General features: G+C 36.9%; 14 protein-coding genes and 1 non-coding gene across 20 annotated transcripts; 5 read left to right on the top strand and 10 right to left on the bottom strand.

Annotated features, from left to right (window-relative positions):
* Nucleotides 1-5,735: 5,735 nt before the first annotated feature.
* Nucleotides 5,736-19,270, bottom strand: LOC145770313 (alanine--glyoxylate aminotransferase 2, mitochondrial-like). Its single transcript, XM_082581914.1, has 7 exons — nt 19,135-19,270; nt 13,546-13,686; nt 12,174-12,267; nt 11,038-11,253; nt 10,686-10,858; nt 9,275-9,515; nt 5,736-8,069 (listed from the first exon to the last, which is right to left on the bottom strand). Exons 1-7 carry the CDS (start codon nt 19,155-19,157, stop codon nt 7,431-7,433), a joined length of 1,527 nt encoding a protein of 508 aa, XP_082438040.1. The 5' UTR covers nt 19,158-19,270; the 3' UTR covers nt 5,736-7,430.
* A 15,559-nt stretch (nt 19,271-34,829) lies between these two features.
* LOC145771432 (U6 spliceosomal RNA) lies at nt 34,830-34,932 on the top strand. Its single transcript, XR_014289222.1, has one exon. It is a non-coding gene; the product is annotated as a U6 spliceosomal RNA (small nuclear RNA).
* Nucleotides 34,933-55,046: 20,114 nt separating this feature from the next.
* LOC145770354 (uncharacterized) lies at nt 55,047-58,014 on the bottom strand. Its single transcript, XM_082581972.1, has 2 exons — nt 56,870-58,014; nt 55,047-56,462 (listed from the first exon to the last, which is right to left on the bottom strand). Exons 1-2 carry the CDS (start codon nt 57,942-57,944, stop codon nt 55,672-55,674), a joined length of 1,866 nt encoding a protein of 621 aa, XP_082438098.1. The 5' UTR covers nt 57,945-58,014; the 3' UTR covers nt 55,047-55,671.
* Nucleotides 58,015-59,442: 1,428 nt separating this feature from the next.
* LOC145771240 (receptor-interacting serine/threonine-protein kinase 1-like) lies at nt 59,443-65,205 on the bottom strand. The gene is made up of 3 exons (XM_082582976.1): nt 65,081-65,205; nt 60,477-60,628; nt 59,443-60,319 (listed from the first exon to the last, which is right to left on the bottom strand). The coding sequence occupies exons 1-3, from the start codon at nt 65,102-65,104 to the stop codon at nt 59,443-59,445; spliced, it is 1,053 nt and encodes a 350-aa protein (XP_082439102.1). The 5' UTR covers nt 65,105-65,205.
* A 56,769-nt stretch (nt 65,206-121,974) lies between these two features.
* Nucleotides 121,975-126,495, top strand: LOC145770210 (microfibril-associated glycoprotein 4-like). The gene is made up of 6 exons (XM_082581801.1): nt 121,975-122,195; nt 122,837-122,970; nt 123,304-123,400; nt 124,672-124,768; nt 125,016-125,083; nt 125,543-126,495. The coding sequence occupies exons 1-6, from the start codon at nt 122,042-122,044 to the stop codon at nt 125,785-125,787; spliced, it is 795 nt and encodes a 264-aa protein (XP_082437927.1). The 5' UTR covers nt 121,975-122,041; the 3' UTR covers nt 125,788-126,495.
* Nucleotides 126,496-127,069: 574 nt separating this feature from the next.
* Nucleotides 127,070-131,961, bottom strand: LOC145770209 (angiopoietin-related protein 1-like). Its single transcript, XM_082581800.1, has 7 exons — nt 131,816-131,961; nt 130,190-130,326; nt 129,249-129,345; nt 129,044-129,152; nt 128,270-128,337; nt 128,046-128,184; nt 127,070-127,231 (listed from the first exon to the last, which is right to left on the bottom strand). Exons 1-7 carry the CDS (start codon nt 131,931-131,933, stop codon nt 127,084-127,086), a joined length of 816 nt encoding a protein of 271 aa, XP_082437926.1. The 5' UTR covers nt 131,934-131,961; the 3' UTR covers nt 127,070-127,083.
* A 4,002-nt stretch (nt 131,962-135,963) lies between these two features.
* On the bottom strand, nt 135,964-141,029 carry LOC145770459 (fibrinogen-like protein 1). 2 transcript variants are annotated; one of them, XM_082582115.1, is made up of 7 exons: nt 140,874-141,029; nt 139,112-139,248; nt 138,860-138,956; nt 138,570-138,666; nt 137,918-137,985; nt 136,705-136,843; nt 135,964-136,244 (listed from the first exon to the last, which is right to left on the bottom strand). In XM_082582115.1, exons 1-7 carry the CDS (start codon nt 140,995-140,997, stop codon nt 136,139-136,141), a joined length of 768 nt encoding a protein of 255 aa, XP_082438241.1. In that variant the 5' UTR covers nt 140,998-141,029; the 3' UTR covers nt 135,964-136,138. The 2 variants fall into 2 exon arrangements, with proteins under 2 accessions (XP_082438241.1, XP_082438240.1); XM_082582114.1 differs by lacking the exon at nt 140,874-141,029 and adding an exon at nt 140,018-140,148.
* A 1,733-nt stretch (nt 141,030-142,762) lies between these two features.
* On the bottom strand, nt 142,763-146,707 carry LOC145770542 (microfibril-associated glycoprotein 4-like). Its single transcript, XM_082582220.1, has 6 exons — nt 145,924-146,707; nt 145,299-145,444; nt 144,827-144,923; nt 144,154-144,253; nt 143,870-143,943; nt 142,763-143,514 (listed from the first exon to the last, which is right to left on the bottom strand). The coding sequence occupies exons 1-6, from the start codon at nt 146,060-146,062 to the stop codon at nt 143,264-143,266; spliced, it is 807 nt and encodes a 268-aa protein (XP_082438346.1). The 5' UTR covers nt 146,063-146,707; the 3' UTR covers nt 142,763-143,263.
* A 548-nt stretch (nt 146,708-147,255) lies between these two features.
* Nucleotides 147,256-152,201, bottom strand: LOC145771278 (microfibril-associated glycoprotein 4-like). Its single transcript, XM_082583017.1, has 6 exons — nt 152,045-152,201; nt 151,778-151,917; nt 151,330-151,426; nt 150,286-150,382; nt 149,049-149,122; nt 147,256-148,409 (listed from the first exon to the last, which is right to left on the bottom strand). Exons 1-6 carry the CDS (start codon nt 152,187-152,189, stop codon nt 148,162-148,164), a joined length of 801 nt encoding a protein of 266 aa, XP_082439143.1. The 5' UTR covers nt 152,190-152,201; the 3' UTR covers nt 147,256-148,161.
* A 3,971-nt stretch (nt 152,202-156,172) lies between these two features.
* LOC145771271 (angiopoietin-related protein 7-like) lies at nt 156,173-160,218 on the bottom strand. Its single transcript, XM_082583006.1, has 6 exons — nt 160,064-160,218; nt 159,302-159,438; nt 158,676-158,772; nt 158,067-158,163; nt 157,473-157,540; nt 156,173-156,721 (listed from the first exon to the last, which is right to left on the bottom strand). Exons 1-6 carry the CDS (start codon nt 160,206-160,208, stop codon nt 156,474-156,476), a joined length of 792 nt encoding a protein of 263 aa, XP_082439132.1. The 5' UTR covers nt 160,209-160,218; the 3' UTR covers nt 156,173-156,473.
* Nucleotides 160,219-163,297: 3,079 nt separating this feature from the next.
* Nucleotides 163,298-167,567, bottom strand: LOC145770632 (microfibril-associated glycoprotein 4-like). Its single transcript, XM_082582323.1, has 6 exons — nt 167,375-167,567; nt 166,441-166,577; nt 165,329-165,425; nt 165,058-165,154; nt 164,597-164,664; nt 163,298-164,108 (listed from the first exon to the last, which is right to left on the bottom strand). The coding sequence occupies exons 1-6, from the start codon at nt 167,535-167,537 to the stop codon at nt 163,861-163,863; spliced, it is 810 nt and encodes a 269-aa protein (XP_082438449.1). The 5' UTR covers nt 167,538-167,567; the 3' UTR covers nt 163,298-163,860.
* A 2,557-nt stretch (nt 167,568-170,124) lies between these two features.
* Nucleotides 170,125-173,329, bottom strand: LOC145771266 (microfibril-associated glycoprotein 4-like). Its single transcript, XM_082583002.1, has 6 exons — nt 173,128-173,329; nt 172,518-172,654; nt 171,910-172,006; nt 171,289-171,385; nt 170,791-170,858; nt 170,125-170,475 (listed from the first exon to the last, which is right to left on the bottom strand). Exons 1-6 carry the CDS (start codon nt 173,321-173,323, stop codon nt 170,231-170,233), a joined length of 840 nt encoding a protein of 279 aa, XP_082439128.1. The 5' UTR covers nt 173,324-173,329; the 3' UTR covers nt 170,125-170,230.
* A 3,369-nt stretch (nt 173,330-176,698) lies between these two features.
* On the top strand, nt 176,699-189,389 carry LOC145770801 (uncharacterized). The gene is made up of 8 exons (XM_082582528.1): nt 176,699-176,793; nt 179,934-180,006; nt 180,775-180,858; nt 181,804-181,846; nt 185,634-185,727; nt 186,255-186,362; nt 187,029-187,136; nt 188,722-189,389. Exons 2-8 carry the CDS (start codon nt 179,936-179,938, stop codon nt 188,964-188,966), a joined length of 753 nt encoding a protein of 250 aa, XP_082438654.1. The 5' UTR covers nt 176,699-176,793; nt 179,934-179,935; the 3' UTR covers nt 188,967-189,389.
* A 10,360-nt stretch (nt 189,390-199,749) lies between these two features.
* Nucleotides 199,750-251,123, top strand: LOC145771276 (uncharacterized). 5 transcript variants are annotated; one of them, XM_082583012.1, is made up of 13 exons: nt 222,730-222,997; nt 224,846-224,924; nt 230,845-230,928; nt 232,762-232,804; nt 234,500-234,593; nt 236,783-236,890; nt 240,219-240,326; nt 240,506-240,616; nt 244,169-244,279; nt 245,730-245,840; nt 246,816-246,926; nt 248,615-248,725; nt 249,178-251,123. In XM_082583012.1, the coding sequence occupies exons 2-13, from the start codon at nt 224,857-224,859 to the stop codon at nt 249,372-249,374; spliced, it is 1,257 nt and encodes a 418-aa protein (XP_082439138.1). In that variant the 5' UTR covers nt 222,730-222,997; nt 224,846-224,856; the 3' UTR covers nt 249,375-251,123. The 5 variants fall into 5 exon arrangements, with proteins under 5 accessions (XP_082439139.1, XP_082439138.1, XP_082439140.1 ...); XM_082583013.1 differs by lacking the exons at nt 222,730-222,997; nt 224,846-224,924; nt 230,845-230,928; ... (3 more) ...; nt 240,219-240,326; nt 240,506-240,616 and adding exons at nt 199,750-200,513; nt 202,268-202,342; nt 204,013-204,055; ... (2 more) ...; nt 208,695-208,802; nt 208,957-209,067; XM_082583014.1 differs by lacking the exon at nt 236,783-236,890.
* A 20,449-nt stretch (nt 251,124-271,572) lies between these two features.
* LOC145770713 (uncharacterized) lies at nt 271,573-273,722 on the top strand. Its single transcript, XM_082582410.1, has one exon. It carries the CDS (start codon nt 271,637-271,639, stop codon nt 272,696-272,698), a length of 1,062 nt encoding a protein of 353 aa, XP_082438536.1. The 5' UTR covers nt 271,573-271,636; the 3' UTR covers nt 272,699-273,722.
* Nucleotides 273,723-284,025: the final 10,303 nt, after the last annotated feature.

Genomic DNA, 284,025 nt, shown 5'->3' with positions numbered 1-284,025 from the left:
ACTTTGAAATTGTTTGCGGACTTTTTAAGATATCGAACGTAGTTATTTGCGATACTAAGAACAAACACAGGTCTCTGTGTGAAGTTAGGACTGTTGTCATTTAAAGGAAACATTTTTCGAAAAAATGGTAAAGTAAACATCACGAAATAGATTTGACCATCTCAATATGACAAGTGAGTCCTATTATGACGACAGAATTATGACCACCAGTCAGGGTTAGTAGTATGCATCCACATGATGTGGTAATGAGGCGTCGCGCGTAACAGCCAAACTCACCTCTACGTTAAAAGCGCTTGCAACTATTAAACCTTAATTTGCACTTCTGAAGGTGTTGTACAAAAAATAAATACCTTTTGCTGTGAAATCAAAACTATTTGTTTAAGTTATCAAAGTTTAAGCTTTCGAAATAAAAGGAGAGTTTCCAATTCTATTATGCAGATTATTATTTTTTGGAATTATTCTGTTGGGGTTTCGTGATTGCTAAAATAAAATCAACTTTGCATCGTATCTCTGTCACTTTTCTCACACTTCTCTCATCATGGCAGAGTGTGCGCGACCATCTAACGACAACCGCTCATCCGCCCATTAATATAGCTCCAAATCGATCGATGGAACTTCTAAATAAACATAATAATGAATCAATTTATTTTCATTTCCACATTTTATTTCAAGAGAAAATCCACTTGTCATATTGAACAGTCATATTCCAAAAACTGAAGATAACAAAAACTATAATTCTTAGTCTCACTGTAGTGCGTAAGAAGTAAAAACCGATGTAACTTCAGACAATTGTGAAATGAAAATAGAATATCTAACGCCAAATCCATTGTCTGCAGATGACCGAGTAAAATTTTTCATGTAAACTTATAAATTTTATTGTAAAAATGTGTAATCGATTTGGAAATACTTTTCTTTCACTTTTTTTTTCACTTCCGCATATTTATGACAGATTGCTACCACCTTTTGTGTTTGTTCGTCAGTTGTTGCTTGTACGCAGGACAGTGCAGTTTTATTGAATTTCAGTCATTTATTATTAACCTTTCACGAATAATTTTGTTTTGTTTAGATGAATTAAGATATTTTCCTGAAGAGGGCAGAAAGTTTTGCCGAAAACGTTTGAAATTATGTATCTATTTCATTTCTGTATTAATTTTGAATTATGCAATTCAATGTTATTAAGTTGTTATCGATTGTCTGTCTATGGTTTTTAAAAAGTACCTCTCTACCAAAGCTACACTTTTCTTTCAATCTTTAGTTTAATGAATTCGAAAAGTAAACAATAAATGCTACTAAAAAGTAAAAAGCCCAAAGAGAAGTGGATACCAAACTGATGTTGAGGAAACAAACGCTTCGAAATCTACACTCTCTTCATGTTCTTTTATAGACAAAGTAATAATTTAATGACATTTTATAGCAATAAAGATGAAGACAGTGTAGTTTTTGAAACGTTTGTTTGCTGAACATGAGTTGAGTATCTACATTTTGAGTTTTTCATTTTTTGATTACATTAACCAGGCGTTCCAACTATTTTGCTCCTAAATGTTATCAATAATACAAAAAGTGCTCAATGCCCAGCAGAGTGAATTAAATCAAATTCAGTTGCTACTCTCTAAAAACTTTAACGACCCGTTTCTTAGAATTCTACCGGTTCATAATAGAATTTTATTTGAAAAGTTTCTTAAGGTTTTTAGTGAGTAGTAACTAAATTTGATGAAAAAGTATGTACGCCTATGATGTTCAAGGTTTATTTCAGTTTATTAAGTAACGGATTTGGTTGGTTGGTTTTGAATCTTTATTCTTGGACTGACAAAGCCTTGATTGGATATTCCTGGGGCTCTTGACGCAGGGCTGGTTACCGAGATTGACAGAGTGAAATTTCCGATTGTTGAAGTGTTGTTGCCGGGAAATTATTCCATTCAGTAGGTGCCGCTGAATGGAGAGCAGTCCTGAAATGCGTTGCTCAAGCGCACACCCCGAGAGTCGAACCATCGCAGCGTGATCTTGAGCCGGACGCGTAACCACTGAGCTAACGGGGCGGACATTTGTTTTTTGAATTAATGAAATAGTAAGTTCAAGAAATGTTTTGAATCATTGAACAATCGTTAAAATTTGAAAACACAAATTTAAAAAGATAGCTTGTAAAATCGTAAACTTCACATCCATGCGCTTATGAGGTATGCAAGCATGATAAAGCCTCCAGAAATGCGCTTTCATATTTACTCTTGTTGAGTGTTCGTCTGCAAACAAATATGACAATGCCACACAAACGTCCAACCGCCTGGTTACTGCAAAATAAGCAACAACTGTTGATGATATTTTTGATGACTCAAATGATACAAAAGGGCAAAGACCGTTTCTTTAGCATAAAGCAATTGGCATTTTAGTTTTTGAGTTCCAAATGAGCATTTTAATTCAAGATAGCAACAAAAAAACAGTTTCTCTCAACCCAGTTACGATAAATATTTTGAATTGTTTTGAGGGTTTGGATTTGGAAACCACCTTCAAGATCTAAAGGACAATACATGCCAGATGCTACAGAACAGGCCGAGCAGTGCAGCTGATGGATTGATATTGATTATTTAGTTTACGTTTACTGTTTGCGAAACCAGTATAGGGGGTGAGTCATAAACTGCTGCAGAACCAGTGAAAACAAGAGAAAGAGCCCAATCCATTAAACGGTGCAATCGTACGATCTCGACCAAAAAGAGACTCATTGACATCCCCAGAAATCATCTGACGCTCCCACGAATTTCCAAGAACGCGTGATCGTGCAGCGGGATCGATGCCGTGGAAGCCTTCAGACGTCATAATAAGTAGGCTAGCCTATGTCTTTGTACAAAGGTCTCCAATGGAATATGAAGGCTTGTAGCCAGAACAGGCGCCTTTCTAAGTAACTGAATTGAAACCAACTTCTGGAATTGGAATTGTTAGCTAACAATGGTGAATAATCGCCAAGAAGCTATTGTTTTAATGTTTGTTGAGCTTATTATTACTTTGTGAGGTGCCACTATTTTAGCGAGAACTTATTTCAGGAGTAAGAAAACAATCCGCTGTCTGTCGATTGGATCAATACAAAGCAGAACACATGATATTGATATCAATAGCAGCCCAGCTATGATAGTGGGTTCGGGGTGCTTTTAGATCATAGATGATTTTAAGGCCCGTAACCTTTCCAAAAGTCCGGGGAGCTTGAAGAAACCACCATACGTATGTATATTGCAATGTAGTGAATTTTTGGAAGTGTCTTGATGGCCATCCTTGTTGTGCGAACTATTTGTGTTTATTGTGTTTTTTTTCTTTTTTTTTCGCCAACAAAATAAAAAATAAACTGAACTGAACTTGATTTGGGGCCCGTAATATCATTGGTACCGGCCCTGACAGTAGCAATGACAGTGATTCCGGGGGGGGGAGATAATTTTGGAGTTAAGATGATTTTAGAGGGCAGGAATATTTCCAGAGAGACTAGTAACGTTACAACATCATCACAAATTATTTCGCTGCAATGTCATTGCATCTATCCAGATTTTTTTCTTCGACGATGGGTCAGCAGTTTAATATCTTCTCTTCTTTGGAGCAGTGTTGTTATTTTTGTAAGACGTTCTTTATTTTTTTGAATTGTTGTTTTGGATTCCTGGGTAGTGGGTAGGAACAAAATTATATCTTTAGCTAAATTATCTTTTTTAAGGGCATATGAGTGACACCGTGACACCGCAAACGACACAGAAGTGACACCGCATATGAGTCACATGGAGTGACACCGTGACACCGCAAACGACACCGAACAACACAGAAGTGACACCGCATATGAGTCACATGGAGTGACACCGTAAACAATGACAGGAAGCGGTGGCGGATGACCAACACTAGCCCCCTAGATCGTGATGAATGGAGACTGAGGATGTGCCTTGCCAGACCCCGTCCTACCCTGATTCTAGGAAATGAGACGTAAAACAGGAAGAAGAAGAAGAAGAAGAAGAAGGGCACATCGACATAAAAAGATACAGTACGACATTAATCAGTGTAAACTTTACAAAATATTTTTCGATTTATCAATGCAAGCTGAGAGACACGCCTTTAAATGGTTGACGTGGTAAGGAGAGACGAAGATTATGTCGGAAGAAGAATAAGGCGATTGGAAGTTGGTGTAAGAAAGCGAGGAAAGGTGAAAAAAAGATAGAGCGATTGTGTGACAGAAGATATGGAAATAGTGATGTGACAGAGTTGTGGAGGACTGCAATCTGCACCGGCGACCCTACTTGAAGTGGAAATACAGCCAGAAGAGCCAGAATGCAGCGAACGAGCACAAGCGGCAAATATAATGGATCAGCGCATTTCGTCTCTTTATATTTGTTCAGTAAAGTTTGACTTCACTGTGTTTGGGTTTATTGCTGAATAAGAGCAAACAAAACCGAATTTTGGACCGCAATGAACCATTTTATTTTCAATCGAGGCAGTTCAATGTAAAACAGCTAATAAACTACTTCGATCTGCTGTATCATCTTCAGTTAAGCTGAAATAAATTTACTTGTACGCATAACAAAAAAATCTCATTTCCTACTCCTCACCTATGATTTATTCAACATTCCACCCACGCGTGAGGTTTGCACGTGTTGTCTAAGCAAACGTTTTCTTGTTGAACGTGATTGTGACGACACAGTTTGTTTTCTATTTTGGTAAAAGTCGTCACTTCTGTTCGATGATGCCAAGCGGTGGGATTGCAAAGATTTCCAGGAAATATTGGTCAATTTTTAACATTTATACTTAAAAATATTCTGTTTGATTGGTTTCTGTAAAGACTCTATAGCTTGTCTTACAGCGCATTGTTCGATTTCTTGAATAATTATTCAAGATCACCTTTCGTGATAGTCGCTCTTATACCCAGTACCTACGACTTGTACTTGTAGTTCAAGTGACCTTGTTAAATACAAAATTGTTGACGTAGAGAGGTGGAGGTGGGGATTCGCTACCTGCGATTCGAACTAAAGTAGCGCGCGCTACTGCTACCAATCTATGAACAAAGCGCGCTATCTGCTCCTTGGGCTATTAGTAGCGTGCGCTACCGCTATTTTTGTATTGAACTGACACAGGAAGCACACTGCCATTTCAACGTCGTTGTAGAACACATTCTAGGAGAAACTTATTGTTACGCAATTGACGTTTGTGTCCGTGCCGACGTTTCATGCGATGTAGGCTACATCCTCGTAGTTGTGACTGGTGTTGGCGTTACTCTTGTCGGTATCAGCGTGGCTTGATGTATCCCGGAATAGTTGAATGATTTCTACCTTGATGGTTTTCATGCATTGTTGCATAAAATAAAAACTAAAAAAAAATAGTTATTTTTTTGACATTGGAAAGTAGCGGAAATGCGACTAAATAAAATGTAGCGCTTCTTTGCAACACTGGAACAAAAGTAGCGCAGTTATTTAAACAAAAAAGTAGCGCGTTACTGCCCACCTCTGCTGAAATCATATTTGTTCCTCTGTGACAAGCTTGGGACAATGACGCAGCATGCAACATGGCCTTGCTGTGGCTGCGGCCGATAAAAGTCTCTCGTTCCTTTTATCTCTTCAGATTGACGATGATTCGCGGACCACAAACTAGGTGTGGAGGACATAGACATAATGACGATTGTTACACAACAAATGCTTGATGAAAAAAGCTTAAACTGACTTAAAACGTGTCCAGAAAACGAAGCAAGCCTGAAAGTCTCCTAATAACTCTCTGGAGACCAAAGATGCAGCCGGAAAGTTTAATCAAACCATAAAAAAGTTACCACATATTTTTAACTGAAAGACATAAATCAAGTTCGGAAGCTAAAATATTTTGTTGCTCTCAAATCGTTGGTCACCATAAGGATGACGTCATCAGTAGGCTAGGGCGGCTGTTACCTAGACAGCAAAATCCGTCATTTCACATTGATTCAACATCTGCAGATCAGATTTTTCTGTCTGGGTATTTAACTAGAATTAATAGATTGAAGTGAACTTAATTCGAAGAAGCTAACTTTGCGAAGGCAAACCCAATAGCCCTCCTACGTACGTCATAGACGGCAAGACACATTTTGCGATAAGATCTCAAGATCACGCGGCGCAAGTTCGACTCTCGGGGTATGCGCTTGAGCAACGCATTTCAGGACAGCTCTCCATTCAGCGGCACCTAGTGAATGGAATAACTCCCTGGTAACAACACTTCAACAATAGAAAAACTTCACTCTGCCAATCTCAGTAACCGGCCCTACGTCAAGAGCCTCTACAAGTATGCGAAACTACCAGGAATAACCTCAAGGCTTTGTCAGTCCGATGATAAAGATTCAAAATCAACCAAACCAAGATACAATTGCAATTAGAATATTCAATTAACACTTCTACGTGCTGTAATATATGATTAATACATTTTGTTATTTTCGAAAAGTTCTACATCACAAGAAAGCAAATGGGCCATGATTTGGGCAACCCGGAGCAATACAGAAACAATTCGCTGCTAGTGTGTCATCAAAATTTCATTCGTCTGTAAAACTTTTATCATTTCATCAAAAAAATAATCTATAAATATAAAATTGTGGTCCACAAGGAAGTATCACCACGCCGCATTCATCATCAGCGCTATGCAACATTCCACAGTAGCAAGCTTGCAAACTTCCTTTTGAAAGCAGTGCGGATTGAAAGCGATTGTTACACAAGAGGCTTTGTGGAGTGGACGGAAAGAACAAGAAAGCGCAACCTCTGCCAATGAGCGACAGTGGCGAGCTTGAACCCAAAGTAAGGAAAATGTTGCCAGATGAAAAGGCAAACAAATTACCAAATATAAACTAAATGTTTTTCTAAAAAAAGAATAAACTCTTCTCAAATGACAAATCTAATTGCAAATTTCAGTAGGACAAGTTGCGGTCGACTCAGTAAAAACATCTCTAAAAGCACAACACGACTTCGAAGTACAATGATATTGCAGCAATGAAAACGAGGCTTGTAGTTTGAAGATAATTCAAGTATTGCCCGAACATAATTTGACAATAAACATGAAAGCAGCAACGATTCAACACCGAACGGTCTGAATTACATGCATTTTACCACATGCGGCAGTATGGAGCAACATCTCACCATCATTGCTCAAGATCACAACACAGACAGGAAAATCACTCATTTTTAAATCTAAAAAATGTAATATCAATGTAAAACTGACGAATTTTGCTGTCTGGGAGCGCACTATGATGCTAAAAATGAGGGAAATGCGTCACAGAAACGTTTCTTTCCACCAATATAATTATTGTTTCATTTTGTGATAATTCTTTGACGCTTGCTACCCACACATCATAATTATCTATGAAATACAAATTAGATTATCACAGCAGCAGCAAAGCAACAAAGCAAACTTGGAATGGAATGTGATTGTCCATTTCATCATGATCATACATTCTCACACTTCACAATCTTTCATATGATCTTCTCACAGTAATCATGGATGGCTTTCCTGATCACGGCGGTGGCAAAGTCGACGTCAGCTTTAGTGATGCACATGGGGGGTTTTATCCTCAACGTGTTTACATGCAGCCCCCCGCCCCCTACAATCAGCCCCATGTCTTTGATCGCTTCCTTTATCGTGGCTAAACCTTTTGGGTTTAAGGGCAGACGGGTTTCCTTGCTTTCGACTAATTCAACTCCCAACATTAGGCCTTTACCCCTGACATCCCCAACAATTGGGTACTGGTCTCGCAGCTTTGCGAGCTCCATTATAAAGTGGTCACCGAGTACCTTTGAGTTCTCCAGCATGTTCTCTTCTTTGATGACGTCAAGAACTTTCGATCCGGCCGTGGTGGAAAGGGGGTTCCCCGCATACGTGTTGAGATGATTGACGTCAGCAATAGCGCTGGCCACTTCCGGTGTCGTCACAAGCGCGCCAAGAGGAAATCCGTTTCCCACACCCTTGGCCATGGTAACAATGTCAGGAGTCACCCCCTGGGTTTCAAAACCCCACATATGGGAGCCCAATCGCCCAAACCCAGTCTGTACTTCGTCAGCGACACACAATCCTCCCTTCTCACGGATCATCGCGTACGCTTTCTTTAAGAAACCCTGAAAATAATAAAAGAGGTAAACTTTTGATCTTGGGAACTAACGGAACAAGATGTCAGGATCAGAAGGAAACAGTGAATACTCCACCGAGACCTCATTTTACTCCTGACGTTATAAATAATAATCAAACCACCGAAATAACATATTGAAGCAGATTAATACAACAATCATCATCATCATTCAAATTAGGTTTTGTCCCCACTAGTGGGGGTGGCCGATTCTTTCCTTGCAGCGATTGCCTTCACTCTTATTCTCCATCTCGTTTTATCCATCGCATCGTCTTCGTTTAGTCCGACTGTCTGCCTCATTGTCCACCTGTTTTTCCATGTTCGTTTTGGACGTCAGCGTTTCCTCTTCTCATCTACTTTTAAGTCAATGCTTTTCGAAGAAAACTTTCTTCCTCCCTCCTTAGTACATATCCGTACCATCTTACTCTGTTTGCCCTGGCAAGTTGTTTATAGTTCGATAGTCTCTCTCATTTCAAGCATATCCATCAGTTCATCGGTCTTTTTTCCTTTTGGTTTTTACTCCACACATTGCTCTCGCCATTGCTCTTTCCTTGCTTCTCAGAATAGCCAGTTTACTCTCTCTTAATATCCATGTTTCGTTGCTGTACAATCTTGCAGGCCGCACACAACACCGACAGACTTCCCTTTCATTTTTAACGAAAAATTTTATCCACAAAACAATCAGAATCTAACAACAGCACATTGCTTAGCAGGAGAAGTCACAAAAAAATTTTCGTGGTGGAGGCGTAGTTTCGAAAGATTAAACAACTAATCGGTTTGAAAACCAAACTCAATCCCTAGAAGATTTTCAATCAGTGTTATCCACCGCATGCCACAAACAGATAAATTGTTTTAAGTGGGTAGTGACGGGACGGTTACTAGTCTACTTGCCAAATAAAATTGGTGTCGGTTACAAATCACAATGAAGACGACATCACTGGCGTACGTAGAACTCTTGTTCGCCGTTCAAAAGGGCGCAGGTTCGACACCCCTCAAAAGCAAGAGGCTGTATCTTTGGCAGGGCACTTAAAAGCATGCCTGAAAGTAGATACGAAGATTGGCTTCCTTGCCTTCCCGTCAACTAAATCTAGATCTTCAACCACCCGACCACCCGCCATGTCTGGTTAACAAACATGGGTCGAGTACGGCGTCTTCCATTTTCATTCGATCGGGGGCTTAAAGAAGATGCTCTCTTACCTTGGGGTATTGCACAACTCCTCCCACTCCTTGAATTGGTTCGGCGAAAAAAGCGGCCGGTCTCCTTCCAACAGAGTGATCTAGCACTTCCTTCAATTGGCCAAGGTACATGTCCCCGGCCTGGCACGCCCCCGGTTCGCATGAGCAGGGGCGGTCAGGTTGGACGAGGGAGTCACGGCAGTTGGCCCCTCCCCATATCCCTTTGTATGGGTCGGGGTTCACGCAATGATGGATTCCAAAACTAAGAACAAAATAAAAAGTTAAAATTTAAAATAACAGAACTTATTATTTACAGTAATTTGAAAACTGTTACCCTGACACGTGGGTTTAAGATTAAAATCACCATGGAGTTTGACTCTTTCATCTAAACAAAGAGAATATTCCTCACAGAAATTCTTCCTTTACTGCCATCGTTGGGTCGAAGATCGCGAGGTTAAGACCCTTTAACATTTCTGTGCAGATGATAGAAAATAAACACATGCAAAAGCATACGTCATCACATGCAGTCCGGCAAACCGGAGTCTATCTACTGGCAACTGGCACGCATACCGCGCAAAACTACTCGTAGTTGCAATTCATAATACAGGCTTTCTCCAGAATAATGAGCCTGCAGCAGACGCAGGGAAGGTTTTCCTCACAAACCCTGAAATAGTCAAAGCAACCGCGTACGCAGCACGAGTGATGTCGCGAAAAAATCTGTTCGCTGTCCGCACTGCAAATGTTTTTCTGCAAACTGCGCCCGCATCGCAAAAAATCTGAAAGCTACGCAGGGTACTTGCACAAGTGCATGGCAAATTTGATAGAATTCTTATACATAATAACAACTGTTAGAAATTTAGACTACCAGTATATGAGTAACTTACAGCACTTATTATCCACCCTTGATAGCTCATTTGATTTGCCTTTTATTGAAGTCTGGGTCTTATATTTTAGGAAAACTTGCCGAAACGTTTCTCTGTATCGCCTTTTCTTCTGATATATCCTGATGACATGCTTCCTATCTCTGAACATCTTATATCACATTTCACACTAAAATTGCTTTCATCTGAAACATCACTAGGCTACACAAATATCACTCTTTTCATAAGAAACATGTATGTTCTTGCCAATAACCTATAATAGCCTACCATCAAAACTTTAGTCAACTTGATTGCCTTCAAAAAGTAATGAAAGCCTTGCCTTTGACTGAAATAATGTTGAAGAGCTGCTGAAAACTGAAATTTTTCGCACAGGACACAATCACACAACACTTGCAAACTTTACATTATGACACATATAGCGGCATTGCTAGATAAAAAAAAAAAAATGAAAAATGATGTTACAAGAAACAATATTTTGTACAATTTTGATCATATCTTCAGATTTTTTTCTGTACGTGGGGCGCGACGCGGTTGACAACACTTGTACGCACCCGTTAGCGTATCCATGCTTCCACGTTCCGTGCGCTGTCAAGCCTATCGTGTAGGGACTTCCCCCATGGTAAGCATTGCGAAACGAGATGATGTCAAAGGCTTTAGTATATTCCCTGGCAAGAACCATAGCGAGGTCGTTCGCTTCAGATCCGCTGTTTGTGAAAAAGCAAACCTGCGAGAAAGTGGCTCGGTTCACAAAGTGAGGGTTCCGTGACATAAAATACTAGACAAGATCGATTTCCAATTGAACTGGTCAGAGATTCAACACAAGAGTCAATTCTATGGAGATCAGAACATCCGAGAACAACAAGTTTGACTTATCTGATAAACGAATTGTGGTTGAACCTTCACCTTCAAGTCTCCGGGCATGGTGGCGGAAAGCTTCTCCGCATATTCGTGGATAGGGGAGTTCATGAAGAGCTGAGTGGTGTGCCACAACTTGTCCATCTGCTCTCTCACGCCCTCCTTCACCTTGTCGTGGCAGTGGCCGACACTGATAGTCACTATCCCCCCAAACATGTCCAGGTACCTTCTGCCCTCGTGGTCCCACACCCACTGCATCTTTCCCTGATCAAAGCAAATGAATTTGTCAGACATATGGGCTTGACATAACAACCGTATTGCAAGTAAACTTGTAGCTAATGTGTTAAAAACAGCACAGCGGTGGCGGCAGTGCGCGGATTCATATTGCCGCTAAGTGTCGATATGGAGCAAGCTCTAACACAAATTTTGCAGTAATAGAAACGTCCGGCAGGTGTCTCCACACGTCGTTTCAGGTTGCAAGGTGAAACGTGACAAGAAATCAGCAAAATCGCAACAATGGAAGGCTACATCACTTGCTCGTAAGCGTACAGACTAGCCATCGGCGTTTGTAAAAATAGGCATCAAAATAATTATGACAGAAACATAAACCACTGTATAGAGAGATACTACGAAATAAAATAGAAAGTTAAGCCATATATTATATACATAATTAATTAATTAAATCAAATGTAGTTATTACTATCTGAAGCCTTTACAAATTGTTTCACCTAACGGATCATCAGAAGGTCTTATTCAAATAGAATCATTGTAAAGGCTTCAGATAGTAATAACTACATTTGATTTAATTCGCTCTGCTTTGCCTTTTTGCTTGGCATTGATCACTTTTTGTAGTATTAATAGTTTTCATTGTTTTAATTAATTAATTAAGTAAAATTTAAGCTATATGATCCATAAGGTGCCACACATTACGCTTGGCATTGCAGAACTGAATGAAGTGACTCTGACCTGTGTTTTCTTTTGCACACAAAAATAAATCAATCCAATAATAACATAATTAATTTCAACAAAAATTAACTTAAACAAAATTGGATTATAAAAAATACAAAACATATATACGTCTTAATATCAAACAAGCGATTGATAAACAGCATATCTTGATCACCACACAAAGAATTATGGTACGTTGCAGTTAAAGGCAAATAGAATATAGCCTATAAACTTACTTGAGACAGCAACAATGGGTTGGCATAAGTTGCTTTCACTGTGGGAGAGAGACATTTTTTACGAATTTCCATGATGCGATCTCGTGGAAGTCCGCTGTGAAAGAAGAGCCGTTTGTTGAAGGAAGATTGAAATATGACAAAATAATGCTTTGCAACCCACAGCTCGATTTTCTTGTTGTACAAGGAACATTCACATATTTACTTAACCTGCTGTCACATTACCAATTACGATTGTACCATGAATGCAATAGAACACATGTACGTAGAATGCCAAGTTCTTCAAACATAGGAGTTAAATGGTTGGAAAGCCTGGCCAAACTAATAAAAACTATAGTCCAAAATGTAGATACATTCAAACCCAAACTATTTCACATCCTTAGTGCTTTTGAGTTAAATAGTATTTGGGTCATTCCATGCCAAATGAGCAAATAGGTTACACTACATGTCATAGATTTTATTGAAATTTGGCATACTTGTAGATGTCAAAGAAATATGAATGCAAAAAAAATTTTTGGAAAATTTTAAATATTAGTAGAGTTATGGTCATTAGAAAAATCACCATTTTTGCCTGTTTCGCTTCAGTGATTTTGTCCAATTTCTTATTATATTTCTAATTCCTTAACCTGTGATCAAACAAAATGGCTGAAAATTGCTAGACAGACATTTTATGACCCAAGGAATCCAAAAATGTAAATGAAAAAGTTGACATATTGTATGATTGTAGGTTAAGAAATTATAAATATGACAAGAAATTGGACAAAATCACTGAAGCGCAACAGACAAAAATGGTGATTTTTCTAATGACCATAACTCCACCAATGTTTAAAATTTTTTTTTGCATTCTTCATATTTCTTTGACATCTACAAGTATGCCAAATTTCAATAAAATTCATGACATGTGGTGCAATTTTTCCAAAAAATTTGCTCATTTGGCATGGAATGACCCATTTGGGTCTTGAGTCTTTACTTTTTAATTAGATTCATCAAACCTCTTCATTAACCCAGTTCATTGTTTTATTTGCTGACTATCAAAATAAAAAGTAATATTCTACTTTTCCATGGCACGAATGTTCACTTCGCTTTCTTAGTTTTATAGTTTCAATTTATTATTACAAGAAACATAAAACATTACATTGATATTCTTCTTCTTGCCTATGAGAAAACAATTGCTGTCTCGATTTGCTGTCATTCGCTTGATTGCAAAAATCAATTACCAGGGGTCACCACTAGCAGGTTGACAGCTTGTGCCACACTATAATGATGGAATGCAATGGCCTTTATTCGCCCTAAGTTCCCTACTAGCCATATACATGCGTGGTGTGCAATATGAACACTCGCTACACTTAAAAATCAACCACAACATGGTTGGCACCTGTAAGGTTCTGGCTTGAACTTGCAGTCCGGCATGGTGGGTGTTGGTAACGAAGAGCTAGTGCGTAGTAGCTGGGTCCCCACAGTGAGCTTGTGTAAATGTTGGTGGAGGAGCGGGGTTTGTAACTTGCGACATGCTTGGCTAATCATAATGAAATTTTAAATCATGAAAATTATACTTGCTACAAACAAAATCCTATTTCAAAACTATAAAAGAAGGTTATACTGTATGATATATATATATTAGAAAACGTTTAATGGGCATTGTTTTTAGGCTTGTAACATGTACCACGCTTTTGCTAGATACTACAAGGGAGCATCATGTCATTGGAGCCATTGTTGATTGATCATCAAGGTTTATGCCATGGAAGCATGAAAATGTTACAATAGCAGAAAAATAAGAGTTCTTCCTTGGCTGTCCATTACAAGATGTCATTATGCTGAAGCTGATTGAACTAAAAGCATGTAAAAACATTTCCTAATGAAAAACACTCCACTTTTCATTGCATAGCCCAGACAGCAAATTCCAACATTTTTACATAAATTCAACATCCGCACACGTTGAATCAATGTAAAAATGACAAATTTTGCTGTGTGGATTAGTAACTAAAAAGCATAAAGAGTATCTAGGCATATAAACATGGAATAAAAAATGATGCAACATCCAAGCCTTAAATAATTGAACTGTAATGAATGGCATTAAAAGTGGACGGTAGCCTACAGATCACTGACAAATATAAGCCCAAATCCCAAAACACAGTCAGATTGTATCAAATTTTGCATTGAAATAGTTTTATTTAAACAAATGTAAGCCTGAAAAACTGTTTTTGAACAAATTTTGTTTTTATTTTAAACAGTCTAACTTTGCACTACGTTCTATTTTGGTTCGTTTTTTAATAATTTTGACTTGTAAATTATAAAATAAATCATAAACAGACATACCTCAAAAACAACACTACATTTAACATTATAACAAAAAGCTATCGTTTTCGGTTAGTCATACAGCCCTTTTCTAGCCTATATAAAATATTTTAAAAGAAATGCTAAAGAATCATACAGTATTACAGCAAAAATATGGTCATATCTAAACATTTGAGAAACTGATTAACTAGCTCACACAAAATGATAAGCAAAAATTACGCAGCACAAAGCCTATCAGCAGAAAATATATTAGCAAGATTTCAGCATTACGATTCTGATCGGCTAAATGCTACAGTAAACTTATTTTGATCCACCAAACCTTTCGCACTAAAAGTACTACATGCTACCTTGAGCAATTCAAGATTTAATCAGCTTCTTATTGTTTTATTTTATTGATTTTGTTTCAAGAAGTGAATTGAAATCATTGAGCAGACATCAGTTACAACAAGTAATCGTTTGCTGTGCTTATTTCAAAGGATAGTTTGTGCAGTAGATTTTCAGCCTGGGAGTTGTGATTCCTATAGGGGCCATGAGACGCCTAAAACTCCAATTCAATTTATTCCATTATTTTTTGTCTTTTTTTGCAATCAAACATTTTCTTTTGTCAACCTGGACCTTTCAGACGTTATAAAGGCTGTAACAATAGAAAAGCATTCCATATTTTGCAACTTGCTTTGTATAGGCCTACATATACCGGAATGGCCCGTTTCGGTGAGTCCGATCCCTTAACGGGGGATTTTTTCAATTATTTTTTTTAAATTTATCGGGCACCGTAGCCTAATTATCATTGCCGTTTTAGGGTTTGGGGTTAGGGGTTAGAGGTTAGGAACTCACCGAATCGGACTCACCGAATAGTAGCAGACCCACATATACAGACTAAAGTTAACCAGTAACCATACTTTGGCAAAAAAGTGAAGTTACTTAAAAGTAAAAAAGTGAAGTCCTACAGCAAATATGGATTTGTCAGTATCAGCCAGATTTTATTAATGATTAGCCAGAAGCAGCGAAAGACCATTTGGTCATCTAGTCAGGTAAATCAAGATAAAATTGCACTAAAATTGTCTGGAATGGCCCGTTTCGGCGAGTCCGATTCGGCGAGTCCAATTCGGCTAGTCCGATTCAGCGAGTGCCTTATTCGGCGAGAGCCCTGTTCGGTGAGTTCCCTATTCGGCGATTTTTTTAATTTTTTTTTTAAATTGTCGAGTACCGTAGCCTAATTATCATTGCCGTTTTAGGGTTAGGGGTTGGGGTTAGAGGTTAGGGTTGGAGTTAGGGGGTTGGCGGGTTAAGGATTAGGGGTTAAGGATTAGGGGGTTAAGGGTTAGGGGGTTAAGGGTTAGGGGGTTAAAGATTAGGGGGTTAAGGGTTATTTGAATGTTTAGCGATGTTAAAACAACGTAAAAGCGGCAATGATAATTAGGCGATGGTACCCAAAAAATTTAAAAAAAAATTCGCTCGCCGAAAAGGGTTCTCGCCGAATAGGGCACTTCCGAATCGGACTAGCCGAATTGGACTCGCCGAATCGGACTCACCGAATAGTAGCAGACCCAAAATTGTCAGTATGAAAGTTCTTCTACAACAGCTCCATACATTGACAACCTCGTTGAAAACATGCAGCACCAAACATCTCCACGAAAATAATTTCAATAAATCATAAAAAATTGCTATAAATTAAAGCAGTGGAAATATTGCTTCTCTTCAATATTTTTTTCCATAATCTGTCCAAGCTTGATAAGAAATGGAAATTATCGCTGGAAATGTAAAAAAGTCGTAATAACATCGCAAAAAGATGTTTTTGATTTCACAAGTTTCCATTAAAACACTAAATGAGATAATAACTACATGTCGGCATGCATCAAATGTCTCTATAGTTTGCTGGAAATATGCTTAATTATTAAATATTTTATGGGGGGTAGCATACATTGATTGCAGCTCTTAGGGCGTCGACGGGTTGTGGTGCAAAAATAAAACATGTTAAAGACTAGTCATAGAGAATGAGTGCATTCTCGCCATTTAGATATATGTATATTGTCAGCTGGGTTTTTTTTTTGGTCAGTTATCGGTCATTGACCAATTTTTTAGCAAAATGTCCAAAAAAATATAGTCAATTTGGTCAAAATGGCCGAAAAAATATAGATAAAACAGATAAATCACGACAAGTTTCTCAGCGAAACTTAATGTTGTAGTTAGTCAGGAAGTGCAAAATTTGGTTTGTATCAGCTAGCCTACTTGAAAGGAAATACTTTCATCAGAAAAAATGACCGAATTTTTTCAAGTCATTTCGGACAAATGACCGAAAAGTCTCAGCAAAAAAAAAACCAAGATTGTCAGGGTTGCCATCGACATGGACCCCAAAATAAGGACAGCCTAAAAATTAAAATTTTGATACAAAACAAAAGTTTTTGAGCAAATCTTTGCACTTATACGAGCAATGATATATCACATGCCAGAAGAGAGCCTGCATGTTCGACTCCAGCCACTCACACTTGCTGTTGTTTCTCTGGGCAAGAAACTTTACGATAATTGCCTCTACCCAGTGATCAATTTCGAGTAACGGGTAGTATTATACCAAATTTAAGTCATAAGTAGAGTAGGCTAGACAACCGGAAACAGACATTGCAGTCGGCTGCAGCGTGGGTCAGGTGAACGTCAGAAGGCGTACACCGATGCATAGCGCTCAAGTCCGCTTTCCCGCAATGCAGGATAAAGATATGAAAAACAAACAAACAAGCCATAGTTTTTGCCAGAAACAATCTGTTCCAGCAATTCCTTGTTGGTAGAAAATACTTCCTGCATCACATGACAGCTCTAGTCTAGGTTATCCTTTACTTGTAGCAGAGATTTTAATAAGTCTGTTTTTTTTTGGGTTCACTGAGCCGAAACAAGAAAGAACACCTGCTCCACAAACGCACTACTGACCAGAAGGGAGACAATGACGCTAACCTGCTTGTAGAGCAATGGAAACTCTATTAAAGATCTTCATCCACTTGTCCTTAGGTTCATCCTAACGGAACACAACATCTGGAATCTTCTTAAGCAGAGCAATGACAGCTGAGACCTCATCAAAGAACTCATGCTTCATTGCCATTGGCGGATCAATTTGTTTCGCTAATCCCTTAACTTTCTGACACTCAATTGTTTGATCTCAACAGGGTCCAGTTGATGTGTGTGGGAATGTTGGATGCTTCTCAAATTGATACCGCACTCATTGATATATTCCCAAAAAAAGATATTTGTATATAATAGTTAAAAATAAGAAAAAATAAGGACTCAAGTCAAAAACAAGGACATTTCTTAGAAATTAGGCAAATAATTTTTCTAAGATGTTGCCCTTTAAAATAAGGACAAATCTTAGAAATAAGGACGGTATGGCAACCTTGTGTATATCAAATGAAAAGCATGTAGGTTACTGTGTAAAACAAAGGAATTATTTCTATAGTTTAGTTCAATTGTTTTTATTTCTGACCATCATATCAAAAACAATACATGTCAACATAGCAAAGGTTGAGAAAAGGATAGAAGCGGCAAAACGCAAACATTAAAATGCGCTTGTGACCGAAGTAAGTTATTGAGTTAAAAGAAATTTGGCACGGTTGCAACACCTTTAGAAAAATTTAAGATATTATATAAAGGGAAAATAAAAAATACAATATATACGGTATTATATTATACAACACAAAATTTTTGTGGTTGAATGATGTAGGCCTACTGTTCGTTTACTGCATATCTTTTACGTTTTTAAATTAAGTAAAATTTTGTTGATTGATTTTATACTGATGGTTTAGTTAAGCAAATATCTCTTGCCCAATCCACCAGATGCACGTTTTTAACATATATAAATATTTTAGGTTTGTCTAAAAAATCCAAGAAATTAGAAGAAAAAAAAAAAACAGCTAAAGTTGTTGGTTTTCAACGTTTATTTTTTGTTATTAGCATATGTCTGGATGAAAAATATGGTACTAGCTGCAATAAGAGATATAACACCACAAATGCATCAATGAACAAAAAGGCGACAAAACCTTGAAAGATTTAAAATGTGCATGAATAGTTGTTTGTTTTAGTAACACACTAGTAAGGTGCATGCGTGTAATTAAAACGACATAAACCTAAGAAATGCATTCATCATCAAAATTTTGCATCTCTATTTTCTGATTATGCTTATTGTCAACACAAATAAAATTGAACCGAGCACAATTGTATCCGTACTAGCCTATTCAAGAGAAAGAGAAATAACTTTAATTATATACCTATCAGATTCTATAATTTAGTACTGTACACAATAAGCTTAGCCTACATCACAATAACATACGGTATGATACAATTCATAAATGTAGAGGAACGCATAAGTACCCTCACTGATAAATAATTCAACTGGTTAGCCAGAAGCAGTAAAAGACCATTTGGTCATCTAGTCAGCTAAATCAAGATAAAATTTTACTTAACATTCACAGCTTCAACAGGTTTCTTTGGCTAAACCATTGATTGGGTGGGCCAGTTGTCTGGTCACATATAATGGGAGATTAGTTTGAGAAATATAAGAAATACAAAGCTATTGAGTCAATATATCTCAATTGTTAAAAATCTGTAGAAGGGTACCAGCAAGCTTCATGCTTGAGTGATGAAGATATCATTGGCTCAGAGGCTGCGGTACTGTATGTCTATCACTTACCTATCCTTTGGACCTGAAGGCATTTAATAAAGTTCTTCAACCTGCTATGTGGTCTGTTCTTGCTCGATCTGGATGGGCTGACAACTTTATTACCTTTTTACATCAAGCCTTTAAGCTGACAAGACCTTAAATGACCTCTGTAACTATACTGCGTTGGTAGGCCATGTTGGGTTGTGGGCTTCCACAAGCCAACATTTTTCCAGTTTTCTACTCCATAGGCATCTCCATTTGCATTCTGTGTTGGAAACTTTTGCTCCTCACTTGCAACCTTTTTTCACAAACAAGGCAAAGTCTTTCATTTATGCTGACAAGATAGATTGCTGAAAAAAATTGCGAACTTCACAGTCTGCAATCATTGCAGAGCAAACTGCATTCTGCAAAATGACGGATTGCAAAGTTCGCACGAGCGTTGGCATAGCAACGCAGTGAACGTCTATTTGCACTTGAAAGTAGCGTTTATAAAACAATAGTTGCGGCAGCGGTTCTCGAAATATCCCGGTTAACAAATTTTGAAAAATTGATTGCTTCGGGCATGAAAAGAGTAAATTGTCATGTATATTCGAACCATAAATAAAAAAAAGTCAGTTGAAATTGCTGATTAGCTCTAGTTTGAAAAGAAAATAGACCTTTCCTGCAGGTCTGCGCAATGAAGTGTGACGTGGAAAAACCTTCTTTAGCAGTTCGTAGAATCTTGGTAACAACGTGAAATTACCGTTAAAACAGGGGACTGATTATAAGAAAAACAGGCCAAGCGATACAATGATAGGCTAAGCCACTTATTAATAATATGCTCTCATAGTAGGCTATGTTGGCGTGAAAGAAAAATCGTTTAGGGCTACAATTTTGATGGACTTGAAATTCCTTTCTGCGTTACTGTGTCTTTATAATAATAGATGAGAATTATTGTCTTATTTGCTACAATACCTAAGCTACAAGAGTTTCGTATGTAGCCTAGACTTTTTTGCTTCTTTAGGCTACTAGTGAAAACAATGTAGCCTACTTGGCCTGGTTTGGTAAGTTAATTACTTTAGGCTTAACATCGAAGCAGGGATTCTCGAAGCTACATTTTATTTATTTTTTATTTTTCGACAACAGAAGGAATTCAATAAATTGTTTGTTTACTCAGTTTCATATGCTGTAGGCTACCCAGTAGCCTTGACATGGAAATTACGTTTTTTTGCTCCCATTGCGACAACATGTATAGTATAGCCTAAGCAGCATATAGGCTACACAACAATCACAAATGCAATAGCCCACAACAAGTAGAAGCGAAGAGGTGTATAGTCTAGCCTTTGAGTCAGCTACTACTCTTATTTTAGCATGCCATTACGTGTTTTTGCCGAGATGCGGCAGCAAACTCTGGAGCGGTGTCGAACCAACGTCCTTTTGCGAACGTCGCCACTGCCGGCAGCACTCCCGTGATTTGTCACAACCTAATATCCGCCATTTTCAAGTTTTCGAGATAAACGACTTTTTGTGTTTACACCTGTAAAATTAACAAGGTAAAACACTCGAAGTTGACATTTGGAAGGCTGGAGGGGACAACCAAACAAAATTTTTAAGAATGAAATTTGAACTAGGTTTTTGTTTGTTTATTAAAATATAGCGTATATTTGGTTTTGCCAGATAACTAGTTATAAAAAAAGTATTAGGTTTGTATGATAAAACCTAATATATACTCTCGATGTTGACTTTAACGCCTTATTGGCTTATTTAATGTTATGTTTTTGTATGATAAAGCCTCATATAAGCTAAATGTTGACTTTGACCACACTATGTTGGCTTTGTAAGCCTAAATCAAACCTAAAGTACAGGTAAGCCTCTAGATTTCTCCCAGAACTGTGTATCATTTCATCATTGTAATCTCCAGATGACTTTGCTGATATCACAGAAGCCTGCTAGGTTAAAGGCTATCGCTGACTCAAAATTAGTTGCTGGTAACCTACTTAATAACCATGCCTTCATTTAAGGCAGAGGTGACGAACCTGCGGCCAGCGGGCCGTCAAAGAGTTTTGTGAGGCCCGCAAAACGATTTGACAATCGCTCATGCATTAAAGACAAAAGACATCTCAAAGCTGTTTTATGCATTCACTGGCACACCTTTCCTTTGCTATTTTCTTGCCCTAAACACTAACTTTCAAGGTTTAAAGTTAGAAAATAGGAAAGCTATAAGGCAAAGTTGTTAAAACCCTATTCACCAACTTCACCTTGTATTTTTGGTCGATTCCAATCTATGACGTCATTGAATTTTGACAAGCGCTAAGTTGTGTGGCCCGATAACTCACGTGTAATTGACAAAGTGGCCCGCGACCGCAAAAAGGTTCGTCACCCCTGATTTAAGGCTACCGTACTACATTGGCTACACAGCATCTGGGACGGTTGATTAAAAATGACCAAACACACTGAGTAGCGTACTCCCGGGCCTCTGCTTTAAAATCTTAATAATCATATGCAAGCTAAGTTATTTAGCGTACCGTAAAGTCAACTAAGCCATCAGTACACCAGTAGGCTACGAAACATCAAACTGATCGGCGAGACGTAAATGATACGGCATTTAATGAAAAGCTAGTGTGTTCGGATGGACATTTTTAGGCTAGCCTACATAATTAAGCTTAGGCCTACTCAGTGCTTGACAACATTTTCGCCCAACTACTTTATCAAACGCTTTTAAATCCGCTTCATGCAACTCAAGAGATGTAAGATGTTGTGAAATAGCCTGCTGCAATTGCTTCTGAAATTATGGCTGTCACGTGACGATATCCTGTTACGTGATTGGAGTAGATGAATATGTTAGGTTTCAGAAAATTATTCTGGCACAGATTAGAATATGTTAGGTTTTACCCACCAATTATCTCGAAAACCATACTACATTAGGGCACAAATTTTTGTCAGGAGATGCATAAAGTCTTTAAACGTAGAAAAATGCAAAAAAGTCATTTTCGACAAAATGGCGCATATTAGGTCTACCAAAATCACGGGAGAGCAGTGGCCGAGTGGTTAGCGCGTTGGGCTCGCAGTCGAGAGCCTGCATGTTCGACTCCAGCCACCCGCACTTGCTGTTGTTTCTCTGGGCAAGAAACTTCACGATAATTGCCTCTACCCAGTGATCGATTTCGAGTAATGGGTAGTACCAAATTTAAGTTAGGCCTATAAGTAGAGTAGACAACCGGAAACAGACATTGCAGTCGGCTGCAGCGTGGGTCAGGTGTACGTCAGAAGGTACACCGATGCAAAGCGCACAAGTCCGCTTTCCCGCAATGCAGGATAAAGATAAAACAAACAAATAATTCTTACTACTTTGTACGCTTTTTGACTTCAAAATGAAGTGCATCAGCGGTTTCTTAACCTATCCGCGCTAAATTGCAATATGTTAGGGGGACCAACTAGGTCTCTAAATAGCACAGACAATATTCAGTTTTAATCTCAATCTTAACCGCTTTTTTTTTTAAATTGTCGGTGTTCAAAGTAACCCCGTACTCGGGGTTACTTTGAACAGGGGTGAATTGTTAACGTTTGTTGAAATTTAGCTGTATATGAGGTTACTTTGTACACATTTAAAGTTTTTAAAAAAACTTTTTGATATCGGTACCGTAGTATATTGACAATAAGCAACATATTTCACTGAAGAGAACATATTTACACGAACTGGTACACGAATTGGCAATAGCAATTATGATGCTACAGGAAAACAAGAAATATGGCTCAAAACAGTTCATATTAGCATCGGTTTTGCAACTACTTTCCCCACATGTATTCTAAGTCAGGAAATCGAAGAATGTTTCTGTTATTGAGAGGAATGGCTTTGGGCTGTACTTTGACAATATCATCCCACTCATAGAGCATCTCATCTTTGGTTTGGGGCCATCTCCATCCGTTTCGATTGCACTTTGTCAATGTCGATACCACCGCTCCTTCGCTCTCAACGCTTGTCACTTTACCGGGAAACTGTTGCCCTTCGTATTCAACAATTATGTACTCTCCAGTTGCAATATCTTTTTTGTTAGATCCTTCTGCTTCATTTTCTTCAATATCACCATCAGAAACCGTATCATCCTCTGAAACACCATCTTCCATGCTTTCGTCCTCATACGACTCATCGCTTTCCGATTCATCTTCACCGTCCGTACCGGTAACTGCAGTTGCACTTTTAGATGTGCCTGCAAAAATATTTATTCAGAGCAGCAGTGTAACGAAATCGTAACGTTTTGCAAATGGTAATGAAGTTGTTAATGATGTGCTTTCATAGCAGAAATATTTTTGACACCAATACCAGCACTGGTAGGCTACGGTACATGAAATTAAGTTATTTAATCTTGTGCAATAAAACTAAAAAAAACAGAGGGTTCTAGAAATTAAAGAATGGTTACCGGTATGTGATCTGGTGCTCACCTGCTTCCGCTATATCATCACTTGTGATGCTTTTTCCCGGTGTGACATTAATCTTCCTCCTTCTCTTTTTTGGTCTGTCCTCATCCACACCCCTCATCATTCTGAGCACTCCAAGAACTGCATCTGACACTCTGCGAGCTGTGTCGCTACCGGTATTGGTAGCAGTACCGGTACTGGCATCGCCATTTTCATTCAAATCATAGTCTGGAAGCCGTTCCAACACTTTTTGCGGATTGAAAGGATGAATACCGCATTTTTGAAATCCACTTTTGAGGTTCTCAGCTTTATTAACAAGACTGTCATTAAGCTTCTGTAATAATCCAGGAAAAGCGTCCTTGCTTAGGGTCCTGCTGGTCTTCTTTGCGGAAGCCTTCCACTCATCTAAAATGCTTCTCCATTTTTTCTTGAGGGGTCCGTAAAAAGCCACATCAAGTGGTTGTAGCAGATGAGTAGAGTTTGGTGTGAGACAAGCAAAAGCAATATTGTTGTTAGAAGCCAGTGATAACACTTTCTCACTAAAGTGGCTGCTTAAGTTGTCTCCAATAACTAATTTTCTTCCATCGAGTTTCTTTGCATGAGGGATGAATAGACTTTCAAACCAATCACTGAAACAGCATGCATCAAACCATCCACTCCGAGTTCTGTTGAATCGGGTTCCAGGCGGTGCTCCCAACGTCCACGTTGACCATAAGTGTTCCGATTTGTATACGACATAACATGGTAACAATTCACCTACTGCTGACCCGCAATACATTATTGATATCGATGCTTTTGTGTTGTCTTTGATGCGATCCGCATATTTGACGCCGCGCTTAAAGATACATTTCTTAACCCCAGGATTGTCAGAGAGGTTAGTTTCGTCATAATTAAATATGTTAGAAGGAGGTATTTCCTCGCCGTCATTCAGAGTTTTTTCCAAATTGTTGAAGTATGTAGTAACCTCTCTGGCACTTACGCAAGCTCTATTCCGTTTGATGTTTTGACAAGTTCTTGTCGCCAATTCAGATGTGTGTCTTTTCAAAAAAGAACCAGCCCATTCAGCAGAAGGAAGGTTGTTACAGAATTGCTTTACTGTCCGGCCTTTCGAGTCTAAGTATGTTTGAGCGAGAACCCTCAAGTCGAAAGTATCAAACGGAAAGCCCCACAGTGCAACCGTTTTCATGTGTGAGACGAATGCTGCTTCCTCGTTTTCTGTAAACACTGTAGGATGGCCAACTTGACTACCATGTTTTTTGTTCACTTTGTTACTAAGTGTACCTAGAGGTATTTTATAGATGGAGCTTGCCATCCTGAGAGACATTTTCCCAGATTTTATTTGCCTCTCAGCCTCATGTACCGTTTCATCATCATAGGCTTTATAACTTCTTGCTGCAGGGGATCGTTTGTATACCCTTGGCATCCTGATCTAGAAAAACAAAAAATTTTATGAAACCGCAACAGTACCGGTACCGTAGCAGCATTTTTCAAATGTGGGGTTACTTTGAACACTGTTCAAAGTAACCTCAGAATACTGTTCAAAGTTACCTCATCTAGCATATGACCCAAGCTTTCCAAAACTACTACAAAAAAACTCGCAGTGCTTATTGATATAACTTGCGTATGACTTACCCTGCAATTGATATGAAGGTCTTGCTCAAAAGCGTTACAACCACTCAGACACACAGTAAAGTATTCTTACCTTGCCAAAACTGATTTTTTCCCGCAAAATCGAGGTGGAAAGCAAAATAGTCTCAAAGCAGCAATTTTCGTTTTTTTTCGAACAGAAAGGGTTTTCAGAAATAGTTTACCAAACACTATTTACAAATTGACTGCTAAACAGAAAAATAAAATAAGCGAAAATACGTTTTTAGGTAAACATACAATGAACAAACAAAATAAAAAAAAATGTTCAAAGTTACCCTGGCGTTCAAAGTAGCCCCGGTTTACGGTACCACTTAACTATGCAGCCGCTAGGCCAGTGGTTCCCAACCTTTTTTGTTGCGTTCCTCCCTTTGCCTATTTTGGAACTATTCATTCCTCCCCATATTACTAAAAACAAAAAAGGGAGTCCTAAATTTTAGAAACCCTAGAATTTTAACTAAAATGGTTTCTCTACAATTCCCCCAGATTGTAATAGACACCATTATGTTAGGGTTCTAAGACTCTTTCCTCATTCCGATCGGAAGTAAAAACGGGATCAGGGACCGCACAGCCGGCGGTCTATAAAAACTACCGGATAAGCCAGTTTTTGGTTTGGCTTCTCAAAACCATCGTGTCGATCATATTCATTCTGCGCAAGCGGAACCCAAGGTATGTGAAGGCTTTTTAGTGGCGTGTTGGCCAGTGGCGTAGCTAGAAATGTTTTTTTGGGGGGGCCAAATATTTGATGGATCGAAGAGAACGACAAAGTGTTTGATTAAAGACATCGCTACCTCATGTGCAGTGGCGTATCCTGGTGGGTTGAGCAAGGAAAGCAATAAAACTGGTGGGGGGTTAGAGCGTGCCAAAGGCACGCGTATTCTAGGGGGTCCGGGAGCATGCTCCCCCGGAAAATTTTTGCAAAATTACACTAAAATAATGGATTATAGCGCTTTCTGGAAACACTTTTAGGGTAATATTTGTATGAAATTTATTAGCAAATAAACAGCTATTAACTTATTAAAGGTAGCTCTTGCACACGAACGGGCAATAACTGAAATTCCTCCCCTGAACTCATGAAATTCCTCCCTAGGGAGGAATTCCTCCCCGGTTGGGAACCACTGCGCTAGGCTATATAAGGTTACATTTAAATTGTATTTAAATTGTAGTTATCAAATTAAAAGTTTACTAAACTATTTACACAACAGTAGGCTATAGTAGGCTAATATTTTAACAAAACTGTTGTAGGCCTAGGCTAAAGTATAAGCCTAATCAAAAATTTAGTATTGGGTGTAAATAGGTGGTTCCACCTGCGCTGTAGTCAATTGTTTATTTTTACTGTGACAGAAATTACTTAACTTATTTTGACACAAATTACTTTGACAGAAACTTATTCAATGAGTGTATCGATAAAGGTGTATATCCTGATGTACTAAAGGTCGCTCAAGTTACCCCAATCTTCAAAAGTGGCTCCAGGAAAAATTGTTCCAACTATAGGCCCATATCACTATTGTCCCCCTTCACCAAAATATTCGAAAAATGCCTGTATGAACAAATGTACAATTATCTAACAAAAAAAGACCTGATCACACCACATCAGTATGGATTTAGACCACAATATTCCACTTCGTTAGCTGTGTCAAACGTTTGTGATAACATCTTAATTAACCTAGATAATAAAGATACAACTTGCTCTGTATTTCTTGATTTAGCTAAAGCCTTCGACACAGTTGATCACACTATTCTCATACAGAAACTGCAAACATACGGTTTTCGGGGCCTTCCATTACAATTGTTAAAAAGCTATATCAGCAATCGTCTACAGCACACGGTCGTCAATGGAATCTCTTCAAACTCAAGACAGGTTACCTGCGGTGTGCCCCAAGGATCGACATTGGGACCCCTTCTTTTCTTACTGTATATAAATGACTTACCAAATTCAACAAACATGAATGTTAAACTATTTGCTGACGACACCAATCTTACGATGAGCGACAAATGTGAAATAAATTTGCAGAACAATGTGAATGCCGAAATGCAAAAAGTTTACAACTGGTTGAAGCTTAATAGATTATCATTAAATTTCTCAAAAACTGAATACATGCTAATAACAAATAAAAAACACATAAAAAACTTTAACATTAACATTGGTAACACAAGCATTCAACAAAAAGATCAAATAAAATACCTTGGCGTTTACATAGATAACAAATTAACATGGAAATATCACATAGATAAAATTTGCGGAAAAGTAGCAAAAGGTTCATGGGCGTTGCTTAAACTCAGAAATTATGTCAACACAGACACTTTAAAAGATGTGTATCACGCTTTGATTTACTGTCATTTGCAATATTGTATTTCAAGCTGGGGAAAGGCCTGTGACAGTGCACTGGATCCATTAATAAAATTACAAAAAAAGGTTATAAGAAAAATTACGAAACAAAATTACTATGCTCACACTAATTTTTTATTTTTCAAAATGAACATCTTGAAACTAAAAGACATACATAACATTGAAATAAAAAAACATATGTACAAAGTTCATATGAATGAGTATCCGTCTACGTATTGTGATTTATTTACAAATGCTTCATCTATTCATCAGCATAACAAGATATCAAACAAGCAACAATTATTTTATAAACAGATCAAACACAGAATTTGGCAAGAAGTCCATGCAGGTATTGGGACCAATGCTCTGGTCAGAGGTTCCAAGTAGGCTAAAAAACTTATCATTTCATCGTTTCAAAAAAGAGATCAAAACGTTAATTTTACAAAGCTACAGTGCATCGTAAGTGATATGTTATGGAAACCAACTTGTCAGTTGCTTCAGAAACTTTATTATTCTCTGCTTGCTTCATGGAATTTTGTGTTTTGGCCTACGTTATCATCAATATGTTTTTTTTGTGCGTATGCTGTTGTTGAAGCGCGGGAACGTTTCAATTATTATTTTTCTCTTGTAAGCTTATTTTAAATGGCAAAATCGTAATTTCCGTAGGGTGGCAATTGACTAGTAGACCGTATGGTCGTCTCGTTGTCTCCCTGTCGGTATGGGAACTTGTGTAACTTTTGTACTGTGTATATTGCATATTTCAAACATGTATCTATGTTCCTGTTACCGACAAATAAAACATTGATTGATTGATTGATTGAAATTAATAGGCCTAACTGCAAAAAATACAAAAAAAAAATCTGTTCGATTCTGTATCAATAGGCTATAGGCTATTAGTTCAATATACCAGTGTCCAGTAGACACTATAATATGGGCAATTTTCTTTACGAACTAGATCTGCAGTCATTGATGATGATACATGACCTTTCTAGCACTCAGCCAGAGAGTTGAATTCTTGCTTTGAACTTTGTTTGGTAATTATAAAGTACAGAAAAATGATGGCAGGGGTAGGAATCGAACCCACCTTATTGTTGCAATGACTACTTTCTCAACCCTCAAACCGCTAGGCCACGCAGTCGACTGCGAAATGTTCACTGAATTTATTTTTTACCAGAACTCTTTCGAGAAGTCTCACAATATCACGTGCATGATTCATAGTTAGCAATCAGGTGGTTTAAATTTTGTCTTCTGATCAATTGATCAACTTCATCTGCTACAGCGACTTGTAGATTGCAAATAAACTACGCGTGCCGTACCGATTGTGTTCTTTTGTAACTTATAACGCAGTAGCGATAAGTCGGGCAATAAAGTGGTGACATTGTTCATCTGATGCAAAATGAAAAATGCGCTATCGCTAAAAAACCGCAGGAATGGTAGGTCGAAAATGAATAAATTATAACATGAGAATTTACCGAAAGCCTGTGAGTGTGACAAGCCGCTATTAGCTACTACGACAAATCGGCAACATTAGGCTACGTTTTTCCTTTGTATGGACAGCAACAAAACTATTTCATTGATCCAGTATCCCTGCATTGATCTTTATAGCATTATCATTGTTAAGTTCCTTAAATGTCACCAGAACCAAACATATATTATTTTCAAGTTTAGGAAGCAAGTCACTATCATGCAACCCACCCTTGAATATTCGAAAAAACAACATAGAACAAGTTGCCTCAATAAAGTTTCTGGGAATAAATTGTAAACGAGCATTTGTCATGAAAATCTCATAATGGAAATCTTGCTTGAAAAAATTAGATCAACACTCTGCGTAACAAAAAAAAATTAAGCGTTTCCTAAAGAAACAAGCACTCCTCTCCATTTACCATTCTCTAGTTGAGATTCAGATATTATTGTATCTCAACATGGTGTCATGAAAACAAAACTACATTGCAAAAGCTGCAACATGCATGCAATAACTTTCTTCGTACTGTGTTTGACATTGACCGCAGAGAAAGCATAAAAAGGTGTAATGGAACTCAATAATTTAAAATCAATTTCATCATTATTAAGTTCCTTCCTCTCGTCGAGGGTTGGAGGCAATAAGACGCCAAGTTTCTCTGTTGTAAGATTTTTCTACTGCAGTTTTATAGTTAAGTCTTGACCAGTCTTCAATATCATTAGTCCAAATTCTTGGTGTTCTGCCCCTATTTCGTTTGCCGTTCATTTTTCCTTCTAGTAGTTGTCTTTAGAATTATTGCGAATCATGTGGCCAAAATATTTCAACTTTGTTGATTTAATTGTTTGTAGAACTTCCTTGTTGGTTTGTATTCTGGATAGTAGGCTACATCTTTGTTTGTGATTTTATCCTTCCATGAAATTTTAAGCATTCTTCTATAAATCCACATTTCAAATGCCTCAAGTCGTCTAACGATCTGTGATGACAGTGTCCATGTTTCTGCATTGTAGAGTAACATAGTCCATATATAGCATTTCGCAATTCGTTTTTGAGTGTTGATGTTAATTTGTTAATGTCTTTTTCATTTTTACGAAGTTGTTTCTTGCTATTTCTATTCGTCTCAATATTTCCGTATTGCATCTGCCATTTTCAGTTATTGTGTGCCCCAGATAGGTAAAGCTTTTGACTTGCTCGACCAGCATTCCGTCAATAGTAATAGTTAAACTTGGTACATTTTCTTTTCTTGTAATAATCATCGTTTTCGTCTTGTTTGTGTTGATTTTCATGTTATATTTCTTTCCAATATTGTTCACTTTTTCTATTATTGTTTGGAGAGCTTCTGCTGATTCCGCCAATAAAACAGTATCGTCTGCATAGCCTACTCGTCTGCAGTATCGTCTGCAGGATCGTCTGCATAAAATCAATTTATCACATGCAAAATACAGAGATTGCAACTTTCATGTTTAAATATTCAAAAAAGCTACTTCCCACAACATTCAATGATATAATTATTTGAAAACAATCAAGTAGCCTAACAACAAGAAGTAACTCTCCTTGTATTCCTATATATTGCAGAATTAACACTTGCAAACAATCAATACGGTACATGGGGCCAACAATTTGGAACAAGCTTCCAAGCAGGGCCGGATTAAGGGTGTATGGGGCCCTGGGCTGAGCTGAAAGTGGGGGCCCTTATCAAGTGACATTTTTTGCTAAAAATGAATGGTGGAGTGGGGCTACGACACGGGTCCAGTTGCATGTATTTGTGGCACCGAGCCCCAAACAGCGGACCAGTGGCGTAGCCAGAAAAAATTTTGGGGGGAGCAAAATATTTGATGAATTGAAGAGAACAACAAAGTGTTTGATTTAAAGCCATCGCCACTTGATGTGCAGTGGCGTATCCTGGTGGGTTGAAGCAATAAAAGTGGTAGGGGTGTTAGAGCGTGCCGAAGGCACGCGTATTCTAGGGGGGTCCGGGGGCATGCTCCCCCGGAAAATTTTTGAAAAATTACACTCAAACAATGGATTATAGCGCTTTCTGAAAACACTTTTAGAGTAATATTTGTATGAAATTTGTTAGCAGATAAACAGCTATTAACTTATTAAAGATAACTCTTACACACGAACGGGCAAAAACTGCGGCTAAAATTAGAGAACACTAAAAACTCAGCTACACAAAAACTCAATAACTACACAAAAACCCAACAGAGTAAGCCATTCTGAAATTGCTTCCATAAATTAGTTCAAAGAAACGTAAATCGCGTAAATTTTGTGCGATTTACGATTTGCAAAATTTATTGGTGTCTTTCTGTGTGTCTAAAACAAGTCCTTGGGGGTGTGAATAGCCAGATGTCTTGGAAAACGATATAAATTTCTACAAACTTTATTAAATTTTCAACAAAGGGCTCAACTTTGGAATCCAAACTTGGAAAATTTGGACTGGGGCATGCCCCCTTTCGCCCTCCCTGGCTACGCCTATGCAGCGGATCACCTTCTTGTTTGCCCTCGGCTTGCAACACGGTGCAGTAGGTGGGACCTGTCAGTGTATAACTCCGTTGCGGAAGAATGTGTCAATTTGTGGTGTATCAACGAACTTTAGAAGACTCGATAGAAGAAGAACTGCATCATATCTAACTGACCATCTTGTATCAGATAAGGTCTTCAAAACAGGCAAAATATCTAGGAATTTTCGATAGACTTGCCAACGATGAGTAGACGAGACGAGCCATGAATAAAGGCTTTGCAACAATTCAAAAAGCTCAGCGGCAGAACGGCATGTTTCTACAGGACATTTAGGCTGGCAATTAAATTAAGTGAATGTGCTGTGCAAGGGACATAATGAGCTACACTACATGTCTCGCGCAGAAGACCTTGAAGACCGTTATACTTGCCACTCATATTGGCAGCATTATCATAACTTTGACCCGTAATCCGTACCATTTTCGGATATGAAAGTATCAAATAAATATGTTTTTTTGTAAAAAAAAAGAAGAAAAATTGAATAACTGGGGTTGGGCAGGGGTGCTGCAGCACAGCAGCACATTTGGGTGAGCCACCCTTGCTTGTTTGAGATACGAATTAAAGTAGTAATCTCCAGCTGTGCAACTAAAAAAATTAGTAGATATTTTTCTTTGAGGTGGGGGCCCCCAAAAGTGGGGGCCCTGGGCTTCAGCCCAGTCCGCCCCCCCCTTAATCCGGCACTGCTTCCAAGTACTACTGTATAAGAAATGAATGTAAAACTGTGAAAGGCTTTAAATCAAAAATGAACAAGCTAAATCTTCCTTGAAATAATCCTATCTAAGTATAACATAGGCTACACCAAACATACTAGGCCTAATATTTTTTGCCCAGCAATGATAGGCAAATGTGTGTAGATTTATTAACAAAATAGTAAGGTTGTAAATACTCCTACTGGCCCTACTGGCTTTCTGGTTCTTGTGTTATTTGTCCACAGAAGTTCTACAGAGTCTGCAGAAGTTTTTCCATCCTCTTTGACCAATCGCCATCTTTCGATGAAGCGGTGGCCATGTGCTCCAACCAGTTGTTTTATATCAATATCTTGGACTGGATCGTCATGCTATTGTCTGTTTGTTTATCTATTTTTCTAACATGCCGAATTGGATTTTTTTTTACTTCTAGAGTATTTTGGTTTAACGTGTAAAACATACGGTAACTCAAATTTCTCATATTACTGTGACATGCCACTACTACATCCCAGCTAGCAATGCCTGTCATTTTTGCATTAATTTAACGTTTGCTTAGGTTGGATCGGTGTGGAGATGACGAGTTTAGCTGACTGGGGTCTAAAAATATCGCTTTATCAACGCAACTTTATAACAAAGCACGCTTGATATCTTCAAGACATAACTTTCCTGGGTATAATTGAATTTCCGCCAGATGATAATGTTGTTTTTGCTAGTTTGTTTTAGTCATTGTTTTCATGTCGTCAAGTTATAGCCTACCTATTTTGTGAGTCGAGCAAGGCCTGGTGCGTTGCGCTTGAAATGGCTTTGCCCTTGATAGGATTTCTTTGTGGGGTTTTCTTTGCCTGCCTTGCTCTTCTTTGCTATGAGCTAAACGCATCAAGACGTGTTCCCCTCACGACCATCACATTTGTTACCTTAACTCTTTCGCGACCACGGACGTATACACACGTCTTGAGATTTTAACTATGATGACCAAGGAAGTATCTAGAGATGCAGCAAACCGAAAATTTTTATCCGCACACCGCACCGCAACTGACTCATCTATCCGCGCACCGCACCGCACACCGCAAATTATCTGGAACTTTGACACTGCACCGCACCGCACACCGCAAATTACAAAATTTTTACAAAATATTTTAACGCGTTATTTTTTAGAAAGTCAATTATAGCAAAAAGCACCCATGGCATATACAGTAACTGGTAACCTACCAGTAGCCTAATAGTTGTGCACTAATTGGCTAGGCTAACCAAATCATATTCTCTTATCAGCAATGCATCTAAGTTCTAAGACATAATACAAACTAAGACAAATAGAATGTTCCTGGATCCAGTATCAGAACTTTTGAACACTTTTTGCAAGCAATAATGCAATTTTAATGTCAGTGGCTATATGAACTACGGTACGGTACACACACAAGAGTAAAACTTATAGCGTGAACTCACTGGGCTAACTGTTATAGTAACTAATGCGGTAGTTGCGCTAAGCTTATAGCCTGGTAACTGGGAGCTGCGCTTATCAGCTAGGCTATTAACCAAAAACATTCGTACAGCTGCCCTGACAAGCCAGCCCCAAAACCCTGCAAACTGCAAGCCATTTGCAATTTGCATTTGCTTCATGCTTGCATAGCTTTCCAGCTTAGGGTTTCCGAAGGAAAAAAAACTGATCCGTGTTTCCAATTTTAATTTGAAGTTTGATAACTGATTTTCTTTGAAAGTTTACGTTTACGAAAGTTTAATTTCTTGAAAGTTTACGTTTACAAAAGTTTAATTTCTTCAAAGTTTACGCGGCAAGCGGCGCGGCTTTGTCATTTCAACCTTCCACGCGGCGCGGCGCGGCACGCGGCGAAAAAGTCAAAAGCGGCCGCGTACGCGGCACGGCGCGGCGCGGCTTGCATCACTAGAAGTATCCATACGTCCAAGTTTAAAAGGTGTTTCAAGCAAAAAAAATGTAAATGATGGCAGATCCATCCATAGTCTTTACCTGTCCTTATTCATTCTGCTGTATCTCCTAAAGCAGGGTTCACCAACCTTTTTTGCATGCGGGCCACTTTGGCACTAAGGAGAGCTGTGGCGGGCCGCACTAATAAAATGTTAGGTAGGTTGACTCTTATGCTAAAAAAGAACGCATTTCGTACCCAGTATCCAGCGTTACATGTTGTTACAGCGATACAGCAACAAAATTAATCGAACAACGCTACTGCCAGGCCAAGCTCCTTTTACAACACTTTTGACTTTTTTTAACAATGCCTAATAAACGAGGCCACTTGTTTTGCGCGCTTATAGCGAGGCGAGCGGTTTCATCAGAATATTCATCGCCAAGCAAGAGTGGTGTTGTCACTTCGCTTCACAAAAGATATCTTGCAATTAACAATTTTAGTAAACAAGGAAATGTTTGACACATCGCAATACAGGCAACAATAGTGACCTACAAAGATATCAGCGAAAAATAGGCTCCAATAACAGGGAAAAAGAAACCAGGCACCATGAAACAAATGCTTGTAGAAATCACCCAAAAATCGTAATTCTATCGTAATTCTAATTCATGAACAGTCTTCCCTTTCAAAAAGCAATGAGTTGGTTTTTCATCCTTTTTGTGAGAGTCTATAAAACCGTCTTTCTTTTGTTATAGACAACTGTCACTTGCGATGCTTATCAGCGTGGCAAGAATTTGTTGATTAACAACATTTTGCAGAACTTGCTTCGGCAGTAGATATACTAAAATTGGAACGATACACAGAAGATTAGCATGGCCCCTGTGCAAGGATGACACGCGAAATCGTGAAGCGTTCAATATGTCTTTATAAAAAAAAAAAAAAAACATTTTGCAGTACTAAGCTAAATATTTTCATAATTCAATCAGAAAAAGTCTTTATATTTATATATAATATTTTGCCAATTTATTATAAATTGAATTGGCACACCGACCTATTTTGCCAACAAAAACTTACATAAAGAGAACACTGGTCGTGAAACACAATAACGGTGAAACGCACACTAGTGTTTACATGACATTTGCAAACTTAAAAATAATAAGCAACCCTATGCTCGACATTTTCGAAATTCGAAAACAGACGTTTTAATCAACCACTGGGACAGTGTGGCTGGACATCGCATTGGAATAGCTTTAAGTAACCCCCACCTAGAACTATAATCTGATTGGTTGGTCGGTGGAATCGTATGCAAAGCGAAAATATGCTTCCCAGAAAGTAATTTTTGCCTTCGTGCTCTTTAACTCCTCAAGAAAAGTATTTTTGGTCATACTTGTACGCTGATACCTTTCGCGGGCCGCAGCGATACAGCGTGGTAGGCCGCAGGCGGCCCGCGGGCCGCCATTTGGTGACCCCTGTCCTAAAGCATTGCGCGCAGAAATGAAGTAAAATTTTTCTCATGTGCAGAATTGTTTTGGCATTCGATTAAACCACATATATTTTCATATTATTGTATCATGCTTGGGTAGTAAAGATTATAATGAAGTATACTTCTCTGCCAATTTTTAAATTTTTTTAAAAATTAGAAAAAATACCGTTTAGAAAGTTGCTAGTTGTACATTGAATGTTTTAAATTTTATTGCAAAACTTTTCATCTTCGGGTAGCTGAAGATGTATGCTTTCATTTGATGTCAAGATTGTGCGTCTACGTCGATCACATGAGATATTATTACGGCGTAAATACAACAGGTTTTTGTGAAAAATGTCTGGTTATTTAGATTAAAACGTCGTGACCTCGGTGGTTGCGAAAGAGTTAAGACATGTTCCCCTTACGACCATCAGCACTCTTAATAACGCACCATGGCCGATCTTTATAGCAACTGTCCATACAAATCTTAAATATATCAGCTAAAGCTATGTGGGGTAATAAAGCTAGCCTATAGCCTAAATATATGCTGTTTAGTCTATTTGTTTTTGTTCATTATTTTTTTTAACATTTTTTTTTATTTTTGCTTTAGGTCTTAAATTTTTCTGAAGGTGTGGCGACCGTGCCAAATTTCTTTCAACTCAATAACTTGCTTCGGTCGCAAGTACGTTTTAACATTCGCGTTTTGTCGCTTCTACCCTTTTCTCGACCTTTGCTGTGTTGACGTGTATTGTTTTTGATATGATGGTCATAAATAAAAAACAACTGAACTGAACTCTCGTGGAGGTTTGGAAGCAATGAAGCGCCAAGTTTATCTTTTGTAAGATTTTTCTATTGCAGATTCTTAAAATTCTTGATAATCTGCTCCAAATTTGTAAAGTACGCTACATGTCTTCAATAGTAACAAAAAAAAACTTTTGTTGAAGCCCACTGTTGGTGTTTTCAACTGCCCGTATTACAACCGATGCAAAGCAGATCTTCGTAAATACGTATGTTTACTTTGAATTGTCTGAAAGACATGTGAAATACACAATATCACGTGCATGAGTCAAGTTAGCAATCAGGTGGTTTGAATTTTGTCTTCTGATTGATCAACCTCATCTGCTACAGCTACTTGCACATTACAAATAAACTACGCTTAGCCTACAGTACCAATTATATTCTCTTGTATATAGCACAGTAGCAATAAGTCAGGCAATAATGTGGTGACACTGTAGATCTGATTCAAAAATAAAAATACGCTATCGCGAAAAGAATGCAGCAGTGGTAGATCGACAATGAATAAATCATAACAACATGTCAAGAGAATTTTCTGAAAGCCTGTGACAAACCGCTATTAACTACTACGACAAATCGGCAGCATTAGGTTGAAACAGATCGTTCTATCCCTGTAAAGTAAGTAACCATTAAGCTGCTTCAAAATAATATAGTTTGGGTTTTAGCAAGCAACAGAAGCATTTGAATTTTACGAAATTGAACACATTTACATTTTAAACAAGCTGAACTGAGCATTTCTTGCAGTGACAATTAAACTAGTTTGCACTCTTTCTGCTTTCACACCACAACTCCTCGCGGCCAGGTTCACTTCAACAATCGGAAAACTTCATTCTGCCAATCTCAGTAACCGGCCCTATGTCAAGAGCTTCTACAAGTATGCGAAACTACCAGGAATAACCAATCAAGGCTTTGTCAGTCCCAGGATAAAGATTCAATACCAAAACCAACCAACCAAGTTGCTTCACAAATACGCTTTTCTTTTGTATAGACAGCAACAAAATTATATCATTGATTTTTAAAACATCATCATCATCATTATGTTTCTTTCTCTAGCCGAGGTTTGGAAGCAATGAAGCGCCAAGTTTATCTTTTGTAAGATTTTTCTACTGCAGATTCATAAAATTCTTAATAATCTGCTCCAAATTTGTAAAGTACATGTCTTCAATGGTAACAAAAAAAAACTTTTTTTGAAGTCCACTGTTGATGTTTTCAACTATTACAACCGATGCAAAGCAGATCTTCGTAAATAAGTATGTTTAGAGCTTCGGTAGAGAGTTTGTCTTGTTGAACCATAGGCATACTTCGTATGCCTAAGTATGTTTAGTTTGAATTGTTTGTGTAGCGATCCATTATTTCAACATATAAGTTTTCCTGCCTTTTACTAAAGTTTCTGTAATTTTCCATGTAAACTGCTCCCGAAGTAAATAGAAAAAATGGAACTGAAAATAAAAGGGTTTGTTCGCCCTTTGACAAGAGCTCTATCACATCAAACCAGCTCAATTAGACAAAGAGCTCTATCAATTCGGACGAGCTCTATCAAATCGGACCAGCTCACATGAAACCAGCCCAGTTAGACCAGTTCAGCTCTCAGAAAACATTAAATTGATTGTTTAGCTAAAAATGTAATGATTTGTAATAATGTTTCCCTGTTCCGTAATTACAATAATGTTTCACTATCCTGTAATTTCATTATTCTGTACTGTTTAAATTCAAATTGTGTTATAGACCTACAACATTATACGAACACCTTCTGATAACTTAAAATTATAATTCGAATAACAATTGTGTGAAAATTATTTCATGGAGTCAGATAGCCAAACTAGATAAATTAGATAAATAGAACTTTCATCAGGTAGTCAGACAGCCGTAAAATTCAACTCATACTTAAATATAAACTATCCTTACACTTAAATATAATAATAGATATGTTGCCACATTGGTTTCTATTTTCTTTGGGAGCAGTTTACATGGAAAATTACAGAAACTTTAGTAAAAAGCAGGAAAACTTATATGTTGAAATAATGGATCGCTACATTTGAAATGACGTCACTTAGTGATTGCTTGAATTCGTTATACCTAGGAAAACAGTCAGATTAATTAAGCAACCGTCAATATTGTCCTTCCCTCTTGATGCTGATAATCATTAACGATGCAGAAGGCAAACGGTGAAGGCTTGTCAGAGGTTTAATGCCAACAAGCTCAGAGAAAGTCTTTTTTTTACAAGCTGTTTTATTGCTTTGCATCAAACGGTTTAGTTTGTTCAGAATAGACTACCCCATATAATCATTATTGATATAACAATTAAACTTAAGTTGTCACAAATATAGAAATAACACCAGCGTTTAACCGCAAATTAATTGCATAGGTAATGTTATCTACAGAATAGCTTATTTAGTGTAAAAAGGAAAAGTAAGAATACAGTTTTAAGAAAAGATCATTTTCATCACAACCTTACAACATGCTTCAACTACCGAAAAGCTATAATTTGTGTATGAAGTGTTTATCTAACAAAATATAAACAATCAAAACAGCAAAAAAGCAATAGGGGTAATTTTAACTTGCAATAGGCTATTACCCAAACCAGGAATACCTATCAGAGGCTTTGTCATTACGAGTTTTATGGTTCGATACCAAATCGGCTTGTAGCTGACAAAAGAACCCAAGGGCAGAAAGGAGAAACGTGCAGGAGTTGTTGAAAAAAAATAGTAAAGCAAAAAAGCTTATTGGTTCATTCTTAGCAACAATAGGCAGATTGTACAAGAGATGAGTGCAGCATTGTTCAATCACTTCTGGATTTAGTTACAAAGATGGAATCAAAGAGGAAATAGTCCAACATGGAGTCGTAATTCTGGTTTATTGCGATGCAATAAAATACAAAATTTTGGGCTACAGTAGCCTACAATAAAGTAGGCTACAGTGCGGTATTTCAACTTGACAAACCTGTAGCGACCACCGATCAAAGCAACAAATTACATAAAAGATAAATGTCAAATGACTTAGTAACTTATACGTAGTGAATTTGTAATTTTTTTCAACGGGTTTGATATTCACTTGTTCAAAAAACTTATCTCGGCCTACTTGTATTTAAAACAGCTTTTGGTGTAGTTTAACCAAGTCAGATCCACTGTTTGCCTTTTCTGGTTTTGTGTTTAAACACAAGTAGACCTATATGCAGGCTTGCCATCGACATGGACCCCAAAATAAGGACAACAAAAGATCAAATTCTTATACGGAATGAAATAAACGTTTTTGAACAAATCTTTGCATTTATACGTGCCATGACATGTCAAATTCCATACTTTTTGCCAGAAACAATCTTTTCCAGCAACTCCTTGTCTGTAAAAAATACTTCGTGCTGAGATTTCACTATGCTTCTTTTCCTGGTCCACTCCTATTCTCCATCTCGTTCTGTTTATCGCATCGTTATCGTTTAGTCAGATTTTGTGTCTCGTTCTTCACCTGTTCCTTTCATGTTCTTTTTCAGCATTCCCGTTTCCTCTTTCTATCTACCTTCAAAGTCAATGTCTTTCAAAGAAAACTTCCTTCGTCCCTATTTAGTTCTACATATCTTTCCCATCTTACTCCGTTTGCCCTGGAAAACTGTTGAATAATCTCCCTCATCTCAAGCACATCTATCGGTTTTCAGTCTTTTTGCTCTTCTGGTTTTTACTCCACACATTGCTCTCACCACTGCCCTTTCCATTCTTCTCTAAATAGCCATATTACTCTCTCTTAATATCCATGTTTCGCTGCTATACAATATTGCCGACCACCCGCCACACCGAAAGATTTTCTCTTTCATTTTTAATTAAAAAAAATTTCCATATAACATTTCCCCACATTCCCTGAACTTTGCTCAACCTAGCCTTGCCCTTCTTGTCACATCTGCTTCGCATCCACCACTTCCATTTATTTGATCACCCTAGTAACAGAAGTTGGTCACTGTTTCAATTCCATAACAAAAACTCTTTGCAATCCCCAACTGCATGTTTTCTTTTATCACATTTCCCACAAATAAAACAATTTGCCAGTCTTACTGTTGCTCTCCCCGTATTGACACATCTTATATGCAGAGATGGGCAAGATCACCTGTTTAGGTGATCTTGAAAATCAAGGTCAAGATCGTGATCTTGAAGATCAAGATCATTTTCAAGATCACTTTTTGGGGTAGCCTACCGTAGAAAACAAAATTAAAAACAAAATTAAAAACTATACAAAAAGGGATAGCATCTATTTACACATTTTATGTATTATTTCTTTATTCTTAGCCTATATCTTAAACAATTCGAAGTCTAGTTGGTTCATTGCAGTCTGCAATAAGCCATTTCACATGACCAAAGTCGACTAGAGTCCTTTTTTAGCATCGCCAACCTAAACTTTTCAAACATCTAAGATTGGATCAACGAAAGCAAAAACAAATTTTTAGAATTCGCAAAACAGAAATGTTAACAAATTTTAGTCATTTCTTCTCATGTGTTGATATACAGCCTTAAACTGGTTACCACAGAAAGCTTTTTCAATTTTGAAATGGCAACATTAACCAAACTCATTGAGATTTCAAATCAATTTTTATTAGACGCATGAGTCATATTACTAGTGGTTAAATGGTAGTAATTACCACTAATTAGGCTACTTTGTACAGTACCAGTTCAAAAAAATGTCTCGAAAATATATAGCAAGTCAACTGAAATTCCAAAGTGATCTTGATCTTATTGACTTTCAAGATCAAGATCACCAAAAAAAAGTGATCTTGAAGATCACGATCTTGATCTTCAAGATCACTTGTGATCTTCAAGATCAAGATCACGCCCATCTCTGCTTATAGGTTACCACTTACTTACACCACTTGTTGATATATTCAAAAATATTAAAGTTTTGTAATTGATGAAAATAAGACAAAATAAGAACTCAATTCAAATCAAGGACATTTCTTAGAAATAAGGACAAAATTTTTTTCTAAGACATTGCCCTTCAAAGTAAGGACAAATCTTAGAAATAAGGACAGTATGGCAACTCTTCCTATATGTTTAAAGTTTACTGAATAAGTGAACACTGAACACCCAGAAAAATGGTTTACACCACAATTTGCTGTGGCTAGATAGTGCAGCGCTTGCGTTAAGCTTCTATTTTTTTTTCAACATTTAAAAAATTTAATCGTGCAAGAAGTTTACATGCAAAGCACATGAAAACATCAAGTTTCGTTGTTATTGTAAAGTTTCAGTGTCTTTGATATAACGATAAAATTGATGTTTTTTTTGCATCTAGGCAAGCTTGATAGGAATTACTGATGAAAAATTCACCTCGGCCTTAACTTATTGTTGATGAAGAAGAGTAAGTTAATTCAATTCCAGCAAGCACAATGGGAAAGACTTTCTATACCTTTCTTTGCTTTTATTTTATTGCTACAGGAAACACGGTCACGGGTTCCTTGCAAGCTCTGGAAAACTTCACAGCAAAATCAACCGAATCTCCAGGTAAGCGAAGTTGAAAAGAATTGCAGAAGTATGCCATGGGAATAATAGACTATCTGTCTTCGCAAACATCTTTTTTGAGGAGGTTGATAGACTTTCACAATTGTGGGTTCGTAACTTCAGTTAAAAGTTATACAAGATAATGTAACTTTACAAACTAAGCAAGGTTTTGAGGCCTTGACAAAAACACTTTTGTGCTGTTGAAGTTTTCTGTTTTGGCTGCAGCTCTGTCATTGTTACGAACTTCCATTGCCTCCAGACAGTTCCCAATTTTCTTACTTTCTTATCTTGCAAAGGAAAAGCCAATCTTACAATGATTGATAGCGGCACGGTCCAATGGTTGCAGTGCGTAGATGAAATAATATGACTGCTACCGACTCGTACGAAGGAAAAAGTTCTACAGAATTATTTGTCCAAAAAAATTTGCGATATTTAATTCTCAATGACATAATCTTGTTCATTTTGTACAAACGAGGTTTGCAATAAAAGTACAGCTACCGCAAAATGACTTGAGACCTACCTTATTTTTAAGAAAAACACAGGTTTATTTGTAATAACGCTTTTATTAAAAATAGTCACTTTTGTTAATATTTTGTCATATTGCCCTTGTTTTTGATAACCATTTGCAAGCGTTTGGGCAAAGAGTCGCTTAAATTTCTAAAATAATCCGGTGTCATTTCCAGACACCACACTTTTTTCAGCTCTTCTTTAAGAGTATCCAGGTTAGGAGTTTTTTTTTTCGGCCATTGTTCTCTTCATTTTGTGCCAGCAATTTTCGATGGGATTTAAATCCGGGCTGTTGCCAGGCCATTCAAGAACATTTATTTGTTGGTGTTCAAGGAAGTTGTTACTTTTTTAGATTTGTGGCAGGGTGCACTATCATGCATGAATACCTCGGAGCCATGAATGTGGAAGAAATTGAGCATATGCTCCTCCAAAACTTGCATATAGAGATCAGCGTTCATTTTTGTGTTTTTTGGAAGAAAGTGCAGGCCTCCCCTTCCCTTCTCTCCAGAAAAACTTCCCCACACCATGACTGACTGTGGGTGTTAACAGTCGGAACCGTATATCGAGGATCAAAACGATCAGATGACCTTGGACGCCGAACCGTAGTAGACCCCATCTTAAAGACCTGGAAGTTGTTCTCATCAGAGAACATTACTTTTCTCCATTGCTCCGTGGTCCAATGGGCATATTTCTTGGCAAATGCTAGCCGTTGTTTTTTCATCCGCTCATTGATAAGAGGCTTTTTGACAGCTTTACGGCTCGGAAGATCCCAGTCCTTTTGGAGGCGGTGCTGAACTTCCTCTGAATTCTCATCACTACTTTATTCTAATAAAATGCCCAAAGCAATTCTACAGTAACATTGTCTTGCTAATAGCCCATTGTGTACGTATTATACATCATAATTGATTTGAGTGAAACAATTGCCTTTTATGCAATACACAATGGTTTAATACTTATTGCAATTAAAAACGTGTGAAAATGATCGAGGTCTCAAGTCATTTTGCGGTAGCTGTAAGTAGCCTGCTGTATTTACAGTTTAGCTTGATGGTTAATGCAGCTTAATTTTCAAATCGAAAAAATAAAAGTACGATAGATTCAATTTCAGAACTATCACTTATGAGTTAAACGGCTTTATCTCCTTTAACATACCATGAGCTATTTATTTGCTTTTCTTATCAGACCGTCAGAAGACAATCCTTCACAGTTCAATCTTGTTGTTAGGCCTACATTAGTTCAACGTTAATTCAATCATAAAGTAGCAAAAAATGTTAAACAAACTATTTTTATCAGTAAATATTTATTTATGTCTTACTTGCCACAATTTTTGTTATTCATGTTTAGCTTTGTCTGTTGAGGCTAACAAGTGACAACCCGCTTTGTAACCCGTTAAGTGCTCAATGAAATTTCACAACTCACGTCACTGTGCATATTGACATTTATTTTGTGTTAGAGAGTCCCTAGCCCGCAGCGCAATAAGCTTTTGTTTTAATTTTGTTTTGTAGCCTAATATTTGCTTCATTTTTCTTTTTAACAATTCGGGAGAAGTCATTATTGGACCATTGTTTTCTGATGTAATCGCGTTGTTGAGTTACTGCATTTATTCTTCGTCGTCATCGTGTGAGCCTCCAGAAGCCGAGGGTCAATCATTTTATCACTCTGGATTCACAATGCTTCCAGACTACACTGGAGGGCTATTAGAGAGCAATTAGTTGTTAGTTTCATCATCCAACACAAGCAGACCTTCATGTTTGTTGCAAGAATCGCAACACATCGGACTTTTCATCAGTTGCACGTGGAAAAAAGCTGCATATTTTTCTTTTCAATTTACTTCTAATTTTCAGCACTACTGAGTGCACTTGCACATACTGTAGTGAAAGCTGCTTACTTCCATTGATTGTTTAATTTGTAATCATGCTGGATGGCATTATTTGCTAAATAAACAAAATAGTTTAACTTATGACCACTGACCAGGCTTCACTACGAAATGTTTGCTTTAATTTCGTACGAGTGCTTGTCAGTTTTAAGCAGTGGCGTACATTGCCTTTTTGTGGGCAATTGCAAATCAAACACGTGCTTGATTTGCACAGTGACTCCACATATCACATCAGTTTACTTTGATTTGAATTTCGTATTTCGTAGTAAACCTACTAAAGCCAAGAAATATTGTTCATTTTGTGTTTTCTGTGGATTTTTAAAGTTTTCTTCAACTTTACGCTCGAGATTATTGATCTTCAAGTGACCTTGTCTTGGCAGCAAGCAGATGACGTCAGAAACAACCACCTCATCGTTGAAGCATGGTGAGTTTGATTGAGAAAATTATTCTAACTAATAGATTGAGTTTCTCTTTTAGCAGCATGATCGTTGAGCATTTTACTTAAGGTAGAATAAATGCAAAACGATATGTTCTAAATCGATGATGTGGGTTTGCTGCATTGCATATGATTAAAGAACTGTTGTCCAAAACCTAGTGCAAACTTTACTACCACAGAGAATCTGCAGTATCAAGCTAAAACAGGTCGTTTGGATGTACAATTGAAATTCATTTTGAGTAAAATCCTTTTTCAAAGTTATAATCTTGAAATCCAGATCTCAATGTTTCCTTTCTGGATAACGACCATACTTTCATGGCTAGGCTAATTACTCCAGAACAAAATATCATACTTTTAAGTGGGCAATGTTAAATTGTGTCACTTTGCTTAATGTGTATGTGTGTGAGTCCATAAATTGTGTTACATTTTTTTTTTTAATTTAAAACATTTGAAAGAGAGAAGAATAATGCTAAGAAAACATCAATTTTATTAATGCCTGGAACCCAACCATATTTCTATTACCAATATGCTTAATAAGTTTTTGAAAATCTAATTAGCTTTTAAAGTGTTCGGTAAGGAATGCTTTGATAAATTGTCTAGAACAAAACAGGTATTTTGTCTCAGAAAAAGGGATTTGAACAAGTGTGACTTCCTTCGCAACACACTCATAATTGATCGCATATCATCCAATATATACTACCTGTTTAGTTCTGATGGTGATGACTGCACAGTGGACGAAGATTGGACTCCATACCCCTGTGACGCCATCAACACGTCATCCACTATGAAATCGTGTCACCTAAAAGAATTGTCATCGCAATTTTGTGGTAAAGTAGTTTGGAAACATCAGTGTGGTAATATCAGCATAAACCTGCTGTATTTTATTTTCATAGTGATCTACTAATTGTAAGACCTTTAAACAGGATAAGATCAAGTTAGGAAATATGATAATGGCTTTTTGAGTAGATTAAGGTTGTTCTTGTTTTGAGTGTAACTAAAAAATATGGACATAATGATCGACCAAATATAATGTAGCCACCTGCATCTACTGAAGGTTTCAAATCAAATCAGCTTAATCATAAGTAAGAACTTCCCATACTGCAATTCAATCTGCAGACGTTGAATCAAAGTGAAAACAACCCATTTACTTGTCCGGCTGTAACTTTTGCATATTGTTGAGGCCATTATATTTACTCGAGCAAGAAATAATTAAGAAAACCCTGATTAAATTTTTAAACTGATGAGTTACCTGAATTTTTCCTTTGTAGGTAACTTAAGAGTCCAATCACTTTACAAAGAGAAAGATGAAAATTGTGAGTGTTTTTCGTGCCAATGCGAAGTTTTGAGATCATGGCTCTTCTTTTGCGTTGGCGCAAAAAGTAAGTACAATCCTAGTTATTTTGTAAAGTCTTATGGTGCGTTTGTAGTTAGACAGTTTGTAATTGTTAAGTTTTTTTTTTCATCGTCATCAGCCATTTTTAGTATGATACAAAATACAAAAAAGAAATTATTTATATTTTGATGAATTTCAACTTTCAATGAAAATAAAGTAATTGAAATTTGAAGTAAATTTGATAAAAATTAGAAGGTAACAATCTTAGTGTTTCTTTTGTTCTTTCGCCACCATCATATAGTAACAGAAAACCAACACATTACTTCGCATATTTTCATTATTTATGCTTTGTTTGCATTATTAACATTATGGTCCATTAAAATAATGGTTTGAATTCGGCTTTGACGAAAACAATGGCTGATATATCTCCGACTTATAAGAATAAATAAACAATCTTGGATTGGGACATAGAAATTTAGACTTGCTCCCAAATCATTGTAATTCACGTTGAATAATGTTCTCCCCCCAGCAGTTGCTTTTGCACCCTTGAACTATTTTTGTTTAACTTTGTCACTAATCCTGAAAACAAAGGGACTAGTCATTAACTCATTCCAATGCATTAGGAGGTAACTGGTCAGTAAACTTAAAACAAAAAATATTTCTTTGCTTTCCCATACAAGCAAAACTTTAACATTGCATGCGTTTATATTTTATTTCATCTTTGCGTTTTTCTTAGTTTTATTAAATAAATGGTTGATTTATTATTGTTTATTTAATTTATATTTGATGAATAAATAATTTATTTATTAAAGATGGTAGTTACTTCTATTTGAGTTTTATAAGCACAGTGTAAAGAATAATTTAACAATAAGCTTACTGTGCGTAAAATTTGTCTAAGTTTCAGGTAAACATCAGGAAAACAACACATTCCTCCGCATATTTTCAATATCTATGCTTTATTCGTATTGTTACCAGTATGTTGCATTAAAATAACAATTTGAATTTGGTTTTGAATTCAACAAGGGCCGATGTATATCCGACATATCAAAAACTATCTTGAATAGAGACGCAAGAATTTTGTTTTGCCAACCAAAAATCTGCCATAAATCTCCGGAATTACGTTGACAAACAATTTCCAGGCAAATATTCCGGACCAATGATCACAGTTGATTCGATAAACGCCAACAACCTTTTGATACATTCCAAACTTCAAACTCGGGAAGTTCTATGCTCCATTCCTAAACAAGAAATATTTTTTGAGTTTTTTGCTACGAAAGTTGCAGGTAACTTAGCTACATTATATAATCGGTTACTTAAACCAACTTAAATCATTCGTAACGTGCTCTGTCGGTTCATCTTGTTATGAAGTTTAATTTTTTTGAAGAAGCCATAAAAAAGCAAATTTTTTAAGCTCAATGCATCGAAAAAAGCTCATGCATCCATTTTCTGGTTCAGTTTGGGACAGCTTCGTACTCCGTCTAATGAAGACCTGTGTCAGCTAAAATGGCTGCAGAAGAATCTATTTCAAACTAATTTACAATTCTCCCGACGTAACATATTCGCTTAAACCAGAAGAAAGTTGTAGCAAAATAAATAAAATCACCTTTAAGTGAGATGGTGAGGAAACATCATCTATAGGTAGTTTTCTAACTGGGGAACCGACCTGGAATCGATTTTACAGTAGAGCTACCCGGGCTACAACGAAATGCGATAGTCACTCGGCTACTGAGTTGGTGAAATGAGATAGTGTGAAAAATAATGTGAAAAGATATCTTGTATTTGGTACAAGGAATTAACTAAGGAAGCATTCTATATGTTTGGCACGTTATCGTATATGAAGAGAGTGTTTTCGAAGACCCGTACTTGCAATAACTTTTTGATTACTGATTAATTTCCTTTTTTATGCCTATGATCTCGGTTACTTCTTTTAACAAACTAAAGACCTTTAGAATTGTTATCATTAGGATCAATATTTGTCTTTGGTTGATAAGCACTCTTGACATTCAGGAAGCATGTTAAATGCAACTACCGCTACTGTTGAAACTCAACGACTACCGGCAAACATTGCACCTACAGCCAAAAGCACTGTCAATCTTTCACATGATTATGGTGTAAGTATTAATTTACAGAAAATTCGAAATTTGTTGAAGTTTGTCTGTTTCTTCGAAATGCACATAAAATTATTATGGTGTTTCTTTCAAGTGATAAACAATCCAACAGCTTATTTAATAAACACGTATTTCATCAACAAATAAACATTTTGGTAATGTACCGTACTGTAAGTAGGTAGTTGTGTTAAAGTGCAGCTTCTTTCAATCATTCTATTAATTTTGTTACAGAACAGACCCAATTGCGAGGAACAGCCAATTAGCGTTGTTGCAGAACTTAATGGTTTGTCTCCCAACACAGAGTACCATGTATATGGCTACTATACACCTGTAGGAGCGATAGGTCATAGCGCTATAAGTTACATCACAATAAAAACAAAATCAGGTATGGTTATGCAAAGTGGTTGTGCAATGTGCATGCTAAACGGACCTTTCTTTTTTGTGTGGGGTTCTTTGGGAAAACTATTCTCTCTCTTAGTGTTTTTAAATGGCAACACAATTACTGCGTGATAGAATTATATTAGCACATTTGCTGAATTTTACAAGCACTTGAGTACATGAAATTTTAGTTTTTATCTGGTGGCTGAAAGTAGGCTATAAATTAGTTGTCTGAGACAACTTCTGCAAAAAATCAGATTTCAAACTAAAGCTGGTTCAAAAATGCTGCATCAAGTGCATTGTTGCCGGGATATTTCACATGATTTTGAAAGTAATGAGTTTAGAAATACTTCTTATTGTCAAATAATATCTGATATACTTTTTATTTTATTTTTTCTAAATAGCGATGATCAATGTCAATTGATTTATAGGAAGACAACATTCTATATTGTAGGACGCTGTTTGATAATTTGTGACAAATGCATAAAAGATAAACGAGGATACCCATCCGGCATTTACAGTAGTTCAATAACATGATGCGTTCTTCTGGTGCGAACTAAGTTGAACTATCACAAGATGTATGAGGTGATAATCTGCTTTTATTTCGACGTTCCGTCAATCAGACACGACTGACACGCATGCTGCGTGGGGTGGTTTGTCAAGCGCATTCATTGTAAACATTTGTGATGAACCAGCTTTGGTAATATGCCAAACAATAACTTGCTTTGTAACAAAGATGACTTTTAAATATTTCTGTAGCACAGTCATTGCTATTGTGACTCACAGGGTGGTCGATGATGAAAACAATAGTGGTCATGGCTGCATCTGTGATCGCTTTGATTATGCTCTTTCTGGCTTCACGTTGCGTTTACGTGAAAGTGAAGCAATGCAAGAAGAGCATTAAGGAATTGCCGGAGCAGTTTAAGGTAATTACCATCTAAGTTTACCCTTTGAGTTATAAGTTATCTGTGGGATGAGACAGCAGATGAGGTGCTAGCGTTTCAAGCATTCAATCCTGGTTCGACTCCAGACTTCAACTGGTTGTTGAAAAACACTACTCACATCTACCTAGGGAGTAAGGAATTGGATGGGCGTAGTTGTTGAAGCAATGACGGCCAAGAGAAAGAAACTGGCCACCCTATTCTCGTTAGTGACGAAGGTTTAGTATAAGGAAATCCTTATCTTCTCATTCTCCGATTCTTGGATTTAAATATGGGCTCATCTTACCTTATTTCATCATTTCGGTTGACACATTCAACTATTTAATTTTACAAAATGAATGGCAGAAGACAGAAGAAATCAAAAGTTTATCTTGACAATGAAATAAAAAACCAGCTGCTCCCCAATAGCTTAGTGGTGCAGTTCCGGAAACGGGAAACATCGTCATCTTAAAATGGTGAAAAGATAGTCTACAACTACAGTATCTTCTTCAACAGATTGATCATGTTTGATCAGCAGATGTGATCTCCCATATGAACTGCCTCCATTTTGTTCGGTCATTTGTTTTTATTAGTGCTTCCGGCATGCTTTTTATTCCCGTAATTTGCTTGATATTGTCAAAATACTTCATTTTTTGTCGTCCTTTTGTTCGTTTGCCTTGCACCATCCCAGTCAACATTGAATTTTCCAACCAGTTGCTTCTTGCTATGTCTCCGAAATATCTCAATTTTATGAGGTTTATGCTGTTAATTTTGATATAATGAAGTTGCACATGACTAGGGAACTGTGTTTCTAAAGCTAGTGCAATTCACTATTACCACAGCGAACTCGCAGCATCGGGCTAAAACAGGCGTAAATAATTACATTGTGAGGTAAAGTATTTTGTTTGAACTGAAATTATGCTTAATAGTGAACATTTTTTACTGAACTTATGTATAACAAAATATTTTGTAAGTTATCAAGAATTTTTTAATTGTGCTTTGATTAAGTTATTATTTTAAATTTTATATATGTTTTTATTTAACCAGATCGAAATCGAGCAAGAACGCTTGACAACTAAAGAAGAAAGGTGAATGCACTTTAAAAAACAAAACAAAAAAACTTCATGTAATCCAACAACCTGACACAATGTCTTTTAACTTTGAGCCATCTTTGTTGTACATTATTAAGTCGCTCTCTGTATAAATGGCTGCATGTAGTAGGCAATACTTAGGTGGATTTGCTTCATGTGAGTGTTGATAGACAGTGATGTTACAAACCATCTTTTTCAGGTTCGCTATAACGAAATTTCTAAGAAAACTTTCAGAAGAAACTGCTCCTGAAGTTGTCGAAAAGTTTATTGCGAAAGGTGTAATATTAATATTATTGTAGTATAATAATTTTATTGTTGTGCAATATATCCGGAATATGACTTTCGAAATAAAGCAAGTTAAAGTACTTTTAATGTTTTTTTAAGCTTTTGCTTCTCTGCAAACATAAACGTGTGTTAGCCTATAGTAAAATTAAGTCGTTTTTAAAATCAAATTTTTCAAAGATACATACATTGACAATAATGCAACCTGTTTTGGTGATAACTCAATTTTCACAAAATGTGACTTAAGTAGTTTTACAACTCAGGTCTTTAATTTTTGCATAATCTCCAGCAATTACGTTCATACTGATAGGCTATATTGCTTATGCTTTGGCACTTTTGATCTAAGAATACTCAGTGGGTAAATTTTTGGTATAGGCTACCAGGCTACCGCAAAATGACTTTGGACCTTTTTGCGTACAGCAAAATTTACGCCAGTTTGTAGCTGTGCGATTTACATCAGATCATACTACTAACATTAAGCATTATGACAAACAATGCAAAGATTGTGAAAAGCGTGAAGATTTTAATAATGACAAAATATTAAGAATGGTCGATTGTTTTTATTGAAAGTTTCATTGTATACAAAATGTTAGTTTTTCTTGAAAATTTAGAAAGGTCCGAAGTCATTTTGAGGTAGCTGTACATGTGGTTCATGACAATGGATGTGCTTTTATGGAAATTTATGACATGTTCTTACAAAATGTCATGTTTTCACCAGCACCCGCAGTTAACACCTCAACAAAAATTGAATCTCATCAGCAACAAGGTAACTACTGTATTTTACTTTGGTTTTAAAAGCTACTGCTGTATTTGTTTGCACTTTATCTATTGACATACAAACAAATTGTTTTTAGTCTGTGGATCAACAAAACCAAGTCTTTACCAAAGCTTTATCAAAATCGCAAAATAAGTTTATAGAAAAGAAAATTTCAAGTTCAGTTATTCAACAATGATCTATATTGTATGTTTTAGGACGTTCCAGGAACAAAAACGTAGCATAGTTATATTGCTCTCACATAAATACTTTTATTTTAGATGCAGTTGTTACATCACAGCCATCTAATCGTGTTTCGGATGAAACTTTGCCATATGAGAAAGAAGAAACCGGTCAAAGTTACGTTAGCCAGCTTTCCAGCTACATTAAAGAATCCGGCCGCTCTTCAACATCCGGGTATCTATCTCATCATACAGAGGATGACACGAGTTGTGAAGAGACTGAAGAAAATTTGACGCAGTATTATGAAATTATTAAAACTGAAGATATCGTTTCTAAATCAGAAGTCTTGCCGCTGAAACAAGAGCCTATAGTACTTGGGACAACAAACCTTGCGACTGGGTTTATAGATTGTTTACCAACACATCGAACTAATGATCCAAATTGCTCTTTTGATAGCAAAGGGACTGGAATATCTGGTAACAAAGGTACAGACTTGCGTGACGACAACAAAAAACAAAGTGAAGTTATTGTTTCACAAGATTACGTCATCTTCGACGAAAATACAAATCCAGCTGAACAGAGATCCATGTTTTTACAAACCACTGGTAGAAATTCAGGAGAAACAGAATTATATCTTGATAAAGATCCAATTGGAAAAGCTTGTTACCCATCTTTGTCAGACAGCAGTATGTCATCTACACCTCCCTATGTATATTCCGTTCTAGAAACAGAAAACAAGATCCCTTCAGTCAATAACTTCCTTCAAAATTCAGCAACCGAATCAGTACAGGTATATAAAACTAAAGAGGACTTTGCGTGACTGTTTTTCAGTCAGATTCAAATTGCCAATCTCCTCGTGGTGCTTCCTATTAATTCAAGTTTTTGCAGCGAATGGCCACAACTGGAGACCGCAACTCACAGGGCACCTGGGTGGTAAAAGGATAAACCCTCGGCTCCGAAATCGTTTAATTTCTTTTTAATTACATTTAAAAATTATTAATTAGTATTAGTTGATAATTATTAAAAGTTATTATTAATTCTAATCTATAATTAGATATAGGCTACTGTAGTTTATTGGCTATCCCTATGACTTTTTATCAGTTGCACATTAGGGTGGCTCGTTTATGAACTTTTTTTTTTAATTCTCTCGGGGTAGTGGGGAAATGGTGCCAATGAGTGAGAAAACGCTCATGACAAAATTTGAGATTCGTAAAAAATTGTCTTCAGCCTCCTCATGGGGCCCAAAAATCGAAAAATGGGGTCAAAAACGAAATTTGTTTCAAAAATATTTTTAGTTTGGGTAGATACAATATTGTTTAGATATATCTAATTAGCCTAAAAAAAATTGGAGTCATTTGAACTATTCCTTCAGCTTCCTCACAGCTTTTTAAAATTTCCATTTTGCTGAAAATTTCGCAGTTTTGTGGGTAGTTACATGATACATAATAATTGCGTTAGACATTTTGCCAGCTATAAAACGTCATTGTATTTCTCTTTATAGACCTGCCCTGAGCTGTTGCGTCATTTTTTAATGAAATTGGGTTAATTTGGTAGGAAAAAATGACGTCTTTTATTTGAATTTACGTCACTAACGAAGTTTGTAGTTGTGTAACCACAAACAAACATGCGAAATTTTCAGGGAAATGAAAATTTTCAGAAGCTGTAAGGAAGCTGAAGAAATAGTTCAAATGACTCCAATTTTTTTTTTAGGTTATTTAGATATATCTAAACAATATTGTATCTACCCAAACTAAAAATATTTTAGAAAAAAATTTCGTTTTTGACCCCATTTTTCAATTTTTGGCCCCCATGAGGAAGCTGAAGACAATTTGTTACGAATCTCAAATTTTGTCATGATTGTTTTCTCACTCATTGGCACCATTTCCTTACTACCCCGAGAGAATTTAAAAAAAAAGTTTAAAAACGAGCCACCCTATTGCACATTCTCGTTTTGGAATATTATCATGACGCTATGACACTCCAATGGTTTTACAAGTAAAAATTTGAGAGATAATCTTCTAATAGGTTTATTGTCTACGTGCTGAAAGAGACGATTTTGTGAAGTGATATGAAAGAATACAGAATACACACTTATATATTTTTTATCGTTTTTACATCCATTATTAGATTTACGCTCACGAAAAGTTCTTTTAGTAGTTATTTGCTTCGTTTAAGTTATGTTGTGATACCTTTTAGTTATATGTTGATAATTGTAACTTTCTACGATATTGTACGTGCGGTTTGACATCTAAAATAAGCCACAATATGCGTGCACACTGCACAGTATGCTGGTAACCCTTGGCTTATTAGATCATAATATGATGCTGGTAACCAGAAAATTAAGCACCTGGCAGAGTTAAATACATAGCATTTCTCATGCAAGTAATCCGCATCCTGTCTCTTGTTGAATAGATGTAAGCTATTAACTAATCAGAGAAATGGTTTACAATACGCTATTTACTTCTCAATGTGATGCAACTGTGCCATATTTTAAACTGTTAGTCCTGTTTTGGTATCATGCACGTTATAAGGTCCGCATTTTGTCGTTTCTACCTTTTCTAGATCTCTGCTGTGTTTGGCTTGTATTGTTTTTTCGTTGTAATGGTCAGAAACAAACCAAAAAAAAACTGAACTGAAATCGTTTATAGCACTGGTTGCAACGTTCATCTGATGAAAGTGAAAGTAAAAGAAATAACAAACAGGTTGGTTTATTGCTTCACTGACGTTTCGCGCATCATGACAATGCGCATCCTCAGATCGAATGACTACACATGAAATTTACAAAATTATATATTGCAGTGTACGCCTCAATAACACGCCTTTTCTGGCCATACTTGGAATAGTAAGGGATAACACCAATTGTTTTTCTTTCTAATAAATCATCAACTAAAATGGCAATGTGAGGACTTATATCTGATGTGTTGTAACAGCTTTTCAGTCTCATAAACGAGACATCTTGCTCGCATTTTTAAAAAATGTATTACACACATCACGTTTCTATCAAAATGTTCATTCTGTAGTTTGTTTAATTAATGCAATAGCTCACACCATTTCAATATCCCCGGCTGTATTAACAGACTTTGTTCAAGCAAAGACCGCCATTGAATAGATCTACACCAAAGCACATAACATTAATGTTTTTTAAATTATCTACGAAGAAATTATGTACATTTATTCATCAAAATTCCTTTTCTATTGTCTAAAAGTGTAATACATATTAAAACTTTTTTAATTTTGTTATTTCACATTTCCTTTGCAACATTGGTTAGCCTACAATTCAAGGCAAGTTGTTAGACTGTTACTTGCAACTTAAGCATTGCAACAATAGATGTAGATATTTAGTGAAGCCACATGGCTACGTTTGTTGTTTAAATATAAACCACAACCGGACAAACTCAACTCTAATTTCAATGAACTTTTCTATTCCAATCTCCTGGACACGTACTTGAAGGTGCATAGCAGATATATTGTGTACACAATCAATCTCCCGTCAACAACAAACAGGAACATCCAGTGCACAACATGTCCAAGGCATGACTTTGTACGATTTATGTCATGTTCATTATACATCTATTTTTTATGATTCGCCAAGCTTTTAAGTGAAATGAAAGTTAGCAAAAACAGAAAAGAATAAAAGCGATCACTCACATTGGATAGACAAGCAATAAACTTTGTTTATCTTAAACGCTAAAGGCAATGAACATCAGGCGCACCAAAACTTGGCCGGCAAAACGCAGTCGAACAGATGAGAGCAGTGAAAATAACATGGCTTAAGCAGGTAATGAAAATATTAGAGCATTGATTTGGTAACTTACAGTCAAGCAACGTGAGAAGTAGACGGAATAAATTAAAAACGTTTTTTGGTATATGTTGTACCTTCCAATAGCTTGAATATAATACGAATTTCAATATGGTAAGCAGCCTATCTAAAAAGCTTTGCTTCATGGAAAATTGCTACAACAAACTTAACAAACAAATCTCCTAAAACTCATATGTATTGATCGGTAAGCTTTATGTTTGTTTAACGAGGTACAATTACAAAGACAGTTTGTTAACAACTGTTGCAGCTACTAAGACTTAGAAAGTAGTTTTCGACTGAACGCTACAAGTCTTGCGGTAAACGGTGCCTCGTTGATAGATTGTCTCACAGCATCGATCATTTCTTGCTTGTAAGTTGTGTTGACATCTTTGGCGCACTCAAATGAAATAACAGCTTTCTTGTACTGCTCTATGGCTAAGGTATGATTTTGCATGTAATAATTTGCGTAAGCTTTCAAGTTGTAAGAGTGAGCGAATAATTGGTAATTGTTAGCTTTGTCAGCAAACCTTGTTGTTAGAGTGGATATACAAGAATTGCATATTTCATCTACCACGTCATACTTTTGCAGGTAAAAGTAGCAATATCCGATGTATATAAGACAGGAGATCTCGACGATAGCTTTGCGATTTAGGTTATAGACTTTTAAAGGAGATATTTTGTGCCTGTGCAGTTTTCCAAGAAGTTTTAGCGAAAACCTACGAATACTTGCCACGTCATTGTCGCTATACATGGATGTTGTAACACTATGAACAGCGTCACAACATTTTTCCAACAAATCAAGTTTTATCAAGAGGTTTTCAGAGTGGTCGCTAAAATCGATGCACCAGTCGATAAAGCGAACTGCCAGAACGCATTCCATATTTTCAGCGAGTGTTCTAGAAATCATTATGACGCTGTTAATTGTTATTTCACAAAGCTCAATGCTTTTTTCATCAGTGTTTTTGATCAGTTGGTTGACTTTCTGTATCGCATCCTTGACATTATGACAATTGAGACAATCGTTGATCTCTTCCAAAGTCTTTACGATTTTCTTTTCTTTACCTGTCGATTATAAATATCAACAATTATGAACAAAACGTTGTAAAATTTTCACAATCACAAATAACCCAACAGCGTTGTTGCTTTTTTTATCTCAAAACATAAATCCTTGCGATGCACTTTCACAATAAGTTTATCATCAACGTACAAATGAGAAATGAAAAGCCAGTTTATTACCAGTTTCGTAAGATCAAATATATTTTGTAGAGCCTGTTTAACTTGTAACTTGAATTGTCTTTGATAATCAGCACGCTCATGGTTTCTACAGTATTTTGTTCTGTGGGCTGTCATTTTATTTAAAAGTGTGTTATATTAGTAAGCTACTATACATTTGCAGTTGCCCATGCAAAACATAATCTGAACATAAATGTAAAGCACTACATGCATGTGTCAGGCATTCTATTGCTCACCTTTGATGCAATCTTGTTCTTTGCTTGTCAGATCAAAATATGTGAATTGAATTGATCTTTGCTCTGTTCGTGAGCTGATCAGAGAGCAAGCAGTTTTCAGATCACCAGAAGGAGGAACAGTATAAGAGGTTGCCACTTCAGGGATGGGAGCTCCAACGCTGCACATTAAAGATTGTATCAAAGAATTTGCTACACTTCCAGTGCGTAGCGGTGAGATGATGGGCTGAGATGACTTTCGCCGAGTTAAATGATCCCCGTTCAATTCTGATACTTTCTGAACCAGAGATGAAATATCGCTGCTTGTGGTGCTAGAATATGACGTAGATGAAGTACATTCTGAAACTCTAGTAGTGGGACTTGTCAAGATGGGTGAAGTCTCTCGATCTCTTACGACTCCCGTTGCTTCTGAATCATGAATCATTGGGCCAATATAAGGCTCCTTTGGGATTGTGTTGGAACAATTTTCTTCTCGTGAATCTGAGGGAATATTTTCAACTTCATCACTTGATAACGTTTCATTTGGAATCAAGTTTAGCCTTGAGTTAGGACCAGTGTCTTCGGTTTCATGTTGAGAGCTAACCACACTTTTCTCTTTGTTTATTTCGTCTGTATCATTTTCTTCTTTGTCAAAGCCAAGTTGTTTGGCTTCTAAATCATATAAAAAAGATTTCATAGATGTAGTTACAGAATTGCTGCTCTGGTAATCTTCAAATGGTTGGGCTTCTTCACCAAGATGTGAAGACGAAATTGGATTGTTTTGTGGCCCAGAGCATGACGCGTGTGAAGGTGAAGTTGAGATTTGTGATTCCGAACATTCAACGATAGGAGGATCAACACTTGAACCAAGAAATTTTGAAGAAAGTTTACCAACCTTTGGATTTTCTCTATGTAAATAGCTAGATATGAATCTTGGTATTCTAGATGTTAATGAAAATTGTAATGAACTAATTTCTTCAGATTGGCTTTTTTTTGTATCGCGCTTTGTGCAGTCTTTTTTTGTTTGACTGGAAACTTCGGTATTACTTGGTATTGCAGTAAATACGTCTTCATAAGTTTCTGAGAATTGTGAACCCATATGATGACCTGCAGATGTTGTTAGTAAACCGGACGAAGCATCATTTATTTCCAGGTCTTTGGATTCACAATTATTTTCATTAAGATTTTCGGAGATTAAAAGACTTTCAGAATATTCAGAAACTGAAGGCTTTGAAGGTTGTTCATCCGTAAAATCGGTTGCTGCTGATAAAGGTGTAACTGAAGCACATGTGTCGACTAAAGATGAATCTAAAAACCAAAATATCATTTAAAAGCAAGTAAAGGGAATAATTAGGTAAAAATTACAACTCTGAAACCTGGAATATTTCAACAAAAATGGCAGAAAAGATTAATGCTTTTGAAATGTGGTGCTTCCGTAGAATGCAACGCATTTCATGGCTGGCAAAGAAAACAAATAAAGAAATTCTACACCAAGTGAACCAAACCAGAACTCTGTTAAAAAGTATAAAAACCAGACAATATAAATTTCTCGGCCATGTAGTAAGAAAGCAAAAACTAGAGCATCTCTCTTTAACTGGTAAAATTTTTGGAAAGCGGGCACCTGGCAGACAAAGACAAACACATCTGGAACAATTTAACGACAAGACAGAAACAATCATCCATGCAACATATAATAGGAACATTTGGTCTAATTATTCATCTGAGGCCGTCGATGCCTGGTTCAGGCAAGGCAATTGAAGAAGAAGAAGAAAGGGAAATACAATACTCATTTCTTCAGTAGGCAACTTAGTAAATGTTTGTAGTAAGTTAATGAGACGATCGTTCGTATAATCTTACGTCTATACAATATCTTCAGTGCCATTAATCTGCCAGTCTGGTCTAAAAATTAAAAGTCTAAAGCCAATCTGGAGTGCAGCTTCCAAGCAAACTTTATTTTGGTTGGTTTTGAATCTTTATTTTCGGACTGACAAAGCCTTGATAAGTTATTCCCGGGAGTTTTGCATACTTTGGCGCAGGCCCGGTTATCGAAATTGATTGAGTGAAATTTTCGATTATTAAATTGTTTTTGCCGTGAAATTAATCCATCCATCAGATGCCGCTGAAAGCAGAGCAGTCCTTAGAATGTGTTGTTCAAGCGCGCACCCTGAGTGTCGAACCAGCACCGCTTGATCTTCAACCTTCATCGTTCACAAAATCACTCACTAACCAACTGAGTTATTTGGGCGTTATCGATGCATAAAGAATTTATTTGATAGATTTATATTTTGAGTTTGAGTTTTTAAGGTCAAAGGTTCATCTTTTTATAGCTTTAGGTTGTCACTATTTATCAAGACCACACTACGTGGCTTCTAAAGTAGCATTTAGTCTGAATTATCCAAAATAAACAAAGTTTGTAAAAGTGACACACTACAATTTAAGCTGCATATTAGTTTTGGACTCACAAATGGCTGCAGCAACATAATTTAAGTCGACAAACTTTTGAAGGATGTATAATTAATGTGCATTAATATAACATAACTAATAACTCCCATGTGAGCAAAAAAAAAATGAAATCTTATTGCAAAATATTTTTCCACTCAATAGACTCCTTGATATGACGTACCTTGTTGGTGTGGCCAAATAAATTGGTCCAGAGGTATCAGATCATTACTAGATATCTGGTCGTTGAATTGCATGGTTCTTGTTGCTTTAGCAACATCCTTCTGCATTTTAGAGGGATGAAACGTTTCAAGAAGTGAATGCAATTGTTTCTTCACAATTAACATCGCTGGACGGGATAAGGGATCGTGATCCCAACAGCTGCGCATCACACTGAGCAAAAGATCGATGATAGAAACATCATCAGATTGTGAGTCTTGCTCTAGCTGATGCCTCCAACTGATGATATTGCACATGTCAGGCCTCTGCTTTGTTTTTATTGCTTCTAGATATAATGGGAGGTAGCTGTCAGATAATATTGGTAAATTTCTATTCAAGATTATGAACAAAGTCATGCCAAAGCTGTACGTATCGTGGGATGGTTTTCTAGTTCCAGTTGCGTTCAGCAAAAGCTCTGGGGCAGCATATATTTTTGTATACTTGTTACTCCCTGACTGATTGTCAGTTGTTGCAGCACAGCATGTATAACTTGAAAGCTTTGATTCACCAAAATCTGCTATCTTGCAATGTAAATCTGCTGTTAAAAGTATATTTTCAGGCTTAAGATCTCCATGAACAAGTCGCTTTCCCGGTAAGTTGTGTATAAAAGCAACTCCACTTGCAATTTCTTCACTTTGCCTCAAACGCACTAAAGGTGATAACAAAATTTCTTCATCAAGCAAGAGTTCCATCAGATTTCCTCCAGGAACGTGCTCCATCACTATTGCCAAGGTTTTCATGAAGATTGTACATCCAAGAATTCGAACAACGCTTTCATGACTACAACGTTGAAGATTTTGTATTTCAAACTTGATTCTAGAAATACAAAAGCAATTGAAAAGCCCTTTTTTAGTTCACTACAAAATTATAAAATTCTAGCTACAAGAATTTTAAAATATTGCAACTCCAACAGAAAGCATCGATTTGCTTAAAGTAGCGATGCGATAACTTTTGTTTTTTTTATAAAACTTACTTTTCTTCTATTTTGCGACCTCCTTCAACTATTGCACATTTTACTGCCAAATTTCCATAAAGTTTATGGAATCCTTGTAGAACAATTCCATATGCTCCTCTTCCCAAGACCTCTTTTGCAATTAATATTTCATCACATTGGAATTGATGCACCTAAAGAAACATCGTTATCAACAATACACGAGTAACCCAGCCAGCAAAATCAGTCATTTTACATCATCACGTCTGCAGGCGTTGAATCAATGTGAAATAATAGATTTCGCTGATGGGGTAGTGTGTGATGCACTCATACAAGATAAACGCAAGCAAATCACCTTTAAAACGTGTTTTTCTTCATGGTTTTGTTACTTGTATTTGATTGTGTATTTGCATGCTTACAATCGTTACTGTAGCAAATTTAAACAGAATAATAAACGATCAATGGTTTTGTACTAAAAAGTTTGTATAATGAACATAGATTACACTACATCATCATCTGTTCAGTCTATTTCAACTCTCTGTACAAATCCCATCCCGCTGTCATTTCGTCATATCGCAACATCCCAATTAAACTTCAGAGTGTGCTACATTAACGGTTTACTTGTTTTTGACATCGGACCAAGCCGGCCCTTTGATTAAAGTCAAGAATTAACTTTTTTTAAGATTAACTGTATGAAACATCAGTAGATGCTACCCCAGACATCAAAAGTCGTCATTTCTATATTGATTCGACGCTTGCAGACACTGAACCAATGCAAAAATGACATATTTTGCTGTCTAGGACATTAACACTAGAATTACCAAGGTGTCCTATAGGACACCAGGTCTTCTTTAATCTGTAATTGCCGTTTCGGATTAAAAGCTTTTGTTCTGAAATTCCTTGACTTTTAACAAAATTCACTTGACATAATGTTACCGTATTGCCAGAATTCCAAAGATATTTGTTTAAGAAATTATATCGCATTTTTGATTGTACACCCTAGAATTACCACGGTGTCCTATAGGACACCAGAGAGCATTTTACGCGGTACTGGCTTAAAATCCATACTTTAAATCTAAATCTCTTTTGCTATCACTTCCTGTCGAAACTCACTCATTATGACGCAGCAGCAAGTCTTTGATTTGCAACACAGCAACAGCAAGGTTTTTACGTTTACATTTCACACACTATAGTACCCCGGCCCGGATTTAGGGGGGGGGGGGCAGAGGGGGCAGTTGTCCCGGGCCCCCCAACTTTTGAAGGGCCCCTTTATGTGGTTAAAATGTGATTTTGTGTTATTTTTTTTCCTTTTGGCCTTTAAAGTTTCTGCAAAATGCTGTGCAGTAGGCTACTGGACTGATGCTGCTGTAGACGTAGAGATCGTTTTTCGCATGGGGGCCCCCGATTTAAAAGTGCCCTGGGCCCCCCATCAGCTAAATCCGGCCCTAATAGTACGTATGTAAAGTACCAACCAAAAGCTAAAAGACAGTCTGTCTGTTATCCGCCATGCATTCTACCCCAGATGTGGACACCTCCACGGCTGCCAAAAAGCCATGTGTGATCGGTATCTACAATGAGAACAAAGTCGGCGTCGACGTTTTTGATCAAATGGCTTGTTTGTAGAGTACAGTACGTGATCAGTTTCCAGGAGGTGGCTATTAGCTGTATGGGGTAACATCCGCGATATAGCGGCAATCAACGCATGTGCCCTTTTTTATAAAGTCGACTGGTAGCCATATTATCACAAAGAGACTTTATACTCGAGCTCATTGAAGGTTTGTACGACCAACTACAAAAAAGACAACCGTTGTCATGACATCTGGGTCTAGGGTTGCCAAATTTTTTTCTCAAAATAGTGAACATTTTGAAAGCGCGCGACCGCACCCTCAAAATTCTCAAACGCATGCCAAAACTACGCGTGACCGCACCCTGTTACGCACGCCACTCGCCTAAATGTGTGCAACCACGCCTAAATATGCAAAAAAATTGCAATGTTTAGTTATGTGTGATATTGTCTGACACAACAATTTGGTTCATAAGTGATACCACAGATGAAAATTAATAAAATCTAACTTTCTTGATCTTCTTTAGCAAGTATAGTGCTCAACTGATCACAGGTTGAATCCAGGTAATGGGCTAGCTAGTATTTTGCAGTGTAGGCTACACAGCCAGTGGCGGCTCGTGCCATGGGGTTGCAGCCCCACATGAAAGAAAGAGAAGAGGGAAAATATGTTTTCCTCTGTGTTTGTCCGACCCGGTTACTTTTATCACTTAAGAATCGCGGATCGAAAATTAAAATATTAAAAGTTTCGTTTGGCAAAACCGACTTTGGGCAAACTGCTCTGCAGCCCGAGATTTTGGATTTCAAGCGCTCTGATTGGCTATAACTTATCCTTGAAGCTCCATCTCTTTTGGTATTTTTCAGCAATTTTTGAATCTGTTGGGTCTTCATGGAAAACAGCCCCACCTAACCGAATAAATTTACAGACTTTTTGAAGTTAGTTTTTATTTCGCAGAGTAGCGATAAGCCATGAATGTAGAAGTGTTAGCTGTAGAGTTAGGGTAGCCTATTCAACAGGTTATAGGAAGTGCTAGTCGGGGAGGGCATCTCAAAATCACTTGAACCTTGTATGCAACGGCTAGGCTAGTTAAGACTATACAGCTCAATACTAGTAAAGTTTGTCTCCAAAGCAATACTACTGTTTTTTTTTAAATGCATCTTAGGAATACATCAACTTTTCAACAAAGTTTGAATGCATTTTTTCAAAATTTGGGGTAAAAACATGATCAGAACGCACCAAATTTAATGCGATTTTTCAAAATTTTCTGGGGGGAGACCCAGCCCCCCGCGAGGTCGTTTGCAGCCCCACTGCTCACAATCAGCACCAGCCGCCACTGTACACAGCATATACCTACTGATGTTAAAACGGCAAGAAAAGAGACCCACAATTAGAAACGCTAAGTAGAACATTCTTAGGCCTACTTGCTTCTGTAGTTTACTTAACATACTTTTCATGCGACTGTGCTGCCTTCAATAACAGTTTGTTTGCAGAAATTTGTTCTTTAAATTCTAAGCAGCTAAAGGGTATGTTGAAGAATACACACAGTTCACTTTTAACAGAATAAACAGCTAAACGGTTTCGTTCATCTGTCCATATGTTCCCCATAACACTGAAGATTCTCTCAACATTGGCATTAGATATAAGGATAAACATTGCATACTGGACAACTTTTAACAAGTTAGGTGCAGTTTCTTTCGGAAAGAAGTTAGTCCACTTTTCCAGCGATGATCTTAACTTATTACTTATTAGCCACATCACACATGATTGAGCAGCTGGCCCTACGTAACCTAGTCCATGACACTAACAGCTAAATGGCCAAACTTTTTGGCTGTTAGTTGCTCGGGCTAGTGGCTTTCAGTTTGTCAGCTACCTTGGCTGTGCACTCCACAGTTGGACCGCGAGCTGGCCAAGCCTGGCTTTGGCGAAATTACAGTGGGGTAGCATGGTAGGGGTTTTCCCCAAAGCATTAGACTCATGTGCTTTTAGTCTCTAAGCAGCAGAAGTGTATGGTTACTGGTTAATCCATGGCTATTGGCTAAAATATATTGAAAGAATTGTTGATAGAAATTAATTGTTGACAGAATTGTTAAGAATAGCAGAATAGTGAACATGTTCACTATCACTATTAGCAAAATAGTTTACAGTGAACACTTTCTTGAAATAGTGATTTGTTCACTAAAATAGTGAACATCTGGCAACCCTATCTGGGTCAAGAAAACGTAGGATGCTATAGAAGAGGCTGTAACAATGCAACGAGGTTAAATGTGCCAAGTGTCAGAATCCTACCTGTGGAAAGTGTTTGCAAAATGATTCAAAAGTTGTTTTTGTGAAATTCAGCGGGTGTTGCAAATGATACTGTGATGCATTATATGGCTGGTCACAAGTGTGCTCATTTATGTTTCTTTTACATCTGTAGGCTAAGTCTAAGATTGCTAAACTGTGTCCCATAAACTGCTTATTTCTGATGCTTTTTTGTTCGAAATAGGTTTACAACAATAGCCTACCAGTTGCATGCAAATGTGGTTCTTGGGAAACTGCTTTCATTTAGAATGCAAAGTTATAGTTAAAACACTAGCAGTTAGACAGAAAAACGCTGCATTACTGAAGGTGTCCTATGGGACACCGTGATAATTCTAGGGTGTAAAAAATCCTGGTAATTCTAGTGTTAACCCTTCAGTTGAGTTGACATCAATATAAAAATCAGCAGCCCTTTCTTAATTTGAATTAAAACAAATATGTGACCTTTTTGCGCTGACATTTATTAGGCAAAATACTCCAGTTAAACGATAATCATTTAAAATATAGGACAACTTTGCTTTAAGATTTTAACACCTTTGTATTTATTTTACCGTTTAGACTAATTTCTACTCGCAACGAGCATTCTGCACTTCTGATGGTATTCAACTATCAATAACAAAAGACTTTGTATTTTAGCTAGAAAGTTTATTTTACAGGTCACTCGTGGTTGATGGCCATTAAAAGACTTGCTTTGGCACGGAAACTTGTTTAATTCTAAAATTACATGAAGCTGGAACACATTGTTTGCTAACAACTTAAGACTAAGGTTTAAAAGTCAACACATACCTCCATGCTTTCAATAGATTTCATTTTGACTTGTTGATTCCGTCATATGAAATATTTTGTTGTTTGTATAGAACCACTAAGCCTTTTCTTTAAACTTAAAGTGTATCAGCTGTGATACTTTTGATCATAAAGATACAATTTCCATCAGAGAATTCTTTGACAAACATTTCTTTCAAAAACTTTCGTCTAGCCCTGATACAGTTCTTGTAGCCTATGAGAAAAGATGCTGGTGCTAGGGAAGTTAATGTTTGCTCTTAAGTTAAATATTTACTTTATACCTTGTAGGTTGTTTGCTATACTGCAACTGTTGTACGTCAACACTGACTGCCAATGGAAAGAGCTATCGCAGGAACGGAAATTTTTTCCCTCATCAGTTTACAAATTATTTTAGCAATAAATACCAAGATAGCTGCATAATTGTGATGCAGTCAAGGGATTTCATTGTGTTGTCAAGTCGAAACCATGGACCTTAGGTTGATCAAAGAGCTGTTTAAGAGAATTTACAGATTTCGTGGGTATCTGGGTTCCCATTAGAAAAGCAGCAACTATAAAACGTCCTATGCTACAGACTTTCTGAAACCTTTCATATAGGAGACTTGTTTTAATGGTTTTTGATCGATAATGACAATGCACTGCATTTTTACTACATCCTGGGACTCTTAAAAAGTTTCCATGCCTAAACAAATCTAGTGGTTGGGTCTAACTGTGTTAGCTATTAAGGCTGGTGGTATTTTTCATACAAATTTACGTTCGGTGTTGGTGATACAGTATTTTTACGAATATTTTAGTGTGAAATATTGTTAACTAGAGTAAGTTTGATTTCACGCGTTTTTGTAGACCTTCTTTGAAGACGTTTAAAAAAAATCAAACAAAACGAATAGTCTCTAGTAATATAAACTAAACTATATCGAACTATAAACAGAAGCTTTCATCGCAGACAAATAAGTTCGTTGATGGACGTATCCATTCACTAGGCGATTAAAGATTTCAATTAAGTGGACGGAAGATGAGAAAGCCAATCTTCATGTACACCTTCAAGGATGCCATTAGTAGTCTTGCTAAAGACACAGTAGTGCTCTTTTGAGCGGTGACGAGCTGGCGTCCTTTCGCGAGCCTTGCGAGAGTTCCCACAACAACGCCTCAAAGAGTCTAGATTACACTTTAAATATGCACAGCAGTTAGAATTTCTCTGCCGTTTGAAAAGATGTCAACTTAAACTTGAGATTAACAGTGACACTCTGAAGTACTTATAACTTATCATTACTTTCAAGTTCTCTGAAATAACGCATTTTTCTTTATTTAAAAATGTTTCTGTACCACAAGCAATTGTGCTTTATACAAATATTACAAACAGCAATAAACTTGTTAAAATGACAATGAAGATTTCCAAATTATTATTAACTACGCAATAAGATACGGTAGGTCAGGTCATTAGTAGACCTGCTACAGGTAAAATGTAATCCTGTACCACCTGTTGCATAGCCCTGCTGCCTAAAAGGAATTAGTGATAGAGTGGCTTCCCTCACAATGAAAATTAAATATAAATACTTTATGCAAATAATACAGATATATGCACCAACCACAAGCCATGATGATGAAGAAATAGAGGATTTGTATGAAGAAATAAATGAAGAAATGGAAAAGAATAAAAGTCACTACAAAGTTATCATGGGAGACTTTAATGCAAAAATAGGAAAACACCAACAAAGTGACGGAAATACCACCGGAGCATATGGCATTGGAAAGAGAAATGCACGGGGGGATAGGATGATCCAGTTTGGATCATTTGAGAAACTGATCATCACAAATACTCTTTTTCGAAAGTCAAATGGAAGAAAATGGACTTGAAAAAGTCCAAACAGAAAGGTGAAAAATGAAATTGATTATATTCTAACAAATAAATGACATTTGTTGATTATGGATAGTGTACGAGCACATGGAAAGCTGAAACAAATTCTAGAAGCGAGAATACAAGGATGGTTTTTAAAAAAAATAACTTTTTTAACACCACATAAGCTAAGTTTTCACCTTTTTTTTCTCAAATGTTTTGCTAGCGCATACAAACAATTGTGAACGATTTAACTCGACTGATTTTTTGTCGTTGCGCTAAGTTTATACTGTATGTGATTGTGGCTGCCATGTCCTTGTTCATGTAAAAAAAATAACTGCATTTTTTTTCATAAAATGGTTGCTCGTTTTTATATATTTATACACTGCAGTTTCTGACACAATGTATAATACACCTCTGACACGATTAGTAAAATAATGCGAACACACTGAAGACATTCAAAGGGTTAACACCGGAAGTGATCACAGGATGGTGCGCAGCACTATACGATTAAATGTAAAACAGGAACGAACTAGAATGATGAGAATATCAAACCCAAAGTTTGACACCGAGAGACTGATTCAGAAGGCAGATGAATTCCAAATACAGTTGCAAAACCGTTCTGAAATACGTGAAAGCGACGTTAAAGATTTAGATGAAAAGACAAAACGATTGAACAATATTATTCAAAAAAGCGCAAAGAATGTTGGCGGAATAGTCAAGAGCCAAAAAGAAGATAAACTCAAACCAGAGACAAAAAAGATGCTGAAGAAACGCAGAAAAAAAATGAGAGAAACATCTAAAGGCAATAGTGAATATCAAGAGTTATGCAAAAACATACGAAAAAGTATTAGACAAGATCTAAGAAAATTCAGCACCCTACAGGTGAAAAATGCAATTGAGACAGGCAAGGGATTGAAAAAATGCAACACTGCAAAAGATGGAAACAGAGTATTGATTCCGGCACTGAAGAATGAAGATGGCTCAGAAACAGCAAACAGAGAAAAGATAATTGAAAGATACGCTGATTCTATCAAACATTATATAATGATCAAACACAAAACATTGTCACTAAAAATCTAGTCCAAGAAATTCCTCCAATTCTGAAAAGCGAAGTTGAAAAAGCAGTCAAACAGATGAAAAATTGAAAAGCACCCGGAGAAGACCACATAGTAATAGAGATGGTCAAAGCAGGGTAGGATATTCTACTCGAAAAGTTTTGTGATTTATTTAACAACGTGATCGAAACCGAAAAAGTGCCAGAACAATGGAAGAATGCTATAATTACTCTTCTTTTTAAAAAGGAAATTAGAAAGACTTTGCAAACTATCGCCCCATTAGCCTACTCTCTTATATTTACAAACTATATATAAAAATCATCAAGAACAGAATAAGCAGCAGTCTAAATGAAAACCAATCCCCTGAACAAACCGCTTACAGACAAGGATTCTCTTGCATTGATCACCTGTTTGCAGTTGGGCAATGGGCAGATCTTAGAGAAGATGAATGAATACCAACTACCCATATTTATGACATTTATTGATTATCAGAAGGCATTTGATTCCATCAAGCACTCCTCTGTTTTTAATGCAATTCAAATTTATGGTAGCCTATATCAGATAAAATAGTAGACATTATCAAAAATACATACACAAATGGCACTGCAAAAATCAGAACAGAAACATTAAGTGATAAAATAAAAATTCAGAAAGGGGTGCGGCACCACACTGGTGCGCAGTACTCGGCGGTAGAATGGACGAGGGCCAAGGTAGCTGTGCGAAGGGTTTTCGCGTCAGCTCCCCAGCCGGAACCCGCCGGCCGCCTCAAAAGTGCAACGCGCGCAGATAGTTTTTTGCTCAATGACTCCAGGTGTAGTCGGTACGTGAGTGACCTGTCCAGGGTTACGCCGAGGTAGGTGGGTTCGGCGCAGTATGGCAGGCGTTCGTCATCGGTGGTAATGTTGATCTCACGTTTTGCTTCCTTGTTGTTTAGATGGAAGGCCGCCGACACTGTCTTTGCCTTGCTGAGCTGTAGCTTCCATTTCTGGAGATATGTTGATATAGTTGACATGTCCTGGCTTCGGTTCCTCTCCATTGACTGCCAATCTCCGGCTGAATGTAGGAGAGCCAGGTCGTCTGCGTAAGCATACTTCCTGGAGGTGGTGTCAGGCAGGTCATAGATGGAAGAGTTAAAGAGGAGGGGGGCCAGGACAGAGCCCTGTGGGACGCCGTTCCTGAGTCGACGTAGTCTACTTCGACGGCCGCTGCCGGTGGAAAGAGTAAAGCTGCAGTTTTGCACGAGTTCCATAATCATATGGACCATGTGCCTGTCAGGAAGGAGACGGAGTAGTTTGCAGGTAAGGCCACTGTGCCATACACTGTCGTAGGCAGCCGTGAGATCGACAAACACGGCACCAGCCTTCTTTTTTGCCGAGAAGCCATCCTCGATGTCTTGGGTCATCAGAGTGACCTGGTCTACGGTTGATCCTCCGTGGCGAAAGCCGGCTTGTTCCCGAGGGAGCTGAGGGTCTATTATCAGTTCGACACGGGCGTAGATACGTCTCTCGAGTATCTTGAAGGGGATACAGAGCAGAGAGATTGGACGGTAGCTCTTCGGATCCCCTGGGAGTTTCTTCGGCTTTGGGACTGCAACCACTATGGCTCTTCTTCAGATTTTTGGGATGCGCAGGTGACGCAAGCAGCAGGAAAGAAAGTCTTTTAACCAGGACCTCATAGTGGGGGCAGCTTAGAGTATTAGTTCCGGGCATAGGTGGTCAAGGCCCGGGGATTTGCCTGGCTTTAGGTGCTGGAAGGCGGAGGCAAATTCCTCTGGGGTAAACTCACCAGAGATGTTGCCCTCGACAGGTGTTGGGACCTTCCAGAGGTCCGCCATTTCCTTGAGGACGGACTTGTCTGATTCACGGTCTCTCGCTCTGTGCATTCCATTTTTCACAAGTTGTGAGGCGATGGCATTTGCTGAAATGGGGCATTGGCGACGAGGGGCACGTGATCTGCCAGTGCGGTTGTTGAGTGTACTCCATGCTGTGCGGCTGGAGTGCGTGCAGTCGATTGAGTCGATGGCTTCTGTCCAGCGCTCCTTCCTCTTTGAATCCAATCTTGCCATCAGGGCTGTTGGTGAGTTGGAGCTAGCGGTGCCCTGGGGGGAACGGAGGAAGTCGCGGTAGAGCCTGTTGCACTCCACATCCCAGCAAGGTATGTAGCGTTTTCGTCGACCTCGCGGGATGGAGTCTTTTGCCGCAGATATGATTGCATCACAGAAGTCCTGGTAGGCTTCGTCCACTTTGATGGTGTGTGGGGATGGGAGGTACTGCGTAGCTTTGTTTGTGAGGAAGCTGTAGTATTCCCAATCGGCCTTTCTGAAGTTCCATCGCTTGACAGGCTTGCTCGGAATAGGTGTGGCGAGCAAGTGGGACGTGATAAGCGAGGGTCGATGTTGAGATCTTGGGAACTTCTCTAGCACACGTCTGTCCGGCTGGCGATCATCGGGGTCATCACTTGCGAAAGCCAGGTCTGGGTTCGTGTCAGTGTTCCAACGACCGGAGAGGAAGCTCGCTGCGCCCTTAGGATCGTATAAGAGGGCGAGGTTGTTGTTGGTTGCTCAAGCGGCCAGACTTTCTCCGTCGTTGTTGATGGAGTTGTAGCCCCAGTCAGTGTGGTGGCAGTTAAAGTCGCCAGCGTAGAGGCTGGGGTGGGGGAAAACTGGGATGGCTGTTGATGTTATCCGCGAAGGTGGGGGCTTGTAGACATTGACGATGTTGTAGTCTGCTACATCTATACAAAGCCACTCGATGTCCGATTGAGCTTGGGATTGATCAACCAAGGACCAGCTCAGCTGGTCATGGACAAACGTGGTGAGGCCGTGTTTCCTGCTGCAGGTTGCGCCTACGAGTGTGAAGTTGGTTAGTACCAACTTATCCACAGATGTGCAGTAGGTCTCCTGGAGGAGGATGATGAGGGCTTGATGCTTGGTGGCCAGGTGCTCGATGATGCTGAGCTTGCTGGCCGTGATGCCTTCGGTGTTCAGCTGCAGTACGGTGGGTCGTCGGTACTTTTCCACAGTGCGAGCACTGACATGCCCTGAAAAGGGCATTCCCCTATCCACTCTGCGCTGAACAGTCTCGTTAGCTCGTGTTTGACAAGCTTCGTTTCGCATACGTTCCATTTATGTTTCGTATGTTACTGACGGGGGGACCACGTGAAGGTGCTTGTCTTCCTCCCCACCTGTTATGTTTACAGCTGCAGTTGAAGAGACATTCAAGAGGCTGAAATCTGAGACTGGACTTGTCATTAATGGACAACTGCTGAGCAATCTCAGATTTGCAGATGACATCATCCTTTTTGCACAGTCAGAATGTACTCTGCAACAATTGCTTGAGGAACTGAATCGAGAAGGGAAACAAGATGGAATGAAGACGAACAAGAAAAAGACAAAAATAATGTGCAACGAGATAGCAGGGAAACAATCAAGGACGGATATTTTGATAGATGGAGAAAAGATAGAGGAGGTTGATCAATACAAATATCTAGGGAAAATGATAAGACCAGGAAACGACATCGAAACTGAGATCACCCAAAGGATAACTTCAGGCTGGAGAAGATTTGGTCAATATAGCACTTTTTTAAAGAGCAAGAACATTCCGATTAGCCTAAAACGAAAAATCATGGACACAGTAATATTGCCAACATTAACATACGGAGCAGAAACATGGTCACTCACAAAACAACAAACAAGAAAACTGGCAGCAACGCAAAGGAACATGGAAAGAATAATATTAAACATAAATAGAAAAGACAAGATTAGAAATGAAGTCATCAGAAACAAAACTTGCATCAAAGATGTCATAGAAACAGCAACAAACCTAAAGTAGCAATGGGCGGACATGTAGGCATAGCAAGAATGACAGACAACAGATGGGCCAAGATAACTACAGAATGGACACCAAGATATGAAAGAAGAACTAGAGGGAGACCAAAAAGAAGTTGGCGAGATGACATAGAACAAAAGATTGGCACCACCTGGATGAGAACAGCGAAAGAAAGAATGGCGTGGAAACATATGTGGAGGCCATCTGCCAGCAGTGGCATGACCGGCTGATGATGATGATGAAGATACGGTAGGCTACTATCAAAGTATAAGTGATGGTTTTGCTACGACAACAGATCAAGAGAATTTATTTTGTTGTTGACATTGTTTTGCAATTTGAAAATCGTTTTTATGACAAAACGCAAGATGTCAATTTCTTCATTACGTTTTAAACGACTTCATTCAGTCTCTGTATTGGTAAATAATTCAAATGGAAACTTTTCAGAATGCAACTCAACGACAAAAATCTTTTTCACTCTCCTGTTGACCAACTTAACTGCAAAAAGTCTGCACACATTTTTGTATAGTAGCCTACGGTACAGTAAGTACAGGACTTGTGAAGCAATTTATATATAAAAATTAGAAAATCAATCTTTCAATGTAGCCATGCTTTGTTGAATGTAGAGATGTCCTAACAAAATTTAACTAAATCAAGAACGAGCTCAAGAGGGGAAGGCAGTTAAAAAGATCATCTCTTTTCAAAAAAACACATACACACGGAAAAAGGTACTGATTGCTATCAAAATTATTGTAGATATCTTGTGATCAATTCACTAAAATTCTAATGCTTCATTGACACTCAAAAAATAAATATAGGACGAAATTGGTTTTAATTTGTTTGAACTGCTTTTTGTTGTTGTTGTAGTTGTTGCATGTAAACAAATTGCACTAAAAAGATAGCAAACAAAACTTCCCTTATTGGCTCAGTGTGGGTGCTACAGTTCAAATAGCCTACTATGGTATGTCTTATCAATTTAAAAACGCTGAATAGAAAACAACAATGAACTTTATTGAAGCATTACCGTAGCCTACCATAGTTGAAACAAGAGGCATTTTTCCTAATGCTGGAAAGTTGAAATAATGTTTAGAAAAAAACAATCCTATTTTAACTGGATATTCTGTCATGCATTCTAAAGTAAATTAATATAAAACAGCATTACAATCATTTTATTTTTTGTCATTAGCGCGTCCGGGACGAATAAGATACTAACTACAAAAGTCGATGTAGACCTACCAGCACGTTAACGAACGGGAAAAGGTGGCAAAACCTTGAAAGGTTTAAAACGTGCCTGAATAGAAAATCATGTAGTAGGCTATATGTCAGTAGTTTGCACGGCCACAAAACCCAAAAAACAAACAGCAAAAAATAAAACAAAAACAGAGAGAAGCACACATGTAGTATGAATAACAGTTTAACGAAAAGTGTTGGGGATTGAATTTGCCAGTTCCAATATTGATGTGGATGAGCAGTCATTATCATAACAATACTAATACAATGGAGAAAGAAAACTGGACTAAACCTCAGGCAAAAACCCATTTCGATGTAGCCCAGGAAAGCAGGTGTTGAGCTCTTTCTATGGTCAGACTGCACATCATACAGTAGCCTACGACGATTGAGGTTTGAGATCCAGTTTAAATATCCAGTTTTGTTTCATGTCCAGGTGGGTTAAAAACACAGCTGATAGATAAGAAGATGATGTCCTGATGGTGTTGATGAACGTTGATTACTGGTGTTGATTACTAGCCTACATTAAAACACAACATACCAGTCACTGATGACATGTTTTTGGAATACAACAAAGAATCAAATTTGTGGTCATTTATTCCCTTGAGGCTAAGAAACTTGCATGCTTTTGATTTAGAACATGCATAACTTTTGTATTTCGTTCGCAATCCGATTGCGAGGAAATGCAATGCATCATGTCAAGATTGCCGAAAAATTATTCCATCTATTAGGTGCCGCTGAATGGAAAGCAGTCCTTAACGTGCGTTGCTCAAGCGCACACTCCGCTGGTTCTACTCTCGGGGTGTGGGCTTGAGCAACGCACGTTAAGGACGGCTCTCCATTCAGCGGTATGTGATGAATGGAATAATTCTCCGGCAACAACACTTCAACAATCGGATACTCCACTCTGTCAATCTCGGTAACCTGGCCTGCGTCAGTGATTCAAAGCCTCTACAAGTATGCAAAACTGCCAGGATTAAGCTCTGCAAGAAGTTTTCCTAGTCCGAGGATAAAGATTCAATCAATCAATCAATCAATTGACTGCGAGAATCTTTATCCTCAAACGTAGAAAGCTTCTTTGAGAGTTTAATTCGAGCAGCTTTTCATACTTGTAGAGGCTTTGAACCACTGACCCAGGACCGAGTCACCAAGATTGACAGAGAGAAGTTCCGATTGTTAAAGTGTTATTTGTGAGTTATATAATCCTTTCGGTGTCGCTGAATGCATAACAGTATTTGGAATGCGTTGCTCAACCGCACTCCTCAACAGTCGAACCAGCTTCTTGAACTTGAAGTTTCTTCATTAATGAAGTCAGGCGCTTAACGAACTGAGCTATCGAGGGGGTATTTTTCTGAAGATTTAGGTTTGCTGCTTCTGTAATTCTTCACTGTGATTAAAATAACATCAAATAGAGGAGAATACAGAAAGGGATTGAGAGCGCTGTTTATAGGAAGCAGCAGGGCGATGGTGAAAATGTAAACTTCATCCGACAAATAAATTCCACCCACACTTAAAAAAGCTAAAAAGCATAGCGGAATCCAAGTTGCAAAATCAGTAGCAATAATTCTAGCCATGCGGCGGTGCATGAGACTATTTTGTTTTTCAACTTCTTTAGTACCAACAGGACGATTTTCTGTAGCTTTCTTGCTGATGAAGATGTAGCTGATTGCAACGAAAACGAAAGAGATTAAGTTTACAGATATTATGGTGATAGAATATTGCCAACCACTTTCTTTTGTTGTGACATATAATCTTGGCATGCATACTCCAGTATCACTATAATATCCGAACCGCCCTTCAGCCACGTAAGATGGGAATTCTTCAATTAAAAACTGGTTTGACGATTCCAAGATATTGGAATGTGGTTTGACAGTTTTGTTTGAAAGACTTGCCAAGCGACATGCAAAAAAAAAATAGCTGGTTTTGCTTAAAACCGTAGTCGTACTGAAGATATTTTGAAACCAGACCTCATCGACAAAGTAATGGTAAACTATTGGAAACAAAGGTATAGTGGCAAGAAGTATAGAAGCAATCCAAGCGCAAGCTATACAAAATATCCATTTTTTCATAGCTAATTGCTTCACAAACGGGTTGAGCATAGTATACAAACGTAAAAATGTTAGAATGGACATCAGAAAACAAGAAGTTTCGCTTGCGATAACGGACAAGGCCCCGCTGATGGAACATGTTATGCTTGAGCGCCAAGACAAATCCACTGTTGCGTAATTACCCGAAAATTCAACACTTTTAATTGCAATTATGAGCAAATATATCCCCATAAGAAAATCAGCCATTGCTAAATTGAATAAGATAATCTGATTACATATTCGGTTATCAGGGGCATTTTTATCGTTCCTAAGGTGATATGAAGTAGAAAGCATAACATATAAATTTCCTGCTAGTATTAAAAATGCCATAATCCACAAAACTGCCTTAATTTCTGTTCTGGCAATAAGTTCAGTTTCTGAAGAGAAGACGTTTGAAACGGTTGAAATATGCGGACAATTCTGTTCATCAAATCCTTTTGGACAGCGAGAATCATTGATAAATTTCCATGCTTCATCATCTTCTCCGTCGCAATATCTGTCTCCAAGTGGATAAAACGAAAAACAAAAGTCATCACAGTAACTTGGTTTCTCTTCACAATTGCATTCATCTGAGAAATCGCGGCACTCTACATTTTCATCACAACCAACTGCCAAGACTTTTCCTCTTCGATCTTTGCACACAACAGTTTCACCAGGCTGGTACAGCTTTGTTGTATTCAAATTAAGGTTAGTCATAATACTTCCAATTTTAATCTGAACATTTGAAGCTTGATGTTCATTATCAACAGCCTCACATTTAAATTCAAAAGGTTTGTTTTCTGCAAATAAGGTTTTACAAGTTGTGCTATAAAAAATATTTTCACAAAGACATTCGTCAGATAAGTCCATGCAGTCAGTCACACCGTCACATACTTGATGGATGCCAATGTTCAACATGTTGTCTAAGCATTTGAAGCAATTTTTGTGATCATCAGAACATATTTTCGTTTCATCAGAACAGAGGTGTTGATAGTCATTCATGAATAAGTTTTCTTGAGGTAGAATACAAGATTGTTCTGTCTTGTTGCATTTGAACCCAAAATCATAACGAAATTCATCGCTACCATCAGGACACTCTTTAATTCCATTGCAAAAATGGGACCATAATCTCAAAGCCCCATCAGAGCATTGAAAGATCTGTTCACAGGAAGGGGATTCTGAACAATGGGATGTGCACACGACGTCAGTTTTGTTGCAATTGACATCATTGCAACGTACAGATGGCACGTTTACACAAGACGCATTGTTGCATTTACCGTGCAGTTTATCACATTCCTCAATGCTAGAGAATCTAAGCATTGTCACACTGCAATTACCACACGGGAATGTAGTTGCAAAAACATCTTCATCACTTCCATGAGGACAATCTACATTTCCATCGTGCAGCCGTACAAACGGAATACAAACAGATCCGAAATCACAAGTCGGAGGCGACTCCTCGTAGCACTGGCAGGTGAATTCGTCGCGTGCGCAAGAGCAGGACATTTCGTCGGAACCATCTCCACAATTCTTTGTTCCGTCACAAGTCTCTGTGGAAAACATTTCAGACTTATTTACAAATTTTAAACCTAAGGGTATTTAGCACTGGCTTCAATAACGCTCGAAAAGCACAGGGTGTGATTTAAAAATTAGAACAACAAAGCATAAGCATATCAACAAAGCATTTGACAGTTTTTTAAAAATATATTTGTAATAATCAATAACCGATTACCATAAAACCACATCTTTTTCTGAGTTTTCGTTCATTGACAAGCTTAGTGCAGTGCTGAAACCATTTCTTGTTTGGAGCACAAAAGCAATTTTCGTGAAGTTAAACGACGGAAGGTGTCATTTTGACACCTCACTGTACAACGCATTTCCATGTAATTATAAAAACTCAAATTTTCTGAATAACAATGTAAAAAACCCTGTCTACTGTATGATTAATACATTATTTGGTCATAAAGAGTCAATTGTTGGTATACAATGTTTTGACTTTTATTTATTTTGTGTCCTATTTAGGCCTAAGACAGATCTTTTAAACAAATGACTATGCCTACCTTTGTCGTAAAAACCTACAAGCTAGTAGCGATTTTTAACGTAGTGTGGATTTGATTGAAGGCGAGTTATGTATAAAGCTTGTATCTACTAAGTTAGTGCAGCTTTTGCTTTCTGGTAGTTTGACTGGTTGGTATAGTTTTCCTCAATGTGTTGGCTGGAGGATAAAAAATAGATTAAAAAATTAGGCGTCTGCCTGGTGCGTAACATACCACAAACTAACCTGAATCAAAAAGAGGAGATGAAGAAGGTTATGACGAAACATCCAAGGTTAATGAGCTTACTGTGTGAGCGAAGTGAAAAAGAGGTCATAAAGATCTGGTTGCTGGTTTGGTTTTGAGTCTTTATCCTCGGACTGACAAAGCCTTGATAGGTTATTCCTGGTAGCTTCGCATACTTGTAGAGGCTTTTGGGGCAGGGTCGGTCACCGAGATTGACAAAGTAAAATTTCCAATTGTTGAAGTATTATTGTTAGGAATTTATTTCATTATTAGGTGCCGCTGAATATAGAGCAGTCCATAGAATATGTTGTTCAGGCGCACAAAACGGAGAGTCGAACCAGCGACGCTTGATCTTGAAACTTCTTTGTTCACAAAGTCACGTGCTAACCAACTGAGCTATCGGGGCGGAACCCAAGTTGATGGAACATCTTTTAAACTATGTTTTATTCGCTAGTTAGGCTTATAAAAAATATTAGTTGAAACTTTTAGGGAAACTACCGTGCATGGATAGTGTACGAGCACATGGAAAGCTGAAACAAATTCTAGAAGCGAGAATACAAGGATGATTTTAAAAAAAAATAACTTTTTTAACACCACATAAGCTAAGTTTTCACCTTTTTTTTCTCAAATGTTGTGCTAGCGCATACAAACAATTGTGGACAATTTAACTCGACTGATTTTTTGTCGTTGCGCTAAGTTTATACTGTATGTGATTGTGGCTGCCATGTCCTTGTTCATGTAAAAAAAATAACTGCATTTTTTTTCATAAATATGGTTGCTCGTTTTTATATATTTATACACTGCAGTTTCTGACACAATGTATACTACACCTCTGACACGATTAGTAAAATAATGCAAACACAAAAAGTAGCATGAATAGCACCATCTACAAATTAATAAAAAATGTATGAAAACAAAAAAAGGTTTTTAAAAACCAGGTTTTTCTGATTTAACCCTTATTAGGCGGTTGGGCTCCTGGAGTCTTGCTCAGTTTGGAGGTGGGGCTGTCGATTCTTCTTATGCTTTAGGAGTGATATCTCTGTTATTTTTTAAGGCACGGTTTCAAAATTTGGGATTCACTTTGTAAAACTATTCACGCAGAGCATATCCGAAAATTAAAACTATGTAAATTTTAGAACTGCTTATATACGTTGAAATGTTGATGTGACTTATGACGTTTGAATTATTTGGTACTTTTTGATAGAGTAATGAAAAACATGCATTGCAATGTTGTGATTAAATTTTTTTTACATAATCTCAATTTAAATCATTTGATTAACGAGACATGGGCCAAATTAATTGCTTTCATCCAGCTGGTGGAAAATTTTGAACAATAGAATTTGAAATATTTCAGAGGATGTGCTGAGAAATGCATTATATCTCTCAATTTATAACCTTTATTCGCTCAAAATTTCAATAGAGGTGAATAAAAGTTAGGAAAAGTCAAGAAATCTCGTAGTCGCAGCCTCAGTGGTTTTAGAGATACAACTGTTGATACAAAAAAGTTGAATTGACAGCCCCCCCCAAACTTCAAAGGGTTAAGAAGTGGGGTTTTAGGTAAAAAAAAGGTTAAAAGCGGTTTGTTATAAAATACTGTAAATGTAGCTTTAGAAAACCTAAAAACGTGCTACTGATACTACTCTCTAAATGATGTAAGAACCAGTTAGTGTCGAATTTAGTACATTGACAAAAAGACACAAGCATAAAAAACAGAATCAGACATACTTGAATTAAATTTATAAACTTTGCGTGAATATTTTTACTAATATTGTAATAGTTGTCAGAATTAATATATAATGTACTGGTCAATACATCGGGTTATTGTTTTCTCCGAAAGACTACCTGATTCTTTATAACAGGTACGGCCTGCTTCGCAAGTGAAATTATCAACCTGGTTACATGCACAGCGCAGAGGAGTGCGCCAGGAGCATTCTTTGCAAAGGAACTCATCGCCCCAGCCATCGCACTGTCTTATGCCGTTGCAAGCATCTGGAAACCAAATTTACATTAAAAAATCCTATTTGCTTTCCTGTTGTGTAACCAGTTTCTTCAATGGCTGCCAGCCAGCTGCTACGCTATTACTTCAGAATCTAAACACGCCGTTGATTGCAGCAAACTAAATAATAACAACTGTCATGTTTGCGCTAACACCAACAACAGAACTGAAGATATACAATTAAAAAAGTGCTAGAATTTGCTTGATGAACTGTTGCAGCCAAATTCAAAGCAAATACAGATTTGCTATTATCATCCTTCGTATTTAGGTAGAATTGTCCATCTATTTGAAAGAACGTGTATGAAAAAAGTAACGTCATAACAGTAACCCTATATTGTGCTTGCAAACATAAAGAGCTGAATATTGACTTAATAACGCACAGTTGTTACTAAACGCCCTACAATAGTTTTAAAACATTTATAAAACGATTTTTGCAAGAAAGTTGATTTCTCTTGAGTTTCGTTGTTTGCACATCATTTAAAGGCATACTAAATGAAATTTTCAAACGGGAATTAAGCATTCAAATGAGTAAACTGAACATTCAAGAATACATTTCAAAAAAAAAATACCGAAAAAAAATTGTTTTCAATGGCACTGCCATTCCCAAAGTCCAATGTTTCATTTATTTTTAATTTTTTCAAGCTGACCAAAATGTGGAAACACTGCTCAAGAATACGTCACTATCGACAGCAATAACAAAAGCCACGTTACCACATCTGATGTTTTGAGCAAACTGTCTAATGTTTTGATGTTGAAATATGATGTTTTGATGTAAGTTACATACATACACAGCCTACAGTTTAATCGCCCGCAGTAATAACTATTGTTCGATCAGCTGATTGCTAGTCTATAGTGACGTAGACTGTACAGTCGCACGCTTCGCTGCTCACGCCCATTCCCGTTTTTAAAGCTCTGACAAAAGCACGTGCGGAATGCTGATCAGACCGCAATGGGACACAATTTTATTGAAAAAAGTTTTATGGTAGCATCTTAAACACAAAGAACGTGTACAATCGCCAAGTCAGGTTTTTCCTTTAATATCCCTTTAAAACTAAGAAATTTGTTACAGGTTGTAAGAGTAGTAGCCGTGCTTACTTGTGGTTCTAGTGCTGTAGTAACAACTAGTTATTTTTCCCTTTCAAGAGCTAATTGAGAATTGTAGCCTTGTTTATTAATAGCAATTCTTGAATGACAGCAGAACTCAATTTAAAACACTTATTAAAATACTCGATTTACAACACAAACTAGTTTTATAAAATATAGTTTTCAGCTACATTAGAACATCGAACATTATTTTTTTTCAGATTGCTAAGTTTTTTCGCTTAGTTAGAAGGCACTAACCTGATTCTCCAAAACACGGCAGATCGTTGCACATAACATTACCAGGCTTATTGCATTCACAAGGATAAGGCCAGAAAGATGGACAAGAGACAACTGGACAGTTGGCTTCATCGCTCCAATCTCCGCAGTCGTTGAATTCGTTACATCGCTCTACACAATCGCTCATTTGTTTTGTAACAATGTTGGTAGAATTGATCAAACATTCGGTTGCAATGAAAGATTTACAATGTCTTTAAATTGTTATCACTTACCATCGTTTTTTTTTCTTCGATTGCCTTGTCTGTACCAGGACTGATAAATAATTAAACCAAGTATTCCTAATATATGATGCATGAATGATTGCTTTTGCCTTATTCAATTCTTTTAGATAAGTTTGCCTTTGTTTGCCAGGTGCTGCTTTCCAAAAATTTTACTGGTTAACCGTACCTGTTACTGGCGTAGACCCTATGGTCTCGCCCTCTGCTAATTCAGCAATTTCACATAGAAGCAGTGACGCTAGAAACCTGAGATTTTTTAACTTTTACTTTTTTTTCTTCCCCCAACTTTTAATCCCAATTATGTTGGTATCGGATAATTGTGAAGTTCACAATAAACCTTTTGTCACAGCCAGTTATGAAATGCAAGAAATTTTCTGATATTCAATAGCTTGATTGACAGTTTACTATTAGCGTGCGGTTTCATTTTGTGTTGGTCGGCGACGTTAAAATTTCATTTTGTACCCAGGCAGCAAAATCCGTCATTTTTACATTGATTCAGTGTCGATTTTGGTGTCTGGGTAGGGAGTCGCGATCTGACGCGATATGAGTCATTCTTTGCTGGCAGACAATAATTAGGAAGGTAATTTGTTATTTGCGCAAATTGCTTTGTAGTGCAAAAAGTGCATGGAATACTGTTTGTAAAAAAACGGAAAAAAATTAATGAAATTCTGTGTTCAACGCAAGAAGATTTTTAAAATAAAATGTGAACTGAGAAATTCGACCAAGAAATGGCGAAAATAGGTCAAAAACCGAGTCTTTATCACCTTTTCTACTTAAAATACACAATCACGAATATATTTTGTGAAATATAATTGATTGAAGTGATAGATAAGGTTTTTGACCAACGGCATACTTTTTCCCGTTGTTATTTGATATAAGCCGACGGAGTAATTAGCAATAAGAGAGACGTAGACCTGATAGTCTCGGCCAGTAACTCTTGCCGCCAAAAGGAAGCAGTAACAGATAAGGTTAAAGAGAAATGTTCCAGGTTTTGCTTTTTTAATACATTGCCTCCTTAACTGCATTTTAATGACGACTAGAGCATATTCCACATCCCAGGCACAGAAGTTTTATCGCACAAGCCCCTTGATCCCAAAGGTTCATGCGAAAGTTGAAATATTTATACAACTGGGAAATTTGATTTAAATCAATATCATAAATATCTCAATCTATAAAAGTTAGTTAAAAAATTTAAAAAAAACAAGTTTGCAGAAAGACAATGGTTATTTGTTACAACAAATGTTATCTTTGAACAAAAATACCATCTTTAAGCAATTTGTCCTAGAAATTTCATATACTTAAACAAAATTGCTGCAGGAAAGGCGGCCGAGAGAAAGGAACTGGCCACCCTACTCTCCTTGGTGCTGAAAGCTTAGTACAGTGGTTCTCAACCTTTTTGACCTTGCGGCACCCTATCAAAGAGATAAATAGTTTGCGGCACCCTGGTAAAACTGGATCAATTTTATGAGGTTTCTGCATTTCAAATAACTGTATGAAATAACAGAATGAGTTGTACAGTAGCCTATAGCGCGGGTAAATAAAGGTATTTATTCAAAAGTTAGTGTGAAATTTGGGCATGACTTCTTGCACAAAGGCCCTTAATATTTGGAGGCACATTCGATAAAGCCACTCGCATTTCTTCCTCGACTATAAGCAGTCGTTCTCGTTTTTTAGTTTTTATGTTCGTTAATACAGAAAATCCACTTTCACATAGGTATGACCATGGCCACTAAAGATACGGCCTGATTTGTCACATTTTGCAGAAATTTCCCGGTTTTTCTAACTTTGGGCGAACGTTTAAATAAATTTTTCTAAAAATTAGATTTTTACGCTTTCTTTATTCTTTTCCCCAGATGACACAATAGGTTTTAACATTCTCACATGTTGAAAAACAAAGAAAATTTGATTTCAAAGATTTAAGTCAGACTGTTAATTTTTCAATAACAGTCTGATTTTGCGTTTTTCAACTTACTTTTTCTCATTTGCTACTGCTTCTCCAAGGCAACAAAAAAGTTTTATGTCATTAGGAAACCGCAAAAAGTAAAAACATCTCAAAAAATGTCCGTCAAGCACTAGCAGTAGCTGTAATCAAAATCTGCAAAATGTGACAAATCAGGCCACATCTCCAGGTGGCCATGGTATGACGTGGAAAACTGCAGCAAAAGCACAATAGCTTTCTTCCAAACGCAAGGTTATATATTCATTTTGAATTTTTATCCAGAACTCGTCGAGAGGCATCTGCTTGTGCATAAGCTTAAAATTTCCATTGTTACGAATGTCAATTAATTCTTCTTCTTCTTCTTTAAGATTCAAAACAATATGAGAGTCCAGTAAAAATGGATTTCTCGGTATCTTCGCAAAATAAAATCATGAAACCTTGCAATAATGATGCGTTTTAAACGTTTTTATGGAAAGAACAACAACGAGTTAAAATCTCTTTCACACTGTTTTTCCTGGTTGAGAAAACAAAGGCTTACCGCGGATTATCAACCTACCGCCAGCGACTTCCCCACTAAGCGACTCTCCAGAAAGGAGCAGGGAATAACTGGGAGACGCCAAACTTAATACGCACTGAAACCCGGTTAGAAATAAATAAATTTCGCTCTTAACGGGTTAAAGTTAAAATAAAGAATGAGCCGCAGTATTGCAATATCTCAATATCTCGCGGCACCCTTGAGCATTGCAATTGGCACCCCAGGGTGCCGCGGCACCCCGGTTGAGAACCACTGGCTTAGTACAATGAAAATCTTATCTTCTCATATTCAATACTTGAAACAAGTATGGGAACACCTTTACCTTATAAAAACTTTCAACCGCTTTTAAAAGGTTATCGATGTGCTTATTCCAGTTGAGCTTGTTATCTATTGTGAGTCCTAAAAAGCGCGTAGCCTATAGTCTACCTCATTAATTATTGTATCATTTAATTTGCATTCCGGAGAGTTTAGTCCCTTTTTGTTGTTAAAGATCAAGGAAAAAAATCTACTTCTTAAAACACGATTTCGCAATCAGGGAGCCATTCACCACTTGTGAGACATATTCAATTTATACGTAAGCCTCGGTGACATGCGAGTATAAAGAATGTGTAGGATGATGAGGAATGTTTTCCTCGTTACAGTGAAAATGTATGACTGACAAATTAAATACGCAAAACTTCCTATGGGAATTTTAACTAATAATGAAAATTGGCAAAACACGGTTAAACACGTTAAGTCCTGTACTGCACTTGTGGCTGAAACTGAACTTGGTTATGAAAGTGAAAGTCAAAAAACTTTAACTTATGATAATTAGTGGCGTTTCAAAAAATCATCTGATGAGAAACATTTATTCTTTCATTATAAAGCAAACTACCACAATTCTTTAAAGCAAAACATTATTAAAAATTGAAAAATTGTTGATTTTGCCGATTTTGTAGGAAGGTAGAAAATTTCAGACATGACAAAAATCACAATTAGGGTTGTTTTTAATTCAACTTGATTAAAACCATTAGCATTGCCTCTTTCTTTCACAGTTTGTTTTTGTTTGTTTCACAAACCTTTTACAAGAAAGGCACAAAAATAAAAAAAATAGTTCCATTTTGCATTGTAAACAAACATGAGAGCTGTTGTTAAGCAATGACGGAAAAGTTTTTTTTTTCATTAAGAAAAGAACATTTTTGTGGTGTGATTTATGTAGTAACGTATGTTTTATGTTTTACGCTAACGATGCTCCTGCAATGTAAAAGTGTGAAAATGTAGATTAAGGTTTACAGCTAAACTGAAGATAATCTAGCTAAGATTGCGCTGACTCGTGTAAAAATAACTTTGTTTGTATTACAAGACGTGTAACCGAGTTGTTCATATCAAGCATTGTGAGTTTGACACCTGTGAGAAGATATTTAATTTATTTGTTTACGCACATTACATTAAATAATTACATTAGATTAAAATTATTGAATTTATCGTTATCTCAATCATCTAACATCAATTACGATAAGTGTGTTAACGATATCTTTTCACTTTTTTGATTCTGGTTGTAGAGTTTCTTTGAGAATTAATAATAACATCTATTAGGTTACTATAGGCTGTGTTTTATTTTCATTCTTTTCCTTTTGCAACACAAAAATTGTTTGTTTGTTTTTATGTTTAAATAGAAGAGTCCCTCTTGAAAAGATTTTATTATAAATATTTCAATCAAAACGTGTGAACTCACCTCTTTTTGAATAGCAAGATCGGGTGTTGCAGGTGATGTTTCCTGGGTGATTGCACGCGCAAGAATAAGGTGTATCCCCAGAACAAGTCGTACCTAACCTTGCGGCACAATTTTGCTCATCCGTTTGGTCAAAGCAAAAGTTCATGCCGTCGCACCTTGCTAAAAATCGTTTATATTTTCTAAAATACCGTTCACCATATTAAACACTAAGCTTGAGACTCATTAATACCTGATTTAAGTTTGTACTAAAATGTTGGCCTAGAGTTGCTTTCTTACTTTTTGCAGTTGATAGTAAGAACATCATTTGAATTGTGATATTCGTCGACAAGTTTCGATTGATAATGGTTTCATGGTTTTGGTGCTGTCATAACTCGACCTCATGGTCTTGTTCCAACAGCAGTAATTTTAACGCTATGCAGTTGTGGGCAGTATAAGAACAAGATAAAAGCAAAAAGAATAAAATCATTTCAGTTTTGTTTGTAGGAAATTTTGTACAATACAATTTAAAGGTAAAGATCGTACAAACATCTGATCCAGATAAAACTAACAGTATCAAAATTTTGCTGAACCAATGATAGTAATACTTGCCATAATCTCCAAAACAAGTAAACAAGCGTAACTGAGAGTTGCATGAAAAATCTCCAATCTTGTTGCAATTGCATCGGTTTGGCTTATCCTCAGGACAGGATTCACAGTCCACTTCGTCAAAAGCAAACAAAAGATGTCCTTGCGTCCCGTAGCAGAACACGTAGCCGTCGCAGATGTTATCAGGAGACAAGCATCCGTAGTTGGGTTCGTCTGCGCCATTTAAACAATCGAATTGACTATTGTTGAAATTTTCTGCAGGAATGCAGTGATACAAGTTTCCATAGCCAGGACACCCTCCAGCATCGTCACATCCACATTGAAATTGATCCGAAGAGCATTTACAATCAATTTCATCCGATCCGTCTGGACAGTCTTCCCTGCCATCACAGACCCAAGATTGCAAGATGCACTTTGGAGGAAGCTCTAGCCAATTGCTGCTTCTACAGCGACAGTCAAAAGTAGTTGAGGAACATTTGGGAGAGACGTAATGACAATCACCTAAATGAAAATACATGCAAGTGTCATTGAAATTTTACGATTGTTTACATCACAATTAAATGCTCGAAATTGCATAAATTTTATACATTTTTTACCTTAGAAAATCGTACTGTAATTTAATGACGTCATGAACAAATAGAACTTAAAAAATAAATTTAAAAGTTTGTACAAGATAATCTGAAAGGAGACAATCGCTAGAAAATACGTAACTAGCAAAAACAGATTTTCGATTTGCGGTAGACCGTGATCTTTCAGAAGTAGTTGTGAAATATTTTCTTCAAAGTGGCATGACTGGAAAATTAGACCTACATCCTATTTGTATCATCATCTTTCTTTCATTTTATCAAATTTATATGTCCATTAAATTTATTGTCCGAGGTCAATCAGTTTACTTAAATTATTTTCAATAGAATGTTCATCATCATTATCGAGCAATAGAATGTTCTATCAACTATACAAAACCAAAATTTTGAAAATTCTTTTACAAGGTCTCGTAATACAGACCAATAACATTGGTCTGTCCTGGTGGTTTTTTGTTGCATAACTAGTTTCCTCTCGTAATCATGTGTAAGCCTACAGGGCATTCGAGTATTTACTTTAAAAGGTTGACAAACCTTCAGTCATTTGAATAGTACGGAGTGTATCTTCAGTGTGAAACAAGTTTAATATTAACAGATAATCAATATTCCTTAATACTCTTATGCTTGTGAAACATGGAAGCCAACATAAAATACCATCAACACATTCCACATACTATCATCAAGAAAAATTTTCAAAATTTGATGGACTGAACATATTCACAATGACTTGTTATATGGTGCTGTAGGAGAAACTCCCCTGCTTCAACTAATCAGCAAACGTTAAATTCTCTGGTTGAGACATAGAATACAACATCCAATAAACTCAGTTCATAATGAAACTCTCCAGTAATCAAAACTGATCAAAAGCAAACGAAATTAAGGAAGATCAGCCGAAACATTTATGCGAAGGGTTCGATCGCTTACATAAAAAAGCAAGGAAAAGCTGAGACAATTGGCTGAAAATCACCAATTATGGAGACATTTTATTTACGCTATTTTGCATCTAACTGATGTAAAATAAAGTATTATGATTATTATTACTCCTTTTACCTACCAAGCTGTCGAAGAAGATCTGCGGTCTTTGTGAAAGCAAACCAACTCGCAATTACCCAGTAGAATAGAAGCGACATTTGAAACCAATAACCAATTTGATCATCGACAAATAATTTGCTCAATAATATTATTATTCTAATCTCGGATTTATTAAATTATACAAGTTCTGAAAAATTAGTGTCAAAACTGCTAAAACATCAATTGTTTCTAGCACTAGTTGCAACGTTCATCTGATGAAAGTGAAAGTTAAAAGCAACTATAAACAGGATGGTTTATTTCTTCACTGACGTTTCGCGCACCATGACAATGCGCGTCAGAGCGAATAACATAGAAACAAAATTTCGTTTCTAGTGCTAGAAACGATAATTGTTCTGATGAACACCAAAACTTTTCAGCTTTCAAAACATCACTTATCAAAAATCTTTTCTAAAACAAGTTTGTATTTGCAATAGAGTGCTTAATATCATTTTCATTTGTAAAAAATAATTGTTTATCGGGAAACAGAAAAATTCTTGCCCAAATATTTCTTGTAACAAACCATGCACTACTTTAAATTTTCCGCCGCTTCCAGTAGTCTAGTGTGTAAATGTACTTTGTGAACTAATTTATTACGTTTTTAAAAATATTTAATGCAACCTAGCCTACTTGTAATATTATGAGAATACAAATGAAATCACTTTCGAAAGGAAACCAAACAAAGCTTAAAATGCTTTGATAAATGTTTTAGAAAGCCTGTTCTTTCTCTCAACTCGGTAAAAGATTATTTCTGAAAGATTACAGGCTAAACCATGCACATGTTCAGTCGAATACTTTAACATTACAAGCATTTAACTCAATGATAAGATATAGTCTGGATTATTCAGCAAGAAACCACAACAAAGTTGAATCGTTTAATCTTAATGAAAATTACAAAACATGGTGAAATTTCTTGATAATGTTTTTTTAAACGTTCTCAAATCGTCGGCAGATTGCAAGGTTTAGGGTTGCGACTGTAATCCTTGCAACCAATTAAGCTTTTACACATAGATCGGTGTGCGAAAAGTTTGAAAATCTGACATGGCCCGTATGACCTCATCAAGAATACATAGGAAGTGGTGACGCGATCTCATTAAAAACTTCTTGTTTTCAACAAGAATCACTATTAACCAGTTGTGCCGTCTGTTAGGCTTCTTTTTTTTCACGACCAGGATCAATAGATTCGCCATTCCCGTTCGTAAATTTTGTCCTTACCAAAAGCATGATAAAAAATGATAAAACTAGGTTTATCATCTTTAATTTAAATTGCAGTGTTGATGGCCCAGCCGGTGTCAAAAAATGGTATCACTGGCACCTCATTCACGAGCAGAAATGGCCACAAACAAGATTTGGAGGACAGCCCACAAGACAATATGAGCAACAATAGCTGGACAGTTGGCCGAAAAAGAAAGAAACCTAAACCTCGAGTTGGAACATTGGCCAGCACGTTCCTTAAAGTTGTTGAGAAGAAGAAACGTCCTGCTGAGGTATTTGTGTCTAGGCTTGATCCAGATACCACTGCTGAAGATATGAAAAACTTCGTCAAAGACCAATTTGCAAATGCCTCAAAGATCACCTGTGATAAACTCCAGTCAAAGTATGATACATACTCATCTTTTCACACAAGTATCCATGATGTAACAATTAAAGAATCACTGAATCCAGGATGCTGGCCTTCCGGCATTCTGTTAAAGAGATTTTTTTCGAAGCTGCCAGTGTCAACGGGAACTCCTGGTAATTAATACATTCAACAGCAACACAAACCTGTCTGTTGTCTCATATAACTGCAGAGGTTTATCCTCATCTGCTGGTGATATACGCGTACTGTTTGAAAAGTTTGACATCATCTTGCTTCAAGAGACTTGGATATCTAAGCAAAGATTACCTGAGTTATCCCAATTGAGCAACAACCATCATGTGATTGGTTACTCTCCCATGGATGACAGCCATGGTATTAGGCTGGGAAGACCATTCGGAGGAACAGCTATACTATGGCATAAAAGCCTAAAGGCTACAAGTTTAACCAGTCATGATGACTCTATTATTGGTTTTGAGCTCCATATGGATTGTGCTAGTTTTTTTTTTTTTTTAATGTATATATGCCTTATTGCTCAGATGCCAACAAGAATGATGATGATGTGAATTATCTTAGTAATTTGAATGTTATCTGCCACACAGTAAACAACCCTAACTTGTATATCATGGGGACTTTAATGCAAGTAATACTAATAGTTTTGGTGAGGTACTGGAGTGTTTTGTAATGATCATAGCTTCATAATGTCAGATATTCTTAATTTACCTACTGATACTTTCACGTATGTCAGTGATGCTCATGGAACATCCAGTTGGCTAGATCACTGCTTATCAACTGCTGCTGCACATGCTGCCATTACCAAAATTGAAGTGTTGCATAGCTACCTGATCTCTGATCACCGACCACTTCTGGTTGAAATAGCATGCAATTCATTGGCTAGATTCTAATCTGAACCACATGAGAAAGCTGACCGAATTAACTGGGACAGGATTGCCCCTCCTGAAAAAGCTGCCAATTATCGTGCAACTGAGCACATGGTTTCACACATACCTGTACCTACCTCTATTACTTGTAGCATTCCTATGTGTAACAATCATTCACATTTGGAGGATAAAACTATGCTTTATGACTGCATTGTCAACGCCATGCTGGATGCATCTAGCTGCTTTGTTACCTCTCAAAGACACAGTCAAAATGTGGTTCCCGGATTGAACGAAACAGTCAGGCAAGCACATGATCTTGCACGTGATAGCTACTCCTTGTGGGTGGACCACGGGAGGCCACGCAATTGCCCAATTTATTCTCGTATGACCTGCAGTAGAAAGGACTTCAAGTATGCACTATGGCGGTGTAAAAGGAAAGAAGACTGTATAAAAGCTGATAACTCAGCTAATAAGTTAATTGCAGGTTGTCCAACAAACAAATTCTGGAAGCACATAAATCATGCCAAAGGAAAACCTCCTTTACCACTTTCAGTAGGTGGGGCTACAGGTAGCTCAAATATAGCTCATATGTGGGAAAATCATTATAGAACACTGCTCATTATAGGGTGGCTCGTTTTTGAACTTTTGTTTAAATTCTCTCGGGGTAGTGGGGAAATGGTGCCAATGAGTGAGAAAACGCTCATAACAAAATTTGAGATTCGTAAAAAATTGTCTTCAGCCTCCTCATGGGGCCCAAAAATCGAAAAATGGGGTCAAAAACGCAATTTTTTTCAAAAATATTTTTAGTTTGGGTAGATAAAATATTGTTTAGATATATCTAATTAGCCTAAGAAAAAAAATTGGAGTCATTTGAACTATTCCTTCAGCTTCCTCACAGCTTATGAAAATTTTCATTTTGCTGAAAATTTTGCATTTTTGTGGGTGGTTACATGAAACATAATTGAGTTAGACATTTTGCCAGCTATAAAACGTCATTGTTTTTCTCTTCATAGACCTGCCCTGAGCTGTTGCGTCATTTTTTAATGAAATTGGGTTAATTTGGTAAGAAAAAGTGATGTCTTTTATTTGAATTTACGTCACTGACGAAATTTGTAATTATGTAACCACAAACAAAAATGCAAAATTTTCAGCAAAATGAAAATTTTCAGAAGCTGTGAGGAAGCTGAAGGAATAATTCAAATGACTTCAATTTTTTTTTTTAGGTTATTTAGATATGTCTAAACAATGTTGTATCTACCCAAACTAAAAATATTTTTGAAAAAAATTGCGTTTTTGACCCCATTTTTCGATTTTTGGGCCCCATGAGGAGGCTGAAGACAATTTGTTACGAATCTCAAATTTTGTCATGATTGTTTTCTCACTCATTGGCACTACCCCGAAAGAATTTGAAAAAAAAGTTCAAAAACGAGCCATCCTACTGCTCAACTCTATTGAGTCCAATAGTCAACCCAAAGATTTTGTTCATTCCTATGTTATCAATTCGTTCAATTATGCTGATAGCAGCAGGTATTTGTGTACCATTGATACTGTACTTATGTTGTGTCGAAAGTTGTCTCTGAACCGCTCTGCTGGCCCAGATAATATTTTTGTTGAGCATATTATTCACTCTCACCAAGTTACTGCTTTGTGCATCAGTTTATTTTTCAATATGTGTCTTTTTCATGGGTTTGTACCAAACAGTTGCCTGAAGACTGTGTTGGTACCTATTGTTAAAAATAGCAGATCTGATATCAGTGACACTGGAAACTTTAGACCAATAGCCATTGCTAGTGTCATTTCTAAGTTGTTTGAACATTTCATTCTGTATCACATTGAGCATTTTCTATACACTACTGACAACCAATTAGACTTTAAATCGAAACACAGTACTGACATGTGTGTACACATGCTTAAGCAGGCTATTTCCCACTATGTCAGTCATGGTAGCCCTATGTTTGCGGTATTTCTTGATGCTTCCAAAGCATTCGACCGTGTAAATCATTCTGTATTGTTCTGTAAACTAATTGCTAGGAGTGTGCCTGCAATATTTGTTCGTCTAATAGTGTTTTGGTATAGCCAGCAATCAATGATTGTGAGGTGGGGTTGTGCTTTTCTGACTCATTTACTGTATCTAACGGAGTGAGACAAGGAGGTGTACTCAGTCCATACCTCTTCATTGTGTATATAGATGAACTGAGCAGTAATCTAAACAAATTCGAAATAGGTTGCTATGTTGGCAGTTCATGTCTAAATCATTTAATGTTTGCTGATGACCTGTGCTGCTTTGCACCTAGTTTGAATGGGTTGCAAACATTGGTTAATGAGAGTTATTCATATGCAGGTTCACATGATATTTTATTTAATTCTGATAAAACTGTTGGCATGATGTTATACTACTTACCTAAAGCTAAACCTGCAGCCCAAAGTCAAATTGGGAACCTCTTACATCAAATTTGTTGACACTGTCACGTATCTAGGCATTGTTATAAACAAGTTTTTGTCTGATGACGATGACATTAAGCGCCAAGTTAGAGCTTTATATTGTACAGCAAACATGCTAAGTTCACGCTTTTCTAACTGCTCTTCCGCTGTAATGAATGTACTATTTCGCACGTATTGTTTACCTATGTACTCCAGTCAACTGTGGGCCAGATACTTATCCTCAAGTATGAATAAATTGCGTGTGGCTTACAATAATGCATTTCGAACATTGCATAAATTACCGAGGCGTGTTAGCATTAGTAGTATTCAGACGTACCATCATATTCCTACGTTTCATGCCCTATTCCGAAATCGTATATTTAATTTTGTCAACCGCTGTCAGGTCTCATCTAACAAGTGGTTAGTTGCAGTTTTTACCTCAGAGTGTTATGCTTCTTCTGACTATGCGTCTCACTATAACATGACTATGTACGCATAAGTTTTGCTTATATATATAACCTTGTCCTTGTGTGTTTTGTGACTTGTGTTGTGTTTATGAATATGGGCCTGTCTCTTTAGTGCCTGATGCAATAAATAATAATTAGCGATGTTTTTGGTATCATTAGCAATACCAAAAACACTCCATCCCTCACTGATGCTATAAAAGATGATTCAACTCTTATTGGCAATACCAAAAACACGCTGCTATATATACCATCATGCTTCTTATGCTTTTACATGTGCAAGAAATTAATTTAAAAAACAAAGCTTTTTTAACTATTTTATCTTGATAATGAGCTGCCATATTGTGTATTTGTTCTGAAATCTATAGGCTACTTAATATCGTTGCTGCGAACACTTTATTTCTGTATAAAATCTGTAAATAATCCATGTTTTGATAGTTCATTACCTAATTACAATATGTGTGTGTTAGTTTGTTTTTGTGATGTTGTTAGGTTCAGTCGTGTTCTCATTGCTTTAAGAATTGGCGCTTCAATTGTTTCAGCAACGAGGAGGCGACTGATTCTTAACTAATTCATCTAGGCTACTTGTTTTACAATATCAGGTTTGGTGGCCGTGCTTAACTATACTTATCGATGCAAATACCGCAATATTAGATCTTTTAATGCACGTCTTAAACCATTAAGGTTTTGCCACCTTTTCCTTTTGTTGGTTTTGTTACTGTATTTCTTTTTTACAATATTATTTCTTTTTGCGTTCTGACAAAGAAAAATAAATTGAATTGAATTGAATTGAATTGAATAATAAAATAATTGATAGATTTGAGTATAAAACAACAACAAGAAACCGCAAAGACATACACTGGATTTATTTATCCATCTTTCCTTTCGTATTTGAAGCAAGTGGCCAAGGTGACACTAAATTCAAAGCCAACAGCACTGTCTGATACTGAAAGAAGCGATGTTGTGCTTTTTGTTGTTTCACATTTGGACAAATGCAAAACATGTTCCTTTCTGAAGAACCGGTTTGTTTTTATACTTGATCTGATCCTTGTCAGGTCTAACCGCGCTGTATTGCCTGTTTGTCCAGTTCATAGAGCGATGATGTTAATTGGCATTTTCTCTTAAAAGGGATAACAAGCTGCTTTGCCATTTCCTCAATGACAAAGCTTCTAGCATATGCTACCAATCTACCGTAATTATGATTCATAACATCGGCAATATCAACTACACAACAGATGGGCCTTCAGACATTTTGTGGTGATCTTTTTGCAATAAAAAGTTTTCATTATTTGATTTAATAATTCACCAACGCTCCTGTTTGTCGTGTGGCAACAAAAAATCATTTATGCTTTCTTATTTATCGAAAGATTTGTCGTTGTGCTCAGAACTAGAAAGAATGACAAATTTCGTCCTTATGAAATAATAACTGGCCACGATCATTTTGCTGCTTGTTGTTTTTTAGCCCCCAAGGGCCCAAGGCACTTGAAGATGATCTTCAGTAGCACTAGAGTTGCATTCGGAGGCTACACAGCTGTTCAAAGAATTGACCCAATTGTCCAGAATGCTTCTACATCATCAGGACTAGATAGCGAAGCGAAAGAAAAAAAAGTTCGATATTATGTGTTTAATGTATTGGCGTGAGCATTGCCAGCCACAGATATGTTGTTCAACAATCCATGACGTATGGTATTTGTTTTAAAGTGCTTAAACTTGAAATGAAATACGTTGAAATAAATGTGCTGGCTTTATCTTAGCTAAGTTTATCGCATTTCACAAGAATTATTTTTCTTTTACTCTTTCTTATTCTTGAGTAATTTTCTATTTTCTCAACCAACAGGCATAACTAGTAGGACCCGACATAAATTAAACCCAGATCTACCAGTTTTAAAGACAACTTAAAAAAATAATAACCTCTCTATGTTAATTGTATTTCCCATTTTACAAAACACAACTTTTGAAAATGTAAGGTAGTACACTTCCTTGAATACTTTACATCACCACAAAATAACCTGTCTCATCATTCGACGCAAACTGCAACTATGCCATCCTCAGTCTATTACTGTACTCACGATTGCAATGAAAGATTATACGCAATTCCTCACTCTAAGCCTGATGTACGCATATCGGATGTCCGGTATTTGAGCATGCCACTATTCAAGTCGCTGTTTTGTATAGAATTGATGTTATGCCACTGCCATAAAAGATTATATTTCTCGTTTCTACCTTTTTCCAAAATCCTGCTATGTTGGGCATATATTGTTTTCTGTTTTGATGGTCAGAAATAAAAAAAAATTGAACTAAAATCGTTTCTAGCACTAGTTGCAACGTTCATCTGATGAAAGTGAAAGTAAAAGCATCAACAAACAGGTTGATTTATTGCTTCACTGACGTTTCGCGTACCATCAGTATGCGCATGTTCAGAGCAAATGACATATAAAAAAAGTTACAAAGTTATATACTGCAGTGTGCGCCTCAATAACATGCCTTTTCTGGCAACAATTGAAAAAGTAAAGGATAACACCAATTCTTTTTCTTTCTAATAAACCATCAACTAAGATGCAATGTAAGGACTTATATCTGATGTGTTGTAACAGTTTTTCAAAAATGAAACATCTTGCTCTGCATTTCATCAAAATGTATTCTATCACACTTTTTAAATATCAATTCAAAATGTATGCATTTCTATCAAATTATTTAATCTGTAGTTTGTTTAATTAATGCAGAGACTCACACCATTTCAATACACCCGGCTGCATTAGCAGACTTTCTTTAAGCAACTACCGCTGTTGAATAGGTCTACAACAATTAACATTAATGTTTGTTTTTTAATTAGCTACGAAGGAAGTATGTACATTTATCCATCAAAACTCAATTTCTATTGTCTAAAAGTGTAATAGATATTAAAACTTTTTAAGTTTGTTATTTCATATTTTCTTTGCAACATTGGTTACAATTCAAGGCACGTTGTTAGATGTTGCTTGCACCTGCATATAAACAATTGAGGTAGAGATTTAGTGAAGCCACATGGCTAAGTTGGTTGTTTAAATATAAACCACAACCCGATTAACTCAACTCTAATTTCAATGAACTTTTCTATTCTTCTGAACATGTACTTAAAGTGCCCCTGACAGGTTGGATCCAACTATAGTAGCTTTTTAAAGCATTTCCTAGCGCAGAATTATACTTAGCGAACTTTTTAATCTTAACCTCATAGCTCGATTGGTTAGGGCGTAATTTAATCAAACGACTGCTCCGCAGCGCCACCACAGGCGAAACTCCATATTTCACTGCTCTGGGACGACTTTGGTGGTATTACGTCATCCTAAGTGGACGTCGTTAGCAACGGATGAAACAAAACGCTTTCTAGATCTAATTGGTGGATCACAGCTTGGTCGGAGTTGGTACAAGCGGTTGCTTTTTTCGAAGATTTATTGTTTTTTGCAGTTTAATAAAACTGTACTGGATACGTTCCTACAAAACCTAAAATATACTTGAAGTGAAAAATGAAGAAATCGTACGAATCATCATTCATATTTAATTCATCATCACTATTCAAAAATAAATAAAAGTTCTCTCTCTCTCTCATAATGTGCTTTCAGTTGGCCATTGAAATCCTCTGTAACGGCCATCTGAATCTGGAAAATTGTTTCGGATTCGCCAAACAATGCATGACGGCATCACAATCCGATTGTTGCTTCCGAGAGCATCACCTTGTAGTATACACTCCAACACACTGAAACTGCAATTTCAATTGAATTGAGATGCTGTTTGATAAAAGTAAACTCAACCTTTTTGATCGAAACCTGATAGTAATAATAAGTTCACTTTTTCATTTCGGTAATTGTTAATTTGCACATGCTTTAGAGTTTAGACTAACAGAGCCCTACACATTCACGTTTTGCAGTAGCCGTACCATACTTTACCAAGTCATCACAGAGAAAGAATGTATCCTTCCAGCTTACTGTGACGTCACAGCGGTGTTGCCGTTTTTATTTTCGCAAATGAATGAGTGCCAGATTCGCCGATGTCAACAAAACTTTGCAAGCGAGTAGCCTGTTGATATTTTTTACGATTTGCTGGTCTGGGAAGTTTGTTAGTGTCATCTTTTTGGTATCTTAGGTAAATTTAGCGAATTTATTTACCTGTCAGAGGCACTTTAACGGTGTATAGCAGATATACATTTGTTCCAGACAATTGTTCACCAAATAAAACGTCATATAAAACCGTTCAGGTCTATTGAATCTTAGCGTATTACGTAATGGAATATTTATAAAAAAATGAGCAGATTGCACCATCGATTGCAAGACCTGTAAAACATTGCAGCTGCAGCATAACATTACATCATCGTTAAATTTTTAATTACGAGACAGGTGTAAGCCAAACTTGAACAGGTGTAAGCCAAACTTGAACTGGTGCTTGAACAGCTTATCATTGCTTATCATTATTACGTCACAGAAACTGCCTACGTGCGTTTGAAATATTGCAATCTATTCTCGTCATTTTTAAAATGGTTGCTTGAAGGTTGGTCGCTGTTTTGCTTAGTGCTTGCCAGCTGGACGAAATTTCCGTCTTTATCTAAGTAATTTGTTTTGTAGTGACAAGTTTAGTGGTGTATCGCGTTGCACCCCAATTTCGACAGCAAGTGGCTATTTTTCAGAAATACAATTCTCGAATAGACGTTTTCAGAAGAGTGTTTCTTTCGGTCATTACATACAGACGAACGGATACGGGAATCTTATGTTACAATTTTCCCACGAAGAGTTTATGGTTTACCGTTGTGACCAACATTACACAATCAATCTCCCGTCAACAAGCAGTGGCATCCCGTGCACAACATTTCCAGGGCATGACTTGTACGGTAATTTTCTTATTCATTATAGCCTATACATATTTTTTTTGGAAGTTTTTAATCCGGTTTGCAAATGAAAGTTGGATTAAGTCTATACTCATTTGCGTTATAATTCGTCATGCTTTTATAACAGATCAAAAATTAGCAAAAACAAAAAAGAAGAAAAGCAATCAATCACACTAAACTCAATTTTGTGGGTATCTGGATTCCCCTTAAGAAAGCAGCAACTCTATAAAACGTCCCACTGTAGACTTTCTGAAACCTTTCATATAGGAGACTTGTTTTAATGTTTTTTTTTTAGTGATAATGACAATACGCTGCATTTTTACTACTTCCTGGAACTCTCAAAAAGTTTCCATGCCTAAACAAACCTGGTGGTTGGGTGTAACAGTATTAGCTATCAAGGCTGGTGGTATTTTTCATACACTTTTGCGCACGTTCGGTGTTGGTGATATTTTTACGAATAATTTAGTATGAAATATTGTAGACTAGAGTAAATTTCATTTCACACGTTTTTGCAGACCTTCTTTGATGGCGTTTTAAAAAAAACAACAACATAAAACAAAACGTGTAGTCCCTAGTAATAAGGTTCTGTTCAATTTACGAACAATGTAAAATAGAAGCTTTAATCGCAGACAAATACTGTAGGTTCGACTCGTAACCAAAGTTTCCCTGCCTAAACGAATCTTGTGGTTGGGTTCGCCCGGTAGCTCAGTTGTTACGCGTCCGGCTCAAGATCACGCGGCGCTGGTTCGACTCTCGGTGTGTGCGCTTGAGCAACCCATTTCAGAACTGCTCTCCATTCAGTGGCACCTAGTGAATGGAATAATTACCTGCCAACAAGACTTCAACAATCGGAAAATTTGACTCTGTCAATCTCGGTAACCGGCCTTGCGTCAAGAGCCTCCATAACAGTGGTTCCCAACCAGGGTGCCGCGGCACCCTGGGATGCCAATTGCAATGCTCAAGGGTGCCGCGAGATAATTGAGATATTGCAATACTGCGGCCCATTCTTTATTTTAACTTTAACCCGTTAAGTGCGGAATTCATTTATTTCTAACCGAGTTTCAGTGCGTATTAAGTTTCGCGTCTCGCAGTTATTCCCGGCTCTTTTCAGAAGAATTGCTTAGTGGGGAAGTCGCTGGCGGTAAGTAGATAATCCGCAGTAAGCCTTTGTTTTCTCGCCCAGGAAAAACAGCGTGAAAGAGATTTTGACTCGTTGCTGCTCTTTCCATAAAAACGTTTGAAACGCATCATTATTACCAGGTTTCATGATTTTATTTTGCAAATATATCAAAAAATCCGTTTTTACTGGACTAGAATAAAAATTTTAAGCTTATGCACAAGCAGATGTCTCTCGACGAGTTTAGGATAAAAATTCCAAATGAATATCCTTGTGTTGGAAAGAGAGCTATTGTGCTTTTGCTGCAGTTTTCTACGTCATATCTATGTGAGAGTGGATTTTCCGTATTAACGAACATAAAAACTAAAAAATGAGAACGACTGCTTATAGTCGAGGAAGAAATGCGGGTCTCTTTGTCGAATGTGTCCCCAGATGTTAAGGGAATTTGTGCAAGAAGTCAAGCCCAAATTTCACACTGACTTTTGAATAAATACATTTATTTATGCGCGCTATACTGTACAACTCATTCTGTGTTATTTCATACAGTTATTTGAAATACAGAAACCTCATAAAATCGATTCAGTTTTACCAGGGTGCCGCAAACTATTTATCTTTTGATAGGGTGCCGCAAGGTCAAAAAGGTTGGGAACCACCGCTCTATAAGTATGCAAAACTACCAGGAATAACCTATCAAGGCTTTGTCAATCCGAGGATAAAGATTTAAAAGATAAACCAAACCAACCTGCCATTACTTTCAAGTTCTCTGAAATAACGTATTTTTCTTTATTTGAAATTTTTTCTGTACCATAAACAAATTGTGCTTTATACAATTACTACAAACAGCAATAAAAACTACTTACGACAAAAAAATTCCCAAATTGTTAACTACACAATAAGATGGAGTACTATCAAAGTATAAATAATGGTTTTGTTACGACAACAGATCAAGAGAATTTATTTTGTGATTGACGTGTTTGCAATTTAAACATCATTTCTATGACAAAACGCAAGATGTCAATTTTTTTCATTACCTTTTAAACGCTTTCATTCACTTTCTAGATCGGTAATAATTTAAATGGAAACTTTTCAGAATGCAACTCAACGACAAAAATCTATTTCACTCTCCTGTTGATCTACTTAGCTGCAAAAAGTCTGCACACATTTTTGTATAGTACGGTGTGGTAGGTAAAGGATTTGTAAAGCACTTGCAAGTAATTCATTTATAAATATTAGAAAATAATCTGTCAATGTAGCCATGCTTTGTTGAATGTAGAGATGTCCTAACAGAATTTAACTAAATCAAGAACGAGCTCAAGGGAAGAAAGCAGTTGAAAACACCATCTCTCTAAAAAACACATACACATGGAAAAAGGTACTGATTGCAATCGAAACTACTGCAGATATCTTGTGATCAATTCATTAAAATTCTAATGCTTCAGTGACACTAAAAAAAATAAATATAGGACGAAATTGGTTTTAATTTGTTTGAACTGCTTTTTGCTGTTGTTGTAGTTGTTGCATGTAAAAAAGATTGCTCTAAAAAGATAGCAAACAAAACTTCCCTTATTGGCTCAGGGCGGGTGCTACAGCAATGGTCTACTACCGTACGTCTTATCTATTTAAAAACGCAGAATAGAAAACAACAAAGAACTTTGTTGAAGCATTATAGTACCATAGTTGAAACAAGGAGGCATTTTTTATAACGCAGAAAAGTTGAAATAATGTATGGAAAAATGCAATCCTATTTTAACTGGATATTCTGTCATGCATTCCAACATTCTAAAGTAAATTAATACAGAACAGCACTACTACATTGAAACACAACATACGAGTCACTGATGACATGCTTTTGAAATACAATAAAAAATAAAATTTGCTAGTCATTTATTCCCTTGAGGCTAAGAAACTTACATGCAATTGAGTTAGAATGGATGGATGGATGGTCATTTTATTTTTGTTTGGATGCGAAACGTCGAAAGGTACATAAAACAAAAACGTACAGTGCGCATCCAATGAAAGAGCGCGGAAGACCCTAGCTCTAGTCGGTGCCGTAGGAGGTCGTCGCGTCTGCACTCTCTCAATCAAATAGTTATACAAAAGAAAGTATTGCGTTTTTAAATACTGTAGCAAATTGACACAAAAAAGAAGAAGGAAGGAAAAACAGAAAAAAACAAAACAAAAACAAATCCAGATACAGACGCAAGAAATACAAAAAAAATAATGCACTAGAACATGCACAACTTTCGTATTTCGTTCGCAAACCGATTGCTAGGAAATACAAAGCATCTTGATATGTTTAACTACGATAATCTTTATCCTCAGACTTAGAAAGTTTCTTTGAGAAAAAGTTTCTTTGAGAATTTAATTCCGCAGCTTCTCATACTTGTTGAGGCTTTGAATCACTGACTCAAACCGAGTCACTAAGATTGACAGGGGGAATTTCCGATTGTTAAAGTGTTGGTTGCGTAGCTGCGTAGCCGAGTAGTGAGAACGTCTGCGCGACGTTTGAAAGGACGTGGGTTCGACACCGCTCCAGAGCACGCGGCTGTGTCTTGGCGAAAGACACTTAAAGGCAAGCCAAAATAAGGGGAGAAGCTGACTCGAAGACTATATGTCACTTCGCTGCTTCCTGCCGTCTGTTGTATCGCATCTGTGATCGCAGTGTACTGTATGTTATCGCAATGGGCGCAAATAAAAGCATTATTATTATTGTTGTCTGTGAGTTACTTAATCCTTTCGGTGTCTCTGAATGCATAACAGTATTTGGAATGTAGCTAACTGCTCTTGGCTGATGCTGAGCTGCGTCGGAGTCTGCCTCGCTTTCTGACCTAGTCTTATTCTGAAACGATCCCTGTTCCATATCTAGAAAGCTAAAACCTCAATTGCTAAGGTAACAGGGATCAGTTGTCAGTAGATGTAACAGAAAATATATTTCGCACTTATTCAGTTCATCGTCAGTCCAGTATTTGGAATGCGTTGCTCAACCGCACTACTCAAGAGTCGTCCCAGCTTCTTGAACTTGAAGTTTCTTCATTAATGAAGTCAGGCGCTTAACGAACTGAGCTATAGAGAGGGACTATTTTTTGAATATTTAGGTTTGCTATTTTTGTACTTCATCACTGTGATTGAAATAACATCAAATAGAGGAGAATACAGGAAGGGATTGAGAGCGCTGTTTATAGGAAGCAGCAGGGCGATGGTGAAAATGTAAACTTCATCCGACAAATAAATTCCACCCACACTTAAAAAAGCTAAAAAGCATAGCGGAATCCAACTTGCAAAGTCAGTAGCAATAATTCTAGCCATGCGGCGGTGCATGAGACTATTTTGTTTTTCAACTTCTTTAGCACCAACAGGACGACTTTCTGTAGCTTTCTTGCTGATGAAGATGTAGCTGATTGTAACGAAAACGAAGGAGATTAAGTTTACAGATATTATGGTGATAGAATATTGCCAACCACTTTCTTTTGTTGTGACATATAATCTTGGCATGCATACTCCAGTATCACTATAATATCCGAACCGCCCTTCAGCCACGTAAGATGGGAATTCTTCAATTAAAAACTGGTTTGACGATTCCAAGATATTGGAATGTGGTTTGACAGTCTTGTTTGAAAGACTTGCCAAGCGACATGCAAATGAAAGATAGTTGTTTTTGTTTAAAACCATGGTCGTACTGAAGATGTTTGGAAACCAGACCTCATCGACAAAGTAATGGGATACAACTGGAAACAAAGGTATAGTGGCAAGAAGTATAGAAGCAATCCAAGCGCAAGCTATACAAAATATCCATGTTTTCATAGCTAATTGCTTCACAAACGGGTTGAGCATAGTATACAAACGTAAAAATGTTAGAATGGACATCAGAAAACAAGAAGTTTCGCTTGCGATAACGGACAAGGCCCCGCTGATGGAACATGTTATGCTTGAGCGCCAAGACAAATCCACTGTAGCGTAATTACCCGAAAATTCAACACTTTTAATTGAAATTATGAGCAAATAAATCCCCATAAGAAAATCAGCCATTGCTAAATTGAATAAGATAATCTGATTACATATTCGGTTGTCAGGGGCATTTTTATCGTTCCTAAGGTGGTATGAAGTAGAAAGCATAACATACAAATTTCCTGTTAGTATTAAAAATGCCATAATCCACAAAACTGCCTTAATTTCTGTTCTGGCAATAAGTTCAGTTTCTGAAGAAAAGACGTTTGAAACGGTTGAAAAATGCGGACAGTTCTGTTCATCAAATCCTTTTGGACAGCGAGAATCATTGATAGATTTCCATGCTTCATCATCTTCTCCGTCGCAATATCTGTCTCCAAGTGGATAAAACGAAAAACAAAAGTCATCACAGTAACTTGGTTTCTCTTCACAATTGCATTCATCTGAGAAATCGCGGCACTCTACATTTTCATCACAACCAACTGCTAAGACTTTTCCTCTTCGATCTTTGCACACAACAGTTTCACCAGGCTGGTACAGCTTTGTTGTATTCAAATTAAGGTTAGCCATATTACTTCCAATTTTAATCTGAACATTTGAAGCTTGATGTTCAATATCAACAGCCTCACATTTAAATTCAAAAGGTTGGTTATCTGCAAATAAGGTTTTACAAGTTGTGCTATAAAAACTATTTTCACAAAGACATTCGTCAGATAAGTCCATGCAGTCAATCACACCATCACATACTTGATGGATGCCAATGGACAACATGTTGTCTAAGCATTTGAAGCAATTTTTGTGATCATCAGAACATATTTTCGTTTCATCAGAACAGAGGTGTTGATAGTCATTCATGAGTAAGTTTTCTTGAGGTAGAATACAAGATTGTTCTGTCTTGCTGCATTTGAACCCAACACCGTAACGAAATTCATCGCTACCATCAGGACACTCTTTAATTCCATTGCAAAAATGGGACCATAATCTCAAAACCCCGTCAGAGCATTGAAAAATCTGTTCACAGAAAGGGGATTCTGAACAATGGGATGTGCACACGACATCAGTTTTGTTGCAATTGACATCATTGCAACGTACAGATGGCACGTTTACACAAGACGCATTGTTGCATTTACCGTGCAGTTTATCACATTCCTGAATGCTAGAGAATCTAAGCATTGTCATACTACAATTACCACACGGGAATGTAGTTGCAAAAACATCTTCATCACTTCCATGAGGACAATCTACATTTCCATCGTGCAGCCGTACAAACGGAATACAAACAGATCCGAAATCACAAGTCGGAGGCGACTCCTCGTAGCACTGGCAGGTGAATTCGTCGCGTGCGCAAGAGCAGGACATTTCGTCGGAACCATCTCCACAATTCTTTGTTCCGTCACAAGTCTCTGTGGAAAACATTTCAGACTTATTTACAAATTTTAAACCTAAGGGTATTTAGCACTGGCTTCAATAACGCTCGAAAAGCACAGGGTGTGATTTAAAAATTAGAACAACAAAGCATAAGCATATCAACAAAGCATTTTGACAGTTTTTTAAAAATATCTTTTAATAATCAAAAACCGATTGCCCTAAAACCACATCTTTTTCTGAGTTTTCGTTCTTTGACAAGCTTGGTGCAGTTCAGAAACCACTTCTTGTTAGGACCACAAACATTTTTCTAGATTAAGTTATATTGATTTGCTTAAACGTCGGGGTGTCATTTTGACACCCCACCGTACAACGCATTTCCATTTCCATGACAAGTTTAAATACTCAAATTTCCTGTATAACAATGTAAAAAGCCCTGTCAACTGTATGATTGATGCATTATTTTGTCATTCATTGGTATACAGTGTTTTGAATTCTACTTTTTTGTCCTATTTAGACCTAAGACAGGTGTTTTGTACAAATGACTCAAGGATATCTTGACACTACGGGATGCGAAACTCGAAATCTTCCCATCCAACTAAAGCCCTAACTGCGCAGTCTACATTGTATTGCACAATGCCGTGTTACTGCATGAGAATGTTTGTTTCGCACTGGCTGTTTCCACTAGATTGTATTTGTTATGTTTTTGACAAAAGTATTAATATTTCATAAGTTTATTGCTTATTACATAATAAAGTTACATGGAGAACGGATAAAATAAGAACAACAACGACTATTGCCGTATTGTGCATTAACTTGGCGAGCATGTACACAAAACAAAAATAATGCACATCAATATCATTGGACAATTAGATATTATAACTGCAAACTGTAATCACAATCAAGCGATGACATAAATTCAAATATTCGCAGTCTTGCGTAAACCACCACTTGTAATTTTGCAAACTGTTTGAGCCATCTTCGCGGGTTCCTCGATTATTCTATGAAAATGTTCACCTTACCAAACCCACGCCCTGCTTTTGTTCGAGCTGGAATGCCGCAGAGACGTCATTTGGCTTTCTGATTGATGAAGCTTGTGCCATAGGCCAGTATAACTTTGAATTGATTGTAGAAACTTTGTTTGATTGTGTCGCCAAAAATGAACTAAAACGTTTGAACGCTCCCAAGCGCGAGGGACCCGCGAAGATGGCTCGAAAAAAACTATGCATTTGCCTGGTGCGTAACAAACCACAAACTAACCTGAATCAAAAAGAGGAGATAAAGAAGGTTATGACGAAACATCCAAGGTTTATCAGCTTATAATTAAAGTGAAAAAGAGGTCACAAAGAACTGGTTAGTTTGGTTTTGAATCTTAATCCTCGGGCTGACAAAGCCTTGGTAGGTTATTCCTGGTAGCTTCGCATACTTGTAGAAGCTTTTGAGGCAGGGTCGGTCACCGAGATTGACAAAGTGAAGTTTCGGATTGTCGAAGTGTTATTGCTAGGAATTTATTCCATTAATAGGTGCCGCTGAATATAGAGCAGTCCCGAGAAAACGTTGTTCAAGTATTGTACAGTCTCAACTCTGACACGATTCGTAAAATAATGCAAAAACAAAGAGCTGTGTGAATAGCACCATCTACAAATTAATGAAAAAAAACAAAAAAGGATTTTTAAAAACTAGGTTTTTCTGATTTAAGAACTGGGGTTTTAGGTGAAAAAGCTAAAAAAGTGGTTTGTTTTCTCCGAAAGATTACCTGATTCTTTATAACAGGTACGGCCTGCTTCGCAAGTGAAATTATCAACCTGGTTACATGCACAGCGCAGAGGAGTGCGCCAGGAGCATTCTTTGCAAAGGAACTCATCGCCCCAGCCATCGCACTGTCTTATGCCGTTGCAAGCATCTGGAAACCAAATTTACATAAAAAAATACTATTTGCTTTCCTGTTGTGTAACCAGCTTCTTCAATGGCTGCCAGCCTGCTGCTACGCTATTACTTCAGAATCTAAACACGCCGTTGATTGCAGTAAACTAAATAATAACAACTGTCATGTTTGCACTAACACCAACAACGGAACTGAAGATATACAATTAAAAAAGTGCTAGAATTTGCTTGATGAACTGTTGCAACCAAATTCAAAGCAAATACAGATTTGCAAATATCATTGTTCTTATTTAGGTAGAATAGTCCATCCATTTGAATAAACGTGTATGAAAAAAGAAGCGCCATAACAGTAACCCTATAATGTGTTTACAAACACAATGAGCTGAATATTGACTTAATAACGCACAATTGTTATGAAACGTCCTACAATAGATTTAAAACATTTATAAAACTATTTTTGCTAGAAAGTTGATTTCTCTTGAGTTTCATTATTTGCATATCATTTAAAACCAAAAAGTTATCACAGGTTGTGAAAGTAATAGCCGTGCTTACTTCTGATTCTAGTAACTACAACTAATAATTTTGCCTCTTCAAGAGCTAATTGAGGATTGTAGCCTTGTTTATAAAGAACAACTCTCAATGGAAATTGTGACGTAAGACTTAAAATAAGTTGCGCGTGGTTAGTGTAGAAGTGCACCGGTACTCCCATCGATTCTTAGCGAAGAGTTCACCTTTGTTACGCTGATGCAATGTCACCAATCGTTGAAGCAACGTAAAAATCGAACGTTTTCTTGCTTGAATGGAAGCTAAGGGATACAGTATTAACATTTTCTAGATGCGCGCACTAGAATGGGCGGGAAATCATATTCTCGCAACAATTGTTTGTGCTATGCAAGCACGTTTGAGCAACTTGTGTTTCTTCTAAAGGCATGTATGGCTGGTTTTGAGTTTGCTTTTGCTGGCCGATGTTTATCGGCGAAAAATAGCCGATGCAATATTTCGGCTACACCTGATATCGGCCGATATATATCGGCTGACCGATATATCGGTCGAGCTCTAATTGAATGACAGCAGAACTCAATTTGAAATACTTTAACATAAATTAGTTTCATAAATATAGTTTTCGGCTACATCAGAGCATAAAACATTATTTTTTTCAGATTGCTGAGTTTTTTCGCTTAGTTAGAAGGCACTAACCTGATTCTCCAAAACACGGCAGATCGTTGCACATAACATTACCAGGCTTATTGCATTCACAAGGATAAGGCCAGAAAGATAGACAAGAGACAACTGGACAGTTGGCTTCATCGCTCCAATCTCCGCAGTCGTTGAATTCGTTACATCGCTCTACACAATCGTTCATTTGTTTTGTAACAATGTTGGTAGAATTGATCAATCATTCGGTTGCAATGAAATTGCGGATACGAAAAGATTTACAATGTCTTTAAATTGTTATTACTTACCACTGTGTTGTTTTGTTTTTTTTCAATTGCTTTGTCTAAACCAGGACTGATAAATAATAGACCTTTCCCGCAGCCAACCAATGAAGCGTGACGTTAAAAACAAACCATTTCAAGGACTGGTATCGTAGTAGTGAAGCACAGCTTTTGAACGTTGTGATCGAACAATCGCTCATTTTAGACGTACATTTTGTACTAAAAGTACTTTTTTGACTGAGTATTACAATTAAGTTATTTATTTTCTGAAAAAATTTGAATTTACTACAGGACGTTAGCCCATGGGCCTAACTACCGCCGGCACAGCGCTATAGCCTACTGCACGCGACCACTGAACGAAAGGACCACGCAGTGATAAATTGTATTTCAAAAATATTTGAGTTAACAACTAAAGTAGGTAGCCTAAACGTGTTATCATTTCATTTAGAATCTACAATTATATTTTTTTCGTGCAGCATTTCCGTTTATTACTTGATGTTTTTGTCCTAGCTTACTCTATGCTTTTGGTCACTCCAGGTTTCTAGCTACTTAATGTTTGTGTTTGGTTCGGCTTCTTTTATTCTTATGGAACTAATATATTGACACAGAATGAGACAGCATAGGCCTATGCATTTTTGGCAATTATTTCTTTTTGCCGTAATAGGAATAATCACATCACAAGTTTCATTTTAAATTGGACTACAGCGCAAGTGGAATCCCCAATACCATACTTTTTGGATAGGCAAATACAATTTTATTGAATTATTAGCCTACTAACTGTTGTCTAAAATTTTAGCAAACTTTTTAACATTATAAAACTTTAATTAAGTACAAACAATTTATAGTAATGTAGCAACTGCATGGTTGAGTGGTGAAAGCGTTTGCGCGACGTTAGCAAAGGACGTCAGTTCGACACCGCTCCAGAGTTTGCGACTGTGTCTCGGCAAAGACACTTAATTTCACGCTAAAATAAGGATAGCAGCTGACTTGACAACTAGGCTATCTATCTCTTTGTTGCTTCTTATTGTGTTGCATTTGTGATCGCAGTGAAGGCTACGTACTCTATATGTTGTTGCAATCGGAGCAAAAAAACGTGATTAGCCTATTACTGGACTTCATGTCAACTTTACTGGGTGGCTTATATGAAACTGGGTAGGCTAAACAAACAAATAATTGAAATCCTTCTGTGGTCGGAAAAAAATATTAAAACGTAGCTTCGATTTCATATCGAAAGTAATCACCAAACTTCTGCGGAAATCCAGTTTATATTGGATGAGTTTGGGCAAATGCGAATTGTGTGCCCATTAGGGTGGCTCATTTTTCTTGATGTTCTTTAAAACTTTTGTTAATTTGGAATAATGTTCCATTTTGCTCACTGATATTTGCAAACCAAAAATTTTGTTGGGTTTGACCTTTGACCCTGGTTCACCCAAGGAGAAATTCTGAATTTTTTAAAAAAAATAGTAAATTTCGAAGTGGTTTAGCAATATCTGAAAAGGGAATTTCTCAAAATTTGACCACGTGATTTTGACGTCACTTCCTCTGTTAACTTCCACGTGGACCATCTTCACCCTGCTCCAAGTCTGAGAGTCACTAATAGTACATGCTTTTAGTGTCATTTTAGTTGATTTTACAGCCTTTTCGCGGTCAGTGAATCTATAATCACAGACCAACAAAAAAATTTGGGCACAAAAGGATAGAGTCATTACTATTTCAGGGCCCCTGATTCTGAAAATGCACTTAGGTTTTTGGAATTGGCTTTAGTTTTCGAGATATTCAACAATGAAAATATTTTTGAAATCGTTACTCAAAGGATTTCAATTAGCAAATTACTTATTTTCAGCCCTGTTTACCATTATGATGTCATAATTGCACTCGTCTAGTTCAATTGGTTGATATGTTACGAAAGTTCAAAACGCAAGCACGGGTTGAAATGAACTGTGATTAACGTAAGGGAGAACAGCAGCGACTGAAATCAAGACACCCATTTGCGCCCGCCGCACGACAGCTTCTGAACAACGTTGAAGATCTTGGAATAAGTGCGGCACACTGGATGAACTACACATGTGTAATTAAACCAAGTATTCCTATTATTTGATGCATGAATGATTGCTTTTGCCTTGTTAAATTCTTTTATATAAGTTTGTCTTTGTATGCCAGGTGCCGCTTTTCAAAAATTTTACCGGTTAAAGAGAAATTATCCAGTTTTTGCCTTCTTAACTAGTTGTTAGTAGAACGTAGTCCACATCCCAGGCACAGAAGTTTTATCACACAAGCCCCTGATCCCAAAGGTTCATGCAAAAGTTATAATATTTATACAACTGAGAAACTTGATCTAAATCCATATCATAAATATCTCAATCTATAAAAGTTAGTTAAAAAATTCAAAGAAATAAATTTGCCAAAGACAACGTTTATTTGTTACAGCACTTGTTATCTTTAAACAAAAAGACAACTTTAAACCATTTATCCTACAAATTTCATATACTTATACAATCGTCTAACCGTTTTTAAAAGGTTATCGATGTGCTTATTTTGTATTGTATTCCAGTTGAGCTTGTTATCTATTGTGAGTCCTAAATAGCGCGTAGCCTATCATAGTCTACTTCATTAATTAATTTGCATTCCGGAGAGTTTAGTCCTTTTTTATTGTTAAAGAACAAGGAAAAATATTACTTTTTAAAACACGGCTTCGCAATCAGGGAGCCATTCACCACGGTTGAGACATATCCAATTTATAAGTAAGCCTCGGAGACAAGCGAGTATAAAGAATGTGTAGGATGATGAGGAATGTTTTCCTCGTTCCGGTGAAAATGCATGACTGACAAATTAAATACGCAAAACTTCCAATGGGAACTTTAACTTTATGATTGAAATACATTCATGTTTGGTTTGGTCAGCGGAGGAAGAGGGGGCGCCCAAAAACAAGATGGCTTGACGCAATCGTAAATGACAGTGGTATGGGAGTGCATGAATTGAAGGAGGCTGAGTAGGATCGAGAGATGTGGAGAAAGATGACATATAGAGTGAGTGAGAGTCGTAAACGACTCAACGGATGAAGAAAGAAGATTGAAATACAATACTTATCGATAAAAATTTGCAAAACACAATTAAACACGTTAAGCCCTGTGCTGTACTTGCGGCTGAAACTGAGCTTGGTTATGAAAGTGAAAGCAAACTAAAATAATTCTTTTAATCAAAACATTATTAAAAACTGAAACAATGTTGAATTTGTTGGTTACGTAAAAAAAGCAGGTTATTTCAGACATGACAAAAATCACAATTAAGGCTATTTTTAATTTAACTTGATTAAAACCATTAGCATTGCCTCATTCTCTCACAGTTTTGTTTTTGTTTGTTTTACAAACTATTCAAAGAAAAGGCAAAAAAAAGCTCCATTTTGCATTGCAAACAAATACGAGAGCTGTTGGTAAGCAATAACAAAAAGTTGATTTTTTATCACAAAAAACATGTTTTTAGTGTAGTTTATGTAATGTAGGTGCTCTGACGATGCTCTTGCAATGTTGAGCTGTGAAAATGGTTTACAGCTAAACTGAAAATAATCTCTTGCAATGTTGAGCTGTGAAAATGGTTTACAGCTAAACTGAAAATAATCTAGCTGCTGGCTAATCAAAATTGATTTTGAGCTGCTTGTGATTGAGCTGACTTACGTGAAAATAAATTACATTATTAGCCTACAACTTTGTATTACAAGACATGCGACCGAGTCGTTCATATCAAGCGTTATGGGTTTGACACATATCAGAAGATATTTTTGTTTCATTGGTTACGCACATTAGATTAAAAATATTAACCCTATCTTTGTACGAGCTGTTTTCCTTCGCGGAAAACACGTCACGGGCAATCTTAGCCCAGTGCTAATTAATTGCTTATAACGAGAGCTATTAAAATGACAGAGCCAAAATATTTTAAAAGATAATAGCCATGTGTATTGTACGTATAGAAATTAAATTTTTATCCAACAAATTTATTGAAATAAAGTGTTTGAGATGAAAAAAACATCAGAAAGTCGATTTTTATTTTATTTGCCCAAAATAGCTTTGAAATTGAAATTTTTAAATTATAAAATAGAGTAATGCTAAACTAAAGAAAAAATTACTTTTGCTCATAAGTATAAGCCATTTTTGGGCGTTTTTACATTTCAAATTAATTTCACTAACATTTATATTGTACTAACATTAAGTTATATATATCTAGCATTGCACGAAAATGTCTAGCTACACTAGACGATATGCTTATTGTGAAGGGCAGGAAAGTAGAAAAATGACCAGTTTAGGTTTAGAAAATTCGCAAAGAATGACAACTCAAAGTCAAGAAATTTCACATTTCTAGCGTATTTCCTTCTGAGAAATATTTTACTACTAAAGTGGGGCGTCCTCATAAAACCCCGTGTCGTTACAGATAGGGTTAAACCTATCGTTATCTCAATCATCTAACATCAATTATGATGAATGTGTTAGCGATATCTTTTCACTTTTTTGATACTAGTTGTAGAGTTTCTTCGAGAATTAATAACAATCTCTATTAGGTTACTATAGGCTGTATTGCAATTTCAATATTTTCTTTTAACAACACAAAAATTGTTTGTTTGTTTTTATGTTTAAATAGAAGAGTCCCTCTAGAAAAGGTTTTATTATAAATATTTTAATCAAAACGTGTGAACTCACCTCTTTTTGAATAACAAGATCGGGTGTTGCAGGTGAAGTTTCCTGGCTGATTGCACGCGCAAGAATAAGGTGTATCACCAGAACAAGTAATGGCTACCTTTGCGGCACAATTTTGCTCATCCGTTTGGTCAAAGCAAAAGTTCATGCCGTCGCACCTTGCTAAAAATCGTTTATATTTTCTAAAATAGTGTTCACTATGTAAAACATTAGGTTTGAGATTGTTTAATACCTGCTTTAAATTTGTACTAAAATGTTGGCCTAGAGTTGCTTTCTTACTTTTTGCAGTTGATAGTAAGAACATCATTTAAATTGTGATATTCGTCGACAAGTTTTAATTGATGAGGGTTTGATGGCTTTGGTGCTTTCATAACTCGACCTCTTGGTCTTGTTTCAATAGCAATCATGTTAACGCTATGCAGTTGTGGGCAGTATTGGAATAAGATAAAAGCAAAAAGAATAAAATCATTTCAGTTTTGTTTGTAGGAAAGTTTTGTACAATACAATTTAAAGGTGAAGAATCCTATAAACATGTGATCCTGAATATAAAATATCTAACAGTATTAAAATTTTGCTGAACCAATGATAGTAATAGTACTTGCCATAATCTCCAAAACAAGTAAACAAGCGTAACTGAGAGTTGCATGAAAAATCTCCAATCTTGTTGCAATTGCATCGGTTTGGCTTATCCTCAGGACAGGATTCACAGTCCACTTCGTCAAAAGCAAACAAAAGATGTCCTTGCATCCCGTAGCAGAACACGTAGCCGTCGCAAATGTTATCAGGAGACAAGCATCCGTAGTTGGGTTCGTCTGCGCCATTTAAACAATCGAATTGACTATTGTTGAAATGTTCGGCAGGAATGCAGTGATACAAGTTTCCATAGCCAGGACACCCTCCAGCATCGTCACATCCACATTGAAATTGACCCGGAGAACATTTACAATCAATTTCATCCGATCCGTCTGGACAGTCTTCCCAACCATCACAGACCCAAGATTGCAAGATGCACTTTGGAGGAAGCTCTAACCAATTGCTGCTTCTACAGCGACAGTCAAAAGTAGTTGAGGAACATTTGGGAGAGACATAATGACAATCACCTAAAAATAAATACATTCAAGCTTCATTGAAATTGTACAATACCTCTCGTAATCATATGTAAGCCTACAGTGTATTCGCGCATTTACAGTACTTTAAAAGGCCGACACTCCTTCAGTCATTTGAATAGTACATCGTGTATCTTCAGTGTGAAACAGGTTTAATATTAGCAGATATGAAATATTCCTTAATACTCTTATGTCTGTGAAACATGGAAGCCGACATTCACACTTCAAAAAAGCATCAATACATTCTATACACAATCATTAAGAATTATTTTCAAAATTTTATGGACTGAACATATTGACAATGTCTTGTTATATGGTGCTGTAGGAGAAACTCCCATGCTTCAACAAGTCAGCAAACGTCAACTTCTCTGGTTGGGACATAGAATACGACATCGAATAAACTCAGTTTATAATGAATCTCTCCTATAATGAAAACTGATCAAAAGCAAACGAAATCAAGGAAAATCAGCAGATGCATTTATGCGAAGGGTTCGATCTCTTACAAAGCACAGCGGAAGAACTGCGTCAGTTGGATGAAAATCGCCAATTATGGAGACTTTTTAATGACGGTATTTTGCAACCAACTGATGTGAAATAAAATATTATTATTATTACTCCTTGTACTTACCTAGCTGTTTAAGAAGATCTACGGTCTTTGCGAAAGCAAACCAACTCGTAATTACCCAATAGAATAAAAGAGACATTTCAAACAAATAATAAATTGTAGGCTACTGCACAATAATATTATTCTAATTTCGAATTTATCGAATTATACAAGTTCTGAAAAATTAGTTTAAAAGCTACTAAAATATCAATTACGAAAAGCCTTCTCTAAAAGAAGTTTGCATTAGTGAAACAGTGCATTAATCATTTTCATAGGGGTAGGAAAGAATTGTTTTTTGGGAAGCAAAAAAAATCTTGCCCAAATATTTCTTGTAACAAACCATGCACTACTATAAACTTTCCGCTGCTACCAGTACTTTAGGGTGTAAATGTACTTTATGAACTAATTCATTACGATTTTAGAAATTTTTAATGTAACGTACTTGCAATAATATCAGGACAAAAATAAAAATCACTTAGGCCTACGAAAGAAAACTAAACAAAGCCTAAAATGCTATGCCATATTTCTTAGAAAGCCTGTTCTATCTCTTAACAAGTTAAAGGATTAATTCTGAAAGATTACAGACTAAACCATGCATAAGTTTGGTTGAACATGTTAACATTGCAAGCATTTAATTCAACGGTAAGATATAGTCTGCATTATTAAGCAAGAAACCAAAACGAAGTTTATTAATAATGTTTGTTTTTATATAGCGTTGTATCCATCGCAGAACGTGTTGCGCCTCAGGGCTTTACAAAGCAGACGGTGTCAATGCGTCTGTATTGTGGCGCAACTGAGTACATTATTACTCGAATCCATTCCATTCATCAGTGCCAAGCAGGAATTAGATTCAGCATCATTTTTGAAAACTCTTTGGTATGATGATGATGGCGTATGAGCGTTCTTTCCAGGCTAGATTGGAGGGCAGGAAATCTTCAGCCACTCAGCAGTCTCGTCGTCCAGGACCCTCAGACCATGCGCACCGTGTGGAGGCCGGTGGGTTAGGCAGTGGTAGATGACATGGTCTGCGGTCTGTTCCGTGGCATCACACTCACATTCTGATGAAGGAGCCAGGCCCCACTTGTGCATGTCCGAACGAAAGCGGCCAACGCCAGTTCGCAGGCGGTTTAGCCTGACCCACGCAAGCCTTGCGAGGGACATCCCTGGTGGACGGGGATCGGCGTCGGGTATGAAGTCACGGAGCGTGGAGGTATGATTTTGCCACTCCGTGTTCCACATGTGGTTCAAAATGTCTTTGGTATGATCTGACAGGTATCGAACCCATGCCTACCGGTTCAGAGGCTGACGCACCAACCACTAAGCCACCGAGCCAGTTTAATCTTTTTATCTCAATAATAAATATTGGTGGAACAAGAATCATTCGGAGTAACCGTATTGGCAAAACATCACTGACCGATCAAAGTGAGTTGAAGAAAATGCCACGTGAATTATAATTTTATGCATTCGATCCATCAGGAATGTTGCTTGCGAGGTGGCACTACAACAGTATAGTGACACTTGCACCCAACTGCATAGATGTTTCTTCGCTTTGTATGGCACAGAAGATAGATATCCCTCAACCTTTTTTGATTCAGATATACAATAAGTACATGGGCGGAGTCGATCGCATTGATCAAAACATCGCCAAACTCTGAATCGGGATCCGCATGCAAAAATGGTGGTGGCCGCTGTTTTTGTGGTTACTCAATGTGTCAGTGCAAAACGCGTGGCAAGTGTACTGTGGAATCAGTAAAGAACAAGAGCTTGAAAAACTAGACTTACTGCACTTTACACGCAGAATTTACCATTACTATACTGTATAGCTTTCCATTCGTTCAAGAAAAGAAGTGTTGCGGTAAGAACACAAGTTCCACCAGAACTCCGTTATGATAAGCGAAATCATCTGGCAATTTTCTGCAAGACTCAAGTGCGCTGTGCAGTCTGCAGTGGGAAAGTAGGCTACAGTGGAAGTGTAAAAAGTGTGAAATTTGTTTACATATTGATTACTTTGTACCTTATCACAGAAAGTAAAAGCATAGTCTGCTACCAGCACAAGCACATTGTTATTGCACAGTAACGGTGTTGATTTGCATTAGATGATGCTTGCTAATTTGAATGAAATTTAAATTTAATTGCCAAACTGATTGAGAAGATGAGTTGTTACTGTCAGTGGCGTATAGCTACAGTTTGTGCCGCCCCGGGCGGACAATGATTTTTCCACCCCTGATCGCGTGAAGTAAGAGCCATAAAATGGAATTCGAGCCGAAGGTTTCAAAAAATATTTTTACTATGCTTTTTCGTTTACATGTAAAAACTTCGCCGCCCACAAGCTGCCGACCGGGGGGACTGCTCACTGGGGGACCGCCATCCCACTAGCTACGCAGATAGTTCCTGTGAATATAATATGTTTATACAATAATGTTGAAACGTCCTCCAAGAAAGATCTAACAAATTTCTACCGAAAGAAATACCTGCTTCTGTTAAGGTATCGCGAGATTTATATTTGACCATGTGGCCGGCGTCCTTTCAATAGGCAAACAAAAAAATGCATCAAAAAAACAATAATCACCAATTTTTTTAAATATATCTGAAAGTTATGATAATAAAACTTTTTGGTAGAAATATCTTAAAAAAGAGCAATGGAAACTTGTGGCGGCTTTTAATGGGTTATAAATTCATCAACGCCCCTGTGTGTCGTGTGGCAACAGAAAATCACTTCTGCTTTCTAATTTATTGAAAGATTTGTCGTTGTGCACAAAACTAGAAAGAATGACAAATTTCATCTTTTTGAGATAATAACTGGCCACAATCATTTTGCTGCTTGTTATTTGTTTAGCCCCCAAGGGCCCAAGGCACTTGAGGATGATCTTCAGTAGCATTAGAGTTGCATTCGGAGGCTATAGAGCTGTTCGAAGAATTTACCCAATTGTCCACATTGCCTCTATATCATCAGAACTAGATACCAAAACAAGCGAAAAAAATTAGGATATTATGTACTGTATAGGTCTAAGCATTGCCAGCCACAGATATCTTACCCAGCAATGCATGACGTATGGTATTTGTTTTAAAATGCTTAAATTTGAAATGAAATACATTAAAATAAATGTGCTGGCTTTATCTTAGCAAAGTTTATCGCATTCTACCAGAATTATTTTTCCCTTACTCTTTCTCATTCTTGAGTAATTTTCGATTTTCACAATCAACAGGCGTAACCAGTAGGGCCCGACTTAAAATTAAACCCATATCTACTAATATTAGAGCCATTTTAGAAAAGAATAACCTCTCTATCTTAATAGAATTTTCCATTTTACGAAAAAAAAAACTTTTAAAAATGTAAGGTAGTACACCTCCTTGAATACTTTGCATCACTGCATCATCATACTGCATCATCATCATCATACTGCATCATTGCTTTACTCACGATTGCAATGAATGATTATACGCAATTCCTCACTCTAAGTCTGATGTAGGGGGAAGGTGGGGCAAGATGGTACGCGGGGCAGGACGGGACACCGTGGATATTTTTGAAAGTATTAGCTTTAGCAACCTCTACCCATTAGATGTTGCAGGATACCATGATTCTCAATGACTTGCAAAAAATAGAGATGTTCAGAGAAACAACGTGGTCGTGGCAGCAGGATAACTGATTAGAGGCTAGTTGCTATAAGAAATCTTATCAAAACTTTTCACATTTTAGCATGATTTCAGAAAAATGTGGAAGATGATACGTGGTCTAGAGATACAGTAATAAAAGTGCTTTTTGGGGTGTCTGACTTTTTAGATGTGAGTTGCATATATAATAAACAAACAGAAAATTTCAAAATGCCAATTATTGGGGCAAAACGGGACAGAGCTGCTTGGGGCAGGATGGGACATCTGTCCCGTCTTGCCCCACTGAAGTTATCAATTTTCAATGACATGCTAGCCCAACTTGTTACGTAAGCAAGGCCTACTAGCTAGTGCAATTGCTAAGTTAACTAGTAACTTGAGAGTTAGGCACCTATTAGTAAGCTTTGCATCACACCCTCCATTAGGACTACACCTACTACAAATGGTAGAGGAGAGGTTAAATGAATTTTGTTTTATTGTAAAGTTGAAGCAGTTTTAGCATGCTGTAGCCAACCTTTGTTAAAACAGTTATCATTTTAGCAATAGGTGGCTTGACCATAGAACATACAATGGGTTGTCACATAATTATGTTATCATCTCTTGATTATTATTAGGCCTATATTATTATCTCATTAAACTAAGTCAAAGCCTCTACAGACTAAAGGACCACCTTTTTGTCACAAAATTCTATATTTGACTTGAATAAACACAATTGAACAAGCAATCAATCAATTGTCTGTATTGAAAGTCTAAGATAGTTATTCTTTGTGCAAAAAATGGTGCCACGAAAACTGTTCTGCTTATAATGGGCGTGGCAATTTTGTATGTGATTTTTATGGAAAAAAGCAACTTAGTCTGTCATTTGCCCTGATGTCATTATGTGTGTTGTAAATGCAAGTCATTTTTGAAATTACAAGATATATCAGTGGATTTGTGGTATTACAGTTGATTCCCTAAGTTATAAACAATACTGTAATGAATTTTAGTGACAATGGGGCAAGATGGGACATGTGTCCCGTCCTGCCCCAGGTGTGGGGCAAGATGGGACAAATTATTATTTTTTTTTTTTTGTTATTTATGAGGTCATGCGATACTGACTGAGTCTTTGTATCTTGCTGGTTGGTAGTGGTGTACAATAGGAATAACACGATACCAAAGTTGCCAATATTGATAAAAAGGAATTCTGCAAAACATCGATTAAAGTTAAGCGTCCCGTCCTGTCCCACCTTCCCCTACGCATATCGGAGGTCCAGTATTTGAGCATGCCAATATTCAAGTCGAAGTTTTGTATGGAATTTAGTTATGCCACTGCCATAAAAGATTAAATTTCTTAATGAAGAGTATGATTTGTAGTGAGTATCATGGCCATATTCTTCTTCGTCGTGTGTCACACTGCGGTAGCTTGGGGCATTACGCAAGCTTTTGCTCTATCACTGAACTAGGCTAAATTGCCATCACATAATTCAAACAAAAAAGCGAAATAAAGAAAAAAATCCATCATTTGATACCACTCATATTTTTATTCCATAGATTTGTAGAATTTCCTTCTCATGGCTAACAAATATATTATTTATTTTCTCTAAATGACAGAAAACTTCAATCAAAACATTTTTTTCTAATGACTAATTGTGTTCAATGGCACAATGGAGATCATCGAAACAACAAAACAACAACATGAATCAACATTACTGAAACATCAACATCAATATCAATTGTGCTGCATGAAGGGGAGTGCTCTACTAGCTCAGTGGCTGACTGGTTATTGCCTTCGGTTCTGGAGCTGGTAGATGTGAGATCCATGCGAAGTCCGATCAAACAGAAGACTTTAAAAACGGTACCGATTGTGTGTTTTCTTGCATAACGCAGTAAGAATATGTCAGGCAATAATGTGATGACATTGTAAACCTGATATAAGTTAAAAATGAGCCCTGTCGCTAAAATACCGTAGAAGTAATAGAGCAACAATAAATAAAACCATAACATTATTATTAAGGGGGTGCCTTAATTTAGTAAACATATATTAAAGTTTTAATTTTCTGATCAAACTGGTGCCATATCTCTGACTTTCCTATTTGCTTGTTTAACTACAATTCATTAGAATGTGTTGTACGAGTCTTATATATTCTCCAAAGATTTTGTAAATTCTAAAAATCAAGACCATGCAAAGCTTTGGTATTAAATTTTAAAGAGTGATTGTTTCTTGTTTCAAAAATTGTTGACAGCTGTCCACAATAAAAGAACACTTTTTAAATACCAATGCATGAGATACATTTGCTGTGACAATATATTGTTATTAAAAATTTAGCAAGTATGCCAATGCTCGCAAGAATGCATGGCATAGTTTCAAAATTTTACTGCAAAAAATGACATTTAGAATTTAAATTTGTAATTTTAACTTTATAAAGCAACGAAGGTTTCCAAACGAGACAAAGCAGCATGGCAAGAAATTTGATTGAAAAAATATACAAACCCAGATGTATGAGTCATAACTCATAATATAAAAAAGTTCATCAAACAAATATATCTTTAGATTTTCTAAGCTGATGTTGTAGGTTCATCCAAGATGGTGAGAAGAGGCCAATACGGAGCCAATATAAGATCATGCTTATAAATAACAGATGTCTGAAACTTATATGAACAATCCCAGCGGAATGAATTCAAACAATTTTCTTGAGTCGTCTTTTGTGTTAATTATCTCCTCTACAAGTGAGTCCGGCGTTTCAGGCTTTCCACACACAGAAAATTCCTTCAGTTGAGAGGGAGGCCACTTTTCTAGCTACCTCTGCTACCCCACACGCAGGAACGCCCAAGGCCGTCAGAGTCCGAGAGATCGATGAAGCATAGCTCACGAATGTTTCCTGTTAAGCGGCTTTTCGAAGGGAATCCGCGGCAAGGTTGAAGGGGCAAGTGACGTCACATGCAACCCGTGACATCATCAGGGCGTTGCAGGACAATGTTAGGACACTGATCAGCAACACCAGCTTCCACGTGCTCAGGAACTATACTATCAATGGCAAGCAAGGGTTGCCATGCGGTAGGCACCTACCTTACCATCTGCCTCAGTATTGATGCATGTAAGTGAAAACAGTTATTGTTTCACAATGAAACTAACAAGTTGAAAAATATGCTACATTTAAATGGATACCCGTCATACTTTTTTGATAAAATATTACAGTAAAAGCTTTTTTGGTTACGAAACCGAAAGATAAACCCGAAGAAGACGATTTTAGCAACTTTTTTGATGTACCATTCTTGGGAAAAGATTCGGTAAAATTTTCAAAAAATCTAGCTAAAATTGTCAAAAAGAAATTTGATTGTGACATTTACCCTGTATATAGAACGTTCAAAGTAGGCAGATATTTCCAGCTGAAGTCGCCTACGCCCTTTGCTCTATGTTCTAATGTAGTTTATAAATTCAGTTGTTTGCGTGATGCAAGCCTGACATACATCGGTATGTCAACAAGACATTTATCGACTAGAGCTGGGGAACACCTCAATTTGAATTTTGTACAGAATAGCGCAATTAAAGATCACATTTTCTCATGTACAGAATGTCAAAACAATGTCTCTATCAAGCAATTTGAGATTATGTCCAGAGGCAGGTCTGAGTAGGCTTTCAAACTAAGATCTTGGAAGCCTTGTACATAAAACGTCACAATCCACTTTTAAACAGACAATTGTATGCTTGCGGCTCGTCTTTCTTGCTCTCTGTATTTTTAAAATCAGTTTTTTCGCACCTTGCCTTTTGATGCTTTTGATGCAGTTACCTTTGATTCTCGTGGAGCCTATCGTTTTTTTTTTGAGCTAGTCAGAAGTACTATGCAGTTTTTGTATTTTCCTGTTTGTAGATTTAGTTAACCATTGTATTTTATTCAGATGTAGTTAAGTTGTATGAATATTATTCCCGAAGAGGACATCTTGTGATGTCGAAAACGTTCGATATTTAATTGTTGCGTAGTTTTGTGTTTTTTGTAAATATAATAATCTTTAATATGTTAAACTTGACAACGTTGCTCGGCTTCGTATTCCTATGATTCAACAAGACAAACTCTCTACCGAAGCTGTAAGTGGAAACAAATAAACAAAGTCGCATTGGTTGTATTTCTCATTTTAGTGGTAACTTTGAAGATATTTTATCAAAAGATGTTGAATCAACGAGTTTCATGAAATTGCTGAATGAATGGCCGTTGGCTTCCAATCATGCGAACCGGGTTCGACACTCGGTTCAAAACACCAGACACACCATTCCCCGCTGTTTAAATTGTCTTCAGTGAAATTGTGTCGAATTGAAAGCAATGGCATTCTTATTTGTTTGTGGATACGCAGTAGGAGTGTTTAAAGCGACATATTCAATTGCGATGTCACAACTTAGTGTTCAGTAGTTTCGACGATTAGCATTTGTTGAAGGATTGTGTCAAATGAATAACAAATTCAATTTAAGCAGGTGATGACAGATATTTGTAGCAGTTAAAGTCTCATCGAGCAAAAAGTTTTTTTTCCTATTGTAACTTTGTATAAAATTAGCTGAGGTAAAAGCACTTGCCTAACCCACTAAAGTGAAATGTTTTTCTTTCTTTTTTTATATTTTACCGTAAATGAAAAATGTTTACAAGTTTTCTTACATTAAACCAACGTTTAAACGCGTAAAATCAGCTGAGATAGATTGCTCGGTCATGGTGTATCTGTGTCTACTTTTATGTTTTTAGCTCAGCGCAATGAAGGTACACCTTGTCGGGATATGGTTAGCCATATCATTGTTGATGCAAATTGCCATTGTGAAGGCACAAGAAACGTATGAAGAGCGTTTGTATAACCACATGAAAAACCTCAGAGAAGAAATTAGGATATTTAAACTATTTCTTGCCCAAGGTAAATACATATATTAAGAAAAGATGAAAAGTATTATGAAAGTATAGAATGCAAAATAGAATGTACCATAGCCTTCTACTCGAATGAATTAACAGAACTTGATGGAATCCTTTATAAAAGGAAAAAGTATTTCTTAAGTAAAGCAGATCAAAACACCAGTAATCTACATTTCCTGCTGAAATATGATGCTAAATTCAATATTTACTTTTGCGATTGTTCTTAGTCAAAGCTGCTTAAAGGAAAAAAAATAATTTGCAATTCAATGAAACTCGTATTAATTATTATATCATTGAGGGTCATGAAAAGACAGTCGCTACAAGTCTTTTTGTTCGCTTGAATGACGTATCTATATCAAGTGACAAAACAGAATTTCTTATTAGTTAATCAAAAATGGACAATCAAAAATACTTCGATCACTCGACATGTGTTTGTTGCCTGTTTACGTACTGAACCTAAATTATGCAACTTAAGAAGTATCGAAACTTATTGTTCATGCCGCTTTTATGCATAAAATGCATTAAATATTAAATAGTTCTTTCCCAAAACTGGCAGATAAGCTTTTAAAAAGTGACACGTTCGAAGGTTGGCAATATCTTATCTAAGCTATGAATATATAGTTAAAGATAAAATATTGATTCTAGTTAAGTCGTTCGGCAGCTGCCAGCAACTTTATGACGCTGGGATCACAAGAAGTGGCGAATACTATGTAAAGACAGGCCAAATGCTTGTGAAGACATACTGTTCTTTTGACAATTCAAGCGGACATAATTGGTTGGTAGGTGATTGCTACGAATACCAGTATGTAGATTAATTGATTCTAACTAATTCGCTGTGATAATCATTAATTTTAGAACTGAACTTTTTCTTATCTGCATTTTCGAATTATCTTTTGTGGCACCACCCAGAATCAACATAGGTAAGTTGCGATGTTTCTGAAAACCGAGTTCTCTTTTTAAAAAAAATGTTTACTTTTTAAACCAGACAAGCATACGGGTTTCCATTAAACATTTCTAAACATGTTTTTATATAAATTCCGAAATCTTGTTATTTATATTTCTTCAGTCAATGTTTAAAATCGCCAAGAAACGTTTTTTTTTTAATTCTCAAGGTGATTCAAAGACGAATGAATGGAAAAATTGACTTTTACCGTAATTGGAGAAATTATACTTATGGATTTGGAGATTTACAAAGAGAATTTTGGTTAGGTAAGTTTTTCTGCTTGTCTTATTTCAATGTTTACTCTTTCACAAAAAATGTGCTTTAAATTCGTCTCCAGTCTATTAGTAACTGAGTTTAGCTCGTTCCAAAAAGAATGTTTAGCGTTTACGCAAGCACCAGAGGCCATCTACTTTAATGAATAATCATCAATTGCAACTACAGTGCAGCGTGCATGGGTAACCCCTTTAGATTTTAGAGCAAATTCGCAGACTCGACTCAATCTAAATTTCGTCAGCCGAGAGCTAACACCTCGGGTGATGCTCGAATCAACTTATGGGGATTTTTTATGAAATTATAGTTACGTGCCCACTATGAATCAAGCATCAAACAGCACATATAGAATTAATCGGATAATTAAAATAGATCCGCCACATAGCCAGGTGGCGAGAGCCCTGGTACGATGTTGGAGAAGCATTGATTTGATATTGCTCAAAAGAGGGCGGCTACATTTTTTTTGACAATATGCTAAGTAGGATGTCTGATGTGGATACAATGATTGAATTCTTTGCTTTCTTGTCAACTTGTCCCGAACGTCCACATCCGGGCACAAGCCTAGATCTAACAGCGAAAATAGTTAGGGTCCATAAACTGTCTAAAACTATGTATAGGGATGCTAGAGTAAGAATGGTGTACGAAATACTGTCCTATATGGTAAAGGAAATTTTTACAAGCTAGATGCCAGAGAAGATGAATGGAAGGTGCTAGCAAAAACTTGATTCTGGTTATATCGAGCTGATGGTCTAGATTTTGGTCTTGCACTTGGAAATATTTGAATTTGTGATAAAACAAAAGACATATTTGCGTTGCTTATTTAGATGAAGCTCAGGTAAAAGAACTGCGACAGTTGACTGAAAAACGCCAATCATGGAGACATTTCATTGGAGCTATTTTATACGCAGCTGGTCTGAAATAAATTGTACTTTTTTTGGTATATATTGATGTTTCAGGGATTTAGGGATTGAATTCCCATAAACACATAAAATATGTGTCTTTGCTGCTACTACTGTGCTAGTATGAGTTTTACCAAAATGTCTCCATAATTAGCGATTTTTAGCCAGTTGCTGTTGCAGTTCTTGCACCTGTGCTTTATCCAAACAGGCAACCAAATATGTTCATTACGCACAAAATTATGACCATTATCAGAATGTGACTAAACCGTTTCTGGAGCAGCATATGTCTACTGTAGATGGCTAAGGAAGAAGACGAACACGGCCTGAAAGAAAGCAAGTGTTTGTTCTAATCAATGTTTATAAACCAGGTCTGGACAACATCTATGCCCTGTTTGGTTATGGATCGCATACGCTGCGAATCGAGCTCGAAGACTTTGAAAATAATACTGTTTATGCTGAATACAGGTATGGATAGAATCTGACTGAATGAATGCAATTGATGGTAGACATCAAATTAGATTGCACGTTCGGGATTTTTATAAATATTACAACGTTATGTTTTGCATACTTTCCAGTAAAGTTAATACACTTATACAGCAGATAATAATTTATTACAAAAAGATTGTTCACCCCAGCTCAAAATTTTAAGTAAATGAAAGTTTTATGCAAGAAACTTTGTTTAAATCAACAATAAATTTGCTTTATGTTTCAGTCATTTCAGTATAAAAGGTCCAGAAGACAACTACATGATAAAGATAACAGGATACTCCGGTGATGCGGGTAAGAGAAAGTTTTCAAACATGCGTAACTGTCAAATTATCAGTGTTACGAAATTCTCGCGCAATTAAATATTATCACTAAATTGTTATGTTGATATTTACATATTCTTTTCCAGATACTGATGAAACGGCATTTACTATGGCGAAAGGTTTATCAATAAATTATACAAGTTTCCAAACACGACTTATTTTGTTTACTTATTATGATTAATTGTTCGTTTGCATCTTAAATACAAAAATCTTGTATAACTTTTCATCTTCAATAACATCAAGAAACCAGGACAGTGGTTGAGAGAAATCAGCGTATACTGTATTTCCTTAATTTAATATTAGATTGACATAATTCTCTTAGTCTTGATTTCCATTTGAACAAATAAACAACTCGAACAATTCCCATGATATCAACTTACCATCTCTTCGAATAATTCACTTTTCATTGTTGCGTAATTTCGTGTTACAGGTGACTCTATGACGTATCACAACTACTGCCCTTTCTCGACGTGGGATAGGGATCACGATGATTGGAGCGGAAATTGCGCAGTGGAACGCCAGTCCGCATGGTGGTTCAAGATGTGTTCATACGCCAATTTGAACGGGAGATATTACGAAGGGGGAGAAACGACATTACAGGGGACATTCTGGTTCAAATGGAAAAACTCTGGATATTCCCTAAAGCGAACAGAAATGAAAGTGCGACCCAATTAATTTGATAAAGCTTTTTGCTAATTCTAGAGATAGATATACAAACTACATTTCATTCGATTAATAGGAAGTATTTTAGTTGGATACACATTCAGTGCATTGTTATATGCCAGCTGCTATCTAATAGACTTATTGTTTTTTGCGCATTTGGTGAAGGTCAATAACCTGCGATTGACACTTTGTCGAATACTATAAACTATTTTATCTTTTTGTTCCCAACAACAAGCTTTTTTTTAAGGGAATGTATTTTCTGAGTAAAGAATTGTATTTTTATGATAACAAATTTCGTTGATTCAGTACAAAGTAGTTTTTATGAAAGTTTCAGCATGAGAATTATTGAAGTGAGTGTCTCCTCAACTTTCTTTAATTTGGGTTGTATGGACGCATATGTTCTACTGTAAGTGTACGACCTCAAGAATTACGCAGACCACGCGCACCATTTGGTGCATAATAGATGGCGCAGTTGTAAATGGTGTGGTTTGATTCCACCATTGATCAGTTGAGAACAGCAGCAAGCGTGCTCAGAACTAAAAGTTTGGCTTGCTGAAATGGTTGGCTTGCTGAAAATTTTGTTTGCTGAAACTTGTCTGCGAGAGTTGCTGAAGTGAAGTTCCAAGTGTGAAAGTTTATGGTATTTTTTATAGAACATTTTTAACAACATCACATTTTTCATCTGGCCTCATACTAACATTATAACTTGACTAACGATGTAATTCATCGAAAGTTGCGCTGCGTGTCTTTAGACAGGCACTGTAACCTAAATGAATGCAAAGCAAACAAAGTGAATCATATTTCTAAAATTCGAAGCTGTGTTTGCTTGACTGCTAACAAGTTATTATTAGTTTTGAATCAAATTTGAACTTGAAAAGATGGATCTTGTTTCGAATAAAATTTTGCAAATCATTGATCACTACTTACAACGCAGCATCTAATCAATAAATGCGAACTATGCTGTGGAAGTTCATGACAATGGTTCACCAAGCAGAAAGTTCTATTTTTATGCGAATTGTGTATGTTTGTGTGAAAAATTTGATAACACCTTCAAAACCAACTGTAGAATTAGACTGTTTAAAACTGCTATTTTACTTTGTTCATTTTTATGAAGTGTTTCCAGGTCATTTATTTTCAAACTGCTTGCCAAGTTTATTGCGGTATAGCTATTTGCGAGTAAAAACAATACGCCATCCCGAAGTGAAACAAAGTCAGTGAAGAAGTCGAAAACAGTGCGGCAATGTTCCATAAATATACTTTGAAAGTCTTGTCACACCATTGTTGCGTTTGTTCAAAGAAGGTAGTTCTTCAATTGATCATGAGGATATCCGATGTTGCAGCTTCCACAGGAATTGGACGCATCTTCATCTCCACCATCTTCATTGAGTATGGACTCTTCTTCCAAAAGTACCAATAAATTCCGGAATGAGATCTTGTGTGACCTCCCTCAATATACCTAGCAACAAAAACAAGCGTTTTAATTATTAGATTTTTTTTCAATGTCTTTATAATTTGGACCATGACCACTTATAGATGCGGCCTGATTTGTTACATTTTGCAGATTTTGATTACAGCTACTGCTAGTGTTTGACTGAAATTTTCGGAGATTTTGTTACTTTTTGCTGTCTCCTAATAATATAAAAACTTTTTGTTGCCTTGGGAAAGCAGTAGAAATTGAGAAAAAGTAAGTTGAAAAACGCTGAATCCAAATGTCATTGAAAAATTAACAGTCTGACTAAAATCTTCGAAATCAAGTTTTCTTTGTTTTTCATCATCTGATGATGTTAAAACCTATTGTGTAGTCTGGGGAAAACAGTACAGAAAGGGTAAAAATATATTTTTTAGAAAAATTTATTTAAATATTTGCAAAAAGGTAGGAAAATCTAGAAATTTCTGCAAATCAGGCTGTATTTTTAGGTAGCCATGTTTGGACTTAATATCAAATAAAAGGTTTAACAAGAGAACCGCACTTACAGCTTTGCTTACGTTAACTAAATTGATTAATGTTCTTTTTGGACCATTGGACTATCGTTATGTTTTTTAACCTTTATCCGACAAGTTTGCTGCTAAATGTTTCATGGGATGTAAATTGAATGTTAACATTACTGTACATTTACAAAATGTTACCTCTTATTTCCGAAAAACAAATAAAAAGAAAGAAAAGAAATATAAATTAAGGAAGTTTATCCAGAGCAAGGAATTATTTCACCCTTAGCATGAATTAAACATTTTGATAATTAATTTATTATTAGACTACTCAAAGCTTTCACCTTCCATTTAAGTTTGCGAACGTACAGCGTCTAAACCACCATCCAGCCTGACGACCTAAACCACAGTTTCCGTCCCAGATATCATTGTCGTTGTCATAAGTAGAGAATGGATACTTGTTGACATAAGACAACGAGTCACCTACAACAGCGTAAGAACAATCCAGTTGGGATTTATTGTGCATTATGGCTATATAGACAACGAAAAATCATTTTACGGAAGGTACCTGCATTTCCTTTGTATTTTCCAATGTGCAACACATAGTTTGACTCTGGGCCTTCAATACGAAAAGAACTGAAAAGAAATATGGAGAAGTTTGTTTATTCAAATTCATTAATTAGTACAGCTATTTTTGAATTCTTTTTCTACAATGAAATAACTTTGACGTTATATTTAAATACAAAATGGTTAGATCAACTACACTACAACAGGTAGCCTATGTGTTCTTCCTGCAATAGAACAAGTTCATTTTGTTCACAATTGTCTAATTTTTCCTTTAAAATATAATAGACTATTCTATTTGAAAATCTGAGTTTTACAACTACTTAAGTTAGAATTTTAAATAGGTGTTTTAATTTGCTGATGAAAGATTTGTTGCTGCAATCTGTACCATATCATTCGGTATGTACGTAGTTTGCAGTGGCTTCAAAAAAGAAAAAAAAAACTTTTTTCTCTAAAATTTATTTTTGCTTCTCAAATGGTTTTTAAACACAATTCTTCTTTTTATTATTGTAAAGTTACATAAAAGCTCATCTAAACTGCAAAAAATGCCTATATAGTGAAATATCTTCTGCCAACAAAATGTTTAATTTTATGGGAAGGGATTCGTTACTTAGTATAAGAAATGTTCTCTCCAGTACTTTTATAATAGTATAAAAGTACAGTGCAGTAATTATTTAATTATAGAAAAGAAATTAGAAAGGAAATTATTTTTGAGTCAAACTTTAACAAGTCCTTAGCACCAGTTCAAGGTTAATTAGGTAGAATCTAAACCTTTCACCTGTACTCTGCCCACACTTTCCTGTCGTTGAAATCTGTGAGCTCAATGCGAAGCAGAAATCTGTATTTGTCAGTGTTTGTTGAGACGATAGCGTACAGCTTATCCAAGCCTGAAAGACCGACAGATTTATAAGTTTAAAAGATAGGAATAGTGTTTGTGTTAAAGTTTTACTAAAATTATTTTTAAGCTACAATTTTTGCAGTACCAATCCAATATCCTTTTCCAATGGTACCAAATCCATTGGTGTAATTATTCCAATTTCTTGCAAATTTCACATCATCCCCAATCCGTTGCTGAATGACCTGAGTTTAAAAATATTTAATCCTAGAATTACCAAATGACATAACAATACTAAGAAAACATAATTTTATTTTTAGAACATGATTATTATCTCACATAGTCAGTAACATTCCTATTCAGCTGCATTGCCGAATGGCGAGAGTCTTGGTTTGGCAATGACTCGGTAGGGCGCTGGTTCGACACCGCTCAAAAGCATACGAAGTGTATTTTCCAAGATGGTGGATAGGAGGGTTGGCTTTTATACCTTCCGCTTAATTTATCTAAATCTTTAATGGCCCGCGTAAGCTTGGATACAGCAAAGCTCTTAGAATACGCAAATAATGACCTACAATTTCGAGCATGACTGTCATTTGCATACTTGATAACTTCAGTTCTCGTTATTAATCATCATTGTTTACCATTGCACATTCTGGATCGTTATTTTTCGTAATCACATAAAAAGTTTACAATTTCTGTAATTTTGCACGTTACAACGCTGAACTATGGCCATTGCTAGAAAGAACTTGTTTTATATTTGTTTCAAGTAGGTTTACTAGCAGCACTCTGTAGCTAAAGTATGCCCAAAAGATTGGGAAGTCAATTCAGAACACTTTGTTGTCTAATATAAAGAGCAATGCTGCTTGAATGTCGTTGGCTGCATACGTTGAAGATGAATTTTGTTGGAAACACATAGCCTCAGTATATAAGTTAATAAACATATTATCTCTTGGCGGAACCGGATACCAATGAATCAAGTTCCGGACACAGGTATGCGCAATAACCCACGTCCTGTTTTTTTTACGTCTTATTTTATAACTACAATTAAATGTTCTCATTTTTTCTCAAGTTAACATTATTTATACAAACCAGCCAATTCTGTTGCGTAGCAGGCTCACTGATTCGACAATAGACTCTCCTAAGATATCCTTGTGCTCTAACGTAGTATTCTCCTGAGTTGGTCACTCCTTGGACGAACAGCTCATCGCAGTTGTACGAGGTTTCGACTAAAAAAGAAAAATTATGATTTAACCCTTCGACGCACAGTGGCACACATGTGTGCCACAAAATTAATTATGATTCTATATCGGAAAAATGTAATATTTTGATACAAATTTCCGGTTGCAACAATTCTATGCATCAAGCTTTACTTTAAAACTAACAGTTGAAAACTTTAAACTAATTTTTTCAGACCTGTCTTGAAACTATTTTGCTTCTTTTAGCTATTGCTTCATAGGCGTGTTTGGAGCTTATTTTATTAGTTTATTTTTCTTGCTTCATTTAGATTTTTATTCAGAATATGCTTCAGAGTGTCTGTGACACTATTTTACTTTCATCTACTTTAGAAACTAAGGTTTACTGGTTGTAAGGCTAACTATTTTTGTGTGACACACATATGTGCCATCTATATGAACCTTAGTGGAAAAGTCTGACAATTTTTGCAATGTGTAAACAAAATCCTTTGTTTGAAGTTTTAGTATAGTAATTTGAAATGAAAATATATTTCAAGAAAACTTAATATTGAACTTGTTTTTATATTTTATCAGTACCAACTTTTGGTATTTTTAAAATAGTAATATACCGAAAATTCAAACATTTTTTCAATTGAGTGAAATCTCTCTCAATTGTGTGTTATTTGCATATGATAGTAACACTGGTGATGTGAATCGTTGTCAGAAGTTTGGATCTTAGGTGGAACCCTTTTTGGATTATATTCGTCGTCGTGTAAGCCTCTGAGGCCGAGGGTCTATCTCTTTACCATCTCAGGTTTACGATATTCTCGGTCTAAACTGGAAGGTTACTAGAGAGCACCCAGTCTTTAGCTTCATTATCCAAGACACGCAGACCTTCCACTTTATTGATGCTGAGAGATCAGCAGTCGCATTGATGCTATTCAACAGTATGGACCTGAGTGATCTTGCTGTAGCAAATGTAGCTCGACAGTTTCTGTTTGACTGAATACTCTTGTGCATAGCGGCTGCTCTCTGGCGGCCTCTCAGTGTGGTCCCGGACACATTGCAAGCATGGGATTGTAAAACTATAAATCATTCGGTCTCATGAACTATAACAGAATAGGCCTATTTAAATCAAAATTCCTGGTTTTCAATTGAGTTGACAGTATAATCTATTGCAGTGTTTTTTAAACTTTTTGATAACTAAATATTTTATGCATTAAAATAATGTTGCGGAACAACAAACTTAATGATGCAATAAAATAAAAAAACAGAAGAACAATTTATTCACGTTTAGTTTTTCACAGTTTGATGTTTGGCCTTGTTTGGATGAGCACAAAGTTGATATTTGGGCGGGAATTAAAAAAAGACAAACGCGAAGCTCTTGTGATTTTGGTTGTCGACTAATGTTCCATGAAACACTAGTCATACACTTATATTAATCAATTTCTTGAAGAACACGTGACGATCTTTCACGGAACACTAGTGTCACGCGGAACACCGGTTGAAAATCACTGATATTTTAACTCTACATTCTACTCACGTTCCGGAATAAACGAATCAAAGGCAGCTTGATCAGCTTCATCATCCTGTCCCAGAAGAAAAGATGGGTTACAGAGGAACACCAACACAATAGTAAATAACTTACAATGTGACAGCATTATGCGGTCACAGTATCTCCCCGTCGACCATACTAAGATAAACAAGATGTAAAAGTTATTGTTAATTTAATTTACACTATCAAGTAAGTTTAATAGGTAGGCCTAAGCTACGACTTTTATTTAATTTACAAAATCTATGATCGAATGCCACAAGGGTGGGAAGGTATAAGCGGTGACTATGTTATTTGGAAATTAGTCATGAAAGGAGTATTTTAGGTAACAAGTTGATTTAAAAATGACTAACTAAGCAAAGTATTGCTTGCTGGTGATTATGCTATGATTATTACAATTATCACTTCTGATATGCGTTTTTTTTTTTATAAAGATCATAATAACGATTACATGAAGTTTTTCACTCAAAATTGCTAATAGTGGAATTTCCTTATAGTGACATTGCCTATAGTGACTTCGGCTTTATTGACAGTTCTGGTAAAGTGACAGCCGTGGCAAAGTCCCATTTTTAAACCCCAAGTTTAACATTGAAGTGATTTCAACTAACAATGATGCGTGTTTATTTATATTTAGAATATTAGAATATATTAGAATATTTCTATTAGATAGTACCATCACACTTTTTAACTATTTATCTAAACAAAATTCTTGTAAGGATACTCGTAAATATGTTTTGTAGAACTAAGGCGTAGAACCCGCCGATAGTGACATTTAAAGGGCAGTGGCAGAGTGTAGCCATCTTGTTTTTTGGGTTGTTCACTTTTCAGCAAATTTTAAGCATAAACTGTGGTCTAACCCTAACTGTTAAAACACAAAAAAAAAACAGAAAAAAAACAGTGGAGGTGACTCGACTGAACTGCACCCTGGTCGTTTTTAGACAGCCCAGTACAAATATACTAAAATTTGTTGACAAACGTGAACACCCAACAAGTGGTTACGTTTCGTCACTGTTGACGTGGCCTTCGAAAAAGTGCATCACTACATATTGCCGAATTATACCTGTAGGTTAAAAATGGGACTTTGCAATAATATACCATTTGACTTATGTAGACATACCATTTCATTTATTTGGAAAAAAGACGATTGAAAGGTGTTTCCACTTGTTAAGTTCTGTCCAAGTTTGGAATAGGCTACGTCAACGCCGTTGGAAAACAAAAATTGCATTTTGGCAAATAATAAGGTTTTGAAACAAAGCGAAGGTTGAGACTCACATCGGAAATTTAGTGAAACTGGGGTTCGATAAGGGAAAAACATTTTCCGGGATTATGTGGAGAAAAAATAATTTGAACATAGGCGAAATGAATTGAATGAGTTTTATAACGTAAAAGGCTAATTAGCAAAAATTATATTTATGATGTAATAAAGCGCACTGTGAATACAGCGCTAGTTTCAAAATGCCGACGTTTTTGACAAAGTAAACTATTTAAAGTGTTCAATTAAACAGTTTGTTGTGTTTGTTAACAGCCTATTCAACGATCACTATTAGTTATCTTTGGAAATCAAGGCTTGACTGGCTAAAATAATATTCGCTCATGCAGTGGTTCTTAAACTTCTGCTCTGCTGGCACCACCTTAAAATCACCAACCAGTTCCCGCACCCCCTCCTACAACCGGCTGAAAAGTAGTCGCTGCCTACAGGTGGGAATGTTTGTTAAAATCTGGTAAAACAACTTTGCTTCTTACGTCATAATATAACTAACCCTAATAATTCAGCACCTCCACAACCCCTAGAAACATGTCTTGCACCCCTTAGAGGTGCGTGCACTGGTAGTTATGAAGCCCTGGCTTACACTGACACTTTATTAAAGATAACCTTAGGTGTCACTGTAAATGGTGTCACAATAACCTTAGGTGTCACTGCAAATGAATTTTATTGCATTTAATTAACCGAGCCTGCACTGAACAAGACGTTCCAACAAATTAATTTAAGAACAAAAAACAAAGCTCAGAGCCAATGAATTGAATGCTTGTATTTTATTCTGTATTTGTCTTTACAGTAGGACTGCCCATTGTTATCACTTGTGACTTCACAATCCGTTTTGTATATAGGCTACACGGTAAATTTATATAAGACTGAGTTTTAAGAAAACGCATTGCTGGTTTGACCATGTTTGACAAACCAAACTTACTAAAAATTGTTGCATTAATGCCATAAACACATGTCATTTGTTTACCACATCTTTAAACACAATCATGGAATGATTGCAACTGCAATTACATAGCTTGGATTACCACAAATTCATGATTACGTGGAATTCGTTGTGTTGTACTTTGTCACCAGCTTTCTTTCGATTCAGGAATTCTTCTTGTTTTACGTTCTTTGCCATTGCGTTTAAAACAGACAAAATTTTTATTGTACATGAGGTGTGAACACTGCATATGTGACTTGCTACAACTATAAGCAAATTACGTGATACAGTGAGTGCCAAAATCTAAACTGAAAATAGATAAAAGAGGAAAACTTTAATTTGGCTTCAAAGGATAGACGAAAGCTAAAGGTTTGCAATAGTTTACCACGAAGGTCCTAGAACCTAGAAATTTTGTCCCTAGTATATCCCTTGCCCAGTGCCCACTGCATCAAAATTAATTTAGATTGATTAGCTTTATTCGTCTAAGAATCTGGGCACTTTTATGTATCTTCTTCACTATATTTGCTTTTTAATAGATAAAATTTTCCACCGCAGTAGCAAAAATTTATCTCACAATTAGAACGTATACGATGTATATGCATTTTGGGTATGACGTGCATTGACGATACAAACGTATAGAGATAGTTGCAACGCTTTTTGACGGATACAGTCGCGAAAGGTACTGTATATTATATATTTCAAACCCAACTGCTTTTTAAAGCTGCCAAAATAACTAAAGTTCTGTTCATATCTATAGTTATTTCCTCGCAAATGCTGTTGCGGTTTCAATTAGTAAAAGCGATGAAACTTGGCAAGCTTTTACACAGAAGTTCAGAGAAGAACCTTTCAAGAATGTTATCAATTCTAGTAAAACACTTGAAGCTTTTCTCGACTATTTTACGTTGTTTCAATATTTTGTTATACTTTATCATGGATTAGTTCTAATAGCCTGTATTTGCTAACCATGTCCTAACTATACTTGGAGATGGGATAGCACAGAGTATAAGACGTTAGCTTTCCAAATATTCAAACCTGGGATCGACTCCGACTTAAGCTAGTTGTTGAAAACACCGCTCACCTCTACCTCGGGTGTAATAAATTGGGTGGGCATAAATGCTGCAGGAAAGACGGCGAGAAAAAGGAATTGGCCATCTTACTTTCGTTAATGCCAAAGGCTTAGTACAATGAGAAACTAATTTTCTCATATCCGACACTTGAATCAAGCATGGGACCACCTTTACCTTTTACCCATCTATATTGAGCCTATTTGAGCTTTCAAATGTGAATTAAGATTGTATTGAGGCAATACAAACAAAGCTCATTCTGACAGAACACATATTTCATTTATCTTTTCTAACACAGCGATGTGTTAATATAGTTAATACAATCGATAAATAAGGATTTATCATGGCTGAATAAACTTCATCAAATTTTTAGAAATTTTTATCATGAAAGTCGCAAGGGCTAGATTTAATAATGCCTTTTTTACTCAAAGTAACAATTTTTTTCATAAACAGCTCTATTCGTGGACAAAACTAAGAGAAACGAAATAGAGGCAAACCAATAATTTGGACTAAAAATATTAAAGATTGGAAATATCTAAAAACAAACATACTTCACTTTTTTATTTGAACGAAAAAGTAGCGAAAATAGCAACCAATAGAATATATTACTTTTAGAGAGCACTAATTTTTGCGGATGTCTGAAGCAACCAATGAAATTTTACTGTGTGGTGTTCCTGATACGTAATGCACTCACCATCTTGTGTATACGGCTTAGATTTTCAGACTGCGTACCACATTCTCTAACAATGTCCTGTATACCGACCAAAGGATAGACATGTGATTGTAGATCTAACAATGCTTGATAAACACACAATCTATTGGCTGCTGCGCTTGGTTATAACAACGTGACCTGAGGTAGCCTTAAACGCAAGAAGAAGAAGAAGTGTACTGTATTACAAAAAATGTATTCAAGCAATGTACTCTTTGCAGTTCGTTGATGGCTACGTCAAATCTAGTCAATAATCAATAAACAAAACGGTAAATTGCTTAGACTGTTTACAATAGTCTAAGATATTTTGTATCTAGTTCCTGTAAATGTGTTTTTGCAGTCCCCTTCCTTGCTAAAGTGGTCGTATCTTCATTTCAACTTTCATCATTGATTGGATGTTGGTGTGCCAATTAAACCATATCAATCCGTGAAAGGATGTTCTTCCTCCAGCGATGTATCTATGCCAAATATGTGCCAACATTTATTTGAAATAAATGCAGCTTTGTCACCAGACAACTTGCCATGAGTAATTTCAACATTAGTTTATTTTTCACACGTATGTATAGGTCTAAGAAAGACTGTTTTGTTTAGCATACATTTATGTGCGTTCCTCACTAGAGCAAACTGTACTGTGTAATGTGTTGCTGATTGCTTTCACGATAGATCATAAATTTAAAGGTGCAGCACTGTCCAAACTTTATCAAATTTATAATATACTTTCACACAGCATTATTCTTATATTTACAATGTAATGTTGAAATGTATATTTTTTACTCAGTTTATATCTTAACAACATCAACATTCTAGCAGAGGTACTACAACTTTTAAAGTAATCTCAGTTGCAAAAGTGATAGACCTAGAACACTGGTAAAATCAAAATCCCGGATTGATTTTAAGCTTTTAACAGTAATCATTCACCTTCCATTGATGTTTGCATAAGCGCACCTTCTGTACCACCAAGCGCCCTGTCTCTCAACTGCGCAATTCCCCGACCACTTGTCATTGTCATTATCGTAGGTTGAAAATTCGCAACCATTCGAACCAGCGAATGAGTCGCCTGTAAACAAAGCAAGGTCCATTATCATTCTGAAGCTTCTGTTATTAACGGATATGATGGTGTGGTGGGGTTTGTCTAATCTCAAAATAGCCTGCTCCGTAAACTCAGTTGGTCGACATTACGAACAAAGAAACCTCAAGATCAATCGGCGCTGGTTTGATTCTCGGAGTGTACGTTTGAACAATGCATTTCAAGACTGCTCTTCATTCAGCGACACCTAGTGGATAAATAATTCACAGACAACACCACCTCAACAACAATCGGAAACTTCACGTTGCCAAACTCGATAACCGGCCCTGCATCAATTGTTCAAGGCCTCTACAAAAAGTCGAAAGTACCATGGAATAACCTATCAAAGGTTTTCTTAGTCCAAAAGAAAAGATTCATAACCAAATAACCAAGTACCGGTATAGTCGTGTGTTCATTTTATTGACAAGATTTACTGATGAAAGCCCTGGTGAAGCACTCCAAATGATGCTTATGCCAAACCGCACAAGAGCATGCGATTGTGTCTTTGGCAGGCACCTAATTAGGCTTTCTAGCCTTCACGTCTACTTAAACAAAATCTTCAACCATTGGACGTAAGTCTGGTTATGACAAAAAATGTCTTGCTTTTTGGCTGTGATACACACTCGCAGTCGAGAGCCTGCATGTTCGACTCCAGCCACCCGCACTTGCTGTTGTTTCTCTGGGCAAGAAACTTAACGATAATTGCCTCTACCTAGTGATCGATTTCGAGTTATGGGTAGTACCAAATTTATGTCACAAGTAAAGTAGACAACCGGAAAACAGACATTGCCGTTGGCTGCAGCGTGGGTCAGGTGTATGTCGGAAGGCGTACACCGATGCATAGCGCTCAAGTCCGCTTTCCCGCAATGCAGGAAAAAGATAAACAAACAAACAAACAATCAATTATCGAAATAAAGTTGCCACCGGGTAAAACTGTTGGATGTGACCCTGGTTTTTGAAGCTTCAATAACTAAATACCATTAAGTTGCATTGATTTAACATTAGTTACCGTAATTGATCATGCAATAAGACTTCAAACCATTTTAAATAGCATGGTAGAAATACCTGCAGTTCCTGTGTACCCTCCTGTGTGCAGTTTGTAATCATGTGACGCCCCTTCAACCAGGAATTCTCTGAAACATGTAAAGTTTAACAGGCAATCGTTTGCCGAAGGAGCCTCATATCTCTTAATTGTTTTTGACTAATGTTGCGGTTCTCGTTTTGTACCACTATCTCATGTTGTGCTTCTGTCCATCTCGCGTAATCTGCTTGGACACTTCGCGAACAAACTTGATCCGTTGCGCAGAGTAATCTTTTAGTTATCATTTCGTATTTGAGCAAGATAAACAGTTGGCTACCTCAAATGTTTGATTTGTACCAATTTTTTGTAGTTATAATATAAGTTTCTATAGTACTTTGTTACACAATGTAACCTAATATTTTTCTGTTAAACTTGATAACTGCTATATGCATAGCCGAATACATTTGTTATTTTGTTTTTGTTTTTGTAATGTTAAATGTTGTGCTGTTGCTTAGTTACATGTCTGTAACTAAGCAAAGATTATATTATTATAATATTAGTATTAGTTTATATTTTGTACTTAAACATTTCTCAATTGCGAATATTTTAAGCAATTAGCTGATACAAACTAGTCTACCATCCTATAAGCTTTCAACAGATAAAAGTTATACATTTGTCACAATTCAACCTACAAACCCGTATTCAGCCCAGGCTGTGTGATTACTGAAGTCAGTTAGGACGAAGCGGACACAATACTCCGCTGAAGAAGTGATGCCGTGGATGGTATTCAAGCCTAAAAGAAATTAAAGTGATTTTTATGAGATTTGATTTCATACGTCATTCATCCAATGCAAATACTCAGACAGCAAAATTCGTTATTTTTACATGGATTCAACGTCTCCAGATGTTGAATCCATGTAATTATAACGAAATTTGCTGTCTGGGTACTAAAATTTCTACAAGCTAAGTGTAAATGACATCATCACCAAGCCAAAAGTTTTCAGTCCATTCTCCAAACCCTTCAGTGTAGTTGCCCCAGTTTCTGTAGAAATTGACATGATTGTTCACTCTTCTCTGAATGACCTAAACATATGATGTACAATGAACGTATTTACGGTTGAAGCAGTTAAACAGTTGAAGCAAGCCAAAGCAAGTTCATAACTACAACCCAATGTGGTGGGGTAAACACTTGAAAAACAAATCAACAAGAAATTAATTACTCAAGTCAAAAATATTACCAGCCAATTTTTCCCGGTATCGGCATCTCTGAATTGACAATAAACTTTCTTCAGTTGTCCAAAAACTTGTACGTAGTATTCTCCATCTTCCATAACACCTTGGTCATATAATTCATCGCAATTACTGGAAGGCTCCACTGTACAAATAAAATACAACTAAGTGACAAACGCAAGGGGGCGTAGCTTTTAATGGAAAAAAGTATTTTTTAACATTTTCCTAAAATTGCAAATATAAAAAAATTTCCAAACCAGAATTTTTGAATTCGATGTGAAAATAAAACTTTTTGTTTGATCTTAAACCAAACAAACAAAAAACATAAAGTTGTTATAAAACTAAATTTGAACTTCGTGTTTCCCAAACTCTGAATTGGTTTCTCCGTGCTAAGAGGAAACGGTAGATTTTATTGGATCTGTTAACAATGATGCATCTGAAATATTTATAATGAAGCTTAAACAAAGTTAGTGATTTTAGTTGATAATCTACTTGATGTGCTTGCTGTAACCTAACCTACTTGATGCTAGTATGGTTTTTCTTTAAGGTAAAGATCAATCAGAAAAAAGCGGGTAATGACTCTTACAAACATATTTTCTTCAGTGAAACTTTGATAAACTATTTCACAAGAGCGTCTTGTTTAATAGCTTCTAAGAAATAGCTGCAAATTTCTCTGGTTTGGAAATGAAGAAACAATTACCTTGTAGGAATGTATAAAAATTAGCAACTTCACTAATTAAATTAATTTACTACTTCTTCATTTACTAAACTGAAACTTAAAAATTTTGCACCAACATTACGTGTATGTTAATTCGATTCAATGCGGATAAAAAAAATCATCTAAAATAAAGCAATCCAAATAGTTTATTTTGAGTTTAAAAATCACAAAAATTAGAAAGCTTTGATTATCCTACCGACATCACAAATTTTTTTTGAACCAATAATTTTTTCAGCAATATATTGACTGCAACTGCGTCTTTCCCACGCACATGATTTGGATGAAAAAATATTGCTAAAAAAGAAAATACTGAGATAGAAGAGCATCGTTTTTCACAAACTTGTACTATCAAATATAAGACAATAAAATAGTTGAAAAATTTTAGATCAAAATTTAGATTGTTTTGAAACAATTACGTGAATTTTTGAATTTTTGCCCCAAACAACATTCTTTGAACTTTTTACTACTTTGTTGCTTTTTACTCTTAAAAATCATCAGATCAGTTATGAAAAATATCTACCATCATCTTTACCAAATCCATGTAATTGGAAAATGAATAATTTATAATACTTTAAGCAAGGGAACAAAGCAAGAACACGACTTTTAACATTATAATATATAACAAACTCGCCGATGTTTCGGCAATACATCCAGTTTTCTAGCCTTTGAAAAAACTGATTAACATACTTCAAATAAAAAATGTTAAACAATATATATAACTTAATATTTGAGCTATGGAAACGATCAGTTCAAACTATGAAAATAGCTAAATTTATAGCCGAAAACGTTCGGGATTATTTATGGGGATGACTTATGCTGTTAAATGCCGTAATGTTGCCGTAATGCCGTAATGTTGCCGCATAAATCATCCCGTTAAATGCCGGGATGATTTATGCTGTTAAATGCCGTAATGTTGCAGAGTTGCGTTCTCTTATATTTAAAAACGTTGACCTCATTCAAAATTGTAGCATATTATTATATAACACTTACAATTCTGATAACTTTGAGTATTGCAGATAATAAAAACCAATATGTAGAAATTTATTTCTTACGTTCTGGAATGAATGCTTCAAACTCCTGTAAATCTTTGAAACTTCCCTGACCAAGCACTGACGTCAACAATAGGGTGGACACTAAAAAGAAGCAGCTATCTCTGGATACCATTGTGCTGGGCATTCTCTGAATTGTTAAAGTATGAAAGAAACTTTTAAAAGCGGCAGTTTTGTTTAACTCAATGCAAAGTGGAAAATTGTTGTATTTTTTTATATTTCCTGGAAAAACTTCTAAAATTTTATGAATAATAAAAGTGTTGATTGATTTTACAAAATGTGTCATGTTTTGGCTGCAAGAGTAACATGTTAACAGCATGCTATGTTCTATTGAAGCAATACCAATTGATTGAAAAAAAGTTTATATGAAGATAGTTGGACAAACATTATGGGAATTTCCAAATAAATTTTCAATAATCGAATTGATTTATTGCATGCACTAAACTATAGGGAAGTTAATATAAACGTGAAATTTTGTTTTCGTTTGTTTGTTTTGTTTTATTATCTTTATCCTGCATTGCGGGAAAAGCGGACTTGAGCGCTATGCATCGGTGTACGCCTTCCGACGTACACCTGACCCACGCTGCAGCCGACGGCAATGTTTGTTTTCGGTTGTCTACTCTACTTATGACTTAAATTTGGTACTACCCATTACTTGAAATCGATCACTAGGTAGAGGCAATTATCGTAAAGTTTCTTGCCCAGAGAAACAACAGCAAGTGCAGGTGGCTGGAGTCGAACATGCAGGCTCTCGACTGCGAGCCCAACGCGCTAACCACTCGACCACTGCTTCAAAAATGCTGTGTCAGTTTGCGTCATGAATACAACAGTAAAATATAAAATTATTTTAGCAAAACATTCGTTTGCAAAGTTAGTTCAATGTGAGGGCAAACATCACCAAATTACCTTCCGCAAGATTTCTATGGTCTGTAAACTTCCATTAATAAAGTCATGACATTCAATATGTAACTCCACTCAATGAAACAAAGTGGCAAAAGAGCTTCTTATGATTTAAGTATTTGTAAAGCAATTATTCGAAAACAAACCATTTTTTTTTACAATATTTGCTTTAAAACATACAAAGCAAAGAGATAGCCTTGTACTAATTTCATAAAATTGAGCTTCTTTGATAAGAACAAAGCAATTTTACAATATCCCCTCTTTAGGCATGTTTTCACGATAATTGAGAAACAACGTTTGATAAATAAATTTATTGTCTATGGATGGTGCAATAATATTATTCGAATACAGTTGAATTCAAGGAAGAGAAGATCTTTTGTTATTTTTAATACCATCAAGCTCCAATCGTCGTATTTGGTAATTACCAGAAATTTGTATTTGGATAGTGACGTTGCAGAAGTAAACAAACCAGTAAAAAAGGTTGAATTGGGTTGAAAAAAAAATCAGTATGCCAACTTCAATAAATCTTAAAGTTTTGTATATAGTTTTAGTAAGCAATTCTTTGTCCGGTGACACTAATATTTGTTTGAGCGATGTCACTTATGAGGCTTTACGTGCAGTAACAACAAAACTGAGGTCGAGAAACAACGCTGCATCTAACAAGTGCTACAAATGCCTCGGTGTAATGCGCCTACAGCCGCTTCCATTACGTTGTTTTAACGTAAAGACCGTGTTTTATCATTCTTTTACACTAACATACCAAACAAGTAGCATTTAGTAGTGGACTAGACACCAGAACGAGTTCACTTGAATATTTGCCGAAATTTTATTATGCACCAAGTCACTTTAATGTTTTAGTCAATTGGCTGCATGCTTCATTTATCATAAAAACTTTTTATCAACTCCATTTACAGCCTATGATTTTCATTTTTTAGTATCTGGCTGTTTAACAAAACCTTTCTCTTGTGGATAATTCTTTCGAAACCAACGCATAAAATATTATGATTGTATTTACACTTTTGTTTGTAACAAACACCATTTTCACATAGTTAGTGATTGAGGAAATATTGCGCCTTAAAACTAACAACAAAGATAATTTAAGGAATACGCATAGAATCAATATAAGGATTGGTTTAGGTATTAGGAAAATTTACACTCTTGATAGATTTAATAAATTAAAAATAAACCGTTTTAGATAAAAAAAAACAAAAAAAAACAGAATTGTTGAAACGATTATTTGGGCTGGTACCAATGAACTTTTCGGGCCCAAAATAAAAACACGTTTAAGAAAAATACACTGTATCCAAAAATACAATGTGTTCTTTTAAGTGTCCGAGTTCCATGGAAATAATGCAGCGCCATAAAATCATTCTGGGCCTTGTTCTAAAAGTATTACTGATTCTCCTGTCAAAACCACTGCAGACAGCATAAAAGAAACAAAGATTACAAGAAGAAAATGTTCATTGCTACATCTAAAATCATATGTCATTTATTTACATAGGATACGGCCTTATTTTGATCTCCACTCGCTGGAGGGAGTAAGTATTCATTTTCCAGGTGAACCAAACAATTCCTTGATAGTTTTTGAAGCCTTTTTTGACAAACCGTCCATTTAGATTTGCGAATGCGCATCTCTCGTACCACCAAGCACCGTGTCGCTCTCTTGGACAATTTCCGCTCCATCTGTCATTGTCTTTGTCATAAGTGGAAAACTTTTGCCCTGATGTCATGTCAAAGGAATTCCCTAAGAAACGAATGACATAATTTGATTAATAAAGTCAATAAATTCAGAAAGAGCTTGCATTGGCAGCTTGAGTATATGCAGAAGATGAGTTATTTCATATTAAAACACACAAACCTTATCCACTATTTTTAGATAAAGAAACAAACATCACATAAATTCAACAAAAGTTTGTTTAAGAAACAAGACGCCAAATTATTATTATAATTCGTAAAGATTACGTCACATCGTTCCTTGCAATTGCATTATGTTTTGGTCTCAGCAATGAACAATGAAAAAGAAAAATGAACATCTTTCTAGGTAGTGTTTAGAACCATTTGTATGAATTACAATATATAAGCTGCATTTTACCACAAACCTGCACTGCTTTTCGGGTTGTAGGCTGAGGTATGCAATCTGTAATCTTCCTCAATTCCATCTACGTGAAACGTGCTATGAAAAAAAAAAAAAAATTTTTAAGCAATTGACTCACACCTTCAAGGAGGTCTGATTAAAAATATTTAAATATTTAAACACGTGATTCAACACAAAATTTAGTCATTACTAACTTTGGTCTCAAATTATTCAATAAAATTTGTTTGAGCACATATCTGGATACAGAATACATCTAGAACACATCTGGATACACATCTGGATACTCACTGGTATTCAGCCCAAGCTGTATTGTTCTGAAAGTCCATCAGATCAAACCGTATCATGTAGTTGGTGCCAGATGAAGTAATAGCGTGTAGCTTGTTCAAACCTTCAACAGAAAAGTTACAACAAAACATGTATCTGGTCAATCTAGTCTGATCAAACAAAGTTTTGCTGCTGTGTACAAATAGCACATAATAAACTCTAAAAAGAGTAGTGATCATTTCCTTCAAAGTCATTCTGCTTTAAATTTAATGTTGTATGTTTTCTGCAAGTATTACGATTCATAATATTACGTTAGCAATGTTATATATTACTCAATCTATTGTTAGTAGTACTTGTAAAACGTAGTAAACCATGTAAACACTTGAACAATAAAAATAAATCAGATGCTTATCAAGTATTAGAGTTAAAAAATTATGACATAAACAAAAAACATAAAGAGGTAATGCTCGCCTCATTTTTGTGATATTTTAGTTTCAAAATGACTTTTTATATTTTTGAATAAGAGCAATAAAGGTAAATTTGCTTCCACAGTAGTTTATTCAAACAGAATCATTTTTAAATTTTCTAATTTATCAAGATAGCGGAAGTACATAAGCTGGAGATAAATGCAAATTTTAATGGCGTTATAGTTGGACTTCTGCAGGCTACGAAATTTGTTAAGCAGAGTTTTGTTTACCCAACCAAAAGTTGGTCCACATATCTCCAAATCCATCCGTGTAGTTGTTCCAATTCCTCCAAAAGTCAACATCACCGTTTATTCGTCTTTGAATCACCTGAAAGTGAAAACACACTTTTGAAATATCCGAGGTAATAAAACCCAAAGTGAGTTTTAGCAATGTGGTGTTGATGTATTTAGGTGGCATTAAGGCGGTACGTACAAATGTGTGTAGGGGTGTAGTGCAGTAATATTTCAGAACAATTTCACTTATTTTAGTAAAATTTTCATTTGATTTAGGTCATAATTCTTCTATGTTGTTTCGTTTCAGGCTGGTTCTGTGCTTTCTTTAATTCAAACTGATTTCAAACATATCCAGTAGCTTAGTCCCTTGAACCAAAGGTAAGTTAACTCCAGAAAGGAAAGATAAGATTTAACAAATCAACATAAAAATTTATTTTAATAAACTTTGACAATGAAAATAATATTTTACCAGCCAATTTTGTTCTGTGACTGGTTCATCAAACTTGCAGAAGACTTTCCATTCTCTACCTTGAGCATTTACAAGGAATTCCCCATCTACAGTATTTCCTTGTTTACGAAGATCGTCACAATTTTTTGACTCTTTTGTGCCAAACTCTGCAAATTGAGAAAATGCTTTTTAATTTTCGAAATGTTTTAAAAATCCATGGGTGTACTTTACGCTGACAATCTATGCTTCGTACATCATCGAAAGTAAGGCGGAGTTTCTTCAGAAATACAGGACTTTAGAAAACCACATTATTAACAGTTTGAAGTACATTAGATTATTCCATGACTAATCAACTTAGTTTTTATTTCACACCGTCACTTTTAAAACTTATTTCCTTGCAACTCCGTTTGATGATATGATGCCTGTTGATGCAGAATCATTACGGCAATGAAGATTTGTAGGTATAGGCTACTTCAAGTTAACTGGCAGTTGTATTCTCAAAGCTATGTGTTCCTTTATTACTTCACAAATGCAGATACAAACGACCTGTTTTAACCGTCAGCATCAGGCTGAAACAAACTATTTGTATCTGCATTCATGTTGCCAAAAACGAAACTTATGTTATTCTCTTCCATTATCAACTCACCATCCGTAATAGTCGATTCGTCTGTGTTATCATATTCGGGGACTTCTAAATCATTAAATGGAAAGAAACTTTTGTAGGCAATTGCAAATGGCGCAAACGCCACCACACAGAAAAAAAGGATTTCAATTTTTAATCTCATGTCAAATTAACACTATCTGTAACTTTGATTTATTGATTTTATTTTGAAAAACTAATATCCGTTTACACTCAGTGGTTTTAGACCTGGGTTCGGCGGCGCCAATATTAAAGTTCAGCATTCAAAATCTACTGCTATTGGTAAAAAAAACAAGATTTGCTTAATTAATTTTAATTTTGTCCTTAATGAGTAAGCGCTTTTTTTGTAGTGATAATATCATCATCATCATGTGTCATCTCCGAGATGAAGATTGTCCGCCCATATAGCTCAGTTGGTTACCGCGTGACTTCGTAAACAAAGAGGCTTCAAGATCAAGTGGCGCTGGTTCGACTCTCGGGGTGTGCGCTTGAGCAACACATTCTGAGGACTGCTTTCCATTCAGCGGCACCCAGTGAATGGAATAATTCCCCGGCATCAACACTGCAACAATCCAAAACTTTACTCTGTCGATCTTCCTAACCGGCCCTGCGTCAAGAGCCTCTACAAGTATGCGAAACTACCAGGAATAACATATCAAGGCTTTATCAGTCCTAGGATAAAGGTTCAAAACCAACCAACCATTGGCTATCAATTATTTCCATAAATTGCCATCTTATACTCTACTCTTTGTTTTTTCGGCACTGGACGAGCCAGCACATCGTTGTCATCTCCCCAAGTTCTTTCCTAGCATTTCATTTTTCCACTTTACCTCCAACAACCAAATGATCTCGTTGGCCAACTCAGATGCTTTTGAAGTATATTAAGCAAATTTTGTCATTTGTATAGTAGTTTCTCAGAAATTATTCATTACATTAAGGTTAAAAATCATTGGTTTAGAGATTTTAGAGTAACATTCTCTTGACCTAAAAAATTCTAACATGCTTTGATTGCCTGAATCAATCACTAAAAAGTAAAAAAAAAATGTTATAGATTAAAAAATTACTTTGAAAAGTTATAGGCCTGAAATCTTACATTATAATCCTGCATGAGTTATAGTCTTACACTAACAACAAGCTATTTCAATGGCTTACGAAGAGTTAGTGCATGAAGGTACAAATTTAGTAATATTATTAGTGGTTTTGCGCATCTTGAAGTGGCTGCTACAATAATGTGATTCTTATAATTGTCTTACCAAAACTCAAAATTGAAAGTATGAAAAGTCTCACAATTCCTGCGTTTGTTCTAAAAAATTTTTATTCAATGAATGTTGTAGCTCGACCACTTTATGGCCCTATGACATCAGACGATAACACTTCGCTAAAGTAGTCTGGTTCAGCTATTCACTTGCATTTAGGACTAAGGTATTGAATGTTAGAGTTAGTTGGAACTCAATTTTCAAACTAACAATCGTACAACCTACTGTTGTTTTTTTAGTTATATCAGATGACATGTAACAAAAAACCCAAGCGAGATTGTTAAATGTAGAAGAATTTCAAGAAGTTCACGACGAGATAACGTATAAAGAAAATTTAAATCAAAGAAAAGGTGACGTTTTAAAATTTCAATTTCTTAATACTTCCACTTGTAACTTTTAGCTTTTTGTAAAAACTTCTGAGGCTGTAAGATAAACAAAGATTCAAATTAATATTAGTTAAAAGCAAAAAACTACACAATTATTAACCCATTCTGCATCAAACAATGCATATCTCATATTGTATAGTTTGTAGTTGAAACTTTACTAATCTCAGACAAAACGCTTTCTTCATTGTGATATCATAAACCATGACATGCCAATATAGACTCAGCCTGTTCACACTTCCTTCATTAGATGATGCGTGGTTATGTTGTGGTTAACGACTTGATGCGTGGATATAGTTTCAACAAATTGTTCGTGACGCTCATTTTATTACAAAGTCACTAACAAGAATCAATTGTTTTCAAGTGAAAAAAGTTAAGAAAACCGTTTCGAAAATAATATCTACACTTTTCTTGAAACGTTAAAGAATGTTGCAAATTGCAAGGTAGCAGCGCAGCTAACGACAATAAAATTCACACACCAGTATGAGCTTTTATTATAATTAAGTTATTAACACTGAGCCAGCCAACCACGGCTGTCTTTGATGAATGGCAAGTTTTCACTTTGTTGTCCAATCAATAAAATAACAACATCACTAAAACTCAATCTAGTCATTCGGCCTGATTTTCATTTCAACACTTTTCAAAGAGTACGCGTTGTTTTTCCAATAAAACCAGTGCATGCCACCATAATGGATCTTTCCATCTGTCAAGTATCTTCCATTAAGATTGGAAACACAGCATTCATTGTACCACCATGCTCCTGTCCTGGCCTCAGCGCAGTTGCCTGACCAGGGATCGTTGTCCATATCTTTGGTTGAAAACTGCATGTTGTTGTGATAAGTTAGCCCATCACCTGTGAAGCGACAAATAAAGCCATTTCAAGAATTTAGTAAGAAAAAACATAACAAATTAAAAAACGTGCTATTATTGAAATACTTTATTATATTGGTACAGAGGTGTGACTATTTTACATTTACAATTAAGCATTCCTTTGGATAATGCAGGGCAGTTTACTTATACCAACCATAAGCCCTATTGACTGAGAAATTATTATCCTTGTATTTGATAGCTACTTCAGAACGTGTTCCTGTTGTGTTCCTGTTGTCATGCTTCTGTTGTCCTGTTCCTGTTGTCAAGTTTTTATTGTCGTGTTTCTTTCATCGTGTTTCTTTTATCGTGTTTCTTTTATCGTGTTTCTTTTATTGTGTTCTTTCATAGTGTTCTTTTTATTGTGTTCCTTTTGTCGTGTTTTTAATTACTATTCAATGTTTTTGTCATTGAATTTGGACTAAAATATTTTGCTTGTCACTGAGTGGCTGTAAAGGAAAATGTCTTTGTCGTTAAAAGTCCAGTTAATTTTGAGTTATTTGGTTCTTGACTGTAATATATTGCTATTGCATAGCAGGCACATTATTGTTGAATGGTACACGTTGAAAAATAACATTGCAAGATTGAACTAAGCAATAACAAGTAACAGGGTTCGTTTACTCACCCGCTGGACCACCAGCTTCTGAAGCGTTCACTGACAAAGTGTAGTTTGTGCTTGCACTCTTGACAAGAAATTCCCTGAAAAAGAGCAACTTTGTTAGATGCAGTAGGATGTGTTTCTTAAATTTAGCCACATATTTAGTCTTCATATGTCGTCAGTACCGACCAAGAACTTAATAAGTAATGTGCTTGAATATCAGCTGATATCAGTTGGATATGTTTTACTAATACTGCAAAAGTCCAGCTACTTGTATAAAAGGCAATCACTGCCAACATGTGCGCCCGACTTCATGCGCAAAGAAAGTTTAACCAGAAGCGCTGGTTGGACTCTCGGTGTCGGTGCTTGAGCAATGCGTTTTAAGAACGCTTCTCGATATTCCTGAGTGTTTGTAGTATTCAGGCTTACGTCCGGTGATTGAAGATTTAGATTAAGCGGACGGGAAGGCAAGGAAGCCAATGTTCGTGACCACCTTCAGGCATGCTATTAAGTGTCTTGCCAAAGACACAGCCGCATGCTCTTGAGCGGTGTCAATCCGGCGCCCTTTCGAACGTCGTTCCAGTGCTTTCACCACTCGGCAATGCAGCCCACCATTTTGAGTGTTGAGCCAGTCCGAAGTGTTAATCGTTTTGGTTAAATTTTTTCACACAAATTCAATCTTTAAGTAATATATTTTGTTTATCAGATGGAGATAAAAATATAATAGTTATTCCTGTCGAAGATACCATGAGGTGTCGAATACGTTCAATAACAAGCTTATATTAGTGTAGCTTTTCGAATGTGATTTAAAATGTCTTGCTTATGGTCTACGTATACCTTTGAAGTAGTGTAAAGTTTGTTGATGAACGCAACATAGATAACAAGCATAACAAATTTATTTAGATTAAGAATGTAACCTTCTAGTAAGAAACAACAACAATTGCCTTATCGTGACTTTATTATTTAGTGACGTCATATCAAATATATCGGCATTAGTTCTTCACCAGTTATCTACAAAATAGTTTATTTGTATTCGCTTATTGATCAAAGACGCAGAGCGGAAAATGAATTCCAATGCAAAACATACTGTATAATTGTGTCTTTTCCGCAATTCTGTGACACATCGATCGTAGCGTTTCTATGATGGAGACAACGAAACTACGATAGAAGACAGTTTCATTTTATATTGAAACCACCGAGCAATAAACACGCTTTAAATTTAATCAAAAGAAGTGATGTTTTGAAAGATGTAAACAAATCTCACCCATACTCCACATGCGCAGTATTGTTGTCAAAATCCACTAGATCCACTCGAAGTCTGTACGACTTGGAGCTTGTAATTAAATGGATGCTTTCCAAGCCTTCAACACACAAAATCACGTAAAAGACTTTACTGTAAATATTTTCATTTTTCAAGAAAGTCAGATTTGTGAACAACTGTTCAATTTAAGCGATGCAGTTGTGGAAATATCACTAATACAGAATTACAGTAGTTAAAGCTGTAGTACCGGTATGTTATAATCAGCGTAGCTCGGGCGGAAGGCTGCATCCATGTTCACGAATAGGTGAACTATGTTATGGTGTAATTCTGTTGTGGTGTTTTGACGATTACTGACCGATGGTAGCCTTTACTTCGTTAACCAGAAGAATGAGTTGTGATATATTATTACCCTATTTTTTGGAAGCTTCTGGTCCAAGCAAACTGTTATAAGTAGCCGTGTGATTTGATGTTTATTATTATTAGAGTTTTGTAATGTGTAGGCTATTATGGGGATAAAAAGTTGCAATGAAAATATGTTGAAGACGATTGTAGTTCTGGTCCATATTGAATAGATTTTAAAAGTGGTAGTTATGTCCAATTGTAACGTAGCTGTGGCAAGTAGTAGTTTATATTTATTTTGAAATCGACGAAGACGTTTGCTGTTCAAGATTTTGATTTCTTTACCTGTTGGAAATGGTAGACCACTCGTTAGTTTAAGGATTTCATTTATTATCTCACAAGTAGAACTATTCGACAACTTATCTGAAGGACTACGTCTGGAGTTGGAGTCGTTAAAAAAAATCCTACGCTTGATAGAAAATGATGAGCAATAAAATAGTTTTTGAAACGTTACTATTTCAAATTCAAAAGCAAATAAATAAAACTAAATTAAAAAAATGAAAAAGGACAAAACTTAGAGACATCTGACAACATTCAAACATCTGGCAACACTGAAGCCGTAGTCGGAGTCGGCCGGTTAAAATGGAGGAGTCGGAGTCGTGTAATTTTTGCCCGACTCCACAGCCCTGATGTAAATTTAATTCTTACCTAGCCAAAACTCGTCATGGTAATAACCGAAACCGTTTGTGTAGTTATTCCAATTTCTATAAAAGTCAACATCTCCAGTTGTTCGTCGTTGAATCACCTATGCAACAATGTATCATCAACGTTAACTTATGTTTTCAAGTTGAGATTATTGAAATAAAATAAACCTTTAAAAAGTGACAACATAACTTTTAACATAATTTTAGTGAAGTAGTTAAATAAACAAATTTTTTAACTTAGTGTAAATATGAATTTAAACTAGACCTGGGACTCTGATACACATTGCATAGTTTATTCAAGCGCTAAAAATCACAAAAGGTGTCTTGTTATAAATTTAAATACAGCAATCGACCTTTAATAATTAGACACAACTTTAAAAATTATTATTCTTAAAAATATGTTGACATGGTGATCAAGGTATATAAGAAACTCAGCTGCAGTGCAAACTTACCAACCAGTTCATTCCAGTATTGGTATCGTTAAATTCGCAATAAACTGTTAACACTTCCCCATCTACATTGATGAAGTAATTCCCGTCGGTTCGAATTCCATGATTATACAAGTCGTCACAGTTTGTACTTGACTTTTGCACTAAATTATGTTGAAGAAGGCACAATATAAGGCAAAGTGGTACACGCATGCTGTAAGTAGTATGGCAGATATTCTACTTGTAGCCTACAACACAATCTGATGAATCAATATAATAACGATCGCTTACTTCTCACAATAAAATCTTTCAAAGATTGAAATTCTTCCTTGAGAATGTCAAATTCTTCTACGAGTTCATCATATGTTTGGGCCAAAGTTCTTTGTTTTAAAGCAAAAACTAAAATCAATACATAAAATACCTTACATACCGTCATATTGCCTAAGCACAACCTATAATAATATAAGCTCCAAAAAGTTAGAATTCTCACTCTTTTCCACTTAATTACTATTGATATATTTATGGCATAACCCTACACTTTGAATGTAATAATCTTTTCAATTACCTGGAAACTTTTTAGCTGTGAACTTCAACGAACATTTTCTGGTATGGAATCTACAATTAAAATCAGAATTTCTTCAAAGTAATTCTGATTTAGTTACAAAAAAATAACCAGAAAAATTACTGTTTATGTTTCTGGTTACCGATTTAATGGCGATCAAACTGCATGTGTCTTACGTAACAATTTTACAGCTTTCAAAAACATCAAATATAAAAATATCGCATCCTTCTGACAAATTACTTTCTATGCAACATTCATGCAAATCACAGATTGGACATTTCCAAACTGTTTGTCAATCATCGACTTGCAATGACACTTGTAAACGTTTTTCAACACTAACAAATTGTATTCTGAAATGAAGAATTTTAAAGTGTTTGTGACAGTTCGCCACATTGACATGATTATATCGTCACAATGTAATCGCACTTTAATTATGTTTGAAACAAGACAGATGTGTTGATTTTAAATTGCAGCTGCTATAAAACAAAACGTTTCACTTGAACTTATTACAAAATAGTAGTTTTTTGTTTTAGAGGGTTTCCCTTCGCGTTCGTTATGATCCGACTTTCTCAACACTTGCGGTCGCTAGTGTCCCAATGTCCCGGCCGATCGAGGCCAGTCACTTGTTGCTGGGCCGTCTTCGTCCAGATAGCATTAAGTTTCAGTTGGTATTTTTGTTTTTCTTTTCATGTTTCAACAACAGACTTTCGACAATACTGTCTTAATGAGACTCCTCCTACGTTGAGGAGTCCTCTAATGTGATTATTTGTATTTTGATCCAGTTTTTCCAGTCCAAACATTCACTTCAGCACACTCTGATTAGTCCCCAGCAAGCACATTATTCTTGTTTTTGCTCATGTTTTTGCTTTAAACAGAAGACTATAAATGAACAAATATGTAACTAACATGAAAATGCTAAACTTATTTAATACGGGAATTAACTGCAGACAGGACGCCAGTGCTTTAACAATAAGGTATTTTCTGTGCAGTAAATCGTACACCAGAAAGGAACCTCTTATTACTATTTAGGCCTAAGTAACGCAGCGGGGTAACTTTTCCATTTGTGGTACGCAAGGAACCCCATTTGGGTACTTTCACCCATCTTGCCAAAGTGCTAAACTGCCGGAGCTGCGAGCTATGTGCAATATCTAAATATACAAAGTAAGTCACGGAAGTTTCTTTGAGTTTATTTAGAGGTTTTTAAATGTCCAGCAGCTACACTAACCTGACGTACATCGGTTTGTTAATCAGCTTTTGATGGATTAGAGAAAACCTTTAACTTGAATCGTAGCCTACGCATGAAATTTAAATTGCGGATCGCATTTGCAGCTTGTGCTTGTTCATTTGCAATCTGTCACGACAGTGTACCCATCAATCAATCAATGATCATATCCAGACATAAATTATAGCAAAACCACAAACCAAAACCTTGGAAGACTTGCTTGAATGGGATAAAACTCGGTAATGGCGCATGTGATGGGCTGACGGTAGGCTAGGGGTGGGCTGGTGGTAGGCTGGAGGTGGGATGGTAGTGAGATGACGCAGCGGATAAGACTTTGTCTTTTCAATAGCTCAAACCTGGTTCGACTTCCGGCAAGAATAAGAATTTAAAGTTAATAATTATAGCTCACTTCTACCCAGAATGTTATAAATTGAGTGGACATAAGCGCTGAAGGAAAAGCGGTCGAGAGAAGGAAACTGGCCATTCTACTCTCGTTGATGCCGAAGGCTGAGTATGAGGATAACCTGATTGTTTTCATTCCCCAAAGCTATATTACTGAGTGTGGGATCTTTTCCATAAAATCGCAATAAACAAACAATAATATGACTGCCAATCATTGTGCGCTTCGTACCCTGGTTAATTAGGTTGGCAAATTTTGATTGTATTGCACCATCATGTGATTTCTTCTGTTCAGTTGTGTCACTTGTGTGTACAGTAGTTTTCGACTTTAATTCTAGCGTGTGATGTTAAGGTTTCGTTGTTCAGAAGTATCACTTACAGTGCGAGGCTATGACAGATAAATTTGCCCCAGAAATGGATCATTAACCGAGGAAGAAAATTGCCAATTAAGCATGTTATTCCAGGAACTAACTTTTTTCTCTGGGTACTAACCGTAAATTGCTAATTTTAATCTTTGATTGATGATCCACAGATAAACTTTGCATAAACTGATTCTTGAGTAACTAATCAGATGTTTAGCTTATTTGACCGTACTATATTTAATATTTGCTGCTTATAAAGTACATCTAACCTTGACCGTTGTATTCATAGTTGAGTAAATACAACTCAATCTTGACGTTGTTGTGTTTCAAATTATTTTTTTGTGACTCTGTTTCTTGTACTGTATATGTGTTTATAATAATATGCTAAATGCCACTATTGTTACTTGGCTTTGTATGTTTATCTTCACAAGTTAGAGTTTGATTAAATGTTTCTAAGTTATAAACACATAGATGTAAGCTTTATGTATTTAATACAGTCTATAATTTATAATTATACAACTAATACAATTAGGTTTGCAAGTTGTTTGGTTTGTTTCTTTTGGACAAACTTTCTTTTTTTTTTGACAGAAAGATGCGTGGGTTGTATCGTGTTGATGGCCTGGCTATTTATGTTATTTATCTAGCCCAAAACGTGATCGTCTGCGAAACAGTGTTATTCAATCATTTAAATAACATGGCTTTAAGTATTAATGTGGAAACTGGCCTAACTGAAACCGATTTTCTTGATGTGACTTTGAATTTAGTGTAGAGAAACACTTTTGATCTACTTTTTTGGAAATATATGAAATTGAGCATGTTGGCTATTCATATGAAGCATTTGGCAATAAAAGCGTTAACGTATTTGTCACCTCATTCTTTTCATTTCTGAATAAAAAAAATTATTAATAGCACTTTGCATTTTGTTGCTTTAGATTTTGGAAAAGTCAGAAGTGAAAACCGTTTAGGTATTTCTTAACACAATGTCACAATCAATATGCAAGGCCTCGCGATGGACTGCTCTGTGTCTTCAACGAGCGTGTTGTTTTGATTGTAAAATTCTGGTGCGATGTGTTATTATCGGTTATGACCTGAAGTAACCTTTGCTCGCGATATAACGTAGTTCTGGACCATTCTGTAAGATGCGAACCTCGAACATTCTGTTGTTTTCTCAATCACCAAATATCGTTTGTCATGATGTCACAAGGATGTTTACCAATGGATCTCTGATTGCGAAATCATTATTATGTAATGTATTTTCTAGAAGCATTTTCCCTAAGTGACAATCTAGAAACTTTGGCTTGTTTACGATTTAGTGCAACTTGACAGAACCATGAGTCCTATGATGTAACATTGCGTAACCTTCTCGAAGTTACTATACCGAAAAACCTTTTATAAATAGTGGTGTAATTTGCGTAATATTATTATGATGAGTTGATTATTATGATGAGTTGGTGATGAGAGATCATTGTTGTAGTAGTAGCAGTTGTTAATAGATGCAAACATTACTGTTGATCAAGAGTTGAAGTATTGAGTACGAGTAAAGCAAAGTTAATGCTAATACAATTTCTGATTGAAATTAGAATCGTATGAGAAGCTGTGAGTGGATCACGTTAAACTCGATCAAAAGCCGCAAGCGTTGGAATCTATTGCTGTTTACTGTTACTTTGATTAATTGCTGGAAGTGGTGAACCATTCGTTGGAGTACTTCAAGCGTTTATATATATCATTTCACTAGTAGAACTATTCGACATTTAATTGACTGCTTTTCGGTTATAACCCATTAAAATATGTCATTGAACCTTTCCAAATCTTTTTCCTGGTAAGAGATAGAAAGAAGGCGTGACACACAATAATTTTTCACAATAATATTTCAAGTAGCCATTAGAATATTTGTTTATTAAGGTTCAACAACACCACATTTTATTAAACATTGTGAAAACGGCAAAAGTACAATTGAACGGTTCACCTTCCGAGCTTTTAACACTTTGTTGTTAATGCGTGAGCAGGGAGAAGCACTAGGCAATTGTAATTGTAAATCGGTCATATTATTCTTCAGAACTGGGATTAAAGATTATTGAACTGATGAATATTTATGTTAGTAAGTTGAAAGAATTTAAGAAAAACTGTTACAAAAGATAAAACCTTAAAAACGCAAAGAAGACTTTTCACAATTTTTTAAACTGATGGCCTCATCTTCATTTCCACCCATTTCAAGGAATAGGCGCTATCTTTCCAGTGGTACCAAAAGATCCCTTCAAAATGTATTGTGCCGTCATTATAGTACTTTCCATTTAAATTAGCAAATGTGCACGACTTGTACCACCAAGCTCCTCCTCTAGATGCAGCACAGTCCTGATCCCAGGCATCATTATCCTGATCATGTGTGGAAAACCCGTACGAGTTTTGTGAGATCAAAGAATCACCTAAAATAACAAAAACTAATATCCCAAGCATCTTAATTCTTAGATCTAAATACCAGTTTTAAAGTTCCTTTGTGTTAAATTATCCTACAAATGAAAGATGAAAGTGTTTAAACCTTGTAAAATATTTTAACTTGCTACCTTATATTTGTTTCAAGCATAGATTAATTTACACGTTTTAACGCTTCTACCTGTTTCCTAACCTTTATATTTTGCCAAGCACTTTTTGTTGAGATGGTCAAAAAGTTTTACAAACTGAACTGCTTTGAAGATCGCCAGGTAAGGAAAAAAATAGCAACGAAAATGATTACCGGTAATTGAGATAAGCGACGGTTAGCTACTGTACGTAGTTTACTGTACTAAGTGATATAAAATCTTGCTCCATTATAAATTCCCTGGGTTTGTGTCTGCTCAAATCGATACTTTGTAGCCTGCATGTTTTCTACTGATTCTAAGTTATGGCATCTACAAAAAGTGATTAAGTGAATAGATTTCATTTAGCAGAATGATACAACTGTATTGACACGTCCAACTTGAGTCGTTTGTGTGTTGGGTAAGGATTTAGAAAAAGTAAAAATGAATGCAAGAAATTCAATTTTTATTTTCACTTTCAATGTGTTGCGGTACATTGAAGTGGTCTTGAACCAACGGCTTTTTTACCTTCGTACCAGCTTTCTCGCCACTGGGCTATGCAGCCGATTTGAAAACCCAACAAAAAATAATTTACAATCATTTTACTCCACACAAACGTTACCTGCCGTTCCACTGTATCCACTGACTGTCAATTTATAATTAGTATCTGGTGCACCAATGTAAAAAGTCCTGCAAAATACACGACGTATTTGAAACTTGCAGTATGAATACGTTTTTCTTTATATTATTTTATTCAAACTTAGAGATTTCATAACGTGAATTGAAAAAATAATTGCGAAATCACAGACACCAATTGTTTGTTTGATAAAAGTGGTTTCAAATATTCATATTTTCTTTAACATGAAATGTTGTCCAATTGTGAAATAAATGTAAGTGAAAAGTGGACATTTGCATTTTTTCCAAATTAAAATAAGAAATTGAAGAAAAACTTTTCAAATAAAGTAAAATCTCATTTGGTCACTTTTTAAATTAATCTTTAGTCATACTGAGGTAGGTAGTCAAATGCTGTTGAGATAACTGAATTGTTGGTTTGGTTTGTTTAAGTTAAGTATTTATTGCAATTTTGTTTCTAAACGTAGCCTACAATGCAATAGAAAGTCAATAAACAACTTCAATTTGCACAAAAAACTAATGCGAAGCTATGCACAGTGTAAACAAGAACAAATAAATTTTAAGCAATATGTACTACACTCACTTGTATTCGGCGTAAGCAATGTTGCCATCAAAATCTTCCATATCTACACGTAGTACGTGTCTTTTGTGCCCCGCCAATTCGTAGAGATGAGATAAACCTAATAGACAATATTTATTTCGGTACACCTTTTATTGACGCAGTAAGATGGCGCAGCGGACAGGCGTTTGATTTTTAATCATGAAATCTTTGTTCGACGCCGACTTCCGCTGGTTGTTGAAAAACACCGCCGAGAGAAGGAGAGTGGCCACCCTACCTTCGTTAGTGACAAAGGCTTAGCACAATGAGAACCTAATCTTCTCATCTCACGATGCTTTGAGCAAGTATAAAACTCACTTTTACCTTTTACACCTGTTATTGTGAGCTTTCATTATCAAACTTCTGTGATCTACTATAATTCAGAAACGTATCTCAAGACGGTTAAAATGATTACTGCAAGCCGTTTCTCAAGTCTGTTGCAATTTCGAATTCAATTTATTGTAGGCTTAAAAACCTCGAATAAAAAAACAAGCAAAAAAGTGAAGATAAATTGTTTTATAAAATGTTTACATAAATGAGTTTTGTGTAAACAATGTCAATAATATAACTACTGTATGTACAGTGTACACTCACCAAACCAAAAATCTCCATTTGGGCTGCCAAAACCTTCTGTGTAGTTTGCCCAGTTTCTATAAAAATCCATAGCATCGCTTGTACGTCGTTGAAAAACCTGTATATTGCAAATTGTTATAACATTTACTTTCTTCTTACATGAAAAAAATTACACTTCCATCTGGAAAGTCACTATTCCTTCGGTCGTAGTAGTAGCCAACCGAATAATCAGAAGAAGAAAAATATGGAAATTTCCTACACCGATTATTCCCAACAAAGGTTTGAGCATTTGGTTTTGCAATCTGTATTGTCTGGCCATGATAAAAAAAAGACTTGAATTATCTCATCCATCGGCCAGATTTCACCCTAAAACTGTTCTATCAATGTTGAATTCTATAAATTAACCGCCAACTTCACCCTTCTTTGGCAGTAATTTTTCACCACTGAGTAGGCCTGGCCCACGATCTTCCTTAAAAGTCGAACTTACCTTGTACGCATCACTAGAGAATTGCTAGATCATTGAAAATGTGTTCCAGTGTTACCCCGTTTTAATTGTGTTGAGGTGAGGTTGGTTATCAAAGAATAACCAATAATCTCATAACAGTTTTTGTAAAATAAACTATTTTTGTGATCAAATGCAAACTTACCATCCAATTGTATCCAGAATTTTGATAATTAAGCTGACAGAAGATAGATACAGTATTACCAATGTAAGGCAGAAAATATACCCCGTCGGATCTAGCGCCCTGTCTGTATTGCTTGTCACAATCTCCATTTGGTGTAACTAGAAATAATAAATGTCATGACCACTGCTGTTTATTTGTCATTGTGACAGTTCACAGTCATTGTGACAACATACAGTATACTGTGATTATAGATGCAAGACATCAGACAATACAAAACAGGGAATAGACATGTACTGATGGAGTTAGCTCCATCTCAACTTGGCATGTCATTGAGCGTCTTGCCGAAGCACGGCCGCGTGCTCTGGAGCGGTGTCAATCCGACGTTCTTTCGAAGTAAGCATCCGTTCAGTTTCTTGTGAGCTGTAATTTCAACCAGCTCAAGGGTGTTTTCATTGAACACCTGTACACTTTGAAAAACAGACATATAGTTGGAATACAGACTAAGAGAAAGACTTAACAAAATATATTCAGGGACAATTATATAATATTCAGATACATATTCAAGTTGTTTAGGTGAATACTCAAAAAATGGAGACTGTACGCCAGAAGACATGGAACTAGTAAGAGTAAAAAAGAAATATTCTCTTGACAGAGTGATGTTGAAAACTGCAATCTGCACTGGTGACCTCACTCGAAGTGGGAATAATATCTGAAGAAGAAAAAGAGGAAGAAGGAGAATTCAAGTAGGATAATCGAAAACTTCCGAAATGTTGAATATATTACCTTCTTTTATAAACGCTCTCAATTCATCGAGCTTAATTTCGAGTGCAGCCACATTACTGTCCAAGTTGTTTATCGCATATTCAACTTCGTCTTGACCAAGGCAAATAGGAACAAGCAGTAGAATCACTATTAAAAATCTGAACATTTCCTTAACACGTCCTGAAAGCACTTAGAGTGTTATTTTAATCCTGCAATGTTTTCCTCACTTCTTTCATAGATATCTTTGAATATTGGAGAGTCTTGAACTCCCAAAATTAGATTTCAAATGCTCTAATTGACGTTTAGCACAAATCATCGTCGTGATTCATTAAACTGTAACCATACTAAAATATTTTCACATTTGAACTGTCTTAACATTTAATAGTTTACATTTTGCAGACCTTGGAATTTGTGATCTCTTTATGCTTTTTTTGGTCGCTTTTTATTCGAATTGCGCTAATATTCAATTCATAAAAACGCTTTTTAGGATTAAATAAAGTTCTAACATCTAACATAGTGTAAAGAAAGCTCCGCCAACCTAAGCGATTCTTCTAAAAAACTTGGTTCATTTTGTGTAAACAAATTTTTGTTTTTATAGTTACCAGGTAGGTTCTAATTTCCTTAACATCATGAAAATTAATTATATTTTCCCTTTTTGTTAATTAGGATACATGCATAAAAAATTGAAAAACAAATTCATATGTTTTTGTCTAGGCAAATCAAATCAATTAACAACACGACATCTGTCATTGTTTACTCTTTCACTTCAATGCAATTGCAACACTCACTGCACCTCATTAGTTCCGACTTAGTTTTGAATTAAACAGTGAAATGGCAGCCAGCAATAAACAACAAATAAAAATAGAGTCTGTCGTTAGAAGCAACAACTCAAACGATTAGTGGAGGCTCTTGTAAAAATTCCACAAAACCAATTTAATTGTCTGCACTCTGGATGGAAAAATGTGTTGCAAAGGTTAATGAATTTTTGTGTCGTCCATGACCTTTCAGATTGAAAGACTGTACTGCAAATTAACACTAGAATTACCGGGATTTTTTACACCTTAGAATTACCACGGTGTTCTATAGGACACCTTCAGTAAGACATCGTTTTTCTGTCTAACTGCTAGTGTTTTAACTATTATCTGCATCACAAACGAATTTCACTCGCTGAATTTCACAAAAACAACTTTTGAATCATTCTGCGAACACTTTCCACGTGTAGGATTCTGACACTTGAAACACGTAAATGTCGTTGCATTGTTATAGCCTCTTCTATAGCATTCCCTGCGTTTTCTTGACCCAGGTGTCATGACAATAGTTGTGTTGTTTTGTAGTTGGTGGTACAAACATTCAATGAGTTCGAGTATAAAGTCCCTTCGTAATATATGGTTTCCAATCGACTTTATAAAACGGGCACATGCGTTGATTGCCGCTATATATCGAGATCGAGGATGTTACCCCATAATGGCCACCTCCTGGAAACTGATCGCGTATATATTGTACGAACAAGCCATTTGATCAAAAACGTCGACGCCGACTTTGTTCTCATTGTAGAAACCGACACATATGGCTTTTTGGCAGCCGTGGTGGTGTCCACATCTGGCGTAGAATGCATGGTGGATAACAGACAGACTGTTGTTTAGCTTTTGGTTGGTACTTTACATAGGTACTATAGTGTGTGAAATGTAAACGTAAAAACCTTGCTGTGGCTGTGTTACAAATCAAAGACTTGCTGTTGCGTCATAATGAGTTAGTTTCGACAGGCAGCTATGGATAGCAAAAGAGATTTAGATTTAAAATAAGGTTATTAAGCCAATACAGTGCAAAATGCTTTCTGGTGTCCTATAGGACACCGTGGTAATTCTAGGGTATGAAATCAACAATGCGGTATAATTTCTTGAAAAAATATTCTTGGAATTCGGGCAACACGGTAACATTATGTCAACTAAAGTTTGTTAAAAGTCAAGAAATTTCAGAAGAAAAGCTTTTAATCCGAAGCGACAATTGCAGATTAAAGAAGACCCGATGTCCTATAGGACACCTTGGTAATCCTAGTGTTAACTCTATATCTATATATCATTAACATTGAAAATAAAGTACAAAACATTAAAATTGATTTTTTTCAATGTTGTCGAGTGGTGGGGTGTTTGCACGACGCTCGAAAATGCTTCATATTGACATCTCTCAAGAGCACTCGACCATCCTTTGACAAGAGACAAAGGCATGTCAAATTTAGGAAATTTGGTTCGATGAATGCAAAACATTTCCCGGCTTTCAATTGATTTGGTAAAGGCAGGTCGCACAACAAAGTGATGCCTTGAAAAATGTATGAAGTTTGTCACACAGAGGTAAGGATAAGCTGATGAAAGTTACGTGAGATTGAGCGTTATGAAGAAAGTTAGTTACAGAATGTCCGATAGTTTAAACCTAACACCGCAGAAAAAAGCTTCCAGTTATCTGGTGTGTTGTAACTGATCAGCTATCACACACCACATCAGGAGTCAGCAACGTGCGGCCTGGGGGCCACAAGTGGCCTTTTTTCATTTTTTTTGCGGCCCTTCATCTTCTTCCAGATTATTTTATTTATGAACACAAAAAATTATTTTATATTATGAACACAAAATGGACCATTTTCCTACATTAAAAGGTGTCTTTGATGGCAGTAATGAGAGCTTGGATGGTTATGCTCGAAGAGTGGCAGTGTTGCGTGAGGAATTTTCATCTCGATTTACACAATTTCGAAAATATGAATTAGTGTTTATTTGATGTGCGGCCCTCCTGACAGCATTACATTTTTCGAGCTGGCCCTTGTGTTAAAAAGGCCGCCCGCCCCTGCACTACATGATATCTCGACAAGCGCAAAATGAAAGTGGTTGTTATTATTATGGTGTAAATTGTTCAATGGATATTGAAGCCAACCCTTCAGAGAATTCTTACACAAAAATACTAAACATCTTAGTTCCCTATGTACGTTGAATCAATGTAAAAAAAAATTGATAGCTGGTTGAGTTATTAGATCGGTGAGTTGCTAACCTTATGCTTTCTAAAAGCATGCTGATCTGGCATCCTTGCTGTATACAAAGTAGTGAAAAAGTTTCACTTGCATCCGATTAATTATTAATTTAAGTTTTATCAATGCAAGATATCAAACTTTTCACACCCACTTCACGTTGAAAGATTAGGATAAATAATTTCCTTGTTTTTATTTGAATTGTATTGCAATCTTATATTGTAGGTCAATCAAAGAGAATCAAACAATTTCATCAGTAATTTTATTTATGTAACACAAAACATTTCCACAACAGCACATGCAATAAAAACAAATAAAGATGCAGACGCTTTTTTTAATACAATGAACAACTTTGTCTGTAAGATGGGCACAACACTTCATTCGTTCATTGTTTTCAGCTTATACGATGCTGTGTCGGGATCAGCTAAGAGCACAGACCGTCCAGAGCTATCAGCTAACCACTAACCAGCTGGTTGGAACTACCAAAAAGATCAGAAGATCAGAAATATGAGGAGGGTAACAAGATCAGGAAAGTAGAGGGCGAGGTACCAACCAGGAAAAGGGAACGGCCAGATAATTTCAAGTAGACGATACACTAGAAAAAAGTAAACCTCCAACAAAATGATCACACTCAGCCTCTGCTTTCAACAGCATGAGTTGCTCTAAATACAAAAATGCGAACATATTAATTATATGTTTGTATTTATATTATAGTTCTCAGTGTGATTGCATGTGAAACGTAGTGGTGTTGAATGAATGCTTCATTGCAGTTAGGTGCAAGGGAATTCCAATAGAAAACTTGTAATTTTTAAGGGGCAGGTCTCATTTTCATCTCTGCCCATTTTACGGAATACGCGCTAATTTTCCAATAAAACCAAAAAATCCCTTGAAAATGTATCTCTCCGTCTTCATAATATCTTCCATTGAGGTTGGAGAAGCTGCATGACTTGTACCACCAAGCACCACCTCTTTCCTCCGGACAGTTTTGCTCCCAAACATCATTGTCTTGGTCGTACGTTGAGAAGCCATAACCGTCTTGCATTGTCAAAGAATCTCCTGCCAAAACAAGATTAAGTGGAAAAATTGCATTGAGAGATAACAATGCTGCGTCTATGATTCATTTTTTTTTAATTGATTTGAATCTTTATCCTCGGACTGGGAAAGTGTCTTGCAGAGCTTAATCCTGGCAGTTTTGCATACTTGTAGAGGCTTTGAATCACTGACGCAAGCCCGGTCACCGAGATTGACAGAGTGAAGTTTCCGATTGTTGAAGTTGAAGTGTTGCCGGGAAATTATGCGAGTGCATGCCGCTCAAGCTAAAATGCCACTAAATGCCGCTATGCTCAAGCATTGAATTACAAAAGATTATCTCATGTATAATTGACACGCAAAATTCAAGGCCATTGTCAGAAAGATTATTGTTGTTTAAAAAACAAAACGATAAAACTCTAATATTCATTTCTACTTTCTGGACAGATTTGTAGCATTAGTTTGTTTTTATAGATGTGATGAAGGTGATAAGAAAGAACAATGATTAATCTTACCGGCAGTTCCACTGTATCCACTAATTGACAACCGATATTTTGTGTCAGGTCCCATCACACGAAACGCACTGAAACATCCATAATTGTATTGTTATTATGGCATTTCTACTTCAAATCTTGTTTCCTGGAATTGATTTGAAGTATTATCCTTAGACTGCGAAAGCCTTTGAAGGAGAATCGTGGCAGTTTTAAATACTTGTTGAGACTTTAAACCCGCGATACAGGCAAGTTACTGAAATTGACAGATTAATGTTGTCTGCAAAGTGTTCCATTCACTTCGTGCAGCTGAATGGAGAGCAGTCATGAAATGAGTTGCTCAAGTGTACACCTCGAAAGTTGAACTAGTATCTCTTGATGTTGAAGTTTCCTCGCGCACAAAGTCCAGAGCATAATCAACTGAGCTATTGGGGCGGACTTCTTTTTCAAACAATGACATGCTACTCTATTGACATCAAACTCACCTGTACTCAGCGTAGGCAGTGTTGCCGTCAAAATCCTCCAAATCCACTCGAAGTATGTGAGCTTTAGATCCTGTCAAGTCATTCAGATGTCTCAAACCTAGAACATAGTTTGTTCTTAATACGCTGATTGCAGTGATAGTTTACACGTACTCTAAACAAATGTACAGTAGCTCATACTTCCAAATAATAACCCAGTTTGAAACATCACTTAAACCCAGATATTAGAAAATGTCAATTAGTTTGATATACTGCAAGCTTTTACATATCTTACCAAACCAAAATTCTCCTTCTAAGTCACCGAATCCTTCTGTGTAATTATTCCAATCTCTGTAGAAATCTATGTCTCCAGAACCACGTCGTTGAATTACCTGTATGCAATACGTCACAATGCACAACTATACAGATCAGTATAAAATGCAATTGTCAAAAAACATTAGGAATCTGTTTTACCCTTGAAAAAAAATCTTCAAAATGTTCTTATTCATATAAAATTATGACATTTCATCCAATGTTTTAACAGGGGGTGAAATCGTTGTTCATGATTGGATTGCATAAAGATTCCAAACTATTTGTATCAATTCAGAAAAGAGAACGTCAAAGTGACACAATATCTAGAAAATTACTGCAGCCCTGAAAGAAATTTTTAAACAACTTATTTTAGAAGAACAAAAAACAATATAGACGGTAAATACATCAATCGTTTGCGTTTTGCTCACGACATAATTGTTATAATCTGAAGTGAACAGCCATAACATAATTCTTATAATCTGGTCATGGGCAGGTCATATATAAAGACATGAGAACAACAGATAGACCAACAAATTACCAATTTGGACACCCTGGGAAAACAATCGCAAACGAGGAAAGTCCAAAAATGGGATGGAGAGACGACATTGACAAAGAATGTGGAACAACAAACTTGTATACAAAACACACGATCGACTGGGTTGACAAAAAGGTGGAAGGCCTTCGCTCAGTAATGGGCTACCACTGACTGAAAATGATGAATCATGAATAACGAATTTTAACATTGATATTGATGTTGACGATAACGATGACGTTGACGATGACGTTGATGATGACGTTAACGATGACGTTGATGTACACTGTTAAAGTTTCTTCGGAGAATAGAAACTATATTCGGATTTAAATAGTTTTGCTTGAGTTTTTGTTTGACATTGTGCACTTTTCTATTGTATTGATCATATTGATAATATAAAAATTGATTGATTGAATACATTTGTATGTCAACAGCGGTTTGGTTAATTTTGATGGAGAAAATAAAACAACGTTAATCAAAAGAAGAATTTTCAAATATATCAAGACATCATGTCATTCATGTAACACCTGTCAAGAACCAGATGATCTCAATGGATTACTCACCATCCAACTATGATTTGAATTTTGGTATTCAAACTGACAGTATATTTTGACAAGATGGCCGATGTAGGGTAGGAAGAATATTCCGTCCGATCTGCTCCCTTTGTTGTATTGCTGGTCACAGTCTCCGTTAGGTGTCACTAGTAACAATTAAAAGCTTCATATTAGATAAAATTACTTTCTTGTTGAGAAAGAGCGACCTTCCTGGCGTCAGCACTACCTGACTACTCACTATAGAACAACGAGCAGTGTGTTTTGCTAACCATACCTTGTAGCCTCCACAATTGCCATCAAGAATTTTTCCAATAACATATGTTCTCGGCAGTCGATTGTAGCAAGAATCGACAGCGATATACACGTGTTTCGCCCATGAGGCTGGGTTCATCAGTATCGCACCGCTAATTCTCAACCGCTGATTTTGTCAGTCAATTGAATCCTTAGCTTTATGGAAATAAAATGCATATCCTCGGCAAAAGTTAGCTTAGATGTTTTTTTTTCATAAAGGTCAAGATTCAATTGACTGACAAAAGCATCGGTTGAGAACTATGTGGCATGAATTAGTGGTGCGATACTGATGAGCCCAGCCTCATGAGCGAAACACGCGTCTATCGTTGTCAATTCTTTCTAAACTCGACTGCTGAGAAACACTACCTTCCCTGTTAACCGTTATTTTAGAAAGGTTATACTTAAATCATTTTACATTCAATGTACTGTAGCTTGGTAAAATAGCGTAGCTGTGCAGATGTTTGCTTTCAGGCTCTTTTTAAACTACTTAGCAGCAATACCGTAACAATAAGAAGACCTGTTTATAAACAAAGAGCGTACACTTTATAACATCTTGTACCATAGTAGTTTTTACTCATCAGTACAACTATGTATTTGCTGATGTTCTCAGTGAGAAATGATCTACTTTACACCCAACCAAACAAGTGATCACCTTCCATGATGAATGTCCTCAGTTCATCCATCTTCTTTTCCAGCTTAATTACATCCATTTCAAGCTTGTTCACTGCGAATGCAACCTCTTCCTGGCCAGAGGCGATCCCACAAAGACATAGTATTGCCAGTAAAGCTGGTGACATTTCTATTACGAAACTCATTTTTGATCCATGACTGAAAAACAAAGGTTAACGGAATCACTTCTCAGGAAGTGTTTTAGATTAGATTTGTTTTGATTCTTAGGAAACAAGAAGTTAGTCTATTTGAGTCAGGTTTATTGTGGATTAAAAATTCCTCAGCACGACCCCAAACCTGACATACACCTTTACCTTAGACTTAGACATTAGGTTTTACCTTATTTACTATTTTGAAAAACTTTGTTTTGAATGAAGTACCGTCTTAGTAGCTTCCATATCTCTATTATGATTTTCAATACGTTAATACAGCTCTTTCAAACATTCATGTCTCATCACAAAATTTTCAATCGCTCTTAAACATTAAACTTTCCGTTTGACTGCCACACAATGAAACATCAGTCAAAAATAATTGTGCAACCTTTTATTTCAAGAACTATCGACTGCTTGGGAATTGAACTCAAGACCAAGACGCTGGAACAAAGTTGCAATATCAGCAAGGTTACAAAACTCAACACATAAACAATGTCTAAAAGAGCTCAGTGTCAAATACTTTATTGCCAATTAAATAATATAATATAAGATTTTTGGAGCAAACTAAGCTGAACTATCACAAAGTGTAAAGTGATAATCCGCTTTTGTTTCGACGTTTCATCAATTAGAAGCGACTGACTTCTTCACGGGGCTAGATGAGACGGTGAATACCTGTCTAGAATGGCAAAAAGTAAGTCCATGTTGCTGCCAACCATTGTAAGCAAATAAAATTGTTTGTCATTTATTGGTTTGTTTAATTTGTAGCGCCGAGATGTCGGGTTTATAAAACTTTCATCATCTTCTTATTTGAGATAGAATTCCATCTATTTTGTTTGTAACTTTAATTAACTTAGATTCAAAGAATTTATTTCCCATTTTAAGAAATATACATTTGAAATAGTTTCGTGCTTGTCATCACATACTAATTTGATTCGGAGGGAAGAAAAAGAATTGTTAATACAAAGCTTTACCAAAGTAAGTCAAATAATTGTAAGTAACCACTTTGTATCACCGTCTAGCGGAAGTTGGCTGAAGCTTGGCCACCACTTCGTTGTATAGACATCAGTAATTGCTATGTGTGGAAAACTACGATGTTGTCTTGCTTTCAATACAAGGAAGAAGGTTGACCTTACCAATGATTAGTGCCGTACCAGTCTATGTATTGGATGTTTTGTCCAGAGCTTCGGTAAAGAGTTTGTCTTGATGAACCACAAGCATACGAAGCCGAGTAACGTAATCAGGTTTTTAACGTTTACAGAGAATAAACATTACATTGAAGCAAGTTGCCCTCCTGACGTTTTCTGCGTCACATGATGTCCTTTTAGAGATAACATACAGTCATGATCTGTTTTGAAATTCTATTAGGTTAACTACAAACCATGTGTGCAGTTCTTCTTTTTTTTCTTATTATTATTATTTCTACATTTTTATTAATGAATGATTTTGATTAACTTGCTATTTTATCTATCAATATTTTATTTTTATTTTGAGCAAATTATTTGCCCTTTATGGATTAGATCAACTTAGTTTTGGTTTCTCGGTAGCCTGTAGACTGTAGAGCGATGCAATGCTACAAATTTCTTACTATGTCTTTCAAAGATATTTCGACTGTAGATTGGATAGCGAAACGGATGACTCTCTGTAGCCTACCTGACTTGCCAGTAGCACCTACCCTGAAGTTTCTAGATCACAATGAAAGGAACAAATGTTTCCATTTCATGCTTTCTTTCAATACGTAAAAAATTGAATAGAATAATGTTAAAACTGTTTTCTTGATTATGTTGCCAATAAATATGTAATAAAAAGTCGCATAGTTTGCTAAGAAAGTCCGGGTAGCTTGGCATGAATTTGACACGAAATGTAAGTTAGAAGAGTTTCATCATGCAGGCAGAAAAGAAAATATCTACTTTAAATTCATATTGCAATTGCCTAAATTCAGACCAACTCTATCTTTATTTTTTTTAAACCTACATATCTAACAAATCATTCGCTTATAGTTTGCAATTGAGTACCTCGATATTTAAAGTTTTGTATTTCAATTTGAGTGAAGATTGCGCGTATCAGGTAATATTTAATCAATCGTAGTAGCCTAATGTTTGGTCACACCAAAATATTTGGTCAAACGAATGTAAAAGACTCTATAAAAGAAAAAGTGTACATTACAAGGGTTTGACCTAAACATTTTTGCTGTTTATCTTTGTCTTTACATTTTTTCATCCGCTTTTATTGGATATTTCAGGACTTACCAAGAAAAGCTTTGGAGTTGAGCATTTATCTTCCCGCATTGATGTTTGAGTTCAGATTTGCTTCACAACATAATCGCTGATACGCAAAAAGCAAATCGTCTGCAGACGTTGAATCAATGCAAAAAGCGGTTGATTTGCTGTCTGGGTTTATGCATTTACAGTAATGCTTGGTGGTTGAAAATCGATATCAAGTAGACGTAAGCCAATCTTCGTTTTCGATTAGTGTGTCATCAAATGTCTTGCTTGAGACACCGTAGCGTGCCTTCAAAGAGCATCGAACTGACGTCCTCGAAGTGTCGTTTAATCTTTTCTGATAAATACGAGACAACAATATATACAACCATGTACTTGTATTCACATCAAGATAATTTATAACCAAAACAAATGCAAAATCAAATTTTTTTTGCAAAATTTCATAAGATTCAGTGTTGATGCGTCAGTCTAACTTGGACGCATTTTCATTTCCACACTTTGCTTTGTGTAAGGCAGTCCCCCTACACTAAACCACACTATCCCTTGGAAAGACCTTTGCCCTGCTCCAAAGTATTTTCCGTTTAAATTTGCTCGATAGCAAGAATTGTACCACCAGGCCCCCGTGTTCTCTTTAGCACAATTACCGGACCAGTTATCGTTGTCCTTGTCTTCTGTGGAAAAGGGTAGCCCATTGTGATATACCAGTGAGTCAACTGCAAATAAAATCAGTCTGTTACAAAATTATGAAATTTGCAGATTCCATTGAGCTACCAAATGTGAGACAAAGCTTTTGTGGTTTGTAGATGAATGTGGTTCTTTAATAGTTGAATGTTGCCATGTGTGATTGCAAAATGACTTTTGATGCTGTTTTAGACAATGCGCTGTTTCAGTATGATATTTATGATAAGAAAACCAAACGAATGATATCAATTAAAACCACTTTCCTACTTAAAATGAATGTTTTAAACTGTTGAATACGAAGAAACTTTTATGACTGTGAAACAAAGAAATTAAATCGAGTTTCTTACCTGCTGTGCCACTGTAAGTACCAACACTCAACCGATAGTTGTCAGATGAGTCACCGATAAAAAAATCTCTGAAACAAATAACTTATTATAAGTAGTGATAATGACAAACAAATCCACAGACGTTGAATTAATGTAGAAAACGACTAATCTGCTGCTTAGAATCAAATGCAGAACGGTTCTTCCCAAACGCCAACAAGAATAACTGTGATAGAGTTGTTCATTGTCTGATTTCATAAGGTACATATAACAATTACAGAGTAAAAACAATCCACAAACAGACAGAAAGACTATATACAATTTCAGAGGAATACCTAAGATGCATGATTGAAAGGTTATTTAGCCGCCTTTACAGTAGCAAAATATATATGGATATGTGATAAATTGAATCTCATTGTTAATAATGTAACGCACATTCCTTCCAACTAGTATTTCATGTCCATTCTTTCACCCCTTGCATGACGTTACCAATCATATGAGTATTATAAAATAATTGCTCACGTGTATTCTGCATAGCAATGTTTACCATCTGAGTCCACCATGTCCACCCGCAATGTATAAGGCCGTGTACTGGTTATCAAATGAAGGTTTTCCAAACCTTTAGAGATTTAGTGGACTTTTAAACATATGGCATACTAATATCATCAAAACTAGTTACTAGTTCACTGAAAACATTAACAACCTGTTTGAACTGAACAGGATTATCAGAAGGAACTTATTCAAATAGAATTATATTTGAATAAGTTTCTTCTGGTGATTTCATAAGACTGAAATAGGCTGTTAAAGTTTCTGGTGAACAAGTAACTAATTGTGATGTAATTCGTTCTTCTTAGGTTTTAGGCTTGGCACTGAACACTTTTTGTAGTACTAAAAGCATTTATTGTTATAGCATTACTAATTTTGTTGGTTTGAGCCTAATTTATCTCATAAAAACATCAGCAGCAAATTTAAAAAAAGATATATTTCCATGTGGTTTCACAAAGCCAAAATGTCTAACGTGTTCTGAGCACAAAGCAGAAATGATTAACAAGAACATAGACTGTAGAGATCGTTTCGCTGCAGCTAAGTTGCAAGATAATTGCGCAATTGTTGTTTTATATTTTAAAAGAATAAATTACTAACCAAGCCAGAAATTTGTAGTTAAATTTCCAAACCCATCAGTATAGTTCTTCCAATTCCTATAGAAATCTACGTCATCACTTATTCTCCGTTGGAAGATCTAGAAAAGAAAAATGATGTTTCTTGATTTAGTTTATCATCGCAGCCAAGCAGAGAAAGCTCGAAATCTGCCGGTTCGACACCTTTCCAGAGCACACTTCTGTTTCTGATTAGGGAAGTTGATGGGATGTTCGAAAGTTGATACACAGGTTAAATTCTTTGCTTTTCCGTTCACTTAATCTAAATATTTAACCAACGAAAGCAAGCCTGGATACGACCAAAATCATCTTTGCTGAAGATGGTGATTCAATTTCGGGCTTTTGCACTTGCAAAGACTTATATAACTTTTCAGATTTGTTGCAATTCGTTTTTGTGGTTATACATTTTACAACATCGTCTCCTATTGCGGTTGAGCCTCTATATGACTGCACTGACACTGTCTGTTTTGTGAAGCACTGAGGAGCAACGCATATCCGCATTGGATACAGCTCTATGAAAAAACAAACGTTATTTATATTATTATTATGTTTTGTAATAGTCAAACATCACGATACATACTGCTGCTTACTAACCAGCCAGTTGAATGCGGTGTCGTTGTGTTCAAACTCGCAGTAAACTGGAATGAAAGTCCCGTTTATGTGGAGGTGGAATTGGCCATCCTCCTTTGATCCTTGTTCCTTCAAGTGGTCGCAGTGTTCTGTGGGCTTCACTTGTACAACAAATATAAAAGTTTAAAGGATCACCATTTTTAATAACTACATCACAGCAAAAAGAACATTTTAGAAGCTTCCAACTTCTTAGCAGCGAATACTGCCGAAAATAAACTCAACAGCCTCAAACTACAGAAGCTGATGCTTCTATAATTTCTGTTCAACATCTTTTAGCAAAACAAAGTTTGAGGCAGCCCTTTGTCAAAACTCTGTTTATCAGCGTCATAGCAATTATATTGGAAGTGGCAAACTCTTTTCAGATAGCAAGTTGATTTAATGAATATCTTCTTCAGACAGAAGCTCCTATCTGACGAGATCTGATGAACATTTTCACAAGAACAAGAGGCCACTGTGATCATTTTATAGTATGATCTTCTACCCAAATTTATTCACTCCAGACTCTAAAGCAATAAAAGAAATGTGTGTTAAAATGTATGTTAGAACAATTATTTTTGACTTAAAACCACAATACCTGTTTCCACATAAGCTTTCAATTCTTCCAGTTCTAGTTCTAACTCGTCAATTTTATTTTCTACACTTGATAAGTCAGTATTGTTCTGTGTTAGCACACCGAGCATGAGCGTTGCCACCATCAGTACTAACAAATATAGCTTTTTATATTTCTTCGCCATCTTGAATAATCTGCGTAAAAATAGTTTGAAGTACATTGTCCTCATTTTAATTCAGAGAAAATAAAAAGATAATAGATTTAAAGAATCATGTAAAAAAATAATTTTTTTCACTCAATCTACCCAATCAAGCAAATCATAAACACAGACTATATGAACTTGCGTAGTGTGGCTACGTGCTTTATACCTAACTTGTAATAATCAATTTATTTCTACTACTTCTTTATTTACAATAGTGAAATTGTTTTTTCTGATTTCTAGTCTTACACTGTGGAATTTTTGGGACCTCCTCATTTTAAGCAAAGTCGCCATACAAACGTTAACATAACGAACAATTTCTGCAATTATTGATAGTTTTATTACATTTCTAACACTTGTCTTATAATTACAATATTTTAAGCACTTCAAATTTTCTCCTGTCTGCGGTCAGAAACAGCACATTGCTATTTGCAGGTGTAGAGGAATAGCAAACATATGTCAATTTATTTACTTTCCATTTCAGCCAGATTTTTTTTTTTAAGCTTCTTGAGCAGAATTTGATTCAGTCAATTTACCCAGCTGGTTGAATCTGTCAGTGACTCCAAGTTTTATTAGAAAGTTTGGAGTTTTTGCTTCTTGCACGTAAATAAACAAACAAAATTAAAATTCCCAGAACTCGCAATAACATTCCTCATTTTATGCGTAAAAAGATTTATGTGATCGCATTTCCACCAAACTATTAAAACAACAAGATTAGTATGCAGCCTAACTTATTGGATTTTCTGCATCTGTAGAAAAATGTAATAATTGATTTAAAGCTTTTATTGTCAGTGACATTCAACTTATGAATGTCACAGTAGCAGAAAGGTTTGTTCACTACATTTGACGGTTTATCATGTCCATGGTTGCCCTTTCCGATGTGGGAAGAGGGGGTGAAATAGAAAGTCAATCCAAGTATTTGCTTCAATGTACTATCAATCATCTTAGCAATACGAGACAAAATGTTCAATAAGATTCTGACCTGTCCCCATCAAGAAATTCCAAGGCTGTTCCTATAATTCAACTTGAAAAACAGGATCCAGAAGATATACTTTGTGCTTGCCTTTCTCAGCATTGACTTACTATTGAAAAGGAAAAATAATTACTTGACTCTTGTTTTATGGTAATAAATTGGTAATGGTAAATAATTTAGTTTGCGTTCATTTTTTACTTTTTTGTTTTTTGCAAATTTTTGTTTATCCGTTAACAGATCAACAAACTGAACTGCTCCCAAGCTTCAGGGAGTGTTCAACTAACTAAAGGTTTTCTAAAGTTTTTGCCGAGTCAACGCCACTATGCAAGATTAGTCAAACTCATAGCATTTCGAATCTTGGACTGGAGCAGAAAATTTAAACGAACAGGAATAGTGCGTCTAGCCCAGTGGCAAGTTTTCTTCAATCTAACGAAGTTTTAGTTTTTTAATTAAATCTCCAGCGCTGTGATAAGCGATGCAGTGTGACTTTGGTGAAACCATTTTGAATACTGAAAAGTTTGGATGTTCATCAGGACAATTATCGTTTTTAGCACTAGTTGCTACGTTCATCTGATGAAATTGAAAGTAACTGCAATCGCACTGCAGTATATAACCTGGTGAAATTTTATTTTGTATGTTATTCGCTCTGAGGATGCGCATTGTCATGGTGCGCGAAACGTCAGTGAAGCAATAAACCATCTTGTTTGTTGTTAATTTTACTTTCAATTTCATCAGATGAACGTAGCAACTAGTGTTAGAAACGAAACCATTTTTGTCAGTCAATGCAAGCATTACCACCTAGTGGATAGATTTTTTATTGCTATCATCCGCAAGCTGGTGTTTGTACGCCTGACTAGTAAGAGCTCTTGTACAACGTTTGAGAGAACGCAATTTGACAATGCTCAAGAACAAGCAGATATATCTTGCCGACACACTTACAGACTTGAAGATGAAAACAAAACTGGCAGCTTCATTATCCACTTAAACTAAATCTTTAACCACCGGGTGTACCTAGATGCGACAATAAGCCAATCTATAGAGTGACGTAACTATTAGTTTAAATAAATATATCGTGTCAGCTCCAGCTAGTGCCCCACTGTTGATGCTGTTACTGCTGTACACGTGATGACGACATTGGTATAATAAAAGTAGAGCTTTGCATGTTCATGGCAATCATCTATTGCTACCTAAACTACTGTACTAATGGATCTTTTTGGTTGGTTTGTGTGACTGACAAAGGTTTTGATAAGTATGCCGGGCAGTTTCGCATTGATTTAACGTACGTCTGTTGACGTTGCTACGGCCAAAACATAAAACATATAAGCTACATACCTTGCTTGCTATTACAGTTACCTAACTAACCAAAAGCGCATTGAACGACAGATTTTGCTTGTTGAGATGTTGTCATTTGAATTCTATGATGTCACAGCATGTGATGTTACAATTGCCTTCTCAACGGCCCTGAATCCATTTTTTACTTGACATGCAGTAAAGATAATAAACAGTGCATTCTGGAATGGAATTCTTCTTTGGGACATCAACCTGTGTTCAAATTATCAAGCCCGTGTAGTTTGCACAGCCGAGTGGTTAGAACACTGGTTCGTTGCTTGAAAGGGCGCGGGTTCGACACCACTGAAGAGCTCACAACTTTGCGTTTGGAAAGACATTAAATGATAATTGGATGGATGTCAATTGATATTTAATTTTTATTGGATGTTAAATTGTGCCTACAGCATTCTTGGTAAGTGTGTTAAATGCAAGGAAATAGGCTACATCGTTATTAGTCTTTGCATAACCAAATACCTACCGTGCTACGCAGCTGTAAAGACTGTATCAGGATTAGCGAATACGTTAGTTTTGAAGATTTATGTTGTGGTTTTTCATTCATAGCTAGCCTCTATTTTAAAGGGTGGTCTAATGCACAAAAATAAGTTATGAAAGTATTAAAAAAAGCACAAATCCCTAAGCAGGAACTAAATAATATTATCTTTTAACCGAAGGTTCCTTCACATCTTACACATAGGTACAGGACCGTTGAGAGGATAATTTAGCCCGGTGCCAATGAGATCCTTCGGCTTCAAATCAAGATAATTCTGAAACAATGCACAATATGCAAAAAATACGCGGTGGTTTCTTAAAATTTCCGGGCCCATTGGAAAGGCTGCTGGACCCTAGGAGTATCCTGAACCCGGGTCCAAAAGTACCCTCTGGGTGCTCCTATCAACACTACTGCACAGTGCACAGGCCTCAGAGGTTGAGTATTCTTACATGGAGAAGTCGTGCACACCGTTTGCAAATCTACACTATTTACAAAACTCAAGTTTTACCCTGCAATCAGAAAGTATTTACTTGAACCAATATCCCACGCTTCACCGGTTTTTCAAAGAATAAGAGCAATACTGCACCTTTTTCAAAGTTGAGTTTTTGAATCATTTGACAACATACAGTAGAAACATCGGAAGGAACTACAAAACAAAACTTGAGGAAATCGTTTAAGTGGACAAAGTGATTGACCAAGGCAAGACAGTAATATTGATTTGGCTTTGCATTTATTATATCTCTGAATTGACATCTACGTTTGTACGGTCTGTCACAGACTATCTTTGTTAAGTTATGGAGTGACGGACTAAAGTGGGCCCAATTTAAAAGAGCATATTGACAAATCAGTTAAATCTAATCTACGTAGCTCCTTTAGCTCATCGTAAATGCAAACCTCTTATAAACAAAATGTCTTTATTGTATGTTGCATTTCTGTTGAGTTAGTGTACCCGCAGTGGCAGGTTCAGAACAGTGTGTTTTCGAAATGAGTTATTTAATGATTGTTTGAAACGTTTTTTTTTTGGGGTGGGGTGTAGAAGGGTTTATCCGTTTGGGTTTAAAACTTTTTTTGAGATTATTCGGATTGACTTTGATAGAATCTTTGAATTACGGCGTTCTGGCCGTTGAAATATCACTGGTCAACAAAAAAAAAAAAAATTCTTGTTGTAAGAGATTTTTTGATCGATTCTGAATGAGTTTTAGCCACTGATTCCAAATCTGCAATCAGATTTTTTCTGCAAGCTCTAGTTTTTATGTAATACACCAGTGGATATTTTGAGGCTTGCAGCATTTGGTCTGAAATTTAAAACAAAATTCCAGACGTTTTAAATTGTTTAGATTTACAGTTCTATAGACTAACGGTTTTTTTAAAGTTTTTGACATGGCTTCGTATAGTTCTAATCGATATAAATGCCAAAAAAAGTTGATTCTTTTTGTTATATTTGTGGCATATACTCATTCCCTCGTCAGAGACGAAATATAACGCCATTCGTGAAGCGGGCCTACAAAGCTTATTTTCAAGTTCCTCTGGAAGATCAAGAGAAGAGATAGGCTCCACAAATTATCTGCCATAATTGCGAAGAAGTGCTTAGAGACTGGACAAAGAAAGATCGTAACGGACTTCTTTTTGGTGTCCCTATGGTGTGGCGTAAACCGAAGGACCACTGCACTGATTGTTACTTTTGTTTGATTAACACCGAGGGCATTGGCAGGAAAAACAAACAAAATATTTCTTATCCAAATATTCCTTCCGCTATTCGACCTGTCCTTCACTCTGAAACGTTTCCACCTCCAGCATTTAATGGTTTTGCATCCTCCGATGATGAAGGAACAGACTCTGAGATTTACCACGGTAGTATGGAATGCGAGTATACAAAGGAAGCAGATGCAGACTCAGAAGGCTCTAATTCTGAAACCATTCAGAAATTTAACCAGTCAGAACTAAATGATTTGGTACGAAACTTGGACATATCCAAGCAAGCTGCTGAGCTTTTAGCATCAAGGCTTAGTGAAAAACACGTATTGGACAGTTCCACAAAGGTTTCGTTTTTCAGGAAACGAGGTGAAACGTTTATGTCTTTTTTTCACAGGAAAAGCAGTTAATTTACTGCAATGATATTCCAGGCCTTCTCGTTCAACTAGGAGTTTCTTCATATGATTCAAGTGAATGGCGCTTATTTATAGACAGTTCCAGGCGAAGCCTGAAGTGTGTTCTATGGTAATACATATGGAGGAGTTCCAGTTGGTGATTCAACTGTCTTAAAAGAATCATATGGTGATATTAAGCTAGTTATTGACTTGCTGAAATATCATCAGCACAATTGGATATTATGTGTTGACCTGAAAATGGTTGGTTTCTTACATGGTCAGCAAAAAGGATGCACAAAGTTTCTATGTTAAGCTATCTTTGCATGTGGGACAGCAGAGCTAATGACAAGCATTGGACCCAAAAAGATTGGCCCATACGTGAAACACTCGAAGCCGGCATGCCAAACATGTTAAATAATCCGATTGTAAGCAGAGACAAAATTGTTTTCCCCCTTCTTCACATCAAGTTAGGGTTGATGAAACAGTTTGTGAAAGCTTTAAGCTCTGATAGCGACTGCTTCCAATATATTGTTCACACATTTCCCTCCATTTCATACAAAAAAGATTAAAGCTGGTGTCTTCAATGGACCACAAATTCGAAGCCTTGTGCGAGACCAACAGTTCACCGATAAGATGAAAACCAAAGAGAGAGCAGCATGGTTGCCCTTTGTGGATGTCACTAAAAACTTTTTTGGAAACAAAAAGGTTCACAATTACGAGGTTCTTGTGAGCAAAATGCTCTTTGCTTTCCGCGACTTAGGATGCAGAATGAGCATTAAAGTTCATTTCTTATTCAGTCATGTGGACAAATTTCCAGAAAACCTTGGAGCTGTCAGTAACGAACAACGAGAGCGGTTCCACCAGGATCTTATGAAAGTAGAAGAACGTTACCAAGGCCGATGGAATCGACACATGATGGCAGATTACTGTTGGAGCATTAAACGAGACTGCCCCCAAAAAGCTTACAAACGCAACAGCCTCAAACGCCAATTTTTGCCCAGCATGTAGTGTGGATTTAACTTTCTATTTTCAGCCAGTGAACTTTTCTCACAACATCAAACTTTTAAAGAGCTTGTTTATGCTTGTAATTGCAATAGGTCTGCATGCAGTGCTATGGTTACTACTGTAGTTGTGAAAATGATTCGTTTGTTATGTATATAGCCTATATAGTTTTTGAAATTTTGTTTACGACGCTTTTCGAATGATTCTGTAATGTTTTTTCAAATATTTCGGTGCATTTCTATCAGTAAGTATAGATCTAAGCTATAGACAAAAGAGTAAAGCAGTTATTTCAGTCGTAAAAGATGTTTTTTTTCCTATTCATCAAAATATAATTTTTTTGAAAAATATTCAGTTTTTACTCAAAAAAAGGAAAAAATCAAAATTTGCAAAACATCTAGAGCTTCTAGACCAAAAATAACGTCATATTCGGATTCAGCACCCCAAAATTACCCTAGACCAAGTGAATTTGAAAATGCAACAAATTTTTTGTTTACCAGTGTATGGAATGCTAATATTTTAAACATAGACAGATAAAACCAAGCAACCACACGGCATTTAACATCATACATTTGAGTGAACATAAAACTAACTTATAAACTACGAACGTTTTCGGCCATACTTGAGAAGGGCTAACTAGTGCTCTAAATTTGTTTGATTCCAATAAGACAATCCTACTTTCATATTCAGCTCTTCAATTTCATGATATTGTAGATTGCATCAAAATGCCTTGAAATAAACTTGATTTTTCAGATATGATGTACACGGATAAAACAGTTCTAGTTCTGCTGATCGCACTTTTCAGTGGGCCCTCACAAGCAAACTGGTAAGAGTAGCTACCAATAGACTGCTTTCTTAATACCCAACCTTAATTTCGAAATTACTCACTGCCATTAATTTTCTTGTTGATTTTGTGGTTAGTTTGGAAACTGCTAGTTTCATTTTTCTTACTCGTTTCAGAACAAAAAGACACCCGGCGGTTAGCCATTGCTTAGTGTCGCCCCCGCAAGTATTAACTAGTAAAACTTATAGGCCTACTTGCTGCAACTGGTACTGCTCATTTGCATGCATCGAAAGCTGGAATTTGCACAACAATCTAAACTCTTGACATCCTTTATTAAAATTTCAATTTCGCTAATAGCATCTTCAGCTAGCACATGTAAAAGCGGAAAAATATTTTTGAATTACAAAGAAAATGTGAGCAATAACAAAACAAACCAAATTATGATTGAAAATCGTAGCGTACTGTCGTCCACGCATAATATTCTATCGTCAATGTAGGTTTACACCACTTGGTAAGCCTAACATACAAGTACAAGTAAAGCCACAAAAACATTGTGTTATTTTTCACTTTTTATTTAATTAACTCTCATCAAGCTTGAAAGTTGCAGCTGTCTCTCCAGATTTCCAGCACAGAGGTTTGTGATATCATATCGTTAATATTGGCACTTTATTGTAAGTGAACGGTCTAGGGCATGTTCGTATGGGATGTTGATAACCATGCTGTGAGATACGTAGATTGTAGAATTTATATGTCCAAACGGGTTAATATACTGTAGATATAAACCATTCCACGTTCGTTGCTGCATTGTAGGTTTGAAGATGCGGTTTCCATAGTCGGAGACATTGGAGAAGACGCCATTCGATTTGCTAATTTGCCTTTACCTGTCACTAAAGGGTAAGGATTAAGCCTACATGTTGCAAAGCTACTAATAAGCCTACGCATTCGTTTTAACAGTTCCATTAATTCCCCGATATAAGTTACAGAGATTTACAAACAAGAATCCAGATTAAATCGCGCAGATACATATTATTTACTGTAGGTGCGCTCAGTTACATCAAACTAACCACTCCGAGCGAAACGATGACATAATGAAAGCTCATGGGCAATTTATACGTCACATATCACCCTTCAAATAGCCTGAATCGTGATATTGGAATAAATAAAGTTTACATTAAACATCACAAGGGGAGAGTGTAAGTCGCAGAAGTGCTAATAAACCAGACAGCCCTTTATCTGATTGCTTCGTTCGTAATGTGTTTTTATGTGATTATTTAATATTCTTCTGTATCCCCAGAGTTGAAAAGCATTAATTCTTTTGTGAATTTTTTTTATTGTATGTCCAACTTTCACTTCCATATGGCATAACTGGTTTGATATAACAATGTATAGGATAAGTAATTAAAAGTTCCATCTAGGCCTAAAAATGTAACCTGTCAGATGTCAGTAGCCCATAGCTTCCACAAAAGCTTTTCAAAGTATTTCAAAATTTAAGCAAAAACTGCCCTTTTATAGGATGTGCTTCAAAGCCAGAGGTAATTGCCATAGAGACTATACTGTAACTTCTTCAAACAAGATATCACACAAAACACAAACATCAAACAACCAATAGCCAAATTAATGGAATAGGCAGACAAAAAGATCAGGAGCAAGCGATGTTGATTCAATTCTCAGGGCGGAACAAGTGGAACCATTTCTTCGACAATCTCAGGAATTGGGTTGCGTCAATGGTCAAAGCCTCTACAAGGATGCAAAAGCGTCAGATTTCACATTTCGAAGATAAATATTCTTACAATTAAAATCTCATAGTATCAACATATAATACTGTTTTCATTTTAACAGAGAACATAATTGTGGAGATGAAGTTCAGTACATGCCTTCAGAGGTGAGTGGATATACACTGGCATACACATACAGATTTTAAATCGCTCTTTCAAAAATTGTATTTTAAATTTGATTTATCGTTAGTTAATGAATTTTTACACTGTCTTACATTTTACTTCATTTTCCTTATATTGAAAAATTACCGTTGAAATGCAGCAAAGGGCTGGATGCGGTTGCATTGGCAGGGACACATTTAGAGCAGACGTTTGTAAGAAGAGTAAAAACTGAAATAAAGCGCTGAGTTACTTTGGAGACTAATTTTTTTGATACATTTGCATCGCCAGGTGTTTGTTCAGGATTAACCTATTCGCTTATCATTTCGTAGCCATTTTATCTGTTATATTATTGCAAATTCCAATTGAATTGATTTCCCTAAAAATAAATTGATTCGTTTTGACATCCCCATCATGAATCAATGTAAAAAATGGTTGATATGTTGTCTGGGTCAGCAAACCCGTCGTTTCTTACATAATAAATGTCTGCAGAGGTTGAATTAATGTAATAAAGGACTGATTTGCTTTGCTGTCTGCAAAATTTATCTTTCTACAGTTGGCACAAAGTTGCATTGGAATTATGCAAACTTTTCAAAAGGTGCAAGAACTTCGTAATAGCTTTACGCTCCATTGACTTTGAAGGGATACCAGGAACCCAGTGGGGTTTTTGCAAAACTTCCCCTTTTGGGAAACTTTAGTTTTATCATTGAGCCACAAACTTACGTCACGGTTGACAGAGAACACGTTCAACGATCTCATTGGTCCATCGAAAACTAGGCTACGTGGCTTTCAGAAGTCGATCACAAGATGTCGTGCGACAACTATGACGTACTTCAGCGACGTTTGTTGGTTGGTTTGCGAAGGTATGCAGTTCAACAACACTGGTGCAAATGCCAACAGCAATCCATCGGTGTGCAATACAATGATGTACGCAGGGGGGGAATTAAGCCATGCTCCCCTTCTTCAAAACTATTATTTTGCATCTTATGTGAAGCATTATGACTATATGGGTGCAACATGTCAATATCCAAATATAAGCAATAGACTTTAAAAACTGTATTGTATACAATACAACGTAAATCCAAGGGTTTAACAATTTCTAATTTGTTGCAAATTATCGATTATTTTGATTTTATTTGCATTTTTAATTTACGCCCAAATCAAGGTAGTGAATGGTTTTACTTTTTGGAGTGTCATAAGAAAACCACATTTGCTTGACCTTTTTCATATAACATAAGTAAATAAGATAGGATTAACCTGTCACCAAATAGGATCATCTTAATAACTTAATAGATATACAGTATATGATAATATTGAGACTTTTTAATGAAGCTTATTTGCACCAAATTGGTGTAAAATAAATTATTATTATCAAATTTTCCAAATGCATATATTTTCTTGTTTCTCACCCAAAATTGTCATGTTCGAATGAACAGTTCCGAGTGTTTGCAACATAAGAGTGAAAGAGAGAGAAAAATAACTTTATTTGTCTATCAGATTCTATAATAGTGCGGTAGGCTACACAATAAAGTTACATCACAATAACATACAATTCACAAACGTAGAGGAACGCCTAAGTACGCTCAGTGTTGAATAATTCAATCTGATTAGCCAGAAGCAGTGAAAGACCATTCGAGCATCTCGTCAAATGCTCCCAACTAGTATAAATAATTATTAGATTAAACGTGTAAGCTATGTGGTTCACATGACACATAGCCTAATCTGTTCAACAATTTTTCAAAAGTTGTTTGCTTCCGATAAGAAAACAATTGATTCTTATGCATTTTTTGACGCTGAATCCAAAAATGTTGGTTAAAATTGCTGATTAGCTCTAGTTTAAAAGATAAAACTTTTTTCATTTTTGTATGTGGTTCTACATATGGTAAGCCTTGATGCGCTTTATTGAACACAACAGTAACAATCTACAAACAGTGTAATAATTGCACGCGTTTATATTTCAGCATAGCATATGCAACAAAAACTTTTCAAATATAAATTTCTAATCTATTTCATCTGTTCTTCTCCTTTTGCCCTGTCGCTTGTATACGGTCAAAGGAGCATCCCTAGATATCATCCCGCAAAAGTCAGCAAGCATTGATTGATTCTGTTTTCCCTGGTACCTTTTTTCCATTGTAGATACGCATTGGTGAAATCGCTCATCATGCTCATCACTAACTTCTCAACAATTTGGTGGAAAAAAATTCAGGTGCGAGTCTAAAAGATGTATCTTCAGTGACATATTGCATCCCATGTATCTGTATGCTTCAATGAGATTGGACACCAATTCCGTGTAGATGTCAGCTCTTTTGTTCACCAAGAATTTTGTGGCCAGCAACTTAAACGCTTCCCATGCAATTTTCTCTTTTCCAAATAACATTTGATCAGATTCACCGTTTTCGAGAAAGTGCCTTATCTAGGGATCTATTAACACACCCTTTATTTTCGCTTTGCTCATTCGGGAAATTTTTTTATCGAGGTACATGAAACTAGCTCCTGCTTTGTTCATTGCCTTGACGAAGTTCTTCACGAAACCCAGTTTTATGTGCAATGGTGGCAACAAAATCTTATTTGATTCAACAAGTGGTGGATGTAGAACGTTTTTCTCCCCTGGAGTCAATAATTGACGGAGAGGCCAGTCTTTATTGATGTAGTGGGAATCTTCCCCTCAACTATCCCATTCACAAAGAAAACAGCAGTACTTAGTATAACCTAGCTGCTGACCCATAACAAGAGCTACTACTTTTAAGTCACCACACAGCTGCCATTGATGTTGGTCATACTTTATGCATCTTGGAAGTTGCTTTATGCTGTCAGTTTCCGTTTAGCTATTGCCGAAGATTTGCACCACAGGAGTTACAGCATATGTGAGGGGCCCAACTCTTACCCTGATCACCAACTTTGCATCCAAAATACACGTATGCATTCCTGACCACAGCAAGTGGTAGCCTATGCATTCCTGACCACAGCCGTTATACTTCGCTTTTGTAAAGAAAAAGTTAGTTCACCACAAATGTATCAGAAATTGTCTGCTTTATTTATGCATTTACGAGTGATCTGCAGAAAAAGCAGTTAAGGCTAAACTCATGAAGTTTTTGCAAAAGAAGCAAGCAAACAACCCAACTCAAACATATGTCAAAATAAAACTAATATGACTAAACACGTCATCTACCTTCCAAGAAATATGTTAAGTGCCCAACTCTATCTGACCGATGCAAGCTGCAACAGAAAAACTCAGAAAAAATTGTAAGTTGATATTCGTGATCTTCTTCTTCTTCAATTGCCTTGCCTGAACCAGGCATCGACGGCCTCAGATGAATAATTCGACCAAATGTTCCTATTATATGTTGCATGGATAATTGTTTCTGTTTTGTCGTTAAATTGTTCCAGATGTGTTTGTCTTTGTCTGCCAGGTGCCCGCTTTCCAAAAATTTTACCAGTTAAAGAGAGATGCTCCAGTTTTTGCTTTCTTATTACATGGCCGAGAAATTTATATTGTCTGGTTTTCATACTTTTTAACAGAGTTCTACTTTGTAACAGAGTTTACTTTGTAACAGAGTTTACTTTGTAACAGAGTTCGTGATCAGCGACCCCAAATTAGCCAAGATTGACCCTATTTGTTTCAGAAGCAAATTGGCTGTTGACCAGTGTAATCTAACACATTAAGTCCAAAAATAAAACAAAAAACAAAATAACTGCAACTATTTGTGAGTCAATATGAACTTTACAAAGAAGTTTGGAAATCATTGATGTCAATTACATAAAAGGTTTGTGACGTAATATTGATATCCATTTTAGGAGAATGCGTGGCGTTTTCGAGGAGTGCACGCTTATTACAACTGTTGTGAAGGTTATGAACGCTTTCAAAAATATGATCAAGATTGTTCAAAGCGTAAGTTCTAGCCAAATTTAAGCCTACGGTATAGAAAAACCTTTAGAAGAACCCAATATTAAAACGGCATAAGGATGCCAGGCTTACTCGAAAATAACTGCTGTGACAAGTGGAACAGCAAAATTTGCTATTTATTAGACTTTGTTGTCGTTTTCGTATACAAGCATAAGCCGAGCGATTGGCGATTTGGATTACGTGAAAAGAAGTCAAGGAAGCCAACAAAATAACGCTCGTGTCGGCCTCATGGCCTACCTTTAAATGTCTTGCCAAAAACACAACCGCATGCTTTTGAGCATCAGACCAAAGTTTTCATTGCTCGGCTACGCAGTTGATTCTGTTGTAAACGTATTTTTACTTTATACTAAAAAGTATGGGAGTTCATTAGGATTATTATCTTTTCTAGCACCAGGTGCAACGTTTAGCCTATCTGAAAAAAGTAAAAGCATAGGTATACAAGTTGTTCTATTGCTTCACTGATTATTAGTTACTATTTACTGAACTTTGTTATTTTTAATTTATTTGTGAAGCTATATGTGCCGGACGGAAAAGCTGTGGGGATCGTGGAGCATGTATTGAGCCTGGGAAATGCTGTTGTCGTCCTGGATACATTGGGGAGCATAATGGATGCCAACGCTGTAAGGCTGCTTATGTTGTCATACCGCTTTGTCGCGTGGTGAGCACTCTGAAACGGAAGTTCTAAATCCGTTTAGTTCGACACCGCTCAAGAGCATGATACAGACTGTGTTTTCAGCAAGGAAAATAATGACATGTGTTGAGAAGGACACAAAAATTGGATTTTTACCTACCCGTCCACTTAATCTGAATGTTTAGCAACAAGGCAAAAGCATGGATACGACAAATACATTGCATTTTGACAAATGATTGGATAATTTCAAAGCTTGCTTTAGTCTTATAATTTGCATGTAATGGAATTTGCCAGTTGGTCACATACAGTGGTGCACGCAGTGAAGCTATTGGACTATTGTTTCTCATTCTTCAAAATTTCTTAAACGCTTCAATTTAAAATTAACGATATGACTAGTTTACTAAAGAAGCCAGCAAGTATTTTGTTCCATTATTTGTTTACAGTGCACAGCCTATCCGTAGTAGCGGTACCTTTGGTGAATTCATTTGTATCGTCAATGTACGCTGAGCATGGGAACTCTATGTTGCATATTATAAGCAAGCTGGTAGTCTTCTGAAAAAAGGAACGGATCCCCCTCGATAAAAGCTTCTATACGCCACTGGTGATTTATTTACTGAATGATTTCCTGCGACTAAATATAGATATGTTTGCCCAGATATCTGCATGGGAACACATAATTGTGGAAATCGAGGGACCTGCATTGGTCCTAATCGATGTAAATGCAAAGATGGGTATCGTGGCACACGGGTTGGATGTAGGGTTGGTGAGTAATCATATTTTGAAAAGTTTGGTAACGTGAAGATAATAATCAACTGAAACATCAAGAAACGCAACAATCTACATTGTTGACACATAAACGCATGGATTTCCAAGCGTTAGCCGATGTTTCAAGTAAAACTTGGGTTAAACATCAATTACACACGCAGTCTTCATCATGTTGTGGAGTGATATGAAATGGATGTCAGTTTATGTAGGTCGTTGTGGTCAAGCCAATCTTACTTGAAGATTTTCTAATGTTATTATTTTTAACCCTAGCCCCATTTTGAAGGTTTGGGCGGTTTTCGAATTACTTTTTAGATCTCGGATTTTTAAATATATAATGATCAATTAAATCTTTATGCTCAGACTGAAAAAACTTCTTTGAAAGCTAAATCCTGGAAGTTTTGCGTGCTTGTAAAGGCTTTAAACCACTGATTCAGGCCCTGTCGCAACTTTCCAAAAGAAACCATAAAAAATACCTCAACTTGTAAATTTAACCAATCAGAGAGAGGCTGATTAGTAGAGCATAACATGGCGTTCGCCATTGAAATCTGTGACGCGTAATGCCGTTTTTCACAGATATCGGTGCATGCTCTGGTAACCCTCCGACATTGCTTTTGATCAAATAAAAGTTTTTTCCAACACGCAAACCATTGGTATCTTGTTTATCACTTTGCCAAATAATCGCCTATTCTCTTGATAGAGCAAAAAAGAAAATAATCTTGTAAAACTGCCTCGCGCCTTACATGTTCGAATATTTTTCTGGGTATATTTCTCGGACACGTGCTAGAACGAAAATCAATGAACGTGGTATCTGCTTCGAAATCTATCAGGTCAAGGCTTTCTCAATGGGAGTTGCGTAGAGAAATAAAAATATCACTAAAATGAGATGAAAATAACTTAGCAAAAACATACTGTAAGAGCAAATGCAATCGTATTTTGAGTACCACACTTCATTGATGCTGGTGTTTCAATGGCCTTCAGAATTAAGGGTCACTCATGTGAAACGCGATACGGAATAAGGCTACTATTCTACGAATAGCCGTACAGAGATGCGTATAAGGTATTTTAGCAATTTAGCATCATAGATGAACGGAATTGCAGGATATTGAAATTTAAAAGGAGTATACAAATAGACCATGATGGGCCGCAATATGTTTCATGAATTGAAAGAAGTGAACAGCAAAAAAAGTTGAAAGTGTTGTATAGGACATAAACCAACAACTCTACTACAGTAGGCCTAACTTAGCTACAATAGAAAGAAAATTTTAGAGATGCAAAAGCAATAGGCTACTGTTATGAGAGGTGAATGTTTTAACTAAAAAGTTTGTTTACAAATATAGCTACTAAATGCAGACAAACATTAATAGAACGTCATTCAACATAGAATACATGTCATTAAAACGTGGTAATAAAAAACTCATTTGTTGGGGAAACAAGATAAACATTTTTGACTGGTCGATTGCTTTCCCAAGCCCCCCGTGGCTGCGTTCCTGCTCTACTAATAGTACAAATGTTAACACTCTACTAGTATTACATTGCTACACTTCATCTTGATTCAATGTACTGAAACATTTTTTATATTGCAGAGCAAGGTGATGATTATGATCCACTGCAAGTAGAGGTGGATGATTTCCCTGATTTTACACCAAATATTCCTTCACGCCACTCAAAACCAGCCTTGAAAGCTTTGGAGATAGCTTTGGTAGTAATAGGGTGCTTACTTGTCGTTAGTGTTTTCTTGATGGCAGGCTTCCTTTATCGCCGTTCAAAATACAATCAGCCCCAAAAACTTCTAGAAGAACCAGAAAAATATCTTCCAGAAATATATTGAAACAAATTTTGCTTTTATTTCTGAAACAATTTTATATGACCTATCTACGCTTTGTATATGCGGACTAACTTGTATATAACAACATGCTGTAGCTTACTTAGGCCTTACCTGGCTTTCTGTTTTACGACTTGCATTAAATAATTCACAATGTGTTTTGATGATAATTTGCTTTTTGTTGTTTCATTCGTCAACGCGCTTCACAAATAATGTGGTTTGGATAAATTTACTGCTGGCCCTTGCCAGTTAAAATTGCTGCATTGACAGGAGCCTGGATGTCTTGTTTGTACACGTATTTTTCTGTTTTTCCAATCACGGAATTGTTTTGTTTTTAAATCTCAGAATTTATAAGTCAAAACAAAATGTAGAGTACCGAAAATATGGAAAAACTTGCAATCGTTTTTTTTTTCAACAAATTAAACAGAGCTTTGAAAACATGGAATGTAGCCTTATTCAGTTGAGTCTGCACTTTCTTTGCTTTTAGCTTCCCAAAATATGTCGCTAATATCCAACAATTGTTGGTCGATTCAGGTGATTCGTTGCCACGTTAGTTGTTATAAGTTGAATGAATAGCAAAGCAAGACACTGCAGTGTATTGTCAGCGGAAGTAGCGTCTCAACATTTCAACGTATATGAGCAGTTCTAAAATTCACATAGTTTTAATTTTCGGATATGCTCAGCGTGAATAATTTAACAAAGTGAATCCCAAATTCTGAAACCGTGCCTTAAAAAATAACAGAGATATCACTCCTAAAGCATAAGAAGAATCGACAACCCCCCCCCCCCTCAAACTGAGCAAGAATCCAACCTTCTAAGGGTTAAACTATGATTTTGTTGTTCATAGTATAGGAGTCCGCAAATAAAGGGTCTCAACCCAAATTTAGGTGGCGAGACAATCCACTCTGGATCACAAAACAGTTTAAACTTACTATAATTATAACTTGTTTGGCAAAAATAAATAAAATCATATGTGATGTGATGAGTTTCATACAATTTTGTACAAGAAAATTTCTGCTTTTAATGGTGGTACAGTAAGTTGTCTTCGCTTATAAAGCCAAATTTGGTCCGTTGCGGAATATTTGAATGTTTAGGAGTAGCAGAGAATCGTCTCCCTGCTTAACAGGCTCGCCCGCTTACTAGTCCCTTTCCTATGTGGGCTTAATAAACCGGAAAGACTGTATTAAAATTGATATTTAATTGCAAAGTATTTTGAGCAAAATTATATGCTTCTGAAACGTTTGGGTCGCAAAGCTTTAGAACGATTGTTTTTTGGGTCGCGCCAACGAGTATTTGCGACCCCTGGTTTATAGGCCTAGTTGGGCTATATAAAGCAAAAATAGGCCACTGTCGACCCAGGCAAACCACCTGCTTGAATAATAGGGCTATTTTTAGTGGTGGTTAATCTAACTTTTAGTAAGCTGCAGTTTTAAGTGTCGGAACTAGGCTACTCGCTTTAATTTAAATGTTCTCCGTGTATCACAAGGCCGCTGCCCAGAGCAATAAGGCAAGCATGTGTTAAGTTTGAAATTATACAGAGAAAAATTTCTTGCGCCATTTGAAAACTTTAGCGCTTGCAAAACTTTAATTATTACAAGCAGGGCAATTTAGTCTATTAGGCTAATATATATTTGTGGGTTGTATTCAAAAATAAAGTTGCGGTAATGCCTTCTGGGGTAAACGTGGTGCTTGCAGCCAGGGCCTACGAGAGGGGTACGGAGGGTACGGCGTACCCTTGCAGGCCCAGGCCTGTGGTTGTTGGGGGGCCCGAAATTGTAATTTTATAGTTTACGCTCAAAAATGTTTGGTTAAAACCATCCTAAACGACTAAATTCAAGCATAAATGTTGTTATTTGTTAGTCCTTGGGGGGCCCGTAATATAGCAATAGGGCCCGGAAAAAAATTAGGTGTCTAAAGTGGTGACATAATGCCTTACGTGCAAACATGTTCTGTTGAAAGCACCCTAAATTAAATCACAAAAGTTGGTTACTCTTCTGTCCTGGGGGGGAGGGGCATAGTGTAGCAAAAGCAGGGTTGAGAAAAACCCGGAATTTTTTTAAAGATCCCAAACCGCTAGTTTTTTTTAATGCCCGGGTGTTTTTGGGCTTTTTTGTGTTTTTTAGAAACTATTTGAAAAAGGAGACAAATTTGGTTTTGAATCTTTATCCTGGGACTGACAAAGCCTTGATAGGCTTTTGAAGCAGGGCCGGTTACGGAGATTGGCAGAGTGAAATTTCCGATTGTTGAAGTCTTGTTACCAGGGAATTATTACATCCATTAGGTGCCACTAAATGGAGAGCAGTCCTTAGAATGCGTTGCTCATGCGCACACCCCGAAAGTCGAACCAGCACCGCTTGATCTTGAAGCTTCTTCGTTCACGAAGTCACGCGCTAACCAACTGAGCTATTGGGGCGACTTAAACCTTACATTATGTCATTATTCAGATGCATGGGATAGAATTTAATCTAGGGTAGGTCAACGCCATTCTCTGTTGTTATAAACTTGTATTTTATGATGCTCAGTCTTATCTTATCTAGCAGCAGGGCAGGGTAGGCCGGTACGCGAAAATTTTCTTCCCACGAGATTTTTGTCTCATTTATTCTAGTCACTCTAAAAGTAAGATTTTCCGAAAGTGTTTTGAGAGATTGGTTGATTCAGATTGCGAAATAACTATTTGCCAATGAAATTCTGCAATGACAATAAAATATAAGCTTTCCTTTACACTACTTTTTTTGAAAAGCTCTTGTGCACCGCAAAAATTAATTTAAAGTTCTCACGATGTGATCGTTCTCACGATCACTACGCAGAGTGAACCACTGAACCAACCGTGCCAACGAGAAAATGTTGCATTCACACGGTTTTAATACAAACTTTTACCAAAATATGTAAATGAGACAGAAATCTCGTGGAAAAAAAATTTTGCGGCCGGTACCCGGTCATTTGGTCGACAGACATTTGGTCGACAAGACATTTGGTCGACAAGACATTTGGTCGACAGGACGTTAGGTCGACAGAACGATTCATTTTAGGGTTAGTTAACTAACTTTAACCCTAACCCAGCCTAACCCTAACTCTAACCCTAACCCAAATGTCCTGTCGACCAAATGTCTGTCGATCAAACGACCGGCTACGGGGTAGGCCTATATCATATGAGGGAATTGACATATTTATCTTCTTTCATATTCAGTATTATTGTGCATAGCCTATTAAAATTAAAGAATAGTTTTATTGCAGCTTGATATTATTATTGCGCACAAACGTCCAATTCTGCAATAAAATGTTGTAGGCCTATGGTGTGCAATACGCCTAAGCAAACATCACGCGTTTTGTCCAAGACAAAGGGGGTCCGGAGTAAGAGGGGGGCCCGGAATGACTCTTCGTACCCTTAGTGAAAATTTCTTTCAGAGGCCCTGCTTGCAGCATCAGGCTGTACAACTAGAAAAAAATTAAAATCTACATAATTATTAAAAAGGTCAAATTTAGACATTTTGCCGCTGGGTAAAACACTTGAAACGTAACAAAATTAACGAAGATATCGACCTTTCCTCTTTTTTACGTAGACATTCTATCTGTTATATTTGGCAACATCTGCATTTTGTGAGTACGTCAAATTTACAAAACAAATCTACCGTGAATGTGATAAATGTGATAGTCAGTGTGATGTAGAAGGCCAGGATACGGACGGTAAACCCAGATATTTGTCTGGCCATATGATCATATGGCAAGTATCCAGTATCCAGACAGCAAAACAAATTAGTGCGTTGTTATATTAATTCAACCTTTGCAGACAATGAAACAATGTAAAAAACGGTTGATATGTTGTCTGGGTCAGCAAACCCATCGTTTCTTACGTTTCTTACGTTGAATAAATGTCTGCAGAGGTTGAATTAATGTAATAAAGGACTGATTTGCTTTGCTGTCTGCGAAATTTATCTTTCCACAGTTGGCACAAAATTGCATTGGAATTATGCAAACTTTTCAAAAGGTGCAAGAACTTCGTAATAGCTTTACGCTCCATTGACTTTGAAGGGATACCAGGAACCCAGTGGGGTTTTTGCAAAACTTCCCCTTTTGGGAAACTTTAGTTTTATCATTGAGCCACAAACTTACGTCACGGTTGACAGAGAACACGTTCAACGATTTCATTGGTCCATCGAAAACTACGTGGCTTTCAGAAGTCGATCACAAGACGTCGTGCGACAACTATGACGTGCTTCAGCGACGTTTGCTGGTTGGTTTGCGCAGGTATACAGTTCAACAACACTGGTGCAAATGCCAACAGCAATCCATCGGTGTGCAATACAATGATGTACGCAGGGGGGAAATTAGGCCATGCTCCCCTTCTTCAAAACGTGTTGATATTTTAGCGTCGTTGTGTTTTTGTAGTGCAAACATGCTATTGTCCAAGAGTGGTCTTGGGTAACAGAGCCCTATTAACCTCCCTTATACCCCTCTCTCTGCCCTGGAGGGGGTACGGCTGTTTAGGGTGCCACTTATTTCAGTTTTTCAATCTTTTTTTTTACTATTGAAAATAAAGACATGTTCTAAATATTGCTACAGAAACTCGATATTTAATAGCTTAAATCACGCAAGGCCCTATTTACGACTTCAATAACCCCGTTTATTGGGTTCACATTTTTGTTTAGCGTCCACCCATATTCATATTTAGTTGGTGTAACTTTTTCTGCAATTTTGAAGAAAAATTGTGACAACACTGCTACAAAAACTCGACATTTTATAGCTTACGTTGCATCCATCGGTTTGTATTGTTGATCATCTTGGAATAACTTTGTTATTTTAAATCAGCAAAGCGAGTAAATCTGTGCTATTTTGTTGGAGTTCAAAGCAGAAATATTACTTCGCTCTTGCTTTCTTCGAAAATGTGTTCAACGGTTGATAGCATGAGACTTGTCCAAAATTACATGCCCGTGAAACGACGCAAACGTTCAATAACTGCATCCAAAAACGTTGACAGGGATTATCCAACGTATACTTTGCATTTGAGATGAATTTTTACTTAAAAAAACGTTTTAGGAGTGTGGGAGGAGGCTTGCATACGAAAGGAAACTCCACATCGCCATTTTTGTCACTACATTACTGAATTGGTCTGCTTTGCATTCAACCCCCAGGTCTTTTCTTTTTCAAAACAAACACTGAGCATCAATCTTTTCCTTAGTTTTTAGTTTTTGTGGAATGTAGAACAATAAACTGGTATAAAACACACACAATCGACCAGATTGGCAAGAAAAGGGGAAGGCTCTTGCTCATCATATGGGTTACCACAGTCTGAAAATGATAATGATGAAAATCTCTTGGTTATTTTAATTAAATTCCATAGCCACTTGGATTATTATGTAGTCAAAGATGGAGTCGCAACAGTTTGTGGAATCAGTTTTGTGAATTTGTGAATAGAGAGGGGGCGAGATGGTGTTCACAAAGCCTTGTAGGGTAGGCCTTCTTTTTTATTCTATATGTTCAAAGTGCGGTAATTCTTGTTTAAAGTACTGTAATAAATTGTACTCGATATTTAAACTTTCACAGAGAGGTTTGATTTATACTTTAACCTTAGGACATTGCCTGTTAATCAAACTATTACAGTTTTTACTTATCCGTTTAGGCCTACTATCATGCTTTTCATATTCACTTATCTAATAATTCAATCCAAAAGTACAGTGACAAAGGCAAAGATCGTGAGAGTTTATATTTCACCAACAGATAACTTCGGCTCCTTAAACCTTGGTCAGACTATGAAGTACCATTAAGCTACTCTTAATAAAAAAAAAAAGTCAAATTATATCGAACCCTCTCCTCCCTCAGAAACAAAATCCTGTATACGCCACTGAACGTACCGTCAATACGCGTGATCCATTAGTTTATGACTGTATTCATAGTAAGCGAACTACGTCGTCTACGTAAAACATTATACACAACGTCGAGTGTTATATCACAATTTTTTGTTTTCAATGCAAAATCTATTCAAAAGAGTAAACTAGTTGCGACAAACTAAAACATTTTCGTCAATGCAAGCTGAGTATGGTAGGTTAATCTTGCACAATATGGCTTTTTAGTTATTATTAGCAAATGGGCGTTTTTTCAATTCGTTTTCATTTCGATGCGAAAAAAAATTGTAATGCGAAAATTCTTGATAACTTAAAAGCACACCACGGCCCACCAACATAGCAATTGTTTATTATTATTTTCAGGCCTATAGACACCAGTTTGTGGTTCTTTTATTTTATATTTGTTTAATTTTTTCAAATTTCTCACAGTGTTGCGACCGTGCCAAATTCTTTGTATTTAGTAAATCATTTCTTTTTCTAGCACACTTTAACATTCGCGTTTTGTCGCTTCAACATTTTTCCAAAATCCCTGCTATGTTATGGCATGTGATATTTATTTTTGCTATGATGGTCAAAAAAAAAAAAGAAGAACATGATGATGATGATGAGCTACTGTAGCAGCCAGGAAGCGATATAAAATATCGAGTGCGTATGCTACACAATTACACATTGCATCATGTTCTTCAAAGATTGCTCATTCTTTTGCAAGCTGCGTTATATGTTGTTACTGGATTGCCAAACAAAAAACACCAACCCTTCAACGTGTTCATAAATGCAAATCTAATATTTTTGTTTTGTGTGACGTCTAAATCAACTTCAAAGTTTCTTTGTCAATGTTGAAATGGTATTGAAAGGAACGAATGAACAATAGGTTTAGACAAAAGGTGGTGCTACATCTAAAAACGTAAAAAACATTGTAGCCTATTATTTACTGTTCGGTAAGTAATGTGGTGATGCAATCTTCTAGGGTGAATTTGGTACTTGCAGCATCAGGTTGAAGGACCAGAGAAAAAAATATATGATGCAGCTCCAGACATGTTCATACTTTTGCCGGTTACTAGAACACTTGAAACGTAGCGATATCAAAATTATAGATTCTACTTTTTTTTTCTTTTTTTATGTTTACATTTCATCTGTTATATTTGCACCACCCCTGCATTTGGTAAGCAGGTCAAACTAACAATACTCATTTACCTTGTGGTAGTCAGTCAAGCATACAGCACAAAACAAGAATAGCGATGGAAAACACATAGCCCAGTGATATGGCCAGAATGCAGTGCTGCTGATACAGCAAAATAAGTTAGATCTTTGTTTTTTTAATTTAACGTCTGGAATCAATTCAAAAAACGGTTGATCTACTGTTTAAGTTAGCAAACCAGTCGCTTCCTACATTGAATAAATGTATGCAGGCGTTAAATTAATATAATAAAGGACTAACAATCATTTGTTTTGCTGACTGAAAACTCGTTCTGCACTGTTGCCGCAAAATTACATTGGAATCATGCAAATATTTCAAATTGTGCAAAAACTTTGTAAAGATTCACGCTCCAGGGACTTTGAAAGGACTCCAAGAACCCAGTGGGGTCTTTACAAAAATTTTCCGTTGGGGAAACTTTAGTTTTGTTATTGAGCCATCAACCTTACGTCACGATTGACAAAGAACACGTTCAACGATCTCATTGGTCCTTTTAAAACTACGTGGCTTTCAGAAGTCGATCACAAGACGTCTTGTGATAACTATGACGTATGCTTCTGTGACGTTTGCTGGTCGGTTTGCAAAGGTATGCAGTTCAACGACGGGAATGCCAAACTGGCGCAAATGCCAACAGCAATCCATTAGTGTCGCTGCTACAGTCTAATAATCCCATTGATTTCCCAGCATCTGAAATCTTTGGCAGAAAAAAAATTGAGAAATAGTTTTCAACGTTGTGTACAGAAAATTATACATGGTCAAGAGATTTACTTTCACCGCCGAACTCAAAGAAGAAAACTAATCATCATCATCATCATCCGTGCAGTCGATTATATGAGTCTCAATTACTCTATAACTCTTGTCCCCCCACAGCTATCGATCCCTCACAGACTCCTTCAGCTCTTCCATAGCCAAAACGAAACTAGTAAAGTAAAAAAGCCACACAATCACCTTTAACCGTTTTTATCATTCAAATATAATGGCTTGTAATTACCTCTCATCTCAGCTAGTCTATAGCCTAGCCAAATAACTTAAAAAATCTAATCACATGCATTATTAGAAACTAGATTTGTTTGTTACGTAATAGCTGCTTACCATTGTCTCAGTGGCCGCTATAGTCTGCAGACGACTGTATGCCATTTCAAAGTTGCCCGTGTAGCTTCCAATAAACACTGTACGTTGGTGAAACTACGCAAACAGACTTCAAGCCAAAATTTTCTAAAAAGATGAAAGGTTTCCATCAAAATATCTTAGGCACAGCCACATTCAAGTAGGAAATTCTATGGCTTACGCGTTAGCTCGTCCCCCCGTTAACTCAGTGGTTACGCGCCCGGCTCAAGATCACGCGGCGCTGGTTCGACTCTCGGGGTGTGCGCTTGAGCAACGCATTTAAGGACTGCTTTCGATTCAGCGGCACCTAGTGAATGGAATAATTTCCCGGCAACTACACTTCAACAATAAAAAAAACTTCACTCTGTCAATCTCGGTAACCGGCCCTGCGTCAAGAGCTTCTACAAATATGCAAAACTACCAGGAATAAACTATCAAGGCTATGTCAGTCTGAGGATAGAGATTTCAAAATCCCAAACAAACCAAGCGTATTTACCAACATACATGGCATGCAGAAAATTCCACAAAAAAAAAGTGTCAATAAATTCTACAAGAACCTTTCTCGCAAAGTAGCCTACTGTATTTAATTGATATGAAACGTTTACATTTGATTTTACTAACCGGTCAGGATAAAGTTGTTTTTATTGTATTATTTAGTCTACGTCTCACAGATTTAAATAAAGTAACAAATCCAAATTAATTTGTTAAACAAGTTTTGAAGTCCCCGCCAACAAAGCTTTCAAAAAATGGAAATTGTGAAAGTTGCGAGAAAACTAGTGACTTTGTCTGCAGCAACTTACAGTCTTTTTATGAGCAATTCAATTCAATTTATTTTTTGCTGCTGGCGCAAACATGTACAAAACGGCAAAGTAAACATACGAATTTGACACCAACAAAAGGGAAAGATGGCAAAACCCAATAGTTTAAAATATACATCAATAAAACAGTGTTACCAATATCTTAAAACTGCACAGCCACCAAACCTAGAAGCAAAATAGAAAAAAAATACTTTTTTTGTGGGAAAATAGTCCTACAATTACAATTAACACTTGCAAGTGCAAGGGCGATTAAACTTTTTAACATAAAGAAAAAAAATCCAAAAAGTGACAAGTTTTCTGAACTTTCGCTTTGTGAATCATCAAAAGCATTTAAAAAAAAGTGATGCTATAAGAGACTCATCAAGGCAAAATTACAGGAAACCGGCTCAGAGTGACCACACAAATTTAGAAAAAAACTAAAAAAAGCAAAAATACGATTAAATATTTAAAAAAATACATAGGCTACATAGCCCTATTACTTTTTTTTTTCTTAGTTTTACAAGAAAACAAAAACGTGCATACTGTACAATTTTATTACAATTTTATGAGCAGACATTGTATCAACCCAGACTTTTGAAAGCACTGCTGCCCAAATTAAATTTTGTAATACTAGACTTCAAAAGCGAAAACATCTTTAAAACGTTAATACAATATGGACGTTGATTCAATGCAACAAAGCATTGACTGGATGGTCGATTTGTTTCGAAGGTTAATTCAAAAAGTCTTGAGATTTTCAGTAAACAACCTTGGGGAATCCCCTAGATAAGTAGAGGTGCTTCACCAAGGTGGCAAGGCCAAGCAGTGGCTTAAATCTTAAAGCGCCTCCTTTTTTCATTCAGTGGACTATAAGGATTGCTAAAGTTAACCAAGATCACGTTAAATATGTATTACCCTACTTTATTTGATAATTAACTTAGGCTAAAGCTATTTCTCCAGACTTGCATTGCATTGCATAGGAAGGTAACATTGCTCAGAGCAGTTGACAACACAAATAGTGTCATGGGTTTGGTTTATTTGAACTTTTATGATTACACTGTTCTTTGAATAATTCTTTTAAACTTGCAAAACTATTATTTAGTCGCAGTAAATATTTGTTTTTTTAAACCAGAAAAAACAAGATTGAAACTGTTATAGTTTAAATACGTGTAGAAGTTCAAAGGCAAGTGAAAAGTTTAACTTAAAAAGTAGCCTAAGTCTATTTTGCATTTAATTGCAACAAAATAAAAACGACTGGATATATCTGATACACTGTTTGTGAGGACAGTGGTGGATCTTGAGGAGAGAAAAGCACTTTGACACTTGTTCTTCAAAAAAGTGGCCGTGCTTAATTTACTTTCATCTACGTAACCTTTAAATCTGCATCTCAGGCATGTTTTAAACTTCTGTGGTTTTACCACCTTTTCTTTTTGTTGGTTTTGTTCCCGTTCATTATTTGTCACTTTATCATTGCTGTTGTTTTCCAAAAAATAAAAAATAAATTGAATATGTATTTTTTCGACTACAATATGTGGGCTGCAGCATAGCCCACCTATCGGCATTCGACCGAGGAAAAATGTGTCGGCAAACAAAATAGTTGCCGTTGATACGAGCTTCATCTACTACGCAACTAATTGGTCAGGTCGTTATAAGAACGGCATTGGATGAAACTATCTCATTGCTAACATTAGTAATATGGTCCTGATACATTCACTGTGGAAACGAACATGTTTCTTTCATAATGATGCCTTTGCGAAGTTACAACTTCTACTCATTGCTTGAATCTAAAACTAGAGGTTCTCACATCAGGGTCTGTAAATCCCTTGGCAGGTTCGCCAACGAGCTTCAACGAGTCTGTGAAAATTCAATAAACATTTTAAAAAACATATTTTCAAGAATAAAACTTTTGTGGCCGTGCTAACTACTGACATATGGCCTACTACATAATTTTTCATTCATGCACGTTTTAAATCTTTCAAGGTTTTGCCACCTTTTCCCGTTCGTTAACGTGCTGGTAGGTTTATATCGATTTTTGTAGTTAGTATCTTTTTCGTTCCGGACGCGTTAATGATTGATGATTTTTCAAAAATAGATTAAAGTAAAATAACTTCTTTTTAACTAAGCATTGAAATAGACTAGGTCTTTTATTTTTGTGTATTTTATTTTTAGTTTGAATGTGGACATTTTTGTTTGGTACGAATAAATAACAATAATAAGACGGCTCTCGTGGGTTCCTTTAGCTGTATCTCTCCATTTGAGATCTCAGCCAAGCGCAACAATTCATTCATTTGTAAGCTTAATATCATGATCCGACCACATTAGCGCCTCTCCTAGTACAACACAAAATCGTATGTAACCAAAATATGCAAATTTTTGCAGCCTAAACGAAACAATCAGAAAAATGAACGAAGCCAAAATCAGGGAAACGACGTCACTTTATACTAAGCTAATTATATCACTACGTTAGTTTTAGTCTACCATAAGTTACACCATACAGGCTATGCAACTTTAAGACGCTTTAACAACGTACTTTTACAGAAATCTTCGGTATGGACAAAATTGTTCCTATTCTGATGCTTCTAGTCGTTATCTTCATTGCTCCCGCAAGGGCTGGGGGGTAAGTTCAACAACTTACCGAATACTGCAGGAATGTTTCACACGACAATTTACTGGAAAGCGATTCAATCGAGAGAAAAAAGTTTGAAATTAAATAATTTAATCAAGTCAAAGCCGGTTTTTGCCCAAAGGTTAATTGACAGCGTAATTTGTCGAAGAACAAGCATTAAGATGGTACAACCGTGGGCTTCGCTATAATAGCATCTGGATTAGAAGCTAAACACTGCCGCCCAAGAACAGCATAACATCAGCAATGATTTTGACTTTGTTGCAAGGTGTAAACAAGTTATTTACGTTTCAATTTACAACATCCATAGATTTGTTGCCTTTAGATTGTTTTAGATAGGTATGTTTTACATTTCTACACTCATTTTAAAATAAACTTTAGGTTTTAAAAATATTTAACTGTTAAATATTTACTATTAACTGTGGCGTTAAAAGCGCCAGATTGGCGCTTTTAACGCCACAGTTAAGAAATTTAGCGCATTTTGTTTCAATGCGTTTGGCAGGCTATTTTGAGTTTCCAATTTTGGTATATTTTTGGATGTTTTAAATTTTTTTAGCATTTTGAATACAGTAGTTTAAAAAACTCTGTTTTATCAACACGCAGTAGCCTATTTGCAGAACTACAGGTAAAAGCAACTTTCCCGAATCTTGATGATGCTTTTCATAATATTGCATTTTCTGATTTTGTACGAGCTGATTTTGTCAACAGCATGATTGCCACCATAGCCAAAGGTGTTGCGGCAGTTTCGATTTGAATGACAATGCTGAGCTTTATAGGCTATTGGGCGGCAGCGTTTGGCTTTCTGTTTATAGCTTTTCTTCCTATTATAGCGAAGTCCGTGCAAGGCCTACAACTCACTTAAAAGAATATTTTGAGTAACATCTAATATTTTAATGCGTTTTGCTTGCAATAAAATTCAATTGCCACCAGTACAGTGTTAGAGCAAGCAGGGCCGTTGACAGGATTTCTCGGGCCCGGTACCAATTTATTTTCGGGCGACCTTCATCGACAATGTTGTAAATATAAAGGTTGTGTACAAACTTTTATTGATGTTGTTTAAGCATGGTCATTTAACAAATCTTGAGCAATCTTAAAATTTCTTGAACCGCAAAACTTACTGTCTCTATCTAGCGGTTGCTCTTTTGAACTTTTATTTGTCACATGGCGCTAGAGCATTACTTTCCGATGACATTGATGTTTCACTGGTCATTCTAGACACACCAGAAGAGAATTTACAGCAAGGGTGATGCAGACAGTCAGAAAGTTTTCAATTTGATTTGGGAAAGGTGTTTGGGCCTCGGTCAAACATTTGCTGTGCTGATGGCTGCAATCTGAAAAGCGGTTTTTGTGTAATTTTTAGTCCAGAAATAGGGTTAGCAATCTTCTTACCTGTGCCATTTCAGTTTTTGAGTTTGACCAAATATTAACTTGTTTATTTTGAAATTCGTGTTTCGGGTAATATTCGTGGTTAGGGAAATCACTATAGGCCTACTAGACTAAATTCCTATTTTACTGTTTGGTGGCTGAAGTGGCTATTTTAACCTCTAATGGCAATTCCTTTAGATCTGATTATTATAGATCTTGATAATATTTGAAGTCGCGGGGATTTTTTTAAATCTGGGCCCCTAAATATTCCGGGCCCGGGTCCAAAAGTACCACCTAGACCCCCCTGTCAACGCCCCTGAGAGCAGGCCTACTAGCAAGTTACCTCTCAATGACATAATTTTGCTATCCTCTTCATATTGCAGGTTGGGACAGATACTTGGAGATATAGTAGAACGAGTTGGTCGAGCTTTTAACGTGGGGTGGTCTGCAACTAGAGGGTAAGATCGTAGGCTATTCATTCTGGAGTATTAACCACTTACTTGTTCTGACAAGAATAAACCTACAACAATAGCCTATACCTTACGGCGCTACAGTATAAACTACAAGCATAGCCGTAGGAGAGTAAAACACTTTGTTGGAGCGAACAAACTTTGCCCAAATTTTGTCTTTGCAAATATACTTTCAAAAACGTAAAATTACTAACAATCTCTGAGGTGGTGTATAGTCTAACACAGAGGTCGAGAACTTTTTTAGGTAAAAGAGACATGACATCTACATTTTTAAAATTATATTTGTATGTATATGTAAACAGCCGGAGACCTACCTCAGAAAGTTTTGAAAAAAATGTATTTAATTTGGTGCATTCTGAGCGTATATTTTGCTTTAAATTAATAATGAAAAGTTAAGATAAAACATTTTGTGAGACAAATGACGTCACGAAGAGCCATATATGACTCGCGAGTCATGAATTCTCGGCCCCTGGTGTAGGCTAATAATTCCACAGTCATCAACTTGGCATTGTGTACGAAAACATAGGCAACAAAACGTTGAAATGAGATAAATAAGGCTGAATTAACTTTAATCTGCATTCATAGACCTGTCTGTGTCCCAATTACAGTAAATAAATCATTAAATTGAATCTTTCTTCCATCAAACTTGCACCTTTGAACAAAACTACTTTTAGTATTTGATGTAATATTACAATGAAATCATGGTCAATGTTCTTTCAGTACCATCGTTACGTTAATAACCGGATATTTTTGCCCAAATATTTTCAGAAATAATTGCATCAGTAGGATACAGACAAAAAAAATCAAAAAACCTAAACAGATTTTCGATGCTAAAACAGAAACCTCATAAGGTTACCAGTACCCGCAGCGTGCCTTTAAAGTTGTACCGATAAAGAAATATAGGCTAGTGTCCTAATGAATATCTGACATAAACTTACATCGGCTTACCAATTGCATTATTTCACATTTCATTTCTGCAGATACTGAATCAAGTTTAACATTCAGCCTAAATTGCAATAGGAAATGTAAAAGCTTTCAAAATTGATGATGCTACACATTTTACATTCGAAGAAAAATGTTTAATGCATTTCAAAATACAACACAGTTCTTAAACTGGTAAAATGTTGAAAATTCATGATGAAAATTAATTTGTCCATATAACTAGACATACTTGCCCAAATAATTTTATTAAAGACCTAATACATTATACATTCGTTAGAAAATATCAATCTACTGTACAGGATCTTATAAATTATAATAATTATGTAAAGTTTGTAAACTGGTGAGACGTCGAACATCATGGCAGGATTGATTTTCCAAATAACTTGACATTTTTTTCCAAATTTTCGACGTTTTTTTTTCAGCAAGAGAGCAACCGCCCCCTGCCCCCATCTCCTACGTCTATAGCTACACAATTTTTGTAAACAAGATCACGTCACACAGCTAAAGTCGATAGTCAGCCATATGTTATAGCGCTTCAAGTAGGCGTAAACTAGAACTATTTTTACACGTTTTCCTGCACTAATTTTTGTGTTTTTGATGACTTGTCCTTGTAGCCTAAGAGAAAATTTAGTTATCATAGCGTCCATTCAAGTCAAGACAAATAAAAAAAAAAAAAAAAGACCATAGGCATTTACACGTTGTTTGCTGCAACACAGGGAGAATAATTGTGGAGATGAAGTTCAATACAAGGATTCGGAGGTGAGACTCAATAGCTTTTTTAATGGAAACTATTAGAATTATACACTATACAGAGATCTACGTATACGCCGCAAATTCTACACCGCAAGCTTGCGGGGTAGACTTTTTGATTCCGCTAACGCTTGCGGCCACATTTTTTGGATAGTTTGAGCTTGAGGCTACGACGTAAAGTTTTTGCGGTTTTTTAGAGCATAGGGTCAACGCATACTTTTTAATGTCTTTTTTTCGCTACAACACGCCAATACCTTCCAGCGCTACAGTTGAAAGGATGTTTTCAATGGGCAAAGACATATTGGAACCAAAACACAGCAAAATGTCAGATGAACACTTTCAGATGCTTGTGTTTCTTCGTAGAAATTTTAAATAAAACTTGTTTGTTTGGAGTGGTTTATACCGTGTGAATGTTTGGCACCTAGCAAACAAAATTAGTTTACGCTAGTGTATGCGCTGATGCCGCCAACTTTTTTTGCAAGTTGCGTTGACGCATACGGCGTATGGTTTTTCGAACGTTTGCATAAACGCTGACGGCGTCAATATTTTTTGTATGCGCGTACATCACTGGAACTATAAACACTAGCCCACTGCATAAACTGAAGACAAGACATTTAAAGATGTTTTGGCCGATCACAACAATTTAAAGCAGGAGTCATAAAAGCAATGGTATAGGCTACTCACATGGAGCTTATTTTATTATTATTTTCTATTTTTTCGGCATTTAATCTACAAAAATATAGTCCAATTTTTCTTTCAAAAGTTTGAAACAAGCATTATTACGTCGAATGTTTGAATGACGCTGATGGTATTCCGAAAGTGATATTTACCGCAGCAGCTACATAAGTCATCCTCCCGATTATGTAGTTTGAAGCTTCTAGTTCTACCATTTTGATTTTGGTTTCGCTAAGTCTTGATCTCTATTTTTGGAAATGATTTGTGTCTTTGACTCAGATACAGAATTACCCCACAATATAAAATCAACCTAGAATACACAAGTGGAAAAAAGTTGAACCAGATCGAATCGCTGAGGGACTCCACTTATCAAAGGTCTCATTTTGCTTCGCTGTGTGTTGTCTTACTAAGGGTGAAGCTTCTGTTGCTGAAAAACTCCGTGATAATATATTGACCAGGTTCTAGTTTGGAAACCGGTAAAACAGCTTCCAAGTAAGACCACGGTGCTTTGCGGTATCGTATGTGAATTAATGAATACAGCGCAGGCCTTAACTTTTAGATTTGCAATAAGCAATTTGCCATACTTTTTGTTTGTTAGTAACTTCACCCAAGATGAATTTTCCGCTCGGAAACGATCTTCTTCCTTCGAGAACATTGGATCAATTATTTGGTTGATATGAGCGTAGATGAGATCTTGAAGGTTTCGAAGGAGAAGTAACAGAGAGTATCAGACGATAGGCAGCTTGGTTCTTCCGGTAGCTAGCGAAGCTGATGAATTGCTGCCACTAAAGCTCTTCCTCTTGATTTTTGAGATCTTTTTTTGAAATGTTGAGGTAGCCCATTTACAAATAAGACTTCGAGAAAGGGTCGGAGTAGAATTTCAGCTCTAGAAAGATTTTATTTAGACTTGTGTGGATGACTAGCTAAACGACAAACTTATGATGGTGCTCACAAAAACCATTGTGCAGCAGTGCATGCAAAACAACACCTATTTAATCCAAGCTTGCATTCGGAGGACGCAAGAGCAAAAAGCAATGAAATGTGAAGACAATAAGGATTGATGCCCCACCATCTTGCAACTTAACACGAAGGCTGCACAACAAGCAAGATCAAAGTTGTGGAGCAGCTTGCACGTGCAGACTGGAGACTTGGAGTCCTCCTACAAACAGACAAGTCGGATGCTTCCAACAGCACGTCAGATGGGCCTAGCAAGCAGGAAGCACTGCATTGCCACGTTTGTGCATGACCCATGATTGTACTAGAATGACCAAGCAACTTGTGTAATACTCTTCTGGGTGGAATTAAGTTCTTCAGCTATTGCGTTGAATAGCCTACAGAAGTCAGGGATCTGGCTCAAAATAGCGTAATCTGAACGATGATCAGCCACTTCTAAAAAGTGTCTTGTAACTGTGGGTGTAAACTATATGCCGTAGCAGCGTAGCTTTGCAATACGATGCAGTTAAAAGAATATTATTCATAAACGTTTATGTTTATTTTAGTGGAACGCTTGGAATTTTCGAGGATGGCACGCTTACTACCCTTGTTGTCACGGTTACGAACGATACGAAGAATATGACGTCGATTGCGATAAACGTAAGTGTCAGTGAAAGTAAGAAGAGCTTACTCACTGAAGTAAGGTATTTTAAAGTAAACCTAAACGCAAACCCGATGACAAGTAAAGAGATATATGGGATTTTGAGCTCAGGTTGCTTGCCAATCAATACCCGGCGACTTTTTGAGCAGATTCAAGAGACTCTTTTCGGACAATAAACCATAATAACCCAATAACCCAAAAAGTATTTTATGAAAACACAATCACTCCACTGCTACAATCACTCAAGCAGTGATGCAAACATACACTATACAGAAGCCTACAGTAAGTCATCCACTGCGTCTAACATCTCGCTATGTGGATGGCTGAGATTGGCTTGTTGGCTTGGTTTTGGATCTTTATCCTCGGACTGACAAAGCCTTTTTTCGGTTATCATGATAGTTTCGCATACTTGTAAAGACTTTTGAAGCAAGGCCGGTTACGGAGATTGCCAGAGTGAAGTTTCCGATAGGGTTGTTGCACTGGAATTATTCCATTCACTAAGTGCCGCTGAATGGAGAGCAATCTTTTGAATGTGTTGCTCACGTGCCCACCCCGAGAGTTGAACCAGCGCCGCTTGATCTTGAAACTTCTTTGTTCACGAAGCCACGCGCTAACCAACTGGGATATCGGGCGGACGAGTGCAGGATTTTATGACTTTTACCTTAAGTGAAAACTACGATCAACAAGAAATTTGTAATTATTAGCAGAATGTATAAATAAGTGGCAAACAGCTTTACTTTCACAGTAATCCATCAATATGAAACAATTATAGAAAAGTTTTCTATCCTGCACTTTGCAACTGGACTTCTCGTTAAAATAAAAATAAAAAATGCTTTGACTTTATTAATCTGTGTTACTGTCACACCTGTTCAGGCACGAGTTGGAAACAAAAAAGGCAAGACATAAAAATAGTAGAAATATGTCCTGAGCACTACATGTAAACAGACTAAAACATTTTATTTAAAGTTGAAATCAAAACTTGTAAGAATTTAAACTGCCAGATAAAATCCTCTGAACACAATTTTCTTTCCTCACTCAGAAATATTAGATTATAGAACCACTTTCGACTTTTTTTAAGACTTTTAGCATGTTTTTGTTTTACATTAATCTATTTTGAAGCTGTTTGTGATGGATGGAAAGCTTGTGGGGATCGCGGCTCATGTGTTGAACCTGGAAGGTGTAGCTGCCATACAGGATATACTGGAAAATATGATGGATGTCGAGATTGTGAGATTATTTTTTTATATTTTGTTGCACTTTGCAAATTGTTTATTGGCACTGTAGCCACTTTAATATAACAACTTTTGTAAGCGCCTGTAAAGCATGAGCCAATCAGAAGCTGCGTTGTCTGTGACGTCACTACGTAAATGGAAGTCAGAGGTAGAACAGCGAAAAAACGCAAACAGTTGTAATAGAAAGTAAATTAAGTGATTATTCCGCCATAGCCATCGTGTTTAGAAAGTGCTGGGGAATACATTTCGATGACGTGGGTTTGATTCCCACTTCTGTCATAACTCTTTTTTTTCTGTAATTACCAAACAGCGTTCAAAGCACCGATCGATTCTCTGGCTGAAGGATCACACTTGGACGGTAATCACTTAAACGCAGATTATGATTGGTTTATGTCTTGATGATGATTATGCGCCTGATCTGATACAGACGTTGGCGATCATGGTCTTCCAAACTTCTCTGTCATTTGCCATTCGTATAAAATCGTTCGTTTTAACTGTTGTGTTTGTGGCCCATCGATTCAAGCTGTTTAAATAAGTTTTGTCGACCTCTGCTTCTTTTTCCCTGTATCATCCGCAATTGTGAATATGACCTACAAATTGCATCTGACGCCTTCTAACTTTTGTTATTAATCTCCTTTCTGCATTTGCCAATTTCATAAATTCGTCATTACTCTTCTTTTCAGTCCAAGATATCCTCAACATCCTTCTGAGAAACCACATCTCAGCAGCCTCTAGTGCTTTCTTCATATCTTTACATCTTTATGCCTTAGCAAGCTCTTAATAAAATTGTTACATTAATGTGACTATCTATTGCAACAGCCGTTTTCAATTTAACATCGGTAGGATGGTGCAACAGACAGGGCGTTATTTTTGCAATCATGCAATCCTGGTTCGACTCCCGGCTTATGCTGGTTGTTGAAAAACATCGCTCACCTCCACCCAGGGTGTAATAAATTGTGTGGGCGTAATTGCTGAAGTAAAGACGGCCAAAAGAAAGAAACTGGCCACCCTACTCTCCTTAGTGCCGAAAGCTTAGCATAATGAGAACCTCATCTTCTCATTTCCCGACGCTTGGATCAAGTATGGGACCACCTGTTCCTTTTAAGTGAACCATTTCTAGAAACTAAAACAACATATGCTCGACCAGATGCTTGCACCGGAGCGCATGATTGTGGCCGCCGAGGTACCTGCATTGGTCCAAATCTATGTAAATGCAAAGATGGGTATCGTGGATCAGAGGAAGGATGTAAAACGGGTAAACAAAAATGTTTGAGCCTTAACTTTTTAAAGTTTTCAAAGTATACATTGAAATAATAGCAATAAAAATAAAACAGTTTTGAAACAAAAGCGATGAATTAAGCTTCAACGATCTCATTTTTTTTAAATCTTGACAATTTTTTTTAATTCAGATATTAATGAATGTCTGACCGGACCTTGCGATCAATCATGCACCAACACTGTCGGATCTTTCAAGTGCAGTTGTTATCCTGGCTTTGAAATGAAGGACGGGCGTTGTGTCAGTAAGTTTCTGGTCAACTAAATTAGATTGTTTCAACAAAACTATTAAGTCTTCTAACAATACTCAATCTGGCCGTTAGCTCAGTGGATAGGCTAAGCGCCCGACAAAAGATCACTGTTCTGGTTCGGTTCTTGGGGTGTGCGCTTGAACAACACATTTTGAAGGACTGCTCTCCCATTCAATGGTATCTAGTGAATGGAATAACTCCCCAGCAACAACACTTCAACAATCGGAAAACTTGACTCTGCCAATCTTGGTGACCGGACCTGCGTCAAAAGCAACTGCAAGTATACGAAACTATCAGAAATAACCTATCAAGGCTTTGTCAGTCAAGTACATGACTTGAAAACCATATCAAGGCTTTGTCATGGTCAACTAACAAAACATCCTTGTTCCACCGAATTCGACACTAAAATCCACGAGGCTTTGCTAATAAAATCGTACAATCCTCGCCTCAATACACAGTTGTTTGCCTCAGGCTTTTCTTATTTACTCAACGTCTTTTCTTGATGCGTTTTTGCCTCGTGTAATTTAAACGCCATGTGATGTGCCTTTCTCCTATGCTCTGCCGTTTCATTTTGCATTTCGCTTTTCAATTCAGTGTTTAGATCAGTTATTCATTTTCATTGTAGATATGATAAGCAGTTATTTTTTTGTTACTTGATAAGGGCTAACGTGTGTATGGCCGAAAACGTTTGTAGCTTATAGTTTATGTTCAATTTTAATGGATTATGTTAAATGCCGTGTTTTTTCTTGGTTGTGTATGTCTGTGGTTTTTAAAAGTAATTTAATCAATACTTGAACAAAGGAATTTTGTTTGAAAACGTGACAAAAATTAATCAAACCCAACATAGAATGAGATTGTTTTCTAGATTTCTATGCACAAGATTTCTTGCATGATTTTGGTGACTATACGAACTCTAAGCCACTACAAAATGTTAAAAACGATGACTATAATAATTGTTGACGTTTAGTTTATCATTATGAGTGACTTTGTTAAGGAGTGTACAAGAAACAATCTACTTGATCCAAAGTTTATGGGTTTTTTTTTTTTAAATGGATTTAAGTCAAAAGTGTATACGTATGTATTGCAGAGCAACATGTTGATTATGATTCATTGCCAGAAGATACGGTTACTTTCCCTGGGTTCAAACCGAATATTCCTTCACACAACCCCAAACCAGCCTTAGCAACTTGGGCGATTTGCTTGATAGTAGGAGGGATTCTCCTTTTTTTGTGCATTCTCTTGGGGATGTGCTTCTGTTGCTGCCACTCAAGAAGCAATCACTACCACAATGTGTAGAACAGGAACAGTTTCATTATGAAAACACTGAAAGGTTTTTGGTGTCTTTCTAAAACTGCACCTTATCGCTGTACATAAAAATTTCGCTAACACACTTGCTTAGTCAGACTAACTTCGACTATTATGTGCTATAAACCTACTACAAATGCTACCTGGCTTTTATTTAAGTTTTGCACTGCTGTATATAGCCCACAGTAGCACGTGGGACTAACTAAGTGTCATGGATGATGAAACAAAAGACTGCTACTCTCTCGTAGATTTCCAGCGTAGTCCAGGAACATCGTGAATCTGGAGTGGTAAAAGGATAATCTCTTGGCCCCTGAAGCTCACACAACGACATGTGACAAATGAGTTTTAATGGAAACTGAGGGCGATCCCAACAGTAATAGGCTACAGCAGCGGTTCTCAACCGGGGGTCTGCAAAGCGTTTTCAGGGAGTCTGTGGAAGTCTTCAAATTTTTATTACGATTGATAATTTATGACATTTTAAAATCTGTCGTGCTTTATTTGTGCACACTATAGTACAGTATTACAGTGATTTTCAAACTATTCGACGTGACGGCCTAGTAAAAATTCAAAGGGCGTCGCACAAAAGTTCGGTTTCCCGAATAAAAAAAAGCAAATAATAATAGAGATAAAGCTTTTTATAAGGCTGTGTATGTTGGACAAAATTAAGTTATGAAAATGCAGTACGAACAGCTCATGGTCGAGAACAATGGCGCATTGTATCCAACCCTCAATACGAGGAAGAAACATAATGATGATGATGATGTATGTTCAAGTTAATTCTTTTGGTACAGCAGATTTATTGATCAATGCTTAATTTAGAATAATAATTGCAATGTTATGGTTCTATTTATAGTCGCTCTATAACATCTAAGGTGTTTTAGCGACAAGGCTCATTTTTAATTTTAAATCAGGTTTACGATGTTATCACATTATTACCCGACTCATTCTCACTGTGTAATGCAAGAAAGAACACAATCGGTACCGTTATTAAAGTATTCGGTTCGAACCGAACTAGAATTGATCTCAGATCTACCAGCAGCAAGCCTAAGGCGAAATCAGTCGGTCACTGACCTACTGTAGGCTAGTACCTAATTTAGAAACGAAGAGTGTAATTTTAAAATTCCAAAGTCCAAAATTCCCAAGTTAAGTTCCAACCAACTCCAATTGAACAAAATGTGGCTTACTCGCTTTAGAAACTACACTCTCCATTAATGCTTTACACTCTTCAAATTTCAGTCTAGTAAAAAACGATGTAAAGGAGTTTCAAGATGGTAATTAGGCTACAGCAATTAAACTTAATCTATAAGTAACCATTTTTTTCTGCTGTGTTTCTTTGATCTATATCTCGTCACCCTTGGTAGCCTATGTCTGAAATACAAACGTTAGTCAGCAGTCTATTAGCACTTAGTTTTATGAAGTTCTTAGACTTCATAACTCCAAAAAGTCACCCCAATTACAACAAAATAACATAGTCTATTAATTACAGATAAAAAAAAAAGAAAAAGTTCTTTGTCAAGGTCGTAAAATTCTATGTTTATTTCATAACTTTTGAAACGTTTGTTTCCGTTAGGAAAAGCAATATACCAAATTTCAGATAAAGTTTTTTAAGGGTCCGCAATTGCTTTCAGGTTAAAGGGTCCGCCAAGACAAAAAATTGAAAACCACTGTAATACAGTATTTCTAATACTATGGTGAATAAGTAACAACATTGCAATGATCATTCAAAGCTTTCTTGACCTGATGGCTCTGTTGTGTAGCCTATTTAGGCAATTGCAACCTATCTGTGCTTAGGCTATCTTGCGTTGATTATGCAAGCATTTCTTTGCATCTTTCAATAAAAATATTGTAGAAGTAGATAGACATGCATCTTGCAAAGCATGATCTTGAGATTATAACTTTGATTCATATGAAAGCTTATTGGTTTAAGGCTTGGAAACTGTTTGTTTGTTTTTTTTATACAAATTTTGAAAAATTTACTTGCTCTTTTTTTTCTATTTGTTTTTCTAAATTTCACAACTAAGGTGTTGCGACCGCGCCTTATTTTAAACTGATTGTCCTGTTTTGGTATCATGCACGTCATAACCTTCGCGTTTTGTCGTTTCTACCTTTTTCTAGACATCTGCTATGTTTGGCATAATTATATTGTTGTTCGTTGATATGGTCAGAAATAAAACTAAACTGAACTTAACCTGAGCAACCATTACAACTGTTTTTTAGGAAAATGATCAGCTTTGCCATCTTATGCTGTTCAGTTTCTTGATAACCTATCGTTTGTCAAACGAATTATTTCTTTTGTTTTATTTGTCGTTGCGAAGATTTGTAGTTAAATTTTCCGAAATAAAGTTTTATTGTTCAAAAATTAAACAGCTGGCAGGCTACTTTTTATTGATGTGATGAAAATGCAGGCATCATTACGTCACTTTTAAAAATGGTCTGCAATATTTAATCAAAAATAAAGAACCCGAAATGTAGCAACTAAATTTGTGTTACAACTCAGCCGCAAATACTGCACATTTGAGAAAATTGACATGCACATTGCACAATTGCACATAGTCAAATGCTTTTATTTCATATTGTAATGATTTGTTTTCGAAATAAATGCTTAGTTTGTGTATTCTGAAAACATATGTTGCAAAAAAGCTCTAAAAACGCGAATTTTGTTGACATTTAGTCATTTTATGTCTGATTTTGTTCGTTCGAATTTTAATTTTGATGATTTGTGAACATTCATAAAAATACTTTGAAACAAATTATTTTTTCCTGCAATAAATGCATTATTTTTCATATTCATACCAGGCTATATCAAGCGGTTTTGAGGTTATTGTGATGATTGCTCTAATGGTTCTACGCGGGTGGTCATGGCTGCATAGCATTGTAGACGTAGTATCTATCCGTGGACTTATTAATAGTAGGATCTGGACTGGAAACCGATTTTCTAATGTGACCAAACAGAGGCCAAAGGTTTATTGCACACTAAGTTGAAATGCAGGGTCAAATATTCGTATGCGATAGAAATAATTTAATATAAGAAAAGTAAGATGGCGCTCTGTGGATTATCGTGCTGCCGGTTTCAAATTTAGTGAATTGGGTTAGATTCTCAGGCAAGTCAAATTGTACAATGTTATGTTAATGGTAACTGTAAGCTTATAAATAATTCAATAAATTTGGCATACAGATGTTTGCAATATAGTTTAAGATTTATAAAGCTTCGGTAGAGAGTTTGTCTTGTTGAACCATAGGCATACGAAGCCGAGTAACTATATTTAACATATTCAAGTTTATTACATTTACAGAAACACAAAACTACTCAACAAATTAAATATCAAACGCTTTCGACATCATAAGATGTCCTCTTCAGGAATAACTTATATACAATTTAACTATGTCTGAATAAAATACAATGGTTTGTTATAACTATAAAAAGCAAAAAAAAAAAAAAACTGCACAGTACTTCTGACTACCTCATTAGCTCAAACTCAACGATATAGGCTCTGCGAGAATCAAAGGTAACTGTATCAAAAGGTGTTGAAACAGATCACATGATGTGGTAGAAAGGCAAGGTGCGTTAAGTTATTCCTGAAGAGGACATCTTGTGATGTCGAAAACGTTCGATATTTAATCTGTTGCGTAGTTTTGTGTTTCTGTAAATGTAATAAACCTGAATATGTTAAATATAGTTGCTCGGCTTCGTATGCTTATGGTTTAACAAGTTTAAGATTTAAGAGGAAGATAATTTTTACATTAGCAGTAGCACTGGGTTCGATTCGAAGACAAGATGCATGAAAATAAACGTGAGCAGGCAAAGTGCGGAACAAATTTTACATGGCAAATTGATAAATAACTTTCAAGTATAATGAGCTTCCAGTCAAATCGTCTTGCGCTTTCACGCAATACGATGTGACTGGCCTTTGTTTTGTCTTCAGTAGTTGCGCTTATCGCACTGTTTCCTGTCCAGATCCTACTATTAAGAAGTCCATGATCTATCTCTTATGACAAATCATGAAAACATAAAGTAGCTGTAGCGATTCAAGCCAGCAAATCATTTTTTTACATTGATTCAACGTTTGCAGATTGATTTTCTGGTTGGAAAAAACTCTAGTTTATCACATTCTTTCCCAGTCAGCAAAATTGGTCCTTTTTACATTTAATTAACGTCTGCAGACGTCGAATCATTGTTGAAAGTGGTTGATTTACTGGCTGGGTTATAATTATAGATAACACGATTTTCAGTCAGCTGTTTTGTCAGGCGTTTCATTTCATAGAGTGTAGCTTTCATTTCAACCTGCCAAAATGTTTTAGAATCAGAAGAAAAAAAACTTCTTTTTGATACCTTTTTTGGGCTGTTTAAGTGTTTAATGATGATATAATAATAATCAGGTTTTTATTTGTGCCCATTGCGATAACATACAGTAGGCTACACTGCGATCACACATGCGATACAACAGACGACAGGAAGCAGCGAAGTGACATATAGTCTTCGAGTCAGCTGCTCCCCTTATTTTGGCTTGCCATCAAGTGTCTTTGCCAAGACACAACCGCATGCTCTTGAGTGGTGTGCTCGTTTAGTTTTTGATTAGATTAACCAGGCGTTCCAGCTATTTTGCTGCTACATTATTATTGTAGCCTCTTACATTTTATTCAGCGTAAATTGCTACGGATATTTACAAAATTCCCCTAAAGAATCTCTATTGCAGCAGAGCTTGTGCACAAATCTTTCTTCCTAGTCAGATACGATAATTTTGTTCGTTTACGTTTAAATTTTGTTTACAAGTCAATGTTAGTCCCGTTGTCAAGGTTGATCCATCAACCATCTTGACTAAATTTGATTTTAGATTGGCAATCATTAGAAAAAGATCAGCAAATAATGGCAGTGATGTTTGGTAATAAATAAAAGTTATGTAGGCTACGTTTTGCAGCAGTAAAGGCGTCTTCGTTAGTACTGTATTTTGAAAAAAGACAAATAAAAGGCATCAAAATTAACAATCAAAATCTAATTAAATCTTACAGAGAGTATCACAACAAAAAGGCAAAGTTATAATCATAAATAATCTAAATAAAATTGAATGTAGGCTAAACGTGTTAACCTAGGGCTACTAGCTTAAAATTAATACTAAAACTCAGGGAATGTCGTTTTTGACATCGTCTTATATTCCAGCTTCTCGCATGCATAAAGTAGAGTTTGTACCACAAGTGTTGATATCACAGCAAGCCACTGGTAACCAGCTAGGCTATGGATCTGAAAAAGAAATAAATTGTGACAGGAATTGAACACTGTTATACTTCAGCACTGCATGAATTAAGTATTTTTATAATGCTTAGATTTGTAGAGGACGCAACGCGTTATTGAAACGCCTGTTCATACGTAGCTGCTAGAGTGACGACAACACCACTGGGCACTATGGTGTTGAGGGGTGATCAGGACACATGGTCTTCCACGTCTGGTTGAGCCTTTAATGTAGGCGCGAAGGCGAGGCAATGCAGCAAGCATATCAGCATATGGAACGGAATCCAGGGAACAAAAGCAAAAGGATAAACACAGCCGACCAATCTAACTTCCAACATGAAACACCACTCTGAAACCTTCCCCACTCTCTGCAATACACCCTTCAAAAAGGCTAAAGTTACAAATTCCTCCTGCTTCAACAATAGCTGAATTGTCCAGCAAAGATGGCGATTCCGAAAGTGACAGGAGGAGTGTCTGGGGAGGAGTTTCAGGTGGTTTGCCTCCAAAGAGAAACAAATGAGGTCAAACTTGGAATACTAAAGTGCAAAAGTGGATCTGCTCAAGATATTTATAATGAATTGGAACGAATTTTGAATGAATATGAAGCCTGGTCCAGTATCAAAATGATTATTTGTGACACAACCGCTGTGAATACTGGTCGACTAAATGGTACAGGGAAATTACAAACAAAAATGGTTGAGATGGGATTGGATTGACCACAATATATTTGTTTATTGGTTGGTTTTATAGTTTATTGGTTGTCAACACCATAGACTGGACAGAATTCTGAAGCATGTCTTGGATTTCTTTGTCAGCAAACATTCCACCAAACCAACTCTGAGTTACAAGTTTATTGATGATATCTCCGAAGGATATGAAGAATTGCAGAGATATTACAGTGGAGAAGTTTGTATCAACATCAATGAAAATCCTGGTTGGAGCGATGACTTCAAATTCTTATATGAGCTGTGTCGTTCTTTTCAATTTTATAAGGTGAGCTAAAATTTGAACATGCTGTGCTGTAAGATTACTAAAGGTACATCTTCTAATAAATCAATTTAAAATTCATAATTTTACAGTTGCATCATGTTTTTCCTCAAATAAAATGGAGAAAACTACCTTCTTTGCACAATGCTAGATGGAATTCACGAGCAATTTATAGTTTAATTGCATACTTCTTGATCCCGCAATGGAGAGGAAAATTAGAAATCCCATGTCACTTTATTGCTAATGGATGGCAAGAGCAATGGTTTTCTGACCAAAGATACTCAGAGGAGGAATATACTCAAAATTGTTATTGGCTGTTGAAGGAATCAAAGTAACTAAAACTAGTGTTTAACCGTGATATTTTGAAGTAACTTTATGGTACCGGTACTATTTATATCATAAAAGCATCATCCTCATTAAATTTGTACTCTTGAATAGCCAAAACAATGTTTATGAAATAGTTCAAGGTTATACCGGACTACCAATACCAACAGTAAATTAGGCTTTAACAAATATGTTTTATGTTAAGTGTGACGGTGCACTGAAATGCTTGAAAACACATTGGAACCAGGATTGCTCTGTTCTCGACATCCTTCGCTTGAATATGATTGCTGAAAGAGCTGTTAAGCTGATGGAAGAACTCCATAAGAAGTGCACCAAAGAAAAATATTTGAGTGTGAAATTTGTTGCATGCAACAAATTGTGAAGCTGTTAAGGACAAAGTATTGTGTGTATTACTACTTTGTGCACCTGTACTGCATCTAAATGATTTTGTCACAATAATACAATTTGCCATTCATATTACTAAGTAACTGATTGTGAGTCGTGTGTAGTACACTAGGAAAATAAGTGGAGTAATTTTTACTGATTATATCGAAACATTGCAAAAGAACATGGAAATATACGATAAATTTGGGAATCATACAGTCGATTTGAGGATTTTGCAAGTTTTGCACTAAAAAAACAAATTACTGCCATCTAGTGGTAAAAATGTAACAACTAACAAACTACCAAGTCACCCAGTATCACAAATAAACCATCTGACAAAAAAATTTGTCGAAATTGCTTAAGAATTCTTGAAGTTACACTAATTAAAAATTTTCCGCTAGAGGCGCTGTTGCGAAAAATAATGACAAAAAGGGTAAAATCTCTGGACCTCCTTGACTTTTTTCGACAATTTTTTTTCAAAATCTGCACCATACTGTGGGCCACCTTTTTAGTGTGGTAAGGAGTCTGTAATAAGTTTAAACAATGTATGAGGAATAAAAAAGGAGAAAAATGTACTTAGGTGACGTCAGAAATATCAATTGGTGGGGGAGGTTTTTGAAAATTTTTCAAAAAAAATTTCACATTCTTGGTACACATAAAAAAGTTCATCGTTTCCCATAGCAGGCGTTTTCGATTTCCTAAAAAAAAAATTTAGTCATAACCCTAATGGCCAGTATCCAGTATCCAGACAGCAAAACAAATTAGTTCTTTGTTATATCAATTCAACCTCTGCAGACAATAAAACAATGTAAAACACGTTGATATGTTGTCTGGGTCAGCAAAACCGTCGTTTCTTACGTTGAATAAATGTCTGCAGAGGTTGAATTAATGTAATACAGGACTGATTTGCTTTGCTGTCTGCGAAATTTATCTTTGTACAAGACGTCACAAGACGTCGTGCGACAACTATGACGTACTTCAGCGACGTTTGCTGGTTGGTTTGCGAAGGTATGCAGTTCGACAACACTGGTGCAAAACTGGTGCAAATGCCAACAGCAATCCATCGATGTGCAATACAATGATGTACGCAGGGGGAGGGAATTAGGCCATGCTCCCCTTCTTCAAAATGTGTTGATATTTTAGCGTCGTTGTGTTTTTGTAGTGCAATCATGCTATTGTCCAAGAGTGGTCTTGGGTAACAGAGCTCTATTAACCTCCCGTATACCTCTCTCTCTCCACTGGAGGGGGCACGGCTGTTTAGGGTTCCACTCATTTCAGTTTTTCAATCTTTTTTTTACTATTTCAAACAAAAAATGTTCTAAATATTGCTACAGAAGTTCGATATTTATAGCTTAAATCACGCAAGGCCCTATTTACCACTTCAAAAACCCTGATTATTGGGTACACATTTTTGTTTAGCGCCCACCCATATTCATGTTTAGTTGGTGCAGCGTTTTTCTGCATTTTTGAATAAAAAACGTGACAACACTGCTACAAAAACTCGCCTTTTTTTAACTTACGTTGCATCCATCGGTTTTGTATTGTTGATCATCTTTTGGAATGACTATTTCAAATCAGCAAAACGAGTAAATCTATGCTATTTTGTTGGAGTTAAAAGCAGAAATAATAGTTCGCTCTTGCTTTCTTGGAAAATGTGTTTCAACGGTTGAAAGCAAAGACTTGTCCAAAATTAATTGCCCGTGAAACGACGCAAACTTTCAATAACAGTATCCAGAAACGTTGACAGTTATTATCCAACGTATACTTTGCATTTGAGATGATTATTTAATAAAAAACATTTTAGGAGTGCGGGAAGAGGCTTGCATACGGAAGGAAACTCCACATCGCCATTTTTGTAACTACATTATTGAAGTGGTCTGTTCTGCATTCAACCCTCGGGTCCTTTCTTTTTCAAGACAAACACTGCGTCCTTCGTTTCCTTAGTTTTTAGTTTTTGTGGAATGTAGAACAACAAACTGGTATAAATAATACACAATCGACCAGATTGGCAAGAAAAGGGAAGGGGTTGCTCTCATCAATGGGCTACCATTGTCTGAAAATGATAATGTCATTTTAGTTAAACTTTATAGCCATTTGCATTGCTATGTAGTCAAAAATGGAGTCGCAACAGTTTGTGGAATCAGTCTGATGTTTTTGATTCAAATTCACAACCTATGGTCCTATGGTTTGAAAAACATTTTAGACACCTTTACTAAAAAGTGAAGGCCCTCTAATAAATTGCGAAGAGAGAGGGGGCGAGATGGTGTTCACAAAGCCTTGTAGGGTAGGCCTTCTTTTTTGTTATAGCCTACATGTTCAAAGTGCGGTAATTCTTGCTTAAAGTACTGTAATAAATTGTACTCGATATTTAAACTTTCACAAAGAGGTTTGATTTATACTTTAGCGTTAGGACACTGCCTGTTAATCGAACTATTGCAGTTTTTACTTATCCGTTTACTTTCATATTCACTTATCTAATAATTCAATCCAAAAGTACAGTGACAAAGGCAAAGATCGTGAGAGTTTATATTTCACCAACAGACAACTTCGGCTACCTTAAACCTTGGTCAGACTACAAAGTACCATTAAGCTACTCTTGATAAAAAAAATGTCAAATAATATCAAACCCTCCCCTCCCTCAGAAACAAAATCCTACATACACCACTGAACGTACCGTCAATACGCGTGATTCATTAGTTTATGATTGTATTGATAGTAAGCGAACTACGTCGTCTACGTAAAACATTAAACACAACGTCGAGTGCTATATCACATTTTTTTGTTTTCAATATAAAATCTATTCAAAAGAGTAAACTAGTTGCGGAAAACTAAAACATTATCGTCAATGCAAGCTGAGTATGGTAGGTTAATCTTACACAATATGGCTTTCTAGTTATTATTATCAAATGGGCGTTTTTTCAATTCGTTTTCACTTCGATGCGAAAAAAAATTCTAATGCGAAAATTCTTCATAACTTAAAAGCACACCACGGCCCACCAACGTAGTAATTGTTTATTATTATTTTCAGGCCTATAGACACCAACTTGTGGTTCTTTTATTTTATATTTGTTTAATTTTTTCAAATGTCTCAAAGTGTTGCGACCGTGCCAAATTCCTTGTATTTAGTAAATCATTTCTCTTTCTAGCACACTTTAACATTTGCGTTTTGTCGCTTCAACATTTTTCCAAAATCCCTGCTATGTAATGGCATGTGATATTTATTTTTGCTGTGATGGTCAAATTTAACAAAAAATAACATGATGATGATGATGAGCTACTGTAGCAGCCAGGAAGCAATATAAAATATCGAGTGCGGAGGCTACACAATTATACACTGCATCATGTTCTTCAAAGATTGCTCATTCTTTTGCACGCTGCGCTATATGTTGTCACTGGATTGCCAAACAAAAAGCACCAACCCTTCAACGTGTTCACAAATGTAAGTCTAATACTTTCGTTTTGTGGGACGTCTAAATCAACTTCAAAGTTTCTTTCTCAATGTTGAAATGGTATTGAAAGGAACGAATGAACAATAGGTTTAGACAAAAGGTGGTGTTACGTCTAAAAATGTAAAAAAACATTGTAGCCTATTATTTACTGTTCGGTAGGTAATGTGGTGATGCAATCTTCTAGGGTAAATTTGGGGCTTGCAGCATCAGGCTGAGGGACCAGACAAAAATATATAACGCAGCTCCAGACATGTTCATACTTTTGGTGGTTAGTAGAACACTTGAAACAAAACGATATAAAAATTATTGATTCTACTTTTTTTTCTTTTTTTACGTTTACATTTCATCTGTTATATTTGCACCACCTGCATTTGGTAAGCAGATCAAACAAACAAAACACATTTACCTTGTGGTAGTCAGTCGAGCATACAGCACAAAACAAGAATAGCGATGGAAAACGCATGGCCCATTGGCCCAGTGATATGGCCAGAATGCAGTGCTGCTGATACAGCAAAATAAATTAGCTCTTCGTGTTTTTTAATTTAACGTCTGGAATTAATTCAAAAAACGGTAGATTTACTGTCTAAATTAGCAAACCAGTCGTTTCCTACATTGAATAAATGTATGCAGGCGTTGAATTCACATAATAAAGGACTAACAATCATTTTTTTTGCTGACTGAAAACTCGTTCTACACTGTTGCCGCAAAATTACATTGGACTCATGCAAATATTTCAAATTGTGCAAGAACTTTGTAAAGATTCACGCTCCAGTGACTTTGAAGGGACTCCAGAAACCCAGTGGGGTTTATGCAAAACTTCCCCGTTGGGGAAACTTTAGTTTTGTTATTGAGCCATCAACCTCACGTCACGGTTGACAAAGAACACGTTCAACGATATCATTGGTCCGTTTAAAACTACGTGGCTTTCAGAAGTCGATCACAAGACGTCGTGCGACAACTATGACGTATGCTTCAGCGACGTTTGCTGGTTGGTTTGCGAAGGTATGCAGTTCAACAACGCGGGTGCCAAACTGGCCCAAATGCCAACAGCAATCCATCGGTGTTGCTGCTGCAGCCTAATAATCCCATTGATTGCCCAGCATCTGGAATCTTTTCAAAGTTGCATGCGTAGCTGCCAATAAAACACTGCGCGTTGGTACAAACAGATTTCAAGCCAATTTTTTCTAAAAACATGAAAGGTTTTCGTTAAAATATCTTAGGCACAGCCACATTCAAGTAGAAAATTCTATGGCTTACTTACGCGTATTGCTGTCAAAAACCAACAGACATGACATGCAGTGTTGCCAAACATTATTTTAGTTAGGTATAATTCTTCAAAAGAGTTTTCACACGCATAAAAAAGTTCCACAAAAAAAATTTCGATAAATTCTACAAGAACCTTTCTCGCAAAGTACTTTATTTAATTGATTTAAAACGTTTATATTTGGTTTGACTAAACGGTGAGGATAAAGTTGTTTATATTGAATGCCAACGTCTCACAGATTTAAATAAAATAACAAATCCAAATTAACTACAGTAGTTAAACAACTTATGAAGTCCCAGACAACAAAGGTTGCTTTCAAAAAATGAAAATTGTGAATGTTGCTCTAAAGTTGCTAGAAATCTAGTGACTTTGTCTGCAGCAACTTTTACAGTCTTTCTATGAGCAGACTGCAGACATTGTATCAGCCGAGACTTTTGAACGCAAATTAAAATTAGGCTAAATTAAATTTTGTAATACTAGACTTCAAAAGCGAAAACGTCTTTAAAATGTTAGTACAATATGGACGTTGATTTAATGCAAGAAAGCATTGACTGGATGGTCGATTTGTTTCGAAGGTTAATTCAAAAAGTCTTGAGAGTCTCAGTAAACAACCTTGGGGAATCCCCTAGATAAGTAGAGGTGCTTTACCAAGGTGGCAAGGCCAAGCAGTGGCTTAAACCTTAAAGCACGTTCTTTTTTCATTCAGTGGACTATGAGGATTGACAAACTAAAGTTAACCAAGATCCTGTTAAAGTTTAAATACGTGTAGAAGTTCAAAGGCAAGTGAAAAGTTTAACTTAAAAAGTAGCCTAAGTCTATTTTGTATTTAATTGCAAGAGAATAAAAACGACTGGATATATCTAATACACCGTTTGTGAGGACAGAAGTGGATCTTCAGGAGAGAAAAGCACTTTGACACTTGTTCTTCAACAAGGTGGTCGTGCTTAATTTACCTTCATCTATGTAACCTTTCAACCTGCATCGCATGTACGTTTTAAACTTTTGTGGTTTTACCACCTTTTCTTTTTGTTGGTTTTGTTCCCGTTCACTATGTGTAACTTTATCATTGCTGTTAGTTTCCAACAAAGAAAAAGTAAATTGAATATTGAATAGAATATATATATTTTCAACTATAATGTGTGGGCTGCAGCATAGCCCACCTATCGGCATTCGACCGAGGAAAAATGTGTCGGCAAACAAATAGTTGCCGTTGATACGAGCTTCATCTACTACGCAACTATATTGGTCAGGTCGTTATGAGAACGGCCATTAATAATATGGTCGTCATACAATCACTGTAGAAACGAACATGACCCATTCATAATGTACGCCTTTGCGAAGTTATAACTTCTACTCATTGCCTAAAACTAGAGGTTCTCACACCAGGTTCTGTAAATCCCTTTGTAGGTTCGCCAACAAGCTTTAAAAAGTCTGTGAAAATCCAATAAACATTTTAAAAACATATTTTTAAGAATAAAACATTTTTTTCAAAAACGGATTAAAGTAAAATAACTTCTTTTTAACTAAGCATTGACATTGATTCCGTCTTTTATTTTTGTGTATTTTATTTTAGTTTGAATGTGAACATTTTTGTTTAGTACGAATAAATAACAATAGTAAGACGGCTTTCGTGGGTTCCTTTAGCTGTATCTCTCCATTTGAGATCTCAGCCAAGCGCAACAATTCATTCATTTGTAAGATCCGTCCACATTAGCGTCTCTCCGAGTACAACACAAAATCGTATGTAACCAAAATATGCAAATTTTTGCAGCCTAAACGAAACAATCAGAAAAATAAACGAAGCTACCAAAATCAGTGAAGTGACGTCATTTTATACTAAGCTAATCATATCACTACGTTAGTTTAGTCTACCATAAGTTACACCATACAAGGTGAAGGTGCCCCGGGCCCACCGACTTTTGAAGGGCCCCCCTACGTGGAAAAAATGTGATTTTGTGTTATTTTTTTCCTTTTAGCCTTTAAAGTCTGTGCAAAATGCTGTGTAGTGCTGGATTAATGGTACTGTGGACGTTGAGGTGGCTTTTCGCGCCTACGGCGCAAAAAATTTTTTTGCACGGGTCCCCCAGATCTAAAAGTGCCCCGGGCCCCCCATCAGATAAATCCGGCCCTGTGCATTTATGTGTTGTTAATGTTTTAAATTACTCTTCCATTTTCCATTATTCAGCTGATCACGCTGGTCGCACTGATCAACTATTTTGTTTGACTTTACGAGAGTTCCTTATCACAAACTACCATCTGGGCTGTTATCACTTCAGAAAATATAAATTGAAGTAACTTTTCATTGAAGTAGAAATTACCTCGTGGTGGCCTATTTTTATTAGATTATTCCGTTGAAAATGTACCTTTGTTCTGTAGCCTACTATCAAAATTATTCTCTATTCAGTTCAGTTGGAAGCGAGCTACTAAGACGTGTGTCTAGTAGCCTCAGTGGCGCGGGAACTATTTTTCTCTAGGGGGGGCTGAAGCTGCCGTAGTATTGTGAGCTTCTGAGGGCTTCGCCCCCCAGACCCCCTTATGTGGGAGAATGTTTAAAACTGGTAGTAGGTTTTATAGGTCCCCCCTGTGTGAAAAACAACGCCAAAGCACACACATTGTAAGTTGTAAGAAACGAAGAACGGCAACAACAAAGCAGCTGTTCAGGAAATTAAAACGAAAACGAATTAGAAAGTGATATGAAAACGACAGTTTGTAGAAATTAATTCTCACGCGCTTCCGAAGATTGCTTTTCGCTCAGGTGTTTTCCACACGTTTTTCCATAAGTTACACCATACAGGCTATGCAACTTTAAGACGCTTTAACAACGTACTTTTACAGAAATCTTCGGTATGGACAAAATTGTTCCTATTCTGATGCTTCTAGTTGCTTTCTTCATTGTTCCCGCAAGGGCCGGGTGGTAAGTTCAACAAGTTACTAAATACTGCAAGAATGTTTCAAATGACAATTTACTGGAAAGCGATTCAATCGAGAGGAAAAAGTTTGAAATTAAGTAATTTAATCAAGTCAAAGCCGGTTTTTGCCCAAAGGTTAAATGACAGCGTAATTTGTCGAAGAACAAGTATTGTGATGGCTACAACCGTGGACTTCGCTATAATAGCATCTGGATTGGAAGCTAAACGCTGCCGCCCAAGATGGGGCTCAAACAGTATTGCCAGATTGGGGCTTTTAACGCCACAGTGAAGAAATTTAGCGCATTGTGTTTCAATGCGCTTGGCAGGCTATTTTGAGTTTCCCAATTTGGTATATTTTTGGCGGTTTTTAGATTTTTTAGCATTTTGAATACAGTAGTTTAAAAAACTCTGTTTTATCAATACGCAGTAGGCTATTTACAAAACATCAGGTTTGAAAGGCAACTTTTCTCGAATCCTGAAGATGCTTCTCATAATATTGCATTTTAGGCCGATTTTGTCAACAGCATGATTACTACCATAGCCTAAGGCAGGGGTCACCAAACTACGGCCCGCGGGCCAGAACCGGCCCGCGAACTGATTTCATCCGGCCCGCCACGAGCTACGGAAATAACAGCTGCTTTGCCTTTTTGTGTAATAGAGACTTCTTTGTTAAAATTGTTCGTTCTTATAGTTCGTTGTTGTATGTTGAATTTGTACATTTCTCCACCAGGCAGCCTACATGTTGGTGTTCTGTTTTTATCATTAGGCCACCACCCACCACAAATGGGGACAGGCTAGGCCAAATTTGGAAAGATGTAATGTTATTTCAAGAGCACTATGCCCTGTAGTGTATCACAGCATGGGATAACTTTTCCAGCAACCTTTCGATTTTCATCACAACTTTTCTATTCCACCGCTGACTTTGTTATTTATTGTGCTCAATTCAAGTCAATGGAGATTCTAACTAGTTGTATATCTTTTCGCAATTTGCATACGGCCGCAGCTGTTAATCTGGCAGCAATCCGGCCCTCAGAGAAAAAAGTTTGGTGACCCCTGGCCTAAGGTGTTGCGACCGTTCCATGCTTCTATTTGAATTGCAATCCTGAGCCTTAAATTGGGCGGCAGCGTTTGGTTTTCTGTTTATAGCTTTCCTTCCGATTATAGCGAAGTCCATGCTACAACTCACTTAAAGAATACCTTCTGTCACATTTACTTTCTTACTACGGTTTGCTTGCAATAAAATTCGACTGCGACCCGTACAGTGTTAGCAGGGCCCGATTAACCATGAGGCACACGAGGCACAGGCCTCAGGCCCCCTGGCTTTGGGGGCCCCCAATTTTTTTACCTTAGTACCGTAGGCGTCAATACTTTTATAGGTTTCAAGCAGTGCCGTGTAAAGGGGGCCCGGACCTCGGGCCCACCATCTCAGGGGCCCACAAATAATATACTTTTGCGTTTCAGTAAAGTGTTTTTTGAGTTGCTAAAGTTCACTGCATGTACTTGTCCATTAAGAAGATGATTTAGGCCCTTATTATACTAAAACATCTCAAATTTGGGCCCTATTATACAAATTTGGGCCCTAACTACAATGAAACATCTCTAAAAACAAAGTTAAACTGCGATAACGTTAGTAACATGATCTGCAGAAATGTATTTAACATATAACAGGTTTGATGCAATTGAATATATGAATTCAAAAAGGGCCCAATTGCCACAAAGTGTTTTTGGCACAACTGTTTTGATTATTTTGGTCATTTACATTTGTGGTGAAACTTCGATAATGATTATATGTTTAAACATATATACTGGTAAGAAGCATCATACCTAAAAAGTTCACTCAGTGAGGATTCTGTGGAGAAACTATAAGGAAGTTGAAGTGCAATTGCTGTAGTTGGGCCCATTTCAAAATCAATGTAAAAATGATAGAGTATTTTTTATGTGTTTACCGATATGTTTGAAAAATTTGGCTGTTTTTTTTAAGTATCATTTAGTTTAGAAGACATTGAAAGAAATCGGAAAGCACAAATAGTGAAATAAAAAACTGGAGGGCCCTTTTTGAATTCACATAATTATTCAATTTCTTTTCATTGAAAGAAATCGGAAAGCACAAAAAGTAAAATAAAAAAAAATGGGGTTAGGCCCTTTGTGAATTCACAGATTCAATTTATTTTCACCAATAAAAGTGTTTTGTTTTAAAAAATTGTTAGGTGTAAGCAAAATAGTATTTCAGATCGTTTAATTATCATTTCATTTTTAACGTTTACATACAATACTATAATTATAAATATCCTTGACTAGTGATGTTGCGAGCAGGAAAAACTTGTCCTGTACTTTTAGCAGAAACGTTCTTCTGTATTTACTTTTTCTGAATATATGCACATGAAATTGCTCTTATCTTCAAATACCTTATAAGCCTGGCATATCACATGCTGTACGGTACAAAACAAAAATCATTTTTAACACAAGGACATGTTTATTCTTGCCACTAACCTAGGCTACCATACCCTAAAAACTTTAATTAGACTTGAATGCCTGCATAAAATTATGAAAGCTTTGCCTTGGAATGAAATAATGTTGAATAAAAATAATTGAACACCTGATCCTCAAAACGCTTTACACTGCTTTTGTTTACAATTAGGGGAAGGTGAGGTAAGTTGAGCCAGTGGGTAAGTTGAGCCACCCCCCGTAACTCGAAAAATAAAAATCGCATCAACTTTCTACTGCCACCTACCTAACCGTTTATCTTATATGGAGCTGTTCTGTAAAGGTTATAGGTCTTTGTCTTGTAGAAAGACAGAAAAACTGTTTTTAGTGATTTTGGGAAGTTTTTTGAACTTTTTGAAAAAAAATATTTTTTGAGTTTTACAAAATGTCTGTGGCATTCACTAGTATTGATATGTCTAACAGTAATCACTAATGTTAGCTTATTCAGAAACTATTAAAGTGAGGTTGCTAGCTCATATATGACTGGAGAAATTCCCGTTTAACTTTTAATGGCGGCCTTGAGGTAAGTTGAGCCAGTGATGTACAGGTAAGTTGAGCCGGTGGCTCAACTTACCCCACTTCAGCTGCCAGTGTTAAGTGATGATATATGTAGTCATTAAATAGATAACAAAGTGTATTTTTACTCTTTAATAGTCTAAATCTCTGGAGAAATAATTTGTCCATTGGTCTATTGAAGTTTAAATTTATTTGTAGTGTAACTTGCAGCCTACTAGCAACATGCAAGGGAAAACCCGACCTGTGCATTACATTGGTAAAATCGAATGCTTCAATGAAGATGGAGAAATTGAGGCCAACTTTTTAAGAAAAATGCCTGGAAAGTCCGAGGAAAAGTTGTCCTTTGTCTTTAAAGCAGACGATGAGTGTGCTTTTCTTAAAGAGGATGTCGTTAAAGCTTCCTCACACGACCACTTGGAGAAACTTTCTGCCGTCAGCAGAAATTCCGGTTTCCATGCTCTATTGATCAGTGGCATATGGAATAAGTTTAGATCTGACAGACAACGGAAATTGATTTAGAAAATTCACATTTGGAGGTTTATTTAATCAGGATTGTGTAATAATTCATCGTTTTATTTTCTGTTCTGCAGCTCAGTTGACACGATCTGCTAGATCACGATCTGCTAATCAACGAAAAAGATCTTTCAATCACGATCTGCTAATCAACGAAAAAGTGGCAGATTTGTCGGCTGGGAAGTGCGCAATTTCACAGTCAAACAGTCACAACCAGGCCCGGATTTAGGGGGGGAGAAGAGAGGGCAGGTGCCCCGGGCCTCCCAACTTTTGAAGGGATGCCCCCCTACGTGATGCCCCCCTACGTGAAAAAAATGTGATTTTGTGTTATTTTTTCTTCCTTTCAGCCTTTGAAGTTTCTGCAAAATGCTGTGCAGTGCTGGATTGATGCTACTGCAGACGCAGAGGTGGTTTTTCGCGCCGTAGGCTTGAAAAAAAAATTTGCAGGGGGGGCCCCCAATCTAAAAGTGCCCCGGCCCCCCCATCAGCTAAATCCGGCCCTGGTCACAACAAAATAAATTTATCCTTTTACATGTTGTTCTTTCTTCCTGGTAGCAGCTATGTATTAACTGCTACCCAACCTGTCTTCTTTCTAACTTTCGACTCAAGTTCCACATGTGTTGAGTTAAGATTGTATATTGTCAAAAAGAGACGGGTTCAATTGTGATGTGGAATAGTCACTGCACACTCTAATACGTCCGTCCGATAGATTTATCACATCGTAAAAGGCCGAACCACGTTTTCGCCAAGCAGCAAAACACGAGTTAGTGAATAGAGAAAAAATAATGAGAGATTGTCGCTCAAGCATGACAGTGCATCGCAATGATGACGTCACCATTGCGTCACAGTCCATGTTACAATTCGGGACAAATATCTGGGCAATAATTTCGTGAATACATGTATTGCATAGCATTTTATAATGTAGGCTACCATCGCTACAGCTTTTGTTATTGAACTAAAACGAGTGGCTCAACTTTCCTCACACCCCGGCTCAACTTACCACGTGGGGTAGGTAAGTTGAGCCAAAATGACGTAATATTTAAAACATGTTTTTTTTCAATATTCTTATGAGTTATGAAAAAAATTTTTTTGTTAAATTAAGGCCAAAGCATCAACCATTATGCTGCCACTTTCACTTTTATTGTAAACCAAGCGGTTTTCTTATTAGAAGCGTTTAAGTAAAAAGTGGCTCAACTTACCTCATCCTCCCCTACAATGTTTTTACCTTGGTTGACAAAACAAGTAATGTTGCCAGATAAAAAATAAAAATGGGGAAAAACAATAATGTTACCAGATGACCAAATCTGAATGGAAATTAATAATTTCTACAGTTTTGGTTTTATCTGCGCGGTACCGGGCGGCAAAGTTCAAACAGTCAAAATTTTGTACGATGGTATTACCGCGTCGTGACCGATATGTTTGATATGTTCCATTGCCAGTATTTTTTTTATTAGAAATTGTTAACACTTTTGGCTTTCATTCCGAGCAAAGGTGTAGCTAAGAAATGATAGACCTGTGTTTGCGGTTACTTACCCTTGTGTTGTTTTCTAAACTGGTGAGAAAGTCTATTGAAACGAACCACATTTCCATGTCGGTGCAGTGAAAATATACACAATATTATAGGTCTGCTTGACGATAGAGGGCCCAAAATTATTCTGGCCCCGGGGCCCACAAAGGGCTTAACACAGCACTGGTTTCAAGGATCAATTAATAAACTCTGCTAGTTCAAATTCAAATGTAGCATATATTTTACTAGTGTTTCCATTATGAAATTGAAATGAGCTCAATTTCCAATCTGTTAGAGAGATTTTTCATCCAATAATTTTTGTAACAAGTATAAGAGTGTTCATACTTTTGTTTTGTTTTATTATCTTTATCCTGCATTGCGGGAAAGCGGACTTGAGCGCTATGCATCGGTGTACGCCTTCCGACGTACACCTGACCCACGCTGCAGCCGACTGCAATGTCTGTTTCCGGTTGTCTACTCTACTTATGACTTAAATTTGGTACTACCCATTACTCGAAATCGACCCCTGGGTAGAGGCAATTATTGTAAAGTTTCTTGCCCAGAGAAACAACAGCAAGTGCGGGTGGCTGGAGTCGAACATGCAGGCTCTCGACTGCGAGCCCAACGCGCTAACCACTCGGCCACTGCTGCTCAGGCATACTGTTAGAAAGTTGTAGGTAAATTGGCTAAATTAATATTTATGAAGTTATAGTTTTGCTTGAACTATTTGTTAGCCCATATTTCATCATTCGCAGAGACTACACGGTATTGCATTGAAAGCGATTGCCAACAGGGGCCCCTAAACTTAGCTGTGCCTCGGGCCCCCGTGAGCCTTAATCAGGCCCTGAGTGTTAGATTACTAGTAAGTTACCCCTCAATGACATAGTTTCTTTTTCATATTGCAGGTTTGAGGATGCCCAACAGATACTTGGAGATATGGGAGAAATAGTTGTTCGAGCTTTCAACTTGCCGTTGTCTGCGACTAAAGGGTAAGATAGTATTTATTCTGGAGTATTAGCCACTTAGTTGTTCTTCTTCTTCGTTTGAATCTTCTTCGCCACTTCAAGGGTCGAGAGGCTCTGCCTTTTACCACCCTTGGGCAGTGGCGGCGACGCGGTCTAGATGTTTGGGCAGGTGTCGAGCAACCATTCATCCAGTTCACGCAGACCACGCACATCATTTGGCGCATGGTAGATGGCGCAGTTACAGATGGTGTGGTCTGCGGTTTGTTCCTCCTTGCCGCACTCACAGATCGCGCATTCTGACAAGGTTAAACTTACAACAATATACCATAGTACGGTGCTACAGTATATGATACACGCATAGCCGTAGGAAAGTAAAACACCTTGGGAGAGCGAATAAACTTTGCCTAAATTTTGTCTTTGCAAATATACTTCAAAAACACAACATTACTCACAATCTCTGAGGTAGTGAATAGTGTAATACAGGGGCGGAAACCTTTTTAGGTAAAAGAGACATGAAAGCTACATTTTTGAAAATGTATTTCAATGAGAGCCATATAATGCTTCACTTAATACAAAAAGGATGTAGCGGCAAGTGATGAGTTATAAAAGCAGGGCCATGTGTTTGCTGAAGATGAGAAAAACAGCGGAGACATCCCTCAGAAAACTGTGAAAAAATGCATTTAATTTGGTGCATTTTGAGAGTATTTTTAGCTTTAAATTGTAAAGAAAAGTTTAGATAAAATTTTCTATGAGACAATCACCATCACGAAGACATATATGGCTCGCAAGCCATGGGTTCTTGACCCATGGTGTAGGGCAGTAGGCTATTCACTCCACAGTCATCCACTTGGCAGTGTACGAAAACACAGGCAACAAACGTTCAACTTACGTAAACAAAGCTGACTGAGCTTTAACCTACATTCACAGACCTGTGTTCCAATTACCGTAAGTAAACCATCAAATTGAATCTTTCTTCCATCAAACTTGCACCTTTGAATAAAACTACTTTTAGTATTTCATGTAATATTACAATGAAATCATAGTAAATGTTTTTTCATTACCATCGTTAGGTTAATAACGATGCATTTTTTCCCAAATATTGTTGCAAATAACTGCATTAGTAGGATATAGGCAAAAAATCAAAATCCTAAGCAGGTTTCCGATGCTAAAACAGAAATCTCATAAGGTTACCTTTACCCGCAGCATGCCTTTAAAATTGTAGCTACCAATAAAGAAATGTAGGTTAGTATCATAATAAATATGTGAAATAAGCTTACATCTGTTTACCATTGCATTCTTTTACATTTAATTTCCGCAGATACTGAATTGAAGCTTAACATTCAGCCCAAATTGCAATATACCAAATGCAAAAGCTTCCAAAATTGATGATGCTACATTTTACATTCTAAGAAAAAATGTTTAATGTACTTCAAATACAACACTATACAAAGTTTTTAAACTGGTAAAATGTTGAAAATTCATGGTAAAAATATATTTGTCCAAATAACTAGACATTTTTGCCCAAATTATATTTTATTTCAGCAGGAGAGCGACCGCTCCCCTGCCCTCTCCCATCTCCTACGTTTATGACTACACAATTTTGTAAACAAGATCACGTATAAATCACACCTCAGTATGTGTACTTTTGGCATACTGCTTTTATGGGTTTGTCCTCACACATCTAAGCTCGATAGTCAGCCATATGTTATAGTGATTCAAAGCAGGCGTAAGCTAAAACTTTTTTACATGTTTTCCTACAATAATTTTTGTGTTTTTGATGGCTTGTCCTTGTAAGAGAAAATTTAATTAGAAGAAGCAAAAACAATAAGCATTTACACGTTGTTTACTGCAATGCAGGCGGCATAATTGCGGAGATGAAGTTCAATACAAGGATTCAGAGGTGAGGATCAGTAGCGTTTTTAGTGGAAACTATTAGAACTATAAACACTAGCCTACTGCATAAACTGAAGACAAGACATTTAAAGATGTTTTGACCGTTTGCAACAATTTAAAGCAGAGATCATAAAAGTAATGATATACTCACATGGAGCTCATTTTATTATTATGTTCTATTTTCGCGGCTTTTATTCTACAAAAATAGTCCAAGTTTTCTTTCAAAAGTTTGAAACAAGCATTATTACGTCGAATGTTTGGATGACGCTGATGGTTTATCGAAGTTGATATTTACCGCAGCTCCAAGCTATCCTCCGGATCATGTAGTTTGAAGCTTGCTGTTGCCGCTTTGGTTTCGCTAAGTCTTGATCTCCATTTTTTTAAATGATTTATGTCTTGACTCAGATATAGAATTACCCCACATTACCCCACAATATAAAATCAACCTAGAATATACAATTGCGATCACAAAGCTTGGGTTGTTTTGTTGAGGCTGTGCCTGACAAATGAGTACACCTGTTGAAAGTGGAACCCAGATCGAATCGCTGAGGGACTCCACTTATCAAAGGTCTCATTTTGCTTCGCTGTGTGTTGTCTTACTAAGGGTGAAGCTTCTGTTGCTGAAAAACTCCGTGATAATATATTGACCAGGTTCTAGTTTGGAAACCGGTGAAACAGCTTGCATGTAAGGCCACAGTGCTTTGCGGTATCGTATGTGAATTAATGAATCCAGCGCAGGCCTTAATTTTTAGACTTGCAATAAACAATTTGCGATACTTTTGTTTGTTAGTAACTTCACCCAAGATGAATTTTCCGCTCGGAAACCAACTTCTTCCTTCGAGAACATTTGATCAGTTATTTGGTTGATATGAGCGTGGATGAGATCTTGAAGGTTTTGAAGGAGGCGCACAGAAAGAGATTATCAGACAATAGATGTCTTGGTTCTTCCGCTAGCTAACAAAGCTGATGAATTGCTGCCACTATAGCTCTTTTTCTTGATTTTTGGGATTTTTTTTGAACTGTTGAGGTGGCTCATACACAAATAAGACTTCGAGGAAAGGTCTTAGTAAAATGCCAGCTCTAGAAAGATTTGATTTAGACTCGCGGACTTGTGTGGGTGATTATGTAAACGACAAGCTTCTGGTGCGCCATTCTGTGAAAAACATTGTTCAGCAGTGCATGCAAAACAAAACCTATTAAGTCCGAGCTTGCATCCGGAGAACGTAGCAAGAGCAAGAGGCAATGAAATGTGAAGACAATATCTCCAACAAGTAATAATGTCCCACCATCTTGCAACTTAACGTACAACGCTGCACAACAAGCAAGATCAAAGTTATGGAGCAGCTTGCCCGTGCCGACTTGAGACTTGAAGTCCTCCTACAAACAGACAAGTCGGCTGTTTCCAACAGCACGTCAGATGGGTCAGCAAGTAGGGAGCACTGCATTGTCACGTTTGGGGATGACCCATGAGTGTACTAGAATGACCAAGCAACTTACGTAATACTCTTCTGGATGGAATTAAGTTCTTCAGCTATTGCGTTGAATAGCCTACATAAGTCAGGGATCTGGCCCAAAATAATGTAATCTGAGGGATGTTCAAACATTTAAAAAAATATTTTGTGGCCGCTGGTGCAAACTATATAGCATTGCAATACGGTGCAGTTAAACGAGTATTATTCATAAAAGTTTATGTTTATTTTAGTTAAACCCATGGAACTTTCGAGGATGGCACCCTTACTATCCTTGTTGTCACGGTTACGAACGATACCAAGAATATGACGTCGATTGCGATAAACGTAAGTAGCCTATCGGTCAAATGGGATTTTGAGCTCAGGTTGCTAGCCAACCAACACCAGCCGACTTTTTCGCGCAGATGCAGGAGACTCTTTTCTGATAATAATCCATAAGAACCCAATAACCAAAGAAGTATTTTATGAAAACAAAATCACTCCACTTCTACAATCACTCAAACATTGAAGCAAACATACACTATATACAGTAGCTTACAGTAAGTCATCCACTGCGTCTAACATCTCGCTAGGTGGATGGCTGAGTTTGGTTGGTTTGGTTTTGAATGTTTATCCTCGGACTGACAAAGCCTTTTTTCGGTTACCATGGTAGTTTCGCATACTTGTAGAGGCTCTTGACGCAGAGCCGGTTACCGAGATTACCTGAGTGAGGTTTCCGATTGTTCAAGTGTTGTTACCCTGGCATTATTCCATCCATTAGGTGCCGCTGAATAGTGAGCAGTCCTTAGAATGCGTTGCTCAAATGCATGGTAGCCACTTTAACAAGGAAAAATTCTGCCACTGAAATTGATTAGAATGCACCGCCAACCAATCATAAGCTACGTTTTCTATGACGTGAAAAAGAGCGAAAAGAAGATGATACAAAGCAAATCAAGTGATGGATTTTCTGTCAGCTAGCTGGCTTAGGGGTTAGGGTTAGGGCTAGAAAGTCGTTATTTCATTGACGCGGGTTCGATTCCCACCACTGCTATTGCTCTTTTTTTCTTCTGTAATTACCAAATAAAGTTCAAAACAAGCATTAACTCTCTGGCTGAGTGCTAGAAAGGTCACAATTGGACGGTAGCCTCTTATAACATGTTCTGATTGGTTGGCGGTTTCATTCTAATCAATTTCAGTGGCAGAATTTCTACTTGTTAAAGTGGCTACCCAAATGCATACCCCGAGAGTCGAACCAGCGCCGCTTGATTTTGAAGCTTCTTTGTTCACGAAGCCACGCGCTAACCAACTGAGCTATGGGGGCGGACAAATTAAGTGCAGGATTTTATGACTTTTACCTTAAGTAAAAACTACGATCAACAGGAAATTTGTAATTATTAGCAGAATGTATTAGTAAGTGGCAAATAGAATTATTTTAACACCAATCCACCAATATGAAGCAATTATAAAAAGGTTTTCTATCTGCACTTTGCAACTGAACTTGTTAAAAAAATAAAATAAATAGAAAACGTTTTGACTTGATTAATCTGTGTTACTGTCACACCGGTTCAGGCAAGAATTGGAAACAAAAAAGGGCAAGACATAAAAATAGTAGAAATTGTCCTCAACACTAGATGCAAACAGACTGGAACATTTCATTTGAAGTTGAATTCTGTCACAATCAATGTGTATTGCTTCGCGATGGGTTGCTTTGTGTCTTCAACGAGCGTGTTGTTTTGATTGTAAAATTCTGGTGCGATGTGTTATTATCGGTTATGACCTGAAGTAACCTTTGATGCAAACCTCGAACATTCTGTTGTTTTCTCAATCACCAAACATCGTTTGTCATGATGTCACAAGGATGTTTACCAATGGATCTCTGATTGCGAAATCGTTATTATGTAAGAATCTTCTACACTACGTGACATTCTTTAAACTTCTTTAAGCTTCTGCTTGTTGACATTTATTGCAACTTGACAGAACAATGTGACATTACGTAACCTTCTCGATGTTGCTGGACCGAGCAACCCTCTATAAATAGTGGTGTAATTTGCATTGATTATTATTGAGTTGATTATTGAGTTGATTATGAGTTGATGATGAGAGTTGTGTTATAAGTTGTGGATTGGTAAAAGGTGCAGAATTTATTGTTGATTGAGATTTGAAGTAATTGAATACAAGTAGATGAGAATTGGTGCTGATATAAATTGTGTTTGAAATTAGAGTGTTTTGAGAAACCATTCGTTGGAGTCCTTCAAGCGTTTTCATATATCATTTCACTAGTAGAACTATTTGACATTTAATTGACTGCTTTTCGGTGATACCCATTAAACTACGTCATTGAACCCTTCCAAGTATTTTTCCTGGTAAGAGATAGAAAGAAATCGTGAAATTCTAAAACTTGTGAGAATTATCGAAATCCTCTGGACACAATTTTCTTTCCTCACTCAGAAATATTAGATTATGGAACCAATTTCGATTTTTTTTTAACACTTTTAACTTGTATTTTTTTATGTTGACATTATTAATTTATTTTGAAGCTGTTTGTGATGAATGGAAAGCTTGCGGGGACCGTGGTTCATGTGTTGAACCTGGAAGGTGTAGATGCCATACAGGATATACTGGAGAAGATTATGGGTGTCAAGACTGTGAGAATAATTTGTAGGCTATGATTTGTTAACACTTTGCAAATGTGAAGAAAGGCGTTCTTCCCGGCTATCAGCACAAGGCTGATTACTCACTAGCACAGCGAGCTGCAGTGACGCTTCGCTAACCAGAACGGTGTAGCTTCCACGCCAGCCATTGAGACCTCCAATTAAACGTTTAAGTTATTTTGGCAGCCGATTGTAGCATCGAATAGACAGCGATAGACACGTGTTTCGCCCATGAGGCTGGGCTCATCAGTATCGCACCGTATTCTTGCCACTTGAGTAATCGACCGCCGCTTTACCAGTCAGTTTAACTCTTATCTTTGTGGAAAGAAAGAGCCAACAAAACCAGCAGGTGCCAGGGGTAGGTCAATGTGAAGAAAGGCGTTCTTCCCGGCTATCAGCACAAGGCTGATTACTCACTAGCACAGCGAGCTGCAGTGACGCTTCGCTAACCAGAACGGTGTAGCTTCCACGCCAGCCATTGAGACCTCCAATTAAACGTTTAAGTTATTTTGGCAGCCGATTGTAGCATCGAATAGACAGCGATAGACACGTGTTTCGCCCATGAGGCTGGGCTCATCAGTATCGCACCGTATTCTTGCCACTTGAGTAATCGACCGCCGCTTTACCAGTCAGTTTAACTCTTATCTTTGTGGAAAGAAAGAGCCAACAAAACCAGCAGGTGCCAGGGGTAGGTCAATGTGAAGAAAGGCGTTCTTCCCGGCTATCAGCACAAGGCTGATTACTCACTAGCACAGCGAGCTGCAGTGACGCTTCGCTAACCAGAACGGTGTAGCTTCCACGCCAGCCATTGAGACCTCCAATTAAACGTTTAAGTTATTTTGGCAGCCGATTGTAGCATCGAATAGACAGCGATAGACACGTGTTTCGCCCATGAGGCTGGGCTCATCAGTATCGCACCGTATTCTTGCCACTTGAGTAATCGACCGCCGCTTTACCAGTCAGTTTAACTCTTATCTTTGTGGAAAGAAAGAGCCAACAAAACCAGCAGGTGCCAGGGGTAGGTCAATGTGAAGAAAGGCGTTCTTCCCGGCTATCAGCACAAGGCTGATTACTCACTAGCACAGCGAGCTGCAGTGACGCTTCGCTAACCAGAACGGTGTAGCTTCCACGCCAGCCATTGAGACCTCCAATTAAACGTTTAAGTTATTTTGGCAGCCGATTGTAGCATCGAATAGACAGCGATAGACACGTGTTTCGCCCATGAGGCTGGGCTCATCAGTATCGCACCGTATTCTTGCCACTTGAGTAATCGACCGCCGCTTTACCAGTCAGTTTAACTCTTATCTTTGTGGAAAGAAAGAGCCAACAAAACCAGCAGGTGCCAGGGGTAGGTCAATGTGAAGAAAGGCGTTCTTCCCGGCTATCAGCACAAGGCTGATTACTCACTAGCACAGCGAGCTGCAGTGACGCTTCGCTAACCAGAACGGTGTAGCTTCCACGCCAGCCATTGAGACCTCCAATTAAACGTTTAAGTTATTTTGGCAGCCGATTGTAGCATCGAATAGACAGCGATAGACACGTGTTTCGCCCATGAGGCTGGGCTCATCAGTATCGCACCGTATTCTTGCCACGTGAGTAATCGACCGCCGCTTTACCAGTCAGTTTAACTCTTATCTTTGTGGAAAGAAAGAGCCAACAAAACCAGCAGGTGCCAGGGGTAGGTCAATGTGAAGAAAGGCGTTCTTCCCGGCTATCAGCACAAGGCTGATTACTCACTAGCACAGCGAGCTGCAGTGACGCTTCGCTAACCAGAACGGTGTAGCTTCCACGCCAGCCATTGAGACCTCCAATTAAACGTTTAAGTTATTTTGGCAGCCGATTGTAGCATCGAATAGACAGCGATAGACACGTGTTTCGCCCATGAGGCTGGGCTCATCAGTATCGCACCGTATTCTTGCCTATTCTTGCCTGTGCTAGTGAGTAATCAGCCTTGTGCTGATAGCCGGGAAGAACGCCTTTCTTCACATTGACCTACCCCTGGCACCTGCTGGTTTTGTTGGCTCTTTCTTTCCACAAAGATAAGAGTTAAACTGACTGGTAAAGCGGCGGTCGATTACTCAAGTGGCAAGAATACGGTGCGATACTGATGAGCCCAGCCTCATGGGCGAAACACGTGTCTATCGCTGTCTATTCGATGCTACAATCGGCTGCCAAAATAACTTAAACGTTTAATTGGAGGTCTCAATGGCTGGCGTGGAAGCTACACCGTTCTGGTTAGCGAAGCGTCACTGCAGCTCGCTGTGCTAGTGAGTAATCAGCCTTGTGCTGATAGCCGGGAAGAACGCCTTTCTTCACATTGACCTACCCCTGGCACCTGCTGGTTTTGTTGGCTCTTTCTTTCCACAAAGATAAGAGTTAAACTGACTGGTAAAGCGGCGGTCGATTACTCAAGTGGCAAGAATACGGTGCGATACTGATGAGCCCAGCCTCATGGGCGAAACACGTGTCTATCGCTGTCTATTCGATGCTACAATCGGCTGCCAAAATAACTTAAACTTTGCAAATGATTTATTGGCACGGTCGCCACTTTAACACAGCATCTTTTCTAACTGCCTGTAAAGCATGAACCAATCAGAAGCTGCGTTGTCTGTGACGTCATTACGTAAATGGAAGTGAGAGGTAGAACAGAGACAAAACGCAAACACATCCGATAGAAAGTAAATTAAGTGAAATTCCGCCGAAGCCAGTGTGTCTCAGAGTGTTAAGGTTAGGGAATACATTTCGATGACGCGGGTTCGATTCCCACCCCTGTCACAACTCTTTTTTCTTTTTTAATTACCAAACAACGTTTAAAGCACTGATCAACTCTATGGCTGAGTGCTAAAATGGTCACAATTGAACGGTAGCCACTGAAACCATGTTCTGATTGGTTCATGCTTTACAAAAGTTGTTACCTTAAAGTGGCTACCTATTGGCAGAGCTGTTTTCAATTTTATAATTTGCATTTGATGGTCTGGTATATTTACGTCATTAAGTAAATCTTAGCGGTGGGATGGTACAACGGATAAGGCAAAAAGGCATTGGTTTTCCAATTATGCAAATCTGGTTCGACTCCCAGCTTCAACTGGTTGTTGAAAACACCGCTCACCTCTACCTAGGGTATAATAAATTGGGTAGGCATAATTTCTGCAGGAATGGTGGCCGAGAGAAAGTAACTGGCCACTCTACTCTCGTTAGTGCCGAAGGCTTAGTACAATGAGAACCTTATCTTCTCATATCCGACGCTTGGATCAAGTATGGGACTCGCCTTTACCTTTAAGTGAACCATTTCTAAAAACTAAATCAACATATGCTCGACCAGATACTTGCACCGGAACGCATGATTGTGGCCGCCGAGGCACCTGCATTGGTCCAAATCTATGTAAATGCCAAGATGGGTATCGTGGATCAGAGGAAGGATGTAAAAGAGGTAAACAAAATTGTTTGCAACTTAACAAGATTTTTTAAAGTTTTTAAAGCGTAAATTGAAATAGATAGCAATAAAAAGTAAAACAGTTTTGAAACAAATGTAATTTTTTATTAAGAATTAAGCTTCAACGGTCTTATATTTTTTTTTTTAAATCTTTACAACTTGTGTTTTTAATTCAGACATTGATGAATGTGTGACAGGACCTTGCGATCAATCATGCACCAACACTGTCGGATCTTTCAAGTGCAGTTGTTATCCTGGCTTTGAAATGAAGGACGGACGTTGTGTCAGTAAGTCGCTGGTCGACTATATTACATTGTTTCAAGAAAACTATTAAGTCTTCTATGGATACCCAGTCTGCCGTTAGTTCAGTGGATACGCGCCCGACTCAAGATCAAGCGGCACTGGTTCGGTTCTTGGGGTATGCGCTTGAACAACACATCTTCAAGAACTTCTTCCCATTTAGGGGTACCTATTAAATGGAATAATTCCCCTGCAACAACACTTCAACAATCGGAAACTTCACTCTGTCAATCTCGGTAACCGCCATGCGTCAAAAGCCTATGCATGCAAAGCTACCAGGAATAGCCTGTCAAAGGCTTTGACAGTCCCAGGATAAAGATTCCAAGCCAATACTTCTTTTGGTACTATATATACTTTATAATAATCAAAAATCCTTAACAAAACAATGGCACTGAGATATTAGAAAATGCATGTCAAGCGAATGATGAAGTCATCAATTTAAAATTTCATTTAATTAATTCTTTGAAGACATTGATGAATATAAAAACAACCCATGTGATCAAGTATGCACAGATACGTCTGGCTCTTATCTCTGTAGCTGTAAGGATGGGTTTGAAATGAAGCATGACAAATGCATTAGTAAGTTGTGGCGCTTTTTGTGAGGGAAGAGTATCATAATCTACGTTTTGTAATGTTAACCTACATGGTTGAGCTCAGAGCTCAATGCCTGATTCGGCGTCATCTCCAAGTCTATTGATTAGAGGTCCAACTGGTTTTATCTTTCTAAAACAAACAGAAAGTTGCAATTTAGAAACATTATGATGCAGTCGTTGTAAAGTATCGCAATTTAACGCTCTTGTGATGTAATATTTTGACGAAACAAAACGTAAATCTGGCATATGAGAAATGTCACAGTTCGGCGAGTCAAGATAACGGCAAGCCTTGCAGATATCGTAATCGTTCAGTATCTGTATAGTTTTTTACAAACGTAAAATATTTCAAAGTAAAATATTTTTTACGGTCTAAGCCTTGGTCCTGAAAATTCCAATGAGAGGGTGGGGTAAGGTGAGCACCATTTTGCTCGTCGCTTTTGCAAAAAAGAAGTTTGCTTTGTAAAATTGAAAAAAAAACTTGGCTTCAAGCACTAGTGGGTTAGCGATATTTTAAATTGAGTTTGATTACCTAGGGACGGTATATTACGGGACGCGCAACTCCGTTGTTCCTTCAACATTAGAAGGGTCAATTGCCAATTTGACATTTTTTTTACGCTTTACTGCAGGCCTGCTTTCAACTAAAAACCTTAAATTACTTTAAAACCAACTTAACTCTTCTTATATAACCCATGAAAAGTAAAATATTTTGTAAATTAGAAAACAACGTAACCCTTCTAGTGTTGCGGATAAGCCAAAAGCGGATGAAGTTTCGCATCCCTATAATCTACTATCCCTATAATCTACTATCCCTAGATTACCTTGTGATGTTATATTTTTATATTAATAGTAATACATATGTGCGTGTTGCTCAACTTACAGCAACAAAATTTTATGGCGTAATTGAGCAATGACCTGGGGGAGTTTGAGAAATTCCATTAAGTTGAAGCATTCTCGTGTCAATATGTTTTTATAATTGCGAGGCATTTTACATTATTGGGTTTAAAACGTAATATCCCAGCCAGCAAGCACGTATAGGCCCCACATGGGGACTCATATGGGCTGATGTACGGGCCCCATGTGAGCTGCCTATATGGGGCCCGTACACATTGTGTCCGCTGGCATCACATTGAGCCCGTATGAGCTGCCCATATTCATTTATGGGTTTCATGTGGGTTGCTCACATTCAACCCACATATTAATGTGGGCTGCCTATATGTACAGTAACCCATAAATCTAATACAGGCTGCCCATATGTAACCCATAAATCTAATATGGGCTGCCATATGCAACCCATAAATCTAATATGGGCTGCCCATATGTATATCAGGTATATATATAACTGCAGACAGTTTCCAAAGTGCTCCAACTGCAAGCAGTGAGCTTTGCGCAATGCATAGCAAGGTCCCCCCAGTAATTTTGCTTGTTCAATTTCATTTTGTGTTTGTTTAAAAGATCAATAAAAGTCGTTTGAGACAACTAAAAAATCTCAAAGTCTAGAGTTTAGACAAATGCCGATCGAGGTGTATATTATAGTAGTATGGGTTGCCCACAAACTTTTGATTCACTGTGTGGGTAGCCCATGTTCTGCCCATAAAAAATGTGGGCAGCCTATGGTCTGCTCATAAGAAATGTGGGCAGTCCATGGTCTGCCCATAAAAAATGTGGGCAGCCCATGGTCTGCCCATAAAAAATGTGGGCAGCCCATGGTCTGCCATATAAAATGTGGGCAGCCCATAGTCTGCCCATAAAAAATGTGGGCAGCCCATGGTCTGCCCATAAACAAAGTGGGCAGCCCATGGTCTGCCCATAAACAAAGTATGAAGTCCATCAATATTTCATGCATAGCCCATGATCAATAATTTTATGCGGCTAAATTTATTAAAATGCATTTATATGATCACGCATTTGAAGATTGGAAGTTTTATATTCCACATTGTCATTTAGCAACACATTCTGCGAGAAAGCCCATATTGGGAACATATGGCAAAAACACAAAAACCCACATAGAACCCACATGCCCACAAGCCCATTAAAATAGTATATGGGGCCCATATGGGCTTGCTGGCTGGGATATTTTTTCATCCAATAAAGCTAAAAAAAAAGCACAACAATTTGAACGTTAAGTAAGCTAAGGTAATTTTTTTTTGCGGTAAGTTGAGCATTTGCTCCAAGATAGCCTACTTTAACCAGCATTGCTCGCTTTGCTCCATCCTGATATTTGCAACAAAATTAAAAATGTTTAAAAATCTACGTCCAACTAATCTAAACTTTTTATTGAATATCCTCATATTTTATATGTAAAAAAAAAAAAAGATTTGCTTTGCAGAGTGTAACAATAAATTTACTCAGCTGTTTTGAAACAAAAAGCAGTTAGAAGTTTCGACATAAACAATTTAATTGCGTGCCATTGTAAAATACGATTCTCACTAGACATAACAAATACATTGACTGAAGTGGCATTTTGGGTGATGTATCTTGGACAAAGAAAAAATTCCGTCACTTGTTTATCCAAGACCAAACATTGCTCATCTGATCCCATTGCACACTTAACCAGTTAAGCGTGTCATTTATTTGGGGGGTCTGTTCCCCCAGTGTGTAATTAATTTTTTGCGAAACGCCCCAAGCTGTAGGCGTGCCGTATCGCGCAGTAAGACGCATTTAAATGCTTATGCGCAATGATGACAAAAGTGTCTGTCATACGCAGTACCGGTGTAAAGCGTCTGTGTCATACGCACTGATGCAATGGATTTCCATGACATTGGTCAGTGTCATACGCAATGGTGGGTGAAAACACCATGACACAAATGAGTGTCATACACGCTTAACTGGTATCCCAATCTCCCTATTTTGACAATCTTCTCAATTTTTTTTTTTTTTATCTAAATTGAGTCAAAACGCTGATGTGAACTGATAAAGGGGCAACGATTGTTCATTTATTGCCTTCAGACATTGATGAATGTGAAAACAATCCATGCGATCAAATATGTACTGACACTCCAGGCTCCTATACCTGCAGCTGCAATGATGGCTTTGAAATGAAGAATGACAAATGTATCAGTAAGTTATCAACCACTTGAAAAAATTGTACAGTGTTATCAAAGATTATTTTTCATGCAAATATCATTTGATCATTGTACTCTCATACAATAATATCAAATGGCAATCTGAGAACAGCAATGCAAAATCACGATACGTTGATGCTTTGCTTGCAATGATGGAGAAAATTTAGGAAATGCGTAAGTGCAGGCATGGGATCACGTGGGCCTCGTGGGCCTGGGCCCACCTACTTTATTTTCTGGGTGGGTCTGGCCCACCCACTTTTGAAAGTCAAATTTCTTTGAAAACGTAGCAAAAATGGCAAATCAGAGAGGGAGTTCCAAAAAAAGATCTTCACTCATTTGATACACACTAGTTTGATTATCCTTGATAGCTCAATGATGAAATCCAATCTTTAAATTTTTCTGTTGGGCCCACTATTGATGGGCAGCACGTGTGGGTGTGGTTGCGTGTGATTGGTGGATCAATTTATCAATTAATATATTTATTCTCTATGGTCTGTATGATTGAAACAATGACATCAAATGCACGTACTGTATAATGCTGCAGATTATTACTCCCAGGTGGTTTTATAACTGTGTGTATTGTTGCCTTTTTATTTGTGTGTGCATCGCCATATTTTGTACAGCGCTATAGAGCAATTTAACAATTTTGTAATTTTTTTGGCCAAATTGGGCCCAAAAATGGAAAATTTTTGCTTGCTGGCACGCAAGGCAATCATGAAAAGACAATGTGTAGGCTAAACGATTTCAAGCATTAAGAATGCAACAAAGTTATGGAGGGTCTTGGGGGCGAAGCCCCTCGGAAATTGGATTAACTTTGACTGCTGCGCTTCTGGGCCCGCCTAGTTTTAAAATGGTTCCTCCATGCCTGCGTAAGTGTATAAATCTGACAAAGTACTCAAAGTGCTATTGTTAACTGGTGTACAATTAATTAATGATGACCAACTGGAAACAACAAACCTGTCGTGCTGTTGCCCTGATCACTTCATAGCCTACCTACATTACATGTATTGTATTGTAATGTAGTCAGAAGTGGACATTACAAACTTCATACCTACATTACAAAGTCAAGTTATCTTATTTTCGTCGTGGCTTTTTTGCCTATTTTGTGGCCCAATGCTGATGCTGTTTAATAAGACGCAGTTGTATTTGACCAAATTGAGCAATTCAAAAACTAAATTTTTGTTAAAGTTGCAATGTTTGGTTTAAAATTGCAATTAATTTCCAAATAATATTTTCACGATCACAGTAGGATTTATATAACTTGTTTTGTGAAGCTTTATGTGTCTCACAATATTGCATGCCTTTCAGTAAAATTTTGAAAGCCATTCGCAGATACTCCCGTCCCACTTTTATTCTTATATACACCTAGGCTACCTCTACGCTATTCAAGGCTTATGCCACTTTAATCTTTGAAGTTATAAAATCAATTATTATTTTGTCATCAGACATTGATGAATGTGAAAACAATCCATGCGATCAAATATGTACTGACACTCCAGGCTCCTATACCTGCAGCTGCAATGATGGCTTTGAAATGAAAAATGACAAATGTATCAGTAAGTTAATTGGTACTTGTTTTAACCCTATCTTAGTACGAGCTGTTTCCGTACGTGGAAAGTACTACACGGGCTACCTTAGCCCCGTGCTAATTAATCGCTAATAACGGGAGCTATGAAAATCACAGAGCCAAAATATTTTACAAGATAATAGCCATGTGTATTGTGCGTATAGAAATTAAATTTTTACCCAATAAATTTATTGAAATAAAGTGTTTGAGATGACAAAACGTCAGAAAGTCGGTTTTTATTCTAATTTCACGAAAATAGCTTCAAAATTGACCGTTCGAACGCATATTTTTGAATTATAACATAGATTAATGCTAAACTAAACAAAAAATTACTTTTTCTCATAACATAGGGCATTTTTGAGCGTTTTTACATTTCAAAGTAATTATAGGCAGTGTCTACAATGTAGCAGTGTCAATTGCTATAATGTAGACAGTTTCATGAAAATGTCTAGCCACCTGAGACGAAATGCTTATTGTGAAGGGCAGGAAGGTGAAAATATGACCAGCGTAGGTGTAGAAAATTCGCAAAGAATAAAAATTAAAAGTCAAGAAATTTCACATTTCTACCATATTTCCTTCTGTGAAATACTTCACTACTAGAGTGGGGTGTCCTCATAAAACGCCGTGTCGCTACAGATAAGTTTAAGTAAATGAGAAATGGCATAATTTTATAATAAAACATTTATAGTTTAAAATATGAAGTTGTTATAATATATTGTTTTACGTTATTTCTACGTACTTTGTTTCTGTACTGGTCCTTGTTCTACTGATTACTTCGTTGGCGTGTTTTGTCCTTCTGGCTGTTCTCTATTTTGTGTTGCTTGTTGTTGTGAGCTACCTGCCTTCATTTTTAGTATGTTTTAAGTTGGGGTGGCCGCATTTTAAGTTGGTTAAAACTTTATCAATAAAGTCATCTTTAGTTTCATGACAGAAGTGATAAAACTAACTGTTATTTTGCCTTCAGACATTGATGAATGTGAAAACACTCCATGCGATCAAATATGTGCTGACACTCCAGGTTCCTATACCTGCAGCTGCAATGATGGCTTTGATATGAAGAATGACAAATGTATCAGTAAGTTGTTGCACTTTAGTTCAATTTGATTTTATTTCTTACCATCACAACGAAAAACAAGATATGTTTTTTGAACCGTGATTTGGGTTGGTTAAGCTTAAAACTCAAATCACCAGTTTTGGTGATCTTGAAGATCAAGATCACCAAGAATATGTGATTTTAAACATCAAGATCAGATTACCAAAACAACGTGATCTTGAAGAATAAGATTACTTTCAAGATCGCATTTTTTAAACTTAAAAAAATGAAGTTTTCAATTAATGGCTTTGAAATGAAAAATGACAAATGTGTTGGTAAGTTATCAAAAACCTTAAAAAATTGTACAATGTTATCAATGATTATCATTTTTTGTGAAGCTTTGTGTGTCTCACAATATTGCATGCCTTTCAGTAAAATTTTGAAAGCCATTCGCAGATACTCCCGTCCCACTTTTATTCCTACATACACCTAGGCTACCTCTACGCTATTCAAGGCTCATGTCACTTTATCTCATTAGCACTGAAAGATTTAAAATTATTTTAATTTTAACCAGCTGAGTTTATCGTAGACCTTATGGTCTCGCCCTCTGCTAATTCAGCAATTTCACATAGAAGCAGTGACGCTAGAAACCTGAGATTTCTTGACTTTTACTTTTTTTTCTTGCCCCAACTTTTAATCCCGATTATGTTGGTATCGGATAATTGTGAAGTTCACAATAAACCTTTTGTCACAGCCAGTTATGAAATGCAAGAAATTTGCTGATATTCAATAGCTTGATTGACAGTTTACTATTAGCATGCAGTTTCATTTTGTGTTTGTCGGCGGCGCTAAAATTCAATTCTGTACCCAAGCAGCAAAATCCGTCATTTTCACATTGATTCAATGTCGATTTTGCTGTCTGGGTAGGGAGTCGCGATCTGACCCGATATGAGTCATTCTTTGCTGGCAGACAATAATTAGAAAGGTAATTTGTTATTTGCGCAAATTGCTTTGTAGTGCAAAAAGTGCATGGAATACTGTTTGCACAGAAACGGAAAAAAAAAATTGATGAAATTCTGTGTTCAACGCAAGAAGACTTTCAAAATAAAATGTGAACTGAGAAATTTGACCAAGAAATTGCGAAAATAGGTCAAAAACCGAGTCTTTATCACCTTTTCTACCTAAAATACATAGTCACGAATATATTTTGCGAAATAAATTGATTGAAGTGATAGATATAAGGCTTTTGACCAACGGCATACTTTTTCCCGTTGTTATTTGATATAAGCCGACGGAGTAATTAGCAATAAGAGAGACGTAGACCTGATGGTCTCGGCCAGTAACTCTTGCCGCCAAAAGGAAGCAGTAACAGATACGGTTAAAGCACTGTATGATTTCCTCAGTTTTTAAGGGACAAACAAACATTGCCCTACCCCTTTCCATTACTCATGAAGACACGCGTACCGGTACCCTAAGATATCTTTGTCGCAGCTTAAGTAAAGAATATTTGAGCGAGCCAGACCAAAAATAATATTTTGTTAAAACGAAGCAAAATTGCATAGGTAAGCTGTTTCGTTTTTTAAGAGGGTGCTTAACCAAATGTCTCACTACTGAAGTTGCTATGGTAGGGGGGTGCTGCCTCAAATAATTTATATTGAAATCTTGTTGTGTTTAGTTTGCATTTTGCATATGCAAATTAAAACTATTGACATGTGATTTATTACCAACAGACATTAATGAATGTGAAAACAATCCATGCGATCAAATATGTACTGACAGTCCAGGCTCCTATTACTGCAGCTGCAACGATGACTTCGAAATGAAAGATGGAAAATGTCTTAGTACGTTATTGCACATAAACTAAGTTTGTTTGCTTGTTTGTTGTAAGCTTGCCGTTGGACAAAAAATAAAAATAAAACATAGGAACTTAAAAGAATATTTTAATATAACTTATATTTAAAAAAAATTAAAAATAATTTAATCAATACTGAACAAAGGAAGTTTATTTGAAAAACGTGACAAAAATTAATCAAACCCAATATAGAATGAGGTTGTTTTCTAGATTTTTATGCACAAAGTTTCTTGCATGATTTTGGTGACTATACGAACTCAAGCTACCACAAAATGTTAAAAGCGATAACTGCAATAAATTTTGACGTTTAGTTTATCATTATGAGTGACTTTGTTAAGGAGCGTACAAGAAACAATCTACTTGATCTAAAATTTATGTTTTGCATTTTTTTACTGCATTCAAGTCAAAAAGTATAGACTACGTAATACGTATGTATTGCAGAGCAACATGTTGATGATGATTCATTGCCAGAAGATATCTTTCCCGGTTTCAAACCGAATATTCCTTCACACAACCCAAAACCAGCCTTAGCAACTTGGACAATTTGCTTGATAGTAGGAGGGATTCTCTTCTGCATTCTCTTGGGGATGTGCTTCTGTTACTGCCGCTCAAGAAGCAATCAATACCACAATGTGTAGAACAGGAACAGCTTCATTATGAAAACACTGAAAGGTTTTTGCTGCCTTTCTAAAACTGCACATTATCGCTGTACATAAAAATTTCGCTAACACACTTGCTTAGTCAGACTAACTTCGACTATATGTGCTATAAACCTACTATAAATGGAACAGGCTACCTGGCTTTTATTTAAGTTTTGCACTGCTGCATATAGCCCGCAGTAGCACGTGGGACTAACTAAGTGTCTTGGATAACGAAACCAAAGACTGCTACTCTCTCGTAGCTTTCCAGTGTAGTCCAGGAACATCGTGAATCTGGGGTGGTAAAAGGATAATCTCTTGGCCCCTGAAGCTCACACAGCGACGTGTGACAATTAAATGAGTTAATGACTAAATAACTCAAAAAATTCACCGTAATTACAACGAAATAACTTATTAATTACAAATAATAAAAAAAGAGAAAAAGTTCTTTGATAAATTCGCAAAATTCTATTTTTCTTTCAGAACTTTTGAAACATTTGTTTCCGTTAGTAAAAGCGATATACCAAAATTTCAGATAATTTTTTTTAGGGTCAGCATTTGCTTTGAGGGTAAAGGGTCCGCCAAGACAAAAAAAGATTGAAAACCACTGTAATACTGTACAGTTTTACAGCATCCTAACTTTAATTAACATGAAATCGTTCCAATACTATAGTGAATAAGTAACAACATTGCAATTAGTATTCAAAGCTTTCTTGACCTGATGGCTATGTTGTGTAGCCTAGTCTAATTTATGGGCAATTGCAACCTATATGTGCTTCAGGCACCTTGCGTTGATTATGCAACCATTTCTTTGCATCTTTCAATTGTTAAAGAAATATTGTAGAAGTAGATAGACATGCATCTTGCAAAGCATGATCTTGATATTATAACTTTTATTCATATGAAAGCTTAATGGTTTAAGGCTTGGAAACTGTTTGTTTTTTATTCATACAAATTTTGAAAAATTTACTTGCTCTTTTTTTTCTATTCGTTTTTCTACATTTCACAACTAAGGTGTTGCGACCGTGCCTTATTTTAAACTGATTGTCCTGCTTTGGTATCATGCACGTTGTAAAGTCCGCGTTTTATCGCTTCTACCTTTTTCCTAATATACCGTATTGTTTTTCGTTGTGATGGTCAGAAATAAAACTAAACTGAACTGAACCTGACCTGAACCATTACAACTGTTTTTTTTAAGGAAAAGAGGCCTAATCAGCTTTGCCATCTTATGCTTTTTAGTTTCTTGATAACCTATCGTTTGTCAAACGAATTATTTCTTTTGTTTTATTTGTCGTTGCGAAGACTTGTAGTTATTTTTTACATGACCGTATGGCTACGCTTACAATCCGAAATAAAGTTTTGTTGCTCAAGAATTAAACAGCTGGCAGGCTACTTTTTATGGATTTGATGAAATTACAGGTATCATTACGTCACTTTTAAAAATGGTCTTCAATATTTAACCAAAAATAAAGAACCCATAATATAACAACTAAGTTCGTGTTCAGAACATGAGTTTACATATTACCTTTTTTTAGCTGTTTAGTTTTTGATTAGATTAACCCTATCTGGTATTCATTTCAAAGACGCGCGAAAAGCACGAGACGTGGCCATTTGAGCTCGCCCTGATGGCTTACAACTCAGCCGCTAAATATCGCACATTTGAGAAAATTGGCATGCACAGACTCAAATGTTTTTACTTTATATTGTAATTATTTGTTTCCGAAATAAATGCTTAGTTTGTGTATTCTTCTTCGTCGTATGAGCTGTTTTTCCGGACTATATGTTTGGGCATGATGTCATCAGCCACTCGACAGTCTCGTCATCCAGGGCCTTCAGTCCAAGCGTTCCATGTGGTGGTTGATGGATTGGGCAGTCATGGACGACATGATCTACTGTCTGGTCTGTGGCGCCACACTCGCATCCCGGTGAGGGAGCCAGGCCCCATCTGCACATGTCTGAACGAAAGCGACCGACGCCGGTTCGTAGGCGGTTAAGCCGGACCCACGCAAGTCTTGCGAGGGACATTCCCGGAGGGTGGGGATCGACCTCGGGTAGGAAATCACGGAGTCGGGAGGTGTTGTTTTGCCACTCCATGTTCCATGTGTAGTTCGTCCAGTGTGCCGCACTTATTCCAAGATCTTTAACGTTGTTCAGAAGCTGTCGTGCGGCGGGCACAAATGGGCGTCTTGATTTCAGTCGCTGCTGTCCTCCAGGTAGGCGCTGGAGTGTACTGTGGAGGAGGTGGTCGGGGTCCAGTGCGCGACGAGCAAGGGAAATCATGGCTCCTTTATGGCGAAGCTCAGCAGGTTGAATGCCTGCAAGGATGGGAAGGCAGTCCGTTGGAGTGGGACGCCGGCATTCAGTCACAGTGCGTAGTGCGTCATTGATGGCGGTGTCAATGTGACGGGTGTGAGAGCTGCGGCACCACACTGGTGCGCAGTACTCAGCGGTAGAATGGACGAGGGCCAAGGTAGCTGTGCGAAGGGTTTTCGCATCAGCTCTCCAGCCGGAACCCGCCAGCCGCCTCAAAAGTGCAACGCGCGCAGGTATTTTTTTGCGCATTGACTCCAGGTGTCGTCGGTACGTGAGTGACCTGTCCAGGGTTACGCCGAGGTAAGTGGGTTCGGCGCAGTAGGGGAGGTGTTCGTCATCGGTGGTAATGTTGATCTCACGTTTTGCTTCCTTGTTGTTTAGATGGAAGGCAGCCGACACTGTCTTTGCCTTGCTGAGCTGTAGCTTCCATTTCTGGAGATATGTTGATATACAGTAGTTGACATGTCCTGGCTTAGGTTCCTCTCCATTGACTGCCAATCTCCGGCTGGATGCAGGAGAGCCAGATCGTCTGCGTAAGCATACTTCCTGGAGATGGTGTCAGGCAGGTCATAGATGTAAGTCTTAAAGAGGAGGGGAGCCAGGACAAAGCCCTGTGGGACGCCGTTCCTGAGTCGACGTAGTCTACTTCGTCGGCCGCTACCGGTGGAAAGGGTAAAGCTGCGGTTTTGCACAAGTTCCATAATCATATGGGACGGAGTAGTTTGTGTATTCTGAATAAATATGTTACAAAAAACTCTAAAAACGCAAATTTTGTTGGCATTTAGTCATTTTATGTCCGATTTTGTTCTTTCGAATTTTAATTTTGATGATTTGTGAACATTCATAAAAATACATTGAAACAAATTATTTTTTCCTACAATAAATACAGTATTTTTCATATTCATGCTACATTAAGCAGTTTTGAGGTTATTATGATGAATTGCTCTAATGGTTCTCCGCGAGTGGTCACGGCTGCTTAGCATCGTAGACGCAGTATCTGTCATGACAAATCAAGATGAATGAAAACATAAAGTAGTTGTCGCGATCCCAGCCAGCAAATCATTTTTTTACATTGATTCAACGTTCGCAGATTGATTTTCTCGTTGAAAAAACGCTAGCTTATCACATTCTTTCCCAGCTAGCAAAATTGGTCCTTTTTACATTGATTTAACGTCTGCAGACGTCTAATCATTGTTGAAAGTGGTTGATTTACTAGCGGGGTTAGAAATAAAGGTACCGTAGCAGGATTTCCAGTCAGCTGTTTTGTCAGGCGTTTCATTTTAATGAGTGTAGCTTTCATTTCAACCTGCCAAAATATTTCAGAATCACAAAAAAACTTCTTTCTGATACCGTACCTTTTTTGGGCTGTTTAATAATAGCCTAATATAATAATAATCGGGTTTTTATTTGCGTCCATTGTGATAACTTAATAATAGTACACTGCGATCACAGATGCGATACACAATCCATTGGCTTCTGCGCCTGGATGTAACAACGTGATCTGTGGCGGCCTCAAACGCAAGAAGAAGAACAGATGCGATAGCCTACAACAGACGACAGGAAGCAGCGAAGGGCGACACATAATCTTCGAGTCAGCTGCTCCCCTTATTTTGGCTTGCTATTAAGTGTATTCGCCGAGACACAGCCGCATGCTCTTGAGTGGTGTGCTCGTTTAGTTTTTGATTAGATTAACCAGGCGTTCCAGCTATTTTGCTGCTACATTATTTTGTAGCCTCTTAGGCTACATATTATTCAGCGTAAATTGCTACGGATTTTTACAAAATTCCCCTAAGGAATCCCTATTGCAGCAGAGCTTGTGAACAAATCTTGCTTCCTATAGTCAAAATACAATAATTTTGGGTACGGTAAGCAAACTGTTCGTTTACGTTTAAATTTTGTTTACAAGTCAATGTTAGTCCCGTTGTCAAGGTTTAATGATCCAACAACCATCTTGACTAGGCTAAGTTAAATTTTATTTTAGATTAGAAATCATTAGAAAAAGATCAGCAAATAAAGGTAGTGATGTTTGGTAATAAATAAAGTTTATGTAAGCTACCTTTTGCAGCTGTAAAGGCGTCTTCGTTAGTATTTTGAAAAAAGACAAATAAAAGGTAGCCTATAAATAATTAGGCTAACAATCAAAATCTAATTAAATCTTACAGAGAGTATCACATCAAAAAGGCAAAATTATAACCATAAATAATCTAAATAAAATAAAATGTAGGCTAAACGTGTTAGCCTACTAGTTTAAAATTAACACTAAAACTCAGGGAATGTCGGTTTGACATTGCCTTATAGCCTATTCTAGCTTCTCGCATGCAGAAAACAGAGTTTGTACCACAAATTGGCCTATTATTATTGATAAAGTTGTAGCATGTGAAACACGACATTTGAAGCAACGTTTGACTGAACAAGTGTTGATATCACAGCAAGCCACTGGTAAAAAGCCGGTAAAAAGCTATGGATCTGAAAGAGAAATAAATTGTGACAGGAGTTGAACACTGTTATACTTCAGCACTGCATGAATTAAGTATTTTTATAATGCTTAGATTTGTAGAGGACGCAACGCGTTATTGAAAGAAACGCCTGTTCAGTGTTCATACGTCGCTACTAGAGTGACGACAACACCACTGGGCAGGATAGTGTAGAGGGGGATCACTGATCAGGACACATGGTCTTCCACGTCTGTTTCAAATTACTCTACCATTTTCCATTATTCAGCTGATCACGCTGGTCGCACTGATCAACTATTTTGATTGACTTTACGATCGTTCCTTATCAGACTAGCATTGGGCTGTTATCATGTCAGCAAGTAGAAAGTGAAGTAACTTTTCATTGAAGTAGAAATTACCTCGTGGGGGCCTATTTCTATTAGATTATTCAGCTGAAAGTGTACCTTTGTTCTGTACTATCAAAATTATTCTCTATTCAGTTCTGTTGGAAGCGAGCTACTAAGACGTGTGTCTAGTAGCCTACTGTTCTATGGTGTTTGAAACTCATCTTTTGTATCCAGTTCCAAGTGATTTGTTAAGCGGACGCTTCTTCTTGCGGCGGTGATGCAGCCGTGTCGCGTGAAATTTTAACTGTGTAAACCGCGCCACGAAGGCATCGCGGAAAAAAAATTGACGATTTAAATAAAACTAGGTTAAAACTGTGAAAAAGTATTGTTTTAAGTCACTTGTGCTTATCTGGCAACACCATTGATTTTTCAATTTTATTTTTCCTCTGACAAGTGGGCAGCAGTGATGCCACTCTTGATGTAATTACATCAAATTTGATGTTTTTTGGGTAACTTTTTGATGTTTTTGCCCAAAAATTTGATGTTAAGCGATTTGGTGTTAACTAGCGCAGACTAAATAAAATATAATCAATTTGGTGAATTCAATAACTTTAAAAGGACAGCTTCTAGCTCGCCAACTTGTATCCCAAACCCAAAGTAGTGGAAGCTGCACCAGCTGGCAACCATCAAATAGGCTAGTGGAAGTTATGAGCAATGGTGGTCCACGTAAAAGATACATGAGCATGATGAGCCGTTGTGAAGAAAACTGATAGGCTGGTTGTAGTATCTAAAATGAAGACATTAAGGGCCATATTTTAAAACCTTACTTGAGCTCAAGTCGGCCTTGACTAAAAATTCGACCCCACGAAGTAGGCTAAAGTGTAATACCAAAATGATACTTTAACTTGATGTTTCGTAACTAGCCAATTGCTGGACTTCATTCATCATAAATGATGCATTTTGTAAAATCAGTTTTGCATTACATCTGAAGTGAGTCAAACTTGAAGTCGAGTAGGGTTTTAAAATACAGGCCTAAGTTGTCTATAGGCCTACTGTAGGTAAGCTTATTGCAAATATCAGCCGCCAAAATTAAAAAGGTCCGCATTGAAAGCGTACTCACTGGTCTACACGATTTTTGCTCTAGGCCTATGAACTTTGAAAACTGATTTAGAGCAATTTTGGGGTGCTGAATCCGACTCTTAGTTACCTCAGATTTATCCTATCATGTCAGGTTTGTGAGATAACAGCAAATTGTTACTTTTGTCAAAAGTGGAAGATTTGATGTTGCGTTTGTTGCACGTATACACATTGTGCTATATCCAGAAATCCAGGCCATGTGGTGCATAAGTAGCTGAAATACACCCACCGACTATAATTATGATACCAATTTGTTGTCTAAGCAACATTATTAACAAGGCAGTAATAACAAACTAAAAGGGAAGCTAAAAGTATAACTGAACCCCTCCTCCGTCAATGTTTTGCATGAAACCACAAAGATTTAAGCAGGCCTATGTCAATGCTTGTCCAGTAACCTTATTTAGGCTGTTTTGGCCTGTCTAACACTAACCTTTCGTTATAGCACTGCATATGTTGGTAGTAAACGCAACGCCAAATCTTCCACTTTTGATAAAAGTAACAATTTGTTGTTATTATATCTCACAAACCTGACATGATAGGACTAAACTGAGGTCAGATTCGGATTCAGCACCCCAAAATTACTCTAAATCAGTTTTCAAAGTTTTGGAGCAAAAATCTTTTTTGTAGACCAGTGTTATTTTAGTTGCATATAAAATTCAGTTAGCCAAGTAGTGATTCTTGAAAACATGTTTTTTAAATAAACCTTTAATTAAATTTTACGAAGAAAGTCTAGATTTAATGTAATTGTTATCTTTTTTTATCATTTTATTGGCAAAACGCACCCGAGCTTTCAATTTGATGTTTTAATCTTGAATTTGATGTTTTTTATGAAAAAATTTGATGTTTTATTACTTGATGTGAGTGGCAACGCCAACGCTTCTATTTCTATCACAAGTGCTGCAACATTATTTTAGTCAAAGGCAAAGAGTTCATATTTTTTTTGCAGATAATCAAGTTGACAAAAGTTTTTAAGGTGGGCTTTTATAGGTTAGCGGCAAGAACAGACACGTTCCTTATAAAAAGAGTGATACTTGTGTAACCTAGTGATGTTTCAGATGACAGCAATTTTATTGTGAAATGTGATACAAGACTGTTCAAAGATAGGAAGCATGTCATTTAGAATATATCAGAAGAAAAAGAATTACAGAGAAAAGTTTTAGCAAATTTACTTAAAGTACAGGACCCAGCATTCAACGAAAGGCAAATCAGATAAGCTACGGTACCGGTAGGCCTACTGGTATCAAGGACCATGGACAATAAGTGCTGTAAGTTACTCTTATAGGCCTACTGGTAGCATAAACAAATTTGCCATGCACTTGTGCAAGTACACTATCGCTTTCAGATTTTTTGCGGTGCGATCGCCCGGCGCACGTGTGACATTTTCAAATTCTGTGCGGTCACACATTTGCAGTCCGTCATAAGTAACGTACAGATATTTCCTGCCCACCACACCATTAAAATGAACTCACTATTGCCTATAGAATAGAAAAACTAAATGACAGTGGGAGATGTAAAGCGAGCGATGTCCAGAATGAAAGCAGGAAAAGCAGCTGGGCCAATTTGCATACAAATTGAAGCATTTTGTTTGTGCAATATTAACCAATAAGCATACCTAAGCGAAGATTCGTAATGACATGATGAATGGGGAAGAAATACCAACAAAAGATGTAGAAAAAGGGATGCAACCTAGTTTGTACCCTGAAAAGATCGAGAGAAAAAATTAAAAAAAGCCGAAGTCGCTGATTGCAGTTTTCGCAAACAAACAAAAACTCTAACATTACCGGAAATTTTAAAATGTTTGCGGAAACTCCGATCAACCCTAACCCTTTTAAAATGTTTTCGGAAACTGCGATCAGCGACTTCAGCAAACTCTTTAGGATCATTACTGGAAATTTTAAAATGTTTGCGGAAACTGCAGAAAAACGGTTCTATTTTTTCTCTCGATCTTTTCAGTTTGTTTGTTTGCGGAAACTCCGATCAGCGACTTCGGCAAACTCTTAGGATCATTACCGGAAATTTTAAAATGTTTGCGGAAACTGCAGAAAAACGGTTCTATTTTTTCTCTCGATCTTTTCAGTTTGTTTGTTTGCGGAAACTCCGATCAGCGACTTCGGCAAACTCTTAGGATCATTACCGGAAATTTTAAAATGTTTGCGGAAAAACGGAAGCTCCGATCAGCGACTTCGGCTTTGTTCAATTTTTTTCTCTTGATCTTTTCAGGGTGAAAATTTTAAAATGTTTGCGGAAACTGCGATCAGCGACTTCGGCTTTTTTTAATTTTTTCTCTCGATCATTTCAGGGTACGAGCTAGGTTGCAACCTCGAAAAAGTGTGCTTGTACCACTATATAATATATACAAAGGTAAAACCTGGGTAGTGGGTTGGGTATGACAAAAAGATACTTAGACATTAGACAACAATGTAATGAGTTAGAGCAGTAGGATAATTTATGTTGCAAAGAACTGTAGTAGATTACCACTTTAAAACCGCAGCCTACTTTCTTCCAAATTTGACCATGTCAAGATGTTTTGTAGGCTTCTGGCTTACCCATATTATATAATACACATGGGTCAGATGCATCAATTTTGTACCCTGTAGTCTCCAGAACGCATTTTTGCAGTTTTGTTATTTCTCAAGGTTTCAGTCTATTTTTTTAGGCTTTAAGTTACAGTTTAGATATGTGCCCCCCTATGTAACGCTATTTTTCAATGGAAATTGTTAACTTCTTAGTAAAAACTTTGGATTTATCACAAAATTGCCCACTTTTTTTGGATTTTTCACGTTTTTAGTTCTGTAATTCCCTTGTGATTTTTCACAGGCACTGCAGTGCTAAACTGACTTTTATTTAACACTGTGCAGCTTTAGCTACATTTTAATGTTGAAATGACACTGGCTTTACAATTTTGGCCTTGTATTTTTCTCAATTTTACAAATCTGCAATTTTGGCTCCACTATGTTGTAGTCTCCAGAACGACCCATGGTACTACTCTACCAATGCCTACTCTGTGCTCGTGTTTGGGTGTAGAATGATGCAGATTTATATATAAACAAACCTACAAAACAAAAAAACTGATTTACTAAAAAAGTGTGATAATAGTTCACTCTTCTATGGAAGCTATTTAGCCTGGCTCCAAAATTGTGTAGTCTCCAGAACAAACTTTAACAAAAAATTTATGCTTCCCTGTTTAAAATGGCAAACATTTTTCCAGTATGTGATGGACTAGTATGCTCACTTGGCAGGATTTCATAGAGAAGACTCGCAATAAATAAAAGATTAGGAATTTATTTGTTATTGAATTTGTCTGTAGTCTCCAGAACACTGTAGTCTCCAGAACTTCTTTTTTTTTTTTTTTTTTTTTGTAAAACCAGTAAGCACTCTTTTGTACAGTTATTTTTACATGTAATGTTACAATAAAAGTTGCTCATAAGAAATGATACCTGTTGAAGCATTCTGTAACCTATTTTTGATCCTAGAGAACATAGATACAGTTAAAGTTGTTAAATTTTAATTTAGCTGTGATTGTGAGGTGCTTTTTACGCATATTTGATTGGCAATGGCTTCATATGAAAAAAGTACTTTAAAGACAAGGAAATTCAGAGAGCGTCTTTGCAAAAATGTATAAGAACAGTTACAGTTTAAAGACAGAGATTCACAAAGGAAGCGATTGGTTTATGCAGAAAAAATAAAGGCACCGCCTCATGATCTTGCGTATCATAGAAACATGAAAAGGGAAAAAATGATAGCATACAGAGAGAAGAAGAAGATGCAGCAGTTGAAAAATACGACTATGAACACCTCTGATGTGAATTTAGGAAAATTTAGCTGTCTTCTCTCAAAAATTTTTTGGTATTAAAACTTATCAGTAGCCAAAATTTAATTTGTAGTCTCCAGAACAAAAAAATCTTCTTTTCTCATGGTAGCCTACTTACCAAATACATTATAACTATTGCTAGCATATGATTTATTACTACCTTGAGGTCAAACAATACATGACTTTGGCTGAAGTATCAGAATATTTAGGTACATTATCGCACAACTGCAGTAAACCTGCTAGAAACTGATAAAATGGGTATACTCACACTGATATTTAATTTTCAGTATAAAAACATGATATTTTTTGGGGGCAGTCTTTTGATTTAGTTGGTAGAGAAGTATCTCAAGACTTTTAAATCAAAATTTTATGGCAACAAGCATTCTGAATTTTTTCTCCGTTCTGGAGACTACAGGTACAAAATTGATGCATCTGACCCACATGTGCTTTTTCTTGGCACATCATTTCGATTACCCTTCAGTTGTGTGATTCCTTTGCAAGAAAAATTAATTGTTATAATTTTACCTTTCAGCATGTATCACCATGAAAAGATTTCAGTAAAGCTTAAAGTTCCTGAAATATGCAAACCTTATGACATCATTGACCAAGATAATTTGAAATGTGCTTCAGTCACCAAAGAATGTCATCCGTATTTGGAAACTCTAAACAGATATAACATATATGTCATAAACATTTCCAAAGCAAAGCAGCTTTGAATGTTCAAAAAGTTTAATTGAGGGAATGACCTTGTTGCAATTTGTATGGTAAAACTTTGAAATGCAACTTTAGATTGGAAAGCCATCAGTGAATGCACCCTGATCAAAAACCATATCGATGTGATATTTGAGAAAAGTCGTTTTCGCAATCTGGTGGTTTGAAATTGCATAAGCTATCTCATTATGGTGAAAAATCATAATTGTAAATCTGATGTTTGTGAAAACTCGTTCACACATGGATGCTTTAAATCAGCACAAACGGCTTCATACTTTAATTACATTTTTCAGTTCAAGTTTAAATTCAAGTATCAGCATGAATGTTGTTGTCAAATATTAAAACGTCTGAGCAATGACTGCAACTTTCAGGAAGTCATGGATATCATATGGTATATTGAAGCACGGAATGGCCCGTTTCGGCTAGTCCGATTTGGCTATTTACCTATTCGGCTACAGTCCGATTCGGCTAGTCCGATTCGGCTACAGTTTTGAATTGTATTTTGTATTTTATTCCACCGAATCGGACTGTAGCCGAATAGGGAAATAGCCGAATCGGACTAGCCGAATAGTAGCAGACCCATTGAAGCAAATTGCTTCATTCTTGTGACAAACCATATATATAATTGTCGTAATTGTGAAAAGTTATTTATGCAGTCTGGTAATTTCGAAATCTCACTTGCTAACTCACTCTGGTGAAAAACTACACAGATGTGGTGTTTGTCACAAATTAATTTCATCCATGGGTAACTTAAATCAACACAAACGACTTAAACAGAAATATATATATAATATAAAGTAAACCGACAAATGCGTGGAGGTTTTGAAGAAACTTTAATGTAGCTTAAATAGTTCTTGCACATTTCAATTAATTTTTATCCTGTAGCTAGCCTAACATCTTGGGTATGTACTCCCAAAAAATTACGTCATTTCCGGTTCGCGTTTTTAAGCAGGTAATTAAAGACACACTACCCTCATTTTCACTTAAAAATATGAATGCGTGACGCCTATTAGGGATATGCGCACGCGGAATACCATTGCGTGGAAACCACTTAAATAAATAGGTTTACATTAGCTATTGCACAATCGAATGAATGAATAACGGCTCACAGGGCTTAGGGACGTCGGAACTCTTTTCCTGTGACCCCAGCAGTGCCGGTCTTAGGGTATTTCGGGCCCTGTGCGGAATATGCTTTGTGGGCCCCAATGACAATTATCCAATTCAGTAGCGTAGCTAGGTATTTTGAAAGGGGAGGGAGGTTTGAAGGCCGGCGGGCGAAGCTTGACGGCGTGTTCGCCAAAAGCGACCCCCAGTGGCAGGGGGTCTTGGGGGCCTCCCACAGAAAATTTTGAAAAATTATTTTAAATTTGGTGCATTTTCAGAGCATGTTCAGGGCTGCGATTTTTGCCTTTTTCGGTGACGAGGTCACTCGACACGCGCCATCACTATTCGACAAACGCCGTGCCTTACTAAAAAGGAAAAAAAAAGGAAATAAAAAAAACTGAGAGAGGACTAAACGTAGTCAGGTCGATGAACAATCGGGGGAGGGGGGGGAGGCATCACGTGATGCAATCATAAGAGTGCTGACTTACGTAAACTTTCTTGCGCCAGGTACTTCAAAGCAAGGTCTAAAAGTGACGCTTCACACGAGAAACTCCCAAGGCGTCAGCGCCGCCATTTTGAACACTGCGAGAGAATGCTTTGATCGAAGTTCCAACGCCTGGCATCAAACATTTCGCCACACACGTTTTGTGCTATTCGACACAACGGGTTTCTTTTATAGATAAAATAACCGAAGTAGGCTACTTTAATTGTCAACGTGTTTGCAAGTTTGTATTTATGTCTGACTTATGCACTTGTTGTTCCAAGCTTGCAGAAATGTTTTGCAATGTGAATAAAGAATAGTAGACAAGTAAACACGGTTGCAACTTGACTTCCATCCACTAAAAGGGTTTCTGTGATTACGTAATGGGCGATTTTGCATTCACAAAAGCACACAACCCAGCTGGCAAAACCCGTCGTTTTTACATTGATTCAACGTCTGGAGACGTTGAATCGAAAAAACGAGAAGCGAAAAATATACTAGAGTAATCTATCACGAGTCACGACCGCACTGTTTGATTTGTAGTGATGTAATAATACCAAAAGTAGCGATACGCACGCTGTTACGTTAAATCACGTTAAATAACTCAGAGGGAAAAGTAAGTTAATTTTGGGTTGATTCAACGTTCGAGTCAGCACAAATCTATTTAATTTTCCTGGCGGGTTACATTGCGTACCCAGACAGCAAAAATCATCATTTTTACATTGATTCAACGTCTACAGACGTGAAGTCAATGCAAAAATAACGAATTTTGCTGCCTGCGTAACAATGCCCAAGAAGAAATTTACGTTTGTTTTACATTAATTCGACATCTAGCGACTTTGAATTATCATAAAATAACGTTAATTGTTCAACCAGGTACCGGTAACAAATTAATATCTCACTGCGAGATGATTGCCTCGATTTACGTTTACACTAACATAATTTCGGCACAATTGAGATACTGCGAGCAAACACAACACGAGTCTGTTTGATAAAGAACTAGTTGTCACAATCGGAATCATAAGACGCTGTATGGAAGGATGAAAAGCTGTCGCATCGTCACTGGAATACTTGAAGACGCAAAACTGCCCGTTCATGAACGCGCAATGCCATATGATCAGAAGCATTATTTTTCTTTTCTGCCGAAGAACCGTTTATCTGATTTCGTATTACTTTTTTAACTTGACCCCGTAGCTTTTCTAATTCCGATTTGTTTCCGTCATAAAATTCTTTACAAATTTTGCAAAATACCACACTAACTTTTCCTTCTGTTTGATAATCTATAGCAGGTAAATTCCACTTTTTAACTGTATCTTCTTTCACGATGATTTATATTCGCAACGACACCGGTAAACAATAAGCATTCACGGAAAAAATAACATTTGCGTAACAATTAAGCCAGTATTCATAAAGTGGCAAACTTTTTACAGTTCACAATTGAGCATTGTCAGCGCATAAAATAGCTTGCGTGATGCTCTGGGCTACCGCCGTGTGACACGCGATGAAGAAGCGCATAAAATTTCGTTTGATTAAACAATAAAGCATACGGCAATTATCGCAGCAATCCAACGTGTGTTGATTTGGCGACGGCAATGTTTTTGCCGTCGTAGATGGAATCACTCAACCAGCGTTAAAAACTTAAAGTAAGTGACTCAGATACCACACAACTTGTGCGGTAACTCGCGGCCAAACGCTTATAATCTGACTCTTGTGGCGTCATATTACTATTCGACAAACAAGCGTAGAATTTTTGGTCGTTCGACAAAAAAGAAAAAATCGCAGCCCTGAGCATGTTCAACAAAAATTTGGGTATGAAACTGTCTAACTGTCTCTATGTTTTTTGCATTTTCTGAGTAAATTACGGGCCCTGTATGATCGCACGGTTTGCACACCCCAAAGACAGGCACTTCCCTCGGACCCGGAGGGCATTGGTATTTCATTGAATTAATACTCCTTGTTGAATTGGTATATATTTCATTAAATGGATAAAGGAAAATTGCTCTCCTGAATATTTTACGTCATTCTTTTTCCTTACAGACTGGCTACTTCAGTGAATCAGCAGGCAGACATCAAGTAGCCTACGCAAGTTGAATACCGGCAAGCTACTAAGAAGATTAGTTGGTTCCTTTTCGCCGCTTCCTATCGTCTGTTGTATCGCATCTGTGATCGCACTGTATATATTGCTTGATATCGCAATGGGCGCAAATAAAAACCTGATGATTGGATTGTTTTAAACCAACCATAAAAGTCGAACCAGCGTCGCTTGATCTGATTTGATTGAATCTTTATTAGTCCAGTCGTTGAAGGGTTTTACCTTGACTTAATTGGTGTAAAGCTGAAATTTTGAACATTGGTTCTGTTCATTGTGTACAATGACCAAAAAAAAATCCCCGTCAAAATTTTTTGGTGAAAAAAAGTTATCCACTATTTTCGAAATTCCGCCATTTTGAAAAAAATGGCGGATGTACAAATAGTGAATTATTCAATTTTTATGAAATTATTGTTAGTGTTGGTGCTCATTTAAAAGTAAATTTCATACTGCATACTGCAATTATTTCACATTGGCAAAGTTTTGGTCCACCGTGATTGCCGGAGGAAGTTTACGGATACACGGAAAAAGGGTTCAGGGAAAATGCCTGCAAAGAAATTACGATCTGTGACAAGGAAATTCAAGCTTCTGAAGCCTCCAGTATACTTAGTCAAAAGGGTGCTGATGGGATTAATGCTGCTAGTACTAATAGAGGGGACAACACTGTTGCGACAGCTGGTCGGAAAGTACACATAGAGTCATAGACTGTTGTAAAAGTTATAGGCTACCAACCCAATCGATATACAGCTAAGGAAGAACAGAGAGGAAAGTGGGTCCTGCGTCACGAGGAAACGAAGTGTTTGAATTCTTGATTGCAATTTCCACAGTAAGACTCATTGTTTGTTTTGTGGGACACGAGCTCACGAACAGACCTGGCTTTAGTTTTGTTAAAACAGATGTTTTTGCAAGGACTATATTAGAGTATTGTGAGAGACGTTCTGACGATTGGTCATGCGTCGTGAAAGGTCGTATTGAATATTACGATAGCGATTTGCATGCTGCAGACTGTTTATACAGTACCATCATTCTTGTAGTGTTAATTTTATATATGGATTTAACGTACCCTTGCAATGTGGTAGAGTACCTGAGGCAAAACGTCGAAAATCTGGTCGACCGAAGGATGAGGAACAGGACCAGGTATTTCTAAAGATGTGTTCCCATCATGAACAGAATGATGAAGAACAGTTAACGATATCAGACCTCAGATCTAAAATGAAGGAGTTTTTAGCAAATGATGATTGCCTTCCTTGTGGATTAAAATATGTGAAGACCCAATTATAGAAACATTGCTGTGAATCTATTTATATAGCTGAAGGTCAGGGCCTTCATTGCATTGTCACGATGAGAGAGAAGACATCCGAAATCCTTCGATCTCATTAGGCTACCTAAAAGCAAGGCATGAGGATGATGAAGAGTCACAAAAGAGAGAAATAATTAAAACTGCAGCAAGGCTTATCAAAAATGGTGTTGCATCTGTTAATGATCACTATCCAAGCACAGACGCACTCAATAATAATAATCGTGTTTTATTTGCGCCCATTGCGATACATAACACAGTAACACAGCGACAGCCTACAGTAACACTGCGATCACAGATGCGATAGCCTCCAACAGACGACAGGGAGCAGCGAAGTGACATTTAGGCCTAGTCTTCGAGTCAGCTGCTCCCCTTATTTTGGCTTGCCATTAAGTGTCTTTGCCGAGACACAGCCACGTGCTCTGGAGCGGTATCAAACCCACGTCCTTTCGAACGTCGCGCAGGCGTTCTCACCACTCGGCTACGCAACCGACACTCAATCTCGGTCCTGCTCTAATGTAGCCCACTTGCCTGAACTTTGCGAACACTGTTGAGTTCCTTAGTTGTAGGAAAAGACACAAAGCAAAAGGTTGCAAGTATTAGCCAAGCTGTCAGACCACGAGCGGTGATTGCACCATTGCAAATTGGTCTTGCTGTTCAAGGACATCATTCGTACAGGTCGAGATTTCTTGTTGATACTTTACAGTTTACACAATATGGGATATTGTTCTTCTTACGCAGAAGTTCTGAAGTTTGAAAAGAATGCAGCTGATTGTGTAGCGTCAGAAGCCATTGTTCTAGAGAACATAGACCTACTCGAAAGTACAATGTTATTTGCAGCTGACAATATTGATCATAATATTATCACCCTGGATGGGAAGGGGACTTTCCACGGCATGGGAATGGTTGCTGCCTTGACACCGAGTCAGAAAGCAAACCGTATGATTCCAAGGCACAACATATCACAACTCAACATCATAAAGAAGACTAGGATTGAAATCATGCAACTCCGCTTTGCCAATAAAGCGCAGAAGACATCACTGGCTGGTTATGTACCTTTTTCTCAGGATCAAACCATGAGCAATATTGTGAATGGTGTTGTGGCGAGGATGACGTTAATGTACATGAACATACACAAACGAAAAAATGATCGACTTGATCAGTAAAACACTTCGGGGTAGTCTAAAGGCTGCGAAGTGATCAATGCTCCAGGGGATGCTGATGTTCCGATTGTGAAGGCTACTGTTCTTAATGCAGTGTCACACTCGACAACGTTGATTGGAGAAGACACAGATCTGTTGGTCCTGCTTATTCATTATGCGCAACAAGCAGACAAAGATCTATATTTCCGTTCCGACAAGGAAAATGCTGACAAAGTGTATCATATGAACGAGCTGAAAATGGTGATGGGTGAAGAATTATGTTCCCAATTTCTTTTTCTACATGCCTACACTGGATGTGACACAACATCAAGAATCTTTGATGTGGGTAAGAAAATCTGTCTTTTACAAGCTGGTAAAGGGTAATGCTACTCTGAAAGACTGTGCTAGTTACTTCCTTCTTCCAAAGCAGACAGCAGCATCCATTGTGAACAAAGATTTTCAAGCGATGGCTGTGACTTTTGGGGGCACGCGGACGGATTTGCTCTCGTCATTGCACTACAGCGTACTAAGAAAAAAAGTAGTCTCTTCCCAATCATTTGTGACACCAGAACGCCTACCACCTACTGAGTCATCGAAAAAATTTCACTGTCTAAGGGTTTACTACCAAATAATGGTGTGGCTAGGACAGGAGAGTGATATGGAAACTTACGGGTGGGGTTAGAAACTGGAAGGCAGTCAGTTTGTGACATGAATGCATGCTGACCCAGATTCCCTCTTATAGATTATCCACTGCAACTGTACAACTGCCTGTAGCACTGCCAGGTATAGCTGTAGGCAGAATAATCTACCCTGTACCTCAGCATGTGGACAGTGCAACTTGATGCCTGTGACAATACGTAGGCTACAATCAGTCATTACTGGATGAAGATAATGACCAGGACTTATTAAGAAACTGAATGTAAATAACTTAATAAGTGGTCTGCGATTCTTGTACTGCCAATGTTTCACTATTGTTTTTTTTCATATAAGCCTTTCCATTAAACTAATTAGTTAATTTCATTTTGAATTGTCTTATTGAATTCCATACCACCTTAAACCTAGGGAAAGACGCCAGAATTAGAGCTCTAGCATGGATATTAAGTGAATTATTGTCATTATACTATTTTGGCGGCCATCTTGAAAATGACAACTTTCCGGTGCTCAGATTCTCCTTGATTTTTAATATATTATTCTTAATGAAAAATACTAGAAAAAACATTTGGAAAACCTTCTGTAGGAAATTTTTGGGGTCTTGACCTGATATATATTGACCATAAGTGATATTATAAGTGATATAAACCATGACCTGATATTATATTGACTATAGGTGAACAAAATTATCGCTTTTGGAACTATTATACATTATCGTACCGGCAGGCTATTATAGGCTATAATATTTTGTTTATGTCACTTCGTTTAAAGTGAAATATAGATGTTATTGAGTACCTACTTGCTTATTAATTGTGACAATGATAATATCATATTTTAAAGAAGCCGTAGTATGACGATACTTCGAAAAAATATTCAAATTTTGTTTATCCGCCAATTTGAAAAAAAAATGGCGGATTTTCAAAAAAGGCGGATAACTTTTTTTCACCAAAAGATTTTCACGGGGATTTTTTTTTGGTCAATGTACATAATCAACAGAAACAATGTGCAAAGTTTCAGCTTTACACCAATTAAGTCAAGGTTCGGCCCTTTTTTTCGCTTCAACGACTGGACTATATCCTCGGACTGGGAAAGCTTCTTGCAGAGCTTAATCCTGGCAGTTTCGCATACTTGTAGAGGCTTTGAATCACTGACGCAGGCCCGGTCACCGAGATTGACAGAGTGAAGTTTCCGATTGTTAAAGTCTTGTTGCCGGGGAACTATTCCATCCATTAGATGCCGCTGAATGGAGAGCAGTCCTTAACGTGCGTTGCTCAAGCGCACACCTCGAGAGTCGAACCAGCGCCGCTTAATCTTGAAGCTTCTTCGTTCCAGAAGTGACGCGCTAACCAATTCACGAATTGAAATTGAAAGAATAAGAATTTAGTGGTTAGCGCGTTGGGCTCGCAGTCGAGAGCCTGCATGTTCGACTCCAGCCATCCGCACTTGCTGTTGTTTCTCTGGGCAAGAAACTTTACGATAATTGCCTCTACCTAGTGATCGATTTCGAGTAATGGGTAGTACCAAATTTAAGTCATAAGTAGAGTAGACAACCTGAAACAGACATTGCCGTCGGCTGCAGCGTGGGTCAGGTGTATGTCGGAAGGCGTACACCGATGCATAGCGCTCAAGTCCGCTTTCCCGCAATGCAGGATAAAGATAAACAAACAAACAATGATAGAATAAGAACACTTGATAAATCAACAAGACTAGACGAAACACAAAATGAACAAGCACACATAAGCAGAAGAGTGGGAATGGATAAAATCGACCAACGATCCCCACGTAGTGCTTCTACCTCCGCTTTTCATATGATGTCGAAGCATGGAAATACTTCGATGTCTTTTTGAAGGTGAGGAGGGATGCTTTCGTAGACACCTTCCTCCTTTGGCTGCATCTTCAAGCAGCAGTCAATTTCCAAGCTGGCAACTGGACCTTCTCGTTTTGTAAAAAAAAGTAGTGCTGCCAGATCTTTTTGTATCGTATTTATTATCATTAAAATTGTTTTACTTCTGTGGCCTTATTTTATTTTTTTACATAAATTGTCTTATATGATATAACTTTAATTTCGATCACAACTCATATATAATAGCACAAATTTTCATCAACTCGTATTCAATAACTTCAACTCTCAATCAAGAAAAGGGTCAAATAGAATAATTTCTATAATTTTGTAATATAATGTCTATAAATTGTATAATTTTTAACTTCAACTCTCAATCTAAAAAAAGGCCCAATGTATAATTTGTAAAGCCAACAGAATCTAAAAAAAAAAAAAATCTGTGGAATCTGGCATTAAAAAGTCCAATCTGGCAACCCTAGAACACGTGCACTCATATGATCAGGTGACGTAATTGAATCTTCGATAGCGTGGTTTGTCCAAAATGAAGAAACTAGAAGAGATTTCTTTTGATATGACGACAGTATCTGCTCTTCGATGCAAATCAAGAAAATATGACGTTAATAGGATTTCTGAAGAGCCAGCAATGGCAAAGTGAGTTTCCCTAACGGCAAACTTGTTATTGCAGTAAAATTAAAAAGTTAGATTTAGTTAGATTTGAAGAGAAATTTTTCTACTAAAACAAAAAGGTAAGATGTTACATTTTCTATCATTGCAAGAACGGTGCTAGTGCTACAAAATTAATCAGTTGGAACCTACAATTTTTTTGTTTGTTTATTATAATTTACACCTGCACGCATTCGATGGTATTTTAGCTGTTACACGCGTTTGTCGGTTTACCTTATAATGTTTATGACAGGTTATTTGTGCAATCATTTTAATTGAAATCTCAACAGCTAACTCATTTTAATGAAAAACCGTATGCTTTTTTTCACCAGAATGATCTAATCAGATTGATGCGATGTTTAGGACAAATGTCTTTCTTGTGTTGAAAAATTATAATATAGAAATGTGATGTTTGTTCCATGTTTTTTCAAATTTCACTGTCATTTCAAATCTGATGGTAAATCCTTCTGGTTCAGACAAGTGATAAACCAAATGCTGCTGCTAATACTGCAATATATATACAAATGCTTATCCTGCTCAAACCATCAACTTTTATTTGCGATTTTGGCTTCCAACAGATTGGCCTGCAGATAAATTTTAAGCTGCACGTTGGCATGGTCTTTGTATAAAGGTTGCCATCAATGCAAGCCATGTATTCTTCTTCTAGCAGGTTGCTATAGTCTGTCCACAGTTCAGTGGTGGCATCGAACATTACGAACTTAGGTAGATATACCTGCTGTTGTATTGTTGTTGGCTGTGATCTCGCAGTTTGGGCTCATATTTCTCGTAGTTGTTCTTGGTGGCGCCTTTCTTGTTGATGTTGTTCTTGTTTGGCAAGTTGTTGCTTGGCATTTGATTGGATGAGTTGAATTTGATCTTGATGACGTTGTTCTTGGTTGGCAATTTGTTGTTGCAGGACTTCTATCAGTTTCTCCATGTTTCTAAAATCCTGTAAAAATTCTGTAAGAATCCTGCCGACGACGCCAGTTAAATGTCTGTTGCATTTTTAGACATTATAATAGAAATGAAGCAAGTAAGGTCGCAAACAAGTAACAATAACCAGTCAAACAAGTAAATGAAAACCATTGACCTCTTGTACTTACTCCACTGATTGTACAAAAACAACGCAATATATAGCAACAAGGAAACGCAAAGCATGCAACTGAAAAACGTGGTACAGAACGCTTAATTGATTACGACGTGCAGTGCGGTGGTAATCAATTCCAATGTCTGTACCAGAAAACGCTGAATGTGATTATGTAGTGAGGCTGGTCACAAGTTACATAAAAACAACGTAAATTAAATGGCGACTATAACACATAGGTAGGCACCCACAATTTGAAAAGAAGTACGTCACTGCTAATTGCTTGTTCTCACTACCAGTCCATAGAAGTAACGATTATGCGACTATCGTACATTGTTCTTCAAATAAAGTAGAGAGCACTTTTGAAACTTCTGCATGTTATTTTTGTTTTGAGGTGACACTGGAAGCAGTAGGCGACTACGGTCCGTCCCGTTAGCTCAGTGGTTACGTGCCGGGCTCAAGATCATGCGGTGCAGGTTCGACTCTCGGGGTGTGCGCTTGAGCAACGCACTTTCAGGACTGCTCTCCATTCAGCGGCACCCAGTGAATGGAATAATTCTTGGGCAACAATCGGAAAACTTCACTCTGCCAATCTCGGTAACCGGCCCTGTATCAAAAGCCTTCACGTCCACAAGTATGCGAAACTACCAGGAATAACCAATAATCAAGGCTTGTCAGTCCGAGGATAAAGATTCAAAACCAACCCAACGGTCTCTAGTCAGTCTCAATACAGTTCACCTGCAAAGCCTACTTCAAATTGGCACAAACTGCTTCACAGTTGGTGAGAAACCATATATATAAATGTGATGTTTGTCAAAATTTGTTTTCACAAACTTGTTTGTATGTACGGTACTATAAAACCTCATAAGCCAATCAATTCTGGTGAAAGTCATTTCATTTGTCATTGATACTTCATATGGTTAGTTGGTTAGTTACTCATATTCATATAGTAAATATATATTTTGGAATCAACCTTGAATAAATGAATAACCTATCCAACAGGTACCACTAAACACTTGATTCTATTTACACGTAATTTGGAATATTCATCTTAACTTTTTCCAAGTTTCTTGTGTTTCATTTTCAGGAAAATATTGCTTGACTTTGTTGCTTCATTTTAAGATTAATAATTCAGTTTGTAGTTCACGCAACTTTTCAATATGAATCCGCATGAAAATGTTCCTGTGAAGCTTGAAGTTCCTGAAGTGTGCGAATTTTATAAAATCATTGATCAAGATCAGGAAACCAGTCCAGACACCAAGGAATGTTATCCAAGTTTGCATCGAGAAGGGTTATCTTCCATCCAAATAACTGAGAAAGAAACTCTAAACTGCAATGTATGTGGTAGACACTTCCAGCGCATGTCAGCTCTGATTAGTCATCAAAAAACTCACTTTAAGGAACGACCTAGTTGCAAGTTTTGTGGTAAAAATTTCAAATGCAAATCTATATTGGAAGTTCACCAGCGAAAACACACTGGTGAAAAACCATATAAATGTGATGTTTGTGAAAAATCATTTGCACGTTCTGGTAGTTTAAAATCTCATAAGCTGACTCATACTGGTCAAAGACCACATAATTGTGATGTTTGTGACAAATCATTTTCACTAAAATCTAGTTTAAATCAGCATAAACTGCTTCACACAAGTGAAAAATCATATTATAAATGTGATATTTGTGAAAAATTGTTTTCTCAATGTCGTCATTTTCAATCTCATAAGCTAAAAAATCATTCTGCTAAAAAATCGCATAAATGTGGTTTTTGTAACAAATCGTTTTTACTAGAATCTACTTTAAAATGCCACAAACGGATTCACACTGGTGAAAAACCATATAAATGTGATGTTTGTGAAAAGCTGTTTAGGCAATCTGGTCATTTGAAGTCTCATAAGCTAACTCATTCTGGTGAAAAGCTACATGGATGCAGTATTTGTAACAAATCATTTACACGAATGTATAATTTAAATTGTCACAAACGGATTCACACTGGTGAAAAACCATACAAATGTCATGCTTGTGAAAACTGGTTTGCAAGACCTTCTGCATTGAAATCTCATAAGCTCACTCATTCCAATGAAAACTCATATAACTGTTATGATTGTGGTCAATCGTTTATGAATTTGAGCAGTTTGAATCAGCACAAACGACTTGCCTTCACACTGGTGAATAATCATGTATATGTGATGTTTGCAACAAGTCATTTTCATGAGTCCTTATGTTAATTTGAAATCCCATGAACTAACTCATACTGGTGACAAATCTTATGATGTTTTTGTCAAGTTGATTATACATGCGGTACCGTTGAAATGTTATCTTTATTTTCTTCATGTTCTGTTTAATTTTCAGGATAAAATAATTTAGTTTAGTTTGTTCATTTTAAAATTGTGGTAGCCTATTATTAAAATGAGTTACTGTTTCTTTCATTTTCGAGTATGAATCTTCACGAAAGTGTTTCTGTGAAGCTTGAACTTCTTCCTGAAGTATGTAAAGTTTATGAAATCATTGACCAAGATCATTTGGATATTGCTTGGATAGAATAACGCGACTGCAACCAACTCATACGTTAGAAGAGAACTCGAAATGTAAATATTTGTGGAACCCACTAAGCAAATGTATTTCGTCGATGATGAGCAGCGCCACCTTTCGGACGTATCCTCTCGTGTGCCAACTCGCGACACGCCGTCCTACTTCTCGGGAGTGGTGATTATGACGTCAGCATTGGCCACGGCTCGCATGTCCGGCGCAATGTCTTCTGTTAACTCCACCAACCTACATAAGAAGGTAGCCAATCATCGATCAGAACACCGTCCAACAGCCTGTGGCACACATACACCAAGTTGGTTTCTTTTTGAGTAAGACAATGAGCAAGTCATCTTTACGGCAGCGAAAGCTTTATCTTATAAAATATGCATAGGTTGTCGAAAACGAGAGATTTTTGGCTGTTTATAAAATATAGTCCGGTCACGATTTGCAAGCGGCGTTGTAATGAGCTCAAGACAAAGACGGGCACGAAATAAGCTATGGAATCGCGATTGCATAAAGACAACGTTTCAACAACACAAGCATTGATAACAAACTTCATATTTGTATCAAGAGGAGAGATTTCAAGATTGTCCATCCAAACATCTGAGAAAAAAACTCTAAACTGCAATATATGTTATAAACATTTCCGAAGCAAATCAGCACTGATTAGTCGCCACAAAATGCCATTCAGAAAACGTCCTTGAATTTTATAGCTTTTCTTATACCGGTACCTTTTGTCTATTAAGTATGTTGAAATTTTTGAAACATTATTTTCTTTACATAGGAATAGACTACTTGAACTAAATCGAGTAGTTACAATAAATTAACTACCAAACACTGTGGTTATCTTGTGCCTTTACTCCCATATTTTCTTTGCTTGAATTTGACCTGGAAAGGTTACCATTTCTCAATGGCATAAGTTGAATTTCCAAAATGATGCACACTATGGCACATGGCGTTCTGACGCGAGACAATTGACCGCGGCAGACCTGTCACACGAGAAAATGGAATTGAATTCGATTCATGATATTTTCATAACTTGACTGCTGTAATTTATAATCACTCGTTTTAACGAAAAAGTTGGATACAGTGATAGTCAATACAAGTAAATCCAAGTTAGGGAACAAACGCCAGCTGGAATATAGTTTCTTCACTATACAATTGCAAAAAAAACATCGCCCCATCGCAAGACATCAATAATAGGTAATTTCTGTAGATCATCATGTGAGCACACTTGGTGCAGCAGCGGCAAACATTGGGGGCAAGTATCTTAGGCCTATTCCGGTTTCATAATTTGGTCTGGTTCAAATTTGGAACCTGTTTTGTAGAGATCCGTTATTTTGAAATGGACATCTCTAACTTAGTACATTGTTGATGTTTGTGCGTGTTTAAATCGCTCCATGTTCCGCGATTTGACACGAAACCTGGTTGTGAAATCAATCTAGGAACTCGGGTCAGAAATTGGGAAATGATTTTATTGCTTGTGCTATTAAAGGGCTATCCGCATTCCAGGGACCTTCCTTTCCCCTTGTCCACAAGAGTCCGAAATTTCCAAATCCCCTTTTATTGCGAACGTCTTTTATGGACAGTCCCAAAACAAAGCATCTCTGACTGGTTGAGGAATGAAACTAAGTTATTAGCCAGTAGCCTCTTTAACTTAACAACTTTTGTAAGCGCCTTTAAAGCATGAACCAATCAGAAGCTTTGTTGTCTGTGACGTCATTACATAAATGGAAGTTAGACGAAGACAGAGAAAAAACGCAAACACTTTTGATAGAAACCATAAACAAACAAAACAAAGTAACCTGAGCGGGTTCAACATAATGTAGCCTATTAGGCCTACACACAAAATAAAATAACTCAAACGTTTTTTCCACACGTAGGTTACGTGTGTCCTCATCAGGAATTAAATCTGCAATATACCGGTAGGCTACATAAAATGAAAAATTGTAGACTAAGATTGCTGATAACTAGGGTCATTTTTATTTTGACCTAAAAAAATTTTTTTTGACTTTATTTTTATGAAATTTTGACTTTATTTTGACCTAACGAAATTGCTTATTTGTAGAGGGCACAGTTCTTCCTTGAATTGATACCAGTTACCCAAACGTAACATTTTGTCGAAAAGTCAAGGAGTTTTATGGATTATAGAAAGTGCGCTGTCTCGTTAGCTCAGTGTTCACGCGCCGGGCTCAAGATCACGCGGCGCTGGTTCGACTCTCGTGGTGTGCGCTAGGAAAATCTCGACAAATCTGTCTAACTTTTGCTGAAGACGATTTAGCTTGCTTAGGCATTTTTGTAGCCTATTACAGAATGTCAGTAAGCTATTCCTAAATCCAAACTGTTGATCTTCGAAAAGACCATGTTTATGAAGAGACAGTGTTTTATAAAAACATTTAAATTTGACAAATTTTGACCTATAAACTTCCTATAAACAGTCCCCTAGGTGTTGAAAACAACTTTATTCGTGGATAGACAAGGTCCTAAAAAATTTGACTTTAGCGAGCCCTACTGATGACGCTTGTCATTAACGCCGTAATTCATTTAAGTCTTCAAATTTAATTAATTTTTGATTTAAAAGGAATCAAGCGTTGGATCACTGCCAATTCACTCACGATAAATGCTTCTAAGTCTAACTTATAAACAGTGTTGTACGTTGACGCCGTCAATTTGACGGCGTCATTTGATGGCGTCAACTTTTTGTTGACGCTGAGGCTAGCGCCGTCAATTTATTTTTCAGTTGACGGAAGTGATAGCGCCGTCAACTATTTTGCCGATTTTAAGCGTCAAGCGCTAAGCGTCATTTTTTGTTTTTATGGAAAATCTCGTTTCACAATAAGAGTTTCACAATATATTCTGACCAGCGCGACTCATACGAATTACCGGCTTTTGCGTTGGTTGGAATGGCTCCCTGGAATACACGCGGAAGAAGTTCACCAAATGGTGATCACCCATGTATTGAGAACGAGGGATCAGAGACAGAAAGCGAAAAATCCATGAATGGCATCGCGGACGTTGAATATACTTTATTTCAAGAGCTCTATGCCCCTGAAAAGAGCGATGTTGGTGCAGTGGACCTCGTTAAAAGATTTATAGCCTACATGCTAAACCATCATAGCACGCTTGGAACAGTGATACCTTTCCGACTAAACGTTTTCAACTTGTTTTTGAAATACAACACACCAATACCAACCAGCGCTGCTGTGGAACCCATGTTTTCACTTGGAAAGGACAATAGCCTATGCGCAGGGGCGCCGGAAGCTGGAAGGAGGGGAGCAGATGACCCCTGCTCTCAAATTTCTGTGGATGGGGAGGGAAGAGGGGGCAATGGTGTCCTTTTAAGGTCATGTAAGCTATTGCACACTTTGCAATATAACAATTTATGCTACTCGCTTTTAGCCTAATTATAATGTTCTATTTTTGCCTCAAAATAATATTCACGACACAAAATTTTCCATCACAGTAAGTTATACCGTATTACATCATTATAAAATAACATGATGCCCTTCCGTGCCATTGTTGTTTGTATAGCGGACATTTGTATCGTTACTCGATAATGAGCTGATGGATGAGCATTTTCGCTAGGGGAAGGTCGGGTTAGTTGACTCATTTTTTACCTAAATGCATCTAACTCCAAACAGTTTCTTTCTACCAAGCTGCAAACTACAGCAAATATAAAGAAAGCTTCACTTTAACTTCAGGACTTGCTTCAGTGCGATAATGAGCTTTCAGGTATAATTTTCAAATGCTTCAAAACTGTTACCGAATTGAGTCAACTAACCCGATGATGTGGGTTAATTGACTCACCCTGATGTGGGTTAATTGACTCACCCTGTGGGATAGTTGACTCACGCTGAATAGGTATTGTAGTAAGTGGACATTTATGCGAAATGCATGTAGCCTATTGGCATTAAAGAAATTGTGTGTAGCACCTAGTTAATGGTTGACAAACGAAATCAGCTGTTGCGTTTGTACAATTGAGATAATTCCAGCTGGTGCATCCATACAGTAGGCTATTACACTTGATGGGGCTTTTTCCTGCCGGACAGAAGTTGAAACCACCCTTTAGTAGCAAACAAAACACAGTAGTAATTAACGAACGAACACTACAATTGGTTGCAATTCAAAACAAATCTACTAATATGTAGCCTAGACCTAGTAGGTTAATTGACTCACTGAGTCATCTAGGACGATCGCCAATGAGTCAACTAACCTGTCAGTGCCTTAATCAGAAAAAATGCCTGCCTTTGATTTTCTACTTTGAGAAGACCAACCAAAGTTATAGACAATTTGCAATCATAATTAACCGTATCTGTTACTGCTTCCTTTTGGCGTCAAGAGTCACTGGCCGAGACCATCAGGTCTACGTCTCTCTTATTGCTAATTACTCCGTCGGCTTATATCAAATAACAACGGGAAAAAGTATGCCGTTGGTCAAAAGCCTTATCTATCACTTCAATCAATTTATTTCGCAAAATATATTCGTGATTGTGTATTTTAGGTAGAAAAGGTGATAAAGACTGGGTTTTTGACCTATCTTCGTCAATTCTTGGTCAAATTTCTCAGTTCACATTTTATTTTGAAAATCTTCTTGTATTGAACACAGAAGTTCATCAATTTTGTTTTTCCGTTTCTGTGCAAACAGTATTCCATGCACTTTTTGCACTACAAAGCAATTTGCGCAAATAATAAATTACCGTCCTAATCATTGTCTGCCAGCAAAGAATGACTCATTCGAAGCGCGGTCTCTCCTCGTAAAATGCCATATGTGAAAATAACTGATGGGTTGGTGTCCATCTTTACGTCGATTCCACGTCAAGTAATGTCGAATGATTGTACATAACCTTGTAGCAATTATTTTCGACTTGGATAGGCGATAGCGAAATTCTTTAGTCAAAAAATCTCCTCTTAGGTAAATTTGACATTAGTAGATGTTAAATCAACGTAACCTCTTCATTCACTTGACTGAAAGCGTTTTCCGCAAGCTAAGGAAATAAGCTCATTTTGAAATTCATGTACAGTAGTTTCAACTTCTGTTCATAAACAATACATATGAAAAACTACGCAAAATTGTTCTACTTGCTCAAGGACGTTGTACTTTGGTCAAGACATTTAGCTACTCCAAATAACGCAACGCACATAGCCTAAATTTCAATCCGAATGAATATTTATATTTACCTAGATTATAATTTACTCTAATGTAAAAAGTACATTGTTTTTCGTTTACTTCGTTTTTTTAATATACTGTATGCTAGAATAGAGCAAGCATGTGATTACGGAAAATATATCACGTTTCTTTACACTGCATTACTCTATTTGCATTGACACAATAAATTTAATCCAAAGTTGAATAAAATCCTGTATATTCGATGTTTCAAAGCATCCAAACAATATTAAAAAGATTCTGATTAAGAAAATAAATTGTTGAAACAATTAACGAGGTAAATCAGTGAATCATGCGACTCATGTGATTTAATGTTACATTTACTCTCATCAGATTTGGGTTTAGGAATAACAGTTTTTTACAGAAGGAAAGGGCACATTTATTCTACTAAATGAATTAATTCCACTACAGAAAGAAAAGGGCACTTTTATTCCACTAAAGAATCTGTTATCTATCGTCGATAAAGCATCAGTGTAGTAGCGAAATAAACATACTCAAATGAAGCTATTTGAGCGATTACAATGCGAATAAGAAACGTTCAAGTAAATGTTATCAAAGCAGTCTAAAATAATTTGAATAAAATGTATGGTTTTTGGTAACGCAGTAATAATTACTTTGCAGTGAAAATCATTTTCTTCTTCGATTACCTGCTAAAATTTGTAATAGAAATTTTATTACTTACCCAGCTAGCAAAATCCCCCAAATTGATTCAATGTAAAAATGGGTGATTTTTCTAGCTGGGCAGGCATCTATCCAGCTAGCAAAATCGGTCGTTGTTACGTTGATTCAACGTCGTCGGGCGCTTTGAAATACATTCCCTGCACTATGGCTAAGCTGCGCCACTGTATTGTCGACAGACAATGCGTAGTTTCAACTTATAGTGATGATAAATCTACGAAAATATGTCGGATGCGGTTGGATGCGCACGTTTGAGTAAGCGTTCACTCAACTTACAGATTGCGTGAATTTGCTTTTGAAATTTGAATATCGCAGTTAGCTCGAAATCGGCAACTTGTTTATAAACCAACAAAAAAGGGAAAACTCGTCGGAGGGAAATTTATAATCAAAAGAAAACCTCAATGAAATGAAATCTATTACACACATTAGTTAGAACAGAAGGAGTTTTGGAGCATAAAATATGGGGTTATATGATATACTGTTAGTAAAACGAATATAAGGGCCAAACTACTTATAAACATTTGAATCTAAACATTTCAAACATAACGGTTTTTATCGTCTGTAGAATAATAGAAATGGACTCAGTTTTAGATCAAATGTTTACCAATATTTTGACTCATAAATTCCTGTTGGGTAAAAGAAATTTAATGTTATAACAACGTTTCGTATTCTTCAGCCTGGTTGACTCGTTCATTTACATTACACTCCACTTGGTAACATTAATCGCGTACGTGTGTTGATACAATGTCTCATGACGTTCCATCAACACAAAATCGGCCATTTTGTACACTGGCAATATGGTGGGCTCAGCTAATTCACGTCGCATAAATGACAGACTATAAAGCAGACTTGCAGCATACAGTAATGAAATACTACAAGTGGAGCAAGAGTTTTCTGAATAATATCAAACACTTCTTGGCCCAAATATTTACAACATCACCGCAACTCAGTTCACATAGTTTTGACGACCAGAATAGCAAAAGCGGTTCCTTTTACATTGATATAACAACTGCAGACGTTGAATTAATGTAAAAAGAGCCACTTTGCTAGCTGGGTTTGGGTTGAGTTGAGTCATTCGCTACGGCGTTTATAAAAGTTCAAAATACTTTATACTTTTATCACTACACGTTGAACAAATGTAACAAGAAAGAGAAAATGATGCGCATTCTCTTGTACCAACCATGGACTGGAGGCAAGACCAACATATCGCGTCAGAAACAGACTCATAGGGAATGGAATTTTAGCCCCGTCGCGTTATTATGAGTGACAACACAAAATGAAACCGCACGCTAATAGTAAACTGTCAATCAAGCTATTGAATATCAGAAAATTTCTTGCATTTCGTAACTGGCTGTGACAAAAGGTTTATTGTGAACTTCACAATTATCCGATACCAACATAATCGGGATTAAAAGTTGGGGCAAGGAAAAAAAGTAAAAGTCAAGAAATTTCAGGTTTCTAGCGTCACTGCTTCTATGTGAAATTACTGAATTAGCAGAGGGCGAGACCATAGGGTCTACGCCAGTGACAGGTACGGTTAAGGTATAACATTCCAAAAAAATCATTTCATACATTCATCGACAATAAGAGATACAACCTTACGTACCACCCTTGTCAAATTTTACTTTTTGTAGTCAAAAACATACTTTCTTGCATAACTTTTCAACCCTTGCATTCAGACATGTGAACCTTTCATGGCCGTCATTGAATGATCTGACCAATGAAACCACGGAATAACTTTCGCGCCTTTACGCATGGCTTGTTAGAAACTGGCGGTGAGTCAACTAACCTGCTGAGTCAACTAACCCGACTTTCCCCTATATCTTATCTTAAAACTTAAAAACAAATTGGCCTTTCAGCAACAAAAGTGCCCTTTTTTAATACTCCTGCCCCTCCAGTCAAAAATCGCTCCGGCGCCCCTGAATATGCGTCCCAAACGCAGCAGATTGTCAGACAAACGTTTTGAAATGCTTGTTTTTCTGCAAGGAAATAACTAATTGGCTGAGTAGCTAATAGCTATTACAATACAGTCTCAAAACATAATATCTGCTCTTTATTTATAGTTATTGATAGCCTGAACTTGGTTGAAATATTTCCGTTTTATGAGACGCTGGCAAAAAATAGCGCTAGAAATTAGCGCTGACGCTGTCAATTTCTTTAAGAGCTTACGCAGTCCTTTACGCCGTAAAGTTTTTAGGCAATTCGCGCTGACGCCGTCAAATTATTTCAATGACGCGTACAACACTGCTTATAAATTTATTCATTAAATGTATTTTTATATTCTGCAGTTCGGACTCACAAAGGAAACAATTCCTTGAGATTCATTTTTGTTACCTCAGTGTTATCGAAGCGTAGTTACGCCAACAGTGGTAGTAATAAAAACTCTTTTACCCTTGCAAACTGAAGATATAACGAATAATCTCAACTTTAATCAAGGCAAGTTTAATGTGAAAAACTGTTGCCAAAAATAACATTTTGTCAAATTTGAGGTCATTTTAAAGTGTTTAAAATAAAAACTGCATTTAAAAAACTTTAAAATGATGGAAAAAATCATAGAGGAGAAACTCTGGAGTGGAAATGCAGTAGCCTGATACCCGCGTTTGACCATGTCCCTAGTTTGACCATAGTTATTAATTATGGTATATTTATTTACAATAGTTTGACAAGGTAAATACCATTTTTAAATGTTGATAGAAAAGCATGTTTCAAAGGAAGTGATAGCCTTATGTAACTTTCGTTGTAAATCTCATTGATGTAAACGAAAACCAAGTTTTTCTATTTTGTGTTGTAGAAGCACCCAGTGGCGTAGCCAAGGGGGGGGTTTTGGGGGTTACAACCCCCCCCCCTTTGGCACGCGTGTGACGTCACGAATTTGAGAATGATGCTTTCAGTCTAAAAAAAATTGCTTAATTTTAAACAAAATTGCAGTAAAAGAGCAAGTTTTGCCAATACCAAACATCTCAGCCAGGAATTAGCAACAAGAAAACATAGAGACTTAGCTTTATTTCGGAAAAATGCCGAAGAAAACATGATCTTATCCTTTTGCTATGCCACCAGATACCACCATTTTACAGAAATATTCGTAACTACATTTTTGTCGAAAATGCTCTCAGAATGCACCAAATTCAAAGTAATTTTTCAAAATTTTCTGGGGGAGGCCCCCCAGACCCCCCGCCGTTGGGTCGTCAAAACCCCCCCCTTTCAAAAATTTCTGGCTACGCTACTGGAAGCACCAGTAAAATGAAATTGCCAATGACGAATATTCGAAAAGTTTGAGAAATACATCTAGAGATGTGTGGCAACACTGTTTGCATTTGAAGCAATGGAAAATGTTAGATTTTAGGGTCACGCAACGGTCAATGTGTAATTACATGAACTACTGTGGCTGCTTTCTCCTGTAGTTAAATGTGCTTGATCCTTGATAGTATGCACTTGGTTACACGCATAAACTTTTTATTGCTCAAGGTTCATAAATTTGTATGTATTTATAAGTGAAAATAAAACTTAAGTCAGGGTATCACTTCCCCGATAGCTCAATTGGTTAGCGCGTCACTTCTGGAACGAAGAAGCTTCAAGATCAAGCGGCGCTGGTTCGACTCTCGGGGTGTGCGCTTGAGCAACGCACGTTAAGGACTGTTCTCCATTCAGCGGCATCTAATGGATGGAATAGTTCCTTGGCAAAAAGTATTCAACAATCGGAAACTTCATTCTGTCAATCTTGGTGACCGGGCCTTCGTCAGTGATTCAAAGCCTTTACAAGTAGGCTATGCGAAACTGCCAGGATTAAGCTCTGCAAGAAGCTTTCCCAGTCCGAGGATAAAGATTCAATCAATGAATCGTCAACCGGGGTGACTTTGTTCACCGCGGGTGACTTTGATCGACACTATTTTAGCTTTCAGACCCATCCTTGGAATTTGAGCGAAGTCCAGTTACTCAAATTGGCGATTACAAAGCTAAAACAGTGTCTGATCAAAGTCACCCCATCCAGATCAAAGTCACCCCAATGAACAAAGTCTTCCCCGCTTGAATAACTGTCTTAATAAATTTTTTTCATTGTTGCAATGGGCTCTATCACACTGCCAAGTTTATTTTCACTTAAAATAATATAAAACAGTCAAAGAAAAAAATAGTTTTGATGTGATCTGTTCTCGATGATTAATTTATAATGCATTGTTGTTTCAATTATTTTCATGGGGTGCAACCTACGGTAGTTTGTACCCTGAACAGTTTGTACCCTGAAAAGATTGAGAGAAAAAAATCAAAAAAGCTAAAGTTGCTGTTCGGAATTTCCGCGAACAAACAAACTGAAAAGATCGATAAGAAAAAATAGAACAAAGCCGAAGTCGCTAATCGCAGTTTCCGTTTTTCCGCAAACATTTTAAAATTTCGTTAATAATCCTAAGAGTTTGCCAAAGTCGCTGATCGCAGTTTCAGCAAACATTTTAAAAAGGTTAAGATTAGGAAAAGATCGAGAAGAAAAAATTAAAAATAACCGAAGTCGCTGCTCGCAGTTTCCGCAAACAAACAAACTGAAAAGATCGAGAGAAAAAAGTAGAACAAAGCCGAAGTCGCTGATTGCAGTTTTCGCAAACATTTAAACAGGGTTAGGAAAAGACCGAGAGAAAAACTTTTAAAAAAGCCGAAGTCGCTGATTGGAATTGCCGCAAACAAACAAACTGAAAAGATCGAGAGAAAAAAATAGAACAAAGCCTAAGTCGCTGATTGCAGTTTACGTTTTTCCGCAGTTTCCGCAAACATTTTAAAATTTCCGGTAATGATCCTAAGAGTTTGCCGAAGTCACTGATCGCAGTTTCCACAAACATTTTAAAGGGTTAGGGTTGAGATCGGAGTTTCCGCAAACATTTTATAATTTCCGGTAATGATCCTGAGAGTTTTTGTTTGTTTGCGGAAACTGCGATCAGCAACTTCCGCTTTTTTTAATTTTTTCTCTCGATTTTTTTAGGGTACGAACTGGGTGCAACCTAGTTCAAAACCTTGAACCATTCGTACAGTCAGTTCGTACCCTGAAAATATCGAGAAAAAAAATTAAAAAAAGCCAAAATCGCTGATCGCAGTTTAATAGCACAAAGCCGAAGTCGCTGATCGGAGTTTCCCCAAACAATTTGAAACAAACTCGAGGGTTAAGGTTAACGGAAACTGCGGAAAAATGTTTGCGGAAACTGC

Source organism: Aplidium turbinatum, chromosome 5 (assembly GCF_918807975.1).
Source record: "Aplidium turbinatum chromosome 5, kaAplTurb1.1, whole genome shotgun sequence".
Lineage (NCBI taxonomy): Eukaryota > Metazoa > Chordata > Ascidiacea > Aplousobranchia > Polyclinidae > Aplidium > Aplidium turbinatum.
The sequence above is the reverse complement of the archived record's forward strand: the minus strand, read 5'-3'. Positions and strand labels throughout refer to the sequence as shown.

Coding starts and splice junctions, on each gene's coding strand:
- LOC145770313 (XM_082581914.1), bottom strand. CDS start 19,157: ATGCCTTCAGGTCCAAAGGATAG. Junction 11,254..12,173: donor ACCCATTGTTGCTGTCTCAA/GTAAGTTTATAG, acceptor TGCTTTGATCAG/GGAAAGATGCAGTGGGTGTG. Junction 9,516..10,685: donor AAGCATGGATACGCTAACGG/GTGCGTACAAGT, acceptor TTTTGTTCTTAG/TTTTGGAATCCATCATTGCG.
- LOC145770354 (XM_082581972.1), bottom strand. CDS start 57,944: ATGGGTTCACAATTCTCAGAAACTTATGAAGACGTATTTACTGCAATA. Junction 56,463..56,869: donor AGAACAAGATTGCATCAAAG/GTGAGCAATAGA, acceptor TATAATCGACAG/GTAAAGAAAAGAAAATCGTA.
- LOC145771240 (XM_082582976.1), bottom strand. CDS start 65,104: ATGAAATCTATTGAAAGCATGGAG. Junction 60,629..65,080: donor AATCTATTGAAAGCATGGAG/GTATGTGTTGAC, acceptor ATGTTTCTTTAG/GTGCATCAATTCCAATGTGA. Junction 60,320..60,476: donor GGTCGCAAAATAGAAGAAAA/GTAAGTTTTATA, acceptor TTGTATTTCTAG/AATCAAGTTTGAAATACAAA.
- LOC145770210 (XM_082581801.1), top strand. CDS start 122,042: ATGAAGGTACACCTTGTCGGGATATGGTTAGCCATATCATTGTTGATG. Junction 122,196..122,836: donor TAAACTATTTCTTGCCCAAG/GTAAATACATAT, acceptor TATTGATTCTAG/TTAAGTCGTTCGGCAGCTGC. Junction 123,401..124,671: donor ACAAAGAGAATTTTGGTTAG/GTAAGTTTTTCT, acceptor TTTATAAACCAG/GTCTGGACAACATCTATGCC.
- LOC145770209 (XM_082581800.1), bottom strand. CDS start 131,933: ATGCTGTCACATTGTAAGTTATTTACTATTGTGTTGGTGTTCCTCTGT. Junction 130,327..131,815: donor TGATTCGTTTATTCCGGAAC/GTGAGTAGAATG, acceptor TTTCTTTTTTAG/TCGAAACCTCGTACAACTGC. Junction 128,338..129,043: donor AAAGTGTGGGCAGAGTACAG/GTGAAAGGTTTA, acceptor ATTTCTTTTCAG/TTCTTTTCGTATTGAAGGCC.
- LOC145770459 (XM_082582114.1), bottom strand. CDS start 140,147: ATGCTCTTCTATCTCAGTATTTTCTTTTTTAGCAATATTTTTTCATCC. Junction 136,844..137,917: donor AGGGTACACAGGAACTGCAG/GTATTTCTACCA, acceptor CTTTGTTTACAG/GCGACTCATTCGCTGGTTCG. Junction 136,245..136,704: donor TATGCAAACATCAATGGAAG/GTGAATGATTAC, acceptor TATTTGGCATAG/ATACATCGCTGGAGGAAGAA.
- LOC145770542 (XM_082582220.1), bottom strand. CDS start 146,062: ATGAGATTAAAAATTGAAATCCTTTTTTTCTGTGTGGTGGCGTTTGCG. Junction 144,924..145,298: donor TCACAGAACAAAATTGGCTG/GTAAAATATTAT, acceptor TTTCACTTTCAG/GTGATTCAAAGACGAATAAA. Junction 143,515..143,869: donor CAACCCGAAAAGCAGTGCAG/GTTTGTGGTAAA, acceptor TTCGTTTCTTAG/GGAATTCCTTTGACATGACA.
- LOC145771278 (XM_082583017.1), bottom strand. CDS start 152,189: ATGACGGTATGTAAGGTATTTTATGTATTGATTTTAGTTTTTGCTTTA. Junction 151,427..151,777: donor ATACTGGAATGAACTGGTTG/GTAAGTTTGCAC, acceptor ATTGTTGCATAG/GTGATTCAACGACGAACAAC. Junction 150,383..151,329: donor CCATGACGAGTTTTGGCTAG/GTAAGAATTAAA, acceptor TGTGTGTTGAAG/GCTTGGAAAGCATCCATTTA.
- LOC145771271 (XM_082583006.1), bottom strand. CDS start 160,208: ATGTTCAGATTTTTAATAGTGATTCTACTGCTTGTTCCTATTTGCCTT. Junction 158,164..158,675: donor AAATGGAGATTTTTGGTTTG/GTGAGTGTACAC, acceptor ATTGTCTATTAG/GTTTATCTCATCTCTACGAA. Junction 156,722..157,472: donor TGGATACAGTGGAACGGCAG/GTAACGTTTGTG, acceptor TTGTTATTTTAG/GTGATTCTTTGATCTCACAA.
- LOC145770632 (XM_082582323.1), bottom strand. CDS start 167,537: ATGAGTTTCGTAATAGAAATGTCACCAGCTTTACTGGCAATACTATGT. Junction 166,578..167,374: donor GAGGACATTCATCATGGAAG/GTGATCACTTGT, acceptor AATTGTTACTAG/TGACACCTAACGGAGACTGT. Junction 165,155..165,328: donor AGAAGGAGAATTTTGGTTTG/GTAAGATATGTA, acceptor ACTATGTTCTAG/GTTTGAGACATCTGAATGAC.
- LOC145771266 (XM_082583002.1), bottom strand. CDS start 173,323: ATGTACTTCAAACTATTTTTACGCAGATTATTCAAGATGGCGAAGAAA. Junction 172,007..172,517: donor ACACCGCATTCAACTGGCTG/GTTAGTAAGCAG, acceptor TTTCTTTTCTAG/ATCTTCCAACGGAGAATAAG. Junction 170,859..171,288: donor CATTGCTATGCAGAATACAC/GTGAGCAATTAT, acceptor TATTTGTTTCAG/AGATTTTTTTATCGGTGACT.
- LOC145770801 (XM_082582528.1), top strand. CDS start 179,936: ATGATGTACACGGATAAAACAGTTCTAGTTCTGCTGATCGCACTTTTC. Junction 181,847..185,633: donor TTCAGTACATGCCTTCAGAG/GTGAGTGGATAT, acceptor TATCCATTTTAG/GAGAATGCGTGGCGTTTTCG. Junction 187,137..188,721: donor ACGGGTTGGATGTAGGGTTG/GTGAGTAATCAT, acceptor TTTATATTGCAG/AGCAAGGTGATGATTATGAT.
- LOC145771276 (XM_082583012.1), top strand. CDS start 224,857: ATGGACAAAATTGTTCCTATTCTGATGCTTCTAGTTGCTTTCTTCATT. Junction 232,805..234,499: donor TTCAATACAAGGATTCAGAG/GTGAGGATCAGT, acceptor TGTTTATTTTAG/TTAAACCCATGGAACTTTCG. Junction 248,726..249,177: donor GAAAGATGGAAAATGTCTTA/GTACGTTATTGC, acceptor TATGTATTGCAG/AGCAACATGTTGATGATGAT.
- LOC145770713 (XM_082582410.1), top strand. CDS start 271,637: ATGAATCCGCATGAAAATGTTCCTGTGAAGCTTGAAGTTCCTGAAGTG.